The sequence below is a fragment of the Carassius carassius genome, chromosome 9 (assembly GCF_963082965.1).
Source record: "Carassius carassius chromosome 9, fCarCar2.1, whole genome shotgun sequence".
NCBI lineage: Eukaryota > Metazoa > Chordata > Actinopteri > Cypriniformes > Cyprinidae > Carassius > Carassius carassius.
In genome coordinates, this window is record NC_081763.1 from 22623444 (window position 1) to 22839777 (window position 216334).

At 36.8% G+C, this 216334-nt stretch overlaps 11 protein-coding genes and 1 long non-coding RNA gene across 16 annotated transcripts; 2 read left to right on the plus strand and 10 right to left on the minus strand.

The window, feature by feature from the left end:
* Nucleotides 1-10653: 10653 nt before the first annotated feature.
* On the minus strand, nucleotides 10654-22060 carry LOC132149317 (zinc finger protein 281-like). Of its 2 annotated transcripts, none has more exons than XM_059558462.1 (7): nucleotides 21856-22060; nucleotides 17217-17755; nucleotides 13838-13939; nucleotides 13580-13703; nucleotides 12980-13063; nucleotides 12694-12812; nucleotides 10654-12620 (listed from the first exon to the last, which is right to left on the minus strand). In XM_059558462.1, the coding sequence occupies exons 2-7, from the start codon at nucleotides 17658-17660 to the stop codon at nucleotides 10950-10952; spliced, it is 2544 nt and encodes an 847-aa protein (XP_059414445.1). In that variant the 5' UTR covers nucleotides 17661-17755; nucleotides 21856-22060; the 3' UTR covers nucleotides 10654-10949. The 2 variants fall into 2 exon arrangements, with proteins under 2 accessions (XP_059414445.1, XP_059414446.1); XM_059558463.1 differs by lacking the exon at nucleotides 21856-22060 and adding an exon at nucleotides 21690-21836.
* A 5078-nt stretch (nucleotides 22061-27138) lies between these two features.
* On the plus strand, nucleotides 27139-44104 carry LOC132149319 (G protein-activated inward rectifier potassium channel 1-like). Of its 2 annotated transcripts, XM_059558468.1 has the most exons (3): nucleotides 27139-28180; nucleotides 38758-38974; nucleotides 43072-44104. In XM_059558468.1, the coding sequence occupies exons 1-3, from the start codon at nucleotides 27512-27514 to the stop codon at nucleotides 43707-43709; spliced, it is 1524 nt and encodes a 507-aa protein (XP_059414451.1). In that variant the 5' UTR covers nucleotides 27139-27511; the 3' UTR covers nucleotides 43710-44104. The 2 variants fall into 2 exon arrangements, with proteins under 2 accessions (XP_059414451.1, XP_059414452.1); XM_059558469.1 differs by lacking the exons at nucleotides 38758-38974; nucleotides 43072-44104 and adding an exon at nucleotides 29347-30130.
* A 41450-nt stretch (nucleotides 44105-85554) lies between these two features.
* Nucleotides 85555-90701, plus strand: tmem98 (transmembrane protein 98). Its single transcript, XM_059557319.1, has 7 exons — nucleotides 85555-85656; nucleotides 87853-88056; nucleotides 88185-88316; nucleotides 88420-88453; nucleotides 89685-89800; nucleotides 89877-89936; nucleotides 90018-90701. Exons 2-7 carry the CDS (start codon nucleotides 87926-87928, stop codon nucleotides 90205-90207), a joined length of 663 nt encoding a protein of 220 aa, XP_059413302.1. The 5' UTR covers nucleotides 85555-85656; nucleotides 87853-87925; the 3' UTR covers nucleotides 90208-90701.
* Nucleotides 90702-101559: 10858 nt separating this feature from the next.
* On the minus strand, nucleotides 101560-102165 carry LOC132148621 (uncharacterized). The gene is made up of 3 exons (XR_009434948.1): nucleotides 102032-102165; nucleotides 101785-101918; nucleotides 101560-101694 (listed from the first exon to the last, which is right to left on the minus strand). It is a non-coding gene; the product is annotated as an uncharacterized LOC132148621 (long non-coding RNA).
* Nucleotides 102166-104886: 2721 nt separating this feature from the next.
* LOC132149324 (cyclin-dependent kinase 6-like) lies at nucleotides 104887-108411 on the minus strand. Its single transcript, XM_059558472.1, has 8 exons — nucleotides 108249-108411; nucleotides 107451-107718; nucleotides 107239-107371; nucleotides 106745-106912; nucleotides 106548-106657; nucleotides 105993-106043; nucleotides 105752-105884; nucleotides 104887-105264 (listed from the first exon to the last, which is right to left on the minus strand). Exons 2-8 carry the CDS (start codon nucleotides 107678-107680, stop codon nucleotides 105172-105174), a joined length of 918 nt encoding a protein of 305 aa, XP_059414455.1. The 5' UTR covers nucleotides 107681-107718; nucleotides 108249-108411; the 3' UTR covers nucleotides 104887-105171.
* A 726-nt stretch (nucleotides 108412-109137) lies between these two features.
* On the minus strand, nucleotides 109138-113596 carry retsat.2 (retinol saturase, tandem duplicate 2). The gene is made up of 11 exons (XM_059558471.1): nucleotides 113416-113596; nucleotides 113062-113244; nucleotides 112651-112892; nucleotides 111430-111631; nucleotides 111105-111302; nucleotides 110865-110984; nucleotides 110591-110729; nucleotides 110369-110478; nucleotides 109951-110117; nucleotides 109702-109861; nucleotides 109138-109517 (listed from the first exon to the last, which is right to left on the minus strand). Exons 1-11 carry the CDS (start codon nucleotides 113573-113575, stop codon nucleotides 109372-109374), a joined length of 1827 nt encoding a protein of 608 aa, XP_059414454.1. The 5' UTR covers nucleotides 113576-113596; the 3' UTR covers nucleotides 109138-109371.
* Nucleotides 113597-127247: 13651 nt separating this feature from the next.
* LOC132149326 (C-type lectin domain family 4 member E-like) lies at nucleotides 127248-130187 on the minus strand. 2 transcript variants are annotated; one of them, XM_059558474.1, is made up of 6 exons: nucleotides 129611-130187; nucleotides 129176-129259; nucleotides 128761-128841; nucleotides 128291-128427; nucleotides 128045-128163; nucleotides 127248-127884 (listed from the first exon to the last, which is right to left on the minus strand). In XM_059558474.1, exons 1-6 carry the CDS (start codon nucleotides 129675-129677, stop codon nucleotides 127734-127736), a joined length of 639 nt encoding a protein of 212 aa, XP_059414457.1. In that variant the 5' UTR covers nucleotides 129678-130187; the 3' UTR covers nucleotides 127248-127733. The 2 variants fall into 2 exon arrangements, with proteins under 2 accessions (XP_059414457.1, XP_059414456.1); XM_059558473.1 differs by having other exon boundaries at nucleotides 129176-130187.
* Nucleotides 130188-130254: 67 nt separating this feature from the next.
* On the minus strand, nucleotides 130255-135013 carry LOC132149327 (killer cell lectin-like receptor subfamily G member 1). Its single transcript, XM_059558475.1, has 6 exons — nucleotides 134844-135013; nucleotides 134407-134511; nucleotides 134232-134294; nucleotides 134076-134141; nucleotides 133654-133790; nucleotides 130255-130674 (listed from the first exon to the last, which is right to left on the minus strand). The coding sequence occupies exons 1-6, from the start codon at nucleotides 134911-134913 to the stop codon at nucleotides 130501-130503; spliced, it is 615 nt and encodes a 204-aa protein (XP_059414458.1). The 5' UTR covers nucleotides 134914-135013; the 3' UTR covers nucleotides 130255-130500.
* A 1210-nt stretch (nucleotides 135014-136223) lies between these two features.
* LOC132149328 (CD209 antigen-like protein 2) lies at nucleotides 136224-137974 on the minus strand. Its single transcript, XM_059558477.1, has 5 exons — nucleotides 137894-137974; nucleotides 137438-137500; nucleotides 137252-137335; nucleotides 136991-137127; nucleotides 136224-136900 (listed from the first exon to the last, which is right to left on the minus strand). The coding sequence occupies exons 1-5, from the start codon at nucleotides 137955-137957 to the stop codon at nucleotides 136766-136768; spliced, it is 483 nt and encodes a 160-aa protein (XP_059414460.1). The 5' UTR covers nucleotides 137958-137974; the 3' UTR covers nucleotides 136224-136765.
* Nucleotides 137975-141747: 3773 nt separating this feature from the next.
* Nucleotides 141748-148794, minus strand: LOC132149329 (C-type lectin domain family 17, member A-like). Its single transcript, XM_059558478.1, has 7 exons — nucleotides 148728-148794; nucleotides 147021-147125; nucleotides 146877-146939; nucleotides 146711-146746; nucleotides 142705-142841; nucleotides 142296-142420; nucleotides 141748-142167 (listed from the first exon to the last, which is right to left on the minus strand). The coding sequence occupies exons 1-7, from the start codon at nucleotides 148792-148794 to the stop codon at nucleotides 142017-142019; spliced, it is 684 nt and encodes a 227-aa protein (XP_059414461.1). The 3' UTR covers nucleotides 141748-142016.
* Nucleotides 148795-161228: 12434 nt separating this feature from the next.
* LOC132149330 (glycylpeptide N-tetradecanoyltransferase 1-like) lies at nucleotides 161229-177915 on the minus strand. Of its 2 annotated transcripts, none has more exons than XM_059558479.1 (12): nucleotides 177755-177915; nucleotides 175628-175730; nucleotides 174573-174729; nucleotides 174188-174306; nucleotides 173996-174087; nucleotides 173725-173841; nucleotides 171832-172002; nucleotides 170730-170838; nucleotides 170475-170645; nucleotides 170158-170325; nucleotides 169747-169884; nucleotides 161229-161836 (listed from the first exon to the last, which is right to left on the minus strand). In XM_059558479.1, exons 1-12 carry the CDS (start codon nucleotides 177862-177864, stop codon nucleotides 161816-161818), a joined length of 1476 nt encoding a protein of 491 aa, XP_059414462.1. In that variant the 5' UTR covers nucleotides 177865-177915; the 3' UTR covers nucleotides 161229-161815. The 2 variants fall into 2 exon arrangements, with proteins under 2 accessions (XP_059414462.1, XP_059414463.1); XM_059558480.1 differs by having other exon boundaries at nucleotides 174573-174717; nucleotides 177755-177914.
* A 1541-nt stretch (nucleotides 177916-179456) lies between these two features.
* LOC132149331 (1-phosphatidylinositol 4,5-bisphosphate phosphodiesterase delta-3-A) lies at nucleotides 179457-206305 on the minus strand. Its single transcript, XM_059558481.1, has 15 exons — nucleotides 206142-206305; nucleotides 200470-200637; nucleotides 192208-192447; nucleotides 190826-190944; nucleotides 190513-190738; nucleotides 187024-187225; nucleotides 185982-186126; nucleotides 185721-185873; nucleotides 183960-184112; nucleotides 183551-183704; nucleotides 182248-182364; nucleotides 181985-182163; nucleotides 181706-181841; nucleotides 181290-181439; nucleotides 179457-180089 (listed from the first exon to the last, which is right to left on the minus strand). Exons 1-15 carry the CDS (start codon nucleotides 206227-206229, stop codon nucleotides 179959-179961), a joined length of 2361 nt encoding a protein of 786 aa, XP_059414464.1. The 5' UTR covers nucleotides 206230-206305; the 3' UTR covers nucleotides 179457-179958.
* Nucleotides 206306-216334: the final 10029 nt, after the last annotated feature.

The following is a 216334-nucleotide window of genomic DNA, read 5'->3' on the forward strand; positions in this document are numbered from 1 at the left end:
TTACACATTAAAACAATTGTAATTAGTAGTAGGCCTGGTAGTTAATTATTAAATATATAATCCTGTGGGCCGTGGCACACATTTGGTTTAACGTCACGCTTCTGTTGAGAAAATGTCATTTAACAAGGACTCCTTTATTAAAATCAATGGTTAACTCCCTATTTTTAAATGTTTTGAGCTAGACTTGTTATGGGGTGCTATAGATGTTGCTTTATTTGCATCAGTCTGGAGTATTTGCATCAATGAGCGGTTTATTTGCAGTAACATCAATGATGGGATTGAGGTCCGAAAATCCATCAAGATTCAAATTATAAATCAGTTGGCATGGAGACTTAATTTGTTTAATCTATTTATTAAGGATAATTTAGCATTTGAAATCTTAGTGACATTTATGAAATAAATGTAGGCCTACCAGTGTGTGATCGGAGTATCAGATTAAGGCTTTGAGATCACAATCAGAGATGCAACACAAAAACACAGCACATATTCTGAATGAAACACTGGATATTTGGTATCTACTAAACTAAAGGATGAGAAGGAATCAATCCTAAGAGCAGTGTTGGGGGTAACACATTACAAGTAACGTGAGTTACGTAATCAGATTAGTTTGTTCAAGTAACTAGTAAAGTAATGCATTACTTTTAAATTTACAAGAAAATATATGAGTTACTTTATCAAAAAAGTTACTTTGTTTCCCCATTTATTGACTGACAAGTCTTCTGTCCCCATATTGGGAGAAATCGGAAGTACAGAAGCGTTGTGTGCACTGTGTGAACATGATGTAGTTCTAGACTAAATGTGAACGTGCATTAATTCATCCCACTCACAAAAACTGATTTAGTATTCATCAAAATGAATTAAAACAGAGAAATGCAAACTCCGAATATGACGCAAACCTGCAATAATTGGATATTTTAAATAACACAAATGTATTATTAACTAATGTCTTTGTTGCTGACCTTTGATGATCCAGTTCAACCATACTAATAAGCAAAAAATTACTAACAATTGTGCTTCATTGTTTGTGTTTTGTTTTTTTATTGCTGTAGAGTGTTCTTCTCCTGTGTTCTACTGTACAGACGTGAATTTACTTTTCCTTCAACCTTAGGTTTATTCATTACACTTTTTTGCCGTGAAAGGGCTTTTACATTTGCTATAAACAGAACTTCTTATATTAAAACCATCAAGCCCTGCTCATATTTAAAAAGTATTGTGAAAGTAACGCTCATTAGTTTCCATAAAAAGTAACAAAGGAACGTTATTAGTTACTTTTAAAGAGTAATGCAATATTGTAATGCATTACTTTTAAAGGTAACTTTCCCCAACTGAGTGCTCACTCACACACAAAGTGTGTGTGTGTGTGTGTGTGTGTGTGTGTGTGTGTGTGTGTGTGTGTGTGTGTGTGTGTGTGTGTGTGTGTGTGTGTGTGTGTGTGTGTGTGTGTGTGTGAATGAACATTGGAGAGTCTCAGAGTAATGGTACAGTGACTAACCACAGACTGACTCTCACACAAAATGCAAAAACACTGTAGTTTTGAAACTTCTAATCTTTTAAGGGGATATAAAATACAAAATATAAACTTAATTCTACATATGAAGTATCCCCATAATGATAGCTAAATCAGTGTGTGTGTCACTTTTTCATATTTTATTATGTCACTTTATCATGGAAACACTTATATTATGACATTGAATTATAATTAGAAACAGGAGGAGTAAATACTACTATATCTTTTAACCTATAGCGTTATATTGGCCATATACTGACGCTCACACAGTTTTGGAGTTGGACGATTATAGCACACCTTATTGTAAAATATTTTACACATTCTTTTTCATAAAAGCTCAAGCCTTCAAATAAGACATGTATTTTATGAGGCTATAAAAAGGGCTTCTGCTTTGATCTAAAGCATATGTGCAGATGTCAGGATAACAGGCTTATTTGATGTTTGCAGACTTAATGATGAAGCATGTGTAAACCCCAACAACAAATATGAAAAATTAAAACCACAGAGAGGAAAACAGTATGAAAAAAAGAGTCTGACGTCAAAGCTTTATAGTTCTGATTCATTCCAAAAACTCATTAAGAACTTCACAATAAGGGTGAGAAGCACTTATATATCTCCAATGGAAACAGTCTGTTTGATACTGTTTTAAGGAAGAATGTCTTGACATTTAGTGCTCAAAACTCCTTCACTTGTATCAAGTAGCAACAGACACTCCCTTCTTATCACTTTGGAAAATTTGAGGATTGCCAAGAACAGGATGGCAACATAGGCCTTTTGTTTAACCAGCAGTGATAAAAAGAACAACTGTGAACACTCCAAGCTCCAACCGATAAAACTTAGCCATGCCGGGACTCAGTGTCAACTAACATCCCACAGCAAAATGTCAGCAAAAAAAAACTTGAATAGTTGTTGGTTGATTTTTTTTTTTTTTTAACATATTTCCTTGGTAATTTCTTGTCAGGTACCTATGTATAATAAACATATAAAATTGTAAATTAACGACGCAATTTCCATATAGGGATATTGTATCTACTAGGTTTCCTGATCAGCACATCATGTAATGAGAATATCTTGGGTCCTCCTGGTCTAAAATCTCATCTTCTGAATGTTCTGAACACACTTCATTTAAAGTTTATCAGACGCTTCCCCCTTTGTGTCATTTATGTGTGATAAAGTCTGCTCTGTGCTGGCATTCGGATGATGTAAGAGGGTAAAGAGTTGAGGCAACCATATTGTTAACATTTTCAAATGTCCATAAAGACAAATGGGGGTTTATGTAATGAGGAGAGCTTGAACTAATCTGTGCAGGAATGCAAAGTCATTCAGTGTTGAGAGTATCAGTATAGTCAGTGTAGCAATCGCACCAAAATGGAGATATAACACACATCAGATTTTTCCATATCAGCAAGCATAAAATATGTTCTACTAAAATTTCCATTTTAATGTTCTTTGAATGTTCAAAGTGTCCAGATTTGAAATGTTTACAAATGTTTTGTGCAAACATTAAGGGAACATTCCATGTTATAATTTTGCAAACATTATGGAAATGTTATTTTAAAATGTTCTCTGAAAAAGTAGTAACATTTAAAAATAAAATACAATAAAAAAAACACCAGAAGTGCAACTAAAATGTTTTTAGGAAGTCTAATTCTGGATCCAATTGAAGATGCTCCATCACTTTTACCGCAAGTTATTTAGGTTAGTTCAGCGCTGCTGATGTAGAATTGAGGAAGCAGATTTAATTCTGGCTTTACAGCTTTATTGACCTTCACCGGACTAAAATGCAAGCATTTTGGGTTAAGCATCACAATTACGCACTAGAAGTACAAGGAAGCTTATTTTGCCCTAAATTTTATATTTCATGAGAACTGTTTACTTATGAAAATGTGAGGGAATCCAAATAAGCATTGCGATAGGCAGGCAAATCATCATAGAGAGATAGCTAGCCCGCATTGTTCAAAGAATGACATAAAGAAAATGGGTAATTTGCTGCATATTTAAATATTTTATTGTCTAGTTAAAATAATAGATGTTAGTACATATAGGGTTTTAGGTACTGAATAAAGACCTTTCAGGGAGACTCAATAATAAAAGTTTTAATTATTTGCAAACTTTTTCAAACCTGTTTATTTGAGCAAAATATATTAGTATTTTGTGTAGACTTTTGTTGAAAACTGAGCAAACTAGAAAACAGGTAATAGTGTTCTAAGAAATGTGTTTTTGTTTTGAGAACTGAATGAATGATTTGGGAAATTGTGCCAACTGTATCATTTATGCACTGTAAAAAATTTATGTGCTATCTACTTAAATATATGGTAAAAATATTACACATATGACACAATGAATTTAATATTGCTAGTGAAATGGGCTCATTTATTTTAAGTTGATTCTCAAAAGTTTGTGATTTTGAGTAAAGCCTATTTGTATTTGATTTTGAGTTATCTTCTACAATTACAAGAAGCTCTACTCTTCTACACAGTAACGACAGAAACTCTTTCAAATGTCAAACATAACTGAACATAAAACATTAATAGATGTTTCCATTTACTCAAAAACACATACAATAGCACTTCATCGCAATATTTACTCTCCAAATCCAGCCATATGCCAAGCATGTTAGGACCTAAAAATCAACCCCAAAATAAAACTGCATAATTGAGCTAATTCTCTTAAAATAAATAGATAGCCTTTCCTCTTTAATTTTATCAGCTTAATCAGTTTCTCAATTTAAGCTTCAAAATTGCTTAAGTTTCCTTAAAATAAAATTTGAAAAACATATCTCTTAGTTTTATTAATGAAAGGTTCTCAATATTTTCTATACAAATTTGAACCACAATTTCTTTAATAAAATATACAAACTATTTGTAATTATCACATTTTTTTAAACGAAAATTGTAAGACCCATGATTTATTTATTTATGTTTTTACAGTGTTTGCAATTAAGAAAACCTGTAATGTGATTGGAACATGATTGAGTTGGGGGAGGGGAGTTTTCCAACTTGTGTAACGTGTTAAGCTTTACTCTTAAAGTAAAGTGGTCTTACAACATGTATTTACATTCAAAGTGTGAATCAGAAATTACTGGTTATTGACGTATCACAGGAAATAAAATGAGGAAACAGAACAAACATTTTCATGAAATGGATGTTCCTTGAAATGTCATTGTTCTTTTTTGCCCATTCTCTCATATCTACAGCTCAGATCTCCCAATAATAGACTCTATGACACACCTGAGCAGTTGATCTGATGTCTTTTCCTCAAGGGGTCCTAAACCATCGGTAAACCCTGTAAGTGGTTCAGTCACTTATTTTGTCTGTAAAAAAATTTCTTTGTTCAGATCCACTGGGATGTCTGTTCCTGGACAAGGAAACCAGGAAGAGCCTTTTCTTTCACAGAAATTATATAAATTCTTCCATATTGTTCTGGTTTAAATGAAAGCATGGGGTCTGTTAATGTAAACAATTAACAAATGGGTGTTGTTAGAAACATTAGAACAGCATTCCCATGATATTGCATAGTTGACAAAGACTGTAATTCGCAGTGATGCCAAACTAACAATGCAGTATCTTAAGAAACAAAAATCTCAAAGTAGACCAGGGATTTTGTCAAAAACTATAAAAAAAATTGTAAAATATGAATAAATAAATAAAGCATTATAGCTTGAAGCTCATACAATCAATAGATGCTTGGCTGAAATGCACGACTGTCTCCTCCGTTCTGTTTGATCATTTGTGGTCGGACAATCATACTTCTTTATGGCTTTATGACATGCAGGTTGCCATAGTGACAAAGGCCACTCAGTGCTCCACTGCAAAACTATATATATAAATATAAGTTAGAAAGCTGCTCCTTCGGCCAACTTGTTTACTGGGACCGATACTAATTTAGAAACCTACAACATTCCTGATCAGTGCTAAAGGTATTATGAACAGGTCATTTCCATAGAAGTGGCCTGTCTAATGTGTGACGTGAATGGCTACAAGGGAGTAGTTTGTGGACTTTAAACCTTATGAGTGACTGATATTTTATTTTAACACTATGATTGAGAATTAAATCAATCAAATCATTACAGATTCTTATACACACATGCATATTTGAAAAGTAATAATAATCTTATGGATTAAATGATAAAATGAATAAAAGATTAAATAAAAAGCAGGGGGACACGCCCACCCCATCGATCATATTTTCCATCAATTCAAAACATAGGAGGTCTAACTTTTTTTTTTCTTCAGGCATTCAAATGACTTCACAAACATAATGAACAATGCATTTGTTATTTATGAAGTGGAGTTTATTGCCCCGAAACTAACAGGGCCATAAATATCTCTCTTGACTATAATTGTTGATGTTGTAAGGTAACAGCAAATGCTTAAACTTAAAAATGCTTTGAAAAGTTTGATCAACATTTAGTGACACAAAAATGGGCCATTGTCTATAATAAAATTAAAATATGATAGTGATCTAAATCTTTCATAAACACTTAATAATATGCGATGTATAAAGATAAGGTACAGTTTAAGACAACATCTTGTGTATTTCATACACACCTGTGTGTGTGTGTGTGTGTGTGTGTGTGTGTGTGTGTGTGTATGTGTGTGTGTGTGTGTGTGTGTGTGTGTGTGTGTGTGTGTGTGTGTGTGTGTGTGTGTGTGTGTGTAAAAAAAATCTGGGGACTTTATCAATGTCGCACGCATGCAATGAAAAAAAAAGCCTCAGGTGTAGCGGATCCAGCATTGACAAGACAGCACGTTTCAGTTCCCACCAAGACCAACTTCTCAACTGATTATTGTGGCTACAGAGAATCTGCTCAAATTAGGTTGAACTCTTTGTCCTCCTGCCACTGTCATTCAATGCACAATAGCATGGTCTATCACAGTAGCTTTCATTTCATCTGAAATGACAGTTCTTGGTCTTGCTCTTCCTGTTCCTCCACCTTGTATCCGCACTCTTCCGTTCCTCTTAGATTGATGGATGCACCCATGCCATCTGTGCACTTTGAACTGGCTTATATTTTGTACATTTACATATTTAGAAACAAGTGTGAACAGTTTTGAATTATTGTGTAAATGATGACAACTGTGTTGCAGTTGTGCTTAACTTTTGCTTTCTTGTATTTAGGGATTTGCATCATGTTTATCAAAGTGCAAATTGTGTTTTAGTGAGTGAGAATGTGTTTAGAGTTTTGCAAAAAGAGTGCATGAGAACTGCAATCAGTGTCTACTGCCTGAACTTGTTTAAGGTTTTGCAGAAAGAGTGATTTACTTGACAAATTGGTTTAGGCTACTGGTTCAGAGAATTGGGTTTAGTGTCTTAACAAACGTGAAAACAGTGATACATTTTGAGGATTGTTTGATAAATATAAGGTTAAAAGAACAACATTTGAAATGTAATTTTTGTAACTGTGCGTGCACTGTAAAAAATGAATCATGGGGTCTTGTCGTTTTCATTAAAAAATATTAAGGTGATAATTAAAAATAATGTGTGGATGTGTTTTTTCAAGTTGACTTAAGCAGTTTTGGTGCTTGAATTGGGGAACTGGTTAAACTCAAATAATTAAGGAAAGAAGGCTACCTGTTTATTTTAAGAGAATTAGCTACATTTTGCAGTTTTATTTTAGAGGTGATTGTTAGTTCCCAGCATGCTTTGCATATGGCTGGATATGGAGAGTAAGTTTTGAAATTAAATGCTATTTTATGTTTTTGAGTGAAGGGAAGCATCTATTATTGTTTAATGTTCAGTTATGTTTGACATTTGTAAGAGTTTCTTTTACATTGAAGTTCCCATTGCACAGTGCAATCGTTACCACTGTGCAGAAGAGCAGAGCTTATGTTTATGGATACTACTCCTATAAGGCATTAATCCTCGTTTAATGAGCAGTAGCTCTGCTAGTGCTAGAGTGCAGTACTTTCCAGTATTCCTCAAGTATTTTCCTACTTGAAACTGCGTACAGTCTTGTAAATGTATATAATAACAAAACACAAACAGACCTCACTCAAAATCAGACTTTTTTCTTTGAGAATAAACAAAATAAATGAAAACATTTCCCTAATTATATTAAATTCATAATGTCAGATTGATTTAGGAGATTTCACATGATTTATTTAGGTAGACTCCATAAAAAAATAGTGTAATAGTACCTACCTTCATTTTTTTTTTATAATTAGCTCATTACATTTATAACAGTGTGGGTTTACTGTCGCTTTTGATCAATTTAAAGCATCCTTGTTAAATAAAAGTTATAATTTCTTAGTAAACACTTTTGCAGGGTTGTGCAAATTTAAGCTAGAAATACCCACAAGATCGAAAATGAATTGGATTTTTCCTTCATTTACATTCAAGGGCAAGTTGCTACCTGGGAATGGTTGTGAACTTCATAGGTAGGCCCTAAAAACCAAGCTGTACAGGGCTGGATAGGTAGCTATTAAAAAAAATCTAAAACACACAGTCCACGCTCCACCCTGATAAAGACATTACCTCATGATAGTGTAAGTGATGAGATATCGGGGGGGGGACTATTGCATTAGCAGTTCAGAACCTCAAGTCCACTTAAGTCCTTCAGCTCAAAAAGTTATGGTTTGTTTAACAAATAAGATACTGAAGGGGTTGATCCTATACAGTGCAGCATGTACAAATGTTTCCCTAGCATCACACAACAGAAATAAATCCATGCATCCAAACACACTGATCTCAGCATTTTTATTGTTTTTGCTAATCAATAATAAAAGTCAAAATGGACAGGTATAGCCCTGTGTATCAGATCACAAGAATCTGTAATAAAATAAGACAGGAGAGAAAAAGATCATTAGCTACAAATTTGGCATGGTGACAAATGGGAGCAAAAAGAACAAATTCTGAAAAATGTACATGCAAAAAAAAAAAAAAAAAAAAGGGGGAAAAAATTAGTGTTATTAACTATGTAAAAAAAAAAAAAAAAAAAAAAAAAACACCACAAAAAAACCTTTCAGGATTATAGAGCGTGAAGCCAAAAAAATTAATTAAAAAGTGTCAAGAGATCCATCCTTATGGTGGCAACCACTGACAGACACATCAAGCCACATCATTCAATGCTTGACAGTGTCTGAGGGGGCTTTACACATTTTTCAGCTGTGCTTCACATCAAATCAAAACAAAATCACAGAATATAACTGTTGGGCACAGGCTGAATTTAAAACAAAAATACATTAATAGCCTGTGCTCATCTGAATAAATTTAGATTTCAATTCATAGCATCTTTAGATCTCCTGACCTTACATTTATTCAGATACAAAAACGATACAAGGTGACCGACTTCAAGAACCTTGCGTTCACAGAAAATTGTCTCTGAAGAGGGAAAAAAAGTAAATAGCACAATAAAAAAATGGCAAAGGGACTATTTGAGGCGTTTCTTAACGGTAGCCACATCAGTCATGCTACATACAGTCACTCTTTGATATCCCTGCTTCTGTCACCAGTGATATGAGGTATAAAAACATCAGCTGTGATTATTTCATTTTAATCATCACACTCCTCATTAATGTGATTATTATTATTATTACCATTGTTGTGAACGGAGTACCCCATCCTTCCTAAATGAATCCTAGTGGTCAGTTTGTGTTCCCTAAGAGAAGTCCGCCTGTCAAACAATCTTGCATGTGGTTCTGTCCTTTTGGGGATCGGAAGGCAAAACGCATGAAAAAGGAACAACATTAGATGAGAGTAATTCAAGGACAGTGTAACAGCAGCCAACAGCGCTGATGGAAGACCGTTGTTGATAAAAAAAAAAGACAATAATACTTGTACAGTACAAAATCAAACATATAAAAATGTAGTTCAAGGTAATACTTTGCCCTGCATGCACACTGCAATAAGACGGCTAAATTCCTTTTGGACTGTTCCATCAGTATATACTATATAAATTACTAAGATCGGGACTTTTTACAAGTCGCCTCTGGAGAAAGGCTTGAAAAAAAAAAAAAAAAAGTGGTACAACAGGGTCCATTTTACCACGAAGCACATTTTCCCAACACAATACTTTTGAAATAACAAAAAGGAGAAGAAAAATCCCCCTTTATAAACTGCCCTGCGTCAATGAGAAACTGGGAATAAAATATAAAAAAAAGACACCCTACACTCCCGTCCCCCGAGAAAAGCCCACCCTTAATTCCAGCAAACACGTCCCATTGAAACTAACATTTTCTAGAAGACCTTATCATTGGTCTTTTCAACAATCTACGCTTTCCTAAAATGAATCCCGCCCCTTTTCTGTCCACTGCCCCCTTTTCAAAACAGCATGTCAGTTACACAGTTCACATTCTGTGTGATCAGCCTGGGTAGTTTCATTCACCGTGTAAAATAAACAGGATTAAAAAAAGTGCTAAATGGGATTCTTTCTGACGAAGAAGGGAAAGGAGGAGTGGACGGAGGGAGAGAGGGAGGAGTAAGCCAGACAGGCGCAGAAGGATCCCATGATGTGGCCTGTGCCAAGAGGCACTTACACGCTTACATGCACTGCCCCCTAGTGTATAGCCCTTGGCTTCACAATCCAAGGGAAAAAAAGACAGGGTGAACGGGGTTCATGTGCTGTCAGTCACAGGCCTCGCTTCACAAACTCAGTCCCTCTTTATCCCCCTCCAAGTCACCTGCCAGTCTCAAGATAGAGTATATGTTATTTTACACACAGATATTCTTATAAATATATATTTATATATATATGGCCCTTACTGAAAGCGAATGTGAGCATTTCACATTGACATAAAAGTACCATAATCTCTATACAGCTAAGTGGAAAGTGGTGTCAGTGTAAATTAACAGGCAGCATTTTCGTCTACTTGATGCACTTATTCAGAAGAATTATAATAAAATAAAAAAATCTCCTGAAAAAGCTCTTTGTATTTGCAAAAATATCTGCCTCTTGGATGAATGCTTGCTACCCTTCTTAGAGATTTGCTGTCCACACGTTTTCCTGAGTAATTCTTGATTCATTGTAACAGACGATTTCAGTTCTGGGTGACTCCCTGCCATTGCTTGTTCATAATTATTTTTACATTTCTGTGAAGTCAAATGTGAAAATGTAAGTGAATGACTTTTGGAAAAAGAAAAAAAAAAAGTAGTAAACTAATTTTGCTTTCTTTTTCGTCTATTGATTTACAGAGCAGAACTAAAAGTCTATGGAGCATTTCCTTTTATTCCAAAGGAAATCGAAAAAAAAGAAAAGAACGTAATAATGGAAAATGCATTACAGGCCAAAGGAGGGGTGAAATTTCGTGTGAACAATGGGCAGTGAGAAAAACATTTCTTAAAAACATTACAATTTCATTAAAGTAGGAGAACTAAATAACAATAATAATAACAATATTAATAATAACAATAATAACAACAGCAACAATAATACAAAATAAAGACAGCATGACAAAATAAAAATAGGGAACTTCCATCTGAGCATCTAGGCACAGGAGCCCATTCACCTGTAGCTTTGGCTTGTTGGGGTTTTGGAGCCACTGCTGACTGGGTCGCTGGCATCAGCCAAGAGACTGCTATACCCTGAGAATTCCGAGACTGACGTCTGTAAGCGGTGAGTTACCTCTCCCCCCGAGTCACTGCTGAAGGCCAGGGACACTCGGCCCCCTTTAAACTGCGCCCCAAAAGCCTGGGCAAAGTTCTCGATCTGATAAGGAGCCTTGGCTGGGTCCAGCGTGGCCAGGTCCTGGGACGCAGCCAGAGAGAATCCTCCTGTGGTGGCTGCGGCTCCATTTTTTGGCCCTTGCGGTTCCTTTGGACCACCCAGGTCTGGAGGCTGAGGTGTGATCTGGTAGGCATTGGTGTTGGGGGTGTGTGGAGGCGGCGGAGGGGAGGTGTGCTGCTTATCCAGCTGTTCGGTGAGCTCCTGGGAAGGTGTGAGCTGCTGCGTGTGCACAGACTGCTCCAGGCTGCTCAAGTGGAAACCCGTTGGAGGTGACGAGCTCTCAAGGAGACCAAAGTGGGACTTTGGCACAGATGAAAGAGAGGGTGAAGACGAGACAGGTTGAGAGTACGAGTACTCGAGAGGTGAGGAAGTATACACATGCTTGTCTGACAAAAGCAGGCTAGGGCCTGAAAAAGGTACTGTGGTAGTCACGGAAGAAACAGGACTGGAACCCAATGGGAAGCTTGCGCTGTGACTGGTCCTCTCTAGTGCCTGTAGGAGAAAACGTGAGTACTCATGCATGATTACGGTTTTGTCGCCACTGTTGGGACTTGACGGGGTGTCCTCAGTTCCCAACGGGTCTGCAGCATCCGTGGCGGCTGGCTGGAGCTCAATGTGATGGGGATCGGTGATGTCGAATGTCACTTCAGGCTTGTGAGCATAGTGGTCCAACAAGCTCTGGAGAACCTCATCTGGGATACCAGACTTGTCCTGCTTTATATCTCCCAAAGGGGATGAGTCGAGGAGGCCCAGTGCAGCGTCGCCATCTAGGACCCCAGAAACTACACCATGAATGACTGTCGGTTGCGAATGCAGATGACTTACACCTATGTCATAGTCTGAAGTTCCAGAAGCGGCACCGCCACTGTTCGGCACATGGAGGTATCGTCTCTTCTTCAAAAACTGCATGGCATCATCATAGTTACTGCTGCTGGAAGCAACTTTGACCCCTGAACCTTGAAGAAGCCCGAGGCTTTCCAAGCATCCTCCCGCAGGCAACTCCATGCCTCCTGGCTTAGATTGATCCATGGGGTGAGTATTTTTCTCCAGGAACTTCCTATTCCCTTTCTTAAAGGGCATCTTGGGAGCACGGCCATGTTCACCTTCACCATGCATGCTGGGGCCCGACTGGGCTGAAGATGACATTGATACCATGTGGTTCCCTGCTGAGCCAAAGTCATGCACCCCGTAACTGTCCACCCCCTGACTATGTGTCACTCCCATAGACCCAGATGACTTTTTACGTTTTCGCTCACCCCCTTCACCAGCATTTTTTGTCTTGCCCCGTTTGCGGCTAGGCGTAGCGGCATTTCCCTGAGAGATTCCGTAGCTGCCATGTTCTCCATCTCCTGCTGAGCCCAACTCGTGCTCTGCCCCATCCACACCCTTTTTTATGGCATCTCCACACGTCCGCTTGTGCTTCAGCAACCGGTCCGTTCTGGAAAAATACTAAAGAACGACACAAGTATGAGAACACACTACTGCTAAACAGAACTGGTTGAAACTTGTGCATGAAACACACCTGTTGGCAGGTGTCACACTTATATGGCTTTTCTCCACTATGAGTTCTCTTGTGTCTTTCCATGTGATACTTCTGGATGAAACGCATGTTGCACTGGTCACAGCTGAATGGCTTCTCTCCTGAAAACCAGACATGCATGAAAGGAAAAATAAATTGAGGACTAAAAGAGGCTTTGCAAATTTTACATTAAAAACAGACATGGCTGTGAAGCGTGATTGACATCTTGCAAACAAATAAGCCAGATATGAGGAAATGAAAGCTAAAGTTGGTGTGAACTTGAACTTACCACTGTGGATCTTCTCGTGTCTCTGTAAGAGGTATTTCTGAATGAAGCTCATGTTACACTGAGTGCAGCGGAAAGGCCTCTCACCTGTAAAGGACATGGAGTGTGAAGCACTGGCGTGTTTGTAGTGACTACAGAGACAGCAATACAACATGATGTTTTTTTTAATGGGGCAAATACCACCCCTAAGTATTTGTATAAGTAAAAGAGATGATACAATTAAAACTGAATTTAAAGTATAAATCAGCAAACCTATTTTGGTCCTATTAAAGCAGTGGTTCTCAACCTTTTTACTCGCCCTTCTCTGCTTCTGTTAGGCTTGTAACGTTAGTTAAAGCTGCGTTCCTCTCATATGATTGGTATAAGAAATAAATTGGCTCGAAAATATTAAACGGCATGCGCAGGCTCTCAAATATTTTTCTTTTTTTTTCGTCACGGCCACACGCCGGAGATCCGGCATGGTGCCGGAATACTTTAAGCCCTGTATATATATATTTATTTATAGCTCTTTTGCAATCCTATTTTCAAGATGAATCATTTTACATTTTTTTACACATACTAACATATGCTTGCTCTTTCGTGTAAGTGTAAACACATGCTGACCTGTGTGTATAAGCACATGTCTGCGTAAATGATAGGAGCTCCTGAATGCTGCATTGCAGTGCTCACAGATGTGCGGTTTGGAGTTTGGAGACAAGCTCCCTCCATCTGGATCCAGCATCATTGACTGCAGATAAAACAATTTTCAGCATTGGACAACACTAATATTTGTATATGAATGGAAGTCCTCTTTAAATTTTAACTAGAAGCACAGCAGTGAATAATAAGTATGTTTTATGTTAATGAAGTGTTTGTTTGCACCTTCGACTCTCCTCGTTTCCTCCGTGTCTTGAGCTCCTGTCCCTCGCCGTTTGACCTTCGACCTTTCCTCCCTGAGGATTCCTTTACCAGCCGTCCTGACAGCTGGGAGGATAACAAAGATACAATGGGATTGGGAGCAGACTAAATAAAAGACAACAAAGACCCATTCATTCACACAACATTTGTGAAACACAAATCTGTTTTTCATTTTATATGAATGGCATATAGAGACTCAAGTTTTTGTGAATGAGAGACACTCTCAGCCTTGGATTATATATATATATATAAAATAAAAATAAAAATAAAAAAAGGATTTTTCTTTTTGTTTTTTTTTTTTTGTTTTTTTACAAAGGCAGACACAGAAATCAGCCACAACTCTATAATATGCACACACTAGATGAGAGACTACTAGTTTGTATATTAAAATTATTCCCTAATGTGTATGTGGCAGAAGGAAGGGTGGTAAATCTCTTATTTATGAGCCTCTATATCTATCCCTGGAGAATCAATGGCACTCTCCTAATTTTCACATCCATCTATGAAAAAACACCATGTTATTGACCAGCTGCACATCTGAATATTGTCTCACACTTGGGCAGCATAAAAGAGCTCGGCGAGAACCACACACAAAAACCTATGAATGGAGATTAAAATATGAATTGTCAATGTGATGCTCATTGTCCTTGTGAAGGCTATGGCATATTAAACAAAAGATAAAGCTAGTGTGAGAAAGAAATAAAATTATAAATTGCACCCAAAGCTAGTCAAAACAAATCTTAGTCTTTACTCTAATCTGATTTCTTTAAAATGACCTATTTCAAAAGAAAAAGCTTGAGGAAGAGCAACTGGGATAAATTAAATCCAACCAAGCAGAAAATAAAAGACAGAACAAAGACATCTTGCATGTTATTTCTTGCCGTGCAGCTAGAAATAATCGTGAATTGGCACGAGTCATCATTTTATTAATGTAATCACAGCTGCCTTTGGCTACTGCACAAAGACAGAGCCAGATGCAGGGCCTCAATGCTTCAACCCGATTTCCTTTTTTTTTTTTTCGTGTGGATGAGATGATCAATAAACCCTTATAATGATTAAATGGGTTCACTGCCCTCATAACCTTGGAAAGGACTTAATTATCAAGAATGAGAAGCAAAGGTGCCATTTTGCATTTCCGCACACACAACCGCATGACTCCTGTTGCTTTTGTCCTAGTCAAAGCCCTTACTCACACACAAAAACCAGATGACATCACTGACAGGAAGGACATTTCTACCCTACAGTATTATTATGGAATCTGCATTTAGCTTTGCTTAGGAGAGAGCTGTATGACATTAAACACAAATCTGGCTAAACTCAAGACTCAAGGGAATTTATATATTTAAATATCTAAAGAAAAATACCAAAACAAACATATGCCCACCAAAATACAAACAAAGGACCATTAGATTAATGGATGCGGGACACCCACTACTAACACCATAAATCTGGATTTAAAATAAATAAATAAATCAACTTAGTAGTATAATAGGGCTGCACGATGAATCCCATGCGATTGTCATGCATGTCTCGTCAGTAAAGCTGGTTCTGTGATTAATTCTAAATATCCATCACCTGATTTCAAATGGAGCGGCACTTACTACACAGAGCCGCAGTTCGCTGACAAGCTATGCAATACTGCGTCATAGTGCAGATTAATCTCATGCAGTTATGAAAGCGATATTGCGTAACTTTTCAGCAAACTATGACTCTGTAAGTGCCGCTTCATTTGAAAGCAGCTGATGGACATTTACTGCTAATCACAGAACCTGCTTTACTGACGAGACACGCATGACAATCACATGCGATTAATTGTGCAGCCCTATTATTTATTTATATATATATATATATATATATATATATATATATATACATATACATACATAATTAATAGGGCATTTCCTCCGAGTAGGCAAGTGAGTGTCTCCTCAAAATATCGGATGAGAGAAAATTCATAGTACAAAAACTAAATGGCAATATTACAAAATAGAACATTCAAAAGTGTATGAATCACTAATTTTGCTAAAGAAACATTGTCCAACAGCGACACCAGCAGGTAAAGTTACAGTGGGAGTCCACGTCTCTCGCCTCCCCTTAGCCCATTGAGTTTTAACAGACCCTCCAAAGCATGCTGTGAGTTTTGAGGGGGGTAACTGAGATTGAATGGGGGGGAATCAAGTGAGAGGGCCATCATGATATGATTGGTTATGTTCGGCTGTGATTGGTTGATGCGATTTCCATCGCCGTGTTCGCAAATCAGTCTCAATGGCGTTAATGGGAAGACTCATTAAAAAAATTAATTGAACAATTCACACACTTATAACCGCTATAACCACTTTGTTACATCAAAATAAGGCTTCAAATGGCCTGAAAACATGATCTGTGGGAGTTTTTAGCGAGTAATCAGCTTGGAAAAATTTGAAGTAAATTTCTGTGTCTGAGACCAATATTTGCCTAGCCTTGATGCCAGATGAACCGAATAATTCAAAAATAAATTCAAGTTAATTATTAAAAAGAATAGCTCAACATAAGTTTACAAATAAAATATATTCAGTTATTTTGGAATAAATGTAAAACGCTTAAAAACACTAACTTGATGACATACATCCTTGGCTTTAATAAACAGAATATTAATTACACTGTTAATGTAAATATATAAAATAGATTTTTTTTTTCTGGTAGTGTATGTAATGTTCAACCAAGAAAATGTGACTGAAACAGGAATTTACATTTGATTTATAAAAAAATAATAATAAAAAAAGACTGACTCCTCATTTCAATACACCACTATATATCTATATATCTATCTATCTATATATATATATATATATATATATATATATATACACACACACACAAATACAAATTTATTAATTTGATATTCCACTAAAATTCCACTAAAACATCTTCCTGGTGAGATGTTTTTTTTTAATAGAATAACTACACTTCCAAAAAGGTTCCAAAAGGGGATTTTCTGGGTTCATTATATAAACTTTCATTGAACAGTTTTTAAAAGAACCATTTTTTTATTATTAATCATTTAGTGTGAAGAAAATGTTATGATCTAAAAAAAAAAAGTTTTTACCACTACAAGGAACCTTTTTGTGAAATGCAAAGGCTCCATGGATGATAAATGTTCTTCAAGGAACCATAGATAACAATAAACCATTAATTTTCAGAGTTTAGTGATATTAAAAAAGGGAAGTTCAGTAAAAAAATGTTATCTTGGGAATCACATGGTGTTTCTTTACCTTTTAATAAAAGCTCAAGTGAGAAATTCCTTGGTGTAATTACCAACCATCCAGTCCAAATGTATTTTACAGACAAACACAGGCACACTTACGTTTCCCAGACTGAGGTCGTGGACCACCAGGTTCTGATGGTTACCCAGCGAGACCTCCAGCAACTCTCCTCCACTTCGTATTCCAGTTCCGGCTCCACCTCCCGGGTAGAGAGGCAGCCTGTAATCATGTTCAGAGACCTTCTCCTGTTTAATGCCCATTGCATGAACGTAATCGCCCATGCTTCCCATCATCCCTCCTATGCCACCTCCACCACCCATGCCTCCAGCACTCAGCCCTCCTCCACAGTCTGGTGAGTCCCTCTCCTTCTTCAAGATCATCTCGTGGGGCTGCAGATCAGCCATAACTGTTTGACTGGCCAGCCGGGTGAAGCTAGTAACAGGGGGTAGGTGGCTGAACATGAGCATGCCTGGACCAAAGCCTGGCTCCATGCCACCGTTGGAGCGGAGGAACTCATTGCCAAATTTGTCCTGGATCAAGCTCATGTTGAAGGGGCAAGGCTCAGAGTGTTGCACACTGATGCTGATGCTGGAACAGAGGGCGACAGGGTCTGCTTTAATGCAAGGCCACCTCACTCATCCTAAAGAAACAAACAAAAGAAAAAAAATGATTTGACATTCTTGACATATACTACTGTGAAGTACTCGCAACTGTGTCAGGTAGCAGAAAGAAAAAAATGTTTTAGGAAAGTGATTAATGAATTGCGCTGATTATTATTATTATTATTTTAAACCATAAAACTCAAGCACAGCATTTATCTGAAATAGATTTTTATTTTTTGTAACGATGCAAGTCTTACTTAAATTTAATGCATCCTTTAATGCATACTGAATAAAAGTGTTTTTTTTTTAATCATACTGACCCCAAACAGTATACATATACACACACACGTCATTCTGCTCTCTAGATATCAGTACCAGCAAATAAACCCATTAAAAATTACAATCACAAAATCAACCCATTATTTTTTTTTCTTCCTTATTATTTTAAAGCTATATGGCTAAGAGGCAATAAAATCTTGGCAAAAACAGTATCTAAGTTTTAAAAGCTGAAAATTAAGTTTTCAGCTACAAGAATGTGAATGTGCCATGGACATCCATGTCAGCCATGTTGCTTAAGACTGGAGCACTCTGGCTACCCATTACATCCTTCGGAGTAGATTTGTAATTTGGAAAGTTTTCATTTCAGGTCTTCGACGCTACTCAAAATCAGGTCCCTGTGAGAAATGTTTGAAACAAAACTATGAAACCCTTTGTGAGGCTTGCCAAATTCATGTAAATTGCAAGGCATGTGATTCAAGCAAGTGATGTACAGATCTTTGAGAACAACAGTAACCGTATGTTCTTTTGATCCAACTAATAAGCGCTTAACTGGATTAATCACAGAGGTTTGTGGGTCAGGCACGAAAGAGACATGTCAACCTCTCTTCGGTGTACTGTGCTTGCTATTTCCTTCTTTTAACACACAAACAACCACCTGCAGGAAACAATTCACTTTTAATGAGAAGTAATGTTTATTACTTATAAAGATTAGGAGTAATTATAATAAGAGTGACACAAACATATCAACTAGAGAGACTCATTTTTAATACTAAAATTAAAACAGATTAAATGTTTGACCTCATATGGACAATTGTACGGTTAATTTTTTTCTTAAAATCCGAGTCATTATCATAGCTCACCTATCATCAACCCTGTTTTGATTTCAACAAATCAATTTGAGCGAAGGGACACAACCTGATGAATATTCATGAATCCAGCAGCTCATTAATCCTTAGTGCGTTTTATAGTTCTTAGTAGAATTCGTATCATTATCTTATCAGTATGTTTGTTAGTTTTTTTTTTCTTCCACAAAAAAACAATGAATAACCAAAAAGCACAAACAACAGTCCAGAAAAAAATATTCAGTTAAATTGACTAATATGCATTCAAACATGGTTATCAAGTTTTCATTCCAATTACTAAAGTTCTATCATGAAATAATACTTGATTATCATATATAATGCTTGACTGCCTGATGTTAAGAGTGTACTCTCAGATATATAAAAAAACTGTGCAATTTTACAAACACACAAATATAATAAAAACTGACAAGTTCAAATTTTTAGTAAATTAAATTAAAAAGTGCCAATTAAGTAAGATTATTATATCTAAATTTTAATTTTCAGGCTGGAAAAAACTGTATTTACACACACACAGACATTCATTTTAAGATGTCATCCACAAAACAAACCGCCTGGTGTTTGCCACATGCTTTATTTTTGAACGTTAAGGATTAAGAGCATGTTATAAATATAAACACAGACCCTGTAACCCTGTCTAGCATTAGGAATGTTAGTGAATTGTAGCCTGTGGGACATTTCTCTTAATACATTTTAGTCCAGTGCAATGTATGTGTTTGTGTAAGAGAGAGGCATTTGTTTTGAGGCCTCCCTCAATCTATTGTGGTGGTTATTTTATATTTTAGTATTCTCAAGTTTGAGGTCTGAAGACTGGACATCCTGCTCTGAATTATTATGGTCTGCTTTGTTTAATAAAACTGACAATTAGACAGCTGCCCATGCAAATTTATAAATGTAACCACTCAGCTATGACCTTATCCACACTCAATCACTAATGATACTGATTCAAGTCTGGCAAACCAAAGCACACAAAACTTCATTTCAAAACTGACAGGACGGAAAGTAATGACGGAGTCAGATGATGATTGAGTAACTGCTCTGAATGATACATACCAGCTTACAAGCCTCAGTTTGTTTGTGAATGGGATTAGACTGGTCGCACCATATATAGGTATTAGCAAGACGTGTTTTTGTAGAATAGGATCAAAATCTCATTACATTAAACATACAGATGACTTGGGTGAAATATGAACAATAAAACATAGGATGAACAAAGAAGATATTTTGAAGAATGCTAGTATCCAAACAGATTTGGTTACCATTTATTACGATTGTATTGTATGAACAAACAAACCATTTCTCAAAATATCTTCTTTTTCTTTATACACACACACACACACGCGCAAACAAAAGAAAGTCATACAGGTTTGGAACGACATGATAAATGACTCTTACTGCTAATGATGACACTTTTAATTTCAGGATGAATTATCTTTTTAATTGGAGCACTGTATTACTCATCACTGTCATTTAAAAATTACACAGAGAATAAAAAAAAAATTAAAAAAGCTTTGTATCGGTTTAACATAGATCCCATTATAATATACAGTGGTTTTACAACTGTAAACGAGATCTTAAGTAGTTATGGTATTTTGCAGAAATGTTTCCATGTAAATTATGAAGAGCACAGCAGATTGGTTTCAACATCTCACTCAGTGTGCGCGCGCACATCAGGGTACATCATGTTTCCGGGACGTCAATGGCCAATTGCTCTTCTTTGGAGTCCTGCACCATCCGATGATTCATACTTATTCATTTCCCCTTAAAAGGCTGCTGGATTGGATCTGAACCAGATGCTTTGGCATTAGTCAGAAACAAACCATCCGTGTCACTTCAAGGAAAAGATGAAGCTGAACCTCAAGAATCAATAGGAGACCATTCAGGGCATGGATATTTCATCTTCCAATATTCTATTATTAGCATTATTCAAAACATGTCGAGCTTTCTTGTAGTTAGGTCCATTACATTAGGTGAATTTAACTGTGTACTCATGTCAAAAAAAAATATATTATACTTTTTCTGCTATTGAGTTGGAATATGCACGTTTCAATGTATGGTAAGGTTAAGGGTGGGTTTAGTTTCAACAATGTAATTACAAATTTAACCACAGAAATTAATTGCAGATGTTACTATATCCAGTATTTATTTAGTATTTAAAAGTTAGTACATAGCGGTACAAAACCCTTAATATGAAGTGGGTCTAAACATATATCATGGAATACAGAAAGGCGAAATAAAGGAACACTTTGTCCAAGTAGAGGCGTCTTTTATCTCGTGTAACAGCACACAGCTCGAGTCTCTTTGTGTTGTGAGTGCGCCCAGACGGCACGCGACGCAGATGGTATGTAAATAGCTCGTGCATACGTTAGCCAACTGAGCTAGCTCATTAATCAGAGACATAAATCATTTATTTCACACACTCAAATCAAAGCGAGTCTATATCGGCCAGAAATGAAGAAAAAACAACAACAAGAATCCGTGGCGAGGGACCCAAACGTCTATTATGTGAACGTGGGAGATTTAAGTTTTTGTTAGTAAGGCAGGACCGTTATGGTGGGATCCATAACTTCATGCAGACTCACAAAGGGCCTCGCTGCTAACACGCTAGCAATCCAGCTAAGCGATGCTTAATAAATAAATCACACTTGTGAAATACAGAGCACGGAACGTGCACTCATAAAATGACAAATATAATGAAAACGTATGCAATAATTAACTAAAAAGCACTTTGCAAAGTAAAAATGTGCTTTTGCTTACACCACAAGCTTACAACATTAAATTAAGACGTATTGAATATACACAATGGTATTGCTGCGAGATCGACAGCGCTTACCCATAATAAACAGCCCCGTGCAACTCCAACGAACAATTGATGCTCCGCGTCAAGCTACGCGGCTACATGCTACACTGCGGCGCTGCGCTTTGTTGTCTGCCCCGCTTTCGTGCGCCTCTCCGGCGCTTCAAACTTCACGTAAAGCTGATCTCAGCATTTCGCTTACCAGTGCATGTCCACCGTTGACTCTCTCTGTGTGTATTTCCCCCCTCGATCGTTTCTTTTAATGTTCAGAGTCCAAACATTGTTCTCCTGCAGCTGCTGCGTTCCTCCATCTTGTCTGAGCGCGGGGAACTGTGGGTAGTGCGGACGGGTCCTGCGAGGAGACAGACGCTGTGATCCAGGGCATTGGAGCAGCGTCCGATAGTGAACTATCACACAGAGGAACAGATAACAGTCTGCTAGACCTAGTGGGTGCTGTTGGGAAGATTTTCAACTCAATTCACTTTTGCATTGTTTCAAGGCACACAGCATGCAGTGTGGATAATTCTCACAAATAGGCTACTTTTTTTGTTCTTTTTGGCAACTTTATCACATCTATGCATTCACAGAGGAAGGTGTCTGCATAAACAGCTTAGTTTTCTCTTTGAAAACCTGTTTAAGTTTCTATTCCCCATCTTATTCTCTCAAGCTGTGTTTGTCTGGCAGAAATATGGTGGTGTGGTATCCCTTTGGGTCCCCCAAAATGAGGACACAGAACATACTACTGTTGTAATAGAGCTCTCAAATTAATAGGATGGCTGACACAATTCATTAGGCTAAAGACAAAAAAAAAAAGAATGGAAAAACAATTCCTCAAATAGCCTCTTAATTAACTAGACTATCCTAATTGTGAGCAGAAATAGTGACCCTAAGAAAAGATCCAGAGAGAAACAAAGAAAGAGACAATATAATAAAACTACTAAACAAAATATGCTAAAACAATGTGCTGAACTGAAAGAGATCTGGTGAACAGAGGCATTTAGTTCGCTTATTACCCAAAAAGTTGCCCCTCCAAGAACTACCAACTCATTATTGTAAATAATAATAACGTTCCAATATGTCACATTTCCATAGAAATCACCGTACAAATTTATTAAAAATATATCCAAACGTTATATTATTATAATTTTCTTTACACTTTGGGTTCTCAGAAGGACAATAAATGGTTCTTAAAAAAATATTAGTGTAAAGAATATTATAATTTATTAAATTTATTTTTCAATATTTGTCTATTTATATTTACAAATTTGTATATTTTGGGGATTTTTATTTTTTATTTGTATTATTATTATCTCTGTGTTGTTGTCTCTGTGGAAGCTTGTCACTAAAAGTAATTCTTTGTATGTGCAAGCATACTTGGCAAAATAGCACTTTCTGATTCTGATAATAATCACAAGAACCTTTTTTTTGCACTAAAAAGCTTCCATGAATGTTAAAAGTTCTTCATGGAACCATCAAAGCCAATAAACTTTTTTTTTAAGTCTAAGATGATTTTGTACCTTTTATTCTCTTCTTTTATCCACTTTCCACCAAAAGGCAAACTATTGCAGCCAATATTTGTGTTCCTTTATTTTATAATTGCTAGTGTCTACCCATGCTTTTTAAATGCCTCAAAAATGTAAATGTATGTAAACGATTTCAATCTGAAAGTGATTTTATTTTATTTTTTTATTTTTCTTCTCTTTCCGTGAATGCACCTGCAACCATTTGTGTTTGCTAGGGGGGTTGTTTATTTATTTCTCAATACTGGGGTCTATGAAATCTCTCCCATCTCTGGACTGGTTAATTAAATATGCATTGAAGATTCTTTTCAAATGTTATAGTCTGACAATGTTCTGTCATGTAGAGAGATCCGTTCATATTTAGTACTTTAATGTATAATTCATTTAAAACACTATTATGACTAGGATCAGACAACAATACTCATAACCAACCACAACAAACTATTGAAATTATAGAAAGACCTTTAGGCTACAGCCTAATCTTATCAAATGCTTATCTTCCTTTTTTACATTAATGTACTTGCAACAGAATTAAAACATAAAAATTAAATAAATCGGGAACATATTTAATCAGAGGCTGTGCTATGAGTAAAGTTAATGCTAAAGGTTGTTGTCAGGTGTGTTTACAAATATAAGGGACACATTACTATTATTATTATTATTAATCAGATTCATTACATAGCCTTCAGCTAGAGGATACATGGAATCTTTCCACTGTTGTAGCTATTGTAGTGATCTCAGCATTTACAGCTCATGACTGATATTTAAGATAACTTGACAAGGCATGTGATATCATATATATGTCATCAATTCTTAAAGCTCATTCTTTATTCAAGGGTTAGCATGTATTAATACGCTCACTGTCTCCATCTCTGCTTTTCTTGTTCTATTTTGTTTTCTTACATTTTGCATGTCCTTATCTGAAGGGCTCTGCACAGCATCTGGTGTTCTAATACTATATTATATTGTTCATTTATCATTGAGAGAATCTTTATTTCTCTATATGGGGTGGTGGGTGGGGGGCACTGTTTTCTCCACTGTTGTTAAGTTATGTGTGCGCTTGAGCCTTGGCTATTGAATCACCTTATATGATCAATAACATGCTGAAACTATCACATAAACCACACTGTAATATTGTAGTTTGCAGATGGAAAAAAAATATATATATATCAATGTTCATGGACACTCTCAGGCCTTAAATACAGGCACTGCTCAATATTTCATTATTGCTATACCTCATTCGCCTGATAAATGCATTTAATAATGTTTTTAATCTAATATGGAGACAAATACACCATGCCTCTCCTAACAATAGAGAAGGTTTTTTTTTTAAATCTGTTCACATTATTCCTAGCCAGAAGAGTTGTCATTATGAGGGACTATAATGATTTTTAATATAATAAGATATATACTGGTCTGGTGGCCTGATGGCTGCCCATGTATTTGAGATTCCCCAAAGGAGCAAACAGAGAGAGAGAGAAGAAGAAGATGCAGTTTCAAATTTCTCTGCAGTGAATAACTGCACAATAACCAAAAATAAGCATGTCGTTAGAACATGTTAGGTGGGAATATTATATTCATGTGTCATTACTGTTCAGAGATATATGTTACAGCTATTTATAAAAAAGACAGACAGCACCTTTCTGTTAGCATTAACATCATCAGACTCAGCACTTTCTGGTATACATTCTGTGCTGACTTTTTACACAATTCATCAGAAGAGCACCATTTGAGGTAGTTCAGATTTAGGAAAGGCTTTCTGTTAAACAAATGCATGATGGCTACGGATGGCATTGTTTAGACGCTCTACGATTAGTCTGTTTAACCCTTTTCAAATTATCATCAAGAAAAAGAGCATTAAAAATAAATAAATACATACATAAACACATATTAAACCTACTAAACTCAGCTGGGTACTAAATGTTGTCAATATATAACATTCACTATATATATATATATATATATATATATATATATATATATATATATATATATATATATATATATATATATATATATATATATTTCTATTTATTTATTTATATATATATATATTGAAAATAAATGTAGAATTCTTATTATTATTTAGTGTCCCTTTCTAATAAGAATACAAATAAACTTAAGAAAATCAGAAAATAATGCTACTTTTCTTAAAGGTTTAAGGTCACAAATATTTATTAGAAGTCAGTTAAACTCGGCTTTCGTTTCCAAAATCGGAGGAAACTCCAAGTAGCCTTTAGCTTTGTTTAAGGCACACGGCATCATTTCTGTAAGCTTCTGCAATGTCACAACATTTATCCCTGTCCAGAGTTGCATTTATTTTTCCCCAAGATCTTGTATTGATGATAGGAGAGTCGGACCGCTGCACAAAGTCTTCTCCAGCACATCCCAAAGATTCTCAATGGGGTTAAGGTCTGGACTCTGTGGTAGCAATGTGTGAAAATTATGTCTCATGTTCCCTGAACCACTCTTTCACAATTTGAGCCTGATGAATCCTGGCATTGTCATCTTGGAATATGCTCGTTCCATCAGGGAAGAAAATAATCCATTGATGGAATAACCTGGTCATTCAATATATTCAGGTAGTCAGCTGACCTCATTCTTTGGGCACATAATGTTGCTGAACCTAGACCTAGCACTGCCCCCACAGGCTTGTACATTAGGCACTAGGCATGATGGGTGCATCACGTCATCCACATCTCTTCTTACCCTGATGTGCCCATCACTCTGGAACAGGGTAAATCTGGACTCATCAGACCACATGAACTTCTTCCATTGCTCCAGAGTCCAATCCTTATGCTCCTTAGCAAACTGAAGCCTTTTTTCTGATTAGTCTCACTGATAAGTGGTTTTCTTAGGGCTACACAGCTGTTTAGTCCCAATCCCTTGAGTTCCATTGACATTGTGCGTGTGGAAATGCCCTTACTTTCTAAACATAGCTGTGAGTTCTTCTGTTGTTTTTTAATGATTTGATTTCACCAAAAGTTTAAGTAATCGCCAATCCTGATCATTTAAGATTTTTTTTCCAACCACATTTCTTCCTCAATGTTGATGGTTCCCCACTATCCTTCCAGTTTTTAATAATGCGTTGGACAGTTCTTAACCCAATTTTAGTAGTTTCAGCAATCTCCTTGGATGTTTTCTTTGCTTGATTCATGCCAATAATTTGACCCTTTTGAAACAGATTAACATCTTTTCCATGAACACAGGAACTGTCTTCCGACATGGCTGTTTAAGAAATGAGAAGCTACTCACTGCATCAGTTAGGGTTAAAAAACTTTTTTGCCAGCTGAAACATAATCATCCATGCAGTAATTATCCAATGGGAGGCTCTTACCTATTTGCTTAGTTAAATCCAGTTACCTCCGTTTTTGGAACAGTAGGCTAAGCTGCGTTTATCCGCTTCCTTACCTTAAACATACCCGGGCCGGGTATGTCACACCTGCTTTCTGGAATACCCGAATACCTCCCCGATAGGAATAAAATCTTATAAGACCCAAAGCCCCTATAATTCTTAGCCTGGGCAGGCATGCGTATATGCACGAGTGAATGAGTGGCTTTTGATTTTTTTTTTAGTAAATTGTGTATTCACGCATCTCAGTCAACAGATGGCGCTGTTAGTTTGAGTAATTGACTGCGGAATAGCATTCAGTTTTGAAGGGAAATTATGATTTTGTTTTCGGTTTAAACACAAAAAAGACAACTTTAATTTGTGACTATATTGATACTAACATAACAATACAAAATGTGTCTGTGAGACACCAATGTAGTCGACTGGGTAGCGTATTGATTTCAACATTGGACTGGAAATCCAATCTTCTTTCCAATGCCGCGGAACACACACACACACACACACACACACACACACACATACACAACCGCATGTGCATCTTCTCCAGTGTAAAAATTGTATTTCGCACACACAAGCAAATCCCCCTCCCACCCGTTCGTCCCTCACACCCACTCTCTCTTCTCTCTCTTATTCTCCTGTTCATGCCATATCGTGCAGAGGAGCCGATAGTGCACAGAGAACACAACCTGTGCATTTCACACAGGCATCCAGAGAAACGCGACCAGAAGAGAGCCTGGTACAGTGATGCAATACAGTAAACTGGCATTGTAATAGGCACGCGCTTTCAGCTTACTGCATTTACAGTCCAGATTTACTCGAGGTGGAAAAAAAGTTAGCAGAGACCTTGCCCTGCCTCGCGACCTTTTTCCATCTACTTTTTAAATTGAAAAGGCACCGAAGCCATGCTACAGAGAAAGTAAGTTTCCTTTTTGTATTTTTAAGATAATAACCCCCCTCCGGTTTAATGAAACCAATGTGCTGAAGTTATGGCAGCGCTAAGGCGTAAATTCGGAGAGGACTACCAGGTGGTGAGCACGAACAGAGGCGCGTCTTTCCCCAGCGCACCGGTGAAGAAGAAGCGCCAGCGCTTCGTGGAGAAGAACGGACGCTGCAACGTCCAGCACGGGAATCTCGGCGGAGAGACCAGTCGCTATTTATCCGACCTGTTCACCACGCTGGTGGACTTGAAGTGGCGCTGGAACCTTCTCATTTTCATCCTCACCTATACCATTGCCTGGCTGGTCATGGCCTCGATGTGGTGGATCATCGCATATATAAGAGGGGACTTGAATCATGGCCATGACGCTTCGTACACTCCGTGCGTCGCCAATGTTTACAACTTCCCGTCAGCGTTCCTCTTTTTTATTGAAACCGAGGCGACTATTGGCTACGGTTACCGCTATATAACTGAGAAGTGCCCCGAGGGCATTATCCTGTTTCTGTTCCAGTCTCTGCTTGGCTCCATAGTAGACGCGTTCCTCATCGGCTGTATGTTCATTAAGATGTCCCAGCCCAAGAAGCGCGCGGAGACGCTCATGTTCAGCCAGGACGCGGTGATCTCACAGCGAGACGGAAAACTCTGCTTAATGTTCCGCGTGGGCAATCTGAGGAACAGCCATATGGTGTCCGCGCAAATCAGGTGTAAACTCATAAAGGTGAAAGCACACACTGCACACCTACAGGCCTGTAGTTTATTTACAACTATTGCAAGACAATACAGCCAAACACAAAGAGTAGCCTACAAAGATATATATACATATACTTTTTTTATTTATTTTTTTATTTTTTTAGAAATGCTTAGTTTAGATTTACGTTTTTTTAATCATACAGTGACAAGCATTATAGGATTGTATTGTGGTGGCTGTATTTGAAGAATTTCAGATTTAAAAAAATATATATATTTATAAAATAATGCAATAAACGCCTTAAAATGCAACATAACACTCCAATATATCTCAAAACAAATGTGATTTAAAGGCTGAGAATTAAAATAAGGTGATTTTGATTTATTTTTTTTAATTTTTATTTTTTTATAAAACATTTTTTACAATATTTTACAGCAACGTGTTAGATATGGTAAAGTGATTTACAGTTAACCTACATAACATTATTTTTATTGGAAAATTACTTACACTGTATGGTTCAACACATTACACTTGTTGCATGTGTTTAAATCACCAAGCTGTTTGAAACTATTCCTTTACATTTCTTTTAATTAATTAATTCATTCATTCATTCATTCAATCACTTACTCACGTTTTTAAGTTCCAAGATGCAATACTGGAATTACTTATTAATCTCAATATCCATTACGTATTTTGTTGTTGTTGCTTTCAGTATTTGCATACAGTAAATAGTTTATAATGTAGTTGATTTTTTTTCCCACTATACTCTTTAGCTATTTGGCAGTGTCATATCATAAAGTGTCATATCATAAAGAAAACTTAAATCTATTTTAAGTTTTTTTTTAATGATTATGTGTATTTTGGTATCTCTTTATATATGTTATGTGATGTAGGTGGAATCCTTTTTGACTGTCAGAGAAATTCAGTGAGCTTCAGTGGTGCTTCACTAGAGAAAAGTTTGTTCATGAAAAATAGCTAACATGGGTCAATGGTGTGGCAGTGTTGAACCATAAACAGCATGTTAGTCACTAGTGGAAATTGATATTTGCATATTGTGTAAAACATTGAACTGCAGAAATATCAGAAAGTTATTATAAGGGTTTACTTTTTTACTGGGAAAAGAGGACATTGACATTGAGTTTTTCTGGAATGTGTCCGACTTTTCCCCTTTAGAAATGTGCTGTTTTCTTTCACAGAAAGCATGAATAAGTGACAATCAAGGGACCTGTGAAATGTGATTTAGCAGGAAGTCAGTACAGATGAGAATTCTAGGTTCGACATGGACATCCATCATTACACAGTTGAACAAGATGAGACAAAAGGCATAGATAAGAAAGTTTTACAGATGGCTAACTGTGTCCAACATCTGTCACTCGTAACCAATGACATTTAAACCAACCTGCTCACTAATTGGAAGGTGTTTCCACGTCAGCGATAATTCCATGGGTTTTAAAAGGGTTGTTCCAAAATGCGAAGAGGAAAGACAATGTTTCTGGGTTTTGAGCTCATAAGCCTCTCTAAGACTCCTGCCGGAGCTGAGGTCACAGCCAGAGAGATGCTGGAAAATTCGCATTTGCACACTTGAGAAGGAGGAATTTTTTGTGCCCTATAGCCTCAGGCAATAATTTCAGAACATTAGAAAATGTAGCAGAATAATTTACAGATGTGCACTATAAATATGTAACATATTCTGAGGGGGAGAGTACTTGTTTTTGTCAATGCAATTGCTTTCTTCTAGAAGATGCTTACATAACTGCTCTAGTAGAAAAATACTATGCATTCTTACACTATGCTTTGATGCTATTGTGTGAGTGTGAGTGTGTCTGTCTACTGTTCCATATCAATTCGGTCAATGGAAGGGCTTAAAATGAAATGAATAAGGCAAGGAAAGTTGACACATGGACATCACACTCACACAATAGGATTTCTCACCTTTAACTGATGAATAGGACTATCAGTCAAAGGCTACTTATAAGGCTAAAGAGGTCAGTGTAATTGGACTGAACATTTATGGCCCATATTCTTTGAAAATTGAAACTGTGTGATCATCTGGATCTATCCAGTATAATAATTTTACTCAGCCCGCAGAACAATTGCAAAGTTAAACAGGTGAATATTCTTTAAAGAAATGAATGGATGACCTTTCAGGCCCACTTCAAAAATCTTTTGCATAGCTCACAGTAATTATCTAGTGGCAAGTGAATGCTGTGATTGATTAAGAGTCTTTGGTCAATGGCGTATAACTAAATGAAGCAGACTGTCATTTTAAGCTGCTGAAGTTTTTTCTTTCAATCAGAGAAGAATAAGAAGAGGAACAGAGGATAAACAGAGAAAGCACAATAAGGTACTGAGAGATAGTGAAAGGTTTGCCATAATAGTATAAGGTTGGGAGTTGGGACAGCATCAGGGAACACATATAAAAAGACTCGGAGAGAAAGAGAACTTGATTTATTGGAAGTAAAGGGAAAATAAATAAAAAGGCAGAAAACTGACTCAAAAGAGAATGATGAAATGTGTACATACAGTACAGACCAAAAGTTTGGACACACCTTCTCATTGAGAGAGTTTTCTTTATTTCCATGACTATGAAAATTGTAGAGTCACACTAAAGGCATCAAAACTATGAATTAACACATGTGGAATTATATGCATAACAAAAAAGTGTGAAACAACTGAAAATATGTCATATTCTAGGTTCTTCAAAGTAGCCACCTTTTGCTTTGATTACTGCTTTGCACACTCTTGGCATTCTCTTGATGAGCTTCAAGAGGTAGTCACCTGAAATGGTCTTCCAACAGTCTTGAAGGAGTTCCCCGAGAGATGCTTAGCACTTGTTGGCCCTTTTGCCTTCAGTCTGCAGTCCAGCTCACCCCTAAACCATCTCGATTGGGTTCAGGTCCGGTGACTGTGGAGGCCAGGTCATCTGGCGCAGCACCCCATCACTATCCTTCTTGGTCAAATAGCCCTTGATGCCTTCAGTGTGAATCTACAATTTTCATAGTCATGAAAATAAAGAAAACTCTTTGAATGAGAAGGTTTGTCCAAACTTTTAGTCTGTACTGTATATTGGAAAAGAAGAAATCTCTCTCTCTCTTTCTAATATAACCTGGTTCTCATCAGTATTTTTTCCTTGTGCTTCAGGGCTATTTAAGCAGCCACGATTATTTATCTCACAACCAGAGCACCAAAGATGTGGAATATGGATAAAATTTAACCTCCATTGTCTGAATAATTGAAGAGTTGTAGAATAGAGGCGGTATGTGTATATATTATGTATAAAAATATGGAATGGATTATCATATCAAATTAAAAATGTTATGCATATTACAGATCAATATAGATAAAAACAAATATAATGCACAAAAAAAATATATATTTTTTTTTTTATTTAGAGGCAGAGGACAATTTAATGCACTCTGGTATATCTCTTTCTGTGCCTGGACTACTCCGTCAATGAATAGAAATTTGAATTAAAAAATATATTAAAATAACAGTGCTAGCTAGATGTGCACTGGAGGGGCCTTCCTATACAATAACAGTTGAAGTAGGCTACTTAATAGCACTTAAGAGCCCTTAACAGGTACCTATCTGAGCTGGCATTGCTTTCTGTATTTTAATCACATACAAACCAGTTCTCTCTCTCTCTCTCTCTCTCTCTCTCTCTCTCTCTCTCTCTCTCTCTCTCTCTCTCTCTCTCTCTCTTTCTCTGCCAATTTGATTTGTTAAAGCCAGCATATCCAGTCCATTTAGATTCAGTCGCCCACACACAATCTCAGTCATTCCCAGTCACCTTTTGTCAGATCATGTCTCATCCTGTCGGATAAACAAAGCAGAAACATTTAAAATGTGCATTGATAATCCTGATGCATTTATCATTTCAGCTGTGATATGCACACTTAAAGAGGCACACTTATATGTTAAGATTGATCATGAACATTTACAGTGGGTGCAAGACATATGGTCTGGTGTTTTGTGAGAGTATGTGTGTGTATTTGTTGCACATCATAGCAACAAATAGCACACCAGACAGACCCTCTCATGGTTCACCTTATATTCTCACTAATATGCAAGCATAGAGACACTACACTGCACATTCTTAAAGGGATAGTTAACTTAATTCTGAATGTCATTATTTACCCTCATGTCACTGAAAACATTACGTTATATTTTATACAAAATAATGACATACGTATATTGCTTCTTCCTACTTGTTATCTGTCTTTCCATATCCTCTAACTTGAGAGAAGCATCACCTTATGATTCTTCCCCATCTTTTTTTTTTTTTACCTTATGTTCAGTTTCATATAAATTAAGTGGTATATATCACCTTCCACTCATCTAATTGCAGTTCTGAGTCACTGTCTCTATTGTTTGTGAATTGATGAACAGAGAATACAGAGCAAGGGTAGAGAGGAGAAAAAAAGGACAGACGAAAAGAGCAGAAAGATGAAAGGAGACAGATTGTTAACATAAGAGACAAAAAGAGAAAACACAAGGCATGAGTTGGGAAATAGTGGGAGACAGAAAGATAGTGTTCAGCCTTGTGTTTCAGGAAGACACAAGAGCATTCTAATGCAACATGGTAGAAATGAGGTACAATGAATATATGTCTGTCTTGTGTAAAGTTCTAGGTTGAGTTGAGCGAGGAAACATGAGTGAGATGAGAGGATACTGGACACTTGAGAGTCCCATGATATGTATAGAATAGAATAGACTAGTATACATAGTATTTATTCAAGTCAGGGTTTTCCAAACTGGTTTGTGAAGGGACTGCAAGGTGTTTATGAGCTGATGTAAACCTAAAAAAAGAAAAAAAGAAACACTTTATTTGAATGCCTGCATGTCATGTGACCACCATTAGAAAACTGTGACCATGCAGATGTGTTGTTAAATTACTTGCACACATCTAGAGGGGTAGACATTTTAGGCCACAGAGGTTCGAATGACCAAAATATTTGGGGAATGTCTGATCAGAAGTCTTATCAAAGACTCATTAAGTTTATGTTTTTATATTTTCATATTGCTCCAGAAGTAATAACTATAATAAATACTCAAAATATATACAAGTATACAGTAAAAGCATTTTGTGTAGCTTTTACTTTTTACTACTGATGTCGTGTGTGCACCCTTAATTTACCTAAGCTGAGTAGAAAAAAACGTTTTTTTTTTTTTCTGAGGTATTGCATACCTTGCCTTCTAGGAGAAAACGGCCCTTCTGCACACATAGATTTGCACACATTTATTCTCACATTTTACGAGTTCTGAATGAAATTTATTAGGTTATGTGATTACCCAGAGAGAAAATCCATTTACATTGTCTAAGCCCACACACACAATCATAGTGCTGATAATAAAGCGCTAATTGTGCAAGCAACATCATAAAAGCTGAGGAGAAACCCGCTCCCATTGCAGTTCAGCTGGATTCGTTTGATCTCATTTAGCATGTCTTACAGTGAGAACAGATGTTTGCTGTTGTGAAGGCAGTCACATGTGCGCTGTGATGAATGAGATAATTGCTGATAATTCGATTACAGGAGAAAGGCTTTAACTCAGGTTGACTGTGTAGGTGTGTAGTGTATAAAGGTCTTTGTGTGGTGATGTGTTGGTCTATTTTGTGAGCTTAAAGGTCTAATTTAAATGAGTTTGTGTGTGTTTATGCTTGACAGTATGTTTGACATGAATGAAAAGGTTTAGAATTACTTATAAGGTTCATGTACATAACCTCAAACTGCTTGAATATATTTTTGTAATAGGACACAGGCATGCTGGGAGTTATTTATATTTTGTATGAATATAGTGTGTTGTGTGTGTTGCAGGCTGGCAGTGATGGATGAAATGTGAGGTGGACAACATGTTATTTGTCTTGTCACTAACAGGCATTGGGGATATGTGACCCAGCAGTGATACAGATGGATCAGTTTGTTATGGACACACACAGAGGTTATATGTATATGGCCTTCAGCAGTATAAAATTTCCCGCTAAGAGGTGCACATTACATTATCTATATAATGCATGTGGATTTTATTAGGTAATTCCTCAAAGGAGAAGAGAGAGAGAGAGAGAGAAATAATGCGGAAGCCAATTTGAATTACTCAGTAACAATTCAGTTCTGTTAACTCGATTGGTTCTCTTCTGAAACTGAGTAGAGAAGTATTGCATAGAATAGAACAACTCACAACTCTTTTCAATGTTAAAATAAAAAACAGTTAATCTAAATAGTTTCACTTTGCAACCCTCTACTGACACCTTGGCAATTGAATCACCATTGGCTAGTAAATCTTTTAGTTTATTCGCCAGACTATATATATATATATATATATATATATATATATATATATATATATATATATATATATATATATATATATATATATATATATGTTTGACTTCAAATAAATGTGCTTTTGCGTCCATTCAGATGAACTGAAAAATAACACAGATCAGTTGAAGGATATAGCGCTCAGTCAGGGATTGTTCGGCGAGTGAAAATATATCTGTGCTAAATTTATACTTAGCCTCCAACTCAGAGTAAAATCTGAGAATTACATCATACATTTCTATCTTAGAGTTACATTTTGGTTGTAGTAGCACCCTATTAACAGTGTGAAAGTCCCATCTATTTGCTTTTGAGTATCCCCTTCCCTCCCCTCCCCACAGCTCTGCTGTCAATGCCACTGTGAGTCAGAGGAAGGCAAAGCAGTGAAATCCCAGCTTTTATTCACCCATGCACATGACTGAGTCAAACGGATGGCTGCTGGTACCTGCTGCAGTGGAAAGAGGTTTCAATCCACCTCCTCCTGTTTACCCTCTTCTTTAAGACTCCCTCCTTTCTATCTCTCCTCCTCTTTCCTGTGGAATATAAAGAAGAATGACAGGTTTGATCTGGCAGCTCTTTAGTCTACTAGGCACACATAAACACACACACAAATGAATGTTAAGGCACACAGACACATTCAAATAGCTGTTTGAATAATAGCTTATTCACTTCTGTAAAGGTATTGTTTTTAAAATGGCTTTGGCTCTGTCTATCTGTGTGGCTTAAAAGCCAATGGATACTGAATTAAGATGAGTACAGCCTTTTGCTTGACATCAGTCAGCATTAGATCTCATCAGAAGCATGCAAACATATCATCACTTAACATCTTATTTATTATAACTTCCTCATCTTAAACAGTTTAAGGTTATCACCAGATATCGTCCACTGCAATTTGGTGTGAATGTGTGTATTTAGCTGTGTTTTCCTGAAACATGCAGGACAGATGTTGTGTACAATTTGCTCGTCTGCTTCTTGAATTTAGTAATCTGTCTTTTCAAGCTTAACTTAAAGAGACAGGAGTAAAAAAAATAAAAAATCCATTGCCTAGAGTGGATTTAAGAAGCAGAGGAAAGCAACAGAATGTTTGTGCTTCAGTAAAGCCTGCTGAAAAATAGTGTAATCCCATTCATACTCAATACCACAATGATGTTCTTAAATATATTTGTTTCTCATTGTTGTGATCTGGCCCAGCACTTATGTTCGAAATGCATTGGGAGGTGAGCTCAGGGCTTTATCCCAAAATCCTCCTTCTAACAGCCCAAAAATAGCAAAGATGGCATTATGTTTGAGTACAGAAGTATTATTGTTAGAGAAATATCTACTCCCAAATATTCTCCCAAAAATGAATCTTCTGTCAACATATCCTCATCATCAGGCCATTCCAAATCTGTATGAGGAAAGAAAGAAAGAAATATTGTCATACTGTCATAGTGGTTTGGAATCACATGAGGATGAATAAATGATGAAAGAAATTTTATTCTTGCATGAAATATTCCTTTAAAAAAGGAAAACATATATTTTGATTAAAATATTTAAAAATATTAGTAGAACATGGTAAAGCAGCAGAATTTAACTACAAAAAAAGTAAACATACACTACCATTTAAAATGTTTTTAAAGAATTTTATTATACTCACTAAGACTGCATTTATTTGAAGTATACAGTAAAACAGTAAAATTGTGAAATATTACAATTTAAAATAACTGTTTTCTATTTTATATATATATATATATATATATATATATATATATATATATATATATATATATATATATATATATATATATATATATATATATAAAACATGTAAATAGAGTGTAAGCTGAATTTTCAGCATCATTACTCCAATCTTCAGGGTCACATGATCCTTCAGAAATATTTTTTGTGTGCTGATTTTCAGCTAAAGAAACATTTATTTTGTAAATATTTTGAGTTTTGCTGCCTAATATTTCAATGGAAACTGTTTCCTTTTACATATTTTTTTAAAAGAACAGCATTTTTTTCTAAACTGAATGGTATCTCCCAGTATAAATTACATTACACACAATTTTTGCCATGCTGCATTTCTGCTGTATGGAAAAAGTTGCTTTTTTACTGTAAATGCTGTAGTATTTTAAAGCAACTGAGCTACTGACACACTACTACAGTACAAAATAAAGCCAAGTTAATGCTGCTACTTTTGTTTTTTTTTTGTTGTTTTTTTTAGGGGTTGGCAACGCTAGACTGATATAGTGGGAGATGGAAGACACGAGTAATGCTAAATTAAAAGCAGTAGGCACATTGATTTTTTGGCAGGGATGTTTGTGTGTGTGTGTGAGCAGGGACACACTGGATATAGGTAGTTGGTGTGATGCGACTTCATGGTGGAAGTGCTCCTTGTGGGTTGATAGAGAGTTGAGGAGACACTTAGTGCTACTGCTCCAGAACCTCTGTGTAGGTGAAGGTTTTGTATCCGTGTGTGTTTGTGTGTGTGTGTGTGTGTGTGTGTGTGTGTGTGCGTGGGTGGGATGGTGTGATTTCGAAAGTATGTTTATATTCTCTATCTCTTATTCCGAGGCGGAAGGAGAATTTACTGTAAGTGTAAAAATGTGTATCAATCCCACAACAAAGCCTAAATCAAGTCAGCTGACAATCCGATATATCTGAGCAATCTAGGGCTTGTGGTTCTGGCACAAAAATCATGCTGCCATCCCTAAAACAAAAACATACCATCAAAAAAAATTGTCATAATATACTGTTTTAAAATTAGACATATTTTCAGGGTTTTATCTGTGTGTGTCGTCTTGTAAAATTTCCCTCACTGTCTCTGATTTTAGCCTGGCCAATGTGCTTGCAAGAGAAAGAGAGAAAGAGCCATAAGAGTGAGATGGAGGAAATAATGGGGTAAGAGAGAGATAGAGAAATGTCATACTGTGTCTAAATAAACATTATTAAATTGTTCTGCTTGGGCAGACTGGATGTAGGAGAGATAGGCCCTGTCCAGAAAGCCTTCCCTGAAACGAGAGTTTAGACTCACCTAGCAACTCGATAGATTCATCACATGGTTTATAAATAAACTTTCACCTTACTCACCATATTTGTTTTAGTTTACTGATAAAAGATTCAGATTTTAATCAGTTCAGCCGTAGACAAATCTACTTAGTCATTTGTTAAAGGTGTATAGTTTTAGCTAATTTGTATATTTGTGTAATGTCTAAATATCCAAATATGTCTGCTTTAATATATATAGATAACATCTATAGATATATAATATTGTAATGATGCATTAAATTGATCAAAAATTGGAGTGAAGAAGTGGAGTTTTTTAATGAAATAAAAGATAAGTTTCTTTTTCAAATAAATGCTGTTCTGTTTAGTAGACATGTGGAATATGATTCCATGTGGAAGCATTTGGATGCCCCACTGAGCTCCAGCGTTTTAAGCAATGGGCCTACTTATAGAGGGTTGTTGGTTTACAGCCCATGAGGCTATTCTACAGCTGTATGGCCCCTATGGAGACAGCTCCAGTAAGACCACTGTACTGAGTGTGGATGATATGGATACTTAGAAGTGAGAGGACATCCACCATCTAGATGAATGTAAGAGTGCCTCCCTTCTACTTTTTATTCAGAACAACATTATTCACAAGAGAATCTGTGTGGATTCATCCTCTGCCTTTCCACATACAAACACAAACCCCATGTGTAGAAAAACATAACCCTCACATTGGAGTTTCCTTCTCTTCTTCAGTTTGACATCGCCCTGCAAATCATCAGGTGTTAAATTTCACTAGCTTTCTGAACAGACACTCTATATTGTCTTAAATCAAGGCTGAAATGACACAATGCTTTGTAAGCATTTTCTTATCTCACCCCAGCCTCCTCCTTTTCACTGACTGTTTTATTTTACTGTTCTGAGCACTCATGCTTGTCACAATTCCCCATTCACTCCTTACTAGCCATAAACTCTCTCTCTCTCTCCACATGCCTAGAGAGGAATATTTCCCTCACACACCAAACAGCATGAATATTTCCCTCAATTTCAACTATGCTGTTATTTTAAGTTTGATTACACAATTTATACAGCAGAAAGAATGTAAATATACATGCTGACATTCTTCTTTCCATTTCCACCTCCATTTCTTACAATCTTTGATTATCTTTTTTTTCATATTGATTGTTCTTGCTGTAATTTGTCTTGGATATTGAAGGGCATAGTCTAAAATTGATGTTTTTGATTTGATGATTGTCAGTGGTTGAAGATGACGACTACTATGATGATGATGATGATGACTTCACTGTCTCTCACCAGTCTCGTCAGACGCCGGAGGGTGAGTTCCTGCCGTTGGATCAGTGTGAACTGGATGTGGGCTTTGGAACAGGCGCTGACCAACTCTTCTTGGTCTCTCCCCTCACCATCTGCCACGAGATCAATCCCAAGAGTCCTTTCTTCGACCTTTCCCAATGCTCGCTCATGAACGAGCAGTTTGAGATCGTCGTCATCTTGGAGGGCATTGTAGAGACAACGGGTGGGTTGCATTTTTCACTTTCTTTATTTCTTTCAGAACACAATCTGGCTTGACACAATTGTTAATTTACAATATTGCTCACATGCCTTCAGTGATTTTACACAGTAATGTAAAAAACATATCAGTTACACTTTTGCAATAAGGTCCATTGGTTAATGTTAGTTAATGCATTTACTAACAATAACTAACAATGAGCAATACATTTATTAGAGTGTGGTTATCTTTCTTAATGTTAATTAATAAAACTACTAAAAATGGTCATATTTATGGAAGTACCATAAGAAATTGATTTTGACTTTGAAATATATGAAATTGACTTATTGATTTTTATCTTGCAATTATATATATTTTTTCTCAGTATTTTGCCATCTCAGAATTCTATTTTCTTGTTTCTGCCACAGAATAAAAAATAAAAAAGTTAATTGTGACTTTTTTCCTCAGAATTCTGAGCTTACTTAGAATAAGAATAAAAAAAAAGAATAAAAAAAGGACATTTTTTATCAACTTCTTTCTCAGGAAGAATTAAACTCAGAATTTGAGTTATAAGTCAGAATTGTGAGATAAGAAGTCACAGTTACCTTATTAATGAAATGAAAAAAGAAAGTACGGTATTAGTAATCACACCAAAATAACAGAATATATTAATAAATGCTGTAATAGAAGTTTTGCATAGTTTATTACTAATGTAAGTAATGTTAACAAATAAAACCTTATTGTAGTGCCACAAAATTATCTTAACATTATTAAAACAATAAAAAAAATCCCTAAGAAACCAAATGTATATTTTAAGATGTCTTTTCATTTACAATTTTTTGCCCCTTGCATTATGCATAAATCTAGCTTCTTTGACAAGAACAGAACAAATGTGCCAATGAAAATTTAATTTTCTCAAGATGTTTTCTCTAAAAACAAGTCATGCAAATTTGCTTTTCAAGTAAAATTATCATATTTTAATGACGTTAAGATATTTTTATAGAAAACATGACAATTACTAATACATACTTTTTTTCTACATCATTCATGTTCTAATCATGTCGAATAACTTAACATACCACTTTTCTTAAACTTTCTTTGTATTTTTTAACCTTGTAAGGTGTGATTACTTCTCTGTATTCTTCCTCACACCCCTCAGTCCTGGTTTTCTGTTGGAATGGATGTAGTAGGTACAGTCAGGTCAGTGGGGGTGATGAGTGCATTGTCTTTTTGATTGCTTTAGGCCTGTGCTGTAGCCTTGCTGTTAGCAGCGTCTTCCACATAATAGTCTCTTTTTTTTCAGTCACATGCTTGTCAGTTTGATCTATTAGCTTCAAACCTTGCTTGAGTTTGATCTGTGTGTGAAGTGTAAAGAAGGAAATTAACTGAAGAAGGCAGGATAGGGAAGCGAGAACAGTTCTTTTTGCATTCTTTTTCACTGCACAGATAAACAAAAATATAATTAGAATTTACTTCCCTTTCTACTTCTCACCCTTTCAATCAAATATGATTCTCATATCAATTTTAGGGGTGTTCACACAGACAGACACAGACAATGCAACTCTCACTCTGTATGGTAGAAGTCCTATTTTATAATTATTAATATATTTATAATTGTTTTTGTTACTTTTCACACTTTCTTCATCTAACCCTTTAAATTTGAACTTTCTCTTTCTCTCTGAGAAATTATATGAGATGGAGACAAAGCGATGAAGGGTATTAAATAGCCTCTGTGCCAGAGATGCTCATTATTGCAGGTGTAACAGCAGTGATAGACACAAACACACTTACACGCACACCTATCAAGCGTTTCAGTGCACACTAGAGGAAGGCTCCTAGTAAACCATTTATTCATTCACTCTTTCATTCAGTAATGAATTTCTTGTCAGGCCAGTAACAGGTGATTTAAAAGTTAACCACCGTGCTGATCGAGAGCTGAGGCCTGCCATGTACTCATAAGTGCTTATTGATCCACTGAAGCCCTGGGCACAGACAGAAATGTCAAGTTAATCATGGTGGTACAAGACAAAGCCACAGCTCTGTAACACTTTAAGGGCTTTGCAAGAACCTTCACAGCTCACAGAATTAAAAAGTCTCATATTAATTTGCATCTTCTCTTTGTATACCCTAATACGAAACAACAAAGAATGAAATATATGTGCAATTTAGGTCAGATAGACTAAACGCATGTGCGGAAGTGGAAAGTATGAGGCTTTTTTTAATCAATACCTAAGACTCTAATTATGTATGCTGACAGAGTATTGCGCAGTGAACCGTCCTACTGTGAAATTTGTCTTGCTTTAATAGAGAGCTTTAAAAGCTACTTTCAGGTGAACTGCAGTGAAGCCATTGATACGTTTGCAAAACCTCTTCCAGCATTGATCTATCATTTAAGCCTTAAGATAAAGTCATGCCATCCCATTGCTCCCACTTAGCATGATCACATCGGCAGCAAAATATGGGATTTTCAGTGTGATTAATGTCACATAAACTGGTTTAATTACTTGGGATGATATAGTGCTAGCAGAAACACTCTTAGAGATTAAGTTGTTATGATCTTCATCCTTCATTTTTGAAAACTGAGGATTGTTCATGTTTCATTATAGTTGCTGTTAATTAATAGGCTATTTAATGATCATTTAATCATGAGCAGGCCCACACAGAAGCTCTGCAGCCTTTGAAAACAAGTCACTGATTATTTTTTTAAATGTTCCCTGCCTTTGCATATTTGTATATTAAATATTTGTCTAATGTAATGCTTAGAGTTATTTGTACCCCCAAGTCCATTTTAACACATTTTACCATGTTTAAATCCATTCTGTGCAAATATGCATATTTCCCCCCAAATCAACACTAAAACTGCTTAAAGTCTGCAAAAGCCATGGTATGATTGTAAATAAATAATAATGTAATCTCACTAATGCTCTGAATATCACTAATGATTCAGACCAACAAAACTGTGCTTATGTGATATTGCTTTTAAACAGTTCAGTAAACGATGTTAACATTAAACTTACATTTTAGACACAGTATTACTGGTTACTTTGTGTATTTTTTAATCCACTAACTGAAATATTTCCAAATGTTAGAATCCGCCTTAAGTGTCTCAAAGCAACACACAATAGCACACTTTAATGTTTTGTTCCAGAATGAATCAGTGGCTTTGAACAAGTCATTTGAATGAATGATTCAGTGTCTCACACATATTCCCTTTTTTTGTTCATGAATAAAATTAAATTTTTAATAATAATAATAATAATAATAATAATAATAAAGTTGAGTGAATAATTCAATGACTTACTGATGATCAATTCATTTGTTCATGAATGATTCAGTTTTTTAAGTTTTTTTATGAACTGGCTGAGTAAATGATTCAGTGACTCAATCATAATCATTAGTTTTGTTCAAGCATGAATCAGTGTTTTGAACAAAAAATGTGATTGTAATACTTTCATTATTATTTAATGACTCACTTATGATCACTTGTTTTGGAACACAAATCCGTTCAATGACCCATTCATACAACACACTAAACCACCTAGATATCGAAGTGTCCTCACCACTACACAAGACTTGACTCAGCCAATTAAATCGAGCACTGGAATTACTGCATAATATAAGCACATAGCCTATACACCATTCTGTTTGTAATAACACAAATGCTACTTCAGTGTGACAGCATACATTTTCCATCTCTCCATTTACTGGTTTATGCCCATGAAAAATAATAATTCCTCTTCTGCAAAAAATGAAAACAACGACAAAAAAAAACAATGCATTCTTTAGGAACGCCAGTTGTTTCGTGATTATTGATTGTTTTTAATTTTATTGTGAAACAGATTGGATTTTCAGTCTTCCTGGATGGTTTACAAGCGAAAGAGCCCAGCCGTGTAAACCTATGGCTCGAGCTGTGTTTATGACTCACTGAATGAGGCCTTCTTATGCACATTATGTATTGAGAGTCTTTAAATCACATTCTTGGAAGACAAAGTAACAGGGCAGTATAAATCATTCTCATGGCCAAGCTAACCTGACAATGAAAGCATCCTTATCTGTAATACATTTTTACCATAAACTTTTCCTCTCCATTGTAATATTTGTTCATAATATGCTGTTTCTCACAGGTATGACATGCCAAGCTCGTACCTCATACACGGAAGATGAGGTGTTGTGGGGTCACCGCTTTCTACCAGTCATGTCTCTAGAAGAGGGCTTCTTTCGGGTGGACTACTCCCAGTTTCACAGCACCTTTGAGGTTCCCACGCCACCCTACAGTGTCAAAGAATATGAGGAGAAATCCTCGCTCCCCTCCCCCCTGGTCACACTGCACCGGGAGCGAGTGATTTCCATGGACTGTCTGGAAGCAGGTGACGAAGGGGCGCATTCTGGAAGCGCTTCTTGCAAGCTGCCCACCAAACTCCAGAAAATGAGCTCGTCTGGTAGAGAAGATCTACAAAGGAAGGTACTACGTTTGAGCTCGCAGCAGTACGAAAAGGCCTCGAGCACGGGGGACCTTCCTCTTAAACTACAACGCCTCAGCTCCAGCCCTGGGCAGGTTGACGGAGAGGCACGATTCCACCTCAAAGCCCTCAAAGTGGGTTTCCAACCCATGGCCATGTCCACGGGAGACCTCCACCAGAGAAGTCTGCCTCCCACCCCAGCGGCCATCCCCACACACCCCCACGGTCCTCCACACACACCTGGTGGCCGACCAGAGGACAACCTGCCTGCCAAATTAAGGAAGATGAATGCAGATCGCTGACCTAGAAGTGCTTTTGAAACTTTCTCCTAATCTGAGAGCAATTTTCAGTGTTTATGTACAGTGAGCATGGACAACTACATCCAGATTAGAGCAAAATTACTGTTTGGCTTGGAACTAAATAAGGACTCTTGTAGAGTAACAGTAACATGTCAAGTATTAACTTTCTGACTGCACAATGGAGGATTGCAGTGGCTTGCACTGCAAAAAATAAAAATTGTATAAATGTATTTGTAATTATTACTTTTGACTTATTTTACTGTAAAGGATCAAAAAAATCCTTGAAAAACTAAATATTTGTTTAAAAAGTTGAATGCCTAAAGATCCTGGAAACAAATTAAACCAGATAAAAACACTTGAAACGAGATACATTTACTTGAAAGACAACACATCATGTACTGTATATAATGTTCGGTGTTAGTAAGATCCTTTTATTATTTTATTCAGCATGGAGGCATTAAATTGATTAAAAGTGACAGTGAAGACAATTATAATGTTACAAAGGTATTCTGTTTCAAATAAATGCTGTTTTGTTGATCTTTCTGAATCTGGAACCTAAAAATATATTTAACTAAATATAAGTATTGCGGTATCCACAAAAATACTGAGCAGCAGAACTTTTTTCATCATTTATATTAATAAGAAATGTTTCTTGACCAGCAAATCAGCATGTTAGAATAATTTCTGTAGGATCATGACTAGTGAAAATGTATTTAAAATTTTGAAAATGTAGCTTTATCATAATTGGAATGAAATACAGCTTTAAATTTTAATGGTATTTCACAATATTATGGTTTTTACTGTATTTTTGTTCAAATTAATGCACTCTTGGTTAACGATTTTTTTTTTTTTTTTTTTTTTTTTTTTACTGATCCCAAACTTTTGGGGAAAGTACACTTTCATAAATGATACTTTCTTTGAAAGCAAGTATGGATATCTTAAGCATTGTTGATTCTCAAGTAAATTTTTTATGTTTCAATAGTTTTTATTTATTTATTTTCGATATTTTAGCTGTAAAATTAGACATAAATATCATTTTGCAGTGTGAGAACTAGTTGGAGATACTTATAGATATAGATATAGATACTGGAGAAAGCACAAGAGGTAACATTTAATTTTTATTATCATTCTTTGTCATTTGTGTTTTTCTTTCTTTCTTTCTTTCGTTCTTTCTTTCTTTCTTTTAGCACAAAACTCCAGCTGGAAATATTGTGATTTGTATTCCATAGCTGTTTACTGGTGACTGTATATGTCGCCCAGTGAATCTCACTCACACACTTAGTAATATGACAAATGTACACAATTACAATATGTGCATGCCTACTTCTCATCTCTAGCTGTGTATCATACAACCCCCTCTGTTATCCCTAGTCAAAATGAATAAATTGTATTCAGCTGCAACATGATGTGTGTTTAGTAGTCTCTCTGGTACAGAAGAATCAAATATATATTAGTTCTGTTTAATAGCATATACATCTCTGGTATATGCAACTTTAGAGTTTAGTATTAAAAGTATTTTATAAAATGCTCTCATGTGATGTTTTAATATGGACAAAAGGTTATTACATTGGCATTAAAGAGGATGCATTATGTTGAATTAATCATTTCATCCTCAAGTCCAAACAGCTTGATCATTAATTATGTCTGTAGAATCTTCTACTTTAATTAAAAATTTATGCATTTCTAGAAATGTTTAATGACCATTGGATTTTGACACTGGCAAAGAAAGAAATTCTGTAACAAATCATCAAATGGACACAACGCACTTCTTGTGGAGTCCTAAAAACTGATTGAAAATACTTTCCATCAGAAAATGAAATTCAGTCAATGCATTAAACCTTAAACAAATAATAAGAAATTTAAGTATAAATAAGAAAGAAAGAATAAAAGAACTATCTCATAGGGTTGTTAAAGGAACATGAATGGAGGCCCAGTTCAGCACCCACTGCTCTCAGTCTTTTAAACTCAAAACGCCAATCACAGGTAACACTCCACACCTGTACAAGATGCTCGTGGCAATACCACGGAACACCACCACCTAGTGGACAAATATTAAAAGGAGAGCACTCTGGGCATAACAATCTTTTAGGACCTTTCACTGTGATTGGTTGAGAGGATTAATCATTGTGGGGTTTACTGGTGATTGAAAGCTAGGGATTGGTTGACAGAGTAAGTAATTAGAGGACTCATCAGGTCAGATAAGAATGGATGGCTCAAGCAGTTCCATCAAAGCTCATAAAGACACGAACATACATAATTTTCTTATTTTAGAAAAGAATGATCAAGGAAAGAAAAATAGTGTCAAAATAGCAATAATATTAAAGGTCAATAATGAAGATTTACTTCAAAACACACATCAAGTAAGCTATTCATGATAGTTTGATGCAATATTTTATTTTTTGAAAAACATTTATACTTTGTTCAGCAAGGATGTTGAATAAACAACTTTAAAAATGTCAAGTGTTGTTACCATTAATCATGAGCTAAAATACTGCCTACGCAGACTGAATAAAAGACTATAGAATGCCTTAAAGGGACTTTGACTGAATACATTTATGTGTGACGCATGCTCATTGATATTTTGCAAATGTTAGAAGAAAAAAAGAAAGTCAATTCAAGAATCAAGACCTAAACCTTCCTTTTCATAAAAGGTCATATTATTTAATTAATTTAAACATGTAAATAAATTAATTAATTAATACATACATGCATAGATATATACATAAATAAAATAATTACCTTGACACACAGTCAAGTGTTAGATAGATTACACTGACTTTGATTCAATGGACAAAAATATTTTTATTATTAATAATTTTTATTTATAATAATAATAATAATAATAATTATTATTATTATTAAATATATCATTCAACTGTTTTTCTTTCAAGTAGTAAAACGGATTTATAGCCATCTTATATGAGTTTTTATATTTGATAATATATGGACAGGTACACATCTAGATATTTGTTACTTTAAGGTCCACAAAATATAAGTAAAACCATTTTAATTAATAAATTGAAAACATCACTGCGAAGAATGGGTTTAAGAAAAAGAAAGAAAGAAAGAAAGAAAGAAGGAAAGAAAGAAAATAAAAGCATTGTTTCAGCACCATGGACAGGGCTCTGTGATGACTGTTTGAATGAAAAGCATGTCCGTTTAAAACATCTGCTCTGTAGAAAATAAGCAAGAGAGAAAAGCCGAGAAGACACTGAGAAGGGTTGAAAGGTAAAGATTGAAATACAGGAGGGGCGGAGAGAGAAAAAGAGGACTCCACTGGTGGAGCTCAGATGGTGAATGAGTTTCAGTTTTCACTTCAAAAGTGACATATTGCAGGGACACAGAGAGCAAAATTGTAAGAATGAAAGATAGAAGACCAAAGCAAACTGAAAAGCATTGAGAGAAGGTGTGGGCTAAAGTGGTTGACTATGCCGTTGTATTTTGTATATGTACAGTATATATACACATGTCATGTGCCTATGTATACAATCAAACATATTCATGAAAAAAAAGACAAATCACATGTGTAAGTTTATCAAAAAGAAAGAAAGAAATCACCTAATATATGTGGTAACTGACCATACAGGTGCATAAACATTCAAACCTAAATAACTAGACAGATTCATGTCATGTTATTTAAAATATTTACACTTTCATATTAAAACAGGTGCAGAACTTCATTCTTGAGAGACTATCCAGACTTCATCATGTTACTCTTTTCATCTTTTCACATCTGAGTCTTAGAAATGACAGTTTTCTCCAGCTCATCTCTCACAGTGTCTAAAAGCTGAGGAGACTAATAACGCTGACAGACTGCTGGTGTAAAAATACTTCTGACATTAAAGTTTCAGAAGAACTTAGAAGGGTGAAGGAAAGGAATAGGACATGAAGAGTCAAACTCTCTGAAAGAATTGATGAAGGTGAAAGATTAATCAGGACAGTGAGACAGCAGTGTTCAGCAGCAGACTGACACTCTCAGGCCTGATTACATAAAAGTCTCCCAGGAATAGTTAATAATCAAGACTGGTAATGATTAAGATCATCCATTATGCTGTGTTCTGGAACATTCAATGCAGATTGGTCCGTTGCGGTATTTGGCAGTCTGATATTTCCTAATATTCACTGTCCATGGCAATACTGATGACAAAGTCAGACATTGTGTTTTGTCGCTAGACTGATTGTTGTTGTGGATTTATTTTCTTAGCTATTCATTATTGCAAAACAATATAGGCCTAATTATAACTAAAGCAATAGTTCACACAAAAATGAAAAATTTGCTGAAAATGTATTCACTCTCAGACAAGATGTAGATTTGCAGATCTGGAGAAATTTAGCATCACATCACTTGCTCACCAATGTATGGAGATATAATTGTTGCATAATTCCAAATAAATAGATTATGATAAATGAATAATAAATGTAAAAATTATAAATATCCTGTCTTACATTTAAATGCATTTATATTCAACACACCTGCAACACATTGAAAAAAAGAACCCACTTATATTTTTTGTTCCTCCCCAAACAATGACAACTTTGTAATACTTAAAATTAATTTTTGAAAAAAGTATTTAATATCCTTTAAACACTGTTAGATCCACATAGCTACATCATTAAATGGCATGACTGAAAAGCTGGAAAAAGCGGTTGGCTGTTTTGTGATGGCAATTTAATCTATCACTCAAACTCGTTTGTTTATCATGAGGTTGAATCCAGTTATTCGTCAGTTACTTATTGAGGATTTTCTTTGCATCTTGAATAACATTAAGCTTCCACAACACGTCTGTATCCAGTATAGCATTGTTAACCATAGCCATGATTTAAAGCACTGTTTATCTGGCATTTTCAAAGGCACGTAAAATATAATGTGGCTTGGCTTGATACATAGTGTAATGGTCTAATGAAATTCAATTTAAAATATCTTTTATTGTACCAATTTTTATGGCCCTTATATTTCCTATTTAAACAAATGCAGATGAACGAAGTTATTTCAGGACAAGACCGGCCTGATTGTACTGTAAAGCAAAACATGACTGGTTCAAGCATCGTGATTGGTTCTGTTTACTGGATTTTTTAAAGTTAAAATAGTTAAATACAAAAATGATGGATTTGTTTCTTACAAACACATATCTTTTTGCTGTGCTTAGTTATGGACTGAGTCATGTAAATTACCAGTGTATCATTGTGAATTGTTATTTTGATTGTTTTTTATTTTATGTTATTTTTTTTAGCTGTTTGGACTCTCAATCTGATCGCACCTATTCACTGCAGAGAATCCATTGGTGAGCAAGTGATTTAATGTTAATTAATTTATAACAAATTTCTCAAAATCTGTTCCAATGATAAAACAGACTCCTCTACATCTCGGATGGCCTGTGAGTGAGTACATTTTTATTTTGGGGTAAACTTCTCCTTTAATAATATACTTTTGTTTATGATTTCTTTTATTACTGACTGTCTTACTCTATACTACCCTTTTACTCATAGCTGCCTGTGATCAGAATCCAGTCTTCAAAGAGATCTTCTGCAAGCCAAAATATGTGAAAATCTGGATTGAAATTGTATTTAACATCAAATGTAATCATTATGATAACAAATTGAAAATATAGCTGCAAGCAGCAATTACGGGGCCAAGCGCTCTAACGGCAAATGTAGGAGCTAAGCATGGCATGGAGCATCACACGAAGTGCAACAATGAGCAATTAAACCAATTTTAGGATGATTGTAATTGAAATGGCTGAAAAATAATATACAACCACCAGTAATAAGATTAAATGGCCTATCACTTTTGACCAACAGGTGGCGCTGTCATCAAATAATTTTGGTGTGTTCTGTATGAGATGACAATAACACACAAAAAGTTTAGTGTCAATATGCTAAAGCATTGCATAGATACAGCCTGAAGTGTCATTTTGGCATGATGCCTCAAATTCGTTGCGGTGGTATGCAAAAACGGTTTTGTGTATCGATACAAAATCCATAACATTTTGTCAGCACAGCATAAAGATCATCTGATTCAATTTTGGTGAAAATCGGACTAACGGTTGAGGAGGAGTTCGAAAAAGTAGGTTTACAACATAAATCAATATAGCGGATAGGAAGTTCGGCTTACTCTGGCATATTTGGGATCTATGTTATCGACATAAGCCAGGGAATATTTTGAGACCAGTTTCATTGCAATAGGCTAATGCATTAAAAAGTTATTAGCATTTTTGGAAATTTCATAATTGAAGGTTAATGAATGGTTAACTACTCTTGACCAATAGGTGGTGCTGTTACCAAATTTATGTGGCATGGTCAGTGTTAGGTGATAATGACACATACAAATTTTGTTGCAACTATGTCAAAGCTTTGCAGAGATACAGCCTCAAATGCATTTTGGCATCCTTCCAGCAAATTTGTTGATGCGCTAAATGAGAACCGTTTCGTATATATCAACACGAAATCCATAACTTTTGGCCAGTGGGGTCTGAAGATGATCCATGTCAAATTTGGTGAAAATCGGATTAACGGTCTAGGAGGAGTTCGAAAAAGTACATTTTCAACATTAATAAAAATGGAGGACAGGAAGTATGGCCAATTTTGGCATAATTGGAATCGATGTTCTCGGCATGATGCAAAGAATATAGGGAGACCATTTTCATTTCAATAGTCTAATCGATTCAAAAGTTATTAGCATTTTTTAGATATTTCATTATAACTCTTGACCACAAGGTGGCAAACTTTTTGAGTACCTTCAGGGCATGGAGCCGAATATTTTTGTAATTATTTTCGTAACGATATGATAATGTGTTCAAAAAATACAGCATTTTAAAACATAATTCAAAATGGCCGACGCCTAAAATGGCTGATACGGGAAATCTGGATATCATTCGACTCAACATGACTCACTGAATCTAAAGAGACCAGTTGTGTTATTTTTGGCCAAACCATTCAGAAGTTATAAGCCAAAATATGCATTTTTCATATCTCCTGACCACTAGTTGGCGCTGCATCAAAACACTGCAGGTAGTCTCAGGTCATGGTTATTATAACACACACCAAGTTTGGTCTCAATATTCCAAACGGTTGCCGAGATATAGCCTCACATGCATTTTTGGGTGCTTTTCATCAAATTTGTTCACATGTCATTCGAGAACAGTTGGACAAATCAACTTGAATTCCATAACTTTTTGCCAGCATTGTCTGAAGATGATCCGAGCCAATTTTTGTGAAAATCGGACTAACCGTCTAGGACGAGTTTGAAAAAGTAGGTTTTATGAAAAATTTAAAATAGAAAAAAAAACTGAATTTTGGGGTTAAATCGACTTGGCATGAGCCAAGGATTCAGAGGAAAAAAGAATGATAATTTTCTAGCTTACGGTTCAAAAGTTATAAGCATAAAAATATTGAAACTTTGGACAAGTGGTGGCGCTAGAGAGTTGGAGTTAGAGACTTCAAATTTGCTACAGTTAATGTAATGGATTGTCCTCTATCAGTGTGCCAAATTATACAAGTTTCCCGCAATCGGCTCTATGGGCTGCCGTAGACTTGCGGCGGAAGAAAAAAATTACACTAACAGATACAATAGGTGCCTATGCACCTTCGGTGTTTGGCCCCTAATAACTTTTTTAAATATGGTTGTGTGTTTTATATATATATATATATATATATATATATATATATATATATATATATATATATATATATAGTCTTATATATATATATATATATAGTCTACAGTGTAAATATAACCTACAAGTTCAGTTTAGAGCACAGAAAACCAAAAATTTATGGGTGGGCCTGGGTGGGCACATGCCCATCCAGATTGACTGGTGCCCCACCCAATCAGATTAATAAAAACTATTTTTTTTTTATTTTAATAATAACGAAATAATAAATAATTAAATTTTAATAGTTTCCTGAGGACATTTAAGTACAGTAGCTACGAAAAATAGCTAAAAAATAAAAATATTATGTCGGCATATCACGTGTCAGTCCAGTGATGCTATCATGCAACACCGTGCATGGGCGCGGGCGCGTTTCAGACCAAACGTTTTCCGCAGCAAACTAACTGAGCTATGGCTAAACAGCTATCATTGACGCAACAGCTATCATTGACGCACTTTTAAAAAAAAACACGTCTAGATGATGATATACTTCTGGACCATGTCATAACGTTACCTGAGGAGGAGGAGGATGGTCGTGAGACACTTAACGTTAGTGGCTTATTTTCATCGAGTCATGCTAGCGTTAATGTTAGCATGAATGCTGACACTGCACTCCACCGCCACCAGCATCCAAAGAGACAACCGCTGCGCCATCAAACCGCTACGCCATCAGATCTATCGGCATTGGAGGAACATACCACTCAGCCAAAGCTAACAACATTTCTGTCCACTATCATAAGTGGAAAACCACGCTCATTCAACAGCAACTGGTATCAGAAATTCAAATGGATTGAATACAGCAAAGAACGGGATGCAGTGTTTTGCAAGGCGTGTAAACATTTTCCGGAGATGCACACAGAGTTTGCTTTTATTAAAGATGGCTACAAGAACTGGAAACGTCTCAGAGAAGCCTGCGACAAACATGAAGCAAGCAAGCCCCATGCTATGGCGTTAACTAAGCAAAAATCGTACATTGTCAGCCATGCACCGCAAAGCCGCGGGACAGTTTTGAACCAGCTGTACGGTGACAAGCCGTCATTTGTGGAGTGAAACAGGGAGCATATTAAAGTTGTGTTGGACATTGCCATGTTATGTGCCAAGCTGGAAATACCACTCAGAGGCCACAGAGAAACCGAGGATGCACTTAATAGAGGTAATTCTTTAGAGCTCTTCAAGTTCATGTCAAAATATGCTCCAGAAATTGAAAATCGACTGAACGAGCTGCCCCGAAATGCCACATTCATGAGCCACCAAATAAAGACTGAACTGCATGGGCAATATTTTGCCATACTTGCGGATGAGTATAAGGATTTAGCTAAATGTGAGCTGGTTGCAGTGTGTGTGCGATTCATACATGGAGGAATTATCAAAGAGCGGGCGGTGGGCTTTGTTGAGGCCGCAGATCTGTCAGCGCAAGGGATATCACAGAAAATCCTGGAGGTCCTTCAACCACTCGAACTGGATCCTGCTCTCTGTGTCGTTTTCTGTTTCGATGGAGCATCGGTCATGTCGGGGCACAAGGGAGGGGTACAGTTTATTTTGAAAGGAACATTTCCTAAAGCCATCTATGTGCATTGCAATTCTCATCGGCTAAACTTAGTGCTTTGCACCGCCGCCAAAGCGTCCGGACATGTGAGTACTTTTTTTGACATCGTGAATCAAATACACAGCTTCTTTACCGGAGCCCATCGGCACTCTTGTTTGATGGAGGTACAAAAGGAGATGCATCCCAACCGCCAGGTTATGGAGCTGGAGTGTTCATGTGATACCAGATGGAGCTCAAAATCAGGGTCAGTGCATAAGATTTTGCAGTTGTTTGATGTACTGCTGTTGGCTCTGGCTAAAATTTTCCGAAACTAGTGGACAAAGTAAAATCGAAGCAGACCAGCTGTTGCAACAGGTGCAGACGAAAATAGTTTGTTTTCATGCTTTTAATGTTTTGCAAACTGTTTGAAAACAGCGATTTTGCCACCAAGGGGCTGCAGAGTTCAACGCTATGTGTGACGGACTATATTTCACTCATTGAAACACTTAAAGCTACATATGCAACTTTCCGAGAGGATTCGAAGGGTGACTTTGTTTAAGTGCTCAGACTGACAGAAGAGCTGATGGAAAAGCACGAGATAGCTAACTGGGGCGTGGTTGCTTCTCGTGAACGCAAGCTGCCTTCAAAGTTTCATGACTCTGTTGTCACCACAACGCTGGGAAAGACCTCGGCCGTCACAAGCAATGAGGATTTAAAGGCCCTGTGGAACTGCATCATTGATCGACAGATAACCGAGTTAAACTGCAGGTTTAAAGACGACACCAACGGTGTAATGAGAGCCTCTGCCTCTTTCACACCTGGATCTGCCACTTTTGGAGTGAAAAACATTTTAAATGATCCGTGTGCTTTGTATGGCATTGCCATTCCTGATGCTGAACATACTGTATTCATCCACCACATCAGACGGAAAATGGATAAGCAGAACTTCCCCACATTAAAGGTATGGTATGCGTATTTGGCGTGCTGTCTGGGGAAGGGCTCCGAGCTTGGGAATGGCCTGAACCTAGAGTACCCCCCCCCTTCCCTGTCCATTTATAAAGTGAACTCGAAGTGCGTTCTAAAGTGCGTTCAAGCACCAGCCAAGAGAGTGTAAAGAAATACCCTTTGTGAGAAGCAGTTAAATCAGCGGGAGTTAAAAGCAGATCGTAAGTGTATTTATTTCTTGTCTCATTAGTATTTAGTGCAGTTGTCGTTGCTAGGAGACACTTGTTTGTTTACTGTGTTGAGACGTGCTGCGTTTGGTCTTGTACTCTATCTTTACCATCTTTGGGTATCAACAGCTCCTTTGAATCTCATTCAGTTACTGTTACCTACCCTTTTAAAATACATTTTGTAGTTGTCTATCGACCCCCAGGACCACTGGGTAACTTTCTGGATGAATTAGATGTGTTGCTCTCAACCTTTTCTGAGGATGGTACTCCCCTAGTTATGCTTGGAGATTTCAACATCCATCTAGATAAACCTCTGTTTGCTGATTTCCACACTCTGCTTGCCTCTTTTGATCTCAACCGAGTGTCAACTACTGCTACTCACAAATCAGGCAACCAACTGGACCTTATTTATACACGACACTGCTCTACTGATCATGTTCTGGTTACTCCACTGCACATGTCGGATCACTTCCTCCTCACTCTTAACCTCAACATGGTCCCTGCCACATCACTTACCCCTCCACATTTCATCTTTCGACGTAACTTACGCACACTTTCACTCTCCCGGCTATCTGCAATGGTTTCATCTTCACTTCCTTCCCCTAAACTGTTTGCATCTTTGGATGCTAACAGTTCTACTGATACTTTCTGCTCCACTCTTACATCTTGTTTAGACACTGTTTGTCCCTTATCTTCCAGGCCAGCCCGTAACACCCCTTCTCCCCCTTGGTTATCTGATGTTCTATGCGAACACAGTTCTAAGCTTAGAGCTGCTGAAAGGGTGTGGCGCAAATCCAAAAATACTACTGACCTTAATGTGTATCAGTCACTCCTATCTTCCTTCTCTGCTAATGTCTCCACTGCTAAAATGACATACTACCATAACAAAATTAACAATTCGTCTAACTCTCGAATGCTTTTTAAAACATTTTCCTCACTTCTTTGTCCTCCTCCTCCACCTCCTGCTTCATCTCTAATAGCTGACGACTTTGCAACGTTTTGCATTAATAAAATTAAACACATTAGTGCACAATTTTCCACACCACAATCAGTCAAGCTCATATCACCAGCAAACATACACTCATTTACATCCTTCCCTTCACTCTCTGGGGCAGAAGTCTCAAAACTCATCCTTTCTAATCACCCTACTACTTGCCTGCTTGATCCTATTCCATCTCATCTCCTTCAAGCCATTTCTCCTGCAGTTGTACCTGCACTCACTCACATCATCAACACATCCCTCCACACTGGTGTTTTTCCCTCATCATTTAGACAGGCACGTATAACTCCACTACTTAAGAAACCCAACCTCAACCCATCTCTTTTAGAGAACTACAGACCAGTTTCCCTTCTTCCTTTCATTGCAAAAACACTTGAACGAGCTGTGTTCAACCAAGTCTCTACATTTCTCACAAACAACAACCTCCTTGACAGCAATCTGACTTCAGAAGTGGACATTCAACTGAGACGGCCTTGCTCTCAGTTGTTGAAGCTCTAAGACTGGCAAGAGCAGAATCCAAATCTTCAGTACTTATCCTGCTTGATCTGTCCGCTGCTTTTGACATGGTTAACCACCAGATCCTCCTATCAATCCTACTGGCAAAAGGCATCTCAGGAACCACACTTCAATGGTTTGAGTCTTACCTATCAGTCCTTGAAAGTATCTTGGAGGGGTGAGGTGTCCAAGTCACAACATCTAACTACTGGGGTGCCTCAGGGCTCAGTTCTTGGACCACTTCTCTTCTCTGTCTACATGGCATCATTAGGTTCTGTCATTCAGAAACATGGCTTTTCATACCACTGCTATGCTGTTGACACTCAACTCTACCTCTCATTCCATCCTGATGATCCAACAGTTGCTATTCGCATCTCAGCTTGTCTAACAGACATTTCTTCCTGGATGATGGACCATCACCTTCAACTCAACCTTGCCAAGACAGAACTGCTTGTAATTCCAGCAAACCCATCGTTTCATCACAATTTCCCCATCAAGTTAGGCACATCAACCATAACTCCTTCAAAAACAGCTAGAAGCCTTGGAGTTATGATTGATGATCAGCTGACTTTCTCAGACCACATTGCTAAAACTGTCCGATCCTGCAGATTTGCTTTATTCAACATCAAGAAGATCAAGCCCTTTCTTTTGAAACATGCTGCACAACTCCTTGTTCAAGCTCTTGTTCTATCCAGGATAGACTATTGCAATGCCCTCTTGGCAGGTCTTCCAGCCAATTCTATCAAACCTTTACAATTAATTCAGAACGCGCCAGCAAGATTAATTTTTAATGAGTCAAAAAGAATACACGTCACACCTTTGTTTATCAATTTGCACTGGCTTCCAATAGCTACTCGCATAAAATTCAAGGCATTAATGTTTGCCTACAAAACTACCACTGGTTCTGCACCCATTTACCTAAATTTGTTACTTCAGACTGTGCCCTCTAGAAGCTTGCGTTCTGCAAGTGAACGTCGCTTGATTGTGCCATCCCAAAGAAGCACAAAATCACTTTTACAGACTTTTAAATTAAATGTTCCCTCCTGGTGGAATGACCTCCCCAACTCAATCCGAGCGGCTGAGTCCTTAGCCATCTTCAAGAATCGGCTTAAAACACATCTCTTCCATCTTTATTTGACCCTCTAACTTTAACACTCACTATTCTAATTCTATTCTTTAAAAAAATCTAACTACCTTTCTAATCTTTTTGTATTCTATTTTCTTTTCATTTATTATGCAATTGTATGTATATATATATATTTTTTTTTTTTTTGATTGCTTCCACTGTTATGAGGACAGTAAGTCGCTTTGAATAAAAGTGTCTGCTAAATGAATAAATAAATGAAGTGAGGAGATGGGGTGGAGGAGGGAGATGCTGATAAACCATCAAAGGCGGCCTATATTAAGACTTACTGTAATGCACAGATCTAATGTAATGTTGCACATCAGATGTTTTTCCCCATTAGTTCCCCAAATGTTCACTTAAGACATAACCGATTATGTTTGTGTGAATACTTAAATACTGTAATTTTGTGTATATGTGTAGATTTATGCACATGCTTCGGGTGACAGTCAGCATGAGAAGCGAGTGGAGAAAAGTTACTCCTCTCAAAAAACATACAAATAAAGGTAATCAAACATCTAAAATTATTATTTGGAGCACTGGGGTCGCTAGACGAGGGCTTAATGATTTTTTGTTCATTGATTTTAATTTTTTTATTTCATTTTTGTGAAACCTCAAAATTGAGAATTTTTTGCCTGTTGCTCAAAATTAGCCTGTGCGTATTCCAAATCATTTTAACCAGCACAGGTCATACACACACGCACACACACACACAGATATACTGTATAGAGAGAGCGAGAGATAGAGAGAGAGAAATAAGTTAATGTATGGTGAAAGAGTTTGTGGTTAGTTGTGTTATTCAACCGCGATGCACCAGCACCGCTTAAAATAGAAATTGTTATGTTATTTATATAAAGAGAGATGTTGTTTTATGTCATCCCACTTGTTTTGGGGCCCCCTTGACTGGTTCTTGATCCCCCCTGTGCCACCTCTTTAAAAAATCCTAAAATCACCCCTGCCTCAGTCTTTCTAACAGTTTTTCTGAAATGGCCTCTTTGTTGGGTTGTCACAATAAAAGTTTGAGAGAGCCAGTCAGAAGTAGGAAAAGTTCAAATGAAAAGCAGCATGGTACAGAAGACATCATGATTTTTTGATTACTTTCTCTTGGTCTTCCAGGAAATAAATCATTTTTTTCTCTCCCTTCCACAATCATTCTCTCATTCTTTCACTCCTCTCTTCTTTTGTTGTATTTCACTGTCCTTAGCCCATTTCCTCTCTGCATGTGCCTAAGGGAATTCAGAATACCTGGAGTTCTTCTCTGTTGGCTTATCCTTTTCCTCCAGCTTTCTGTTCTTTCTCTCTCACTTTCTCTGTGCCGTAAATCTTGTGAGATAGTTTTGTTCTTTGGGTTCATGGTGTGCTGTACTGTGCTGTGCTCTCTGTGTGTCCCCTAATCTCTAAAACACATTGGGTTTGCTTTAAACATTCCAATCCCCCTGCACAAACACACAAATGCTCACATACATGCACACACACAGGCCAGAGGGCACTGTTTGAACATCTGTTCATTGTCACATTGTGCCAAAGCACCACTTTTTTTCGTTCTTTCAATGTCATTCATTCCATTATTAGCATAGTTGATTTATTTATTTATTAAGTTTTCTGTTTTGATCCCATGTGTCTTTTGTTTTGTTGTTGGTGAAATCCATACATTCAATAAGCTCTGTCTCAAAACCTGCCAAACCACAAAGCTTTTCTGGTCACCAAAGATGCACTTAAAATTCAGTTTCTTGCTGACATTTTAGACACCTCATACGGGCCTTTGCATTTAAAAAAATAAAAAATAAACTCTTATCTTGCCTAGGGCAAAATGTGAGTTGGGACTGCCACTGCACAGTGGTATATTTAAACATGATTCAGCATACAACATCCTGAATCTCTCAATGAAAAATAAATAAAAAGATTTCTGTTATACAAGCTGTAGAAAATAACTACTGTCATATAAGAGACATCTTTTAAATGTTTTTTAATTAGAAACTTCTTTCTGCCAAATTAAGTTAGTTTGCCTCAGATTACACAATGCTACTGTATAACTTCAGAAGCAAAATATAATGCACAGGTGAGTGTTTCCTGTGCCATATTTCATAAAAAGTAATAATACTAATTTATAGATCGCATTGAGTGTGATGCAATAAAAAGATTCCAAAAATAATGATGAGAATTGTCTTTCTATTGAGTTATCATAAAACAACATGCAACCAGTGCAGTTTCAGAATCCATAGTAAATCCATACTCTTGTTTTGTTCAGTGAGGACATACAAAATGACCAGCAGTTTGATTTTGCAGAAAATAAATATATAAAATGTATAGTAACAATAAAAGCTGACTAATCAGTTTGAAAAATACTTTACTGACCTGAACTCACATGAGAGCCATTAATGAATGAACATCTGACTCACTCTCTGAATTACAAGCTATCATTACTGATTACAAGTTATCCGTGACAAGAAATGAAATAAAATCATTTAAGCTATAAGATGCACATTAAAGCTATAAGACAATTTTTTTGTTACTTTTATTGTGCAAAAATGCATTAAATTAATATAAAATTAGACATTTATAATGTTATAAAATATTTTTATTTCAAGTAAATGCTGTTCTTTAAAAATATATATTTTATTTTAAATGTATTGAAATAGAAAAGGGTTATTTTAAATTGAAATATTTCACACTGTTGCTGTTTTGCTGTATTTTTGATCAAATAACAAAACAAGAATTCAGTTGTACATTTGAAATTATGAAAATAACATACTCCACACATGCTCATGCGCCCTGGGTCTTTAATTACGGTCTCATTAGATGGAGCTGTGATAAACACAAAATCTCTCACTGTCACCTCAGCTGTTTTCCCTCCTGGCCTTCTACTTTGGGTACAAGGCCTCAATGATGTGCTCTGAAGGAGAGGAAGGAGATGTTGTGGGAGCAGTTCTGACGGATGAATTCCCGTGGACCTCTTGTTCCTCTAACCACACATGTTCTCCAGTAAGAGTTTTTATCCTAACTTGATACACTTATTCCTAAATTCTCATCACCCTTGACAGCGGTCCAGCCAGGGTATTTACGGAGGATTTTCAAGGTGGAGAGAGCGATTGCGGTGCGTTTGCGTTCAAGACACATCCACCTGGAGGTGCAGGTTTAGAGCATATGAGTTTCCTCGCCCTTCGTGGTGAGAGATTATAATGCTTCTGGACAAGCTTTGTCCACTCTGAACGCTATGGCTGTCCTGCAGGTATTCAGGTCAGGGTTTGCCCAAAGGTGGTCCCAACCCGGAGTATGCAGGAACTGCACTCGGCGACTGACTATGCCCTCTCGATTACAAAAAGGTCATTGTGCAGGCTCTGGGGAGGGCGATGTCCACATTAGTTGTCCAGGAGTGCCACCTGTGGCTTAATCTGGCAGAGATAAGGGATGCTGAGAATTTCTCAAGTTAGTCTCTTTGGTGACACCATTGAAGAATTTGTACAGCAATTAACCACCGTTAAAACAAATGGATGCCATTAAACATCCTGCCTTGGTGTGGGTCAGGGTCTATGCCTTGCTGAACCAAAGTGTTACTTTCTTTCGAGAAAAAATAAACGTACTTACCCAGAACTTTTGAACAGTACGTGTATATAATGTTATCTGAAAAATAATATTATAAAAAAACATAATAAATAGTGGTCTAAGGATCTTTTTATTTAAACATGTTTCAATTTTTTTTTACAGTCTTGAGGCCACCTGAGGGTGTTCAGACCCTATCTGAAAACCCTATTAACGGATATATATATATAAACAACAACAACAAAAGAAAAAAGATAGACCACTTTCAGGTGGGCCAGCATCTCTGTATGAAACTATTTTGGGAAGTGTTTAAGGCCTCCTGAAAGGAGAGGTGTTGTGGTTATCTGTCCAATTTTCACTTCATGAAGGTGAGAAGAAAAGAGGGAAAAAAAACATAAGAGATAGACAAGCTATCACATGCACATCCCCCCCACCCCCCTGATGACTCTCAGAGGGTAAGGGAAAACAGTACGGTTGTTACAGGAACACTGATGAGGAGTACCGATCCTAACAGGCACACCGTGCACCTCATCTCCAAAGCAATACAAGCTGATACACTTGTAAAGTGTGTGGATCAGCAGCCCTCCAGCAAGGCCATCTGTCCACACACATCACACCAGCCCTAATGAGGCAGGTGTGAGTCAGGAATGCCCTCAGCCACCCCAATGGACGGCTAGATGTCCTGATTGTAAAGGGCTGCTGGATTAGCAAAGGTGGTAACTGGTGCGATACCTGAATCAATGCCCTGCAGTAGAAAGAAAGAAATCGTAAAGAAGATATTGGATGTTCTGTGTTTAATATCTCATAAAATAGACAGTCAAGTAAATTGTAATTGGAAACTACACTAAATTAAATATTATGGTTTAGCAACAAAAAATTAACACAGCAGTTTGCATCAATCTTTTTTATATAAGTTACAACTTATATTGAAATTATTTAAACAAACTACATTGAGTTAAAGGGACTTAATGATTTGCAGCATAAACACAATTTTTTAAAGTTGATTACTCACAAAAAAATATTAAGTTAGAGATAATTGGGTAGTTTTTTTTTCCAGTTCAACCTAACATTCAGCATAGCACACACTAACAGTACCTCATTTAGAATTAAAGTTAATGAACAAATAAGATATTTGTCACTGGCATTAGCACAGTCATTGCAAATATGGTTGATGCAGTGTATACCTTCATGTGACCAACCACAACCTTAACCATGAACACTGCAACATAACAGAAACTCTTTTAATTAGCAAACAAAACAGCATTAGACACATTAGCAAAGCATGCTGTGAACTAAAGCCAGATTTTCAGGACAATTTCATTAAATCACTACTAAACCTTTTTTTATTATTATTAGTTAACACTGAAATTTAAGTTTAAATTACACAAAATAAATTGATGTAATGATCAACATTATTATTTCAACAGAATTCATTAACCTAATTAAATTAACTAAATCAATAGATTAGAGATTATTGATCATGCTAAACTAGTTTGTAATATGCAGCATATGCACAATATTTGCCATAATGTGAAGCACCCAGTGTCCAGGTGAAAATAATAAAAAATAACCAAGCAAAATGACCAGATGAAGCCAACATTTTTTTAACTTGAGACTTGTGACAACAACATACATTTTTTTATATTTGTTGTATAAGTAATACAGTCAGCATACTCTACAGTATGCAGTACAGTAATATTCCTTTCTGTGTAAATCTTGTATGTGTTAATTCTATCAAGGTAATTTTGGATGAACAACTAGCAGAGAAATGATGATGATATTTCTTATATATAGGAGCAGATTGACCACAGGTGTGCACTGAGCACCGAACCAGCAAAATACATCTACATCAGTCCCCCTCCACACTGCACTGCACAATAATCTTCCTCTTCCTGTCTCTATCCTGCTTCTTTGACAGCTGCTCTGATATCCAGGTCATTATCAGAATTGAAAATCATGAATGCATGTAGCTGGATCAGTACAGGACCCAGATGAACGCTATAGAATACCAAGCTCTGGATATTGTGATGATGACTTTAGGGGAGAAAAAAAAAACTATTTTCCTTCAGTATTGTGCTCAGAGACCGCAACAAATTGAAATCTGTCGGTCAAGAATTTTCAATTAAGAGGGAGAAAATCTGGAAATGTATACTCTGCAACTTTTAAGCAGCTGTCACAAAAGGAAATCAGCCATACTAATGACTTTGGATCCATCTGAAATAGAAATATCCATAAAATGATTTGATGTCAAATGAACTGGTTTTTGCCACAATGCATTACTATGTAATTAAACTGACTAAAAAATAATCTTTTGGCTGAACTTAATTTAATTTAACACAGTGGTTCCACGCAGTCGGAAATGGGTTTCTTAAACATTAAATTAAACTGTGAAGTACATGGATGCAATACGATAACACATCAAAGTAATGAAAGAAAAGTAATACAGCTGACTAGGGAACCACAGCATACATTAGTATCAGTGATGCGCGGGTTGATACAAAATGAGCGGGTGCCTGCGGTCACCCGCGGTTACCTGTAGTTACGAGTCATCCCAAAAAATTTTTTATGATATTCGGGTCGCGGTCGGTTGGGTTGTTTGAAATAAAGATGCCAAATAAACCTTTGTCATTTACATAGTACTAGACACAATTTTAAAATACAAAGGCCTACACTTTTTGGCTTAATAACTGGCGCGATTATAGAGTGACCACCTGTCCCACTTTACATTGTCCTGTAGCAGTTTTACCCTTTGTCCCGCCTCACGCAAACTGAGCATCTGTCCAGCTTTTTCATTCGACCCTGCCTAATAAAAACACGGATACGTCCATAGGCGTACTGTTAACTTATGTCCAATAGTGCAGAGGAGAGCAATAAAAGCGTTAGCCGATAGGCTGAGTCGTACGTCAATCAAACTGTTGACTGGTGCACGAACGCCTCCTCAACAATCTCAAATTGGAGAGCGCGCACGCTGTTCGATCAGGTTAAGCATTCATGGCCATTGTGGCCACGAAAAAGAGAAAATGCACTTTTAATAGCGAATGGACCGCTACATACTCTTGGTTAAGACCTGTAGATGGCGAAGCAGAGAGAGCAGTTTTTCTGTGGGACATGGTGGAGAATACGACGTGAGCGACATGGTGCATGTGAGTACCACAGAAAAAAGCGAATCATCAAGAAACATGCAAATCAGTGCAATCGTTTTTCAATAAACCAAATGACCCACAGGTTGAAAAAGTTTGGGCAGCAGAAGTGACGAGCATTTATCATGCCGTACATCACACACATTCATATTGCTCTACCAACTGCAGTAATTTAGCCCCAGTCATTGTTCCAGATTCTGAAATAGCTCAGAAAAAAGCTGTAGAAACTGGGTGATATTTTGGGTCCGGTAGTGTCTTAATCTTTTAGTCGGTGGGTTTAAAAAGAAATATAGGCAATATATTACAGAAAGCTTGAAATGTCTACTTTTAAACGAAAATTTTCAAACCAAAATAAATAGGGTACTTTCTGATTATGTAATCCATATGAAATGTGCATTTCTCTCTGGCGTTCATGGCAAGTCTGCATCGTCAACTTCATCTCAGCAACAATACAGAAAACGCCAGTTTATTACTAAACAATTAAATGTCTCCTTGTTAATTTAGACACAGTCATAATCATTACTTTAACCGGTTCTTTGTGGCAAGCTTTATGTGTGCAGTCATAACGCTTATTATCCTGTAGGCTATAGCCTATTTACGTAATTAAATTAATATAAAGGGGCGACGCATTTACTACTATTAAAAAATGCGGGTCAGGAAGCGGGTCGGGTACAATATTTTCTTTTTCTTTTTTGCGGTCCGAGTAGCAGGCGGGTTAGTTGAAAACATCGGTCGGGTGAGGGTTGTTTATACACTGACCCGCGCATCACTGATTAGTATGCTAATCACATTCCTTTCAATCCTATGTAATGTATGGTGTTCTGCATTTTCACAGTAATTGCTCGTAATTTATTACTTATAAGACAATTATAAATTAACAATTTATAAAACAACTTTACTAGTCTCACAAATGTGTTTGTTACCTCACTCAATGGAACCGTGTATTATTTAAAAATGTTGCATAATTTTGATTTTATTTAAAAAATTAGATTAGATTCCAAATGCATTTTATTAAAACTGTTAAGAGCACACATTTGTTAATTTTGAAAATGGAATCAGTTTAAACATGGATTAAATGTGGCTAGATGTGGAACAAGCAAGATTTATTTAAAATGTATTAGGTTGAAGCAAATTGGATGTTTTATAATAAATATATAAACCTGGTTATTATGTTTTTAAAACACATTCAGTTAATTAGTCTTCTTAAACAAGATTTCATTCTTGTTTCATTTATGCCTGAGTGATAAATATGCATCAGAATAAGTTTATTAGTTTAAACTGTTTAATCCAAATGGATGGAGATTTGATGTGCAAATCAGACTTTTTTATCTTGTGTATTAAATAACCACATGCAACTTGGCAGTTTTGCTCATGGTTAAGCGTGCAAAATCACATGTGTCTTTACTCAAGTTTCACAATAAATACTGTATTGCACACTGTCCCCTTGTGACATTAAAGTGAGAAAGTAATGACAGAGAAGAGGAAGTAAATGGAAGAGATAAAAGCTTGCAGTTTTAGGTAAGTGCACCACACAGGTGAGATCCAGTGAGTTTGATTAGTGACCTCTGTTCTTCAAGTCTCCAGTTGGGTTTAAGAATGAACCGAGACACTTATCAAGCCTATATTAGTCTGCTTTTAGACAGAGAGAGAGTGGGGGAGTGAGAGATAAGCACTACTGATGAAGTGAGAAAAGAGAAACAGCTCTTGCAGGTGGAAAAGGCAAAGACCTATTATAGGTTATAGGTGTCTTCTGACACATGTTCTATAATCAAGTGAAATATATAGTGTGTGGCTGTACAGCAAAATTACCTTCTGCTTCTGCCTGTGAAATATAACAGCATGTGTCAGACTGACATGTAAGAAAGAGTATTAGCAAACACACATCATGCACACACACATACACCATGTGAGATGCATTGATGTTTAATCGCCTCAGTAAAAGTTAGCATTCGCATTTTGGTATTTCAAGTGTGTTTGCAACACTGAGTGTGTACTTAGAGAATAAATGTTATAGGTCCCATCTCCTTATGGACACTTGTTGACCCCCATGACCCTATGGCTCACTAAGGCACAAAGCAAGATGGTGGAAGGGAGAGAGAAAGAGAAACAAAAGATTAATTTGGAGTTTCGGATGTAAATATGCAAGGTGTGAATGAGTCAATGAGACTGGGGTTTATTGGAAAACATTAACTTTCAACGACTATAACTTTTTGTTTTTCTCCCTTTCTAGATGTGTCCATAAGATGATTTTAAAATTGTGTCTTAAATGCTTGCTGAAAGCGATGTGACAGGATGAATGGAAAACAAGATAAATTTCATGACTTTTTATTTTTTTAGCCCTAACATAACTATATCTTCTCATAACTTTGCTCACACACAATGATGTAACCCTGGTTGCAGATTTTGCTGTGTGTAAGTGTGTGGCCATATGCATCTGTGTGTTATTGTGTAAAGCAGTGTAACAATGAATACTGTTAGAAATTTCCGAAAATGTCAGTCCGCCGTGGTGGTATTTTCTCATTCTAACAATTCCACACAATGGAGGCTAAAGGTTTTTTCATAGCACAAGTCAGAGATATAATTAAACTGTCTTGTGTACACCACTGGGTTAGCACATCAGCTGAAGTACCACTTCAAGTGAGACACAAGTACATAATGGCTGGTTCTATAATTTCACTATAAATGTGGTATGGTTTCATGCCTTGGATGCTACAACTGAATAGATTCATGTTGACAGTTATTTCTGAGAGCAGTTTGATACTCAAGTGCGACTAGGTTCATGTGATTGGTTAATTCCTATTACTACTAAACAGCATGTCTATGTGTGAATCACTAAACTTATAACCCAATAAATGATTTAATGAATGAATTGTTCTTACCTTTACTGACATATTTCCTACTAAAACAAGAGCAAGACTAACCATAATTAAATAGCCAATAGACTTTAGTTTGAGTTAACTTTTAGTCACTATTTGTACTGTATATTCTATTAGGGGGAGTGACATTCTCATATAGAGAGCATTTGATTGGACAAAGATTTGTTTATTCAAAAGTTAGTTCCAATCCCCTAATTTGATTGGCCGTGTGTCTAGATGAAACAAAAGCCTAAGATTTTTATTTCATAGTTGAGTGAGGGTTCAAAATGAGGGTCAGATATATCATAGGTGAATGTGGTGAGGTATTCTGTGGACTAAACTTGTGCTCCTCTGTTGTTTCGACGCAACTGCCTTTGTCTGACTTTTCAGAGATTTCCTCAGAAGCACCAAATATGTCCTTGTATGTGTGTTTAGCATTGTGTGTGAGTGCTCCAAAATACATTTCATCTGCCAGCTGTCGAGTCTGTGACAGCCAAACTGGAAGCTCTTTGAAGTGCGAAACGTCGGAGCTGAGCTGCATTCAATTATGTGTAAAATGCCCTACACACACACACATACACACACACACATACACACACACACACACACACACACACACACACACACACAGATAGACACACAGACACACATATAACAATAACATCCACTTTCACTGAGTGCTGCCTGCATTCATTGAAAGATGGGCTTCAAAATCACACATGTATACATCACAATTACTCATAATTAGGTAAATTTAACTTATATATATTATGGATGTATTATGTAGAGTGAACAAAGCACTAACGGTGCACATATTTAGTCCTAAAATCTGAGACCAGTAGTGAACATGCTTCTATTTTGCATGCTTTTCTAACTTAATACAAAAAAGGACACCACTGTTTTCTTTCTTGAAATAAATTAACACTTTCAATTAGTATATATATATATATATATATATATATATATATGTAATTATATATAATATAATTTGTAATAATATTTGTTAAAATTCATAACAGTTTGACGGTTTTTACTGTATTTTATATCATATAAATGCAGCCTTGCAGTGCATAAGAAACAGAGCTCAACATATCTAAAAACCTGTTGTGTTCAGGATCACTTTTAATGGTTGTGTATTATCAGCATCACAGACATATTTTCCCCTTTGAATTATAAGGTTCTATCTGCATTCCGAGTAGTTTTTAGTTTTTGAGCTTCATAGCTTTTGCATTCCATGCGACTGTGTAGAATTTTTTTTTTTTGTCCCAAACAGTCTACACAACATTAAAAAATCTATCACACAATGTAAATTAGTTGTCACAGAATAAGGATATGTGAATAACTCAATTTTTCACAAAAATGTCAGATAGAACCTTAGAATTCCAAGGGGAGAACACACACACACACTGTTCAATACACATATGTAACTATAACCTTGAACAATAACTCTCACAAGTGCAAAAATTTGTCTGTGTTAGCAACTGTCCTTAGTTGCATGTCCATAATGAACGAAAACATCATTCACCCTGACCCTCATCAGCTAATCATTAGAAGAATGCAACAAAACAACACAGGCCAATCAAACAGTGAAGGCACAAAAGTGAAAAAAGATGTGATTGCAGGATCTAAAAACCAAATTACTTCATCATCCTCAAGTAGAAAACAGTGAAACTGCACATCCTACTGCAGTGTCTATAGAGACTAAACACATTGTTTGGAGGGCAACATCGGGGCAGGATGTGGAATGACATTCGTTTAAAGACCCCCTTTAGTGCAAGTCATGTTTTTAACATTGTTTACATGTCTGTCTGGTGTTTTTATTATGCTTAAGGTCAAACCACAAGCATTTCATCTGTCAAAACCACTGCATTTTCTCCTTAAAAACTCAAAACATGGTTTGAAACCACTCATTTCCCTCTGTCACAAACATGTAACCAATCCAAATTTGCAGGGTGGGTCTTTCCATATAAATAGCAAAGTGTTTTAAGCAGGTAGCTGTCTGAGATGTCAAACTGGAAAATGGTTTGTGTAACATTAGCAACACATTTTTTGCTGTTTGATAATGTCGTTAAGCCAAAGGCTAATGATTTCAATTATCATTGCTTGTCTGATGTTCTGAGAGTAACTTGTAGACAACTCTGTATAATTCTCTTTTTCTCTTCTTTAAAACCAGTTTCTTATTCAAACATATATGGCTACATGAATCCAATATTGCCATTTACTCGTCATTATGTAGTGTTTACTATTTCAGTTAACTGATTGAAAGTTAAGTAAAGCCTAATTTGTATGAAATACAAATATATATCAACTTTCAGCCTAAAAATACAGATATTGGTCTATTTCAACATTTAAAATTTTGAGTTTTGGTCAGCCCTACTAGTAATAATAATAAATAAAAAAAATAATAATAATAATAATAATAATCTCCGGATATGCTAGCTTTCTCTCTTTCTCATACAAAGTCACTGTTGGTTAGATTCCTCATTAAATGTTTTATTTGATAACTGTATTCTGCACCATCTGGCTTTCCGTATGATCACGGAGCACACTGGGAATTACAATTCCTCCGGAGGTTATGGCATGCTCTTTTTGTTAGACCCACGATAGGGTTATTCGTATTATGCCTCGTTTAGCTTAATTCAGTTTTAATATGGTGCCGTCATTCAGAGATTTCTATACCATGATACATACTGCACCAGGTATTTGAAGTTTAGCATCAATAGAAAAGCACAGTAAGGTGAACCAAAAACATACAGAGTCTGTGTGTGTTTTTCTTGTGTAACTGCGTATCCCCTGGGTTTTGTTTCAGGCCTGTTTAAGCTAGCCAGCATCAGGAGAGCATGCATGAAATGGTTAGGTTCTCTTCAGTAGATCCCCTCAGAAAGAGAGAGAGAGAGATAGAGAGAAAAGACAGATGAGAAAGAGTGAGTGTGCATCTGGGGATCTGGCTTACTTATCACACACTGGAAGGACAGACCACTCACCACAGGGACCTACAATCATTATGCTTAGTCACTCAGCATGTCTCCAGCTATAAAAACAAATACTCCCAAACTGAGGACAAAAACAAATACTGAAACACACTCCCATGATAATTTCTATATTGCATTTTCATATGAACATAATGTGGCCTTTCTGTGAATGAAGGGGTTGTAATCAAATACACCTGAAATACACTTGACAATGTCTTGTCAAGGACAGCACCCAAAAATGAAAATGTTATCTTTATGTCCTTGTCCTTAGAAGTGTTATTTCAGTCCTTTACAGTTTTACCTAAATGTTGCTGTTATATCTAATTAAAAGAACATTTTAAAAAGTTTACTTTTATTCAACAAGGATTCAAGTGACAGTAAAGACATTTATATTGTTTCCAGTATTTTCCAATTCACATAAATGCTGTTCTTTTAATGCTTCCATCCATCTGTTTCTTGTTATATTTATCAAAGAATCCTGAAAAAAAACATATATTCTGAAAAAAAACAAATTAACCATTTTAAACATTAATGGTAAGAAGAAATGTTTCTTGAGCATCAAATCATCATATTAGAATGATTTCTGAAGGATCACGTGACTGCTGAACAATCAGCTTTGCATCAAAGGAATAAACAGATTTCACAATATTTTTCACAATGTATTTATTTTTTATTTTATAATGTATTTTTTTACTGTATTTCTTTATCAAATAAATGCAACCTCAGACAGAGTGAGACTTCTTTTAAAAACATTAAACATTTTACTGACTTCTAACTTTTAAATGGCATTATGTTTTTCTTATTTCAATAATCCAATATTTTAAATAAAAAAATATATATTTACATTTTATTAAAACATTTAAATATGCAGATGTTTAAGCTTTACTGATAAGCTCAGTATATTACACCAGTGGTCTGCATTTTATTCTATTTTGTTCATATTAAACACATTGCATATCAGCATTAAATCTTCAAAAACCATTAAATCTTGTTAAACCTGTTAAATTATCATCTTTCCATGACACAAATCTATGGCTTCAGAAGACTTTGAATAGTCATATGAATTATTATTATTATTTTTTTTTTTTAAGCTTGATAGATTAGTTTAAACTAATGTGTGGTAAAAATAATTGTGAAATGTCTCCTTTTGTGTTTGTGGAAAATAACAAAATACAAGTTTGGAACAACATGAGTAAATATATTTCTTTAAAACAGACTTCCTTGGTTATTAATGCCAAACACATGCACACATGAACACAATTAGTGGCTCCCCAGAAGTAACAGTTGTTTGTGAATGCAAGGGCAGTGTGGTCTGATTTAATGAAGCTGAATGGCAACGTACAACTCTCTCTACATGCTTATTAAATGACTGTGATTGCGTAGTAGAGGGTAACTTTACTGTAATCCAACCCTGTAGATGCACACGCTCACCTCTGTATATTCCATCTTTAAAATATATCTAAATTATGACCTATGCTGTTAATGTCAAATGCAGACATGTTAATTCATGCTTTCATGACTTCAAGGGACAGATTATTGTAATGCTTTATTGGGTGGTTGTCCTGCACGCTTAATAAACAAACTCCAGCAAAATGCAAAATGCTTCAAAATGCAGCAGCTAGAGTTCTTACTAAAGCCAAGGATATGACCATATTATCCCAGTTCTGTCAACACTAAACTGGCTCACTATTAAACACTGTATATATTTTAAAATCTTGCTAATTACTTAAAGCCCTGAATGGTTTAGTTCCTAAGTACCTGAGTGAGCTCTTACTGCATTATAGTCCTTCACGTCTGCTGCGATCTCAAGACTCTGGCCGTTTGATAATACCTAGAATAATCAAAATAATCTGCAGGTGGCAGATCCTTTTCCTATTTAGTGCCCCAGCAATCTACCTAGCATTATTTGAGAGGCTGACACACTCTGTCAGTTTAAATCAATCAGTTTAAAGACTAATCTTTTTAACCTGGCATGCACATAACACACTATCACATTTCTATAATTCAAATTCATTATTTAAAGGATTGTTAGGCTGCATTAAGGTACCCCCCGAAATGGGAACACTTCCCATTACCCCTTTTTACATATTAAGAAGACTGTCATCTATGCTCATATAAGTCTATTTCATTCTTATGAGGTCACTGCAGTTACCCAAATCCAGTCCGTATTCAGTCCAGATGGTGAATCAGCATCTAGAGACGACCCCCTACAGCCCTGATTGTCATTGGAGACCATGTCAACTAGATGAGCCCTAGAAACAGATCCGCAACGAAGTCCTCATCAACTAGACACCCATTGGCACAAGACCACAAGAACCAGACAGGTCCTCTGCTCAATCTAACATGCAATGCAGCCTGAAATTAAACCACACCATGTTGATTTCATCTTTTCAGAGGAGAACTGTCCCCTCCGACTGAGCCTCTGACCGACTGAGTCACCATTAATGCGAATCAAAAAACAAAACAAACATTACATTACATTTATTCATTTAGCAGATGCTTTTATCCAAAGCTAATTACAAATGAGGACAGTGGAAGCAATAAAAAACAACAACACGTAGGAAGGGATTTTAAATAACATAATAAATAAAAAGAAAACAGGTACAATAGAAAATGAATAGAGCAAGCTAGTGTTAGAGGTCATATATATATAGTACAGACCAAAAGTTTGGACACACCTTCTCATTCACGTAGTTTTCTTTATTTTCATAACTATAAAAATTGTAGATTCACACTGAAGGCATCAAAACTATGAATTAACACATGTGGAATTATATACACAAAACAAAAAAGTGTGAAACAACTGAAAATATGTCATATTCTAGGTTCTTCAAAGTAGCCACCTTTTGCTTTGATTACTGCTTTGCACACTATTGGCATTCTCTTGATGAGCTTCAAGAGGTAGTCACCTTAAATGGTCTTCCAACAGTCTTGAAGGAGTTCCCCGAGAGATGCTTAGCACTTGTTGGCCCTTTTGCCTTCTGTCTGCGGTCCAGCTCACCCCTAAACCATCTCGATTGGGTTCAGGTCTGGTGACTGTGGAGGCCAGGTAATCTGGCGCAGCACCCCATCACTCTCCTTCTTGGTCAAACAGCCCTTGATGCCTTCAGTGTGACTCTACAATTTTCATAGTCATGAAAATAAAGAAAACTCTTTGAATGAGAAGGTGTGTCCAAACTTTTGGTCTGTACTGTATATTGTCACGGGGTGAAGAATCACTCGACAAGGTTTCGTGAATGTAAAGCCCCGGAGGGTGGATTTATTCAAGGTGCAAAGTGCCTGGTGAAGTGAGGTGAGCCGCTTCGTGATGACTGGTGCTTCCCGTGCGTTCCTGTGCTCCTCGGTGCAAACCCAAAGCGAAAGTGGGTGTCCAGACGTGCTCCAAGGTGAGTGGGCTGTCGGTCACTCGCTGCTTTCTGAGGAGAAACAAGAGAAGGATTAGACCAGCGTTTCATTCAGCTCGAGACCATCTTGTGAGTGCAGCGTGTGCTGCTTTAAAGTGCGCAGGCTGATGGGGAGCAGCTGTGACCGATCAGCCAGCGGTGAGGACGTGCAGGTGTTCTGCGTTGATTGCCAGGGCGACGCTGATTCCTCCGAGGACGCTGGTCACATTCCCCCTCCCTAAGCGTCGTTCTGGTCCTGTGAACATATGCAGTGAGTAGGGGCGAAGTTAGGGGAGGGTGGGGAATGACCCCTGACAGACCTGCGTAAGCTTCCATATTCGGGAGAGGCCATCGGTGTTCGCGTTGGCGGCCCCGGCTCGATGGCGAACTTCAAAGTGGAAGTCCTGGAGCGCTAGGAACCAGCGAGTCACCCTGGTGTTGGTGTCCTTGGCGCGGGCCATCCACTGTAGGGGGGCGTGGTTGGTTACCAGGGTGAACTTGCGGCCTAGGAGGTAGTATCGGAGCTCCAGGACTGCCCACTTGATGGCCAGGGCTTCCCTCTCCACGGCGTCGTACTTCCTCTTGGCCGGGGAAAGCTTCCTGCTGATGTAGATGATCGGATGCTCCTCACCTTCCTGAACTTGGGAGAGGACCGCTCCCAGTCCCGTGTCGGAGGCTTCCATCTGCAGCAGGAAGGGGCAGCTAAAGTCCGGGGAGCGGAGCACAGGCGAGGATGTGAGTGCCGCTTTGACCTGGGCGAAGGCCTCTTCTGCCAGGCTCGCGGGGGGTGATGGTGGTTCAGTGCTAGGCATGGGCTCATCTCGCGGTGGAGGAACCGTCGGCCTGCTGACCGGTCGCGGGGTGCCTTCGAGCGGGCGTCGCTCCTGGACCACCCTCCGGTGATGGACAGCATCCGCCAGCTCGATCGCCTCCACAAGTTACAGGACGTTGGTCGGGTTCCTCATCCAGATGGCTTGACGGTGGGCACGAGGTAGCGCACGGAGGAGGCGATCGACCACCACTCGTTCCGCTACCTGTGTTGGGGTGGGGTTTCCCTCCAGCAACCAATGCTGGGCAATGCGGCCGAGTTCGGCTGCCTGGGCACGGGCTGGCACCCGGGGCTTGAACTCCCATTCGTGGAACTGCTGGGCGGCGCAGACAGGGGAGAGGATCTCTCACTTGACTTCGGCATAGTCGTCGGCGACCGTCAAGGGGAGTGAAAAGTAAGCCCTTTGTGCTTCGCTGGTGAGGAGGGGTGCCAGCGCACGTGCCCATTCCTCCTCGGGCCATTCCTCACTGTGGGCGGTGTTCTCGAAGACCTGTAGGAAGGCCTCCACATCATCATCGGCTGTCATCTTTGGTAACAGGCGGGTGGCTTGTGCACGAGGTTCAGGTAGCGGAACGCGCTGGGCTGCGGAGGCCTGGACGGCGGTGAGTTCATCCTCTGTCCTGCCCAAGTGAGTGGCGAGGTGTTCCACTATTTGCTGCTGGCGGATACTCACATCCGCGAGGCGTTGCAAGACTTCTTCCATCGCGGGGACGCGCGCCGCCTTCCGTGGTGCTGAGGCCACAAACAAGAAAAGAAGGAAAAAAAAGTTAGGGGTTTGGGCGGTGTACTTTTCGGTGATCCTTCACTAATCTGCCCACATTCTCCACCACTGTCACGGGGTGAAGAATCACTCGACAAGGTTTCATTAATGTAAAGCCCCGGAGGGTGGATTTATTCAAGGTGCAAAGTGCCTGGTGAAGTGAGGTGAGCCGCTTCGTGATGGCTGGTGCTTCTCGTGCGTTCCTGTGCTCTTTGTTGCAAACCCAAAGCGAAAGTGGGTGTCCGGACGTGCTCTAAGGTGAGTGGGCTGTCGGTCACTTGCTGCTTTCTGAGGAGAAACGAGAGAAGGATTAGACCAGCATTTCATTCGGCTCGAGACCGTCTTGTGAGTGCAGCGTGTGCTGCTTAAAAGTGCGCAGGCTGATGGGGAGCAGCTGTGACCGATCAGCCGGCGGTGAGGACATGCAGGTGTTCTGTGTTGACTGCCAGGGCGACGCTGATTCCTCCGAGGACGCTCGTCACAATATATATATATATATATATATATAGTGACGAGTCAGCTGCCTCCTCCCTGATTGTCACCGGCACCCCGTCCTAAATCGCCGCCCTTCACCAGGCTCCCGACTGGAGTGGGTGTGTGAGAGAAGGGGCGCTGGACGAGTCAGGGCTGGCGGCGTGTGATGGGGCACACCTGAAGGAAATGGAGCCTCATCACCGCCGCTGTTTAAAAGCCCAACGCGCCTCTCCTCGAGAGACCAGTCTCTTCCCCGTGCACACTGGGGTCCTCGTGGGTCCAGGAAGGTTGCGTTGAGGGTCTCCCGCGCCACCAGAGACGTGAGCTGCCAGACCCGCGATCCGGATGGGAGCCGCACCCGTTTACACGGCCGTCGGGCCAGGATGCCGGGCCATCCATCCCCTGCTAGCGCCGCGGCCAACGAGAGTGATGCGGCCGCAAGAGGAAACCGAAGAGGAAACCGATGCCGCTGCAGCGACTACATTCTTGTCTTGAAGAGGAGTGGAAATAAAAACTAAAACACATGATCTTGTCTGGCCTAATGATCAAGAACGATTCTGAGGAGTATCTGAAGATATGAATCACCATCTTTTGTCTAGACATCAGAACTGAGTCAATCGGAAATGTCTCTGCCTATAAATCCAACATTTAGGTGTCAGGGTCTTCTCCGAATAAAAGACATCAGCGAACAAAAGCAAAGAACAAAGAGGTGATTTAGCCTCGAGTGCTTGAGTCATGACACTGTCAGTCATCAAAGTAACATTATGAATCCATGCCTCAAGAGATTTGTTCAATCAATCCAAATTCTGCATCTTATCGATTCATCACTGTAGGTAAACCACAATCTTCATGCCATAATACATCCCCGATGTAAGTGATCTGCTGCTATACATTTTTTTTTTTTTTTTTTTTTGTAACAAAATATCACAAGTAATGGATATTTGCGCAGCATTACAACCATCTCTTTGTCCCGCTCCTCTCTCTTTTTCTAAAATTTTCCATCTGTCTCATTGGCTTCATGCCTCTTCCTTACACTCTTGCCCGCATCCTCTCTGCTCCTTCTTTTCTTGGTCTTCACACCAGCTCTGGCTCCAGGGGGACCATCTGCCAGAAGGAGGAACACGACTACAGGAAATTGGGAGGGTGACTCGATAAGGCAGGACATTAATCTGATAGGGTTCCTAAGCAACCTGCTGGTCCAGTGAAAAAGTGAAAGTATGGGAGAAAGTGCATGATGGAGTAAAAGTACAACACAGGGGCGTTGTGCATTTATTTCTATTTTTGTGGAGGAACCAGTGACAGTCTGGACTCACACTGCCCCCACTGACAAGATGTGACCAACTAATACGTAAATTAATTTAAACAATTTTTAAAAAACATTTTATTACTTTTGACTTAGTTCACTATTTATGTCAATATAATGTGGTAACATAATGGTACTTTATTATGTTTAAGATGTGTTAGTCTAATGGTACAGTTTTTCTTTAGAGTTACCAGCATACTAAACTTTTACAATAAGATTTTGGACAGTAAAAGGTACGCATTTCTTTAATATATACAGTGCACAGCATAAATGAGTACACTCCCACTTAAACTTAAATTCAGTAATTACTCTTTACTTAGAAGACATGTTAGGGTTCTTTGGAGATGTAATGTTCCAACGACCCTGCTTGATCAATTACCAAAGAAGAATGCTAAAATTATTCCGCAAAATAAGATTTTCTTATCAAAGTGACACAATTTTGTGTTGCAAAAATGAAACACAAAAAAACACCCTCCTGAAAGTTACTAAAAAATTTTAAATAAAATAAAAAGCAGGTTAAAGTCTATTTTTGATCACCAGGTAAGTATATTGAACCAAAACTTCTAAAGACAAGTAATTTCCTGACAAATAAAAGTGTTATATAGCCCACTGAATTAATGCTGGCAGCAGATCATCCACCTGGGAGAGAACTGCCAGTTGACATATTTCTTAGCATAAAAGAGGACAATGGTACAAGAGGAATACCAATAATTGTTTTAAGTGTGAAAATATAGCAGAAGTAGCACCGACATTCAAAAACAATGGACTTGTGATAAGGCTCCTGAAATAATCAGGTCTTCACTTTAAGTTTTCATTTAGTGATGAGTGATTTTTTTGCTAGAAAAAGAACAGGAGAAATAACATGCAAGTGTCTCAGAGCCGACAAAATCTATGAAAATAGTGACACTTCATATCACAGAGTATGACGCAGCCTGCAGAAGTGACATGCATGGTTGTTGTCACCACTAAAATTACCTACTGTAGCCAAAGCAAAATGAACTAATTTAATCTGCTCTAAGGCCCAAATTAAAAAAATAGAGATTTCTGGGAATCCATATTCTGGTCTCAAGAGATCAAGTCAGTCATTTTGGATCCAAAAGCATCCAAAATGTTCTGGTGTTGCTAGAGGAGGAGTACAGTGGGAAGTGCTTGGTACCCGCAGCGACGTTCAGTGGTAGTAAAGCTTTTATATAGGGATGAATGAGTGCTGAAGGTGTGAGCGAGTTTTGTTTTATCAATGCTGGCATGAATTCACACACTACTGTGTGATGTAATACAAAAACTTAAAACAGAAAATGGTACCCTCCCCTCATTCCCTGCATTATTGGGCATTTTTTCAGTATGACAATGAATATATTCATTCTCCCAAGGTGGAAATCCTTCAGTGGACATGTATTTCACTCAATCTTAACACTCTTGAGCAGCTGTGGGGGAGCAAAACTCCCCATTAAAGACCAGAGCATTAAAGGAGGCCATCCAGGAGTTAAACAGGACAGATGTGAACATTTGTCATGAACTTGTACACTCAGTGCCAAGAAGGGTCAGAGCAGTATACTATAAATTCTGGAGGACATACTAAATACTAGAATATTATACATTTTCTGAATAAAACTTCGGGTGTACTAATTTCTCCTAACCTTCATTTAAACAAAATTGGCTAATTAATTTAGTTTTCTTACAGAAAATGTTGGCATATATTTTGTTGTTTTTACTAAGTATATGTTTAATATGTTGAAATTTTTCCATCTTTCCATTAATTATATTAGTAATCATTAAGAAAATGTTTATATATATATTTTCACTCTTCAAGGTCTCCATTAATTCGTGCGTGTAGTAATTTAATGTGTATACATTTTGAAAGCATTGAATCGCTATAGAAATCGCGATTCATTCGATTCTTAGCATTTTGAATCGATTGCTGTCCAAGATTGGCGATTCACGATTCAAAAATCATGTTTCAAGATCGATGCATATGGATCGACAGGGTTTGTAATCGATGCATCGAGAAAACGAGTGAATCGTTACACCCCTAGTATTTTTGACCAAATAAATGCAGCCTTGTATAAATAAGTATAAGAGATTTCTTTCAAAACATTTAGAAAATCATATGTAGTGAATTATATATATATATATATATATATATATATATATATATATATATATATATATATATATATATATATATATATATATATATATATATATATATATATATATATATATTGGCTAATGTCTAATTCTGGGCATTCACTGATACATTGTTAATATTTCAAGATGTATAAATTATGTACATTACTTCAGATGAACTGAGCGATATGGAGTGTTGCCATGAATGACAGTGATGGAGCCATGTAATAACAAAGGTAATGTATTATGAATGAACATGAATTAAAAATGAACAATAGAAAATGTATAAATTACCACTAACCTAGTTTAATAAATGCTGTAAAAATTTTGTTCTTTGTAACTTTTTAATGAATTTAGCAATGTTAACAAACTCAACCTTATTTTAAGTTTAACAACACATTTTACCAACAATAACTCTGCTGTACTTATTTCAGTTTAGTCAGCCTCCCAAACACACACACACACACACACAAAGAGAGAGAGATCTGAATGGAAAATTATGTAGTAATGGAAATTTGTGATTTGACTAATGGACAAGTAAATGGTACTGTGCTTTTCTGAGCAGTATACTCTAAGCACAAATGATGTGAGGACAGACTGTTTTGAAGCTCATTAACACTGAGAATCTGCTGGTTTGGGCTTTTAAGTACAGTGCATATAATCACACATACACACGCAAACATTTTTATGTCAACATTCTTGAGAATACTAAAAGAAATTAAGTTTCTTTTAAATATTCATGAGCATACATTTACCTCACTGTTCTCATGAACTCATCCAGCATCTCTCCACCACACCAGTTCCACCTCTTTTTCTATTTTATTTATAAAACTGCATTACCAAAATTTGTTTAGCTTAATAGCTTTTAAGAATTTATATGAACTTTACCATTAATGAAACCTAATGAAAAGGAAAATACTTTCATAATTTACTTTTCCTCATGCTGTTTCCAACATGCAGAATTTTATCATTACAAAAGGGAGAACGTCTGAAGGCTGTGCTGGTTGCTTCTATGCAATTAGAATAAATGGGGACTATCAAGATAAAACAACACAAAAGCAGTATAGCTAAAGTCTTCTGAAGTCATTTGTTAGATTTGTATGAGGAACAGACTAAAATGTATGTTTATTGACATTATCTGATAATCATCCCCTCCAGTGAGCTGTGAACTGCTGCAACTGGACCATTGAATCAGTGAGTTGAACTTGAGAACCAGCGCAGTTAGAATCATTTAGATGTTTTGTGAACTAATTAACAATGAAAAAAGACATAAATCAAAAGATTTCTAAACAACTGAAATGCACATTCATCACTGCTGATAAGAAGCTAAACTAAATGAAGGATTTTCAGTCTTCTCCCATTATATAATGGTTTCAGAAGACTTTGAATAAGTGCAAAAATCTTAAAAAGCAATTATCTGTCCCACATTAAAATGTATAAACTTATTAACATTTGGCCAAGCTTCTTAACTTCTAAACTTTATAAAAATGAAAACTGGTACTGTTATGAATTTTGATGGCAAGACATTCGTGACCAATGACCGTTTGATTCAGTAAATATAGTGTAATGTCATGCCAGCAACTATTTGTTGGATTCCTTCCTAATTGCATTTGTGTGTGTGTTTTAGCTATTTATTATTTTCTCTAAAGGAGACATATACAGTAATTTTAGATATTGACAGAAAGAGTTGTTACTATTCATTAGCATGAGGGAAACCAGTAAACTTCATGCTGTTCCTTTATAACACAATTTTTTTTACAGATTAAGCCTCTGACGCAGAGGGTCTCTTGTTCACACAATCCCCCTATTCTTCTCCTCCACTGATCTCTTCATATTTTAACATTCAAGCACTCTGTTACCACATCAAAGGGATCAGCTTGTCCAAGAGTGTAATCCCAAATACCGGCTCCATCAGTCCATGTGTGTGTGTGTGTGTGTGTGTGTGTGTGAAAATACTGTACAGTACTGTAGGTACTCATAGTCAAATACATAAAACATATACATTTTGTTACAATTTTTTCATTTAGCAAAGGACTCCTACTGTTTTCATATTACTATCTCTGTGTTTGCATGCAGGCATGTTGAGAATGTGCAGTTATACATTCAGAAATGCTGGTATGGTCAGACAGACCCAGAGGAGTCTGATCCAAAAGGTCATTTAACACCTTATGGAAATCTAATGTGACTTTGCATTAAAGCAAAGAGCCTGTGGATAGACATGGACATTCAGTATCAAGTGTGTGCATGTTTGTGTGTGACATGTAAAATAAAACCTGATTACTACATTATTCCATTCCATTCCATCTCATTAACATCCATATGAAATATATTTTACAACACACACAGGAACAACAGCAGTTCTCAACATTTGAAGGAATGGTTACCCTTTTTTTAACCATTCACCATGAACAACCATTATTGCTCTTTGACATTCAAAACCAACATCATCATTTTTTTTTCTTTCCAACATCATTTAAGTTTTATATTTGCAAGCTTTGCTTCAAGGGAGCTAAATTAGTTCTGTCAAACCTGCTATCCTCCAGCAAAATAAAAAGAGTCTTGGACCCTGTCATTGTTTGCAAATCTATTAAGATCTTGTTCAAGAATTTTTAAGACGGTTAATCTGCATTTTTTATATATAAACTGGCCAATCATCATTTTTTCAAGGTGTGAACATGTAAAACCAGATGTGAAATCCAGCTGGAAGTGCTCCCTGGTGGAATTGCAAGAATAGTAACAGCAGTTCTGTTGATATTATTGATGTTTTTAGTTAATCTCTCAGCATCTGATGATGTTCAGCCACTATGTTTGCCACATGCTACCCAGCAGGCAGTGCTGCTCACAGTGACAGTGCATGTGTCTGATTAAATATGAGCCTGACACTCAATTAAGATCCTGAAGCTCAAAACATGTAACACACACACACAGACAGACTACTGGATTTTACTGGAAAAAACTCCCAGTTTAAAAAGTTGTAATCATTAATTCTACGAGAGATTGAATGCACCTTTACTCGCAGAATAGACATTTGGGGGCAGGGCAGGAAAGAAAAAAAGCCATTCGGTGTATTAGAAGTATTGTATATATACTATTGAAACAGTGACTATTTAAACATTACTGAATTGGGCCCATTCACTTCCAATTTTAGTGCCACACTGTAACCAGATCTTAATACTATTATTTATGACATTTTCTGAAGCTAAACCTCTGTGTTCCTTCTCAGCTCCTGACCTTTGTTAAAAAGTCCAGAAAAGTGTCTTCAAGGCTGACATTAATTAGCCCAGACAGCTTAGTTGGAGGTGAGCACCATCCGAGACACTTCAAGGAGCAGACATAAGAAACAACGTAATCAGGCAATGAAAGGGACTTGACTTTTCATCTCCTTTTTAATTCAATAAATCTATGACGATCTGCATAATTAAGCATAATAATACCAGAACAAAGATCAGTGCAAAACATAAAAAACAAATAAAATTAAACGAGTATCATTTATGCTTTGTTTAAATTTACTTGCATAAGTATTATAAACTATTGCTTTTTCCTATTCAGTGTCCAAAACTATAGTGCGTACATATTTGAGGCCAGAAATGATCAATACTTAGTTAAACAGTGCACAAAATTAATGTATTGTTTAAATGGCATAGTTATGCATAGATTGCATCCTCTTTTGTTTTGCGTGGCACAAGAAGACGAGGGCTGTCTGTAAACATCCATCAGTAAAGAAAGTCCTAATGACTCACCACAGAAATCAGAGAGATATATATATATAGAGAGAGAGAGAGAGAACAGAGGCATGAAAGAAGCACACTTTAACCATAGCATCCCACTTTCTCTCATTTTGCATCTATAAAATGGCTTATAAGTCTGCATTTGTCTTTTTAATAAAAATTTCAGCAAGAGAGAAGATAAAGTTAGGAAGGAGAAGAGGGAAAAAGGGATTTGTTACTCACCATCATGAACACAGGTGCGTGTGTGTAGCTGCATCCCAAATGATGCACTATACACTATGCACTCATTTCTTTTTGGAATTTTCAGTGTGAACACACTACTCACACTATTTATACTACAAAACGTCATAGAATAGTGCATAAGTACGTGATTTGGGACACACCTTGTGTGTTTTCCTTGCAGAAAGAGGTGAGTAATCAGAAATCACAACATACCTTGGCTCTGTACTCAAAGTGACATGCTCACCCTGCTCTGAAATATTTAACCAGAACTGCCAATTACTCCACAAACACACTTCAGCTTATCCCCAGACATAGGTCCTGAAAATATTAGAAAAACAGACCTCAGGATATCTTGTTACTGATAAACAACGTCATAGTGATTCTTTTTAAAAATGTAATATCAAAGAAACAACCATAAAATTACTATTTAATGCCTAAGGCACCTTTTAAGCCTGGCCAAGTATTAGGAAAATGGACGATAATGAGACAACCGAATGTACCAATGGTGAGAGAACAAAGCACGCAGCTCTTTGAGAGGAATGTTTTTTATCCTTGCATCTCTGGTTCATTGGAATGGAATCGGAAATGAAATTCAGGAAAGTAGGTGTCGAAAAAGGAAGTGTGCTCAAGCACCCTATTGTTAATGTGATAAGTGATACATTATAGTTGACTTTTCAGCAAAACGCTGTAAAATCCAAGAAGGCCTTTGTGCAATAGTAATCCAGCTGAGACGAAACCCATGAGCTCTGTAGGAAGCAGCTCCACTGACGCTGAAACTCCATGTAGCTGTCATTCAGAGCATTCATCTTGTTTCTTTGATTTGTGCTTTCTGAATGTCAAAGACTTCAGAAAGTGACAATTGTTATTTTTTTGCTGCTTCTCTCATCATTCACCCACTTTCACTCCACTATTCAAAACAATAAAAGGATCACAGATTTTTGTTAATTAAAGCAATCTTTTAAGAGCTACTGCCCCCGTGTGCTTAACAGCCCTTAACACTGCTCTCTGTAATCTGCTGCCTGCAAATAATGTTCATGCTATAAATGTCGAATATATTGGGCAAAGGCGGCTGTGAAAATAAATCTTAATCTGTAAATAAATTGTTTATCCTTTTGATCATTCATTCAAACTTTTCACAAAATTCGTACCTTTCATTGAAGTAAAGCAACTGAAAGCAATTGAAAATCACATTTTGAAATAAATGTTTTTCTCCAATCACCACGATTATTGGCACCCCTACACTCTTAAAAATAAAGGTGCTTCACGATGCCATAGAATAACTTTTTTGACTAAATGGTTCCATAAAGAACCTTTAGCATCTGAAGAACCTTTCTGTTTCACAAAAGGTTCTTTGTGGTGAAAGAAGGTTCTTCAGATTACAAAAAGGTAAGAAAGAGATGGTTCTATATAGAACCTTTGACTAAATGTTTCTTTGCAGAACCAAAAAGGGTTCTTCTCTATGGCATCGCTCGAAAAACCATTTGAAGCACCTTCATTTAAAAAAAAAAGTATATATATTATATAGTATATATTATATTTAATAAAGTATATTCCAATTTATATTTACTTTTTTCAGCAAACCAGGGTGACTAGGAGCATGAGATTGTCCATCCATGACTTCCTGTTCCACAGGATTATACATATGAGGAACACCAAGGCCAAATTCACTTAATCTTCCAACACAAGGAGTAAAACCAAAGAATATAGTGGCTGTATAAAAAGAGCTAAAGCATTGAAAATCCTAATTTCCACCATCAGGGCAATGATTAAAAAGTTCTAATCAACTAAAGATGTAACAAATCTGCCTGGAAGAGGATGTGTGTCTATATTGTCCTAATTTAATATACTGCTGGATTTTTATTGTTTGCTGTTGCTGGATTTTAATGTTGTGGACCTATTTTTCTCCTGGACATCTTGTTCAGATACATGGCATCACGGATTTTATCAAATGCCAAGAGGTTAAAAAAAATCCATCAGGACAATGATCCAAATCAAACATCAAAATCAACACAAAAATGTGTTCAACCTCAGGCTGTCATGTTTCAGATTATAAAGAGCTTAAAGAAGTAACAGGTTATACAGGTGGATCGGTCCTGCTGCCCTGCTCCTGTACTGTAATCTACAGAAAACACATTCACCCAGATCCACCAATTCAAAAGAGAAAACCAGTGGACTGAAGTATTCAGAGATAAGAACTACAAGGACAGACAGGAGCTGTTTAATCAAAATTCTCTGCTTCTTTCTGACCTCAGAAAGAAGGATGAAGGGGTCTACAGATTCCACAAACTTATACAGACATTAGCTTAAAAGTTAAAGGTAAATAAAAACATTTTGCCTGATCTTTTAAAATGCAATAGATATTTGTTTTTTCATAAATGTGCAGTGTAAATATAATTCTCAGTTTAACTGTTGTGAATGTGTTGTCAGGGTGTGATCTGGATGAGAATGAACAAGTTGAGGTGACGGGACACTCAGGAAAACTACAGAAGAAACCTGAACAACTTACATTGATATTTACTCCACTAAACAAAACAAACTCTGAAGAAATATCCCCACATGAACAGAGCGAGCGACGCACTGAAACCTCTCCAGGAAACCTCTCTCTACAGATATCAAACTTGACCATAGAGGACCAGGGAGATATCGCTGCTCTGTCTCGTCTCGTCTCAATGACACTTCAACATCACACTCAGTGTTCGAGGTCATTACCTTACATGTGTTGCACCTGTGTCTTTAAACATATTCAGTACTGATTTCATCAACTGTTGAAGAAGATGCAGTTCTAAGAAAAAAACAGTATTGTTTTATACAACTGGCTGGCAATTTTAGAACCACAAGTTGACACAACTAATGAACCTATAAAAAAAAGAGAGAGACAGAAACCTTCAACTCAACAGTCAGAAGACAGTTCAGAAAGAAAGAAAAAAAAATTAACAGTCTTTCCTTGCCAAAATTATTTCATATGTGTTTCATTTGTTATGATTCAGCATAATATTTTACAGAGAAAATCATTATAGTTTGAGAAATGTTATACACCCCCATCTACAAAGTAATACGAAATTAGTCAATTCTAGAAAGAGAAATGTAAAATAACAACAATATTAATATTGCATTCTACTTCAGGCTTTAAACAGTTTAAACTGCATGGCCATCATTTCTAGTCATACTGTGATATATTGCTGACATTTGACTGGTTTGATGTTTCAATCATTTTTGGCTTAAATATTTTACTTTCTAGGAAGGAGAGATGTCCACAACCAATGATGGACTACTGCTAGTGTGTAAAACAACAACAACAACAACAACAACCGGTGAGCACAAATTCACTGACACATCCGTACCTTCGATCGAACGCGCTGCCAAAACATTGCGTATGCACATTGGGCAATATCATAGACTGTCTAAGAACAGAGCAAAATCGAAAAAAAACAGGATGGGTTCCACAACACAAAGGCTCGTGAATGACACCTGCTGGCTACAAATTGATAGCTAACGTCTGTGGCTATGAGAGCGCGCCTCGGGCAAGATCGAAGTTCACAGCGTTGCTCTGCTGCGCGCTCCCGCGCTGGAGATCTCCGTGCCGTCTCCGCCTGTACACCCCGAGCGCGCTTTGTTTCTTGCGACAAACGCCATAAAATGGAAAGGATATATAGGTAAGATCTTGAAATACAACTATAATTGCTGATGATGTTTTAATTGACCAGTGATGTGTATACTTAAGGGAACGTGTGGTCATGTATATATATATATATAAAAAAAAAGATTGGTGTTGCATTAAAATTAGTGAGTGAAAAATAAGTCACAGCGTCTTTTCAAACAGTGACGGAAGATTCATATAAACAGACTAACGCTAGCGTTTTTCATTTGCTTGAAATGAATGAAATTCAAATTAAACCAAACCTTTTGTTCGATCTGTAAAACCCCACGGATTTATTTAGGTTATAGAATAACCCGTTCTTTGTTTCCATGTAGCTGCTGTAGGCTATTACACTGTGAACATAACTTTACCCCGAAAGTCTTTATTCATGTGTTGCTCCATGGATAGGCTATGCCAGAAACATCAACTCTTTTAGACTTTCTGGAGTAAAAATGAAGGATAGTAATGTCTTTAGGCCAATAACTGAATTACAGTTTATACAATTATGTGTTTTGGTAATAGTAACACTTTATCTTTACGATTTAACAATTTAACTTTAATAAGAAGACGTTAACATAACAGTTATTATATGTCAAGCAGATCAAGTTGGGGTCCAAAATTCTGAGATCACAAAATGCTTCTATTTCACCTGCTTTTCTAATTTGGTGAAAGTTTAACTAGAAATGTCATTAGCAAAAAAAAAAAAAAAGTGTTAACCTTATCATCCCCCATAATTTGAGGAAAAAAAAAATATATATATATATATATCAGAGAATTCACATGATCCTTGCCATTCACTTTCTTATTAATGACCTAAAAATCTGAATTATTTCTTTTTTATAACATTACATTTGTATAAACCTAAAACTATTTGTTAACCACAGGATTAAGGGGTGGGTGTGTTGCAACTAGTTTTTTAAGGTTTATAGATCGCTTTAGGCTCACTTTTCAGTGCCGTTTTGCCTGGTGGTGAAAAGTTTAATTTTACATGAACAGAAGTTTTTATATCTTATATTATTGGCTGGACTGGTGCTATCAAACTTATTTCTTTCTATCTATAACTAAAGACCAGCTTACTTATCAAGCCAATGTGTAAAACATGTGATATCATAACTGCTTTAGTGTGCCCAAAATACATTGTATTTGTCAAATCCGTAAAGGTTATTCCAGTGTCTCTGAATGCCAGGGTGAGTATGAATTGGCTCCTATGAGGAGTGCACAGTATGATACGGCCAGGGGAGATCACATTAATCTGATTAGGGAATTACAGCATTCCAAAATATAATTTCACATAATAACCTCATCTAATTATTACTTCTCATATGTTGTAACAGCCGTGCGTGTTCAATAAGCATTAAATCACTAAACAGACAAAATTGTTGGGTTTATAAAATATATATATATATATATATATATATTGATGGCATTGTTAACACTACATGGAAGACTGTGATGGAAATAAAATTATATAGACCTTTATAACTTAATGAAACTCAAGGCTTTTCATGATCAAATAGAAATATTCAGTCATCTGGTTTTTATTAAAAGGGCAAAGCAAACACACCATACATATACAGTAAAGCAATAATGACTGTGATACATAGCAAACACATGGTGTCACATATACTGTGAGCAGGTTAATGATTGATTGATCAAAGGTCTGATGGGTGTGACCTTACAAATACACAATTACATACACAGGTACAGAAAACACTTCTACATTCATTTTTTTGTCATTTTATCTTAGACTGCTGTCAGAGAGGCCCTGGAAAGAAAGCATGAGAGGACAATCTAAATAAAACTTTACATATTTATTTGAAAATAGTCTAGATAAGAGTGGAATGATCTAGATAAGCATCTGTATTCAGTGAAGCATAAGGAGAGTAAACAGGAGGAAATGTTTTCAACAAGACATTATTTTCTCAATGCGTCACAATAATACTGAAGTCTAATACTTCTTTTCTATTTGTGGCAACACAAATGTAAAACTGAGCTTTTATTAACTAGTGCAATGCTTAAATTGCTTTGGTGCAAATAATCATAAAAAAAATACAAGCGACAGAAAATAGTGTTTCACATAAAATGCATTAATAATAAGATAGATAGATAGATAGATAGATAGATAGATAGATAGATAGATAGATAGATAGATAGATAGACCATTTATAGATATTATTAATATAAAATGAACGTCTTTTCTTTATTTCCTCAGAATTGACTAGCTTTTGCAAACTCCAGCCAAACAACTTTTTGACAATCGGCCTCGTTCTTCTTCATCTGTAACCATGGAGACGGTGGTGATCGTGGCCATAGGTGTACTCGCCACCATCTTCTTGGCATCATTTGTGGCACTGGTGGTTGTGTGTCGGCATCGTTACTGCCACCCTCCGGACTTTCTGCATCAGTTTGATTCCAAGTATGTACTTGAGAATACACTAGAGGATAAGTCATAACCTCATTCCCACACTGAGGGATCAACATTTTGCATTCCAACACTTCATTCTTAGCCACTGAAATAATGAATTTGTTTCTGTCATATTTCAGACCTACAGTTGATCTGATCGGAGCGATGGAGACTCAGAGTGAACCGTCAGAGCTGGAGCTGGATGATGTTGTCATCACTAATCCTCACATCGAGGCCATGCTGGAGAACGAAGACTGGATCGAAGATGCCTCGTATGCATTCTCTCCATGTTCTTTCTCACAACCATATCCATTTTTAGTAAAAATAATATTCTGGTTTTGATACTTTACTGATATCATTTTCTCTTTCCCTCAGTGGTCTTGTGTCTCATTGCATTGCGATTCTGAAGGTAGATTTTTGTGCAAACATTTGGCATTTTTCCTGACCAAGTACATTGAATACATATTATATAATATATTATATAATAATATTATATAATAATGGGTCAGTAAGATTTTTTAAGGTTTTAATGTTATGCTCAACAAGGCTGCACTCATTTGATCAAAAAAACAGTAAGAACAATAATATTGGGAAATTACGGAGCCCCGCACATGACATGCAGGAAAAAATTGTAGGCTAAATCGTGCGCACGATTTACTAATTCGTTCCCTCATTGTACTAAAACGTGCACACGATTACTACTGCGTTCCCTCGATTTACTATTTCGTTCACTCGATTTATAAATTGTGTGCACGATTTACTAATTTAATGCAGTAGTAATTGTGTGCACGTATTAGTACAGTGAGGGAACGAATTAGTAAATCGTGCGCATTATTTATTTTTTTGCATGTAATGTGCAGGGCTACGTAGGAAATACACTGCATGGCCAAAAAAAAAGTAGCTTGGATTGTAATCAGCAAGCTCTTAAAATGTTTGGATGTTGTCATTTTTGCAGTGATTAATGTGTTTCTGGCATGTTGTATATTTGGCAACAATACTTTTAACCCCAGCTGGTGCAGAGCGTACCTTTTTATTTCTCAAACAAACATGTTGGAAGCCATTCCCATGTTCCAAGACAACAGTACCAAGTTCATTGTTCCCATTGGGCTCAGACTGTGAAAGAGTGATTTAGGGAGTGTGAAAAATCATAAACTGGTCATAACAGAGTCCTGATCTTAACCCTATTGAAAATCTTTAGGATATGCTGGAGTTGACTTTACAGAGTGGTTCGACTCTCCTGTTGTCAATACAAGATCTCAGAAAAAGAATTATCAATACAAGATCTCAGAAAAAAAAATTATGCAATTCTTGATGGAAATAAATGTTGTGTTGTCAAATAATAGTTCTGAAACAATGCCACATTGAATGCACAATTAATTCAAGGCTAAAGATTTGTGTGTGTGTGTGTGTGTGTGTGTGTGTGTGTGTGTGTGTGTTTTGGACAGGCAGTGTATTATTACAATTTGAAATAACTTGTTTCCTTCAGAAATCTTTAATATGTCCTTGCTGGACAAAAGCATTAATTTAATTAAAAATCTTTCTGACCCCCACACTTTTGATGTGTTTTCATGTATGTACGTTTAATAATACACAGCATTTTTGCTTTGGTTTGAAGAAATTATTGTCCTGGTTCTGTACAGATATGCCACACTCTCACAGAAAAGCTAGTTGCCATGACAATGGGCTCTGGAGCAAAGGTCAAAGCACCTGCCAGCTTGAATGACATCATCACCGTGGCCAAACGCATCAGTCCAAGGTAAATAGCTTGAGCAGTTGATATGACACATCTGAGAGTGCTGGTACTGACCATGAGCTGCTTTGTGCCATCACAGGGTGGACGACGTGGTTCGCTCTATGTACCCTCCACTGGACCCCATTCTTCTGGATGCCAGGTAACTTCTTATGCTGGCAGGGACTATTTTAGATTTACATTTCTGCAAATAAGTGACTTTACCAAATTATTTTTGGACCAGAGCCACAGCATTACTACTGTCGGTCAGTCATTTGGTACTGGTGACACGAAACGCCTGTCACATGTCTGGCAGCCTGGACTGGATCGACCAATCACTGCATGCGGCCGAGGATCACATGGTCGTGTTGAGAGAGGCGGCTTTAGCATCTGAACCAGAGAGAGGTTTGCCAGAGAGAGAGCAGTCAATCTGAGTCACTCACAAGACTGGCAGACATATACATAACACACATTCAAGAACATGTGCATGAATGCAGCTGTATAGAATATGACAATTTAGTGGACAATACTTTGGCACGTCCATGATATGAAAGACATCTTCGCTAAGCCTTGCTTTCAAACATTGTTTCTTGTACTCTTTCACTGTATCTCATTTTTATCTCTGTTACATTCCAGTTTAATCGGTGGTCATGCCATCTAATATTTTCTCATGCTGGATTTATATGTAGATGCTAGAGGCAAAAAGTTCCTGAGACAATCAAAAACATGAATGTATAAACAAATTCCCTAAAAATGCTAATTGTTATCACTAAGTTTGTTAGCTAAACCATATAGAAACAAAACAAGGTCTGTCTTATTTGTCTTATCTGTCTTATCACAGTCTACATAGTGTAATGGTTTAATACAATACATACAATGTTTTCATACATTATTTACATATTTTCATTATTAGCATCAGGTTCTGCGAAATTGTTTTATTTCTCTCTAAAAATACATAAAAAAAATTGAGAAGCAGAAAAAATGGTTCATTTTCCTTTTTTCAGTTCAGTCTCCTTCACATATCAGTTTATAAATAGTCAATTCACAAACTGACAAGTCACAATCGTACAATCGCGTTAAGTTGATATATCACTCTTATATTACTGTACTGTAATGTACACCACTGTTTAAATGTTGGGGTCAGTATTAATTTTTAAATCATTCGAAAGAAGTCTCAACCAAACTTTGAACAGTTAAATAGCTGGTTGTGAACAGTTATTTTTTTTGTCCATCTGCTATTTAGACGTGCCCTGTATTATTTCACCAGTCACATGAAGTCTAAATCCTCACTAATTCCCTCCCTCAACCCCCCACTATACACTTCACACTTTCAGCAGCCACACACACATTCAGAACTCTGTAATTTCATGTATTAGCATAAATTTCAGTTATCAATCATATGCTATTCGGTTTCAATGATAAGATTATATTGCAGAATACAGTTGTTAATTATGAGTATTTCCTCTTGTTTTTTTTTTTGTTTGTTTTTTTTAGCAATCTTGTTACTGACATTTTTGTTTGTTCCTTTATTTGTTCTGTGACTCCTGTACTGTTTATGTATTTGAGCTTTGTAAAGGTGAATAAAAGTTTCACCATGAAAAGACGTCATGATATTTTTATTTTACAATAAGCATTAAAAAATTCAACTGCAAGTTCAGTAAAATAATTACCGGTAGACCTCTATTCACATGTGCGGCTTTCTGGAGAGAGGAGAGAGAGAGGAGGCGGACAGGGAGAGATAAAGAAAGAGGGAGGAGAAACAGCTGCAATGGAGGATAGATGGGGAGGAAGAAAAGGAAAAACTTGACCACTATTTCTCAAAGTCAGAGTAAACAGTTCTGTCTAGCTTTGAGTAAAAAGCTTTTGGACAAAATAAGTGCTGGACTTTAGGTATTAAAAAAGCAGCAGACTGAAAAATGCAGACCAAAAGGACACACACTTACTGTTTAACACACTCACACTACGTATGACTACGATTAAGAACATGTCATATTACAAACACATCTTTGAACCACTCTGTACCACGAGCAGCTTTGGGACGTTCTGATCACCTTCTGGTTCATCTTATACCGTCCTACAGGCAGAAACTAAAATCAGCTAAACCTGTATTAAGGACTGTAAAAAGATGGACTAATGAAGCAGAGCAGGACTTACAATCTTTGATTTGACCTCACTGATTGGAGTGTTTTTGAAGCTGCTGCCACCGATCTGGATGAACTCACAGAGACTGTAACCTCTTATATCAGTTTTTGTGAGGATATGTGTATTCCTACCAAGACTCAACTAAATTACAACAATGACAAACCGTGGTTCACTCTAAAACTCAGACAGCTCCGTCAGGCCTAAGAAGATGCTTACAGGAAGGGGGACAATGTCTTGTATAAACAGGCTAAATACACACTGGAAAAGGAGATCAGAGTGGCAAAGAGTAATTATTCTGGAAAAATATGGACTCAGTTCACTTCCAACTACTCAGCATCAGTGTGGAAAAGTCTAAAAGAGTTTACCAACTACAAGACACCCCCCCCCCCCCCAGCACTGTGGAGAATCAATGACTGGCAGACGATCTGAACGAGTTTTACTGCAGGTTTCCACACAACACCTTTCCACACAACCGTTCACACCATTAACAACTCCTGCAACCCATCCTGAACACTTCTCCAAACAACCGTTCACACCATTCACAACTCCTGCAACCCATCCTGAACACCTCTCCAAACAACCGTTCACACCATTAACAACTCCTGCAACCCATCCTGAACACCTCTCCAATCAAGCACTCTCACCATTCACACCTCCTGCATCTCCCCTTTCCCCCACACCTGCAATACAGATCAGCGAGGATGCGGTGCGCCAGGTCTTCCGGAAGCAGAAAAGGAAAAAAGCACAAGGCCCAGATTGTGTTACACCAGCCTGTCTGAAATCCTGTGCTGACCAGCTGGACCCCATCTTCACACAAATCTTCAACAGATCGCTGGAGCTGTGTGAAGTCCCTTCATGCAACAAACGCTCCACCATCATCCCCATCCCAAAGAAACCCAAAATTACAGGACTAAATGATTACAGGCCTGTGGCTTTAACATCCGTAGTCATGAAGTCATTTGAAAAACTGGTGCTGGCCCACATGAAAGACATCACTGGACCTTTGCTGGATCCTCTTCAGTTTGCCTACAGAGCAAACAGGTCTGTGGACGATGCAGTAAACATTGGACTGCATTATGTTCTGCAACACCTAGACAGACCGGGGACTTATGTGAGGATCCTGTTTGTGGACTTCAGCTCGGCCTTCAACAAGATCATCCCAAACCTCCTCCTGCCCCAACTAACTCAGCTCTCCATGCCCACCTCCGTCTGTCAGTGGATCAACAGCTTCCTGACAGACAGGCAGCAGCTAGTGAGGCTGGGTAAATACACATCCAGCACCTGTACAATCAGCACCGGAGCTCCCCAGGGCTGTGTTCTCTCCCCACTGCTTTTCTCCCTGTACACTAATGATTGCACGTCTAAGGACCCCTCTGTCAAGCTCCTGAAGTTTGCAGATGACACCACACTCATCGGCCTCATTCAGGACGGTGACGAGTCTGCTTACAGAAAGGAGGTTAAAGAGCTGGCTGTCTGGTGCACTCTCAACAACCTGGAGCTTAACACGCTCAAAACAGTGGAGATGATTGTGGACTTCAGGAGAAACCCCCCTGCACTCCCCCCACTCACCATCATGAACAGCACTGTGACTGCAGTGGAGTCATTCAGGTTCCTGGGCACCACTATCTCTCAGGACCTGAAGTGGGACATTCACATTGACTCCATTGTGAAAAAGGCCCAGCAGAGGTTGTACTTCCTTCGCCAGCTGAGGAAGTTTAACCTGCCACAGGATCTGCTGAAACAGTTCTACTCCACCATCATCGAATCCATCCTCTGCACTTCAGTAACTGTCTGGTTCAGGTCAGCTTCTAAATCTGACGTCAGAAGACTACAGAGGGTAGTCCGGACTGCTGAGCTTATCATCGGTACAACCCTCCCTTCTATTCAAGAACTGTACTTATCCAGAGGGAGCAAAAGGGCCAGTAAAATCACTTTGGACCCCTCACATCCAGCACACTCCCTCTTCGAACTGCTGCCATCTGGTCGACGCTACAGAGCACTGAACACCAGAACGACCAGACACAGGAACAGTTTCTTCCCTCAGGCAATACATCTAATGAACACTTAGTAATAACTGTGGAACACACTACACTTTATATTTATATACACATACACTTAATTTGTCTAACACACATACTTAGTATACACTTAAATTTTGCACATAATATACCTGTACATACATAACTGCATTTTGTAATATACCTGCCTACAATTGTCAATTTGTATATTGTCATTCCTTATCTACTTATTTGTATTTTTTATTATTTTATTATGTGTTTTATGTTCTGTCGCTGTCATTCTGTTGTACTGCGGAGCTTCTATCACGAAAACAAATTCCTCGTATGTGTAAACATACCTGGCAATAAAGCTCATTCTGATTCTGAAAATATTGCTTCTGATGAGTGTATAGGTCACACTTAGTAAAGTCCTTTGCTTTTCTTCAGGTCAGTTTTTTGTAAATCTGATAGACAGTTGTAGTCATTCCATGTCATTCCCAAAGCAACCTAAAAAAAATAAAAAAATAGGTAAATAAATATATATAATTTTTTCTTTTCTTTTTTTTTAACCCAATATGTGAACCCAAGATATTCAGAGTTATGTTTCAGGCAATTAGTAGTTGACTAGACATCCATATATTCTGCAAAGTTATACCACCATTCAAATGTTTAGAGTCAGTAAATGTATTTTTATGAAATTAATACTTTTATTCAGCTATAATGCATTAAATACATGTGAAAGTAAATACATTTATAACTACAAAATATCAAATAAATGCTGTTCTTGTAAAATTTTATCAATCAAAGATTCATGAAGTAAATGTAGTGATAGAACACTAAAAAGCAGCACAACAGAAAAAAAATATTTTAGTGTAAATCAAATAACTCTACATGCACATTTATGTGTGCTCATGTTTATAATCACTTATTGTGTATGTCTTTTAATAACTATGGGATTGCTTAAGGATTTATAATGTTTGGTATGTATGTGTTTGAATCTGCTTGCTTGAAACAGTCCTGACCATCCGTTATTTGTCAAATGTATCATATTCTTGTTATAGGAATCATGTCCAAAATTAGACACTGCAAGAGTGGGAAAATTCGGTCCACGTGCTTGATAAGATAACATATGATTTATGATACCCCCGAGCCAAGACAATATCTGATTGGTCAAGACAACATTTGAGGTGTGGCCAACAGGCCAGTTTAAATACTTAGGACACCAAAAAATGTTGCTTTTAGCTTCCGTTTAGCTTCTGCTATCAGTCATGTCTGCTTTTAGTTTTAAGCATTGCTTCTGCTATTAGTCATGCCTGCTTTTAGTTTGCTTTTAGCTTTGCTTCTTAGCTTTAGCTTTTAGCCATGCTTTTAGTCATCACTGTTCTTTGAGCGCAGTTCCAGCGTGCTTCGGCCTGCACGCCTGCTGCTACTTAGCTACGATGAGAAGAAACACCACCTAGTCTCGTCAAACCTTACTTCTTTTCTTTTCTGTTTGAGAGTTTCATGTTCTGAGTTAAGTTTTGTAACGCCGTGTCTCCGAGTCTGACCTCGAGTGCGCGTTCAACTTCAACCAGCCCACACAACTCCGCATCTTCAGCAAACGCCCAACCATGGGCTTCCCAAGACGTCACTTCAGTGACTACTGAACTTCCAGCCAATCAGTGACATCGGGAAACCCCCTTTCAACAACAACTTTACACAGGCAATGTACCTCCAGACTGATCTATACTGGTGTATCTAATATAATTTTAACCTCATTGAGGAACTCAATGCGAGGGTTAATTAAGTGATTGATGGTTGTTCATGTCTTTGCAATTTAACGTATTGGTGTAAACTTGGGATTCCACATTTTCATTCTCTTAAAATCATCTTTCCCTAACTTTCGATCTTCCTGCAACTTGTGTGAATGTGTGAGTGCGTGCGTTTATGTGTTAGATTAGTTTATATGTCTTAGATTTATCTAATAAAGCCTTATTCATATTGAAAAGAGAAGTATCTTGTGTTTTGTGCTTACAAGTTAATGTCTTAAACTGCCGATCTTGTTACTGTGCTAATTGATAGTGTTTTCAATATACTTTGGATATTAATATCCAACGCAGATTTGATGTTAAACGGCTCGTTCAGTGAATCGCAGGGCATCTCAGTGATCGGCCGTGAAACAGTGATTCTGTTCAAATTCCCTTTAAAATCTTAAATGATTCCCTTTGAGCTAAATTGACCTATTTCCCTTACACCTGTACTTACTGTGTCAGTCTCATCGTAGTAGCCCAGAGTGCAGTCTGGACGATGGGGCGGGGCGACACGTTGGGGCGGAGCGACACCTCAGCGGTTATTGGTTTATGATTAAGATGAGCTTATTGGTGTACAGATGAGTGACGATTTTACAGCTTATTGGTATAGAGAATTATGACGCTGTGAGCAGGATTGGAATGCGGAAGTAGACACTCGGATGAATAAACTTTTAATATAAATTAAAAAGCGAATATAAATGTTGTGTTTTTGCATTTATTGTTGCGTTTCCACAACATACCGTATAAATACAAAGAGTTTTGGATTACGACGAACAGAACAGAAATAAATGGTCTAATTTACAATTACTCCCTCAACGGCTGTAGACGCTACCTCGGCATCACTCGCTGGTTTTTGAAAATGACACGGCAATATAATGCGAAGTATGGTTATGTAGATAGTCATGGAGTACCTTGATTTATATATTCAAATTATATATATATATGTATATGTGTGTGTGTGTGTGTATGTGTGTGTGTGTAACAAATTGTCACCAGTCTCTGAACGTCACCAATAATATACTGAACATTCCCTTAGCCCCTACGAAAATTTACCATGGTTCTGCTACAAAAACTATAGTTAAACTATAGTGTCTTTATAATTACAGGACATGGTAATTAATATACAAACAAATATTTTTACTACAATAAATCCATGGTTACTTTTTGCAAGGAAGGAACTATACAGGTTCTAAAGAACTTGCCCAAAAACACTCGTCACTTTCTGTTATTTGTTTTCTGAACTGCACTACTGAAAACCTCATTAATCCTGAATTTATTTAGTTACCCGCTTCTATAAAAAAACATAATACATTTAATCACCCCTTTAAACACTTCATTGTTTATCAAAATCATTGGTAATTGAAAAATTACACTGAATTGTCACAACTAAATTAAGAATTCATTATGAGCAATGCATAGCAAATGATGTTACCATCAAATATGAGAAACCTTAAAGAATGATAGACTGATGTAAATGACTGAAACCTGTTGTCATGCACGTGTTTGCCATAGCTTTTTTATTAAAACATTATACACTGCAAAGTTTAACTTTAAATAACATCAATTAATACATCAAAACCAGTTGATCTCAGTTCATTCTCTATTTCCCTTCAATGAACACACAAATGTGTTTCATGCCGCAAAAAAAAAAAAAACAGTCCTTGGAACAAAATCCTGTGTAAACAAAAGCCCAGAAGATCACCACGCCGGCCTCTTCCCTGTAACCTGGTGGATTAAACTTGAAAAGGGCTCTGAACTGCAAGCATTCCCTGATGTTGTACATCCGTCTGAACTCGTTCTGGTAGACAGGAGGACAATTCTTCCAGTTGGCCACAACTTATAAAGACAAAATACAGGAAAGATAATAATAATAATAATAAAAAAAGTTTAACAGCCTCATACTAAAAAGTTCAATTGGAGAATGAGCATTAAACGGGGAAATCTTACTCTCTAGCCAGGCAAAGTGTGCCGCTTTCCGGAAAACTTCTTGAGTGACCACATCCCTAAACCATCTGCAAACCAGAGAAAGTGTCAAATATGCAGTCACCCGCTGACAAAATAACTTCACTGAGGATTTCCAGGGGAAGCCGTTGAATCAAAAACATACATAGGTTTATTTATACAAGTATATAAAAGTTATTAAACATTATATAAACACTGACTACAGACAAACTCTATAGATTGTTGTCACAACTGCATACTCATTCTTTTATAATACCACTAATAAAATGTTAATATATACAGTACTGTGCAGAAGTATTAGGCATGTTAGTATTTTCACATTGAAAAAAATTGTTTTAAGCCAATTATTTCTCTTTTGCTGTAGTGTGTCAGTAGGATATATTAGTTTACATTTCCACACATTCATTTTGCCATTAATTGTAATAATCCAGTGAGATATTTGTATATATTTGTATGCATGATCCACATGAAGATCTTTTACATTGAATATAAATATTTCTGTCTTATATGGTGAACAAAATCCACATTAGATCGCAAACAGAAGTTATTTAAAACACTCGCTGCGGTCTGAAAATGAATTAAGATGAAATGTTTTTAAATGTCTTTGATGCTGATGTTAACTGATAGCTATATATGAAATAATCCACGGTGTTGACCAATATAGTACTTGTACATAATCCCAAATTCATATCTGAACAACTATGTAGCTGTAATAACTAAAATACCTCTGCATGTACACACATGTAATGATTAGTTCTTAATGAATGTATGTGCACAAATAACCTGCTTTGCTGGACTCTGCCTGAAGACACTGTCTTTTGAATGGTGAAGTTCCTCCCCTCAGTGGTTGAGCTCTAAAAGAACAAATGTCAAGAGGTAGGTATATTGCTAGATATAGTACAGAGTAATGTTTCATGTAGCAACATTCAAACAGCTACATACATTTGCGGAGTGAAGCTGTCCAGGAGAACAGAACACCACCACCTCCTGATCATGTCATCCTGAATAATAATAATAATAATATACACACAATAATCATGCATGTCTGTTCAAATAACTTGACAAATGTAATGGCATACCTCTGTAAAATCAAACCTAAGAACTAAAGCAATGTACAGAGTGTACTGTTACAATCCCCAAAGAACAATAAAATGAGCAATTTATAACAATTATTAACAATAATTATTCAAATTGAACGTACCATGGATAAATAAATGATCGAACATCGCATTTAATATTATAATATATTTACACAACCACTTTTACTCACCTCATGCAATCAACGTGGAATAGCGTTATTACTCTGCTTAAGCAGTTCTGTCTTCTTCTTCTTCTGTTGATTTTATATGGCGGTTGGCAAACCAACTAAAGGTGCATTTCCGCCACCTACTGGGTTGGAGTATGGAACACTACTTGGTTAAAAAAAAAAAATCTATTTGGCTATATCTTTTTTACCAGTTCTGTATCCTTTATAAATTTTAATACTTTCTCGTGTATTTCATACTTTGTTCCTTCTCCTAATATTTCCTTGAGTGAATAATTGGTTACACCCATATCCTTAAGTGACTGAACTAACTCAAGTCTTTCTCTATTGTATGCTATACAATCTAGTAATATGTGCTTTACTGTTTCAGGATATCCACACTTATCACAATTACCAGTTTCATGTTTACCTATTTTATGTAGACTTTGGTTTAATGAAGTATGCCCAATACGTAATCTTGTTATTATCACATCCTTTTTCCTATTATTTATAGTTGTTCTTTCCACCCCCACATTTCTTTGTATACTATACATGTGTCTTCCTCTTATTTCATTATCCCATATCCTCTGCCACCTCTTTTTCACTTTAGTCCCGATCAGCCCTTTCCGCTTTACTCATCTGTACTCTGATGTTGATCTTAGGATCTTTCAACGACTCCTTTGCCAATTTATCAGCTACCTCATTTCCCTTTACTCCGAAATGGGCTGGAACCCACAAAAAACTCACCTTTATACCTAAATGCTTTATGTTATATAGCTTCTGTAATGTTTCATTTAAAATATCTTGTCTTGCTAAAGATTTTCCACTTTCTAAACTCTGCAAAACTGATAGTGAGTCTGTACACATCACACTACTCTTAGGCTGCTTTTCTTCTATCCATTGTAAAGCCAATAACATGGCTATCAGTTCTGTTGTAAAAACAAATATATTATCTGTTGCTCTTTTTGATATTTTAATATTGTACTGAGGAATATATATTGCTGCAGCTGCTCTACCTGTTTTCGGATCTTTTGATCCATCTGTAAATATTTGAGTCATGTTGCTATAAGCTTGAATCATATATTGTTGAACGATTACTTTTGATGGCAAATTTGGTTCATTCTTATGCATCTCGTTATGTATGAATAGATCTATATCTGGCATTGGAAATAAACCATGGGGGTATAGATGAAATTGCAACAGACGGAGCTACCTCTATCTCTGTTATACCTGTTTCCAGTGCCTCCTCATTTGCTACCCAGCCAAAACTCTTTATATTCCCATACTCATACTCCCAACAGTTTACCAGTACCTTTTAAAACTGGATGCCTTTCATCATGTCCTTTTATATTGATCCAGTATCTCATCCTTAACTTTCTTCTACGAACTTCCAATGGCATTTCTCCCATCTCTACTTGAATAGATGGTACTGGAGATGTTTTTAAATGCACCACAGCTAATCCTTAGAGCTTGAGTCTGAATTACCTCAATCTTTTTGAGCCATGTTTCTGATGCAGAGCTGTATACCAGACTACCATAATCTATTGCTGGTCTTATTAATGAGCTATATATTCTTCTTAAAGACTGTCTACTCGCACCCCACTCTACCCCGACTAAGCACCTCATTACATTTATTCCTTTTTTACATTTATCTATTAGCTTTTGAATGTGAATACCAAATGTTAATTTAGAGTCCATCCACATACCTAAAAATCTTAACATTTTAACTTGTTCCAATTCATGACCATACATTTTTATACTTATTCTACTATTTTTCCTCCTTTTTGTAAAACAAATTACCTGCGTTTTTGCAATTGAAAACCGGAAACCCCACTCATTTGCCCAATTTTCTACCTTATTTACTGCTCCCTGCAGACTTTTTACTACAAATATTTCATTTCTTCCCTTTTTCCATAGTGCACCATCATCTGCGTACAGTGACCTCCCTATTCCTGTGTCAATTTGTGTATATATTGCTTCAGCAGTTGCCACCGTTCTGTTTATTTCAACGCAAACTGCCCCCTGCTGGCTCGGAGCAAAATGTCAAAGGCGGGGAAAACAAATATGGGCGGGGCGACACGTGTCGCTCCGCCTCGAAGTGTCGCCCCGCCCCATCGTCCAGACTGCACTCTGGGGTTACTCGTCTCATCTCCCATAAAGGGAAAATACTTGTAAAGGTCAGAGGCTCAGCCCCTGAGACATCTGAGATTCCTCTCTGAATGCAAAACACCAAAAATAACTTACCAATCTGAAACGGAAGGCTTCTGAACAGCATCTGTGCTTTCTCACTATTTACCTTTGCAGTAGCCTACTGCAAGGCAGTCTCCATGGCGCACTTCTTCTCTTTGTCCCAGTGGGGGTGCTGTGAGATTGAAGCTTCACAACTTTGCCATAAATAAACCTCCAGATAGTTATCCAGCAGGAAAATTGCTACCAAGAGAATGGTGCAACACCATAGATGTTTTTAGAGAAAAAACATTAAACATTATTTTAAGAATTTGTCTGTCAACTTTCATAAGTACTAAACATTGCTTTAACACGGGTTAAAAGTTAACCTAAGGTTAAGTGTAGTGTTAAAGTAACTATGTGTCCACCACATTGTGTACAGTGTGTGAACTTGCTTACTCTCACCTGGATGTGGCACAGCATATAACTTATCCTGAAGGAAGGGCATTGCTGTAATGACACCATTTAGATGGGAGGGGCTAATAAGCTCCACCCCTTCGAAAGTTCCTGATTGGGCACTCAGGTGATAAATGCGTGGCGTAAAATTAAATTTACCAGGATCTACATGAAAAAAAAAAATCAAGACGATCTCTTGTGAAAAATGAGTGAAAAAAGTTCACATGTAATTTAGCATTTATCACTTTGTTATACATCACACCTTGCAGTCATATGACTTCCTGACCTCTGGTCCAATAGCATTCCAGAAATCTGATGGCTCTTTCCCCTCCTCCACTTCCTGGACTTTCATAAAGCTGCCAGTTCTTAGACTCAGCTCAGGCGGGGACCTAATCATCACATTAACCACATGAAATCAATCACAATCTGCCAGCTTTCATCTTTCATTATGTTTCATGGGTTTACACAATACTTTTTACAGAATTATAAAGGAGTTGCTCACATTTGTGTGAGGCGTTGGACCATCTGCTTGGCCACCTGACGTGCTTTGCTGTGGGCTTTGCAGCCATGCCACAGGTAGATCGCCCCCTGCTGGCTGTTTAATAAGATCAACGAGCCACGGGACCTCAGACTGGAGCAAGAGCACTGTACCTCCAACAGACTGCCCTCCACTGGGACATCACCCCTCACACAGAACAGATGCCAGCCTCCTGAAACACATACCAAACATATAAAGTAATATGTTTTAACTGGACCTATAGTAAGGGAGAGGATTAGATACCACATTGACCAGACCTGTGTCCCTTCTTTGTTGTTGTCTAGAAATGACTATTCCTCCCTGGAACAACTGCAGAAAACAGTGTGGCTCCTCCCCTTCTGTTATGAACACCTGAGAACTACACTGATTGGTCAGTGCTGGTGACAGGTCCCGCCCACTGATACTGGAGTGCTGCCCTTTCCAGATGAAAATAGCAGATTGTTCCTGACCTATTGCCATTTGATCCCCTGTGAAAAAGTAAAAAAAATTAAGTGACACAAACAGAAGATTGTTTACATTTATGCAGAATAATTTGTACAACTATTAGATATATATATAAAAAAAAAATTAAATTGTCAAACTTTTCAATTTACAAAAATGTGAATCTCTCTCTAGAATTAGTTTATTATTCTGTTGTAAAGGTGTAACAAATAAAAATACATAACTTTCTATGTTACTTGATTTTAATCGATAAAGTTGTTTATTTTTCTTTTCTTCAAGCAATATTATTCTAATTTCTTATTCTAATTAGTTTCTGAATTATTTCTAAATGAATTCATTATTCTGTTTTAAAGTTTTAACAAATTAATGAATGAATTAATACTATTTTCCTTGATCATACGTACAGCTGGTTAGGATTTGCTTCCATAACATACAGGGTCTTACCCACACATTAACTCACCTAATACTGTGAGGCTGTATGTCCAGCGTACAGCATATGTGCTGCCCTCACTGAACTGTCCCAAGCTCTCTGGGGCAACCTCACACTCCTCCCCCTCTGAAATATGCCACGTTTTCACTGTAATATCACAGTTAAATTTAACATATAATGACAGACATAGTAATAGCCTTAAGTGGTAAACAGTACAACAACAAGATGTTTAAGATGCTAACCAGGAACAGAATGAACAAAACAAATTAATGGCAGTGGATGACATAAATGTCATAGCTTTTAACCTTAGTTATACTCGAACAACACACAGGTCAAACAAGCTAGACCCTCAGACACACACACACAGACTTACACACACTACAGGCACAAAGACTAACTCATCATAACCTCATTGCAGGATAGGAAGGAAGAATTTCCAAGACACAATTTATGGTCTGTTCCAATTATGTTAATTACCCGTCACTGTTAATTGACACACAACTTTATTAATAATAATAATAATAATCTGTAAGACTTTATTTTAAGCCTGTACATTTAATACATTACAGAGGTATTCATAAGATCTTACAATACACATTTGATGCAATGCATTTTTATAAATATCTGCAGACATTAAAGTTGTAACCAAGAATAGATATTTCAAAGGGTATAATGATATAACAGAGCTGGATGCTGATAATATTCTATAATACTGTGTAGAGGTATAACAATTAATAGTCAAGTATAAATATATATATATATATATATATATATATATATATATATATATATATATATATATATACTGTACTATATCTGTAGTTACATTTAAGCGTTAAAAATAAAGCCTGCAACTGATTAGTAGTCTATCCCCCGGTTTCACAGACAAGGCTTAAGCCTAGTCCTAGACTAAAATGCAAGTCTGAGTTGTTTCAAATGAAAGAAACTTGTACTGATTGATCTTAAAATATATCAGTGCCTTTGTTTTGTCTCAAGATGCACACCAGTAATGTTTTTTTCTAAGGCATGTTTATAAAAATTACTTAAATGTCCTAATTGAACTATGGCCTAATCCTGGTTTAGGCTAAGCCCTGTCTATGAAACCAGGCCTATGTATTATAAAGCATTTCGCCATTATAGAGGCAGAACAAATTGATATGCATTATTTAAAACTTCAATTAGTATGTTACATTAATCAGTTATAACAGTCATCATACTTATCAAGTTCTGCATACGACCACAATATGAAAATAATGTTCCGCCTAAACGAATGATTCTGCTAAATCAACAAATGTCGAAGTCATATGAATTTGCAGTAGCGTACATTTATATATAGTGCTATAAGAAACTGGATGAATTGAGTTATTGAGTTTGAGGTGTACATGTGCGTTTGCTGCACAGTGGCCATCTTCCTTAACTGTCGTCACGGTGGTCATCTTGACTCTTTACTAATTGTATTAGATTAATTGAACGGAAATTCTTTACTGGGGATCAAGAAGAATGGCAAACATTATTTGTGGCAAACAATGTTGAAATTGCAGTTTTATTACTGAAGTGCCAGAATAAAGAAAACAGACACATGTGCATTAAATTACAAATTTAATTTATTGTATTCATTTGAAAGTTCATAATGTCATAACTATGTTTAAATATCAATCTCAAAGCATTTAATAACAAACAGGCACTGTTGGCTCTAGTTTGTGTTTACCACAGCAAATTCATCAGGAACAGAAAACAGAAACTTCAAACAATTTGCTCAGAACTTAAAACACTGCATATGCAATTAAAAACAAGCAAACACTTTAAATTGATGCCAAAACAAAAACAAAAGCATCTCTAAAAGTCAACTTTCAAAAGGCAGCACGCTGAAAATAACTGGAAACATTCAACTTACCTGTTAGACAACCAATTGTGCTACAACATAAACAAAAATGTCATTATTAGAGAAATTCTCAATCTTCACCATTGTAAACACGTCAACAAGGTGATGGTACAGTATATATAGGAGGGAGAGCTCCAAAAACAGCTGGATATTTTAAGGGAATTTGTTTCTTTTTAGCAGTACAAGTAATTTCCACCAAAAATGTTTGAAAAAAAATTGTTACAGGTTAAGGTGTTGCACTTTACTCCATTATAAAAATAAGATCAATCTAACAGAATAATTCTTGGTGCACCCCTGATTGAGTGGGAGGAGCCTGTCTAGTCATGTGACCCCGCCCTCTTCACTCATCTGTCATTCATCTTCACTGTTGCAGTCTGCCAGGAAAGGGTGGGCCAAAGCTCTACAGGCAGAGATGCGATGAGCTGGACTGAAAGCCAAAAATTGCTGCAAGGAAAGAAAAGTAATTTATTTATGTAAAGTTGAGATTTATACATCATCTGAAAGCTGAATAATAAGCTTTCCATTGATGTATGTTTTTTTGGGATCTGACAATAGTTGTCCGTGATACAACTATTTGAAAACCTAGAATCTGAGGGTGCAAAAAAAATCAAAATACTGGGGAAAATGACCTTTGAAGTTGTCCAAATGAATTCTTAACAATGCATATTACTAATCAAAAATTAAGTTTTGATATATTTACAGTATTAAATTTACAAAATATCTTCATGGAACATGATCTTTAATTAATATCCTAATGATTTTTGGCATAAAAGAAAAATATATCATTTTGACCCATACAATGTTTTTTATTGGCTACTGCTGAAAATATACCCCAGCGACTTAACACTGGATTATATGTATTTCACATATGTATTTTAAGTACCAGTCACTGATTTCTTTATCCAAATAGAAATAGATGAGTAACACTTACAGACAGCAGGTCATTCTCCTCATGGGTGAGACTGGGCAGTAGTTGTTTTGTAGGCTTTTTCTCAGCCCAGGCAGGGCTGTAGCAGACAGGGCTTTCTATGGGCCAGTCCTCCTCACCCGGCAATCCAATTATCCTGAGAGAGAGCAAACATGCAAGACCACCAATGACCACAAAAAGCTGTACTTCTTGGTTTCAATAAGTTTTGACTGGGATTTGGAAATGCATAAGTATTTTGACTCACTCGAAGATTGTTTGCAGCTGCTGGATCTCTGTGAATCCACGAAACAAAGGCCTGCAGAAAAGGTGAGAGAGAATGATAAAACATCTCAGAATTAGAAAAGTTGTTTGTATTTTCATGCAAATTTATCTGTCTCTTGGATAAAGATTTATATTAGACCGATGTCAAGAAAATATGCTTTTTACAACTGCACAAGACAGAAAAAAAGAGACATTGTGAGACATTTTCAAATGTAATATATGGAAAATTCAGCTCTGTGATGGCGAAGCTGAATTTTCAGCATTATAACCCTAGTTTTCAGTGTCACATCATCCTTTGGAAGTCATTCTGATATGCTGATTTGCTGCTCAAAAAACATTTATTATTATTATTATTATTATCATCATCAGTGTTGAAAATGTGCTGCTTAATATGTTTATGAAAACTGTCATAAGTTTTTCAGGATTCTACGTCAAAATGATAAATGTCGTTACTGTAACCACTAATAATATCCTTGCTGAATTAAAAGAAAAATATATAAATAATAATAATTATAAAATGTCTCTGTTATGCTCTGACCTTAATAGAAAGAGCTCTGCAAAGATGCACCCAGCACTCCACATATCCACAGAAGACATGTAACTGGACTGCAGCAGGACCTCTGGAGCCCTGTACCACAGAGTCACAACCTACACACACACAAACACAAATACATCACATGCAGGAGCTCACTACCACCAGACATATTACTGTGAACGTCAATCTGAGCTCCATACACATGGGGTGAGAGCGATATGGTATGTGTATATCCTGGCTAAACCGAAGTCTGCAATCTTGACCTCCCCTCGACTGCTCACGAGCACATTGTCTGGCTTTAGATCTCGGTGAATGACAGTGTTAGTGTGGAGGAAGTCAAGTCCGCTGAGCAGCTGACGCATCACATCCTACATAAAGAGAGAAGGAAAAACACACAAATCTATGCTCTAGTCTTTAATTTATCCCATACAGTGTGACAATATGCTACCACACTAGGACATGTTGTCACCAAAGGTGTATGTAAGAACTGATCTACTTTCCTGGGTTATAAATGGTGGCGGTGTACAATGACTTTTTTTGTAGCAAAGACTTTCAGGTATGTCTAAATAGAAGTTGCTTTTCAAAAAGAACATTTACAAGAGTAAAACTGTGAAAGGTCTTTCACTATTACTAACTTATTGTATTGAATATGAAAGATTAAGTTACTGCCAAATGAGATGAGCAAAGTTAAAACCTTTATTTTGTCTTTGGCCAGGCCTTTTTCTGATGCTCTGCTGAGAAATGCAGTCAGATCCTGATCAATATACTCAAACACCAGCGTCAGGTCAAGCTTCTGGTTTTGCCATCCAGCTGATACATTCAGCAACCTAAGGAGAAATGCCATATTACTCAAACTAAAGAGACATTATGCTTGTATGCGGCGTTTTTGACCGTTTCCATACCCACTTGACTATGTTGGGGTGGTTGAAATGCTCTATTTTGCGCAGAAGAGCCACTTCTCGAATCAAAAACTGAGGGATGCCAGACTCCGGCTCCTCGGGGATGTTGAGTCTCTTCACCGCTATGAAGCGCTGCTGCCCGCGCCTCTCTCTGGCTTTGTACACTTTCCCGTAGGCGCCCTGGCCGATTTCTGCCAAGATTTCATAATCTGAGCTCTCCCGACAGCTGTCATCCATGTTTAGATCAGATTAGATCAATCTTTCAGGAGGTGTTACTGAAAGAGACAAGAATCATTGTGCTGAATAATAAGATTTAAAAAATCGAACAAAGCTCTGTGAAACGCTTCCACTCCCTGGCGTTTTTCCTAACGTTACATAGCTGGACTGTATGGCTTGTAAAAAAAAAAAAAAAAAAAACTCCTATAAAAATAATTACATAATTATAACAAATATTTATGAATGTGTGTGTTGTTTTATTTAAAATAAATAAATAAGAGAGGACATCCTATTGACATTAAATTTGTTTCTAAATTTAAAAAAGTTTGCATATTGGCATACTGGTTAAAATTAATTAAATCTGACTTAATTGGATATGTATTATATTTGATTTTTCCACTTAGCGACAAGAAACTCAATTTAAGATGCCATCACCGGTGACGCTAGATTTATCCATGGATGTAAATTATATACCTCGCAATGAAATGTTATTAACAACGGTAAGCCTGCACGTTGCGGAAATGGTTCATATGGCTAAGATATACGCGCTTTCGAAGATATAAAACTACAATTAAGTAACTTAACTCACTTTTTCTGTCGCTGTCATCCAAAACCTTGATTAGCGAAATTATTGTCTACTAATTCATACCAATGACACAGATCAATACGCGTTGTTAGCCATGATTTTAATAAAACCTCACAAAACAATGCAGGGGTGTGAGATCTGTATCTGCAAAACCAACCAATGAACAGCTGAGGATTTTTTTTTGTCTGGATATCCCCCATTTTATGTGAACTATTCAAGAAAATGTATTCTCATATATATACATACACATACATATATATATATATATATATATATACATATATATATAAAATTCAGGCTTGTTTAAGTTTTTTTTTTCAGCCGCTTAAAAATAAATTAAGAAAATATAAATTTATTATATATAGTATCTGCCACTTTGAGACTTAACTTTCAGCCACACTGTCCCCTTGATTTAAAACAAGATACATTCCACACAGTGATTTGTTGTTGAAATTAAGATATTTATTCAGTATGCACAAGCATCCATTGTATATCCACTGTATATTAATAAGCACATTTATAGGTATATATATATATTTAAACCCACCTGATATCTCACTGCAACTTAAGGCAGCATCACACACAAATGTGCACATGACATCATCAGACAGCATCTCAAAATATATTATTTTGAGAAAGATGCATGAAAACCCTTTATACAGACCTACAGGCCTATATCCACAATAATGAATCAAATCTAAGAGCAACTAAGATTTCAGTTCATAGTTACAAATCACCACAATACATAGTGCCAAGCATGTCTTCTGCTTTTCACACAAAACGTTCAAAAAGAAGGTTAATGGGAAAACTCTGCATTAATTTATAGGTTACAATTAAACCCTTTAAATTAATAAACTGAATCTGATTTATTTCCTTTATGTGCATTAAAAACTAGATTTGGAATTAGTGCATAGTTGAGCTTTAAACCAGTAAGGCACTTTATAAACACTTATAATATACTAATAAAATCATTTTAAAATGATTAGTTACAAATACAGTGGTATATTATTGTCAGGCAGTTCAGTGTTTATTTTGTTAATAATCACCCATATCCTCCATCTGTTCTTCTCTAAAGTCACATCTGATACCTCGGCGAATGATTATGAACATTACATGTTATTAATACTTATTCTTTCTTCTTGTTGTTGCCATTCTTGACTCTCTTGGCGAGACCAACGGCATCCAGGTGAAGATTACGGTTCAGAATGACAGAACCACACGTCAGCGCTCCTGTCAGTGCTCCAGCAAAGCCACACAACATTACATCCTGACCTGTAAGCAAAGTCCAGATTTGAAAGAGAAAGGAGATAAGCCAGAGCACTTTGTCCATTCATTCTTCTAAACATTATGTTCCATCAGCTAAAAGAAATTCAAACAATATAAGGCATGGAATGTATCTCAAAATCTACTTTTGAATGGCATACATATGAATTTGCATACATTAAGTCAAACTCACCGGTGAGAAAGAGGTTTTTAATGGGCGTCTGTGGTCGGATGGTGGCGTTTAGTTCAACATTGAAGCGAGGAATACCATGATCAGCACCGTAGATCTCCCCTTTAGGAGCACCAATGTAATGCTGATTCGTGATTGGGGTGCCTGCATCCACAAATTCAATCTACAGACATAGAAAGACATAAAAAACACAAAAACAAAAAGAGTGTATAGTACAAGATGAGAGCAGGACCCTGTTTAGAGAGTTCATACCCTGTCCTTGATCTTAGGAAAGATCTCAGTCACTGCCTCTAATATGTTATTGATGAACGCCTGCTTCAGCTCCTTATAATCTATGCTTCTGTTCTTCACTTTGTCATCTTGCCACTCTTCAAACCACGCATAGTTAGCAAAGCTAACAACAGTCACAGTGGATTTACCTGTAGGTGAAGCATATTTGGATTTGGAACATGATGCATCAAACAGAATCACACAGTGTCAGTTATTTTAGTGGAGAGCCTTTAAAAACTGATCCAACCACATAACATTTGTACGTTCCTTTTGTCAAATGTAGACAAACTCAGAACACTCTGGATTACATTTACAGCTTTGTCCACTTGCAATCCAATTGCAAAAATCTTAACTCCAGATGTGAAAACGAAATCAGGTCATCTTCTCTTTTTCTTTCTACCTGGGTTTCTTTCTGGCCAAGTTGGGTCTTTGGCAGAGGGTGAGGCCACAAAAATCAAAGGGACCTTTTTGGAAGATTCTTCCCTGCTTCCCTTCATGTAACCCTCCAATCTGGAAGAATAGCAGACATGAACGCAAAATGAGAGCAGTGCTGATGTTACAGTGGACAGTGATTTAGAAATGAACAAGCACTTGCATGCTATTTAGGAAAGTTCACACTCACAGCTCATCCAAATTGTTCTCAGGGAAGAAAAAATAATTGTCTGCCTTTAGGCCCAACTCCTCTTTTGTCCCATCCACACCAATGAAAACACTGAGTCCAGCATCTCCATGCTGCACCATACTCAACTGCTTTTGGATCGCTGCACAATACCATCACAAAAATACCATACAGTATGCTCACATGGATAAGAGCACAAACATCACAGCAAAGAGGTTTAAATATCACTGATATCACAGCATTACAATTTCAAACCTATGCTTTATATGTCTCTCACCAGGCATAGTCTGCACATCTTTGGGCAGGAGATGTTCGTAGGTATTGAAGATCCCAGCATCTGAAATCACCATGGGAGCGTGAACATGCACCTCCTCCTGCCCCTTCAGAACACTCACACCTGCATCAATGCCAACAAAACAGTCCAGTCATTAAATCCTTGCACATGTGTTAAAGTCTCTTCTAAATGATATCAAGTGTAAAATGTTGTGTGGGATGGGGAAGATGTTTTAAGTGTTACCAATAGCCTCTTTAGCGTCGTTGAGGAGTATGCGGTTGACAGGTGCTCTAACAAGCACTGCACCTCCTGCCTTCTCAATGATGGGGATCATGTGATAGGCGATCTCACTCGCACCGCCTTTTGGGTACCAGGCACCATTCAGATAGTGGCACAAAATCAAACTGTGCATGGAAAAGCTGGCTTCTTTCGGCATTTTACCTGTTTAAACACAAAAACTAAAGGAGATCAGTAGCTGCAAGTTAATGTATGGTTTATGACTAGAAGTACAGAGGGAACACATAAAACCACAACTTTTCAGTCAGGTCAGAGAGCTGGATCATCTCACCGTAGGTCCCAAAGATGTAGCACATCACAGCTCTCAGGTCCTTATTCTGCGTCAGCTCGTTCACCACATCCGTCAGGCTGCGGGATGCATAGCGGAAGAAGGAAGAGAGGCGATTGGCCAGGCCCGTGTGCACCAGGAACTTTGCTAGAGGAGTCGGGAGGAGCTTCAGCAGAACCATGAACCATACGCCATTTGCAACTTTCTGACAGGGGCATTAAAAACCAGCGTTAAGTTTTGGGGTTTACTCTGTGTCTCCATTTAGCTCTTTCTGCAAAAGTGGATTTTTAACCAAAGTCTAGTCTTTGTAACCCATCAAAAAAGTAAAGCAGAAATAGTTAATGAAGGTGATATAAGCTTATGTCAAGTCAAGTTAAAATCATGCTGAGCTTTATTGTCAGTCTACATGTGTGGAGTGGAACAAAATGTGGTGCCTCACAGGACCACGGTGCTACATAAATATAGACATACAACAATGAAGTAAAACAGTATAAACCTATACACAACTAACCTACTGACAGATTTTGACTATAAATATACTATGTATAAATGATTACCTATACATAAACAAAAAAATACAGACTATACAAATGCTACACATAAACACTGTACCTATACACAACTAACCTACTTACAGATTTTGAATATGAATATACAATATATAAATGTTTACCAATACAGAGACTGAAAAAGAAAAATATATAGACTATACGAATGATTCAAATAATACTGTACATGTGCGAAGAGAAACATCGTAATTCAAGCAGCTGGCTGGGGAAAAGTGCAAGATGATTTGTAGTGCATGAGTCTTTTGTGGGATTATGTACACACATGTGAAAGCAACCAGTGGCCTTATTTCCTTTTAGAGACACATCACAGTACTCTTGGATGAGTGCCTGTCTGTGGCTATGATTGTAGGGGAAAGGTCACGCAAACAGCTACATACAAGAAATTTTATCTTTTAACTCCAAAAATCTCCAAAACTTCAAAATCTCTTAGATTTTTAGAGCACCAAATGACTAAATTTATACTACTATTCAAAAGATTGGAGTTAGTAATATTTTTTAAAAGGAATTAATCAATTTAACAATTAACACATTTGCAATATTACAAGTGAGCATAAGAGACATTACAAATCTTACAGACCCCGAACTTCTGAACGGTGAATAATTGGCCCAAATGACCAGCATGTGCATTGACACCCGACAGACAACTCCAACTCACCTTGGAAAGTCTCACATACTCATCAATGGCCTTTTCCTCCCCTGGGAAGCACTTCTTCAGTTCATCAATGTAGCGTTTTTTTCCACTGTAGATAGGGTATATGCGCCGGTTTTCTGGTGGCCCCAGGACCACTCTGTCAAAGGGGTTATCCAGCGGCTCCCACTGCAGCTGCCCATTGGTCAACTGGTCAACCACACAGCGAAATGGCTTGTGATCCAGTAGTTCCCCAATATAGTGGATCCCTGAGTTAGGGGAAAGACCTTCAGATCACCACAAACTGACCTATACATGTGATATAGCACATTCATTGTTTTAATAATACCCGATAAATGTGCTTATATTTGCCATAGCAAGACACAACACGGGTTTTATGAGGTTGATCCATTGCTGAGGTACTAAAGTCATTCTCACCAACATCAAACTCAAAGCCTTGCTCTGTGAAGGTGTGACAGCATCCTCCAGCCCGGTCATGTTGCTCCAGAACCAGAACCTTCTTACCCACTTTAGCCAACAGGACAGCAATTGCCAATCCACCAATCCCACTGCCAACCACTATTGCATCCAAGTCCTGAGGGACCTTACTGGCCAGAAAACCTGGATGTGGAAACAAATGGGAAGTGAGACTATTGGGTGTTTCGTGAAAATCAAAGCATTTACTGCAAGAGAGAAAGAAAAAAAAAACCTTTGTGCAGGTTTTGTCTATAAATATATATTGTCTAGACAACAATCTCAACAATAATGAGGATGGTCATATTTTTAACTGACCTTGTTTCAGGATTTTATTCTTCAGCTTTCGGTCAAACACTATGGGCTTCGGCGGCTCGCGCGTGTCGATAGCAAAAGGACTCGGTCCAGAATTTCCCAACATATGTTTAAAGATAATGGCCACTAAAGCCAAGGAAATTACGACGACAGCGATCCACATGTTGTCATGTACAAATTGTTGTTGTGTTGGCAAGTATACAGTGAAACAAAACACTTCCTGCTCACACCACCCAATGTAATAAGTGTTTAGTGTTGACTCCTTCTCCGAAGACAATGCTGACCAATCATAAGGTTTGTTTTTAAATGACGTATTGGTGTAGGGAGAGAAGGGTCGTTTTAACCTTTACAGTCTATGGTTTTAACCAAGACAATGTATATAAATATATGTTTGATATTGTATAATATTGACGTTAGATATTACAACTACTAAAACTGAACTACTTTGTCGTTCTGTTTGAAATAACGTCTAATCGGACTTGTACTTTCGTCTCATCAAGTTTGTAATGAACCAGTCAAATAAATGCAGCAACATCCTTCAACATTAGCCATTCTGATTACGATTTTCTGAAACTTACCCTGTCAGTTCTTATTTGCTAATAATTTGTGATTATTAATAATTTATAATTATAATTAATAATTTCTGAGGAATGTTTAAATAATTTATTTCAAAACAAACCTTGTTTTATTTATAGTTTCATTTACAAACACAGCATACATAGCATGCTACATGAACACTAAGGAAAGCCTATTACAACTCATGACCCGAATCAGATACCCAAAGTGATGAACACACACATCCAGGCTTTCAATTACATGAAAAGGACATGCGGGAACAATTCCACAAGATCACACGTTTATTTATCAAAATCACAATTAAAAACATCGAGTTAAACATTTATAAGAAAAAGACACTTTACACCTTAAAAATCTACCACTTGACATAACCTACACCATTGGCATTTGTAGCGGAGGTGTCCAAGATACCTATAATATACAAATCAAAAAAATGAAAGAAAGAGAAAAAAAACTAACATTGTCAGTTCCTTAAGATCAATGTAAGGCAAAACAAAATAAATTGTACCTACCCAACCAACCCAAATAACAGAAAAAAAGACACCCTAAACCAAATCAATTTAACAAAACCAAATAATAAAAAGAATACAATGAACAAACAACAACAAAACAAAAATAAACTTTAAATTCAACTCACATGCACACACGCAATTTATCGACGCACACAAAAGGAGACAGGGGTAGCTGCAGCCTGGAGCAATGGGCGCGCCGAAAGGTAGGGGCGTGCCAAAAGGAGTTTTACTGTGCTGGCCAATCAGCAGTAAATATACATTTACGTAATTTCCTTAGAGAAGGTGGCGGCGATAAGACGTGAGGTATTTATTCATCGTTTATACGTTTATCTATACTTTATATACCACAAATATGTATATTAAGATAAGTTTGTTACAATACGATCATAATTTTTCCTTTGCGTTATATCTTGCAGCTTTAGTAATTAGTTTATTGTTGTTGACAGACATATGTAGCTACAGTGAGACAAAACGATGACCGCATCGACGGCGAATCCTTCAGAGATGATAGTTTATATCTGCGTCCTTTTTTAAAAAATTAAAAAACTCTAATTTAGAGTTTGGTTCTACCTTTCTGCCAGGTCTCCAACTAATGCAGAGTATAAGCTGCCAACATACTGGTTTTGAAGAACCCTTTCCAGAGAAATATAGAAAGAAATGACTGTGTAAGTTAAATTGTTTTTAAACCATTGATTTATCTCTATCAACATAATCAAACACAATATTGTAGTAACAAGATGTTGTAATCTTTATTTGCTGGAAAATGACAATAAGTCAAGTTTGTGTTTTAAGCACATCTGACACATTCCTAAACCTGAAATGTAAAGCAGAACGTGCTCCACTGGCAGGTTATTGTAGAATATGTAAGCACACTACCATATGCATCATTTATTTTTGCACTGTTAATCAATTTTACATTTTCATTTAGTGCAGGTTAGTGAAAGGAGATACTGTACTACAGATATTTAAATCCTTTTAGTATGTACTCCACTTCTTGACTACCTGACCATCATCTTAATGTTTATGCAGTTCAATGTTTTTTTTATTATTTTTTATATCTAAAACACCTTGTTCAGTAAGTATTTAGATGCTTTTCATATCTGTCACGGTCTAAGCATGATCTGTTTCTGTTGTTCTGATAAAGGAACCTTGTGTTGGGGAGGATTCAGTGTCTGTTGAGGCACATGTGAATGTGCTACAAAGTGAGATAGAAAACACATCCAGACACTTCGACTGTCAAAGACCACACGACAGGAACATTCTCCTGGAGACGCTGAGAAAGCACGGAAGGAATCTCTGTGGAGGATATACTCAAAAGATACACATACTTAAGGACACCTGCTGGAGTGAGTATATATTAAAAAAAAACTCATCAACTGTAAAATATCTTGTTTCAAGTGTTTTCAGGTAATATTTTATTCTTCTGTACCTTTTTAGCCCATCTGTTAAAAATTTAAAGCAATAGTTTTAGAAAACAATGTAAGATTCATCAGTATATACAAGAACATGAAATGCATCGTATTGTGAACCTTATACATTAGCTTCTGATTGTTTCTGCAGTTCTGCAGTGTATGTAGCTACACCGTCTGAGCCAAAGAGGATGGAACAGAATCTGATGAATCTGAAATGAATCTGTTTTCTTTTTTTTCTCGTTATTATTATTATTATTATTATTGTTATTCTTTTTATTTATTTATTTTATGAAAGGGGGACCCGGCTACACCTTTCCTACCATACACCTGATGGATACTGACTGTAAAATGTCAATCATAGGAGGAGGGCTCAGTGTGGGTGACAGAAGATGGAATAAGCTAACTGAGACTTGGTAAAGCTCTTATATATTATTGCTCTTTTTGTTGTTTTTGATTGCTTCCACTTTGTCCTCATTTGTAAGTCGATTTGAATAAAAGCGTCTGCTGAATGAAGAAATGTAAATATTAGTATAACCTGTGGTATAGATGAGTGCCAGTCAACTTTTTTCTGATTACATTCTTTTAGAAACCATGCACAGGAAGAAAAAAAATTTACTTTTGGTACTCAGTGAAGAGTCAGTAGTACAGTTGTCCATCCATCCATCCATCCATCCATCTTCTTCCGCTTATCCGGGGCCGGGTCGCGGGGGCAGCAGTCTAAGCAGAGAACCCCAGACTTCCCTCTCCCTAGACACTTCCTCCAGCTCTTCTGGGGGGACACCGAGGCGTTCCCAGGCTAGCCGGGAGACATAGTCTCTCCAGCGTGTCCTAGGTCTTCCCCGGGGTCAGTGTGATGGCTGTAGATACTATGGTCATGGAAAGAAGGGCATCTTCACAGCTTTCTATACAGACAAAGAGTTTGCTGGATTCTGTTCTATGGACTGCTACTACAGAATGAATGAATTAATGAATGAATGAGTGGTTTATTTATCATTCTATCTATCTATCTTATCTATCTATCTATCCTTTTACTTGAATTGGTGACTGAAACTGAAAGCTAAATAAATGTTTTAGTGGATAAAGTTGTGTCTGTTTGCTTAATTGGTTAATGTCACTGAAAACAAGGTTACTTAACTCTTAAATCAGGTAAAACCTAGTTTTCTAGTGTAACACTACAACAAAGTTTCTTTTGTTGACTGATGTATTAACTAACATTAACTATGAGCAATACATTTGATACAGTATTTATTAAACTTTTTTAGTTAATAAAAATACAGCTGTACGTTGTTTGTTCTTGTTAGTTCACTACTGTTAACAAATACAGCTGACTTTAAATTACTTTAACTTAAGAACAGCAAGTGCGACTAACCGTGTTAAGAGACGTTTGTATTCTCAAAAATAATTGTAATCTGTTTTTGATTATTGATAAACTAAGACCTAAACGTGTGGTGGTGATTACGTCAGTAAGCCGTTTTGAAAGTACTTTCGAAAGTAATTTAAAATAATATTCTTTAACATCATTAACGCTGTTTTTACATTGGATGAATTTCAATTGGTTTTATAGGATTATGTATATTATTTATCGCTTTCTATTAATCTATAGGCCAATAGCGATTAATAGTATAGATACAGACGGTTGGTCTGGGAACGCCCCCGGGAACGCCCCGTCACGTGATGTGACTTTAGCCCGTGGGGGAAAACATTGCCTTGGCGCCAATTGAAATACACGGGACAATCATGCCGAAGAGTTGCTGTGTCGTTTACTGTACCGCCAATAAACTAACAAATTATGAATTGAAGTTCTACATCCTTCCTAACATGCATACAGAACCTGAAAGGAGGATAAAATGGCTACAAGCAATAAGGCGTGAGGATGATCAAGGGAAGTTGTGGAATCCCAAGACTAAGCATGTGTATGTATGCAGTCGGCATTTCATCACAGGTAGGCTACGTTAAATTTTAATTAATAAATCTAAAGTAGGGCTTTACAATGAATCAAATATCGACATGGACTAGTGTATAGGAATATTAAAGTTAAAAGAGACTACAATTTTAACTGTATTGAGACATGTAACGTTAGGCTACACGTGCACTTCATCGCAGAGCTTATGAGAGTCACTTCACGAGAATTTCACAATTTCAATTGATAAAATATTACAGTATACTCACTACAGAAAACTAGACTACACCACTGCTTGACACGAGTAAGCATAACTCTTTCACTTTCAACATAACAAGTTAGTCATATTGATAACTCCTGTCAGATATAATTTAGACATAATCTCCCATATTCATTTGTTTGTTTACACCGTTTTGCTGTAGGTTTTAAAAGTGAGAAGGAAGATCACCCGGACTACATACCATCAGTGTTTCCACAAAGAACACAATCGACGACATTGAAATGGAATAGACTGCAGAGACTGAAGAATCGCTCTTGTAAAAAACTTAAAAGGGAAGTGTCTCAACAAGTCCCCACGCCAGACACAGAGTCTCCGGAGAGTGAACATGAGCTGGATACCGATCCAGTGCCGCTAGAGAGTCAAGAAACACAGTCAGTGCCTCCCATGGAAAATGAACTGCTGGTTGAATCTACCATGCCTCCATGTCACCATCATGGTGAGATAGAGCAGCTTCATGAGGAGATAATGCATTTAAGGAGAGAGCGGGATGAAGCCAGGCAGAAAAGACTTGATGTGGTGATGGAGCTGGAAAGGGTGAGATTTTCAGCAAACAATGTCAAGGGAAATGATGAGAAATGCAAAGATATGACAGGCCTGTCATGGACATTGTTTGAGACTCTGCATCAGTTCCTTGAACAATTTGTGGTGCCACATCCTCGGTGCAAGCTGTCAACGCAGGATCAGCTATTCATCACATTAGTGAAATTATGTCAAAATCCATCAACAGACCTGATGTGCTATATCTTAAATGTAGCACGCAGCACCTTCCTTGGTATATTCTCCCGTTGGCTGGATTTAATGTATGGCAAAGTCTCTTTTTTGGTCGCCTGGCCAGACAGGGAGTGTATCAGTAATACAGTTCCTGCCGAGGTTTTGCTTCATTATCCCAGACTTACCAGTATAATAGACTGTTTTGAGATACGAATCGAACATTCCAAGCAGCTGAAAACCAGGTGAGCCCCCAGCCTCCACTCAGAAGTACATATGGGTATAAATGTTTAATAGACTTTATAATGTGTATGCGGGACAAACTACTGGACCGGACTGATTAATTACGTCATGTTATTTCTTCCCTCCAAGAGCAATTACATACTCAAGATCTAAAAACTGGACCACTGTGAAATACTTCATCGCCTGTCACCCATCAGGAGCGATCACCTACCTCTCCAAAGGCTGGGATGGCAGAGCCTCAAATGTACATATTGTGAGGTCTTCTGATTTTCTGTCTCCGAGGTACCATTACATTGGAGATCAAGTAAGTTGTTAACTTCAAATGTTATTTATGTCTTATGAAAGCCTACACTGTTGAGACACTTTCACGCTCAGCTCCCAAACTTTGTTACTGAATGTCCATATAATACAGGAACTGTATATTAAAACATTTTTTATATCAGATTCTTGCAGACAGAGGTTTCACATTAAAGGATGACTTTGCCATTTTGGGTGCAGAGCTGATTACACCATCTTTCACCCGTGGTAAAAAACAGTTGTCTGCAGAAGATGTAGAATATTCTCGCGTGGCATCCAACATCAGAATTCACATTGGTTAGTTATATTGAGTCATAAGTTAGGTGTCCATTACATGGATACATAAGGAGTCAGTCATTAACTATTTTTGAGTTTTTTTTTATTACAAATCCAAAGTAACAGGTGATTAGACAACTGATATGTTCCCCACAGAGAGAGTGATTGGTGCCCTGAAGAGCCGGTACCACATCCTGGATGGACCACTTCCTATGCGCCTGGTGAAGAGCCTGATGGATGAGCGACAAAACAGAGAAGAGGCCATGATTGACAGAATTGTGCATGTCTGTGCAGCATTAGTGAACATGTCTGGCAGTGTTATGTTCAGCCACTATTAAATCAAAAAGTAAGGATGCAACAAATGAACCATATTTTTATCGGCTAGTCTACAGTATTATTCTTGCATTCTAATTGTACCCTCTGTTAATTGTCTTGTCCAGAAGTGTCTAATGGAACCCTGACGGGCCTCTTCCTCCACCAACTCCTCCTCCTCTGCACCCTGACGGACCTCCTCCACCTCCTCCTCCGCACCCTGACTGACCTCCTCCACCTACTCCTCCTCTGCACCCTGACAGACCTCCTCCACCTCCTCCTCTGCACCCTGACAGACCTCCTCCACCTCCTCCTCTGCACCCTGACTGACCTCCTCCTCCTCCTCTGCACCCTGACTGACCTCCTCCACCCCCTACTCCTCTGCACCCTGACTGACCTCCTCCACCACCTCCTCCTCTGCACCCTGACTGACCTCCTCCACCTCCTCCTCCTCTGCACCCTGACTGACCTCCTCCTTCTCTGCACCCTGATGGACCTACTCCGCCACACCCTTCTGTGCACACTATTCTTCTATTTTCACCTCTGTCTAATTGTCTGTGTTCAGCTTCCTTCACAGAAAAATTTACATGCAGTATCTTACCATTAAGACATGCTATAACTGCACTGTTAATTTTGTTACATTATTTTGATATTGTTTTTATATTGTAGCCAGGTTTACAAAGTCACAGTGTGTTACGTCAGTTTTCAAAACATGAATAGAAATGAAATAAATTCATAAATAAGGTACTTCCAATTGTAATGACCTTATTTGTTTACAATCAGATTGAAAGTGAAACCATTCACCTGTGCATCTTTCAGTTCCTGTAATTTAGGAAAGATGTGCTCTAACCAAAATCGTTTGATGATGCTGACAGCATTATTGATGAACTCCTCATCTCTTGTAACCCTGAATATCAGGCAAGTCTGAGGAGTCCATGTTAGGAAGTCCGCATATGCTCGCTGAGTGACGAACATCTGCATCTGGACCTACGAACATTGTTCATTCAATGACAACTCTTGTTTCTGTAACTGACCAGGGGTGCATTTCCCAAGACCATAGTTGGTTGGCAATGGGAAATAGCGTTGCAACCAACAAAGTTGCTAACTTAGGTATGGTTATTGGTTATGGTTTTGGGAAACGCACCCCAGGGGGGTACCATTTACAATAGTAATGAAAAATATGACTTACCTGTGTAAAATATGCATGGTCCCTCTTCAAAGCTGACAAGCTTTCCAGGTGTCCTCTAGGATCTTCTAGCCACTGAAGGGCACTTCACTTCGACCAAACCCTCACCACAACAGTCACAGGACACATAGCCATCACAGGACACTCCCATGAATGACATGGCCTGGCAAATTCTGAAACCTGCCTTGGTTACGTTGAGGTTAAGGTGAGGTTGGCCAACAGGAGCACAGATGTATATAGTGGCTGATTAGTGCATTAGCTGTGGTACCTTCCATCCCAAGAGCATGCGTGTATGTCGCCAGGCCATCTTCTTCATGGTGCCTCCCCCACTGGATCCATGGCTTCATAATTGGCCTGTGCCTTTGCTGGCATATGCTGTTGATAAAAGAGCAGCTTGGCACAGTAGCCTTCAGGACATGGTGTGCAATGGACCCTGTGATGCGTCCCACTCGCTCTTGGTGCCATTGCACACACGATGCCTGGATGATTGTGGCCCTCTCCACCTGTTCCACCTCTGCCTCTGTTACCTTATGCTGGCTAAAACACCATGGCTTTTTTGATGGTGTAGAAAAATCCCGGAAGCTTTTCAGTGCCACTGCATCAGACCTTCCTGCCAGCATAGACAGGAACTGCTGCTGCTGTGAAGTAGAGGCTTTGGGGATGGCATGTTTTATTTTTCTCCTTTTCGTGGTTGTTGGTCGCTGGATATAAAAAGTGGTTTTTGCAACAAGTGCAGGCTCAATCTTTTTAACACACACCTGATTCCATTCACAGGCTTTACTCGTGCATGCTACTTTATTAATACCCAAGTGAACACACGCCTCCAATTTGAAAAGAACAGCAGCTACATGAGAGCATGATTCACCATGACTGAAAACATAAAAAGTAGAGAAATGGCTTTGTTGTAGTACAAATTACAGTATTAATAAAAATAAGTGTCATATATAAAGAATCAGTATAAGTATAATCAGCCACATACCCTGCCATACAGTCACAGTGACCAGTCAGGATTGCCCCGTCCTGCTGTACTGCAATCCAGGTCTTATGTGGCTTGTCTGTTACCCTCCATGACGGCTTTACATCACATCTCATGAGACATGAGAGCCCTGGCATTTGGTGGTGTAGAACCACCCCAACAAACCCGTTGGTAAAAAAGGTGTGAGCCTCCAGGGACTTGTAATTTTTTAGATTACTGTGTGAGTAGATCCCTGTGTGATATTGTAGTGGGCCAGATTAGTCTACATCCCTTACGAAAAAGAACTAGTAATCCTATAAAATTTCAAATAGAAATACAGTATGTCCCAAAATACTATATTATTCCTATAGGATTACTATAATATTTTGCCCCAAAACACCCATGTCATACTGCTAAAGTATATATCCAATATGTTATCTTGTTTTGGAAGACACCCTTCCAAAACACCACTTATACACACATCTTAAGTAAGCAAACGCCACGTGATCTGCCATGACTGACGTAACTGCAGCAAACTACGGGAGCCACAACGTGTCCAGCTTCCCAAATTTTATAGTGATTTGTATACTTCTAAATTATCCCAACAACATAAGAATGACTTCTTTAAATCTTTACCTTATATAAACCAGCTAAGTGACTTAGATAAAAAAATTTGTGATGCCTCTATTACACTGAAAGAGATAGTGGAAGCTATTAATACTTTAAAAGCTAACAAATCTCCCGGAACAGATGGTCTCAGCTCAGAATTTTACAAGCTGTTTAGTTGTAGTATAGCACCATTCTTATTAAAGGTTTATGAGGAAAGTATAGAGAAAACACTGCTTCCAGCCACATTATGTCAAGGTTTAATAACACTTATCCCAAAATTAAATAAAGATCCCCTTTTAATAGATAATTACATTAAGTCACATTACATTATTAAATAATGATTATAAAATTATAGCTTTAGTTTTAGCAAAAAGATTGAAATCTGTTTTGCACTCCATAATTGACGAAACACAATCGGGATTTATGCAGAAAAGGCACATTTCTAATAATATACGGTTAGTTTTAGATGTGTTAGATTATTTAGATTTAATAGACAGTGATGGTTTCATTTTCTTTTTAGATTATTACAAAGCTTTTGACACATTGGAACATGAATTTTTATTTTAGGCTCTACAAAAAATTGGCTTTGGCGATGCTTTTTGCAGGATGGTCCAAATGCTTTACATAAACGGAAACAGTTCTATCAAATTAAGTAATGGTACTTCACCTAGATTTTTTTTAAAATGAGGAGTTCAGGAAGGATGTCCTTACCTGTTTCTTATTGCAACACAGTTCCTTAGCACACATATAAACAATAGTCAATTAAATGGTATCACAATTGGTAACACTAAAATTAAAATTAGTCAATTAGCAGATGATACAGCTTTATTCTTGAATGATTCATCACAAATTAAATTGGCTTTGAGTATTCTTCAGACTTTTTCTAAAGCTTCGGGATTAACTTTAAACCTTAATAAATGCGACTTGCTTCCAATTAAAGATTGCTCTCTTACTTCTATTGAGGATATTGCTGTCAAAAATAGGGTAACATATCTTGGTATATTAATTACTAAAGATGAATGTAGGTGTTCAGCAAACTTCAAACCTATTATTACCCAAACACAAAAAAGATGTAATTGTTGGTTACAAAGGGATCTGTCACTAAAAGGCAGAACACTGCTCGCTAAGGCAGAGGGTTTGTCTCGTTTGGCCTATGCAGCTCAATCTCATTTTGTGGATAGGCCCACATCTAAATTAATTAATGAGGTTCTAATAAAATTCCTATGGAAAAATAAATCTCATTACTTGAGAAAATCAGTCATATTAAATGGGTATAATAATGGTGGTCTGAACTTTATTGATTTTGATTCTCTCAACAATACTTTCAAAATTAATTGGCTGAACCAATATCTAGCCCAACCATCTTCTATTTGGAATGTTTTTCCTCAATTAGTGTTTTCACAACTTGGTGGCCTTAATTTTCTCTTAATGTGTGATTATGATATATCCAAACTCCCGATCAAACTTTCCAACTTTCATCGACAGGTTCTCTTAGCATGGGCACTAATTTATAAGCATAACTTTTCACCACAAAGATGTTTTAGTTGGAACAATAAGAACATTTTATTCAAGAATAAGTCTTTATTTTATGATAGTTGGTTCAGTAACAGTTTAATTTTGGTGGAGCAATTCTTTAATGAGCAAGGTCTTTTGTTCAGGTACTCTGAATTTCTTTCCAAATACCAAATACCAATAACCCCAAAAGAATTTGCTACAGTTATGGGAGCCATCCCCTCTGGTTTATGCATGCTTTTTAAAAACTGTAATGGTTCCTCAGTATCTACTGCATCCTTGCCCAAACCTTGTGATACTCCTGTTGGTCAAATTTGTTTCTCTGAGTCGAAAGCCAAAAATTATAAAATACGGTCTCTATTTCTAATGAATCTGATTTCTGTTCCACCTGTGATCTCCTTTTGGAATAATTTGTTTGGTAACCTTAATTGGAATAAAATCTGGTCTCTACCACAAAAATTCTTTCTCACTAACAAAGTAAAAGAAATTTCTTTTAAGCTCATACACCGGTTCTACCCTGTAAAGAAGTTTTTACAAAGATTTAAATTTGACATTGATCTCGCATGCTCTTTTTGTTTGTGTTCTGAAGAAACTATGATACACTTATTTTGGTCATGTCATTACACTCAGAAACTGTGGGATGATATCAGTGTGTTTGTCAAGCGTAAGATTTTGCCAGGTTTCTCATTACATATTAAAAACATTATATTTGGGTATTATGACTCCAACCCCACAAACGAAAATGTCAGTTTTGTTATCAATTTAATTTTTTTCCTTAGCAAATTTCACATCCACAAATGTAAATTCTCCAAATATAAACCTGTCTTCTCTGTTTTCCTAAAAGAAATGGAAAACTATTTGAATTTAATCTCAGTATCACCTAATAAGAAAGCTATAAGGACTGTTAGAATTTGCTCTGCCTTTGATCTCCTTGTGTAATTTTGTTTACATTTTGGCCCTCTTTATCTTTCTCTTTTTTTTTTCTTTAGTTCTATTTTATTCTTAATTGTTTTTGTAATTCATTCTTTTTTATGGCTGATATTATGTGATGTATGTTTATACTTTTGTATGCTCTTGTGTTCTGCATTAATAAAAAAAAAAAAAAAACGTGTCCTGCTTCATATCTCCGTTTGCAGCTCCTCCCCACCTGCACGCGGCTACTCTCGCCGATCGGTTGCATCCAGCCGCAGCCGATGTCGAACACACCTAATGATTCGCAATACGACATTTTTGTCATTGAAATACACACGATGTTCGCTGTGTTTTCCCCCACGCCGACTCCGCCCTCACCACGCCCTCAACTATGACTAGATGCCGACTTTATCTATGCCTCGCCTTTAGGCGGAACAGACAGTTTTCGCTAAACCTTTTGCCACGCCCCCTACTTTTATTTCCACCAATGAGAAACCTTTCGACACGCCTACTTTTTTGCCACGCCCATTGCTCCAAGCTGCAGTTACCCCTACTTGCACAAAAGACGAACAAATCAAGAATGTACTGGCTCAAACGACCACCAGATGGCAGTGGAACAAGAGGTAACGGCCTTGCCCAAGGAGGGCTCTTCTCTCAGGCAAGCGACGTACAGAAGACGTTCAAAGCAACAGTGCAACAAGCAACAATCCGGCATCTCAAAACTGGAACCGGTATATAATATGATTAACAACAAAGCAGCAGCTGGAGACTACTGTAAAATAAAAAAAATAAAAACATCTCCCCTCAAACATTTTAGAATATCAGTAAGGTAAAAGAAAACTTACCTTTCATGCATACGACACTTTCATACTAAAAAATGACTGGATGCACGCGACTAATATAAAATTACACGAAAGCATCATTTTAATCCAAATACGAATTAATTCTTTGTGGCACAGATTAAACAAGGTGTTGGAAAAATTCCTCAGAGATTTTGGTCCATATTGACATTATAGCATCACACAGTTTCTGCAGATTTCTCAGCTGCACATCCATGATGTGAATCTCCTGTTTCACCACGTCTCAAAGCTGCTCTATTGGATTGAGATCTGTTGACTGTGGAGGCCATTTGAGTAAAGTGAACTTATTGTCATGTTTAAGAAACCAGCCTGAGATGATTTGAGCTTTGTGACATGGTGCATTATCCTGCTGGAAGTAGCCATCAGAAGATAGGTTCACTGTAGTCATAAAGGGATGGACATGGTCAGGAACAATACTCAGGTAGGCTGTGGTGTTTAAACGATGCTCAGTTGGTACTAAGGGGACTAAAGTGTGCCAAGAAAATATCCCCCACACAATTACACCACCACCAGCAGCCAGAACCATTGAGACAAGGAAGGATGGATCCATGCTTTCATGTTCTTTGCACCAAATTCTGACCCTACCATCTGAATGTCGCAGAAGAAATCTAGACTCATCAGACCAGGAAAAATTTTTCTAATCTATTGTTTAAATTTGGTGAGCCTGTGTGAATTGTAGCCTCTGTTTCCTGTTCTTAGCTGACAGGAGCGGCTCCCGGTGTGGTCATCTGCTGCTGCAGCTCATCTGCTTCAGGGTTCGACGTGTTGTGTGTTCAGAGATGGTATTCTGCATACCTTGGTTGTAACGAGTGGTTATTTGAGTTACTGTTGCCTTTCTATCATCTCTAACCAGTCTGCCCATTCTCCTCTGACCTGTGACATCAACAAGGCATTTTCGTCGACACAACTGCAGCTCACTGGATATTTTCTCTTTTTCAGACCATTCTCTGTAAATCCTAGAGATGGTTGTGCATGAAAATCCCAGTAGATCAGCAGTTTTTGAAATACTCAGACCAGCCCGTCTGCACCAACAACCATTCCACGTTCAAAGTCTCTTAAATCCCCTTTCTTCCCCATTCTGATGCTCAGTTTGAACTTCAGCAAGTCATCAATTTTGTTACCAAGTAATTGAACAGGTGTACCTACCCAATAAAGTGGCCGGGGTGTGTGTGTGTCTATATATATATATATATATATATATATATATATATTCTGTATATGTGTGTTTAAGGCCCTTCAATGGATTACAAAGCCTTATTCTTATTTTGGCTGGTCACATAGGACTAAAATTGTTAAAATAAAAATAAGTATATAAATAAACAAAAACCTTTGGCCTCCAGCCCTCATCAGAGTATTAGCATTTCTGATTCCTATTATCTGAAGCTTTAAAATTGTATAAATAAATAAATAAAAACCTTTGGCCTCCAGCCTTCCTCAGAGAATGTCAGCATTGCTATTGTCTGAAGCTTATTGTATGAATTCTTAATTCTGGCATGTTGCATGCAAATGACAGGGAAATATTTAAATCATTTTGGCTTTTTAAGAAAACATGTTTGGAATAGAATTAAGAAAAAAATAGTATATAAAATAGAATGGAATGCAACAATCTTGTATACAGTACACAAGGTGTACATTTATAACTTCATTTACAAATATAACATGCATGATACATGATTACAACTCATTCGATGGAAATCACAACAGGTTTAAAGTTTAAAGAAAAATCAATACAGTCTAAATACAATCAATAAAAGTGATCTAACTTCTTATTTTAGATCTGTGTCACTGAGCATGGAATCTCACAGATCCTCTTCTCTTTCCTCAAACAAGAGACATCCCCCCATTTTTCGCCCTTTAAGATAACACAGTCTTCACCATGCAAATGATTTTCACTCTTCCAGTCATCTGGGGGAGACTCCCATCTATAATAATCATTAATTACATGTGTGAGGTCAAGAACAAAATTATGGGGAACAACAACTGTAAAAAAAATAAGCATCAGTAATTTGTTATTTGTCACTTATTCTTACAGATTTTAAGAATTTTAATAATGTCCTGACAGGATTTTAAAAAGATACTTGCAAGAGGCTGGTGTTTAAGGGGTTGTTGTCCACCCAAAGCCACATGCCCTCCGTCTGGCTGTCGGTCAGGCCAATCCAGTGATAGTCACTGACACCATTTACTCTTTTAGACAGAAATTCCTACAACACAGAAAACAGTGTTTTAGTCTTTGTCTAGCACAATGAAACCCAAAATGTATTACTTTTAAACTGTGGACTATGAGTGTCTCTTTATCTCTGTCATCGTCCCACTGCTCCTAATCTGTACCTGTTTGTCTTCATTGTTGATGATGACCAGGTCTCCTCCCAGATCCTGACAGCGCTGTCTGCTGCTGTTCCAGTCCATGACATCAGTGGAGAAAACATAGAATCTGCCCTGTGTTCTGATCCACTTCTCTTGTAAATCTGTGTAGACAGTTTCACTCATAAGTATAGCTAAATGCACAGGAAGCGCACAAAAAAAAAAAAAAAAAATCTTGGTATGTGGTTAAGCTAAAAATTGAAACCAGATAGGTGAGAAGATATGAAATATCTGTGCATAACTGTATTTAATCTTGTGTACTTCTGCTTTATTTAATAAATTATGTTACTAAGAAATATACAAATAACAAGTATACAATGAAACAGAAAAAACAGTGTGTAACTGAACTACGGTTGTGCTGTCAATGATCAAACTCTGGACACTCTGCCCATATTCATATGTAGATGCTTTTCTTATTTATGAACACATGACTGTACCTGAACAGTAGTTTGGTAGACTGTGGTTTTTAATAATCATGGAATGTATTTTCTTTATTGGTTGAGAATCTAAAGGCAAGCCTGTGGAAAGAGTGAAACTGGTAAGACAATTAAGGTAACGTGTACAGCTTTGGATGAGGAGAAATGATTATTTACCAGAATTTAAGCAATTCCTTCTTGGTTCACAATACTGGTTTGCATTTTTGGTGTGATCTGTAAAGTATTACAGTGTAGTGAAAAAAAAAATCTAATATGCAAATGCTGATATTTAATACATATGTACAATGGGTCCAAATGTCTAAGATCCCTTTAGAAAAATCTGGGATGCTTTTAAAATCATGTCTAAACCTGGAAATAAATGGAAAGTTATGATGCAAAACTTTAGGTCACTAATCAAATAGCAAATAGCACTCACACAGGTATGCCAACACTGCATTCACTAACAGAGACAGGAAGAGGAGAACAGAGAATTTCCTCAGCATTGGTTCACAACAGTGCCCTGCATTAACAAATATAAGCACTATTACACATGCAATATATTTAATATGTATGTAATAATATATAGAAGATTCAGAATTACATTTCATATTTCTTCTAAATTGTGCAAAGATAATGCACAGTTGAAACAGTTTTAGTCCGAACCTTAATTTGGCTTTGTAACAAATAATTGACAAAGGAAAATTAGAGGCACTGAAATGCAGTATAATTGCAGGAGAAAGTAAGGAAAATCAAAACATTAAACACTGAAAACTTGATTTAAATGCTTTAATGCTGTGAGCATCTTTGGGCAAGATTATGTTAAGACAATATTCTATAAAAGTCCGTTAGTAAGGGCAAGAAACACACTTACTCTCATCTTTATCCGCTGATGTCAGTTTGGTGTCTGATAAATAGTTTAAATAAATATTTTCTGCCATTTTTTTCTGAAGAGAGATTGTTATATCGCAGTAATAAGAGAGAACTGAAGCCTTGAAACAAAATACTCATGAAGAAAGACACGTTTCAGTGGGGTTCATTTAACCACACTGACCAAATAACAGCATCTGCAAAATTTCCAGTCAGCTGGTTTTTAGTGGTGTGGGGTATATTTTCAAACATTTTGTGATAGTTTACATGCCTTTTATTTTCATAAGTTGTTGTTTTTTTAATAGTTTGCATTGGCTACAAGGCTACAAAATCCTTTGGCAATGATTTATTGTGAACTAGTTTATTAACTGTGCACATATATGTAACAGCATGATAAAAGACTTAAAAGACTTACTGTAATGAGATAGGCTTTACATGTGGTTAATTACAATTACAAATTAAAAAGAGAATCTGTAATTATTCACTTGACTTACTAATGCTAATATGTTGTTTAATGAACCTTAATGTTCACAAACTGTGCTGCAAAGACATTCATACATGGTAAAGTGTCCAGATGCACTTCCTCTACCTATATATATATATATATATATATATATATACATACTGTACACACACACACACACACACACTGCATTTATGTCATGGGGATTCATAGTTCTTAACACATTTTTAAACTCTGATAATTTGAAAAACATATGGAAAACTATAAAAAGTATGATATTTCGGAAGATTCCCATATCAAACATGGCATAGTACAGAAATTTGAAAACAAGTAAACAAGAAATGTATCAAATGTAGCAACCTCTTATATTTACATGAGTGCACAGTGAAATAAAACAAAAAGTCAACTGTTAAAAAAGAAGTAATCTACATTCATAGAAGGCATGGGATCTCACAAATGCTCTTCTCTTCTCTTGAGCAATGAATGTGTTCTTGTGTATTTCCTTTAAGAACAGCACAGTTGGCTTTGGGATTCAGGTCTGGCCAGTTCCCAGCCCAGTAGAGATCAGATTCACCAGCAACACATAGTCTCTGAGCAAGAAATTCCTGCATCACAAACACCATATATTGCATTTATTCTCTTCTGTATTAATTCACGATATTCAAATAAATCTTTATTATAAAATTATTTCTGCATGGCTTTATCAATTAAAAAGTTTATTATAAGAACAAATCTAAAATCTAATCTGACTATTTTATACTTGCCTCTGTGTTTTATTTGTGAAAACACACTTTGGGTTTACACATGCACCTGGACCCACTTCTCTCATATTTCAGTTCAGTGAAATCTTTAATATGCAAGCTTTTATGTACACTGTAAAAAAAATCTGTAATTTTTTATACTTTTTCATGTTAATTTTACAGATTTTTTCTGTATTTTTTAAATACATGAAAACACCAATAAATTACAAAAATAAAATGTAAAATTAAATCTCTAATGTAAAATAACGTAAAAAAACCTGTAGCTGTGAATAAGCACAGCAATTGTATTATTTTAAAGAAAATGTACGTTTTTTCAAATAATATTAATTTTAAAATACATTCAAAATTTATCGTATTTTCACAAATATTATTTTTTTATTTAAAAGATAAAACTGTTATATTTAAGTTTAATACTGTAAAAACACTGCTAAAAGTAGATACAATTAGTAATAATTAACAGCAACAAAACATATTTATTTCTGTAATTTTACATAGAATACTTGTAAATTGACAAATATCTCGTAAAACTATGGACATTTTGAAAACAAAAACTTTAAAAAATAATTGCTTTTTTAATAAGTATAAAGATCTATAAGCAACTGCCAAATTACAGTTTTTATCATTTAATAAAACAGCCACAATACCTTAATTTACACACAAATATTTTTTTTTCTCCACGTAAGTTTGTAAAGACACTATCAGAATGTGTCATATATTCACAAATATTTTATTTATTTAAAAGATAAAACTTTGATACTTTGATAAGGTTTGATACAGTATAAACATTTATAAAAGTGCAATTAGTGACAATTGAGAGTAAAAGATATTTGTTCAGTAATTTTATATGGATTTGCTTGTTAATTTACTTATATATGATATATTTAACTTAAGTAAAAAGTAAAAAAAAAAACACTTTTCAGAAGGGAGACTATCGCAATCAAATGTCCCTAGTTCTTTCTCATGCACAGTTCATGTTGTTCTCACTACTGTATTCTTGAGTGTTCTTTAATTGTTGTCAGATAGTACCACTGCGACCAAGATGAATACTGGGTACACATTGTAACCATATTTTAAGTATAGAATTGGCTCACAGTACTGGACAAAGTTACTACTTAAAAATTATAGGCTTCAGTACCTTCAGTTAAGTTACTGCAATAACAGTGGAAGCAAGCATTACACTGCACCTAGATCTTATCTGAAGTACCAAACAGTCTTTTAAATTGTATTGCTTGTTTTTTTGTTTCAAGTGTTTTTATTTCACTGTGAATATTGACTGAACCTATTGTAAACTTCTCTTGAACTTTCGCCTACAAGTAGCCAATTGTTGGACTGCTAGCAGTATGTAGCTATGCCGTTAAGCTTTGTAAGCAAGTATGTCGCTAGAGCAGCAACTGTTTTCTATTCTATTAGTGTGTTCTGGTTCTTATTGTTAAGCTAAATCATTTGTCATTTAAGTACTGTTATAGCTTGATATTTTTGAAATTGTCCATTACATTTGCAGGTTGAATGTTTATAAATATACATTTAGTTATCATTATTATAGCATAGTGTTATGATATTTGACAAAATTATCAGCAGATTGTTGCTGTAATCAATATTTCTTTGGACATTTAAAACAAAGGTAAATCCATTGTAGTCTTTTTTTTTACTTTAAAGATAAATTAAATATACATGATTTCTATGTAAAATTTCATATAATAAATAATTATACTTAATATGCTCTAAAATTAATGGTAGATTGCTCTAATTGTACTCACACATACTTGTTTAATAACAGTATTTGCTTTTCTTTTTAAAGGTGAATCCATTGTTTTTATGGCAAAGTATGCTTATTTAACATTGAAGATTAATTAAATATACATGATCTTTATGTAAAATTACATATGAAGACTCATATTATACTTAATAAATTCTAAAATGAATGGTAGATTGCTGTAATTGTACTTAAATTCATTGTATTTATGGCAGAGTATGCTTTTTTTCCACATTAAAAATCAATTAAATACATGGGATTTATACGTAAAGTTCCATGTAAAAACTTATAAAAAAACTTGATATGATCTAAAATTAACGGTAGATTGTTGTAAAAAAAAGAAAAAAAAAAAAAGCTTATTATCTGTTTTACAAAAGTATTTTGACATTTTAGTCAAATCATTCAAGTTAAATTACATTTTTTTGTGGGTGATATATCACTTTATTACATTAAATATTTATTAAATAAACACAATTTTTACATAATAATATATCACAAAACTCAAATAATAGTGGCACTTTTCTGTATTATAGCAGCGTTTAACTGTATTTATAGGTAATTTAATTGTTTTTAAAGGTGTACAGTATATGCCTTTTTTAAACATTAAAAATCCCAATAATTACATGAGATTTAATGTAATATTAAAGATACAATCTGTTATTTATGGAAAATTACTGTATTTTAACGAGATTGTTTTGTGCTGTTATTTTACGGTAATTTTTTGGCGCCCCAGCTACCGGAATAATACAGTTTTTTCAAAAAAAAAAAAAAATTTTGTGTACGGCTTATTGAAAACATCTATTAAAAGAACAAAATGTGAAACCCACTTCTCTCATGTTTGCTCTTCTTTTAGAAACATTAGTTTTATTCATAATGCTATTTATAATTTGAAATCTTTATTACAAAAATGATTTGCGCATGGCTTTACTAACAGAAATATCTATTCTAAGAATATGTACCCTGGTCTCAACACTGTATTTGTGAACACACCGTGTGGGTTTTCACACCTGGACCCACTTCTCTTACAGTTCTTTCTCTTTTAAAACCATGCAGAACACAAAGTTACACACCTTCTCCTCTGTGTTGTTGATAATGACCAGATCTCCACCCAGATCCTGACAATACTTTCTGCTGGAGTTCCAGGTTTTGTTGTGACTGGAGAAAACGTAAAATATGCCGTTGCCCTTATACCACTGCTCTGGCAAATCTACAAAGACAGTTTTTTATGTTTATAAAGAGGAAACACACTTGTGTGTCTGTTTCAGGTTTGTGGTTTAGCTAGAAACACATTTATAGGCTGGAGAAAAAAAAGCTGAAACCCTGCTGTGCTGCACTCTTACATGCATAAATGTGTTTCTAAGATATTTTGTTATGACTCACTGTTAAAAACACAAGAACAGACATACGGCAAGGCTCAGACAAAATGTGTGCAAAACCACAGACTCAAGCACTCAAGACTTATATTTTACTGAAAAACCAAACATAGTTTAACCTGGGCAGTAGTTTATTGATCTCCAGTTCTCATCATATGTGCAGCCTGGACTACCTCGATCATGGTCTGAACAAAGGTGTGAGGAATTGAGAAAAACAAAGATACTGTCAGTTTATTTTCACATCAAATTTGAGCAAATAGATGTAAATGATTTACCTGAATTTGAGCAGTTTGTTCCTGGCTCGCAATGCAACTGCACATTTTTGTATTTAGTGACACCTGCAAAAGGCAGGTGAAACAAAATGAACCAAAAAATGGAAAAGCAAGTGTAAATATACCACCCACAGTATGCAGCTGGTTGGCGGTTTCTGTAAAATCCGAGGATACTCACACAAGTATGCCAGCACTCCATTAACCAGCAGAGACAGGATTAGGAGAACAACAAGAACCTTGGCACAGACAGATCTACATTGCTTCTCTTTGGCAGGTTTCCTAACTACAGAAGAAAATAAGTTTAAAAGGAATACTTAAGAAAACTCTTAAAGACTTTAATTTATTAGAATAAAGATTTACGTGAACATTGCACCAACAAACGTCCTACACAGTTCTACAACTTTTATAAAGAAATAAAGAATAAGAAAATGCTGATAAAAAATAACTTATATAAAGGCTGTATATCTAAAACCAATACAAACTTTTAGAAGCCACTGTCGTAGCTTTATCTTTTACCTCAATTGGAGGTCAAGAATGTGCTACACACTTGTAAACATTTTTAAACCTAAATGTGTAATTAATTATTATCAAGGAGATCAATAATCAAGCACTTACTTCCAAATGAATCCTTTTTCATCCAGTTGGTGTTATCATAAACATGATCAGACATGTCATGTTTGGCCATTATTGTCAAACAGAGAAGTGTGCAGCAGAAAGGTAGTGACGTGCTCTGAACTGTGGGTGTGACACTAAACAGGTGTCACACTGTGTGTGAAGACACACTGAACAGACACGCTCATGCAAACCGAATGTCATTTCCTGTCAGCATTATTAGTCATGATGCTGGCCGATTTTCCAGATGTGTTGTATTTTTGATAGTCTTTTTTTCTAATGTGCATTTATGGCAAGTCGTTTCGACTTGAATTCATTAGCAGGATGTGAACTCTTGAGATCAACAATTCAGTTTTTTACTGGGTAAAATGCTAATTCTTTATATTAACAGTGACATCATCACTTGCAGAAATACAAATTCTTGATATCAACAATTCCATTTCAACTAGTAAAAACTATAATTCTTTATATCTGTAATTGTATTTTCACTAATTCAATAACCATTTGCTGAAATTCAAATTCAATTGTTGATATCAAGTATTGATTTCTTCTAGTTGAAATTCTAATTGTACATATCAGAAATACATTTCTTACTAGTAAAATCCTTGATTTTTTATATCAGTAATTGCATTGTTACTTGTGCAAATGGCTATTTTTGATATCAACAAATGATCTGGTAATAAAATAGAAGGTTTCGATAGCAATTACTTTTGTTTGTTTTGATTTGATTGTTACTAGTGACAACGTCCATTTCTGATATCGTGAATGTGATCGTAGTAAGGCAAATGTGATATGTAACACAAATGTGATATGTTCAAATATACGGTGCCCAGGAGATGGCATGGTCAGTTCAATTAGTTTTGTTGTGGCCACAAAATAATAACTCATGGGAATGTGATAATATGTGACCCTGGACCCCAAAACCAGTCTTAAGACACTGGGGTATATTTTTAGCAATAAGCAAAAAAACATTGTATGGGTCAAAATTATTGATTTTTATTTTATGCCAAAAAAATCATTAGGATATTAAGTAAAGATCATGAAGATATTTAGTACATTCCCTACTGTTAATATATCAAAATGTAATTTTTTGTTTGTAATATACATTGCTAAGAATTCATTGTACAATTTCAAAGGCGATTTTCTCAGTACTTTGACTTTTTTGCACCCTCAGATTCCAGATTTTCAAATAGTTGTATCTCAGCCAAATATTGTCTGATTCTAATAAACCATACATCAATGGAAAGGCATAAGGTTGCCGTTCCCTCGACAAAATGATCTCGTGGCAACAAAATAATATGACATTCCCACAAATTAATATTTTGTGGCCATGACATATCACGTTCCCAAGAGTTATGAAGTTATGGCCATGACAAAACCATGACACCTCCCGGGCACCGTAGAAATACATTTACAGATAAAATGAAGGTTGAATGGGCTATCAAGCTCCTGGAATTCATCAGAAATATCTTAATTTGTGTTCTGAAGATGAACAAAGGTGAGGATGAGAAATTAAATACAGAGATTTCATTTTTGAGTGAACTATCCCTAATAATCTTTATTGTACATTACAATATGGGGGCTTGCAGAAAGCGCTTTTCATTACCTAGGGATGTATAAATGACAAATATAAACTTTTTATCAAGTAAATATTTATTAAGAACATGGAATTTCACAAATGCATCTCTCGTCCCTCAAGCAAAAAACATCTCCCCAGTTTGCCTCAACCATTCGTCCATTCAGTACAACGCAATCTTCACCCATAGGATTGTCAGCTGATTTGTGATCATCAGGAGGCATTGCCCAGAAACTGTCAAATAAAAAAATTAATACATTAAGAATAAGTGAAGCAATAATTGATGAGATGTTTAGTTTATCTAAATGGCTTCCAAATATAATCTTCTGATACATGTATCAACAAACATTTAAAGGAATACTTGCTTAAGATGATTCTTGGTGTCATCCACCCACAGCCAAACACCCTCTGTGTGGCTGTCAGTCAGACCAATCCAATATAATGTACTTGCGCCAATAGTTTGGATTTGTTGTGCTAGAAATTTCTAGGAAATAGAGATTCATTTAATATGCTTCATTTATTATATCCAATGCACATTTGAGATTTTTACAATAATCATATTATTTATCTAAACCTGCTCCTCAATGCTGTTGATGATGACCAGGTCTCCACCCAGATCTTGACAGCGTTGTCTGCTGCGGTTCCAGTCTTTGACTTCAGTGGAAAAAACATAGAATCTGCCCTTGTCCTGGACCCACTTTTCTGGTAAATCTTACATGAAAATGTCTTAATGTTTAATGTCACTGTGGTTTGGCGCACAAGCAGTGAGACTTAGTTTGTAATATTTCTAATATATGCTCTTCAATATACTGACATGAAAAATAAATTGACTTGCTTTTTTGAGGACAGTGGCGTGCTTGGGACATGTTTTCCATATCCTTGTGAAGGAACGGCTTGATTTGTGTATCATGGTCAACATCTAGCATAGAAATAAACACAATAAAAAATGAAATTCTAAAGGAACATTAAGTATTACTAGCTGTATTGTCACGTAAATGGATAATATGAAGAGATTGTCTACCTTGATCTGAACAGTTCCTTACTGGTTCACATCTTATTAGCCAGTCCATGGCATTGCTACAATCTGACATACAAATTAAAAAGACTTGTGTTTTGAACTTACATTTTGTATATGTAGTAAACACTGCATAAAAAAATAAACGAGAGACGAAAAGTTGAGACCAGATTAGAGAGTTTCCCTCCAATTAAGACACCATATGAACAACATAAATTTCAGAAAAACGTTCAACAGAGAATAATAATAATAATAAAAAAAAAATGTTATGTGGACATTATTATATTACAATTTTACACTAATTATAGCTGACCCTCAAACTAAATTATGTAGCATATGAGGGAAAATAAATGTACGTTTTTTTTGTCAATAATGATAATAATAATCATTATTATTATTACAATGTGTTGAACATTTAACAGACTTCCACAAAGTGTACATGTAAGACATGAGGATACTCACACAGGTGAGCCAACACCGCATTAGCCAGCAGAGATGGGAAGAGAACAGACAGAAAAACCACCATACAGATATGATTGACGAATAAATCTAAAAAATAAAAAAAAAACAAGAACATTTCAAAACCGAAATGAAACGGTTGAAACAATTTACCAAAAAATAAATAAGTAACAAATAGCACTTACCTTCATCTTTATGTGCTGATTTTGAGATGGATCTTGGAATGGTGTTGGAATAAATAGGTTCAGCCATCTTTTGCAAATATGTGAGAAATTAAGAGAGGATCTGGTGAAGTATTCTCACTGGTTGGGTTTATTTAGTGTTATTTCCTGTCATCATTTCCTGTCAGTTGGTCATTAGTTGTTAGGGGCATCATCTCAAACACAAATTATACATATATATATATATATATATATATATATTTTTTTTTTACACTTGCTGTTTATGTTTTTACCTAATTGATGAAATGTTAATAAAATTTAACTCTGATCTTACTCTAATTTAATACTGATGCAATCTATTACAATGGAAAGAAACATGGCCTTCTTTATCGTACCTCTCTTACTGAACTGGAGGGGAGCTTCTTGCTGTTCACATTTCACACATACAGAAATGAAGGTGATAAGGCAGCAGCCCTCACAGACCACCAAGACCTTTAGACATACAGTACTGTGCAAAAGTCTTTGGCCACTAGTATTTTCACCAACAAAAATGATTTTAAGTCAGTTATTTCAATGTTTTGCTGTAGTGTGTCAGTAGTAAATATCAGTTTACAGTTCCAAATATTATTTTTGTCATTAATTGTAATAATCCAGTGAGAATTTTGTTCGCAGAAGGAGTCTGACAGCAGCCAGTGCTCCACACAGAGATCTGATCTCATCATTATCAGTCTGTTTGGAATAACAGGAAGAAACAGAACAAACTGAGACCGACTCAATCCAGAAGAACTCTGGCAATGTCTCCAAGACACTTCAAGAAATCTACCTGCAAAGCTACCTTAAAAACAATGTGCAAGTTCTCCTATAGCAGGGGTAGGTAAGTTCGGTCCTAAAGAGCCGCAGTCCTGCACAGTTCAGCTCCAACCCTGAAAAAAAACCTCACCTGCCTGTACCTTAGTAATCCTGAATGGATTGATGAGCTTGTTCAGGTGTGTTTGATTAGGGTTGAAGCTGAACTCTGCAGGTCTGCGGCTCTCTAGGACTAAACTTGCCTACCCCTGTCCTATAGGAAAAAAGCTTGTTTTAACACATAGTGTGGTCACACCAAATGTTGATTCAATTTAGTTAAGTTAATAGACGTTAATTAATAAAAATCTATTTATGGCATTATTTTTGACGGCATCCTCACTTTACAGCATTTTTACACAAGTACCTAAAAAAAATTGCACAGTACTGTAGCTCTGCAGGTTTCTTGGGGTGTCTTGGAGACATTGAGTCTACCTGTATCTCAGTTTGTTCTCTTCCTGTTATTCCAGACAGACTGATGATGATGAGTTCAGATCTCTGTGTGGAGCACTGGCTGCTGTCAGACTCCTTGTGCAAACATTTAATGGCAAAAATAATGTTTGGAAATGTAAACTAATATTTACTACTGACACAAGGCAAAACATAGAAATAACTGACCTAAAACCATTTTTGTTGGTGAAAATACTTGTGGCCTAAGAGTTTTGCACTGTACTGTACATACCAGTAAATCACAAAATATGTATGAGGGACTTTTATTTTTCTTCTTCATAAAGTTTGAACCAGATGCTTTGGGGTAAATTGAACCAGTGATTGGGATTAATATTTTTTAATAGATTTTTTTTTTTAGATTATAGATATTACTGCCTTGTGCTAGTTTTGACTGCTCTGTAGGGATATGCCAGTATCAATTGTTCATGTTGTGATTAATTGCTAATGCTATATGGAATTATCACGATACTGAAGTTTATTTTTCAAAAAGTGGTCATAATCAGTATAACAGGTTTAATAACTTTTTTCTTATAAAAAAAAAAAATTGAAAATTTAAATACAATAAAGCAATAGAGAAAAATAAATAAAGTTAAATTTATTACACCGATTAAAGTGCAAAGGAAAGACCAATAGGTATCACTTCTTCTGGAGATCGAATGTCCTGCAAAGTTCAGCTCCAATCCTAATCAAACTCACCTGAAGCAACTAATTAAGGTCTTCAGGCCCACTTAAAAATTAAGCGTAGGTGTGTTTGATTAGGGCTGGAGCTAAAATTTGCAGGATAATCGATCGCTAGGAGCAGGGTTGGGCACCCCGATCTAGGACTGTCACGGTTCATGGGTCATTAACTCTGGACCTAATTCCTCGCCCACCTAGGATTCCTGCGCTGGGTTTGAGTTACTGCAGATTTAGCGATCTGGACCTTATTCCTCATCCGCCTAGGATTCCTGCGCTGGGTTTGAGTTTCTCCTGACACGGACATGTTGTAGTCCAGATTAAAATGTTAAAAAACGTTAAAATGGAAATTGAATCTGAAAATTAATAAACTATTAAGTCTTGATATTTAAGTATTTGGGCTGTGATGAACACCATAGCAAATCCACAAATCTGAATCACTATTTAAATACGTTTTAGAAAGTAACACAGCTGCTTTATTTATGGGTTTCCAGGGTAACGACTGCATTTTCTGCAGTTTAGTGGCATCTGCAGTCAGAGAGTGAATGTGCTTTCTTCAAAGTCCTTCAAGCACAATTCATGTCACTCGGCGGCCATCTTTGAAATGCTTCTCGTGCATTCAAGTGCAATCTCTTTGAATGGGGAAACATCAAATTCTCCAAAACTGTTCAGTATGCCATCCATCCATCCATCCATCATCTTCCGCTTATCCGGGGCCGGGTCGCGGGGGCAACAGTCTAAGCAGAGACGCCCAGACTTCCCTCTCCCTAGCCACTTCCTCCAGCTCTTCCTGGGGAACCCCGAGGCGTTCCCAGGCCAGCCGGGAGACATAGTCCCTCCAGCGTGTCCTAGGTCTTCCCCGGGGCCTCCTCCCGGTGGGACGTGCCTGGAACACCTCCCTTGGAAGGCGTCCAGTAGGCATCCGAAATGGATGCCCGAGCCACCTCAGCTGGCTCCTCTCGATGTGGAGGAGCAAAGGCTCTACTCTGAGCTCCTCCCGAGTGACCGAGCTTTTCAGCCTATCTCTAAGGGAGCGCCCAGCCACCCTACAGAGAAAGCTCATTTCGGCCGCCTGTATCCGGGATCTTGTCCTTTCGGTCATGACCCACAGCTCATGACCATAGGTGAGAGTAGGAATGTAGATTGACTGGTAAATTGAGAGCTTTGCCTTACGTGACGTAACGTAACGTAAATTTCTCCAAATCTGTTCTGAAGAAGACATAAATTATACAATCAGGTAAGTATCAATCATAAGACCGAGATTCACAGGGGGCCTGGGCCACCCAATAATGAACATTTGCCCACACTGGTAAGCACGCACCATCCACCTCCTCCGTTGTTTCAACCACCCTGAGAGTCATAACTGGAGACTGGCCTCTACATGCGTGAGGCTTTCATTCTCTAGTTATGATGTTTGATGTTTCTATTTGATGTTGATATATTCTTTTAATGTCATAATTATTAACACACTGGTTTGCAGCACTTTGCTATTCTTCTAATTATTTACCTATAGTGGCTGATGAATCAGAAGCTTACTTCCACAATGCAAAATAAGGTGGATGGAGGCTTTAGTATAAATAATATGATACATTTGGCATAACCATATAAGCACACATTAACTTAGTTCTGTATCCATTGTTCGTTCATTCATGTCTTTTTATTTGTTCCTTCATGTTGTATATGCAAAAGTGGCCGATGCTGCTAACAATAATTACAAAATAAAGAATGTAAATCTTTCTTAACTGTATTGTATATAATACATTATTATATATAACATTGGTAGTGAAAGTCATGAAGTGTCAAAACAACCTTTGACATCCAAAACTTTCCATTCGACAAAAGGTTCTTTACAGTGGAAATACGTTGTTTAGATTAATACATTATAATATTCTTCACACTAAAGATGGTTATTTAAAAAAAAAGATTTCCTAAAAGGTTCTTTGGGGACCAGCTTTTGTTTATCAATGACATCACTGTAAAAACTGTAGTACTACTGATCAAGAACACGGAACCTCACAAATGCTTCTTTGCATTTCCAAGCAAGAAATATCTCCCCATTTTTCTCCTTTTAGGTATCCATTTATTACAGCACAGTCTTCACCCATGGGATCACGCATATCATAATTGTCAGGGGGGTAGATCCAACATCTGACAGAACAAAACAAGTGTCAGGGCAATAACCTGTATCAAAAATCCATATGGTCCTTATATAACTTTTGCCATCTAACAAAGAGGCAATGCTAAGCACATCAGATGTTGAAATAAATGGTACTTACGAGATGTTGTTGTTTAGGGGGCTGTTGTCCACCCAAAGCCATACTCCCTCAGTCTGGTGGTCAGTCAGACCGATCCAGTGTAGCACCAATGCATTAAAAGCGACTATTTGCTGAGCAAGAAATTCCTGAAAAGACACAGGGCAGAAATATGACTTTAACAATTGATTATGCACAATGCAACCCAAGGTTTGGTATAATGGGCAACTGAGTGTTGCAGTGTGACTGATAAAGTGTTTGCATAGTTTTTAGACCTTTGCAACCTTGCATTTAAAACAAACCAACAAATAGGTTTCTATATATTTTGGTGCCTACATATTAGTCAGGTCCTTTCTTCAGTGGGTAAATTCTAGTTGCAGTAATTTGCGGTAAAAATAAATAAAATCCTAAAACTAAAAGCACCTATATGCACCTGCTCCTCACTATTGTTGATGATGACCAGGTCTCCACCCAGATCCTGACAGAGTTGTCTGCTGCTGTTCCATTCCTTTGTATCATTGGAGAAAACATAGAATCTGCCCTTGTCCTGGACCCACTTCTCTGGCAAACCTGAAGTGAAAGAGGATTCTGTGTTAATTGAGGGTTAATGTAATAATACTGTACGTGTATGATTTCTCTTTAAATGGCAGAATGAATAATGCATTCAATATATATTCTGAAAATCTTAATTTATATATATTCTCTGCTGTGGAGTCAAGACATTTACAAATATGATTAAAAGATAAATATGCGACAAAACTACAGAATGTCACATTTTATTATTAGTTCTTTCGACACATACATGTTTCTCCAAATAAAAAGGACAGTACTTTTTGAGTTCTTACCACTATACCACTATTTGATGTGAGCATAAGTATTGGAACAGTTGAATTTAAGGCAGATGTAAAAGATTAAAAGCTAATATTTAGTTGCAGATCCCTTGGATGCAATCAGAGCAGTGAGTCTGCAACCCATAGACATCACCAGACTCTTGGTCTTATGCTTTGAAATGCTTTTCTCAAGCCTTAAGTGCAGCCAATTCCAACTGTTTTGGAGAGTTTCTGTCTTTAGTCTCCTCTTCAGCTGGTGAAATGAATGTGCAATCGGATTTAAATCTAGAGATTGATTTGGGCAATCTAAGACTTAATATTTCTTTGCCCTGATAAAGTCCTTGAATGAACTGTCAGGGTGTCTTGGGTCGTTGTCCTGATACAATTTTTTCTGATTTGGTGGCATTTTCTTGAATATTGGTAGCCAAGATGATTTTGTACCCTTCAAAATTCATTCTGCTACTGCCATCATACATTAAGTCATCATTAAAATGAAGAGGTCCTGTTCTAGAGACAGCCATGCGTGTCCATGACATAACACCACCTTCACCAAGCTTTACAGATGAGCTTGTATGCTTAGGATCATTTGCAGTTCACTTTTTCTCCACACTTTTGCTTTCCAATCACTTAGATAAAGGTTCATCTTTGTCTCATTGGTCCATCAACAAAGATCCAAAACTCTACTAGCTCACATTTGTGAAGAATCTTGCCTTTCTATTTTTGGTGCTGATCAGAGGTTTGCATCTTGCTGTGTAACTTCTGTAATTCTGTGTCAAATTCTCCTGTAGACTGTAGATTGACAGAGCATCACCCCAGCATTCTGGAGGTTGTTGGTGAATTTACAGAAATGTATTTTAGGGTTCATTTTCAAAGCTTTTATGATTTGTCTGTCATCAACTACTATTGTTTTTGTCAGCCAATCAGGTTGTCGTTGGTTGCTGTTGTGACTGGCAGTTTCCAAACTCTTGATTTCTCCATGCCCTTTGTTTTTCCTATAGTTCTAATTGACTTCCTCTTTTCTTTTAGCATTAATGCAACAGGACACAGTTGAACACTTAGAAAGACCTGTGAGGCAACTGTTCCAATACTTATGCTTACATCAGATAGGGAGATGAGACTCTGTCTTCTTAGCTGGTAAAGCATCTTTGTGTTGAATCACCCAAGAATGAAATGAGACATTCTGTAGTTTTGTCCCATATTCATCTTTTAACCCAATTTCTTGACTCAGCAGCAAACAGAACAATTTTGTCTTTACTGTTCCAATACTTATGGAGGGCACAGTATATATACATACAGTACACACATTTGTTTTCCATGTTGTTTAAAAAAAAAACTTTTTGATAAAAAAAAATAATAATAATACAAACACACACACACACCACACACACACACACACATACACACACACATATATATATATATATATATATATACATATATATATATAAAACTTTATGTAAAAAGGTGCGTCTGGGTGCGTAGATCAATCAGCAGCATTATATTCTTGTAAGGGATCCGCACAGGCTTAATATTCTTAATCACTTTCAAATTATTATAATTTTGCAGCAGAGCAAACAACAATCATGTTTCATCTGAAATCCTTCTTCAGAGAATCATATAGGTTAATTATGGGTGTTATTTCATAACACTTTTTATGTGTGTACAACTGTTCAGAACTGTATTAACCATGTGCTGATAAGTTTAAAATTTTACTTATTGTTTTAATATACACCTAGGATGCTTCCAGGGTAAGTAAAACACAAGCTAATTTTAATTTTTGGGTGAACTAACCCTTTAAAGCACATATTTACTTTCTTGCCTTTTCTGGGTTATTAATTGAATGTGTAACTAGTTTTACTGTTGATATTAATATTTTATTATTATTGTATTTTTTTTAATTATTTTACAGTATTTTGCAATTTGGTTTCAGCACTTTGGTCAGTGCAATGCTTAATTTAAATGTGCTAGGCTCAAAATTATCTAAAATTGTCACTACTGTAACACTACTTGTGACCAGTACCGCCGCTCCCTATACACAGAGTAGGCTACGCAGTTTGCGTAGGGCACCAACTCCCAGCGGGGCACTATACCAGTTGAAAAAAACAAAACAAAAAAAAACATGCACCTTTCCCCCATCCGGGGACACTGCCTATTGTAGGACACTTAAGGTTTCATGTTTGTAGCTCCCCCACAAATACATCAATTCCAGTGAAACTCTGGGTTACCAAAGCTGTGGTGTCATGTGATCATCACCACTCAAATGTACAGTCATAAATGTGGGTGGAGGAATCATCAAACTGGAAGCACATCAAAAAATAGTATAACTTTGTATGTATAAACTATATATTTTATATTTTAATCAAATTTCCTACTGTCCCTCTTTAGGAAATGTGATTTCGAAAAGTGGGACAGTATGATTAGCCTAATGTGGGACAGTACTTCAGTCAGTCAAAAATCTTTGGAGGGGCTTGTTTTTAGGGGCAGAAATTATTATTTTTGTGGGTTTTAGTGTTCTTATGCAATATAAGAATGCTGTTACTGCAGATGGGATTATAAATGATAAAGGTGGTGTCTTGACATGCAAAGGACTGCTTGTTTTCAGAGATGTAATGAGTTAAACTCATTACTCAATTAATCTATTCAGGTAGTTCTCAAGGTTTGTGCAGGCTTACTGCTAGAGGTTTTCAAAAAGACTGTTATTGTATGTGTTTGTTTAGTAAAAGAGAAAGCATTAGACAAATTGGTCTTAAATGTTTTTAACAGCAGTTTACTGCACATTTATGAATTCTGAATTAAGGTTGATCTGGCCTAAAGTTAAACTTAACTTAACCTAAAGCCTCAACTGTGGTTGTATATTTTGCCTTCAGATAGGCCTAGGTTATGCCTGCTGTGGTTGTATGTGTTTGTTGAACTAAAGAACAGTCAGGAATTCTATTTACATAACATAACACAGGTCTATGATAATAGTTGCTTAATGTCTTTATAATAAATGCATCAAATGTCTGCATTTGTAATCGGAGAAACGACAAACAGCAAGCACTACTCCACACTGATTTCTAGTTGTGTCCTCTTTTGGAAGGCTAAACAAAGTAGTTTCACTGACACAAGGAAACACACAGCATCTGCACAACATGACAGCGGCAACAACATCAATAATTAAAGTTACACCTTCTTTCTTTGCATGAAAATTTGGGCAGCGCTTTACAAATCTTACCACACAGTGACGTAGACATGGGGGCATTTAAACAAGGTGTTTTAGGAGGATGTGGACAAGTCTTAACTTTCATAAAGAATATCTCTTTGGATTTGAGACTTTAATCTTTGCAACGTTACAGATCTTCTTTATATACCAAGAGATTGTAACGCTCCAAAGAGTAAGGAAAAATTGAAATTACATCATATGACCCCTTTAAATACACCATAAGCTTTTAATACACCATTAACTAACATTAACTAATGGAACCTTATTGTAAAGTGTTGCCAAAAGCTCTCCAACTCTGACCAGATCTGTAGAACGGCCCATATAAAAAAAGCATATACTGTACTGTATTAACTGGAACATAGAGAGAACCTTGTACATGCCAATTATGTTGATAGGCAGTGACATACCTTTATAAGAACAGGACAGTAGTGGCTTGTTGTCTTCTGTGGTTGTGTTATAGTAGAAGAAATGTTTAAAGAGTCAACCAATCAATTTTTTTATCTATTAATTTATATGATAAATAAATTAGAAATGAAATATTTATAATAAAATAAGAAAATGTGGTTTACAAACCTAGATTTGAGTTGTTTTTAACTGGCTCACATTCTATCAACTGATTTGAGTTACTGGTGTAATCTGTGAAGCATAAAATAGAGAAACCAATACACATTGCAAACACAACATATACAAACACAATTTAAATGTTAGGACACTCACACAGGCAAGCCAACACTGCTGTAGCCAGCAAAGACAGGAAGAGGAGAACAGAGAGAAGAACCACCAAATAGACACCATACCTCTTATTGCCGTCAAACTTCTTTTCTGAGAACACACCAACTATTATTACATAAACGAATAACCTTCAAAACAAATCAACACAGTTTAAGGTCATAAATATTTAAAGCATTTATGTAATGGAGATCACAGCTTATTGTGGTTGACCTAAAACTGTCAACAGTGTGGGGTTCCACAGGGTCATGTCATGAGTCCGCTTAGGTAATAATCATTAGATACAATTGCAATTTATTCTTAAAAAAGTAGACCTTTGAAGCGGAAATGTTTTATGAACTCAGTTTCGAAATGTAATGTTGTTTAATGTTACATATGAAGGTAAAGAAAAACAGATAGCATATAAAATGTGTCTTCTATATGCTCCCACTGTATATGCTCCCACTAAGTCAAATAATGAGAAAGAACCAAATTGCCTATCAGAGCTACGCTGATGATACCCAGATTTACCTAGCCTTATCGCCAAATGACTACAGCCCCATTGACTCCCTCTGCCAATGCATTGATGAAATTAATATGTATTAATGGATTAATGGATGTGCCAGAACTTTCTTCAGTTAAACAAGGAAAAAACTGAAGTCATTGCATTTGGAAACAAAGATGAAGTGTTCAAGGTGAATGCATACCTTGACTCTAGGGGTCAAACTACTAAAAATCAAGTCAGGAATCTTGGTGTGATTCTGGAGACCGACCTTAGTTTTAGTAGTCATGTCAAAGCAGTAACTATATCAGCATACTATCATTTAAAAACATTGCAAGAATTAGATGTTTTGTTTCCAGTTAAGACTTGAAGAAACTTGTTCATGCCTTTATCACCAGCAGGGTGGACTATTGTAATGGGCTCCTCACCGGCCTTCCCAAAAAGACCATTAGACAGCTGCAGCTCATCCAGAACGCTGCTGCCAGGATTCTGACTAAAACCAGAAAATCTGAGCATATCACACCAGTCCTCAGGTCATTACACTGGCTTCCAGTTACATTTAGGATTTACTTTAAAGTACTGTACTTTTACTCCTATATAAATCACTCAATGACCTAGGACCAAAATAAATTGCAGCTATGTTCACTGAATATAAACCTAAAAGAGCACTCAGATCATTAGGATCGAGTCAGTTAGAAATACCAAGGGTTCACACAAAATAAGGGGAGTCCGCCTTTAGTTACTATGCCGCCCGCAGTTGGAATCAGCTTCCAGAAGAGATCAGATGTGCTAAAACACTAGTCACATTTAAATCTAGACTCAAAACCCATCTGTTTAGCTGTGCATTTATTGAATGGGCACTGTGCAAAGTCCGAAACGATTGCACTGTATTTTACGTATTCACTCTATTTTATGTAAAATCATTTTCTGTTTTTAACTGTTTTAAATTCATGTTAAATAAGTCCATTTTTAAATCATTTCCAAAGTTTTAAATTTGCTTGTTTTTATTTTTGTTTTATTATTTCTTCATGACTATTTTACTTTCTTTTATGTTAAGCACTTTGAATTACCATTGTGTACGAAATGTGCTATATAAATAAACTTGCCTTGCCTTGCCTTCTGTAGCAATGTTTCTGAAACATGTATCTGATTTTCTATGCACATTCAATCAGTTTACTCTAATTAAATAAAATACCAAAAAAAAAATTACTTACTTTGATCTCTCGCTGCTGACCCTGGATTATACTGCATGGGAGTATTTATATAAATGTTTTCATGCATTTTGTGGCTACAGCTGATTTTCAAATAGAGAATGCTCTGAGAATGCTCTGGGTTCCATGCCACACTCTCCTTTTGTGATTTCCTGTTATCATTTCCTGTCAGGTTATTAGATGTTTGGGGTATACTATTTGGGACGAGTTTTAATCTGCAGTTTAATTCTTAACTCATCAATGATAACATAATTTATCAATGACTCTATGTCTGTCTATCTGATGTAATATAATATATCATATAATAAAGTTTTTTTCTTTTTGGAGAAATCTCACAATTTACCAGTCTGCTACCACTACAATACCACTGTAATGCAAAAGTCTGTTTTGTCCATTATTTTTCAAGTTTCATTTCTCTTTGTGGTATTTTTCAAAAACCATGTGTGTCTATTACCAAGGCAACTCAATGCCAACAATGATTATTTTGTGTATGAAATGAGGAACATTTAGAAACACTTGTGCTGAAACAGCAACAGATTTTAAAGCAAATACAAGACATTCAGCACAATGGCCAGTGAGCGATACCTCCACACTCACATGCTACTCTTTTGCAAGATTCTTGTAATCACAATTTTTTAACCAACATGCACTAAATTATAGGGAGTGACATTTTTTTCTTTAACAGTATTTTAAAAGTTAATCAACGTTGATAACACAACGTTGTTTCTCTGATGTATCGGGTATCATGTATAAATACACCCTTAAATGTTCAATTAGTTTGCATTTTGATCAAAACAGTACATGATAAAGGCTAATCAAATGACTGGCAGCAATGGCTTTACAATCAACTTCAATAAACTACCACATGCTCAAAATTGTAAAACAGCAGTTTTATTTTGGAAACATATAAAACAGATGAAAATAATCCCAAACTTTATTTTGCATGGAGTATGCATGGATGTATTGTTAAAAACATGTAGTAGAACAATCCAAAATACAATATTAAAAGGTTTTTGTAAAATAATTTAGCATATTTTTGCATATAAATGCATATTTTTGCAGCACTTGCAAGAGAAACCTGATCTGTGCTGATCTTTTATTTTGGTGGAAAACTACAGTTTCTGTAAAAAACGTTTTAGTAATGTGTCTCATTACAAGAGAGGTGTACACTTGTGCAGTGAAAATGTGTTGAACAGTTTGAGAAGAGAACCTTGAACCAGGGGTGCTGTAACGGGAGGGAAGATTAGGACAATTCCAAGGGCCCAGCGTTAGAGGGGGTACCCCGAGGGGGGATGGGGTGATCTCTGATGGAGAATTTCTTTCTGATGGAGAGAATTTCTTACCAATGTTTCAAGAATAAGCTGGATCCTTGATGACTCTTCAAGGGGAAAGGAGAAATGGTTTACTGAAAAGTTCTTAAAAAGCAGGATTTCATTTTATATCATTTCTTTAAACCAGTGGTTCTCAAACTTTTTATTCCAAGCACCACTTCAGAAAATATTTGTTATTAAATATTAAGTTCCACCATAATGACCAACATTAAATTTCAGCAGCGTAGTAGTCCTAACTATTCAGCTACAGCTCTACAGTTAAAAAATGAGGCAGTTTTATTCTAATAAGAATATTTATTGTTGTCAGCCACTTTACTATTGTAAATACAGTTTGAACATTAACACTACACTGTGCTTACATACAGGTAAATGAAAACTTTAAAAAATGTAATTAAAATGTGTTATATCAAAAGTTACATAACTGTACTGTACTTAAATGTACAAAAAAAATTAAAGATTAAAGATCAAAGATTAAATTAAAATGTATTAACGTTCATTAATATTTAGTTTTGTGATTCACCTGTGTAACCACTAACATTAGAGGGGGCCTGACACTTTGAGAACCAAGGCTTTAAACAAACCTAATTTATTTTTACAATTAATTAATTAATTAATAGTTTCAAAGAAAACACTTTGAAACTATTATAAGAATAAAAACATTTATAACACACCTATTGCATGGGATTCATATCAGGAAAATGTGGAAAAATCTCTAAAACACAGACATTAACACATAATTTACCAGCAACACATTAGGTGAGCATCTAACTTGAGCATCTGTTATAAAGCAATACAAAAATACACACACAGGTATTTATTTATCTTCTGAAGGTTATATGTCCTTTAAGCTACCCACCGATCCATTGTCCAGTTTCCTGAATGACAGCCAGATTAAACAATTATCAAATTGTTTCAGTGTGATAAAGCAGCAAAATGTATTTAGTTTTATTGTTGTTGATGATAATGTAGCCGATCTGATTCGAACCAGACAAATTAAAGAGTCGATCAGAACTGTGGTTGAAACACAAGCGGAATTCCTCAGGAAGTCATAAAACATTCTGTGCCACAAGTCCCAAGCAAGATTACCAACCAGCCAACTTTCACAGAACAGCTTTCAACATTAACACCACTAGAACAATGATTGACAATTTCAATTCGAAAAAGAGATTGTCAAATTTGGCGCAATTAATTGAGATTCAACGCCTTATCACATGTAAACCCATGAAAGTTATACACAATATCCTTAAACACTTCCCCCACCTAGCAGAACCAGACTGAAATTCCTAAAGGGGGGGGGGGGCTTTGAACCTCTGGTCTTCCACAGAAATCTTTGTCAGATAATGACAAAGAAACTGTCTTTTCTACATATATATGGACCAAAATGAACTCAAAAAGACTTATAAATGAATATCAGTCCATCGCTTTTCTCCATATTCATTTATATGTAACCCACACATTTGACTATCATGTTTAATCACTTATTGTGTATGTTTTTTTTAATAACTATTGGATAGCTTAAGGATACATATTCATGTTTGGTGTGTATGTTTTTGAATCTGTTAGCTTGAAACAGTCCTGACCATCAGTTATTTGTCAAATGTATCATATTCTTGTTATAGAAATCATGTCCAAAATTAGACCCTGCAAGAGCGGGAAAATTCGGACCACATGCTTGAAAAGATAACATATGATTTATGATACCCCCGAGCCAAGACAATATCTGATTGGTTAAGACAACATTTGAGGTGTGGCCAACAGGCCAGTTTAAATACTTAGGACATCATAAATGTTTGCTTTTAGTCTTTAGCTATGCTTCTGCTATTAGTCATGTCTGCTTTTAGTTTTAGCTCTGCTTTTGCTATCAGTCATGCCTGCTTTTAGCTTTGCTTCTTAGCTTTAAGCCAAGCTGTTTGTCATCACTGTTCTTTGAGCGCAGTTCCAGCGTGCTTCAGCCTGCACGCCTGCTGCTACTTAGCCACGATCAGAAGAAACACCACCTAGTCTCGTCAAACTTTACTTCTTTTCTTTTCCGTTTGAGAGTTTCATTCTGAGTTAAGTTTTGTAACGTCGAGTTCAACTTCAACCAGCCACACAACTCTGCATCTTCAGCCAACGCCCAACCACGGGCTTCCCAAGACGTCACTTCAGCGACTACTGAACTTCCAGCCAATCAGCGACATCGGAAACCCCGTTTCAACAACATCAAAGGGACACCTTTACACAGGCAATGTACCTTCAGACATTTGTACTGGTGTATCTAATATAATTTTAACCTAATTGAGGAAATGATTCCCTTTGAGCTAAATTGACCTGTTTCCCTTACAATAATATTTAACATATAATGTTAGCTTTTAGAATAGGTATCGTGACTAAAATATTTTAAAATGCTATTAAAATAATAATCAGAATTAATTTCATATAAAAAATAATTTTTTTTTTTAACCTTTTTCAACCATTTAGCATTAAACATTTTAAACATTGTTTCGTTAAAACAACTGACCTTATTTCAACCATATTTCAACATTGAAGGTTGGTTGTGTGCCAGCTGTTTTTCAACGTTCAGTTTTAAACGTTTTATCAACGTTGTTTCAACGTTGAAACCACAACTGACCTTATTTCAACCATATTTCAACGTTGAAGGTCACTCATGTGCCGGATGGGTGGGTACTCACCAAAAGAATTTTTACATCTTATAAGATTTTCAAAATGTGATAGACCACAAACATGAGGATAAAAAAATCCTAGATTTAAGCGTTTTGATCCTATAGTGTATGGTGTGCCATGATGTGACAAAGACAGCACACCCCACACAAACAGATTTTCAACCAGAGTCTCGGGTGTGAACACAGGAAATCTCGCGAGATTTCAGAATAAGCATGACGGACACTTTTAGCACACCGCACACCAAGGGAAAATCTGATAAAATAATCTGTAGAAGAAGATAATCGGGACCATGAAGATAATCGGGACATAGCTAGGATTGTCGGAAGGGGCGAAATCGGCCCAAAATCAGCCCGATTATCTTTTAGTGTGTACCCAGCATTAGTCGCAAAAGAGCGACTAATGGGACTGAGTCTGGAGCCCTGAGTTGCCCAGCTCCCCCTGTAAATGATCTAGTACCCCATCAGCACCTGTTAAAAAATTACATGATGGCACCGTCCCTGGTCCATTTATGTATTTTTGAAAAAGCGGAAATTAAGTTATTCAAACTCTAAACCCTAAAAAAAAAAAATAACAAAACGAGTTGCGCAATGTCCCCACCACTTTTCAAAGCAAAGTTACGCCACTGTTACAGACACAGAGTCAGAAGCACCAGAGACTGTCATTGCAAAGTTGGAACTGCCCCACATTATATAAACATTAAAGTTACAAAGTTGACCTGCTCTTATCATCTGATCATGGTTGTATTCGTGAAAAGTATGTTTTGCTAACCTTGGATCATATCACTTCTAAACTGGCAGGGGCAACAGTCTTTTCTAGCCTCGACGCTGCCAGTGGTTTCTGGCAGATACCGTTAGACGATGCTAGCAAGATGTTGACTACTTTTATAACTCCCTTCAAGAGGTACTGTTTCCGTCGCTTGCCATTTGGCATAACTAGCGCTCCAGAGATATTTCAGAAACGCATGAGTGAGCTACTTCGGAACGTCGAGGGAGTATGCTGCTATATGGACGACATCTTAGTATATGGTCGTACTAATGAAGAACATGACCATAGACTTGATGAAGTACTGAAGGATATCCATGCCTCAGGACTGAAGCTGCAGAAGGAAAAAAGCCTTTTTGGTCAGAAGGAATTGGGTTTTGTTGGACATTGTCTCAGTCAAGAGGGCATTAGACCCAATCCAGAAAAGGTCCGTGCTATCCGGGACCTCAGCAAACCCCAAAATGTGACCGAGTTAAAACGGATGCTTGGCATGATTAATTACCTTTGCCGTTACCTGCCACACAGTGCTACTGTGTTACAGCCATTGAATGAGCTACTGAGAGCTGTCAATCTGCGAGTCTACTTTAGCCAACAAGGGTTTCTGAGTGAGTCTGCAGGGCTTCTCCTGCATGGGACAAGAATCATAATCCCAATCAAAATGAGGGATGAAGTTCTTGCTCGAATTCATGAAGGCCACCAAGGACTAAGTAAGTGTTGTGAGTGGGCACGCCTGTCAGTGTGGTGGCCAGGCATCAGCTCTGATCTAAAATGTAAAGTGAACCAGTGCCAGTTGTGCCAGATTAATAAGCCCACTCAACGCAAGGAGCCATTGCTGGTGACAGAGTTACCCCCAGGCCCTTGGAGACACCTTGGGGTAGATCTCTGCGAAACAGGTGGACATCAATTCCTTGTTGTAGTGGATTATTATTCAAGATTTATTGAAATAGCCCATTTGGTTGACATGACAAGCAGAAGAGTGATTGGCAAACTAAAGAGCATGTTTGCACGTTTTGGCATTACGGGAAAGGCTGTGCTCTGACAATGCTCGACAGTTTACATCAGTCGAGTTTAAAAAATTTGCAGAACAATATGGTTTTGTTCACGTTACATCCAGTCCACACTACCCACAATCGAAAGGAGAAGCTGAGAGGGCCGTTCAGACAGCAAAGGAGATATTAAAGCAAGATGACCCTTTCTTGGCCCTTCTTGCGTATAGGGCAACTCCAATAGCAGTTACAGGGTGTAGTCCATCGCAGCTTCTCATGGGAAAGCACCTCCGGACTACAGTTCCAGTGATGTCAAGTAACTTGGTCCCTAAATGGCCTGACTTGAAAAGAGTGGAAGTTAAGGATCGCAGAGCCAAGGATTCTTACAGATACTTCTTCAATCGATGGTATGGTGCTAGATCCTTATTACCACTATCTCCTGGGGACTCAGTGCGCCTAAAGCTGGATGGTGAAAAGGAGTGGATGACGAAAGGGATCGTAAGTCGTCAAGCTGAACAGCCTAGGTCATACTATGTGTCAACTGACTACGGAGAATTTTGCAGGAATCGTAAACATCTCCAAGCCATTCCAGGGGATACTGTTATACAACATGAACAAGATCTACCAAGCTGCACAAAAGATGAGGAAAGTAACCTACCTGGCGTTCCAAGTGAGCAATTACCCGAGGCGAATCAAGGAACGTCAATGTCAATGTCAATGTCACCTTTATTTATATAGCGCTTTAAACAAAATACATTGCGTCAAAGCAACTGAACAACATTCATTAGTGTCAATAATGCAAAAATGATAGTTAAAGGCAGTTCATCAGTGGATTCAGTTATGTCATCTCTGTTCAGTTAAATAGTGTTTGTGCATTTATTTGCAATCAAGTCAACGATATCGCTGTAGATGAAGTGTCCCCAACTAAGCAAGCCAGAGGCGACAGCGGCAAGGAACCGAAACTCCATCGGTGACAGAATGGAGAAAAAAACCTTGGGAGAAACCAGGCTCAGTTGGGGGGCCAGTTCTCCTCTGACCAGACGAAACCAGTAGTTCAATTCCAGGCTGCAGCAAAGTCAGATTGTGCAGAAGAATCATCTGTTTCCTGTGGTCTTGTCGTGGTGCTCCTCTGAGACAAGGTCTTTACAGGGGATCTGTATCTGGGGCTCTAGTTGTCCTGGTCTCCACTGTCTTTCAGGGATATAGAGGTCCTTTCTAGGTGCTGATCCAGCATCTGGTCTGGATACGCACTGGATCCGGGTGACTGCAGTGACCCTCTGATCTGGACACAGACTGGATCTGGTGGCCACGTTGACCTCGGAACAAGAGAGAAACAGACAAATATTAGCGTAAATGCCATTCTTCTAATGATGTAGCAAGTACATAGGGTGTTATGGGAAGTGTTTCCGGTTCCGGTTTACCTAATTAATGCAGCCTAAAAATCCTTTAACGGATTTGGATAATAAAAGCATATTAGTATGTTATGTGTATGCCAGGTTAAAGAGATGGGTCTTTAATCTAGATTTAAACTGCAAGAGTGTGTCTGCCTCCCGAACAATGTTAGGTAGGTTATTCCAGAGTTTGGGAGCCAAATAGGAAAAGGATCTGCCGCCTGCAGTTGATTTTGATATTCTAGGTATTATCAAATTGCCTGAGTATTGAGAACGTAGCGGACGTAGAGGATTATAATGTAAAAGGAGCTCATTCAAATACTGAGGTGCTAAACCATTCAGGGCTTTATAAGTAATAAGCAATATTTTAAAATCTATGCGATGCTTGATAGGGAGCCAGTGCAGTGTTGACAGGACCGGGCTAATATGGTCATACTTCCTGGTTCTAGTAAGAACTCTTGCTGCTGCATTTTGGACTAGCTGTAGTTTGTTTACTAAGCGTGCAGAACAACCACCCAATAAAGCATTACAATAATCTAACCTTGAGGTCATAAATGCATGGATTAACATTTCTGCATTTGACATTGAGAGCATAGGCCGTAATTTAGATATATTTTTGAGATGGAAAAATGCAGTTTTACAAATGCTAGAAATGTGGCTTTCTAAGGAAAGATTGCGATCAAATAGCACACCTAGGTTCCTAACTGATGACGAAGAATTGACAGAGCAACCATCAAGTCTTAGATAGTGTTCTAGGTTATTACAAGCAGAGTTTTTAGGTCCTATAATTAACACCTCTGTTTTTTCAGAATTTAGCAGTAAGAAATTACTCGTCATCCAGTTTTTTATATCGACTATGCAATCCATTAGTTTTTCAAATTGGTGTGTTTCACCGGGCTGCGAAGAAATATAGAGCTGAGTATCATCAGCATAACAGTGAAAGCTAACACCATGTTTCCTGATGATATCTCCCAAGGGTAACATATAAAGCGTGAAGAGTAGTGGCCCTAGTACTGAACCTTGAGGTACTCCATACTGCACTTGTGATCGATAGGATACATCTTCATTCACTGCTACGAACTGATGGCGGTCATATAAGTACGATTTAAACCATGCTAATGCACTTCCACTGATGCCAACAAAGTGTTCAAGTCTATGCAAAAGAATGTTGTGGTCAATTGTGTCAAACGCAGCACTAAGATCCAATAAAACTAATAGAGAGATACACCCACGATCAGATGATAAGAGCAGATCATTTGTAACTCTAAGGAGAGCAGTCTCCGTCTGTTCCTTCCTTAGAACCTACGGCAGTTGTGCTTCATACTCCACAACATGTAGTGTCGCCCAAGACCACACGTTGTGACTTTTATTTTTCTCCTTTCTTGTCTAATTAATGCATTACAGAGACATTATTTGTGGAAAGATTCATTTTGCATAATGTTTTACGTTTGTGATATAATCAGCAGTAAAATTTTACTTTTGATTTAATTTTGTTTGTTTAAAAGTGACATACTTTTCCAAAAAGGGGGAAGATGTGATAAATATATGCGTTTGTAACAAGCTTCTTATTGGTTATTACATATGTGTATTTACATAAACGGAAGTGTTCAGTAAAACATATCTAACAACCGATGTACAAGTCTAGCGTGGTTACTGACAAATATCATAATCAACTGCGGGCAGCAGATCCTTTTCCTATTTAGCGCCTAAACTCTGGAATAACCTACCTAACATTGTTCGGGAGGCAGACACACTCTGTCCATTTAAATGTAGATTAAAAACAGATCTCTTTAACCTGCCTTACACATAATACACTAATACACTAACACATTTCTAATATTCAAATCCATTAAAGGATTTTTACACTGCATTAATTAGGAAAACCGGAACTGGGAACACTTCCCGTAACACAAGACGTACTTGTTACATCGTTAGAAGAATGGAATCTTCGCTAATATTAGTCAGTTTCTCTCTTATTCCGGGGTCACCGTAGACAGCAGATCCAGTCTGTATCCAGTTCAGATGGTCACTGCAGTTGGTTCAGTTGATGGATCAGTACCTAGAGAAGACCTCTACAGTCCTGAATGTCAGCGGAGATCCGGACAACTAGATGAGCCCCAGAGACAGAGCAACAGTCAAGACCTTGTCTCCTAGACGGCCACCAGAACAAGACCATTTTGTGGAGTTTTGGTTCCTCTGGCTTGCTTAGTTGGGGACACTTAATTTCCAGCGATATCGTCGACTTAAACTGAACTGAGCTGGATTCAGTGATGGACTGTCCTTTTGCATTATTGACACAATATTTTCCTATTTAATGCTGTTCAGTTGCTTTGATACAATCTATATTGTTAAAAGTGCTATATAAATAAAGATGACTTGACTTGACACTGGCCCGGGCCGTCAGGAATTGTGGGTGGGGGGAGTGAATGTACAGTTCTCTCTCCACCCTCAATACTACGACTTAGGTGCCCTTGAGCAAGGCATCGAACCCCCAACTGCTCCCCGGGCGCCGTAGCATAAATGGCTGCCCACTGCTCCGGGTGTGTGCTCACAGTGTGTGTGTGTGTGTGTTCACTGCTCTGTGTGTGTGCATTTCGGATGGGTTAAATGCAGAGCACAAATTCTGAGTATGGGTCACCATACTTGGCTGAATGTCACTTCACTTCACTTCACTGTAGGCTTCTCTCACAGGAAACAGTCCTCCATAAAATGCACTGCACACATCTAAATATTTGGGTTGAATTGTTCTGGAACAGTGTTGTAAATACAACTTAACCACTGATTTTTAGTTGCGTCTTCTTTTGGAAGTAGCTTAGTTTTTACAATGAAACACACAGCATCTCCACAACATGGCAGAAGCGGCAACAGCAAGAATAAAAGTTACGTCTTCTTTCTTGCGTGAACTTTTGGGCGTCATTATGCACATTCTCCCACATTATTACTTAGACATGTGGGGGCGTTTAAAAGTGCATTAATGCCACCTATCTCTCTCAATTAGGATGGTCCAAATCAATAAATGGTCCATTTGAGAGATAGGTGACAGTAATGCACTTAAGTCCGCGATTTGCTATAAACCAAGATGACACATCACGAACCTGCTGCTGAGAACGTGCTCAGGAGAGTTCTAACAGTTCAGACATTGCATGAATCAGAGGGAAAAAACTATATACTGTTCAGTTTATGGATCAGACTGATCGTTTTGTGTCTTTACACATCAGTGTATCTTCTCAATCCATAGGGTTTAACTTGGTTTTGTTTGTGTATTTTTGTTTTGTTCTATTGTATGTTTTAGCCGTGATTCCCATTCACATCCATTATAAGACTGACAGATTGCAACGGTTTGTGTTAAAAATCTCTGTTTGCGCTCTTCTGAAGAAACAAAGTCACCTACATCTTGGATGCCCTGGGGAGTAAGCAGATAAAAATAAAATTTTCATTTTTGGGTAAACTATTCCTTTAAATTTCATAAAGAAAATCTTTGGATTTGAGACTTTAGTATTTGGAACTTTACAGATCTTCTTTATGCACCAAGAGCTTGTAACACTAAAAACAGAAAGGAAAATTTTAAATTGCATTATATGACCCCTTTAACATGTCTCACTTCCTGTTAGAAACCAGTGAACAGATGACCGTGGGACTATTCACAGCTTTTGTCAGTGGTTAGATGTTAATCTGTCTTGAAAATAATATTTTAGTATCATTTACAAACACATATGCACATTTAACTTCTTGTCTAAATCGGTCAATTTGATTCAGCGGAGACCCCGCTAAGCTTTCAAGTATCATCATTTCCTGCTCCGGGACTGAATTTCTAGGACAGAGTGCAAACCCCTTCATTTAACAGTCACTTACACGAGCTTCACCTGAACTGAGCAGTGACAGTCAAAAATACATTTACCATTCACATGCAGTTAATAAGCAAATTTATAAGAATCCAAAAGTAATAGTAAATAAATATTGTAACATATTTGCACATCATAAAGCATGTTTAGTAATGTGACAGCAAATGTGACATTTATAATCCTCCAAGAGATATTTCACATAAGAGCTATTCTTTTGAGCTTTCTATTCATCAAGGAAGCATAAAATAAGTACCGTTTCCACAAAATATTAAGTACTATAACGATTTTCAACATTGACCGTAAGAAATGTTTCTTGAGCAGTAAATCAGCATATTAGAATGATTTCAGAAGGATCATGTGACACTGAAGACTGGAGTAATGATGCTGAAAATTCAGCTTTGCCAACGGAATAAATTACATACACAGCCTCAAAGAAGCAATCAAAACAAAGTACACACTTCTAACTTTTGAACTGTAGTGTATGTTGCAGAATTTGATAAATCAGGCAGTCTGATTCTAGGGTCTATAATCGACACATCTGCAAGACTAAGCAGCATTATTTTCACTGCTGATTGCTGTAGGTCATGCGGATTAACAAAGCATGGTATTAACCTCATTGAGGTTAGATTAATCTTGGTGGTGGCTAAACTTAAAATTTCCCACACCAAGAACTAACAGCAAGTGCAGATTAAATCTTGATTAAATTTGAGTTTATGATCTACCAAAACCCAAATGACAAACCAAAACCCAACCGTTCACAGCAGCTGCTAATTTTTATTTAGCACAAAAGAAGAAAAAAAATTAATACACGTTGACATCTTTCCCTCCATCATAAAAACCTAAAGACCCGTTTTCAGTTGTTTTCATTGTATTTTCCACAGCCTGTTTCCTCAAATTACGTTCAAGAAAACACCAACATTAAATAGATACTGCCAGTTACTCATAAAACTGTACTGATTTGGAGTGAAAATCCTCTTCTATTTGTTGGACAGATGAAGTCACTCGATAAATAATTTACATTACAATCAGGATCTTCTCCAATCCTTATAGAGCTCTAAAACTTTGAGCAGGCAATATCATCCAAGACACAAATCACCACATTTCATTCTTAACTCTTTTTCAGTTCCCCAACCCACCTCAATCAAAACCATTTCCAACATTATTGCTAATTTATGATGACCCCCCCTGCCAAATCTGCCAGGTATACATTGTAGTTCCAACAACTGTCAACTTGTGGATCTAATATAGTTTTTCTCGTTTATAGAAAGCATGGTGCTCTCTGTTGGCAATACAGTGAAAGGGGATCACAGGCAGTTAGACAAATGAGACAAATTAGCAATAAACTGATTAGCGGACAGATTAAAAGAAATGACAAAGCAAAACCAGAACAAAAACCATCTCTTTCACTAGGTACCGCACCCATTAGTTGGTCAAAGTTTGTCAAAAGAAAGTAGATACATTGTTTCCATGGCAAAAGTTTAAGATGTGTGAAGAAGAGAATGACCACAGGAAAATCATTGACAGCAGCCCTTGTCATGTCCACTTGGGGTTTTTATTATCTCATTTGCTGTTTTTTTTTTCTCTTTAGGAATTGATGTGTCTTTGATTATTGTCTGGTCTTTTCTAAAACACTTATGAAATAAACATTTTTATCCATTTTTGTTGCAAAAAGCACTTCCCATTGAATACGGAGAGTAAAATCTTCTTATACTAAATGAGTTGAACCTACTGATGTGAACAGCGCAACACTTATGCATCAGGGTTCATCATGAGCTTGTCTGGTGTTACCTATGAGTGTGTGTGTATGTGTGTGTGCACGCACCGTTGTTAACAATCATAACAGATTAAGGTTCCTCATCTCTGATGATGGTAATTACAATGGCTTTAGGTCCATGAGCAGAGAAAGAATAAGAGAGAGAGAGAGAGAGAGAGAGAGAGAGAGAGAGAGAGAGAGAGGAGTAGTGCAGGTCCAAGAGTTCAAAGTTCAACTTAAAAATGGGCGGTGAATTCTCCTTCCTGAAGTCCATCGGTAACATCTGGCAAGGTGGTCAGTGTGTGATGTCATAAATCAGCCTCGCTCTCATGCGAGACACAGATTATGGATGGTGGAATAGATCACTGTAGAACCAAACCCACCTAAAAAGAAAAAATATTATAGCAGCTCAGTAAACTGTATACTTAAGTTCTAGTATTTGTACACATTGAATTAAATAAATAAAATGCTCAAATTATTAAATAAAAAATACAATATAAAATAATTACAATGGAAAACGTTTTGGCAGTGCAAATTTCTGTTTTGCAAAGTTTGTTGCTTCAGTATTTGTAGATACTATGCAGTTTTCCCTGGATACTACATATTTGGAGGGGCATAACCTGGCAGCACGCTCCTGGGATTATATATATGCTTTTCATCTTCAAGTTATTGGTGATTCTTCTACCTCCTCACTGACACGTTTACGACTTCGCTGGAGAGGAGTGGAACGTCTAAATATTTGCAACTGGATTTTGTGCGACTGGATCGGAACCCGGAACTACAGTCTCATCTCAACATGGCCCTAGTCAATGCTCGGTCCATGTGCAACAAGACTTTTATTTTAAATTACTTTTATACTAGACGCAACTTGGATATCCTTTTCCTAACGGAGACATGGGCCTCAGCTGGTGAGTCATCAGTTCTTGAAGAACTGTGTCTGCCGGACTGTTGTTTTATTAGTACACCACAATGTACTGGCCAGGGCGGTGGGGTTGCCATGGTTTTTAAACAAGCCCTTAACATACGTCCCGTTTCTGTCGGGAGCTATGCATAATTTGAGTTACGATGTATTATGCTAGTTTGACTCCACCGTGTTCCGTGTGCTTATTTATAGGCCACCTAATTTTGACAGTGCTTTTATACGAGAGTTTTGTGAATTTGTAATTCATATCATGCCATCATATGATCAGCTGTTATTATTGGGAGATTTTAATATACATGTGTGCTACCCAGGTTGACCCTTGGTCAGTGAATTTTGTAATATTTTGGAATCTTTTGGTTTTATGCAACATATAAATGGAGCAACTCATATCCATGGTCTCACTCTAGACCTTATTTTGTCAAATGGTGTCGCTGTAGATGATGTAAGCATAGAATATGTCTCCTCCTCTGATCACAGCCCTATTGTTATTACTGTCCATGCAGAGAACTCTGCAGTTATGGAAAAACATCTGGGCCATTACTCTCATTGTATAAATTAATCTATTCCTCCTCAGTTTAGTGAAATCTATCATGCTAACGATGTTGAAGGATCCATTTAAAATGTTCTTGAGTCTTCCATTGGGCCTGATGAACTGACTTTTTGTCTTTATACATCTTGTTCTAATATTTTAGATGCTATTGCACCTTTTAAGTTAAAGTCACCCAGGCAGAAATCTTATTACTGGCTTGACGACAATGCGCTCTCTCTTAGGCGAGCATTTCATCAAGTGGAGAGGAAATGGAAACCGGATTCATTAACTGTTTTTTGATTGTTTAACTTTCAGAAAGCTGCAAAATCAGCTAGGTCTAAGTATTTTTCAGATTTGATTAATACTCTCATAGACCTAGAATTCTGTTTTCCACGATTAATTCAATAATAAATCCAGGTTGTCGGTTTCATGTGGAACACTCAACTGAACTTTGTGACATTTTTTTTACAGATTTGTTTTCAGATTAAGTGTTAGCTATTCACTCCTCTTTTACCTTGCAGTCATCAGACCTGTCACTGTTTTCGTTGACAAGTCCGGATTCCTTTTCTTGTTTTCAAAATGTTTCTTTGAGGGAACTCTGTGATTTTGTCAATAAGATGAAGAAAACTGCCTCTTCACTTGATGTCATTCCTTCTCAGATTAGTAAGGCCTCTTTTTCTGAAATCGGTACTTCCACTCAGTCATTGATTAACTTGTCTCTGAGTGCTGGGGTAGTCCCGAAATGTTTTAAGCATGCTGTAGTTCAACCTTTGCTTAAGAAACAGGGTTTGGAGGAAAAGTGTCTTGATAATTATCGGCCTGTCTTTAAGCTTTCATTTTTATCAAAACTTTTAGAAAAGGTTGTATATTCACAATTGATTTCCTTTTTGAATGCAGCTAAATTAACAGAACCTCTTCAATCTGGTTTATCTGCCCATCATAGCACTGAGTATGCTTTGCTTAAAGTATTCAATGACATTTTGCTTGCAGTGGATAGTGGTAAAAGTTCAGTTCTTCTGCTTCTTGATCTTACAGCCGCCTTTGATACAGTTGATCATTATATTCTTCTCTGCCGGTAAGATAATTTTTTTGGTATTGGGTGTTTTTTTTTCTGTTGAGTTAGGACAGTTTTCTTCATCTGTTGCTCCTATTATCTGTGCATTGCCTAAAGGATCCCTTTTAGGTCTACTTCTTTTTAATTTATATATGCCACCTTTGGGAGACAATATTAGGAGACACAATGTTTCATTTAATTGATATGCTGATAATACCCAGTTGTACTAGTGTTAATTTCGTCACCTATTTTTAATTTAGTCTTAGTCTTGTGCCAAATGTCCTTGTTAGTTTTAGTCATATTTAGTCATTCACATATCTTTTTTTGTCAGTCAAGTTTTAGTCGACTAAAAGTCTCGTCATTTTAGTCTAGTTTTAGTCAAAAGAAAACTCAAGGTATCTTAGTCGACTAAAAGTCTTTTAATTTTAGTCTAGTTTTAGTCAAAAAATGTTAGTGTTTTTTTTAAATAACACATTATTACTGATAAACATTTCAGTAAAAAAAAAAGTGTTTCACATATCTCAAACATTGGTTAAATGTCATAATTACCTGACAAAATACACTTGAATGATTTTTGTTGGATGCAAATGTTAAATGTGTCTGGTTTTCAAATTCTGATTTAGGAGACACATTTACAAATGATTAACCTGATCACTTTTTTTTACTTTATTGATACTGCTTTTAATCGTAATGCAAAGACCGGTCATCGGGACATAAGCTGTCATATACAATAAAAGAGCCTGCACAGCAACAGGAAATATAATTTAACACAAAAAACCTGCCTAGACGGTGGACTTGCGCTCAGGAATTTTTTTTTATTTTGTATTTTTTGAGCGGCGTGTGGACAAATTCTTTTTACGCACACACTATTTTATTTCTTGATAAAAGACCACTGCTAACTATAACACACAAATATCGAGCCTCTTTCTTTCGACCTAGCATGTCGTCGTCGCTCGCTCATCACTCGTGTTCGCTTTGGGTGTTGTGCATTCAGCAGTTTTGTGTTGCAGCCACAGGCTGGCAGCAACAGGAGTATGACCCCTGTTTCACACTGCAAGCGTGAGCGGTGCGCGAGCAGCGCGTCCGCGCAACTACATCGTCACTGCAGCAGGAGACTCTCGCGAGTATTCACACTGGAAGCGTATAAGTACAGCATCACAGCAGCGGCTGCAAAGCGTGTTCATCAGAAAATATAACCATTTCAAACAATGTGTATAATTCTTTCAACATTTGTTTCTATAACAATACACCATACTTTCACCCAAAATGATGAATTAAAAATTTAAATGGGTAAATACATATTTGTTATACTTAATTTTCTTTTCTGGCATAATTGTTAAAACACTAGACATTGTCGTTGTTGTTAAAACTCTTGACATGCTTATTCTGTGCATTTTGAACAAGTTTTGAGTAAAATCATTTATTTTTCCATCAAAAGTTTGCTTTCACTTTAATTGAGCGTGAGCAGCACAGCAAAAATAGACCGGACGCCGAAACCCCCGCTTCACTGCTGTTCACGCGCTGCTCCTGGTCCCGGTGTGAATGCACTCATTGATTAACATGGACACCGAAAAAAATACGCGCTGCTCGCGCGCCGCTCACGCTTGCGGTGTGAAACAGGGGTGAACTGTTACTTGAGCAACAGCGGGAAGCCGCAAACTCGTTCTGAATTTTTAAAGGCGTAACAGTTGATGAAAAAGCAGAGACGATTGTAGACGAAAATGAAGAGAGATTTTATCTTAGTTTTTATTTTATGCAAAACATTTTCGTCTCGTCTTTTTTCGTCAACAATAATGCATGTTAATTTAGTCTTAGTCAGCGTTTTTGGACAGTGGTGCAGTCTTGTCATCGTCTCGTCTTAGTCATGAAAAAAAAGGTTGTTGACGAACATATTTCGTCTCGTCTGACGAAATTAACACTAAGTTGTACATACCATTGAAAGCTGGCGATACCATTTAACCCTCATTGGCCTGCCTTGGGGACATCAAGAAATGGCTGTCCAATAGCTTTCTTTGACCAAATGAAAATAAAATGGAGGTAATCGTCTTTGGTCCCCCTAAGTTGACAAGTGGTCTCATAATTGAGCTTGGCAAGCATTTCCCCTCAGTCTCCTCCCAGGTCAGGAACCTTGGTGTCATTTTGGACTCTGAACTTAACTTAACTAAGCAAATTAATACAATTTTCAAGAGCAGTTTTGATCAGTTAGGGATCATCTTGAGACCGAAATCATTTTTAACTTTTAATGACCTGGAGAAAGTCATTCATGCTTTTATTACCTCCTGCCTTGACTACTGTAATTCATTATATTTGGGTCTTCCTCAATTATCCATTTCACACTCACAGATGGTACACAATGCTGCTGCAAGGCTGTTGACCGGGGCGAAGAAAACAGATCCCATTACACCAATTTTAGCCTCTCTCAATTGGCTCCCTGTCTATTTTAAAATGTTTGTTGTTTGTTTTTAAAGCTCTTAATGGTCAAGCCCCATCTTATCTCTCAGATCAGCTTATTCCTGTTTCATCCTCCAGATCTTCTGATAGAGCTCTTTTAGTTGTCCCTCATTCACGCTTAAAAAAGAAGGGTGATGGGGCTTTTTCCTATTGCGGCCCCCCGTCTCTGGAATCAACTTCCAATGGACATTCGCCTTTCACCTTCTATTAAAACATTTAAAATGAAGTTGAAAGCATATATATGTCCCATTGTTTTACTGTATGATCTGTTTTGTTTATTTTATGTTTATCTTTGACTTTGTTCAGCACTTTGGTCAGCTGTAATAAATGTGCTATATAAATAAACTACTTACGTTTTCGATGAGCTGAGATAACAGGAAATCTATTTGTGTATGTGTGCATGACTACTGTATGATGCAGGAAATTTTATTTTAGTTTCTTAGATGCCCTGGCTACTTAAAGATTTGCATTAAATTCTTAGAAATGCACCTTATATGAAGGTAAAATAACATCAAAAAGATTTCCATACACTTTAATATTTTTGGAAGTCTACATAAGACTGTAAGCATAAATTAAATTTGCATGCGCAAGAGAAGCTTTGTAATGGTGTAAATCGCATTTCAAGCATAAGAAAAAATATATTTGCAGCATTTTACTGTTACTGGTAAGTGTAATTTATGTATTGGAAAACTGCAGCTTCATGCTAAAGCAAAATAAAAAAAAATGTTGCCAAAAAACGTAAACAGTGATTTGAAAGAGAAAACAACAGTTAAAAAAAAATTAATTTCTATTTCTTTTCGCTGTGCTTACAATTTTGTCAAGATTCTCTCTCTTGCATGCGTGACGGGGAGGGCGCGTCCACCTTCTTGTAGCTTATCAAAAGAACCTCTCGCTGACGTTCCATTTAATCTTATCTTAAAGGGGGGGTACAATGGTGTTTCGTGTATTCAGAGTTGTTCCCAGTGTAAAAGAGATGGATTCTCATGCTAAACATGATAAAAACATGATAAACATGATAAAAAACCCCATTCATGTAAGTACAGTCGTGGCCAAAAGTTTTGAGAATTACATAAATATTGGAAATTGGAAAAGTTGCTGCTTAAGTTTTTATAATAGTAATTTGCATATACTCCAGAATGTTATGAAGAGTGATCAGATGAATTGCATAGTCCTTCTTTGCCATGAAAATTAACTTAATCCCAAAAAAACCTTTCCATTGCATTTCATTGCTGTCATTAAAGGTCCTGCTGAGATCATTTCAGTAATCGTCTTGTTAACTCAGGTGAGAATGTTGACGAGCACAAGGCTGGAGATCATTATGTCAGGCTGATTGGGTTAGAATGGCAGACTTGACATGTTAAAAGGAGGGTGATGCTTGAAATCATTGTTCTTCCATTGTTAACCATGGTGACCTGCAAAGAAACGCGTGCAGCCATCATTGCGTTGCATAAAAACAGCTTCACAGGCAAGGATATTGTGGCTACTAAGATTGCACCTAAATCAACAATTTATAGGATCATCAGGAACTTCAAGGAAAGAGGTTCAATTCTTGTAAAGAAGCCTTCAGGGCATCCAAGAAAGTCCAGCAAGCGCCAGGATCGTCTCCTAAAGAGGATTCAGCTGCGGGATCGGAGTGCCACCAGTGCAGAGCTTGCTCAGGAATGGCAGCAGGCAGGTGTGAGCGCATCTGCACGCACAGTGAGGCGAAGACTTTTGGAAGATGGCCTGGTGTCAAGAAGGTCAGCAAAGAAGCCACTTCTCTCCAAAAAAAAACATCAGGGACAGATTGATCTTCTGCAGAAAGTATAGTGAATGGACTGCTGAGGACTGGGGCAAAGTCATATTCTCCGATGAAGCCCCTTTCCGATTGTTTGGGGCATCTGGAAAAAGGCTTGTCCAGAGAAGAAAAGGTGAGAGCTACCATCAGTCCTGAGTCATGCCAACAGTAAAGCATCCTGACACCATTCATGTGTGGGGTTGCTTCTCATCCAAGGGAGTGGGCTCGCTCACAATTCTGCCCAAAAACACAACCATGAATAAAGAATGGTACCAAAACACCCTCCAACAGCAACTTCTTCCAACAATCCAACAACAGTTTGGTGAAGAACAATGCATTTTCCAGCATGATGGAGCACCGTGCCATAAGGTAAAAGGGATAACTAAGTTGCTCGGGGACCAGAATGTTGAAATTTTGGGTCCATGGCCTGGAAACTCCCCAGATCTTAATCCCACTGAGAACTTGTGCTCAATCCTCAAGAGGCGGGTGGACAAACAAAAACCCACTAATTCTGACAAACTCCAAGAAGTGATTATGAAAGAATGGGTTGCTATCAGTCAGGATTTGGCCCAGAAGTTGATTGAGAGCATGCCCAGTCGAATTGCAGAGGTCCTGAAAAAGAAGGGCCAACACTGCAAATACTGACTCTGCATAAATGTCATGTAATTGTCGATAAAAGCCTTTGAAACGTATGAAGTGCTTGTAATTATATTTCAGTACATCACAGAAACAACTGAAACAAAGATCTAAAAGCAGTTTAGCAGCAAACGTTTTGAAAACTAATATTTATGTAATTCTCAAAACTTTTGGCCACGACTGTACAATTGCATCAGATTTCTGTATTTTGTTGGAAATCAGCACATAAGTGAATATACGTTAATGGAAACAACACGAAACATCAGTATTATAGCTCAGCTCCTCCCACAGCACGCCTCCAGGAGCTCTGATTTTTCCGGAAAGAATCGGAAAGCTGTATTTTTATAATTTTATAGCTGTATACCCTTTAACACATCAAACACCAAGACATTAATCTTCATTTAGTTCAGGATCATTCCTGCTGCCCGAATGGTAATTTTAACGTACCGGTACACATACAGTAAAAATATAGTAGTAAAAATCTTATCTTATGCCCTATATCTGGATGAGATCAAAGAATCTGATTTGATGAAGGTTTAAATGTTGAGTTTGGGTGTTTTCTCTTGGCTGTAATGTACAGCCAACACTGAATGACTTTTGAATATTTATTTTCCTACAGGAAAAGGTCTGCATTCATATTATAAAGTCATTTGTCTCATACCTTTAACTAAAATGGAAAAGTGCCATGACACAAACTTTGCAAAACACAAAATTGATGTCACTGCCAGTACTTTTGACTTTTGACTGTATGTGCTTTGGGAGCCAAATTATGAAGCAGTATGGCCATCTAGAGTATGAACTTAGAAATGTCAATGCTAATTTACGATTACAAGCCAATGAACTTCACTTGACTCTGACTGAAAACGTCTGATTTGAATCTTTTAGGAAAATTCAATCATGTGTATGACATCTGAAAACCTGTACCTTTTCTGACCCCATGCTGGGACATTTCCAATTGTAGAGATAATACTGCAGGTTTCCATCTCCAATGCCAAACTTGAGCTTCTCCAAAAATGTTTTGTTCTCCATTAGGTCCAGTGCATTAAAGACATCAAATCCTTTCTGAAGGGGGAATGTCACAAGAAAAGCTTTAATTAATCTGCTCATAGTTTAATGTTCCAACTCCTGCCATTTACAAACTGATGTTCGTATAAATAAATGCAGGTTTACCTATGGTGCTTTAACATTAATTTATTTTTGCTAGGCTTTTCCAAATGTGGAGAACTGTAGTTCACTTGTAGGGATAAATTTACACCAAAACTATAGCCAAGTAAACTCATATTATGGCTAAATAATCAATTAAATAATGAAAATCAATATCTTTCAGTGACTGACCGACTTGGCAAGGATAAGAGCGTCTCCCATCAGGTCCAGCAGGGTGGTGGTGGTGTGTACGTTATAGAAGGAGTATGCTGCCTTCAGACTGTGATGCACAGGATGGTTCATGATGGTGGATGGCAGAGTGTAGAAACTCAGGAAGTCAGTCAACTTCCCGTCTGAATTCTACAGTGATATAAAGGAAATACAATTCACGTTAAATGTATTTTACAGAAATAACCCGATTGTCTATTCTTATTTTTGAAAAGCCTTCATGTTTGATATCAATAGAATGATATATGTTGTGTCCTCTTAGGGTTCAGTGAGTGTAATACCTCCACTACATATGTGTCAATGATGTTCTCCTGAGGAAGCAGCCAGTGTTGGACCTCCTCAGGGCTCATGACGGGAACCAGGTTAAACAGACTCAGGTATTCATTAAGCAAGCGGTGAACTGCTGGCACATCCTTTACAGTCATCTGCCTTAAGCCTGAAGTCTTAGGAGCCTACAGGAGAGAAATATGCCATAAGAAAACAAGGAAAAGAGGAAACTTCCCAGATGTTACCCAGAGAAGCAGGCAGGCACACACCTCTGGCAGTCGGTAGAGCTTCATGGTGCGCTGCATAGTCATGTTTCGACTCAGGTGAGAGAACTTCACCTCAATCAGCTTTCGTGGGTTTAAGGACCGGTGCCAGTATCTAAAATACAAAAAAGCAAGGCAATTAGTGTGAAACAGGGATTTCCACTTTTTTTTTAAAAATAGTAAAAAAAAAAAACAGCTAGGCATAACAATGTGTTAACACTCAACTCATAATTATTTTAGCCCTATTTTAAGGTATCCGTAGCACACAAACAGCAAAATCATGTGGCAATTTTTACTTCACGACATCAGACTGGATTAATAAGTCATTAGTTATTACAAAAAGCACTGTAGCGTTTTATTATGAATGATTTTAATTAATATGTAAAATATTACATCCTTTGGGGTTGGTACAATTGTTTTATGTTTTTGTAAGAAGTCTTTTAATGCTCACCAAGACTACATTTATTTGACCAAAAACACATTTAAAATAGTAAACATTGTCAAATATTATTACAATCTAAAATAACTGGTTTTCCATCTGAATATATTTTAACCTATTCCTGAGAGTACAGCTAAATTTTCAGCAGCCATTACTCTAGTGTCACTTGATCCATCAGAAATAACCAATAAAACAAAGTTAAAAAGAATAGCATTTAATTGAAACTGAAACCTTTTGTAACAATGAATGTCTTTACTGTCACTTTTTAATCTATTTTAAACATCCTTGTTGAATTAAAATAGTATTTCAATTCAAATAACTAAAATCTAAAATGAATTTATATATTAATATTGCATTGGTTAATGAATACGGTCTTTAAATGTACATTTAAATGAAATCCATAAAAACAGTGTGGCCAAACCTCTCCAGTGACAAGAAAGAGAAGGAAGAAAACAAAAGGAAAGAAAGAAAAAAACACCCTTATGACATTTGAATGTGGCATAATAAGGCATATTTAAGAACCAATGCACCCCCTGGAGTAGGGTCATTTGGTTTAAGAGGGAGGAGATAGAGGCACGGCAACATCTTCACCAAATAGCCCATCTAATGCTACCTTTAACTCTACAGAGGTACCTGTACATGTTAAAAGAGGGCAGATGTGTGTCTTACCTGCAGGTGCCCACTGGTTTGGGCAGCACCACACCTGCTGTGTACACCGCCTGAAAGATACCCTCCAGGTTGACCCGTCTCGTGATCTCCCTGATGAGTACCGGAGCCACTCGTTTCGAGCGAAGTTTCTTATGCACACACAGGAAGTTAATCTCCACCATCATCTTCTCTCTGGGAGGATCGAAGAGCAGATATGGGTCAACAAGGGAACTGAGTGATCAACACAAGTAGTCTCAGTCTGCACAATGTGTGAAAAATGTGGCTAGATTTAGTCATTCTAATTTCTTATTATTAAATAATTTAGTTCAGCACTACAAAGACCTATTTTTTCCTTTTCCCCCCAAATATTGGTAGTTATTAATTGACCACCACCACATTAAAAAAAAAGTCATTTATATATATATATATATATATATATATATAAAAATAAACACCCTCAAGTTGTTCCAAACGTGTATGAGTTTCTTCCTTCTGTTGAACATAAGACATTTTAAAAAGTGTTGTTAACTAAAAAAAAAAAAAAAAAGTGTTAACAATATTTTTTGTTTATAATATGCAAGTCAATATCTACTAGGGATGCAACAATATAGTTAACCCACGGTTCCATACATACCTCAGTTTTTAATCATGGTTTTCAGTTTGCTTTGGTTCTGATGGCAAAATTTTTTGGGAAAAAAAAAAAAAAAAAAAAAAAAAAAAAAAAAAAATTATATATATATATATAAATAAATAAATAAATAACCAACTCCTGCACACTTCTTTATACTGGAGAAAAACATAGATTATCATACAAGGGTGCCCTCGCACAGAGACGCCACATATGCATCACAGAATTAATAGAACTTATGAAGCTCCAGGCATATTGAACCGTGGATGGTTCCATATTATATTGAGAATTGTGGGTTCAACTGCTTCCGTCAACTGCTTGATTACCAACATTCTTCAAAAAAATTTATTTTGTGCTCAACGGAAAAAAATATGCATACAGATTTGTAACAACTTAAATGTGAGTAAACAGACAGAATTTTCATTTTTGGTAGAACTATCCCTCATATCATTCATTCATTTTACCCATGTTGAATAAGCAGAAGGTAATAGCTGCTTCATGACCAATTTTAAAGTTCAGCGCTACTGCCACTAGAGGGACGGTTAAGGTATTTCTGGTTTAGGTGCATTTAAAAGGGTCCTATTAATGCTATTTTTCTTTTTGAATTTCAGTCAGTGTGTAGTGTGTATGTTGAGGAATAAAAAAAAAGATCTACAAAGTTACAAATCTCAAAGTCCACTCCAAAGGGAGATTTAAAAAAAATCCCTTCTCAAGAACTACAATGAACGGCTCGTTTGGACTACAGCATTGTTTTCCGGAGTTTTGTGATGTCACAACATATCCTATTCCTAAAATAAGAAATATCCCAATATATCGCTTTGCTGACAGTATCGCAATCTATCGCAACATATCGTATCACAACCCCTTGTATCATGTACTGTAACGCCAAATTTTTGGAAATACACAGCCCTACATTTAACTGAGGACAGCCTCCACAACATGACAGAGTACCGTAACGGTTTCACCAAAAAAGTTTTTTTGAAAGGCGGAGGAAGGGGTGGGCAGGACTGAAACAGTCTGAGCTGTTCGCTAATCACAACGCACTGGGACAGCTAACCAATCACAACATTTTATTTTTCGGAAGACGGGCCATCATCAAACCCAAACTAATCAAGCCTCTGCCAGACTGGGGAGAAAAGTACTTTAATAATGTAAATTATGTGAATAATTATGAATTTTTTGTACCACCAATCATGAGAGCATGTTCTAGTACACCTCCAAAACAAAGAAGACTTTGTAAAAGAGCATAATAGTACCCCTTTAAACCATTATAAAGAAACACTTACATATCATAGATGCGGATGTTGGCTGGAATGGCACTAATGAAGCCAACTAGCTTATGATTAGAATCCACTCTCACTCCACAATGCCACTGAGGCAACCAGCCTGGAGGACGCAGAGCCCTGAGACAAAAACAGAGTACCGCTAAACTGAGACGAGGGCACAGTTCAGTTAACTTTTAGATAAAAATAAATAAATAAATAAATACAGAAAGCCATTCAAATACAAGACCAAAAAAACTACAACACCCAGTTGACTTTAAACCATCGTTCTTACCAGAGCAGAAATTCAGGAGAGTAATCAAACCGAAACATGTTGTCATCGTCCTCCACATAGTTCTCGTTCAGGAGAGTGTACAACTCTTTCAGCTTCAGAGAGAGAAAGAGAGGTAACAGAAAACTGCTTTAAGACTGAGTTGTGTCCGGTATAAGATATTGAATGAGAAGTTTAGTGGTTTGTATTACATACCACTGCAGGGTTTCCCAGATCAAGAGTGTCCCAGCTGAAGCCCTGCGGGAGGCTGTAGGGCTCCTCTCGTATACTATCTTTATCTGGCTCAATGCAGCCATGTGACATCACAGTCTCTCCTACAAGCAAACAAACAGCAGAATCAGACTTCTGTCATCAGGCAATTCACAAAAAACTTCAATCTACAGTCTACACTTTACCACAAGTCATGAGTCTCAAGAAAACCGATGTTATACTGCTAAAAATCGGCATTACTAAAAAGATATTAGTGATCTCAAACCAAGGAATAAGTATTTAAATGAAAGCTAATTTATTTTAATATTGGATAAAAAAATAAAAATAAAAAAAAACATTCTGCGAGTATAGTGGCACAAATGATCAATACCAAGTTTAGGAACAGGCTGAGTGTCCCAGAACTGATAACTGCGCTGTGTGGCCTCCTCCATGGTTTTAGCAGGACCCTGTCCCACTGAAAACAGCTCAATTGCCTTCTGGATCTCCTGTAACTTATCCGCAGGGAGGGAGTTTACCTGAGGAAGAGACTAAAACAAGTGAAAATGTGGAAAAAATGTATTAAACACCATGCCATGATGCCATATTATCAGGTAATAATTAAAAGTAAAGTATACCATCGCATTGAAATTATTTCCTGCAATAAAATATAGGTATAATTACAAATATTTTAACTGTATATGAGTACACCATGAATTTGGGACAGCCCTTGTAAAGAATTTTTCCCCCTTACACTTAAAGGCTGATTTATACTCTGTGTCAGACATACACTGTAGCCTCTACACCGTAAGATGTACGTCGGTTTTTATTAACACTTCTGCGTCGTTGTCCCCATCGATGTCTAGTACACATGCAAACCGCTAGTCTGCAGTGTCCACGGGCATGCTGCGTGTGCAACCTGCAGACCAAGGCAAAACTGAAGAAGAACAGCTTGTTGGAGAAGCATCAGCCATGACGGTGGCAAATAAATATCAAAGAACATATCATTTATTAAAAACTACAAAAAAAAAAAAAAAGAGACAACGGAACAGCAGAAGATGGCATTCTTTCAGTCTCCACAAGGACTTAAGGGCAGAACAACTGTTTGTCACGGACAACAAAGTGATGTCATGCTACATTTTATAATAAATAAAGACACTTGTTCTTTGCTTTGTTTTATGTTGTTAAACTTTAAATATATTGAAGTGCTAAACATACACAAAACTCAAATACATACGGAGGGAGGGGTACTAGCAGACCAATCACAGCGCTTGCAGTCCGCGTAGATTTGACACGCTATAATAATGTTTATGTATAAATCAGCTTTAAGTAGTCATGTATCCATACATTTCAGGCTGATACTGCTAAAGCTGAAATACAAGAAGGCAAAGGTAATCTAGATGTAAACAATCTTGTGCTAAACACACAAAGCCATACAAACATACTCACTTTGGCCAGCGGATCCTGTGCTGCATCTTTTCCTCCAGACTTGTCTTTGTTCTTTTTCTTCTGTTTCTTTTTCTTCTTCTTGGCACCTGTGTCCTCTTTCTCCCTGCGGGACACATGAACTCAGTATCCATGGGCAGATATAGTGAGCGGTTATGTCCACTCAGAACTAACTGCAGCTGATGCAGGTGAAAAGGCAACATCTCAACAGAAACATCACTGTTAATGATGCAACCAGTAGTATTTTAGGATGACAAGCCCTCCCTAGTGTACAACAATTCTTTTAATACTGGATTTGATTTTGATATTTCTAATATATAAACAGGAAAATGGACTTAATGCCATCTTTTACATGCCGTTTTAAAAATTTCAATAAAAAGATATTTTGATAGATAATTGGAAGAAAATATTTAGAGATTTTAATGAAGTGGAATCTGAACTTAAAAGGAAACAATAATAATAATAAAAAGAAGACAAACCTAACATATAACACCAATGTCCCTCCATCCCAGCATGCAATTCAACTCATGCTTTAACTACACAGACACAAGAGCCGAGCTCCGCACCAGTGGTCGAGCTGAAACGGGATGACTTACAGAGATGCACAGCTAATCCTATTAATGCCCACGAAGGGAGAGAGGTGACAGAGCGGAGCTACATTTGTTAACGGGGGACAGATGGTCTATCACATGACCTGCAAAAAAAAGCATGCTTTGTGTGTGCAAGGGGAGGTGGGCTATATGACAAAGACTGACGGATAAACAAGCACCCCAGTGACTACTACTTTGACAGCCGTCTATCCCTGTAAGAGGGGCTCCTCTTATTTCTCTCTAGCCTGCTTCAATAAACAGAAGCTGAAATGGAGGATGTCCTCTTAAAGGGGTGGCTCATCAGCTTTTTTCAAAGGCTGGATTGTGTTTATGGGGTGCAGCGTAACGTGTTCATGCTTCGTTATATTACGTGTTATTTTCACATATGTTATCTTTATTCTAAAACGCTGTTTCTGTTCTTGTCAAAAAAAAAACAACTGTTAAGTTCCTGGTTCTATGAAGCCCCCCCCTAAAAAATATGCAATGTCCTCAGAGCTCGTTGTAGCCCCTACCAACCTTTTTTGTGTAGCCCTTAAAAAGCAATTTCTTTAAAAGAAAATATCTCTCTTTGCATTGAACTTTGAGTGTCCTAGCTTTGCTGATGGTGTTTATACTCTAACCAGCAACATTACACACTAAAGTAAAAAAAAAAAGTGTAATCATAACATAATAGTTTGGCTGGTTTTTGATAGTCTTTTGGAAAAGATGGTTAGGTTGAGTGACCCAGTTTTGACCAGATGAAAACCACATAACGTCTTATGAGGCAAATACTGTATATGCGTGTTACCAGATCTTCGGCATACTGCCATGACTTAATTATAATAATTAAACTTAATATTTCACTCTCTACTCCCTAATTCATTCTAGAAGGTGCGAGTAATGACCTTGAGGGAAATGTAGCTGGACAAGAAGCTGGTTAATGAGTCTCTTTCAGTAAACCAGAGGCAGCAGATGGACTTTGGTGAAACCAAGGAGCTATACTGAAAGTAAAACTCATGTTACGTGAGTTACACCTGAGAGCGAAGGCAGGGTGATACAAACGTGTAAGGATGGACTAGCAGCGGTCAAGCTAACTAGATCACGTAAAGCCATCGGTCAGCGACAGTAAATCCATATTACTAACAACCTAGTGTAAGGCCTGCATACCCGGTCTGAAAGCGATTTAGCCGTTTATTTATTAATATCGGTCCGTTTATTTTTAAATGGGACATGGAATAACGACTTTAAACGTAATTGCTTATTTGTTTTCTACCAAAACAAGAATTGTAGTGAGGCTGTTAAACCTCTCTCACAAACGCCAATGATCGCATGGAACTGGCCATTTGGAACAATCCTTTTGTTTGATTGACGGCGTCTGAGCCAATCGTTTTAGAGATCTGTCCGTCAATCAAGGCAAGTGACCCAATAGGGTAGGACCAGGGGGTGGGCTCATATGCTGTAAGCGTGCCACAGCCTAGTTGAACAAGGGCCCCGTCTTTTCGGGCCTTGTGGAAGAGTATTTTATATTTAAGAGCTAACAATAAAGTGCATGCACGCTCACCCGTCATCAGAGTGATGCTCTTCATTTTCACAGTTGCTGCAGTGTCCGTGATCCACTTCTACCTCCGTTTCTTTCTCCGGCTGCGGTGCTGTCTCATTCTCATCCGCCATCTTTAACCAGGAAGTGAGATTCTCGCCCTGCGCCCTCACAACCCGCGAAACTATTGGTGGACTGCCGCAAAGCCCGACGGTTACTGTACTTCTGTTCTGTGCAGGATTATCATTATCCCATGTTGTGAGATTTATTAATTAATTTATTTGGGATAGTGCAAATTAATAAACATTACTGTAAATGCACCAGAGGTAAAAGCTAAAGGGCTTTTAATTTTTTTTATCTGTAGTCCATGGACAGAAGGTCAGCCACAGTCACCCAAAAAATGAAATTGAAATGGAAAAAATCTATAAAATGTTGCCTACGATAAAGAGGCACACAAGCTCATACAGGCATTCAGAAGTCATTAAACCACACAATAATTAGGTACAGTTCGATTTTTACATGTAATAAATGTAGGCATGCTTTCAAAGGCACTACATCTTTCCAAATATCAATAAAAAAAATTAGCACAACTACACAATGGAGATTGATTCACATATTTTCATGGATTCAAAAATAAGCTGCACATGCAAAAAAATCAGAACCTAATTAGTATCTGTGCTTAAATAAGTGAAGATTTGCAACTAATGTCTGCTTATGATAATGTGAACCATAACCATTAGTTAATATTAATTTAATTAATTAATGATTTTCTTTTTCAGTACAACTTAAAAAATAATGTATTATTTCTCAAATTTGAGCATGTATACACAAACTTACACATATAGTACTGTATAAACAAGTAAGACATTACAATCGAGACATGTTCTGTTTTCTACTGTGAAACAGAAATTCTACATTTTACACGTCTTTACAGAAGCAGCTCATATTACTATATAATATCATGCTAAACAGCCTAGTATATTAATAACCACATATTTTCACGATTCAACAAACTTGGATGTTAAACTAAGCATCTAGGGGCAAGTGATATAGTTGGCTGCATCTTCAGCTAGGAAGCACTGGTCAAGTCATGTAATTTTATAATATTTAACCATGACCATCTTATGACATTTTCAGTGCTTGCTTTTAGCTTTAATGATTTTATGTCTCACATTGACTGACACTGTTAAACAGTATTCATCATTATTGGTAGCTGTTTAAAAAATATCTAATATTTATTATATTCATTAATTTATTATATTAATTACATTATTATATATTATGATTTTTAAGAAATATCTTATTACTCGGATTGCTTAATTACTGATAACTACTGATTTCTTATTACTTGTATACTGCTGAAACACTGTTGGTGTTTGAAACAATAAAAAAAACTTGCAAAAAAATAGTCATGACTCTTGTATTCTTTAAAATAATTTTTTCTACACTTTCCTTACCTTGCTATCAGTGTTCAGCATATCAGAACCGACAACAAAACGACAAGATTCAAACTATAACAAAATTAAAGACAGTTCATTTCTGTCTACATGTAAACATAATTCCTGCCCAGCATTTAAAGACTAGTTTAAGTTCAATTAAAATATTCAGTCTTAATGGAAAATGACTCTATAAACAACACTGACTTGTAACTTTTAATAATACTGACTTCATAACATCTTAAAGGGATACTTCACCCCAAAATGAAAATGTTGTCATTAATCCCATGTCGTTCCAAACCCGTAAAAGCTTTGTTCGTCTTTAGAACACAATAAAAAAAAATTCCAGGAGGCTTGAGACTGTTACACTATGGGACAGTCTCAAGCCTCCCAGTTTTCATCCAAAATATCTTAAATTGTGCTCCGAGGATGAACAAAACTTCTACGGGTTTGGAACATGGGGGACATGGGGGTAAGTGATTAATGACAAAATTTTCATTTTAGGGTGGAGTAGCCCTTTAAGCTTCAACCATAACACTTCTATAAAACTTTAGACGTTCTGCTCTGCAGACAATAGCACAAAAGAACAATAAAGATAAAAAATGCACTTTGAGTCACAAACTGACAAACTACACTAACTAGGTTGTTGTGCACAGTGTGCTTGTATGTCCAATGCTTTTATAGGTACTCTCCTTCTGAAGAGTCCCAGCACCTCAAGAGCCCGGCTCAGGGGATTTTCCTTCAGTAAGGTACTTCCAGAAATAAACATTTCCAGGAATCATGACAGAAGCCTCAGGCCTTGCCTTTCCGCTCCGAAACGGTTTTAATAGGAACTCCTCGCCGTACCACCTTTACATTGATGAAGAGCATGGCAGGAGACAGACTAGAGCCGTCAGCTTTTAGCAGGTGAACATGACGATAACCTGGAGGACAACACAAGTGCTTGAATAAATATATATGACAAATCTAGTTAAAACAAGTGTACTTAATAGGTACCACATACACCACAGATTATACTTTTAAAGATGTCAGAACAAATTTTGTTTACATTTAGTTTTTCTTTGTCGCAGTGTTTTATAAAAACAGATGAATTCAAATGCGATTCATGTCCTTTTTGAACTTCAGATCTAGGCATTTTTTAACCATTAAGTGCTCTAGGCCTCTGACTGAGAAGAAGATTTCTCAACAACTTTATGTAATAATTTATTTAAAAACATTAATTTATATGATTTACACTAACACTGAAAAGCTTGGGGTTGGTAAATGTTTTCATGTTTTTGAAAGAAGTCTGTTAATGCTCATCAGGGTTGCAATTTTTTGAGTAATATTGTGAAATATTATTAAAAATTAAAATAATTATTTTCTGCTTTAATATATTTTAAAATTTGCTTTATTCCTATGATGCAAAACTGAATTTTCAGCATCATTTCTCCAGTCTTCAGAGTCACACGATCCTTCAGAAATCATTTTGATATACTGATTTGCTGTTCATGTAACATTTCTTATTATTATCAATATTGACAACACCATGATCCAGTTTTGCATGATTCTTTATTAAATCAAAAGTAAAAACAAAAACAAAAAAAACCACATTATTTGAAATAGAAAACGTTTGTAACATTTATTTATTTATTTACAGTCATTGATTTTGATGAATTTAATCATTGTTGAATAATAGTAATAATTTATTTACACAAAACTCTTACTGACCCCAAACTTCCCAACGGCAGTAAGTGTTGTAAAATTTTAAATACACACAGTACTTTCACCACAAAATATAGTTTATGTTTTATAAAAACATTGTATAGTGTGAACTGAACACACTCACACATGTTGGTACTGGTGGTTTACTTGGATTCTCCATAGGCGTGATGTTTTTGATACTGTGGAAACTGTATTTTCTATCGCCCTTCCCCAACCCTATACCTAAACCTATCCCTCACACAAATCTTTGTGCATTTTTAGAAACCATTTAGTATGCTTTTTCAACCTTTTGAATTACGGGGACACAGGCAGTGTCCTCTTAAACCATCTTCACAATGTAATACCTACAGTATATTAAACCCATGTCATTATACAAATTTGTGTCCTCATAAACCACCCAAACCAGGACACACACACACCTGTTCGTAGGCTGATGAATGGGAGTGTGAACTGGCCAATGAAATCATTTTTGGATTTGTAGTCATGATCTTCCACCATGAAACGCACTAAGGCCAGTTCAGGCACCTGCAGCTGAAAGCTCACAGTACAGTCCCAGCGGGGATTAAAACCTGCAGGGGGAGACAAACACACATACACACACATATACTCAATATTCAATCCTGACAGGAACACCTCTCATTTTACTTCTAGAATGTTCGCCACACGAAAAATAATGGCCAAAAAAAAAAACAGAATAAACACTGTAATCAATATACAAACTATTAAAACATCACAAGTTTCTATCACACACACAATTTTAATGTATTTATAGATTAACCAATCATGAGACACAACATTATTTCCTTTGGATAACTGAAAATCTCAGTGTCCTCACCATTGTTGTCAATGCGTTGGGTTTTTTCACGAGCCTTATCGATGGAAACGCCATGGATCTCCACCCAAACCTGCGGGTCCACAATGGAGTTGGGATTGTCTGTGTTTATTTTAGGAAGTTGCTGGGCTGAGATCACCTGTGGCAGAAACAAAACGGCCCAGAAGTACAGTAAAAAAAAAAAAAAAAAAAGATAGAGATTTAATCACAATATTTACAGAGCACATGGGATCCCGAGCAATATTTCCTGTCAGCTGTAAGAGAAGAGGAGCTGTTACTAACCCGTATGGTAAGTTGTGTGGGTATATGTCCTGGTCCTCCACCTGTGTTCTCAGGGTCAAAGTCGGACGTCGGGTGACACAGGAAGTCAGGTTTAAGCACATATCCGCAGCGGCCGTTGGGCAGAAAGCGGCCCTGGTTCAGGTCCATCTGCTCTCCAGGTGTCTGGAAGTTCAGAGCCACTGGAGAACAGAGAGAAGAAGCATTCAAGCATTGGCTGCTGTACTTGCAGACACACAGGAATGTCAGAGTGTTCAGTCGCTCACCCATCTGGCAGCCTCCGTTCCACATATCCTGAGGGTTGTAGTTGGAGGACTGCAACCTCTGGCCTGATGGGTAAACCCTGCTCAGCTGCCAACTATTGTGTCGAACAAACAACTTCCCTACAGGGGACAAAAATATGCACATAAAACAAATGAACAGACACAGATACACATGCAAGGAGAAATACTGCACATACAAATACATATTTTTTAACTACATTTCTACAGCAGTTTTAAAAGTAGGTTAGCTTTTTTTTTTTTTTTTACAAACAGAAGATCAGCACGACAAAATGCTACATTATTATTTTTTTCCTTTTTTTTTTTTTTACAGTATATACAAATTGTTGTTTATATATTATTTATTACCTAATTGAAATTCTTATTGGTTTCATTTAAAGCTATGCTTTTGAACTTTCTATTCAACAAAGAACCTGAATAAAATGTATCAAGTTTTCCACAAGAAAAAAAAACACTCCAAATGATCATTAAAATGACTTAAACCATTAATAATAAAAATTCAGCTTTGCGTCACAGGAATAATAATCACAATATCAAAAAAATTTAATAAAATTTTTATTTTATGGTGACCATTGGAAACTTAATTATCAGAATAGAATAAATATTGCTTTGATTTACTAAATACATCATATAATCTGATATGCAACAACGAGACTAGTATTTTCTAGAAAGGATAGCGTGACTGATCTTTGACTTTTTCTTTTTTTTTTGGTTGTCAGTTATTTTAGTTTGTGTGGTAGATATAGAGCTCTGAAAAGTGGTGACACGACCTAATTATGAAATGACACGAGTTTGATGTAAATTTGTCATGCCGCTGGCTGTCAGCGTTTGCTGGAAGAGCAGTGTCTTTGCTTTGTAAGTGATCTGCTCATTTGTTATGAACCATCTGGCGGGGCCCCAAGCAACAACCCGGTCCAAATAAAAGCAGCAAATATTAAAAACACTACAGTTCACAGTAATATGTGAAATATATTCATATGGTAGTGTATTGCTGGGAAGTCATGTGACACATCTTTTATCAAAGACATCACAGTATTAATATAAATGTTGAACAGCTTGCTAAAAAATGCTCAGAAATGCAGTCATTGTTGTGCCTGCTGTTTAAAGCACATTTGCATCACAGAAACAGCGAATCTCAAAAGGATAAGATCTATCTATTAAGGCAGCAACATAAATCTATCCATCCATCACTTATCACATTTACAGTGGCTCTGTGGATCACTGCATATAATGAATATGATGAGACTTGAGTGAAAATGCAGCTCAAGTTTTGTCCTGTTCATCTCACCTGAGTCTTTGATGACTTTGAGCGCCTCATTCTCAGAGAAAGAGGACATCATGCTAGGAGGTCTTTGACCGGCTGTCTCGAAACCACTGAAAGGCACACTCTGACAATACACCACCAGATCTGACAGCTCTGGGCTCAGTTTAGTGCTCATAGACTGTGGATGGAATTTATGTGTGTAAAAGTAAATGTACACACACAAGCAGATATTTTTTGTGAACATTTAGGCACTGTATGTATCATAAACACACACATATCATACAGTATATACTGTACTGTAGCTAATGAATTTACCTGAGCTGTAATAATACTCATACACAGACAATCAAATGACACAATCTTTCAATAATTTACTAAATTGAGAACAGGATTTAATACTTTGGCCCAAAAAGCAATTCAAATCTGAACTCACCCTCCCAGGATCCTTTTTGGATTCCTTTTTGTTCCCACCTCCTCCAGCCACAGACTCTTCATCTGAGCTACATGAGAAGCTAGTCCAGCTGTCAGTCTTTCCCAGCAGACCACCTAACTTCTTCCCCTTCAGCAGGATCCGCCCCATCAACTCCTACAGTAAACAAGGCACATGATGTGAGTAATAGAAATGTTCACCAATAACCGGAACACAAATAATTGTTTATTTCAGAGGCTGGAACAGGCCTTAAATTAGACGGAAAATTGTGTCATGACAGAAAATGCAGAAAGTGAAAGAGGAAATCATCATAAATATGAAAATTCAAGCAAGTGTGCTTGAGGTGGTATAAAAGTGTACACTACAGTATGTGACTGTTGACTTCATTCATTCATTCATTCCTAGTACTATGTGATTGCACATTTCGCTTTTTTTGTAGCAAGGTAGCAAGGGTCAGAAGTTTTTGCTGATAATGCTAAGAAAGTAAACAGGAAGTTTCCAAGAGCCAGAAAGGAAGGGTTAGCAACAACAAGATCTTGGGTGTGATTTGCACAGAATATATGGAAATATCTTTGGATAGCTTCTGTCAAATTATATACATTAACTAAAAGGTTTTTCAAAGACAATACTCTTATTCAGTAAAGATGCATTAAACTGATTCAAAGTGACTGTAAAGACTTTTATATTGTTTAAACCTGTTAACTGTCACCCGTCCCCTCTGTGGGACGCCTACATTTACTTCACTATATTACAATGAAATCTAATCTAATCTTGACAAACTATATATTGTTGGAAAGGTCTAAGACTCCCAAATATATATTTTACCAATGTTTTTTGTAAAAAATTATGTAGGAAAAGTAATCGATTAATTTATGAAAAGATTGCACCCTCAAAAATCTACATCATAACAGGAGTTTTGACCTTTGTAAAAAAAAAAAAAAGATTTCTTTGTTGCCTTTTTCTCTATCACATTTTAGAAATCATCAGAAATTATATGCTGTGTCAACTGAAAACTTAAAATTTCAAAATTCATCCTTTAAAACCCATTTTAAAATCAGACATTGCATTACCATGTAAATGGTACATCAATATCATGTTACAAAATATTTTCATGCATGAATGATAAAAATTTAAGTTTGGAACGTGCACTACAAAGTCAATGTTCAAAAATGTGAGTGACAGTTAAGGGGTTTTAAAAAAGATTTATTTAAAATAAATGCTGTTCTTTGAAACTTACTATTCACCAAAGAATCTTGAAATAAATGACATATATATATACAGTCATTTTAAATTGTATAAATATTTCCCAATATTACTGTTTTTACCGTATTTTCCATCAAATAAATGCACTTAGTGAGCACAAGCCAGTGACCCCAAACTTTTGAACAGCAGTGTACATTTTGAGTGTAATATAAAAGTAAATGTAACTGTGAGTTACATCACTCTATAGTTATGTAAAACATGAGGTTATAAATAGTTACAGTAATAATTATGTCTTTCCACTGTATTACAATTAACACAGAAATTCAGCATTCTTACTGGACAGTACAGTACATAATACATATTGCTTATATATTATAGTAACGTGAAACTACGCAATACGCAACACCAAATGCTTGAAACAGTAGTTTCATTTAGTGAGTGGTGTCCAATCAGCATAATGAAAATAAATATGGTTATTTTTCTTCCTAAAAATTATCTTTACTTCTGGTAATCTGATGAATTATTAAATCAAGGAAGAGCAAAACTAGAAGTGTGTGTGACCTCAGGTGAGGGCAGCTCTTTGAGGGGCAGGTCATTGAGCGGCTTTCTCAGGAGCTTCTTTCCCAGAAAGGAGCGCAGGTGCTGTGCCATGACCGCCTGCTGCTCCACTGAGCAGTGATTCTCCAGGGACAAGATCAGAGGATACGGAGATGTCTATGGAGAGAGAGACATGGTTGTTCAAGAGAATCATTTATTCAGTGTCAATTATCAAACATGCAAACCCATATTGTGGATTTATACAATGATTTCATGCGTCTGCACCTTGAAGGCGTACTGAGCGATGGTCTCAATGACTTCTTTAAAGAGCACTTTGGAGGTGAGCGTGTGCCCATGATAGATCATGGGTTCTCCTCTATCACCGTCCCAGCAGTCCAGCTCAACACAGCGACACCCCTGATGCAGAGCTCTAAACACACACAAAACTCAGGAGTTTACCCACAAACAAAGAGTGTGCTGCAATGTGTGTTGTATCTCATAATACAGTGGATATGTCTTGTATAGCTGCCGCTGTTGATCAAATATTTCATGAGGTAAGGCCTGGATTGAATATGAGCCTAGCAGATTTCTGCAGAATCGGATAATCTGGTCCATTGTGTGTGCACCTAACACACTTACAGTATTAGCTTCTTTTAGCTCTATTTTGCTAAATAAACCCATTCCACAAAATTATGCAGTTGATAACGATGTTTTTCTACTCAAATAACCCTATAAATGACGTAATGTAGGTAATTTATTTAGGCAATTAATATTTTGTAATTAATACATTTTGGATGTTACCACACGAGCCCATTTTTAGTATTCCATGACAACATTTCTGAAACCATTCTAGGTCATTTTCTTTCCCAATACAACAGTCCTGAAAAAAGCATTGCATTGTGGGATATCATGTAACAGTTACATTACCATTCAATTCAAAGGTTTGGGGTTGTTTTTAAACACTGAGCCTCCTATTTATCAAAAAATCCTAAAAACATTAAGCACAACAACTGTTTTCAACATTAATAATTATAAGAAAAGTTTCTTAAGCTCCAAATCAGAATATATTAGAATGATTTCTGAAGGATCTCGCATCACAATCGTGTTAATTAAAAGTGTACTGTGAACTTGGGCATCATTTTTTCTACCAGTGCAATAGTACAGAACACAAATGGTTACTAAATAAACTAAGCTCAGTGAAGGCTGGGATGCAGACAAGTAATCATTGGGATTTTAAAGAACAAAGTAGAAGTGTGTTTTCGTCTACTTGCAGTAGCTCTGTGGTGCTGGAGGCAGATTATAAGGTGCCGTTGGGTGGGTGTTGTACCTGATATAAGGCTCTGTGCTGCTGGCGCTGGTCACCTGGTCTTTGGTGAGGTATGTATTATGAGAGGAAGAGATGTAATAGTGTGCCAGTGGTCTGCTCATGTCCTGATACACATGAGTGTGATCCGGGTTAAACACATCGTTCTCTTGCGAGAGCATGTACATGGTGAAGCCGTTCTGGGTCATGAAAAGATTCTTCCGTGCTGAGGGTCATAAAGAAAATGTATCAGTTGAAACTTGACACTGTTAAACACATGCCTCAGTAGAGCTAGTCAAGGAAATGTTTAACACTGACCTTTTCCTGTTCTGTATTACTAATGTATTACTCTCAGTTCTATTAAGAGCCGAAAAGGGATAACCAAGGTTTGTCAGTTATTTGGCACAATAACCAGTGACACACTACTGAGCTATGCACTCGCACTAGTTTGTGGAAGTGGACGGGTGTGGTTTTGTCAGTTTACTGTTAAGACTGCATTCCAGTTTTCAACAGGTAGCTTGGACATTTTTTCATCATCAGCTCACACAATGATAAACCGAAACCAGTTTTGAGTTGGCCTTTGTGTCATTTTTACTGACAGTATAAACAGTAGAGTGCAGACAGGAAATAATGGAGAACAGCAAGGATAACGTGAGCTAGATTAAAGGGATAGTTCACCTAAATAGCAAGATTATGTCATTAATAACTCACCCTCATGTCGTTCCAAACCCGTAAGACCCCAGTCATCTTTGGAACACAGTTTAAGACATTTTAGATATAGTCCGAGAGCTCTCAGTCCCTCCATTGAAGCTGTGTGTACGGTATACTGTCCATGTCCAGAAAGTTAATAAAAACATCTTCAAAGTAGTCCATGTGACATCAGAGGGTCCGTTAGAATTTTTTGAAGCATCAAATACATTTTGGCCCAAAAATAGCAAAAACTACGACTTTATTCATCATTGTCTTCTCTTCCTGGTCTGTTGTGAGAGAGTTCAAAACAAAGCAGTTTGTGTTATCCGGTTCGTGAACGAATCACTCGATGTAACCAGATCTTTTTGAACCAGTTCACCAAATCGAACTGAATCGTTTTAAACGGTTCGCGTCTCCAATACGCATTAATCCACAAATGACTTAAGCTGTTAACTTTTTTAATGTGACTGACACTCTCTCTTAGTTAAAACAAACCAATATCCCGGAGTAATTCATGTACTCAAACAGTACACTGACTGAACTGCTGTGAAGAGAGAACTGAAGATGAACACCGAACCGAGCCAGATAACGAACAATAGACTGACTCTTAACTGACCCTCTGATGTCACATGGACTACTTTGATGTTTTTATTACCTTTCTGGATATGGACAGTATACCATACACACAGCTTCAATGGAGGGATTGAAAGCTCTTAGACTAAATCTAAAATATCTTAAACTGTGTTCCGAAGATGAACGAGGTCTTACAGGTTTGGAACGACATGAGGGTAAATTATTAAAGGTCCCATGACATGGATTATTTCCTTTTCTTTAAATGCTTTTTAATGTTTCCTTAGGTGTACTTATATTGTTAGTATGATTTTTACATTTAAAATTTAGAAATACAAATTTTTATATCCTGATATTAGCCCTCTGGCTTGAATGCTCTGTTTGAAGGGGAGTGTCTGCTGTGAGACTCCGAGTAAACGACAACTGTTGTGATTGGCTGACATCTTTGCATTTGAAATGCGTATTACATGTGGACCCCTCTAATATATATATATATATATTTACTATTACAGCTGTCGAGATTAACGAATTGTGGATTTGTTGATTATATAATTCTTTTTTCGATCTTTTCCCATCACATGAAAGGCTGCAGTGATGAGCATTGAGTAGACAGAGTCTGTTTATCACGTGAATGCAGTGATCTCGTCATTATTGCAACACGTTTTCTCTCACAAAATGCTTTCACCACAACTAACAGCAAACACATGAATACAGTAAGAGCTCCGTTGTGCAGCATAACAGCGTCATTCATTGTAACGGCAGTTTAGGCAAGTGTGCAGATATACTCGCGATGTGTGAGAGCTCCGATAAAAAGGGAGCGTTCTTTGATCGCTCTCTGTAGTTAAATCACTATTTAAATAACAGATTTGTTTCATGCTACTAAGAGAAACAACGTGAAGTTGATCGTTTGGTCACTGGCTTGATTCACTGATGCATAAACAGTATTAAACGATTTAGAAAGAAAGTCTGTGTGAACTTGAATGATTAGCTACACATCAGAAATCACTGATCACAGATCAGGCATTAATGAACACTGTTACTCACTGTTTGTGACGGTGCTGTCAAATCCATATCATAAAAGTCTGTTTGTAACGCCTGTGCTGACATTGCGACTGAATTATATGTAAATATTTGGTCGGGCAAAGCAGAGAAAGGGGAGGTAACATTTCTCCTTACAACGTCACAAAGAGGAGATTCAAGATCAGCCCGTTTGAGCTTCCATTTTCTTAAAGGCAGAGAAAGATAGTAAAACCTCGATTTACACCGATTAAAATTTCTAGAAACTTGGGGACCATATACAGGCTAGGGGAAGTCATATTAATGTTAAAAAAACCTCAGAAAGGGAAATTTTCATGTCATAGGACCTTTAATGACATAATTTTAATATTTGGCTGAACTAACCCTTTAACAGTTGTTGGTCATTTCTCAAATGACAGTACACGGTTCAAAAAGAATTATTATTATTATTTTTTATGCTGGATCAGATTCGTACTTGCTCTGCTGATAGTTTCATCACATAAAATATATATTTTTTTATTTATTAAAAATAATAATAAAAAAAATCTAGCATTAATAATTATAGATATAAAAGACTTTCATGTTTTATTATTATTTTGATCAAAGAAATTAATAATTTTATTTTGCCAGGATACATTAAAACATCAAAAGTGACAGTAAAGACGGTAAGGCTCACGTGACACTGAAGAGTGGATTAAAGGGTGTTGAAAATTCAGCTTTACATTTTAAAATATATATTAAAATAAGACAACAGTTGTTTTAAAATGTAATAATATTTCACAATATTATTGTTTTTACTGTATTTTTGATCATATAAATGCAGCCTTGGTGAACACGGGTGAGAGACTTACGTACTACAAATCTTACTTTATTATATACATTTATGTATATCATAATTAATTATATTTCACAAGACTGTAAATACATAAGAATATATATCCGATTAAGAATTGCATGAGAAATTAAAATAATGTTCAAGAAGAATAAGAGGACCTGGGGGTATGTGTATGAAGCATGAGTTTCTCTGTGTGTTGTTTATCCAAGTAAGAATATAAATATTGTGCATATTTTGTGAGATGTCTACTCTCCACTGAAGAATTGAAGGAAATTATCAATATTAAAGTTAAAAAGTAGTTTATGTATGTATTTATAAATCCATGTATACGTATTCATGAAATCCCAGTGTGTCCATAAACATCCAATATCAAATAATGTATGGTGCTGATGGCTGTGTACCCCAGTTGTTGAGCTCATAGGTGTGGATGAGAGTCTTCGCATGGGCCAGTGATGCATCTTCACCTTGGTCACCGAGAAAATCCCGCAGCTCCAATGATGTGAGCACACATCCGTTACCAGAATAATGCCTGAACACTGCATCCAGCTCCGGCCTGCGCATCAGCTCACGACAGAACTCCTCAATCTCCACGTGATCCAGCCGCCCGTCACATGAGCGATCACATTTCTACACACAAGAGGAGCAATAAAAGAGTAAGAGATTGCTTGAGGATTCACTTAAACGCTTTTTTGCACATTGATATCTCACACAAACCTTAAAGAGGGTGCGTGCATACTGTTCGTTCAGGTCAATGTTGATCAGCTGGAGCAGATGTTTCACCTCGTCGTAGCTCATCTTCCCATCCTGGTTCTGATCTGCACGTCTTAGATAGCCTCGGATCCAAGTGTGCACAGTTAGGGAAAATAAGACAAACCTATAATTGTTACATTCAGTGACTTTCAGTTTCCTTATTTGGTCATCTTCCTTTTCCTGTTTGTATGATTTGATTAATCCCCACCTGTCTCCATTCCCCTGATTACTTCCCTCGTGTTTAAATACCCTGTCTTTTGAGTTCCTCCTTGTCCGTGATTAAGTTAATGTAGTAATGCATTGGATGGTTATGTTGGATGTGCCCATATTCTCCTGTGATCATTAAAAGATACCGTTTATATATCTTCTCCCTCGTGCGCCTTCATTCACACACCAGCATCTCGTAACATTAATATGCATACACAACATGCTGAAAGCCATATAGTATGAAAAAATAAATTTCTCTGCTACCAAACCTCAGCCCAAAGGAACAAGGTACGAGGCCAGGTTTTGGCCAAGCTTTTCAAGTATGTATGTATTTAAGTATGAAATTAAATAAAAAGAACATAATTATAATTAGAAATATAACATATTAAATTAAAGACAAATTTATGAATATATTATTCAATATATAAAATATATTGTATATACACTGTAGATGAACTATTCTAGTGTTTGGTCTCAAAATTTTAGTTCTAGCATCTGATCAAAGTTCCGGATACAATTTAAGTGCCTTCATTTGTATTTATTTATTTATATGTCTTTTTAATAATAAAAAATATATAATTATAATTTAGTTTCCCAAACACTTCCCAGTCTGCCATTGTGATGGGCTAGTTAGGCTAAAAAAAAACGTGAAAAAATTATGCATATTAAGATGAGATAAAATAAACTATTTTAACAAATAAAAACTAACACTTTAACATTCAATTTAAATTAGAAGCTGTTAATTTAGAAGAATAACAAATGGGTTACAGGTTAAAAAAGAAAAGACAATAAAGTGGAAACCACGATGAAGGAAACAGACACAGGACAAAGGTATCTGAACATGATACATTCTGTGGTTCACGTGTGCGGTGGATTGGCGTTCAGATAGCTGTTCTAGATCTGCTCTATATTTAGTCAGCTCTCTCACTGAGTAATTCTGTGCAGTAATGGAGAGTGTGTTTACATGCGCATTTATTGGCATATGGTGGTCAAGGAAGGTGAAACTTAAGCCTTCCATTTAAACACTTTGATTAAATGTGCATTAAATGCTGTAAATGTGCAGCAGACTTGCGTAACTTGCAGTTAGGAAAGACTGTTACTAGTGCTCAGTATTAGTGTGTTCTCTCTGCAAGAATGACAATAAGGATATTGGTCCAGTTTTTCTTTCTGGCTCATGTTGGAGACGCGTTCTTTGAGTGTTCGGAGGCCTCGAACCCAATGCTCCGCTTCGTCTTGTGTGGAGCAGCACAGATCCAGGCTTTTCCTTCCTCCGCGGAAGACAACAGTGAAGCAGTGGGTCTCTTGAACCAGATCTGCCATTCGTCGCAGACACTCCGACTGACAGCCTTCCCGCACACACTCCACTTCTGTCACAGAGACTGACAGAAAGAAACAAACACACACTGACTACGTTTACATGCTGTTAAAATTCGGGTTATCGTCGGGTTAAGGTCACTATTTGGGTTTCTGAAACATTCGGGATAACTCGTTTACATGCGTGAGCAGAGAGAGTTACCAATCCCGATGTAAACGGCGACACACGGTTAGCGTCTGGACGTACGGACAACAAGACGCAATATGCGTCATTTCCGATTCTTCTTCCTGTATCCAAAGACAACAACAACAACAGCAGCAGCAGGCGGATAATGAATAGTTTGGGGCAGATAGCGATAGTCTTTGTTTGCGCTTTGGCGCTGGTACTGATCCACCAGCAGCACTTGACACTACTGTGCCTCTATACTGCACGCAGGGTTTTTTTATGCGCCGTCTCTACTCAAAAGACCAAGATACCTTGCGAATGGAACATGCACAGAACACACATTTTGATGGGGATATGCCGAAACGCGTTAACAAGACCAAATATTCGGGTTAGAAAAGGGGTACCCCAGGTATAATATGAGCATATCCGGGTTTTTGCCGGTGTTTACATGGCCGTGTGCGACCGGGTTATTGCTAATATCCCGGTTTTGAACGGGTTATTGGCTGCATGTAAACGCAGTCACTGATGATTGGACCATTAATACTAATAATGATTTACATAAGATTAAATAATATATTACTTAAAGGTGAATTGTGAAATCTATGTGCTACTAGTGGCACCAAAAAGAATGCAAAAAAGAAATGAACAACCTGAATTAATCAATGCAAAATTAAGAGAGTCACACAAAAAAGAAAACATTAAAAGTACATTAAACAACCTTAAAAACAAAATAAAATATTTATATACACAAAACAAAATTGAACAAAATTTAAAAAGAACAAAAATGTATTTACATCAAAAGTTAAATTAAATTAAACTACACTGAGGGAATTAACACAAAACGAACAAATACATAAAAAAAATAACACCAAAACAAACTAAACACAAGTATTAGCTAAAAGAAAAAATAAAATAAATTAATTAATTAATTAAACTAAACTAGCGGAATTCAAAAAAATATATTAAAATAAACAAACCAAAATAAATTTTTTGCTGTATCATTCCAAATAACACTTCACTTAACTAAGCTAAGATAAGCTACCTTAACACAAAACAAGATATATTTAAACAAACTAAAATTAAAAGCTTTTATTACATAAAAAGAAGCTTTCAAAACAACTAAATTAGGCTAACTGAAATAACACAACTAAAAGATTTATCCAAACAAAGCTAAATAAAAAACAAATAATTAAACAAACTAAAAGCAAGTCTTAGCTTAAGATTTCAAAACAACTAAACAATAATTTAAACAAAATTAAAAATGAAAACAAAACCAAACTAAATGCTCTAAAGTCTGATGATAAACATGTAAATGAATGATAAACAAGTAACAAGGACACTTAGATTATTTAAAGTTATTAAAGTGTCTTCACAATCTGTGATGATGGACATGAGTGTGAGGATTCATTTGGCTCTCGTAAAACATGACCAGTGCTAAAAATGTTCACAATGTTCTTCTCAGACTGCTGAAAGGATTATTGTTGCTCCCCTGCCACTTGTATATACTGTAAATGTTGTTGTTGTCACTGTGTACTGAAAGCTTCACCAGAAAAAAAAATCCTTGTATATGCAAACATACTTGGCAATAAAGCATTCTTTCTTTCTTTTCGAAAACTCACAGCTCACACAAGCACACCAATATAAACCCACTTGAGAGCTAAGCAAAGGCTTTTGACAGACAACCATTTTACCAATTAAGAAATGCTATTGCTAATACAGTGACAATCAAATATATTAAAGCTTTATGTATTACATGGACTTCCCTTCTCCTCCATCATGTTAGTGTACACTTCAAGTCAGCTATAAGGAGGAATCACAGACAATAACGTCTTTGACCTGTGGAAACTCCTACACTGCAAATACACAAAGAGACACGCAGAGACACGAGGCAAGACAAACACAAGCTCTTTCAAACGGCAAAGACTCTCAACCCACATCCAAACATGCATTCATAATTCTTGTGTGTATGGAGAAGAAGGGTGTTAATTTTAACAGCGTGCGTGTGCTGAGACATGTGGAGTGAATGGGTGTTTAATACGCAACTGGCATTCCTCACTAATGCCTGCTGCATAGATGCACAGGAGCTTGAACTCTCAAGAGGTTGAGCCCTGCATCTCCCGCCCAATGAGCACAATGACACCTGCGTGAACTCATCTCCTATGCAGACCGGCATCATTTAGTGCAAGATATCTGACACTTATGCCATTACCATGTGCCTTCTGTCTTTATCTACCTTAATAAATAAACAGTGTGACACAGCACAAGACAGAAACAGAGAAAGATGCCGTCTCATCTGCTGCTCTTTGAGTTAAGCCAGGGGTCTCAAACTCAAATTGGCTGGGGGCCATTGATGTGATTGACACCTCATAGGAGGGCCATTTTAACGTTCAAGCACAACAAGAAAGTGGAAATTTTTAAAACATTTTTTAATTTACTTCAAATTACATTGCTAAAATATTTTGTCAAACTTAACAAAAAAATTTAAACCGCATTGTCTCTATTATTGTTATAACAGTATATATATTAGTTTTTAACAGGTAGTGCAAATATTTTTCCCTTTCTTTATTTTGACTTAACTCAAAAATACCTAGCGATCAACTAACAACATTGCACTGAACAAATGCAAACCCTGAATACATTTGTACACCATTCTATTTCTTGCCAGACACCTGGAAGCGCTTCTGCTCACACAACTGAGCCACGTTTGCCCTGATGGAGGTCACAGTTGAAACTCTGAGTACAGCTTCAAGATGGGCATCACTAAGCCTGGACCTGTACTTGCATTTATTGAAGTTCATAGTTGAGAAAAGTTTCTCACACAGATATGTGCTTCCAAAAAGGTACATTACCCGACTGAACACTTTGGACAGCTCTGGGAAGCATGGAGGTAATTCTCTTAAAAACTGTCCAGTCTTGTCTGCTTGTCCTTGTGCCTCTCTGAATTTAGTTTTTAGCTCACTGTTGCACTGCAAGTCAATAAGTTCCATTTGCAAAAGATTTGGGACACTCTCCACATCAGCTGAGAAGGGGTCTGCAAACAGCTGGAAAGTGTCATGATGTGCCTTGAAGTCAGCAAAACGTTGATCAAATTCCTGCAGTAGGTTTTCAATGGCAGAGGCATATTCATCACCACTGAATGCTGTGCCCTCCTCCGCAAGAGATCTGCATGTTGGGAAATGACTAAGGTTTTTTGCAGAAAGCTGAGTTTTCCACAATCTTAGTTTTTTGGAGAAGGCTTTCACACTGTCATACGCTGCCGTGATGAGCTGACCTGGGCCCTGGAGCTTCAGGTTAAGGACATTCAGCTCCTGTGTTATGTCAACTAAGAATGCAAGGTCTATGACCCATTTAGGATCATCAAATTCAGGAACATCCATTCTGCCATCTTCCATGAATCTCTTCACCTCTGATCTTAACTCAAAAAATCTCCTCAGGACATTCCCCCTGCTGAGCCAGCGCCCAGCGGACCTCAGTAAAATAAAGTACATCACCATATGTTGACTCAATTTCTTCTAAAAAGGCCTGAAACTGGCGATGCTGTAAACTCCTAGACCTGATGTAATTTATACATTTCAGGACAACAGACATGACATGTTCATATTTCAAGCATTTGCTGCACAGTGCCTGTTGGTGTATAATGCAGTGCAGAACAACTGCTGCATCTGCATTTTCCTCTTCTAACTTTCTTTGTACTAGTGCTACCAGTCCATTTTTTTTCCTTGTCATAGACGGAGCACCATCAGTGGTAATGCCGACCAGCCTGTTCCACGGCAAACCAGCGCGCTCAATGGCGTCACACAGCTGTTGAAATATATCTTTGGCTGTGGTAGGCTACGGCCGTGCATTGGACACAAACTCAGAAACTCTTCTGTCACTTCAAATTGGTCATTAATACCCCTGATGAAAATTGGTTATGTCTGTGCTTTCGTCAAGCGCCACAGAATATGCTGTGAAAACTTTAGATTTGCTGCGTAACTGATCATAAATGTCACTCGATAACTCGCTGATCCGCTCTGCCACTGTGTTCGCTGACAAAGATAGATTGTTGAACAAGTTTTTATTTTCTGGACAAAGAATATCAGTGACTTTCTGCATGCAATCCTTTATAAACTGCCCTTCTGTGAATGGCTTTCCCGCTTTAGCGATCAACTCACTCACCACATAACTTGCCTCAACTGCAGCATCAGCATACTTTTTGGCTTTATGGAAAAGGTTTTGCTGGGACGTTAGCTCTCTCTGCAACAGCGTGGCTCGTCTTTTTCTCTCGTCTTCCTGGTACTTATCATACTGTTCTCCATGTTTAGTAGAGTAATGACGCTTGAGATTATATTCCTTTAGAACAGCGACTTTTTCTTTGCATATCAGACAGGTAGCATTTCCATTAAACTCCACAAAAAAATACTGCAAAGTCCATCTTTCTTGAAACTGTTTTATTATGTTTTATTTTTGACATCAGTGGCGGGCCGGGTGGAGGGGGAAGGGGGGCCTTAAATGGCCCGCGGGCCGGCAGTTTGAGACACCTGAGTTAAGCAGTACATACAAAAGTGTTTGGTTTATGAGCATTTTCAAGTGAGTTTCATGCTACTCTACCATTCATTAGTTTGGGGTTGATAAGTGATTATTTTACAAATAAATCTCTATATTCACCTACAAATACTGTATAAACAATAATACTGTCACTCTCTAGATGTCATGGAAATTAATTCAATCATCACAGATGTTACTTATTAGTTCCCTCATTTGCCTTATATTTATGTTGCTCTGTCTCACTCTTGAATTGTCTGGTATTGTTATTGCCAACCATCAATATGCTGGATGTAGAATGTCTGCCAGAGCCCAGCATGACTGAAGAGCCAGCATAATATGTATATTTTTTTAAATAAATAATTGGATAATTTCATGTATTATCTTCTTGCCCTGACCTTCCTGAGCCTTCTGTGTTCCCTCCCAGCCTCCTTCTCTACTTAGCCTTAGCCTTTACTAAAGGGGATGATGATGATTGACAGGTGAGTGGGTGGTCTTTTGATGTTGTCTAGGGTGTATCAAGATACATTTATGTATACATTACAAAAACAACATTTTGCAGGGAGTCAAAAGAAACCAAACATAAATGTGTTCCAATTAAAATGAAAACACGAATTATTACATAATGATATTACAAAAAGTGATTACTAACACCACTGTGTTATTGTGCATGTGTCAGACCGCATAAAATTTTTAAATCACAATGAGTCACATGTTTAGTTACAAGTTCACTTTAGTCCTCAGGGTCTCCTCAGATTGACCCATAAATCCTTCACAAGAGCAGGGATTATTCATAAATACATGACCTGGGTTTTAACCTACCGTGCAGCTGCATGTGTATATGGAAACTTTGCAAGTTTCAAAATCCAAACATGCATCCATTCACATTTCTATATCACTATACAAAAGACACAGTTGTTGTTGTCGTTCACAGTCCATGTGTGAGAATGAGTCTGATTTAGGAATGATTTTAGGATTTAAGTCTTAGGGTTGTTAAACCCCCTGTCTTGTGGGACAGACTTCTCCTGCTTTAAGAGCAAGTGGTCGCTAGCTCAAATTTTGATTAACTGACTTTTAATCAAATATTTTGTTGCATTTCATGTTGAGTAGCCTCAGATATCTCAATGCAGCCAATATTTTCAGCAAATGTGAAGCGAGATCACATAATTACAGATTTCTGAGGGTGATGACAGTGGAGATAATCACTGAGATAAAGGACAGAGGGGCTGAAGGCTCCCTAAATAGGGTCCACCAACACCTGTGGTCTAATAAGAGAAATAACATCCCCATGCTCCAGTGAAGTGCCTGAAATGGGATTATAGCAGGAAGTCTGATTCTCTTCACTCTCACAACGGATTATCCATCCATATGAAGAGCATAAGTGAGATGAAAAACAGATTAACAATCATCTGAACAGCTAGAGATTAGAGATGATAGAGCAGCTCATATCACATAATGTCTCCTGTCACAGATGAATCTGTGGTGTGTTTCCATTATGCTAGGAGCAAAGGTTGAATTTATGTGATTAAAAAGAGATTACCAATCACCTGAAAAGCAGTTGAAAATGACAGAAAAATGACACTATGCCTCTATTCAAATTAAGTATATAATCTGCTGGTCTGAAATCATTTAAAGTTTCAGACTGTTCTGGTTAATAATCACCGTTTATAAATGGATATATTTCTAGTTTAATTTCCTGGCTTTATTTGGTGTTGTGAAACAAGCCAAACAAAAGTAGGAAATTAAACCTGAGAGAAACTGAGGTTCTGAGCTAGTATATATAGACACACACACACAACCACATATGCATTAATGAGTTCAGACATGATATGCAAACAAAACCTTATGGGTTTTCTGTTTGCTGTTGCATTGATTGGAAAGTCCCGTCCCTATCAAGCAATATATCATAGATGGTCAAAGGTTTACTATGGGAAAAAAGCATGCAATGGAAGAAATGGATCCACATTGTACTGTTCTATTCAACCAAAAAAAAAAAGAAGGTACTATTATGTTATGTTATTCTGAAGAATTCAAATTCAAATTTTTCAATCTAGATAAAATAAACCGTATACTCACTTCTAATGCAATTTTATAATGTCTATCCAATGATTTACCTGTTGACCAAAAGAATGTGATATCTTTGAATTATCTTGAGTATCAATGTGATTAATTTAAATGAATCATGCAATTAATTCATAATTTCAATCAAATGACAGCCCTAATGATAACATAAGCTGAAATGGTAAAAATACAGTCTCACAAAAAAGAATGAGGCCCATACATAATATATTGTGATGACAACTGTAATGACTCATCATTGCATAACCTTTCTGGATCATAAATAGTGCAGGATTCAGATGTTTCTATAACATCAAATGAAAACCGTTCCCTTGTTTGACCTGTGATTAATTGGGTCACTGCTACAGTTCAACACACTAAGCCAAATCCATCCGTCCTGTTCAATTCAGTTCCATTCATTTACTAAAAACTGAACATCATAAGATTTAATACCTGCTGGGACCTTTGAGGTTAACAATGGGCATTCAAAAATAGAGCACAGCAGACAAAACATTAATAATGTCTTGCTTTGACTTAAAAACAAGTTAGAGCTCAGATTAAATGAAGTAATGTTTTCTGAACATTATTCTTTCTCCAGAGAGTGACTATGTTCCCTTGATCTGATTACTTGTAAAACAATATTTCCATAGTTTGGAGTCCGTAAGTTTAAAAAAAATTTTTTTTTAAAGATGTCTATTATGCTCACTATGGCTGATCAAATATACAGTAAAAACAGCAATACTGAAAAATAAAAAAATTGAATAGGCTATATTTTAAAATGTCATTTATTCCTGTAATGGCAAAGCTGAATTTTACACCTACAGTGTCACACAATCCTTTAGAAATCATTCTTATATACTGATTTGTTGCCCAATAAACATTTCTTATCATTATGAATGTTAAAAACAACTGCAGCTTAATATTTTTTGTATTTTCAAAACAGTAATACATTTTTTTTTTTAGGATTCTTTGATTGTCAGTGCTTCTGGTAGATGTTCTAAGATTAGTTTCTTCATCTCAAAAGTGGAGAAATAAAATCTGAATTTATTCAGAATAATAAAAAAAATCTGAAATGATACTATGTATATATTAGTTCTTTAAAAATTGACCACCCTCTCTGTCAGCACGAAAATAGCCTGCGCTCTGGTGAGAACAAATTCATTAGACTAAGCCTAATCTTGCTAAAATATCTTGCTAAAAAGGCCTCAGGAGCTAAACTGAGAGGGCTTACGGAATTGATTCTTGCTCATCATGCCACATAATTTCTGAACTCACAAATACTGTGCTAAAAGCTGGATTTTGTTTTTGGATGTAGTTCAGTCACAAAAGATATACTCACAGGTTTGCTGTCTTTTGCTTTTGCGGGAGGTTTTGCTGGACTCACACCACACTGTCACACAGTCCTCCAGAAGCTTCAGGTTTCTGTCCTTCCGCCAACGCTGAGATCGAACCTTCATCATCTTTGACCCCTGCAGCATCAGGCGCACATCTTCATCGTCCAACACACCTATGACACACACACACACACACACACATATACATAATAAAAAAAGGGCACCTCCTGTTCTTTCTAATGTGTGCCATTCTGTCCAACATACCTGCTGCATGCTGTAAATCTGAAGTGTCAAGTCTCTAAGAGTTACACATACTATAATTGCCATCCCAAGGTTGTTCTCAGAGACTACACTTCCCGGCACTGAGTCATACACCGTTTTGATATTTCATCCAAAACATGGACCAAAATCAATCCATTGCTCAAACATTTTCCAAAATAAATATATATGTGCACACTCACACATACTCGAGACGTGAGAGCACTGGGAGGTTTTAGAAGCTTCAGTCACAAACATGAGAGAAGATGTCATCCCACGGTGATGTACAATAATAACTGTGGGTCAGTGTCAGCAGCAATGACTGCACATATAAAAGGATATCGAATGACAATAAAGGGAAATTATTTCTTGGTTTATTTTATTTATTTTTTTGGCATGTTTTCATTCTCAATAATCAACATATGTTTGTTTTCCAGATGTAAGTGGCTTGCTCTCTTTCATAGGCTCGTACAAGCTTCGAAAAAGACTATTCACTAAGAACAAAGATTGCAAAACTGCCAGTAGTGCACATTGAGCTTTTGATAGACTTTTCAAAGCTAAGTTAAGCCTGGCTTTGCAGAGCGGTGCGTTGTTACAATAGGCTGAGCTGAAAAAAAAAGAAAAACAGGACTAGGGAGGAATTCTGTAAAAATTAACTGTGCAGTTGATTTTAGCACCAATTTAGGGCCATTCATGTTAGTGCCAGTTTACACAAATGAAGGTAAAATCTATAGTTAGCAAGCTAACAGCTTAGTATAGTGTTTTGATTAGCTAAAACAAGATGGATTACTACCACCACGAACAACAGAAAACACACTCAAAAATATTCTAAAATTCAAATACTTGGTATATTTCTAACAGTATGTTTAAGAGTAAAAAAAAAGTATCTTTTGCTCACTAAGGCTAAACTTATTTGATTAAAAATACAGTAAAACAATTTATAATGCCTATTCAAAGTAACTATTTTAAAAATGCAGTTAATTTAAGTGATTGTAAAGTGTCACATGATCCTTGAAACATTTCAGATTATTATCAATATTTAAAACAGTTGTGCTGTTTAATGTTTTTGTAGTGTGGGGGGGGGGGTTCATTTGATGGACATAAAGTTCAAAGAACAGCAATTTTAATTTGAAATAGAAATCTTTTATAACATTATAAATGTATTTATTGTTACTTTTAATCTATTTGATGTGTCCTTGCTGAATAAAAGTATTAATTTATTTAATTTTAATAAAAAATTTTTTTTTCAAATATTCAGCATTAATTGTGCCAGGCAAATAGCATTAATTTATATGAATAATCAAAATAATCTATAAGCCATGTTAAGCCATGACTGAATTTAAATAAAGTGCAGTGCTATTTGAGTGCATTTAGCACCTGATTTAACTGGATTGCAAGACAACGAATAAGAAGTTTTTGCACTGAAATACTGCATGCAAATGTTGTGTAAGTGTCTAATGAATTCAACCTGATTCTCTGCCAGAGCTTTAACTGGACTCAAAAAGACCTGAAGAAAGACAGAGATTGTGCTCTGCATTTTTTCACAGCATGGAGATTTGCCCTAGGCAACACTACTTCATATCCTCTTCTCTTCATCAACTCTCTGAAAACATTGCTTTCTTTCTTTTTCAATAATTTTCAAGTTACTTCCGAGTAAAATAAAAAGTGGAGTGACAGTAATGGGCCTAGAAGTAAATAATATATATATATATTCACTCTTTTGTTGTTTGCCATATATATATATATATATATATATATATATATATATATATATATATATATATATATATATATATATATATATATATATTTGGCAAACAACAAAAGAGTGAGAGGCAATGAGTGTTTGCAGCAAAGAGACCCTCACCACAGCAGCCAGAATGTAAAGACCATGATAAAGTGTCTCTGGCAAATGTGTGTGTATACGTGAAAGACAGCACAGAGGGTCAGGGGGAAAAGCTGATAGAGGGAGGAAGGGAGAGAGGTTTTGGTATATTGCCAGAGTACAGAGACAAAGCTACCGGAAACATGGCAATGAAATGCCAACACAAACTAAACAAGACTGGATTGGTCTGGTCTGGTCTGGTCTGGTCTGGTCTGGTCTGGTCTGGACTGGCCTGGACTGGACTAGACTAGACTAAACTAAACAATGCGTGATGAAGAAGAGTTTGAGAAATATATGATATGAGGTGAAAAAATGAAGCACTCCTGATGAAGTATTTGAAGTATTTCCCCTCAATCTCAAAAGTACAAATGAATGGTACTTTTAATATATATATATATATATATATATATATATATATATATATATATATATATATATATATATATATATATACCCACATAAGAAGACTCCAATGAACTCCAATGTTCTTACCGTTCATGAAAACTATAAAAAATGGCCTTTGTTAATCCAATTAACCTCAAATAAAATAAAATATAAATATTAGACAAAATACAAAAACTGAGACAAAATAACACAAAATATTCTACATGGAGTAGGTCACCTCACGGACACAAATATGGCTGTTATAAACATCTAGTGCAGCACAAACTAAATGTAACCGCAGCTTGCAACACTTAAATGTAGTCACTTATTTCATATGCAAACAGGTTGGCCATGTCATAATAGAGGTCACTTACTTAGAAATCATAATAATACAGAAGTGAAAAGGGAAATTTATTTTATGGGTAAGTGAGAGGGAGGAAACTGGTCATGCAAAATGAAAATTACCACTTAGGGTCATTTTCGTTTCAAGGAACCTTAATTAACTACTGCTCAAAAGTTTGGGACCAGCAGGATTTTTATTTTTTTTTAAATGAATACATTTACTCGGTAAGAACAGTAAATGCTGTTCTACTGAACTTTATATTCATCAAAAAGTATTGAAATAATGTATCACTGTTTCCACAAGAATATTAAGCAGCACAACTTTTTTAAACATTGATAATAACAAGAAATGTTTCTTGAGCAGCAAACCAGCGTATTAGAATGATTTCTGAAGGATCATGTGACACAAGACTGGAGTAATGATGCTGAAAATTCAGCTTTGCCATCACGGAAATATTATATTATATAATATTTTAAAACATATTAAAACAGCTACTTTAAATTGTAATTATATTTCACAATATAACTGTTTTTACTGCATTTGTGGTCAAATATATGTAGCCTTGGTCAAAATAAGAGACTTCTTTCAAAACTATTCTTATTGTTCTTTTTTAACAGTAGTGTAGACTTGAAAAAATATGATTTTTATTTTTTATTTTTTATTGTTGGTGAAGAGATGACTTTACTTTACTGCACGCAACATTAAGATGACTAGAGTTACCTAATAGTTCACCTGAGGTGCATCTATATTTAGAATAAAGGTGGGCGCCATTACTCGGATGACTTATTCTCTCTCATTACTTTGTCATTTAGCAAAAGCACAAGAACAGTAAACCAACTAGAGCAACCTGGGAGCAACTTAACTTAAAAATAAACCCAACACATTGGGTTTATATGCAAATCCCATTCCTAAAACAATCGACTAACTGTTTTCTTGTTCAAGAACCTCTTGATTATTTCCACTGCAGTGCTTTATTTTGGAGTACTGCCACAGTAACATTAAATCACATCACTGAAGAGCACCAACTTGCACAGCCTCTTCATACAAGCCACCCAACATCATTTTACAAGTGTAATAAATCTGAACAATACTTAGCATTGCATATCTATTGACGCCAGTGGCCATGGCAGAGAAAAACTAGCAGAAAGCCAGCAGCCATGAAACAGGACTTGATAAAAAATAATTAATTCTGCATAGGTTGCTATGAAAAAATCATACAGATGAGCACAACATTAAATAGAATGAATTAAACCAAAGCAGGGTTATCACTACTGATCTATAATAGAGAACATATACATAGAAATAGTCAGTGGTTATCACCCACTTACAATAGTTTAAGCTGAACTCTTAACTCATGTATCTGCAGTCACAGATCTGTACTGTAGTTATGGGAAGAAGCCAGGGAATGTCCTGCATGACGAATCCTCAGAGGATCTTGTACTCAATACAGTGACAACATTGAACTCATTCATGATCAAACGCAGAAGAAACCCAGCTAAAATAGGCAGAGGTGTGGTATACATCTTCCGAGGTCAATAAAAGCATGCATTTACAATGACATAAATACACCTTAGTTACTTTTCTTGGAAATCAGCCATGGTTAATGAAGAATTCTGCATCTTATACCTTGCATAATTGTTATACTACAATAAAGGCATTCCTGAATCACATGACATATCAGTCATGTAATGACGTCCGTTTTACATATGTTCAAGTATCTTTATTTTTCCACCTTCTTGCATGCAGTTCCTTTCAAAAGCATGAAGCGTAAACTAGCACTAGCAGTTATTTTGGTTTGGTTTAAGAGCTAGGCTGATATTAACATGATGTGTTAGTTTCAGATTGATTGCTGCTTAATAAGAAAGCACATGATTGCAAAATAAATGTCAATATTAAAAGAAAAACACCTAAATTGGTTTTTATGTGGATAGCATAAGCAAGGACCTAGGTGTAGGTGGTGGTGATCTGGAGTCATGCTGCTGAAGGGTGGAGATGAGAGGTAAACATGAGTGGGAAAATAATAATTGTTCGAGAACAGTCAGTGGTTATGAGTGTGGAATGTGGTTACGTGTGGGTTATGCTGATCATGAAAAAATACAGTTATTCCAGTAATGTTTACAGCATGTTCATCCAAAGCTATCTGTTCTTTAAATAAATTCTCGAAATGTTATTAAGCCTATACATTTTTCATGCAACTTTTCGAATATGATTTTGCTCATAAAATAATGCGTAGTCTACTTTGACAATCGTTCTTGTCTGATAGCTTGGTCACAGCAGGCAAAAATCACAACCATCACAAATCCTCCTGCTCAGTTTCAGCTCACATAACAAAATCATACAAACAAGTGAAATGCCCCATTGCTGTCAAGCACCGGCCAACTCAAACCAGATCTTGTTGTTGTATAATTATTATATAAATTATCACAAAGTCAGGTACAAATGCAATAAATAATGTGCATTAGCGTTTTCTTTACCAAAGCAGGACAAAAACGACACCTAAACAATAAAGGGGTAATAAAAAAAAGAAAATCTCATGAGTTCACACTAGATGTCTCACAACACCCAATTGTCAAGCAAAACGAGCATTTGTCAAAGAGTAAAGGTCTTTATTGATTTAGTGTGGAATTTAGTGTGAATCTGTTCATTTGACCCCTTTCACAACATGAGAGTTGAAAACAAGTTAGTGGCCGAGATTAAGTTTACTTTCTGTGAAACTAAAGAAAACATGCATACTTAAAGTAACAATCACGTATTAGGGTTTTATTATTATTATTTTGTCTTAATGTAGCGTATTATGATGATCTTACCAAGCCTCCGAAGCGGATCGTGGGTTTTCGCCTCGTACGCTTTGGGTTCAGTCTGAACTGTCTCTGGTTTCTTTTTCCTCCCCAGCATGTTGTGAATATCCCTTCGGCTCCTGGCAGGCACTACTTCTTATAATCGTCCTGAGGTAAATGTGAATAATCAATAGAAAAAAGTCCAGAAGTACACGTTAGAAGGCAATCACAGCGCTGCTGCTGCTGCTCTGCCGGCTGTCGTAGACTCGTAACTCGAGTCACTCCGGCGAGGAGCGCTAAGAATTCCTCTTATGAACACGAGTCACTCACTCACACTGACTCACTTACTCACTATCTGATCTGAGAAGTCGATTGTTTGATCGGGTTGCTGCTTTTATTTTTAGCCTAGGTATATATATTTTTGCTTATGAACAGGTGTCACAAAAATAGACTAGAGATAAACTGTTGCAAACAAAGAAATGAAGTTGTCTGACTGCAGAACATGAACTTCAAACAGACTTTTCTCTGGACTCCCCCTACTGGGTTTCTTCATAGTATCATATTATCAAAAACTTGATTTGAGCTGCGTGTGAGATTTACCCACAGCTCACTCTTCACTGTATATAAAAATGCTGCCATCTGCTGTCATACCAATTAAATGACGTGAAATTAAATGAAGTGAAATTATAAATATAAGCAAACATTGGAAGAAAATGTAACCCTACGGGAAAGTAATTTGGTGTTGGTGTATATGATACACACACAAACACAGAGAGAGAGAGAGCAGTAATCTTTTTGTTATTGGAATACACGTATTTTTCAAACATACATATGTTTCAAGTGTCAGAATGGATTGTGAGCACTTATGTGACAAAAGTTTCATGGAAGTTAGAATCTAAGAATCTGTTTTAATCAGCCGGAGTCTGTTTTAATCAGTTACACTGATACTTAAAGATAATATATAATAATTAATTACTCACCCTGTAAATAAGCTAAAGATGTGATTTTATATAGAGGATATATAAATTAAATACTGAAAGCAAAGACAGAATAGGTAACTATGGAGACCATTGCTAGTTTAAAGTTTAAACCTGTTAAATGGTTTCATTTAAAAGACTGACCTGTATACAGGTTTTTCAGGTCCCTCTATAAATGTTAACACGCACACAAATGTTTACTTGGCTAAATGCTTGGCTAATCTAAATGGGGACATTCCATACACTTCTGTTGTCTTTTAAGTTTGTTATAAGTACTATAACTTAACCCATACCCTAACAGAAAACTTTCTGCATACAATTTATAATAAAACTTTGTGTTTATACTCTATACCATGATGGTATGCTCATAAACATGTTTTGTCAGTTTTAGCTCACTTCTGGTTACAACTTTGTCACCAAAATATTAAGAAACTACAGGTTAGGTACATACATATGGAATGCCAAAGCTGCCAATTTTAAAAATAAATAAATACATAAATAAATATACAAATAAATGTAAATAAGAATAAATAAATATATGAATATATGAATAAATATACATAGAAAAGCAAAAAAACGAAAATAAATAATTATTTATACATTTATTTCCATATTTATGTATATATTTATTTTTTTCCATATTTATTTATTTATTCTTTTATTTATTTATACATTTATTCATTTCTACATTTATTTATTTTTACATTTATTTATTTATACATTTATTTATTTATTCATTTATTTCTTCCTACATTTCTTCCTGCGTAGGGTAATGAGGAGGGCGTGGTTTACCTCAGACATAGCAATCGAGCTCAGAGTAAGCGAAGGCGAAGGGTTGAGGCCACAGTGACGCCTATTGTGTGGTGAAATACAATTAGTATAGCTCACTGACGTTGATACGGTCTGTGACTGCGAGGTATATGGTCAAAATCCTAAATCTTACTGTGTGACATGGATAGGCTACTCTTTATTCCAGACATGGCCGTAGAACATCGTTTGGTCTGGATTTGTAAAATGTCCTGGGCTAACAAACATGAAACGGGGACTCTGCAGTGCTTAATTTGTAAATTGCGAGGTCCCGGAACAAAGCGGGGTAACGGATCCGGCATGTGATTACAGGAGGGAGAGGTGACGGAGCACTCGCGCAATCACATTGGTCAGCAGTTTAAGTGATTGACTGCATGCATCAGTTGCTTTTAGGGTCTGTATGTTCATGAGTAACATGGAAATGCCATGCAATTTTAAAACAACAATTTCCAGGCCTAAAAACGTTTTGAAAAAGTTGTGGAATTTTATTTTACAAATCCCTGTATAATAGAATCCTAAATTTCAGTGGGGGACTGTGTAGCTATGTCGCATGGTTTTAATAATTCTCACAGCTTTCAAGTTTATAATGAGGAAAATTCCTGCATTTATTCAACATAGCTTGTAGGTTTGAATAATAAAATTAATCCACGCAAAATTTAAGATTAAATAATTCATTCGAAACCAGTCTTCAAATCCATGAACTCTCTCGCGCGCTTTTCATCAGCGCATCTCGTCTGCACAGTGACCTGCTGCACGCTGCGACACAAGACTTCACTCGCATCTCGGGACAGCTGACAGAACAGTCACTTGACTAATCGGGTCATTGTTGCATTGTCACAGAAATGTATAATTTGCACACATTTTTAAGTATTTTAAGACATGGTACTCGCACGCTCCGATGGCTGTATTATGTGCCCTCACAGTCACATCCAAAAATTCACGCGTATAAAGACGCCTCGCGAGTAGCCTATTATATTAGTTATTTTTCGTAGTTTGTTGAGTTTAAGCAATCAAATACACACAATATGATGTCTGTTGTGGGTGTTGACAAACAAAACAATTTCAGGGCACACTCTACTTAAACACATGGGGAAAAAAATAAAGAAAAGGGGAAAAAATCAATAATCAAACAACACTGTGTTGTCAGTGTTGGTATTGTATCGGACACTTGCACTTAACATGAGGCTATATGAAAAACAAGCTCAAATGGAGTAAACAGGTTTTTGCTGGCGAATGAGAAGATCTTTGTCTGTCAACAAAACGCAGGCATCTGAGGCAAGTGCATCGCATTATACGCTTTCATCAACTCTTACAGGTTATATAACATTTATTGTTGCTATATGGGCGATTTGTTTTTCTTGTTGTTTAATTCACTTGGCCAAAATCTCATGATATAAATGATTAAGCGCTATATGCACAGGACATTTAAAAAGTACAAAAGTAGGCTATATTGGCTTGCAAAAAACCAGTCTTCAAACACACAAAAACATTAGCCTTTACAGACATAGTGTTTGAGTAAAGAAAATAAATAATAATAACGAATTATAAAAGAGATATGAATTTTGGATAGTTTTTCACGGCACATCTGGCTATTCTCTGTCTGCCATATGGAAACGCCGCCCCTGGAGGAGGGGGATCCGCCAAAATGAGGTGCCGGATCGGATTTCGGAGGTTCCGGATCCGGCGTGTTGCGGCACAAATTAAGCCCTGGGACTCTGAGACTGAAGCGCTTGATATTTTCCATTTTTCGGTCAGAACTCACAGAAAGGAAGCAGGGCAGATTTAGGCTACAGTGAAGTCTACGCAAGCATACTGACCAATGCTTTTGAACATTTCTTTTATTCTATTAAGCGGTGGTAATCTTTAGCCTACCTCCATAAACTCATTACCAGGGGCAACCTTATTAAATGTATGAACGTCACGTTAATCCACATCGATAAATTCAGTTAGAGGATAAGACTGTAGGGCAGTTAGCCTACCACTAAAATCCAGCTTCATCAGAGCCATCAATACAGAAGAGATCTTAATGCATTTACACAGCAATTAGCCTACAGGTGCATAGAAATATTATGAAGTGTTTTACATTTTGAAGACATAAATATGACATGATGGAATCAATGAAGTGATAGACCTACGTTTAATATGAAACTAAAACAGACACCAGGTGGCAGAAAGACACTAGGCTTGTTCGACTTCATGGAGCTCTGCGCAAACTGATCGTCGGCTGACTTGAAGCAGTGCATGCCGGTTAGAAATTTTGTCCGACTTGATACAGTGCTGACGCCACGTGACTGTGACGTGTGCCATCAAAGTACCACGAGAGCGATTCGAGAGTAGCCGAAGAAATCAGCCAGCGCAGCTTCTGAAGAGCGGGTGCACAGGTTCTGATGACGACACAACTGATCCACGATTGGCTGGATTCACTGATGACACCGATGACGTGTGTTTCAAGTTTATTGGAGTCGACTTCAGTTTCAGAAATTCTCATATGGACTTTTAAAACAGTTCAATACGTTTATTGTCGTCTTCATCTTATAAATCATATTTATTAAATATTGTTTTACTGTATTTACTTTATTGTCAATATAAAGTTTGTGTATGTTTATTTTGCATGACTTTCTTTTTTATAGAGACCTTTTACAGTATTCAGCAGCATAATATTCAAATGAGCATTTTTAATAACTAAAATGTTAATCTTAAAAACATACAATCTAATGTGGTCATAAATGTATGCTCCTATACAAATGATACATAATACATTATGTTCCTCCATTTGTTTGGTTTCTTCATATTGTCTAGTTTATTTTGCTGTGTTTATACTTCACCTGCATGTGGTTAGCAAACTGCGAACTTCTGTTCACTTTTAAATAGTTGGTCTAAATCACAATATAAATCCAACAGAATTGTGCTTTTCTGTATATAAAAATCAGTGGTGTTATGTTTCAAATGTTAAAAAGAGCTCAGCAGGAGGGTACTGTAAATCTTGTTGCTGAAACCTTCTTAAAAAACACATTTTTTATAGGTTACTTTTATCATTTTGTATTAGCAGAAACACCCATGTAATACTGCTAAAGTATATATCCAATATGTTATCTTGTTTTGGAAGACACCCTTCCAAAACACCACTTATACACACATCTTAAACGCGATCAAGTAAGCAAACGCCACGTGATCTGCCATGACTGACGTAATTGCAGCAAACTACGGGAGCCAAAACGTGTCCGGCTTCATATCTCCGTTTACAGCTCCTCCCCACCTGCACGCGGCTACTCTCGCCGATCGGTTGCATCCAGCCGCAGCCGATGTCGAACACACCTACTGTCTTAATGCGTGCGTTCAATCCACTCGTTTGATTCCTTAAAATACACCGAATCAAAAACAACTCGACGTGTTGAAGCGGATCAGCTTTGGATTTGTTTCTGATCATTTCTATTTAGGCCTATGCGTTATTTAAATAATAATAATAATAAATAAATGACCAAATGTTCAAAAAGTTGGCAGAGAGGGGTCATGTTCAGGGAAACAACATAATTTTTGATAGACTATTTTTCGGGGACATGAGTTTAATGCGCAAACCTGCGTGACCATATAGCAACTATTCAGTAATGGAAATTACGAATGCATTAAAATTTTGTTTTGAATTTAAGAAAAGTCCATTGAATATTTACAGGTTTGTATCACATTATTATTTTCAGAATAGTAAAGTCTTTGTAACCAAACATAGTGATCAAATATCGAAGCTATTTATTGTTAAATTTAGTAAAAATTTCTGTTGGCCAAAAACTGCCAAAAACACAACTAAAAAATAGCTAGTAGCCTACATAACTTTAATTTGTATTATTATTATTATTCTTTCTTTTTATTATTATTAGGCTATTGTTATCATCATCATCATCAGCTGGCAAACCATTATGGAGTCTATTTAAAGGGAATGATTGTGGCGGGGAGTTTGGTCAAACTATGGCAGCAACAATAAACGTTATATAACCTGTAAGAGTTGATGAAAGCGTATAATGCGATGCACTTGCCTCAGATGCCTGCGTTTTGTTGACAGACAAAACACAGATCTCCTCATTCGCCAGCAAAAACCTGTTTACTCCATTTGAGCTTGTTTTTCATATAGCCTCATGTTAAGTGCAAGTGTCCGATACAATACCAACACTGACGACACAGTGTTGTTTGATTATTGATTTTTTTCCCCTTTTCTTTATTTTTTTCCCAATGTGTTTAAGTAGAGTGTGCCATGAAATTGTTTTGTTTGTCAACACCCACAACAGACATCATATTGTGTGTATTTGATTGCTTAAGCTCAACAAACTACGAAAAATAACTCATATAATAGGCTACTCGCGAGGCAGCTTTATACGCGTGAACTTTGGATGTGACTGTGAGGGCACATAATACAGCCTTCGGAGCGCGCGAGTACCATGGCTTAAAATACTTAAAAATGTGTGCAAATTATACATTTTTGTGACAATGCAACAATGACCCGATTAGTCAAGTGACTGTTCTGTCAGCTGTCCTGAGATGCGAGTGAAGTCTTGTGTCGCAGCTTGCAGCAGGTCACTGTGCAGACGAGATGCGCTGATGAGAAGCGAGCGAGAGAGTTCATGGATTTGAAGACTGGTTTCGAATGAATTAATTAATCTTAAATTTTGCGTGGATTAATTTTATTATTCAAACCTACAAGCTATGTTGAATAAATGCAGGAATTTTCCTCATTATAAACTTGAAAGCTGCGAGAATTATTAAAACCATGCGGCATAGCTACACAGTCCCCCACTGAAATTTAGGACTCTATTATACAGGGATTTGTAAAATAAAATTCCACAACTTTTTCAAAACGTTTTTAGGCCTGGAAATTGTTGTTTTAAAATTGCATGGCATTTCCATGTTATTCATGAACATACAGACCCTAAAAGCAACTGATGCATGCAGTCAATCACTTAAACTGCTGACCAATGTGATTGCGCGAGTGCTCCGTCACCTCTCCCTCCTGTAATCACATGCCGGATCCGTTACCCCGCTTTGTTCCGGGACCTCGCAATTTACAAATTAAGCACTGCAGAGTCCCCGTTTCATGTTTGTTAGCCCAGGACATTTTACAAATCCAGACCAAACGATGTTCTACGGCCATGTCTGGAATAAAGAGTAGCCTATCCATGTCACACAGTAAGATTTAGGATTTTGACCATATACCTCGCAGTCACAGACCGTATCAACGTCAGTGAGCTATACTAATTGTATTTCACCACACAATAGGCGTCACTGTGGCCTCAACCCTTCGCCTTCGCTTACTCTGAGCTCGATTGCTATGTCTGAGGTAAACCACGCCCTCCTCATTACCCTACACAGGAAGAAATGTAGGAAGAAATAAATGAATAAATAAATAAATGTATAAATAAATAAATGTATAAATAAATTAAAGAATGAATAAATAAATATGGAAAAAAATAAATATATACATAAATATGGAAATAAACGTATAAATAATTATTTATTTTCGTTTTTTTTGCTTTTCTATGTATATCTATTTATATATTTATTTATTCTTATTTACATTTATTTGTATATTTATTTATGTATTTATTTATTTTTAAAATTGGCAGCTTTGGCATTCCATACATACACATGCACACAGGAGTAAGATCTGTCATCTATCTAGGCCACTGTTTCTGCCTCTCTCTCTATATAAAGACACACACACACACACACACACACACACACACACACACACACACACACACACACACACACACACACACACAGTTCATACATATAATACCTTAACTGAGGCGGAAACAGTGGCATTTCTTTATACCTTTTCTCAGAAATCTTGCTCTGTGCTAAAATGCCTGCAGAACAAGACAAAAACACAAAACCCAAATGAAATATAATCTGCAACAAGAATTTATTATAGCTTGTGACAGACACACTTTGCAGGTTATATCTCGGTTCTTTGCATTGAGGTGAATAGATTTCTGCATAGTATTTGTAAGTCACAGAGAAAGGCCATTAACAGGGAAAAACAGTCTTGTGGAGTTAAAACAGGTACACCCCAAGTACTTATTATATTCATACAAAATATATGTATAATATATACTGTGTATAAAACAAACAAACAAAAAATATTAAGGAAAAACATTTCAAGTAACATCTTGAAAGAAATGACTGTGCACCTAAGTGCACTTTGTAAACCATATATAAACTAAAATAAAAAAAAATATGTGTTTATTTACAAGGTTAACTTAAGCAAGGCTTTGTACAAATGTTACAAAATAGTTTGACACACAGATCCTCGAACACATAATGTATACACAGGCAATTTCAGACACACATACACACTCAGACACACATACACACTCATCTGAAGTGATTTCACCAATGAGCTGTTACTCAATGTAGATGAACTTGTGGGAAGGTGAACACACCACACGGCCTCTAATGGATCTTAATGTAATGAGTTACTGGTGGAACCATGCACCTGCTCGGAGCTCAATGGCCTATGTTAAAACTGTCACTATCAACACTGTTCCTGTTTGCTAACACTATTTAGCCAATACTGTACTGGCATGTTTGAAGAATTGGTTCATCTGGGACTTAAAAACACAAAATCACTTCTTGGCATGCGAGTTGTCAGGGTCTTGGAAGAATCTTGCAATGTAACTGGCCAAGAAAAGGAAGAAGAAAACTTTGGCAACACTGAAAAGCTCCTTTGCCTTGCAGGTGAAGTAAATCTGAGTAAAAGTAATGTAAATTTGACTAAGCTGAGGGCTTTAAACAGTTTTTATTTTGTATTCACATGGCAACCTAAAGGGTTGTTCACACCGACAGTGATCTGCAGTGACAAAGAGACTGGTTTAGTTTTCATTGAGAATGGTTTGAGGGAACATACTAAAAGCAACATTAGTCACTCAATTGCATAAAGAAGAGATCATGTTTATGCAGATGAACAGCAATGTGATGCAGCAACAATAGAAGTACAGACCAGGGCTAGGCAAAATTGTAGTTTCAGCTCCTTTTCAATTCAAGGAACTCCCATACAATCAAATTTGGTCACACCCAACTAAAGGAATTGAAGTGGAACTTACAATTCAAGGAAATTACAATTCAAAGAAATTTCAACAGGTAAGGATATTCTGGGAAATTAAACGTTTTTCCTCCTTGGTCCATAAAATGAAACAATTTGTAAAAAGCAAAAATGACAAATTACAAAAAGTAATCAAATGAGGCAGAAGTCTGTCTTGACAAATCTTTGATTTCTCGTTAAAAGTTACGCTTAAGGTGTTTACACACCTGGCTTGCTTGTAGCGTTTGTTTCAGAACCGGACACATTTTCTAATTTAGTTATTTTAGAAATGACAATCACACTCAGATGTGAAATGAAGGGGCTGTAATTTTTATGGTAAATTTATTTAAACTGATAGAGCCAGAATATCAACCAAAAAATCCAGAAAAGAAAAAACACATTATATAAAGGTTAGAAATTGATTTGCATTTCAGTGAGTGAAATAAGTATTTGATCCCTACCAACCATCAAGAGTCCTGGCTCCCACAGATTGGTTAAGTGCACATGTGGAACATAGATTAGTCCTGTCACTTTAAGAAGTTACTCCTAATGTCAGCTCGCTAGGTGTATAAGACGTCTGTCCACACAACCTTATCTTCCATTTCAACCTCTCCCATCACCATGGGCAAGACCAAAGAGCTGTAAAAGGATGTCAGAGACAAGATGGCAGATCTGCACAAGGCTTGAATGGGCTACAAGACCATCAGCAAGATGCTCGTGCGAAGGAGACAACTGTTGGGGTGATTATTCGGAAATGAAAGAAATACAAAACAACCATCAGTCGGCCTCGGTCTGAAGCTCCGTTCAGGATCTTGCCTCATGGGGTAAGGATGATCATGAGAAAGGTGAGGGATCAGCCCCGAACTACACGGGAGGAGCTTGTTAATGATCTTTAGGCAGTTGGGACCACAGTCACTGAGCAAAACATTGGTAACACACTAAGACAAAAAAAAAAGTTTTACCTCTGTGCTTGCCAACAAGGATTTCTAAGTCCTAAATTCTACCAAGTCCTAAATCATGTTTTGCTTGGGGATCAAATACTTATATCACTCACTGAAATGGAAATCAATTTCTACCCTTTATATAATGGTTTTTTTTCTGAATTTTCTCTAAACGTTAGAATAAACCTACCATAAAAATTACAAACCATTCATTTTTTGTAAGTGGGCAAAAATCAGCAGTGGGTCAAATACCGTATTTTTCGGACTATAAGTCGCATCTGAGTATAAGTCGCATCAGTCCAAAAATACGGCATGACGAGGAAAAAAACATATATAAGTCGCACTGGACTATAAGTCGCATTTATTTAGAACTAGGAACCAAGAGAAAACATTACCGTCTCCAGCCGCGAGAGGGTGCTCTAAGCTGCT

Bases quoted from the DNA above. Each gene is read 5' to 3' on its own strand.
- LOC132149324 (XM_059558472.1), bottom strand. From the start codon at position 107,680: ATGGATGACAGCTGTCGGGAGAGCTCAGATTATGAAATCTTGGCAGAA. The intron at 106,658-106,744 runs GTATGGAGCTCA...GTGTGTGTGTAG, and splicing joins ATATCGCTCTCACCCCATGT to GTTGTGACTCTGTGGTACAG. The intron at 105,265-105,751 runs GTAAGTGTTACT...CTTTCCTTGCAG, and splicing joins AGGAGAATGACCTGCTGTCT to CAATTTTTGGCTTTCAGTCC.
- LOC132149319 (XM_059558468.1), top strand. From the start codon at position 27,512: ATGGCAGCGCTAAGGCGTAAATTCGGAGAGGACTACCAGGTGGTGAGC. The intron at 28,181-38,757 runs GTGAAAGCACAC...GTCTCTCACCAG, and splicing joins TCAGGTGTAAACTCATAAAG to TCTCGTCAGACGCCGGAGGG. The intron at 38,975-43,071 runs GTGGGTTGCATT...TGTTTCTCACAG, and splicing joins GGGCATTGTAGAGACAACGG to GTATGACATGCCAAGCTCGT.
- LOC132149327 (XM_059558475.1), bottom strand. From the start codon at position 134,913: ATGGCCAAACATGACATGTCTGATCATGTTTATGATAACACCAACTGG. The intron at 134,295-134,406 runs GTGAGTATCCTC...TGCCTTTTGCAG, and splicing joins TGGAGTGCTGGCATACTTGT to GTGTCACTAAATACAAAAAT. The intron at 134,142-134,231 runs GTAAATCATTTA...ACCTTTGTTCAG, and splicing joins AACAAACTGCTCAAATTCAG to ACCATGATCGAGGTAGTCCA.
- LOC132149317 (XM_059558462.1), bottom strand. From the start codon at position 17,660: ATGAGCTTGATCCAGGACAAATTTGGCAATGAGTTCCTCCGCTCCAAC. The intron at 13,940-17,216 runs GTAAGTGTGCCT...TTATCCTCCCAG, and splicing joins ACGACCTCAGTCTGGGAAAC to CTGTCAGGACGGCTGGTAAA. The intron at 12,621-12,693 runs GTGTGTTTCATG...GTCGTTCTTTAG, and splicing joins AGTGTGACACCTGCCAACAG to TATTTTTCCAGAACGGACCG.
- retsat.2 (XM_059558471.1), bottom strand. From the start codon at position 113,575: ATGTGGATCGCTGTCGTCGTAATTTCCTTGGCTTTAGTGGCCATTATC. The intron at 113,245-113,415 runs GTCAGTTAAAAA...TTCCACATCCAG, and splicing joins GAATAAAATCCTGAAACAAG to GTTTTCTGGCCAGTAAGGTC. The intron at 111,632-112,650 runs GTGAGTTGGAGT...TGCCCCTGTCAG, and splicing joins AGTATGTGAGACTTTCCAAG to AAAGTTGCAAATGGCGTATG.
- LOC132149326 (XM_059558473.1), bottom strand. From the start codon at position 129,347: ATGAAATGTAATTCTGAATCTTCTATATATTATTACATACATATTAAA. The intron at 128,428-128,760 runs GTACAGTCATGT...CTGTCTACACAG, and splicing joins TCTACCAAACTACTGTTCAG to ATTTACAAGAGAAGTGGATC. The intron at 128,164-128,290 runs GTACAGATTAGG...TCTGTGTTGTAG, and splicing joins TCAACAATGAAGACAAACAG to GAATTTCTGTCTAAAAGAGT.
- LOC132149330 (XM_059558479.1), bottom strand. From the start codon at position 177,864: ATGGCGGATGAGAATGAGACAGCACCGCAGCCGGAGAAAGAAACGGAG. The intron at 170,646-170,729 runs GTGTGTGCCTGC...TCTCTCCTGTAG, and splicing joins AGCTCTACCGACTGCCAGAG to GCTCCTAAGACTTCAGGCTT. The intron at 170,326-170,474 runs GTATTACACTCA...ATATCACTGTAG, and splicing joins TTGACACATATGTAGTGGAG to AATTCAGACGGGAAGTTGAC.
- LOC132149331 (XM_059558481.1), bottom strand. From the start codon at position 206,229: ATGCTGGGGAGGAAAAAGAAACCAGAGACAGTTCAGACTGAACCCAAA. The intron at 190,739-190,825 runs GTTTGTGTGAGA...TCTTGTGTGTAG, and splicing joins ATGCACGCACCCTCTTTAAG to AAATGTGATCGCTCATGTGA. The intron at 186,127-187,023 runs GTACAACACCCA...GTGTGTGTTTAG, and splicing joins AGCACAGAGCCTTATATCAG to AGCTCTGCATCAGGGGTGTC.
- tmem98 (XM_059557319.1), top strand. From the start codon at position 87,926: ATGGAGACGGTGGTGATCGTGGCCATAGGTGTACTCGCCACCATCTTC. The intron at 88,317-88,419 runs GTATGCATTCTC...TCTTTCCCTCAG, and splicing joins GACTGGATCGAAGATGCCTC to TGGTCTTGTGTCTCATTGCA. The intron at 88,454-89,684 runs GTAGATTTTTGT...GGTTCTGTACAG, and splicing joins ATTGCATTGCGATTCTGAAG to ATATGCCACACTCTCACAGA.
- LOC132149329 (XM_059558478.1), bottom strand. From the start codon at position 148,794: ATGCATGAAAACATTTATATAAATACTCCCATGCAGTATAATCCAGGG. The intron at 142,842-146,710 runs GTATGTCACTGC...CTTTCACTTCAG, and splicing joins ACTGTCCTGTTCTTATAAAG to GTTTGCCAGAGAAGTGGGTC. The intron at 142,421-142,704 runs GTGCATATAGGT...GTGTCTTTTCAG, and splicing joins TCAACAATAGTGAGGAGCAG to GAATTTCTTGCTCAGCAAAT.
- LOC132149328 (XM_059558477.1), bottom strand. From the start codon at position 137,957: ATGGTGGTTTTTCTGTCTGTTCTCTTCCCATCTCTGCTGGCTAATGCG. The intron at 137,501-137,893 runs GTGAGTATCCTC...TTTGTATGTCAG, and splicing joins TGCGGTGTTGGCTCACCTGT to ATTGTAGCAATGCCATGGAC. The intron at 137,336-137,437 runs GTAGACAATCTC...TTTCTATGCTAG, and splicing joins AAGGAACTGTTCAGATCAAG to ATGTTGACCATGATACACAA.